Raw genomic sequence first — 288358 nt, 5'->3', positions numbered from 1 at the left:
GGTGACTTGTGAGCAACTCACTGTGCTTTGATGCCGGACTGCCAGTATTTTTAATATAGGTTCGAAAGATTTTTGGGTACAGTCAAGTATTTGTGAAGTCAGTGTGTGAGTCAAAAAAAGATTGACCACTCCTGATTAACTTCAGAAAGAGAATATCTCACTATGTTTCAATTTAGCAAAACTTAGACCTGGGTAATCCTCGTGAAGAGTCAGGGAATTTGCAAAATTTTGAGACACAATAGAGATGACCTGTATGAGTGTTGACAGCATACTTGAGCATTATTGGTCAAAGGGATAAATTATACGATAACCATAGATCAGGATTCTTAGAATGTTGCTTTGCATACATTCGACCTATTTGGATGTCAGAAATTATTGCTAGATGTTACTTCGACTGGTACAAAAATTGGTTTCTATGCTACCGACTTAGGTTCGAACCCATAGGGTCACACACATAAGAGATTGTAACCTAATCAGATGGTTAATCGATGATTGAGAATCATTCTTAGGTTAAACGATCAATGTGATTGATGTTTGACCTAATGCAAGTGTTATAAGAGGATCAATTAGCAATTGGATTGCTAAATGGCTCAATCTGATTGAGCAATTAGACTGAGATCAAGTTTAATTGAATTTGATTCAATTAGAATTAGTTTGGATTTAATTAAATTAAGTATAATTAGTTTATTGGATAAGCCAATTGCAAGGGAGAACAAGTCCTGTTTGACTAGGACTTGTATGCACCTAATTCCTAATTAAGTTAGGATTTAAATAAAAATTAAATATGGTTTAATTTGATTTTATTAGACTCTTAGTTGGACTAGAATCACTATTAATTAGGTTGTAATTAATTTGGATTGGGTTCAACGTGTTTGACCTAATCTACGTAAGAATCTTAGTTAGACTAGGACTCCATCTCTTCTCTTGCGCCACCCAAGAAATCTCAAGCCCACGCCTACTAATTAATTTTCAGATATTTTTCTATGATATCCATGTCCAAGGAATGTTATGTCACACTACTTATTCTAGAGATTTGAATCATATTTGATTTGATTCAATATGGAAAGAGATTTGGCTAATTATGGAAAGTGGTTTAGGTTTATCCTTTTTTGAAAGAGTCCCTCTTCACAAGGACTCTTCTCTCCTCTCTTGTGCCAACTTTTCCCAAGCTTATCCCTTCTTTTTGTAGCCCCTTTTGTGAGTTATTTTTATGCTCTCCACAAAATTTATGAGGGAGGGGGCATCCAAGAGTTGGACACCCCATGGACTCCTTGTTAGACTAGGTTTTATGACCTAGTCTACCATATAAAAAGTTGCCACCCCATATGCTATCAAATGAGAGTCAAAAATTTGTGGCTTTTAGATAGAAATAGTAGAGGAAAAAGAGGAAGGCGTGGGTGGTTTGAGGCACCAAAATCCTTAGAGGAGAGTCTTCAATCAAGAGATCAAAGGTTGACATCTTGTAGAGAGAAAGATAAGAGAAAAGATTATCTTCTCTCATTGTTTTTCTTTCATATTATTTTCTCTTTATTTTTATATTTTTATGTGATAAAAATCTGAGAGAGAGAGAGAGATGGCATGGTGGATTCATGCTCCAATGAGTTGGAGCATGGTGATCTTATTTTGGATATGATCTGATCATGTTCTGATGAGAGAAGAAGAAAAGAAGGTCTTTTGTTAAGGTTTCTTTTAGAACCCTTCTTCTCCATAAATCATGAGATTTTTCTATGAAAAAAATCAGATATCATAAGATCTAAAAATTAGGAGAATATCTAGAGAAGAAGGTCTTCTCATGTCCTAGCATAGAGATGTTCTCAGGACATCAATCGTTGATGTACTGAAAGAGAAGAACTGTCTTCTCTTAGGACCTTTTCTTTTATATTATTATTTTTGATTTTAGGAAGGTCAAAAAGTTTGACTTCTTCCTTATTCCTCCTCATATTTTTCATCTCTTGGAATATCCAAGAGATCCAAAGAATATTTTTTAGATTAACCATCCGAAGGGATCTGCAAGAAGCTAGCACTTCGAGCGGATCTTCGTTTGATGAACCTTCGATTTTGTTGCAGCCTCATGTGGATTACCTGTAGAGGTTGGATGAGTGTGCGGCTCCAAAGTCAATAAAAAAAATTAATCATGGAGTTCTCGACCCACATGAAGGTAAGAGATCTGATCTCTTCTTTTATCTAGATATGATTTAGGTTTTAGATCTGAAACTGTTTCAGATCTACGGTATTGATTTGATAAATACTAAAGCTTTTATTTTTTTGATTTATAAATATAATATGATATGTTATAGGTCCTAATTATAAGATTTAGTGATTTGATTACATACATTTATAGATTAAATTATTTAATTTACATGTTCCACTGCGTTATATTTTAAAAATATTTTAAAATTCATCCATGAAACCTTGTATCTTTTCCAACAGTCGTATCAGAGCATCTAGGTTCTTTTATAACATATTCATAATTATATTAAAATAAATCTAAAAAAATAAAATAATAATTGCACGGACCTTAGGTTGTTCTGCTGTAAGGTTCACCCCTTACAGTGCAAAGGTTGTCCTGGTACGTTGCGATCTAAAAAATTTAAAAGAGTTTAAATAAATCTTGTCATGAATATTTTAGATTAGGTCTATTTCATTTCATGAAATTTTATGTAATGTACATAGATTAAAATCAGCCTAGAACAGGACCTTGTGAAGGTTCTGTTTGCTTATCGGGCCAGCTCGACTAGCAATCCAGTTTGACTGAAAAGTTAGCTCCATTATTTTTCTGACTGATTTTAATTATTAGTATTTGTTAGTGAAATAAGCTAACCCATTTTTAAAATGAGTCAACCTATTTAGTGAAACAACACTAAATTGTATTAAATCTTTCAAAAGTTGAAAATGATTTTCAAAATGCCGAACCCCAACCCTCAGCCATGAACTTAATTAAAAGAATTAAGTGATTGTTTAGGATCTAGGTTTGTGATTTAAAGATCCTAAGACAATTTCATAAAATATGGGTTAAAGGATAATGGGTTATCTTTGATCAGGTCATTAACTGGGTTAGACCTAGGGTTAGATTAAATATAGACTAAGTTAAGAAATTGATCAAACTTAATTAAAAGTTAATTAGGATTAGATCATTTCTATAGATCACTTCAATAGTCGTAGTTGATCAAAGTTCATATATCTAACAAATGGACATTGATCATGGCTTAGCGATTGAGCCCGAGTCTTTAGACAGACCAAATCAAAACTGATAAACCAGTTGGTGTCTAAGGTAAATCTGATCAATGATTTTTAATTGGGAGCCCACTTACCTGGCCATTTCTTATGGTGTCTAAGGCAAGCTTTGGCAGACCCTCCCACCGATCATACTTACCTGGCTAATGTGGTTAATCAGGTCTTGATTAGGTTGCTCATTGATTCGTGCTAACCTATGTCACATAGAAAATTAGTGAGTCTGATTTCATTCAGTGAGACTGATCTAGGTGCCCATGGATCAAATTTGATCCTAGTTCTTGTTAATGACTTGTAAAGTCAGTGGGAGGACTTGACTTGGTGAAGTCAGTGGGAGCAAATTGGTCCATGTCTTTTCTATCCTTAAATCACTAATAATTTTAAATTCTCTAAAATTATTAGATCCTTAAAATGATGAAGTTATGGAGATAACTGAGTCATAGCCTCCCATTAAGGTGTTTTGATAATGAGTCCATTAACTCAATAATCATTGTAGACCCAAAGGCCTGATGCTTGTTGACTAATAGAATTATCACTCATCATATGATGACTTGGAAGTGTCTCTCTAATGGTGGTTAGGTGAGCCAACCAAAGTTGGACTTAATCATTCATTACTTAGATACACCAAGTATGGTCATGTTAATAGTTGGACTTAACTGGATCCTTACAGTGGAGGCCAAAGCCTATTGATTAGGTTTCTGAGGCAAAATTAAATTACTAGAAGTTGTTTGGAGAAACAATTGATTAATGAACCTATCCATAGATGCAGATGGGTTGGCCGACCAAAGTCGGACTTATGTGTAGTCTTTGTGGATTCTAGTACCTACTAAAAAATTAAAGTAATTTTTGAATTGGAGGTAGAGGCTACCAATTTGAATAAAATAGTGAGAGAACCTTGAGACTAAAGTTCAAGTCTCTAGGCTTAAAATAATTCATATACATTAGGTTATTGTTCTATTTTTTCAAAATAAGACTAGACCTTAATTGCTCCAATCGCTGTTAGACAGTGATGACTTATGGGATCCAACTTCGTTAATTAGTATCGAAAGTTGAATTTGGTTCAGCAGTACGAATGGGTTTGTATTGGGGCTTCTTAGTCCAGTCAAAACAGTCAGTCCAAAATTGATCCAAATCAGGCATGTTGCTTCTACTATTAGAAGCAGGGTCATAGGAAGAAGAATTATCTTGCTTCCCTTGACCATAATAGGTTGAACAAGAGAAAGGAGCAAGAGTTGCTCATCAAGGATGTTATATAATAACACCTTAAAGTTTCTTTATGAAATTCTACTACGTAGGTATTAGATACCGATAGTCTTATGCAATTTATTGCTAGGATTACAAGTAAGTGGAAGTTTGAAAATGATGAAAAATTCTTGAGTGTTAGAGATGGAAGTTTTATTCCGATCCTAACTTTAGAAATTGTAGAGCTTATTTTTAAATATTATCATTTAGAGTAATTGTTACTATTGTCCATTATTTATGATGAATGTAATCTTTGTTGACCTTTTGGCCAAAGATGATCATCATTCATTAATAAAAGAAAATTATTGTGATATTATTATGAATAATGTTACAATAATACATGGATAATAAGGAAATGATATTTAACATTTACACAGCCTATTACGTGTAATGTACACACCCAAGTTAGATAATGTCTTGGATGTCTATCTTTAGCTTAGTCACCTTGACAAGAACAGGATAAATGGATTAGCTTGAGAGAGAAACCTCACATCAATGATTGTGAATCATTGATGGCCTGTGAGTCTTGTCTTCTTAAAAAGATGACAAAGTCACTTTTTAGTGAAAAAGGTGAAGGAACTGATAAAGTTCCAATATAGTGATGTATGTGGACCTATGAACTTAAGTGCCAGAGGAAGAGGAAGATATTAATATTTCATTATAGATGATTTATCTGGGCATGGGTGTGTCTAACCTAAATCATTTGAAATGTTCAAATGATTCAATAATGAAAGATTGAAACAAACTGAATAAAGTGTTAGAACTCTTCAATCAGATCGAGGAGGTGAATACTTATCCAGTGAGTTTATGACATATCTAGGAGAGAATTGGATTCTCTCTCAGTGGATTTCTTTTTGAAATAAAGTGTATCTGAAAGGAGAAGTTGAACTTTGTTAAACATGGTTCAATCCACAATAGGGTTCACTTTTCTGTCTGTTTTAGGATTGTGCTCTCATGTGATTACCTGTTTTACTCTGAAAATATACTGAGTAAGCCTGTTGTGCAGATTCCATATGAGATATGGAACGGGCATATACCTAGACTCTCTCACCTTTGGGTTTAGAGTTGATCGGCCTATGTCAAAGGTTTGCATACAGATAAACTTGATTCTTGATCCAATAGGTATTTAAGGGTTACTAATTCTATTATACTGAAGAACATAAGATGCTCATCAGTATAGGGCATTCCTTTTGGAAAGGAGTTCCTTAGAGAAGGAACTGATGTCTATCAAGTTGAACTTGGAAGTTTGATTGGTAGAAAATGAACTGACATAATCTAGTAAACCTACAGAACTGGATTTGATTCAGAGCCCATTAAAGTAACACCTTTAAGGAGATCTGGTAGAGTACCATGTTAGCTAGACAGACGCTTCAGTGTCTAGGTCTGGGATGGCGATCCTATTGAGCTCGATGAGATTAACAAGGATCCGATCACCTATAGGGATGCAATACAGTGGTCTAACTCTGAGAAGTGGCTCGGAGCCAATAAATCCAAATTGAAGTCCATGAAAATCAATAGTATATAGATATTAGATGATTTACCTGAAGGGATAAAATCTATTAGGTGTGAATGGATTTTTCAAAAGGATCAGAGTAGCGCAGATGGGAAGGTGGAGACCTATAAAGCTCGTTTTCACTATTATCCCAAATTGGAACATACATTTTGAACATATATCTTTGTTATGAACAAAGAGGAACCCTGCATTTATAAGTGGGCAAAATATTCTGTAGTGTTATTCCTTGTGTTGTCTGTAGATGAAATTATCTTAATCGAAAATGGCATTCCAGCATTGCAAAGAATAAAAGTTTGGGTGTCATCTAATTTTTTCATGTTCAAGATCAGATATGGTATACTCACTAACTGATCTAAGTAAGAACTACTGGAAGATTATATGGACAATCTTTAAGTATTTGAAAAATACTAAAGTCCAGTGACTCAAATATGAAAATACTAACCTTAAACATGTGGATGTTTCGATTTCAATCAGATCAAGATGACAATAAGAAAGTATCGGATCATACCCTAATTGTAGGAGCAATCTACTGGAAAGGTTTCAAGTAGAATACTTTAGCCTACTCAGTTAGTGATGTCTAGTACATCGTAGCATATGATGCTGTCATATAGGCTGTGTAGTTACTGAGCTTCATTAGCCGATTGGAAGTGGCACCCTCCACCGATGGTCCAGTCCTATCGTAGCACTAGAGCCATAAATCAGGATAAAGAATTGAAGTACCAGCATACTCTGTATTGCTATCACTTTTGATTTTAGATCAGGGTGACATCGATCTTTGAAAGATCGATGAAAAAAAAAAACTTGACCGACCCATTTGCTGAGGCCTCGGAACTAAGAAGTTCTACAAACTCAAATAGAAGATAGAATATTTGATATCATTCTGATTGGCTTTAGTATAAGTGAGAGTTATTGAAAAATATGTCCTAAAGCCAATCATCTAAGTGATAGATGATTGAAATTAGTATATGAATTATCTAATAATAATAGTTATTTGGTAAGTTCATCATAAAAGTTCTATCTTTCTTAAATAAACTCTTAAATTATGATAAAATCTTTAGAACCATAATCAATTGATAAAAAAAAATTTATTGGATGGTTCTTAAATTATTCACGACCAAATGATAAGTTATTAACAAGGACGATAACTTATCAAGTGTAGGTCGCTGTATGCCATATACGTTGGTTGTCCTCATAACCAAGTGGTGTGGAGACACTGGTATGGCATCCAGGTGAGATGTAAGAGTACATCTGCATTGAACGTGATCAATGTAATACTCTACTATCAAGAGTAGTTAGCTAAGGCCAATGGGTATAAGTGTCCCTCCAATCTGAGATCATCACGGTGACTTGCAAGCAACTCACTGTGCTTTGGTATCGGACCGTCTGTATTTTTAATATAGATTCGAAAAGTTTTTGGATACAGTCAAGTACTTGTGAAATCGGTGTGTGAGTCAAGATGGGATTGACCACTCCTGATTAACTTCAGGAAGAGAATATCTTGCTATGTTTCAATTTAGCAAAACTTAGACCTGGGTAATCCTCGTAAGGAGTCACGAGATTTGTAAAATTTTGAGACACAATAGAGATGACTTGTGTGAGTGTTGACCGCATACTTAAAGTTATCTTGAGCATTATTGGTCAAAGAGATAAATTATATGGTAACCATAGATTAGGGTTCTTAGAATGTTGCTTTGCATACATTCGACCTATCTGGACGTCGGAAATCATTGCTAGATAGTTACTTCGACTGATACAGAAATTAATTTTTATACTATCAGCTTAGGTTCAAACTTATAAGATATCACACATAAGAGGTTGTAATCTAATCAGATGGTTAATCGATGATTGAGAATCATTCTTAGGTTAAATGATCAATGTGATTGATGTTTGACCTAATGCAAGTGTTGCAGGAGGATCAATTAGCAATTGGATTGCTAAATGGCTTAATCTGATTGAGCAATTGAGCTGAGATCAAGTCTAATTAAATTTAATTTAATTGAATTAGTTTGGATTTAATTGGATTAAGTCTAATTGATTTATTCGATAAGCCAATTGTAAGGGAGAACAAGTCCTAGTTTGACTAGGACTTGTATGCACCTAATTCCTAATTAAGTTAGGATTTAAATTAGAATTAAATATAATTTAATTTAATTTAATTAGACTCATAGTTGGACTAAGATCACCATTAATTAGGTTACAATTAATTTGGATTGGGTTCAAAGTGTTTGACCTAATCTATATAAGAATCCTAGTTAGACTAGGACTCCATCTCTTCTCTTGCGCCACCCAAGAAATCTCAAGCCCACGCCCACTAATTAATTTTCAAATATTTTTTTATGATATCCACATTCAAGGAATGTTATCTCACACCACTTATTTTAAAGATTTGAATTAGATTTGATTTGATTCAATGTAGAAAGAGATTTGGCTAATTATGGAAAGTGGTTTAGGTTTATCCTTTTTTGAAAGAGTCCCTCTTCACAAGGACTCTTCTCTCCTCTCTTGTGCCAACTTTTCCCAAGCTTATCTCTTCTTTTTGTAGCCCCTTTTGTGAGTTATTTTCATTCTCTCCATAAAATTTATGAGGGAGGGGGCATCCAAGAGTTGGACGTCCCATGGACTCCTTGTTAGACTAGGTTTTATGATCTAGTCTACCATATAAAAAGTTGCCGCCCCATATGCTATCAAATGAGAGTCAAAAATTTATGGATTTTAGATAGAAATAGCAGAGGAGAAAGAGAAAGGAATGGATGGTTTGAGGCACCAAAATCCTTAGAGGAGAGTCTTCAATCAAGAGATCAAAGGTTGATATCTTGTAAAGAGAAAGGTAAGAGAAAAGATTATCTTCTCTCATTGTTTTTCTTTCATATTATTTTCTCTTTATTTTTGTATTTTTATGTGATAAAAATCTGAGAGAGAGAGAGAGAGAGAGAGAGGGATGGCATGGTGGATTCATGCTCCAATGAGTTGGAGCATGGTGATCTTATTTTGGACATGATCTGATCATGTTTTGATGAGAGAAGAAGAAGAAAAGAAGGTCTTTTCCTAAGGTTTCTTTTAGAACTTTTTTTCTCTATAAATCATGAGATTTTTCTATAAGAAAAATTAGATATCATAAGATCTAAAAATTAGAAGAATATCTAGAGAAGAAAGTCTTCTCATGTCCTAGCATAGAGATGTTCTCAAGACATCAATCGTTGATGTACTGAAAGAGAAGAACTGTCTTCTCTTAGGACCTTTTCTTTTATATTATTATTTTTGATTTTAGGAAGGTCAAAAGATTTGACTTCTCCCTTATTTCTCCTCATATTCTTCATCTCTTGGAATATCCAAGAGATCCGAAGAATATTTTTTAGATTAACCATCTGGAGGGATCTGCAAGAAGCTTGCACTTGAAGCAGATCTTCATTCGACGAACCTTCGATTTTATTGTAACCTTGTGTGGATCACCTGTAGAGGCCAGACGAGTGTGCAGCTCTAAAGCCAACAAAAAAAATCACTCATGGAGTTCTCAATCCACATGAAGGTAAAAGATCTGATCTCTTCTTTTATCTAGATATGATCTAGATTTTAGATCTGAAACTATTTCAGACTAGGGTATTGATTTGATCAATACCAAAGCTTTTATTTTTCTGATTTATAAATATAATATGACATGTTATAGGTCCTAATTGTAGGGTTTAGTAATTTGATTACATGCATTTATAGATTAAATTATTTAATTTATATGTTCTACTGTTATATTTTAAAAATATTTTAAAATTCATGCATGAAACCCTGCACCCTTTCCAACAGAGCCCACTCCCAATACTCGTAGTATGGTTCGAGATATTTGAAGTGGCTCAACGATTGAACCACGGTGCCTTATATTATGTGAGTGGCTATGAACGATGAGTTTAGTCACAAATTCGAGGAAGCTCAGTCAAAAGAAATGCTCAAAGTATTGAATGATTCTTTTGACACTCCTGACGATGTTGAGTGACATAAGATCAGTTGTGCCATTTTTAATGCCAGGATAAGGGAGGAAGAATTGGTAATCAATCATGTATTGTACATGATCGAACAGATCGAGCACCTCAACAAGCTCGACTTTTTCTTGTATGAGCAGCTTGAGAAAGATGCGATTCTGAATTTTCTACCAAAGTCTTACTTATCATTTCTCAGTCATTATCGAATGATGAAGCCTATCGTAAATATCACGGTCTGTTGGAGTTGCTACAAATTATTGAGAAAGATCACCAGCTCCACAAGGAGACAGTGAATGTAGTAGGAGCATCTTCTTCAAGCGAACATCATTCCTCTAAGAAAGGGAAGAAGAATAAGGTGCCGAGTGCTGGGGTTCAGACTGCGAAGTCTAAGTCCAAGTCCGATTTGAGTCAGGTAGAGTACTTCTACTATAGGAAGCAGGATCATTGGAATAGGAACTATTCTCAATATATTGCTTTCTTTGATCTAAATAGGTCGAAGAAGAAGAAGCAATCGGTTGCTAAGAAAGGTAATTATATGATAACTTCTTGCAACTTCTCAATTTGTGATACAATGATCTGGGTATTAGATACTGATAGTCCTATTAACATTTACAATTCATTGTAAAGACTTCAGATCAGTAGGAGATTTGAAGATGGTGAGAGATTCCTGAATGTTGGACATGAAAGATCAATTTTAGTTCTAGCTTTAGAAATCATCAAACTTGTATTCAATTCTTATATCATTGTTCTTAGTGATTGTCATTATTATCCTAGTTTCTTATTGAATGTAATTTTTATAGGCCTTCTAACAAAAGAAAATTATGAAACTTCAATAAAGAAAAAATTTTGTAATATCATTTTGAATGATGTTACTGTAATGCACAGATAATTGAACAATGAGATTTATGTTGTATCACAGCCTAATGTAATGTACACATCGAGAAAATACCCTAGGATAGATGATGCATCAGATGGCTATCTTTGGCACTTAGGTTAGGTCATATTAACAAGAACATGATGAACAGATTAATCTGAGAGAAAATCTTTAAGGATAATGATTATAAATCATTGCCAACCTGTAAATCTTATCTACTTGAAAAGATGACCAAACCATCTTTTATTGAATAGGATGAACGAGCTAGTGATGTTCTGGATCTTGTATATATTGATGTATGTGGATCGATGAGCACAAGTGCTAGAGAAGGACATCAATACTTCATTACATTCATAGATGATCTATCTAGGTATGAGTATGTCTACTTGATGAAAAATAAGTCAGAATCATTTGAAATATTCAAACAATTACATAATAAGGTAGAAAAATAAACTGAAAAGAGCATTAAAGTTCTTCGATCTGATCAAGGAGGTGAATACCTTTTTGATGAATTTCTGACATATCTAGAAGAGAATTAGATTTTCTCGCAATGGACTCCTCTTGGAATGCCACAGTATAATGGCATTTTAGAAAGAAGAAATCAAACCTTATTGAATATAGTTCGATCCATGATGGAGTTTTTCAGTCTGCCAATCTCTTTTTGGGATATACACTCGAGTTGGCTTGCTATGTACTTAATAGGATTCCAAGTAAGTCTGCGAATAAAACACCATATGAGATATGGAATGGGTATAAATCAGTACTCTTACATCTTAGGATTTGGGAGTGTTCGGCTTATGTCAGATATTTAAAAATAAATAAACTAAAATCTAGGTCTGAAAAAAATATGCCCTACAAGTCGATCAAAATTTATATTTTGATAGATTTTTCTTGTAATCTTTCAGACTCATGTATTGATTTTTTATAAATAATAGGCATTTTACATCATATGCTGCATCTTACTTTTGTAATGATTATGATGAACTTCATAAATTAGGATAATGGATTTAGGGTTATGATGAGATCATACCTATGAGACTTAAAATCTTAAAAATTCTGATTTAAAATATTCTTAGTCATAGGGGCATTGAGTAGGAGATCAATATTTCAGATAGACTAGCACTTCCTATATATGCTCGATGGAGAGGGTGGTTGATCTCATAAGCTACTTGTGTGAGACACTAATACAAAAAAATTGATGCTCATTAGAGAATGAGTTCACTGAATTGATCCGACTTAAGTAACATCTTATGGAATTTACTTATCCATCAAAAGATATTTTCTTATAGTAGAAGTTGTGTATATAATTCTTTGACCTGAGACTATCATAGAACCTTGTATATATGAATCCATATTTTGGTTCATACTCATTCATGACTTAGTCATGTATGAAGTATTCTGGATATGGTGGAATGTGTATAGAGATTGTGAGTAGGTCAACATAGAATCAATCACTCGTGGTAAGAGGAGATCGCATCCTACTTGCTCTGATTGATTGATGATTCAGAAAGTCTTTGATCAAAGCAGAATAAAAATTAAAAATAGTTTTTAATATTTTATTAATTGAATCATCACTAAAGATTAAGAGAGATATGAATATGATATTGAATTTGACATCATTCCATATCCAGAGTCATATTCGGGGTGCAGAAAGATCGCAAGATCAAATTACACGATAACTTTCTATTGGAGGATATTTTTGATATTTTTATCAAAATTTTATATCTTTCAAGTAGACATGATACGTTGCTAGACGTCAATCTTGTCTTGTGAGTTTGATTGAATTAAAGAGTTTAATTTGATCGCTAATTAGAAAGAGTTTTAATTCTTGAAAATGGGTTAGCTCGATTGGATCTAGATCAGTTAGATTAAATTCTAATCAAAGTAGATTGACTTGCACTCAGGCTCACTACAAGCTAGATGTGGAATCCAATGGGTCACACACAAAAAAAATTGATCAGGGGTCTAATTGGATTAGATCATGTTTACAAAATAGACATACTAGCACATGTTGCAAAAACTAGCTCCTTGTTTCAAATCAGGTTCGAAATTGATTCTAGATTGGGCTAATTAAAGTCAAATTAATTTAAACCAATTTTAGGTTTGAGTTGGGTCAGTCCTTGACTACATGTGTCGAAAATTAAGAGTTAGAAAACTAGGTCCCCATGCATCAAGAATTTTTCTTGCACGTGGGTGCAGTCTTTGCACGTAGAAACAGGTTTCACTGTTAGATGTGTGCCCTAGATGTCAGATTGGCTGACACATTCCTGTATAAATCTAAGGATAAATTTATAATTTTGATCATAAATCAATAAATGGGTTATTCTTCTATCATATTATGTACATTGTGTCTGTGATACATTTTTTGAGTTAGTAGGAATGTCAATTCATATTTTCAAAAGTTGAAAATTTAAGGCATGAATTTACATAACTAACTCATAAACAGCTCCTGACCATAGGATCATCACAAGGATGGTGATCGATCTGAAAGGTTAGTGTACGATCGCTTTCTTAGGGTAGATGTGTCTTGAGTCTATGGTGTGGAGACACCGAAGTGAGAGTACAGGTATTCATTGAGAATGAGAGTACTGAGCGGGACCATATCGAGCAGTCATAAGGAAGTCTACCTTCTCATCGATGACTAGCTCGATGCTGCAGTTGTGTGTCTAGTTCTTTGATATGAGGTGCATCGATAGTTCACCTTGAGTGTGTTATAGTTTGACTACACCATAACTCAGTCTCCTAGCCATTCGAAACCCTGAGATGTATGTTGGTTGTAGCATATTCATTGTAGGAACTAGGTCGCACCAAAATGGGATCTATCAACCTCGGTAGATGAGAGGAGTAGTTCTATGGTGATCGAAAGATCGAATCCTTAAGCCCATGGCCATGGCAGAGTGAAATAATGAAAAAGAGTTTTTCATTGGAGTTTCACATCGGACTCAGATCGATCGATTGATTCATATGGCTGATGTTGGATTTGATGAGTTCACCTTAACCCTAATTCAATCAGGACTCATGATAGAGGAACTCAATCACACAGGTAGCTACACCGAGAGGTTCATCTTCAGTTCTGATAGGTTGCCACTATATATTGCTAGGTGTCACTGGTGGATTTTGAGAGCAATTAGAATGATCTTGATGATCGATCATTCTAATTGTATGAATCAGAAGAGTTCTGGTCCATCAAAAAAATTTTGATGATGTCGATGATGAGATCACAACATGTCTCATTACCATACGAAATTGAACCTAACTAGGTCACACTAACAAGGGTTAGGATCTGGATGTCATCAATTGGGCTAGCCCAATTGATTTGGATTAGATCCAATTAGGTTCAAGAAAATCGTGCTAGCACACGATTGAGCCTAATTTTCTCCTCGTGTAATCTTTTCTATCTTGATTGAGCCAAATATGGTTTGACTCACTCAGAGAACCTTGAGAAGGTTTTTCTCAGTCTAAATGAAGATTGTCCAGCTCAGAAAAGACTTATCTTAATTCATGAGATGAGTTTAAGACAAGCACCTGCTAATTCCTGTCACCTGCCAATTTTATTTTAGGACATCAGTCAAAAGTTGACATATGGATCTTAAATTAAAGATCACTTAGCAAGAGCTCATTAAAAAATTTTTATAGAGTGTCCACATGCCAAATCAGCATCAAATTAGGCACCATAATCAAATTATGGCGTGAGCCCAATTGGATAAAGAGGGCGCCCCAAGTGGATAAGGATGGAAGTTGATTTGATCAACATGGACTCTTTGGCGCCAACATGATTGTGCTTATCCAATGTTGGTGCCAACTCTTGGAGAGAGGCTTGGGTTCTTATCTAATATGATCAAATGACATCACTCCATCAATCAAAATTTTTTCAGATTTATTAGAATTTTTTGATTGGTTGAATGATGTGGCACTGCGCAGCGCAGCAGGGTCTATATAAACCCTGTCTGCGCCTAGGGTTTCAAGTGATTGTGCCAAACCCATCAAAGTTGCCACCCCCCATCCTCTTCTCTAAGTCCCATCTAAAGTCCTCCCTCCCCTCTTCATGCTCAAGGAGTTGGGTGTCCATCTGGTGCAAGATCAAGGTGTGGTGACGCCTTGAACAGGAAGGCTGCAGGAGTTCTTCGACAAGCTGCTGCTCTAACTTCAGGAAGACTTTTGAAGATCTTCCTAATCAGATTTAGTTTTAATTTTTGGAGCAGAGATTCACAAGGAGAAGACAATCCAGGTCCTACCTAAGTGGATACTGGTAGAGGCTAGATGATTGTGTGGCTAAATCAGAACCTCAGGCTTGCTGCGATCATCTACAGGGAAATCAAATTACCTTTGAGGTATTTCATATTTCCTCATGCTTTTAGATTTATTTTAGAATTAATATTAGATAATAAAATTAGATCTAGAGATTTAAATCTAAAATAAATGTAGGATAATTTTTATTTTTAAATTATTTTGCCCCAGATTTGATGAAATCTGGAAGATCCTACAAGGAAAAAGATGACTTTTTCTTCAATTGGTATCAGAGCCAGGTTGATGGCTCAGTTTCAGATCTAATTTAGATCTGATTTTAATTTTAATTTATTTGATATTAAAGAATTTTAGATGTCACATCAGATATGATAAGATCTGAAATCAAAATATTTAATATTAAATCTGAGAAGATCTAACATGCATGAGATGCATGACTAGACTAGAAATAGTTTGATCTATGAATAGTCTTGTAAGTTTATGTTTTAATGAGATTAAAATATAATTTAGATCTAATTTATTCTCTTTTTTTGATGATATAAATTTTATGTTCAGAATAAAAAATAGAAAATAAAAGTTTGGATAATACATAAGATTGATCTGTTGCATGTCTAGACTAGTTGTAGAATTATTCTAGTAACTGTCTAGAATAAATTTTATGTTGAATAGTTCAATTTAAATTTTATTTTTTAGATGTTACATGTAATGTATTAAATCTGAAAGCATATTAATTAGATCAATTTTTGATACATGAGATGTATGCAAAGCATGTATTAGTTAGATCTTAAATTGTATATGTGATATGTAAATTTAGATCTAACTAGTTTTATAGTTAAATTTATATTTTTGATTAAGGTGTTTCTCATGGCCGTCCGGTCATAAGAACAAAGTAGGGTTTAAAGGCCCTCTCCTCCTATTTAATGGGTGTTCTTATGACGTGTAGGGATGCTGTGCGTTCATCCTTAATCAAAAATTAAAACTTACTTTTCTGCAAAATCCTAGATCCTGAAATCTTAGAATTTATTTTATATATTTTGTTTATGAACCCAAGACTTAATTAATGAATTAAACTTATGAAATTAAATTAGGACTAAAATTGAGAATTTTAGATCTAAGTCATTTTCATAAAATTGGGTTTGAACTTGGGTAGCTCAATTAGGTCTAGCGGTTGATCAAACCGAATCAACAGTTGGTTAGGTGGGATCATGAAAGCTAATAATTGACCAGCCTAATAGGATTAAGTCTAGGTCAAGGTCGAATCATATTTAGATGTGACTCGATCAAGTTAAGACCTAATTTGGCTCAGAGGTTAGAGCCTGGATTGTAGGCTAACCCAATTGATTATGTTTCGACAATTTGGTGTCTAAGGTAAGTTTGGCAGATTTGACCGACTGATTTTTAATTGGGAGCTACTCGACTCGAATGCGTTCTTGTCGAGTTAATGGCATATCCCTTCCATCAGGTCTCACTTACCTAGCCATATGTGTTGACCCAGTTCTGATTTAAGGTGGCTAACAATTCGAGCTAACCCATGCCACTAGGTTAGTCATAATTGTTATAACTATATCAAGTCAAGTTTAATGAGACCTAAATCAAATCTTCCTAAAAAAATATTAAGTCTAGGTCTTTCACTATTGTGGATGTGCGGGCCCTTTTCGGGGTTGATTGTTCTCGGCTGGATACAGTGGCTCAGTTGTACCGGAAAGATGCAACCATATCCATTAGGCATTGGATGCTACAAATTAGAGGATGGGTTGGGCTCAATATTTTGGATACGGTGAGGGACCCAATCAGGAATCTAGTTCGTGCAAATGGTGGGTTTGACTTAACTAAGGATTGGAGCAATATTTTGGATATTATGAGCTTCATGAATTAGAGATCAAGTTTTGGATGCACCATGATTAAAGAATCATTGGATAAGAGTTGTCCACTCATCGGTTGACCCATCATTAATAACTGTTAGGTGAGGTGGTGAGCCAGTCGGTGAGACCGCACCACCCACTAGAAATCACTGATCATGGAGATTTTCACATATTTACCAAGAGAGTGTAGGGATCTGAGAAAATAGTGGGAGCCTAATTTGTTTAAAAATAAAACTCCTAAACAAATTAGTTAAGTCTAATTATAAAATCTAATTAGAAACTTTTAGTTCTCTACAGGAAACATGTCTGCCTCAAACCCCCTGACCAAAATACTAGACACCCACAGATTGACTGGACCCAATTTTAAGTACTGGTTGAGAAACTACAGAATTGTTCTGGGTTCTGAGAAACTGACTCATGTCTTGGACCAAGATCTACTTGCCATGCCAGCACGTCTAACTGCTGAACAGAGAGCATCTCTGAAAAATTGGATGGATGATGATAACAAAGCAAGGTACTACATGTTGGGTGCAATGTCTAATGACTTGCAGCACCAAAATGAGAATATTATGACTATCCACCAAATGTTGGCTCACCTACAAGAGTTGTTTGGTGAACAAAGTCACGCAGCCAAGTATCAAGTCTGTCAAAGACTTTTTAAGGCTAAAATGCATGATGGGCAGTCAGTCCAAGATCATTGTTTGACAATGATCAAGGATCTTGAGGAGCTTGAGAAGCTCGATGTCATCTTAGACAAAATTTTCAAACTGATGTGATCCTTCAGTCCTTGTCTGATGCATATGGTCAGTTCATCATGAACTTTCATATGCATAAGATGTAGTGTACCTTGGCCGAGTTAATGAACATGCTGGTTACGGCTGAGCTTTCTATGAAGGGTTCAAAAGACTCAGTTCTCACTGTGGAGCAGCCTTCTTCCAAGAGAAAGACTTTTGAAAAGAAAAAGAAATCTGCGAAGAAGTAGAAGGTGGGTGGGAAGAAGAAGAAGATAGAATCGAAGAAGAAGGTTGTTGAAAAGAAAAAATATTTTCACTGCCAATTAGATGGCCATTGGAAGTGGAACTGTCCTCAGTACTTGGCCACCCTAAAGAACAAGAAGGATGGTCCTTCTGGAGGTATGCTCATTTTAGAATCTAATCTTACAATTTCTTCTACATCCAATTGGATGCTTGACTCTGGTTCTAGTGCTCATTTGTGCACTTCTATGCAGGGTCTTGAGGAGAGTAGGAGGCTGAAGGATGGGGAGATGATCCTACGTGTCGGGAATGGAGCAAGAGTTGCTGCTGTGATCGTGAAAACCTATCCTCTATGATTACCATTAGGATTAGATTTATTTCTTAGAGATTGTTATTATGTGCCTGCAGTAAGTAGAAATTTGATTTCTATTTCATGTTTAGCACAAGAAGGCTATGTGATTAGCTTTCATAAGGACCATTTAACATATTTTATGAAAATAATAAAGTTGCAAATGATTTTCTTATTAACGGTCTCTATCAGCTACATATTGATGTATCTATATTTAATATCGAGCAAAATGTGAATGCCATAGGAATTAAAAGGCCTAGAGATAGTCTAAATGATAGGTATCTGTGGCACCTAAGGTTAGGTCATATAGCGGAAGATAGGGTTAACAAATTGGAGAAATCTGGGCTGTTGAGTCCGTTGACTTTCGAGTCATATTCAGTTTGTGAATCATACCTTTAAGGCAAAATGATCAAACTCCCTTTTGTAGGACATGGGGAAAGGGCCACAGACCTACTTGCCCTAGTACATATGGATGTGTGCGGCCCATTTGATGTGCCGGATAGAGGCAACTATGTCTACTTCATTACCTTTATCGATGATATGTTTAGGTACGGATATATGTTTCTAATGAAACACAAGTCTGAAGCCTTTAAAAGGTTCAAAAAATTCAGACATGAAGTAGAAAAATAAATAGGAAAGCCCATTAAGGTTCTTCGATCAGATCAAGGAGGTGAATACCTTAGTCAAAAATTCCTAGACTATCTTAAGGATAATGGCATAGTCTCTCAATGGACTCCACCTGGAATGCCACAACTCAATGGGATTTCAGAATGGAGAAATCAGACCTTATTAGATATGGTCCGTTCCATGATGAGCTTCACGGATCTCCCTGAGTTTCTTTGGGGATATTGTCTCATGACAGCAATATATATATTGAATAGGGTTTCATCTAAAATCATTCCTACCACACCATATGAGATATGGCATGGTAAGAAGCCAAGTCTGAATCATCTCAGAATTTGGGGTTGTCCGGCTCATGTCAAGAGACAGCAGGCGGATAAGTTAGAGTTCAGGTCTTTTAGAGCTCGATTCATAGGATATCCTAAAGACTCATTAGGATACTATTTCTATATTCTAGAAGATCACATTGTGATTGTGAGTCGAAATGCTATTTTTCTTGAGAAATAGTTTATTCAAGATGGTGGCATCGAAAGAATAATTAAGCTCAAAGAGAATATCTCCCAAGAGCAACGAGCTAAAGAACCTGAGAAATCCAATCAATTAGAACCAGTCCTAACACAACCTCTTCCACCTTGTAGATCGACTAGGGTTTTCCATCCTCCTGAAAGGTACTTAGGTACTATATAAGAGGATATAGAGAAAATATTTTCACGAGAAATGGGGCTCATGGTGATGATCCCAAGACCTATGATGAGGCGATATCAGATATCGACTCTGAGAAATGGTTAGAGGCAATGAGATCAGAAATTAACTCGATGCACTCAAACCAAGTCTGGACCTTGGTAGATCCACCTGAAGGTATTGTACCTATTGGGTGTAAATGGATCTTCAAGAGAAAGATAAGTGCGATGGGAATGTAGAGACATTCAAGGCTAGGCTCGTGGCAAAAGGTTATAGTTAGCATGAAGGCATTGACTATCAGGATACCTTCTCGCCTGTAGCCATGCTAAAATCCATCCGCACATTGCTTGCTGTTGCAGCCTATTTTGATTATGAAATATGGCAGATGGACGTGAAAACGGCATTCTTAAATGGACATCTTGAGGAAGATATCTATATAGAACAGCCACTTGGTTTCACATCCAGTGATGATGTTCACAAGGTCTGTAAGCTACAAAGATCTATTTATGGACATAAGCAATCATCTCGGAGCTGGAATACTCGTTTCAATGATGTGATCAAAATGTTTGATTTCATCAAGAATGAGAAGGAACCATGTGTGTTCAAAAAGGTCAGTGGGAGCACAGTTATCTTCCTCGTATTGTACGTAGATGACATCCTCCTAATTGGAAATGACATTCCCATGTTGACCTCAGTCAAAGTATGGTTGTCTAAGGAGTTCTCTATGAAAGATCTAGGAGAGGCATCCTTTATACTGGGTATTAAGGTGTATAGAGATAGACCAAATAGGATGCTGGAACTTTCACAGAAGATGTACATAGAGGAGGTGCTAAAAAGATTTAGCATGAAAAACTCCAAAAGAGGTTTAGTACCTTTTAGACATGGCATTCATCTCTCCAAGAAGATGTGCCCTAGCACACCTGAGGAGATTGAACACATGAGCAAAATCTCTTATGCTTTGGCAATAGGGAGCCTCATGTATATCATGCTATGTACACGACCTGATATAGCCCATACTGTGAGTGTCACAAGCAGATATCAGTCGAATCCAGGCGAAGAGCACTGGACTTCTGTGAAATGTATCCTTAAGCACTTGAGAAGGACTAAGGATATATTTCTAGGCTTTGGGAATGGAGAACTCCAGATTTAGGGATATACAGACTCAGACTTTATGTCTGATATAGAAGATCGAAAGTCGATATCTGAGAGTCTGTTTATTTACAATGGTGGTGCAGTTAGCTGAAAGAGTTCCAAGCAGATGGTGATTGCAGATTTCACCATGGAGGCAGAGTATATTGCTGCATCGGAAGCTGCGAAGGAGGTATTTTGGTACAAGAAGTTTGCCGCGAAGCTTGAAGATTTGTCATCGGATGCCATCTCTCTTTACTGCGATAATAATGGCCCCATAGCCCTAGCTAAGGAGCCAAGGTCTCACCAGAAGTCCAAGCATATCGAGCGATGATTCCATCTGATCCGTGATTACCTCAAAAAAGGTTATGTCGAGGTTAAGAGAGTCGACTCCACAAACAATGTGGTAGACCCACTGACAAAGCCATTAGGCCAGCAAAAGATCGAAGCCCACCTTGAGAAGATGGAACTTAGATATGTAGCCAATTGGCATTAGGTCAAGTGGGAGTTTGTTAGATGTGTGCCCTAGATGCCAGATTGGCTGACACATTCCTGTACAAATCTAAGGATAAATTTATAATTTTGACCATAAATCAATAAATGGGTTATTCTTCTATCACATTGTGTACATTGTGTCTGTGATACATCCTTTGAGTTAGTAGGAATGTCAATTCATATTTTCAAGAGTTAAAAATTTAAGGTATGAATTTACATAACTAACTCATAAACAGCTCTTGACCATAGGATCATCACAAGGATGGTGATCGATCTGAAAGATTAGTATACGATCGCTTCCTTGGGATAGATGTGTCTTGAGTCTACGGTGTGGAGACACCAAAGTGAGAGTATAGGTATTTGTTGAGAACGAGAGTACTGAGCGTGACCATATCGAGCAGTCATAAGAAAGTCTACCTTCTCGTCGATGACTAGCTCGATGCTGTAGTTGTGTGTCTAGTTCTTTGACTTGAGGTGTATCGACAGTTCACCTTGAGTGTGTTATAGTTTGACTACATCATAACTCAGTCTCCTAGCCATTCAGAATCCTGAGGTGTATGTTGGCTGTAGCATATGCATTATAGGAACTAGGTCGCACCAAAATGGGATCTATCAACCTCGGTAGATGAGAGGAGTAGTCCTATGGTGATCGAAAGATTGAGTCCTTAAGCCCATGGCCATGGCAGAGTGAAATAGTGAAAAAAGATTTTCCATTGAAGTTTCACATTGGACTCGGATCGATCGATTGATTCATATGACTGATGTTGGGTTTGACGAGTTCACCTTAACCCTAATTCAGTTGAGACTCATGATAGAGGAACTCAATCACACAGGTAGCTGCACCAAGAGGTTCATCTTCAGCTCTGATGGGTTGCCATCATATACTGTTAGGTGTCACTGGTAGATTTTGAGAGCAATTAGAATGATCTTGATGATCGATCATTCTAATTGTATGAATCAGAAGAGTTCTGGTTCATCAAAAGGAGTTTCGATGATGTCGATGATGAGATCATGATATGTCTCATTACCATACGAAATTGAACCTAACTGGGTCACATTAACAAGGTTAGGATCTGGATGTCATCAATTGGGCTAGCCCAATTGATTTGGATTAGATCCAATTAGGTTCAAGAAAATCGTGCTAGCACACGATTGAGCCTAATTTTTTTCTCGTGTAATCTTTTCTATCTCGATTGAGCCAAATATGATTTGACTCACCTAGAGAATCTTGAGAAGATTTTTCTCAGTCTAAATGAAGCTTGTCTAGCTCAGAAAAGGCTTGTCTTAATTCATGAGATGAATTTAAGATAAGCACCTGCTAATTCCTGTCACCTACCAATTTCATTTTAGGACATCAGTCAAAAGTTGACATATAGATCTTAAATTGAAGGCCACTTAGCAAGAGCTCATTGTAGAATTTTTATGGAGTGTCCACATGTCAAATCAGCATCAAATTAGGTGCCATAATCAAATTATGGCGTGAGCCCAATTGGATAAAGAGGGCATCCCAAGTGGATAAGGATGGAAGTTGATTTGATCAACATGGACTTTTTGGCGCCAACATGATTGTGCTTATCCAATGTTGGCACCAACTCTTGGAGAAAGGCTTAGATTCTTATCTGATATGATCAGATGATATCACTCCACCAATCAGAATTTTTTTAGATTTATTAGAATTTTTTGATTGGTCGAATGATGTGGCACTGCGCAGTGCAGCAGGGTCTATATAAACCCTGTCTGCGCCTAGGGTTTCAAGTGATTGCACCAAACCCATCAAAGCTGCCACCCCCCTTCCTCTTCTCCATGTCCCATCTGAAGTCCTCCCTCCCATCTTCATGCCCAAGGAGATGGGTGTTGCTCCTTGGATTGATTTTGATGATTATAAAGCATTTGAAGGGGTACTAATGATTTTCGCTTGAAAAAGACATTGCTTTTTAGGGGTAAAATCATAATTTTACCAAACCCTAATTTGAAAGCATCAAATGATAGAACAAAATATTTGTGATCCATTGATAAAAATTTTATTATTTTTGGACTTGTATTTTGAAAGATATCCATGATTGAAAAATTTGAGTCGACCCATGAGTCGACTCATGGCATAATGAGCTGATTGGCACGCAGATTTTTTTGGCTGGCACAGTCTGTGAGTCGACCCCACGGGGTCGACCCTCAGGCATGAGTCGACCCTATGAGTCGACCCCTGCTGTTTTTAGGCCAAAAATTACATAACCTTGTTTTCTGCTGTTTTTCCACAGAGGTCGACCCATGAGTCGACCCATGAGTCGACCCCTGTGACGGGAAAGTTCCACAACGGTTAGTTTTTAACTAATTTTAAGTACTTTTAATGCTCATTTAATATGGTCTAACGGCTCTATTTCAGCCCAGATTGTTCTCCACCATTTCTTAAAGCTATAAAAGGGACAAAAAGGTGGGAATCATTAAGTAGAATCAAGAAGAGAGATTTTTGAAAAGAAGATTTCAAGCAAAATTTTCAGCCCTAAGCAAGAGCTCACTCAAAGCATTCAAGAAGCCTTTAGTTTAAGCTCACCAACTCCTCAAGTGCACATTCAAGTCTCCAACCACCTTGAGAAAATCAAAAAGAGCCTTCTTCTCTTTCAGTAAAGTATATTTAAAGCCTCATTCGCTCATTAAAGGAGCTTCTTTTGTATTTTTCGAGCTATTGATTGTTATACTCTATTTAAGTTATTGTTTTTATTTTGGAAGGATTCCAAAATAAGGAAAGGTTGATCCGAACCTTGAATCGGAGTGTATTGGGTTGGCTTGTACCCGAAAAATAAGTGGACTAGCTTGGGATAGCTAGAGTCAGAGTTTTTGACATTTGTATTCAGGTTGAATACAAGTTAGTGGATTGAAATTCTCAAGTAAGAGCTTGGGGAGTGGATGTAGGTGCAAGGTTGGCATCGAACCACTATAAATCCTTTTGTTTATGTTGTGCCTAATTGCTCTTCTTTAGAACTTCCTTATTCTTTTGCATTCTTGTTTTTAACCATTAGCCTTGAATCAACTATACTCTTCTTATTCATTTAGCTATTGTTAAACATTTTTCATAAGACTTAAGTTAAGTTTAAAATTTTTAGAAACCCAATTCACCCCCCCTCTTGGGTTGCATAGCTGGGCAACAAGTGGTATCAGAGCCCGGTGCTCTAGTCCTACTTTGATCTAACCAATCAAAGAGACAAAGATCTATGGCAACTCAAGTCGGCACTTCTCTAGCCGAGGGGCAGTCCACTAACCGACCTCCACTTTTCAATGGGTCCAATTACACCTATTGGAAAGCTCGGATGAAAATCTTCATTCAAGCACTCGACTATGATATGTGGAGTATCATAGTGAATGGCCCTCACACACCCACTAAAATTATTGATGGTGTGGAATCAACCAAACCCGAAAAAGAGTGGGATGAGGTTGATAAGAAAATGGCCCAATTAAATGCTAAAGCTATGAATGTTCTATATTGTGCTCTTGATGCTAACGAATTTAATCGCATTTTGGTATCAAACTTAATGAAACACCCATAAGATGTGATAACACTAGTGCCATAAATCTTACTAAAAATCTAATTCAGCATTCTAGGTCTAAATATATTGAAATCAGATATCATTTTATAAGAGAACATGTTCAAAATAAAGACATAATTCTTGACTATGTTTGTACTGAAAAATAATTAGCCGACATCTTTACAAAGGCCCTAAGTGAAGATAGATTCTGTAAAATTAGGAGAGAACTAGGAATCCTTGATCCATCTGCTTAAATGTCTCTTCAATCACAAGGGATCAATGTCAAAAACTCCTTGAACTCAATTCTCATCATTTTTCTTGGGCTTAAAAGCTCAAAATTATCATTCTAATAATTGATCATTGAGCAAATATTCTTCTCATAAAGTTTTGAATTTTTTGAAAATTGTTCATCAATTTTTTTCTAAATTTTGTGAACCATGAGTCGACCCCATAGGGTCGACCCAATGGCAAACTTGCAATTTTTGGCCAAAATCCCATGGGCTCTTCTTATTTTGTTGAAATTCCATACCTTTGAGCTGACTCATTCCACCGTCTTCTTCCTCCCTCCAAAACCTAAGGTCCTCTTCTTCTTCCTCTCCAAATCCAAGGTCTACCCCCAAGATCCTTCTCCCATCACCCCTTACGCCTCAAATCGCCCCTTGGAAACCAAGCTCTTCCCATTTTCCTCCCTTGATTGGAGCGGTTGGAGCGTGCCCTAGCTTCCACCATTCTCCTCAAAATCGGGGTTTTACTCTTCCAAAAATCTCTATTCTTCCCCTAAAATCCCTCTATCTCTTCACACATTGGACCTCCCAAGACCCTTGCTTGCTCTAGTGGTGGAAATGGCTCCAAAAATGAAGCTCCCACAAAGAAGGAAGTCAGTCTGTGAGTTGGAAGAGGGCATGCGCAGGAAAAGACAGGCTTCTCAGACCTCATCTGCTTCCATTCCTGTTTCGGCATCTGCTCAGGTTCTTCTCGGTCTCCATTAAGCCCCAGTAAAATTTTCTTATCTGTTAGAAAGGTAGAACCCGGGAAAAATGTAGACTTCAGATTTTTTGAAAAAGAGGGGTTCTCCATTGGTTCAAAAATCAAAGATCAAGATTAGGGATTTTACTGCTCTCTTAAAGAAGTTACCTATGTGGATTTGGTTAGGAAATTTTATCTGAACTGTGCTATGGCAATGGAACAGTAACATCCACTGTTAAGGGTATAGATATCTATTTAGATCCTGTACTTTTGGGAGGGATTCTTCATTTGCCCTGTGAGGGATACTCAAACATGGAACTCCCAGTCAAGAAAGAAGGAATTAATGTGATTTTAGGAGGAACCTACTCGGGAAGCCTAAACAAACTAGAAGCCAAGATCCTGTCCATTGAGATGAGGATACTACATCAATTGGTGACAAAGCTTTTCTTCCCTATAAGTGGTAGACATGACCTCCTTTCAGGCCGAGACATCTGCATCATGTTTCATGTGATTACCTAAACCCCCTAAACCTCCCTGCATTAATGATAGAAGCTATGATGAAAACCCTGAATAGATCCAAGGCACATCTGCCTTTCGGTATGGCCCTCACTTTGGTATTCAGGAGGTTTGGAGTTAGTTTTGAGGGGGAGGCAGCAGCTAGGCTTTCTCACTCTGACACCATCAACCAACATACCTTGCACCGCATGGGATTTACTAGGACTGATGGTGGTTGGATTAAAGGTGTAGAAGAGAGAGTTGAGGACAGAGCTGAGGAAGAAGGTCCTTCATCACCTCTCCATGATATCAGGGCAGCGTCTCCAGATATTCAGTTCGTTTCAGATCCCGAGGCTGGCCCATCAGAGTCTACTAGGAGGCACACTCCAGTCCAGTAGCCAGACAGCAGAGTACTTCCCTCAGAGATTAGATTGGCTGATGACCAGATAGAGATGATCTCTCAGCGTGTGGCTTCTTTACTATCTCGACAGTGGGGCACTTCAGCTTTTGCATAGGGATCCACATCACTTGATGCATTGATCAGACTTTGATCCCTCACATCTCCACTGTCTTCCAAATGATCTCAGATCAGTCAGTTCGCATTCAGCAGATTGAGGGTTATATATTGAGACTGACTGGAAGAGTACTTGACTTGCAGGGGCAAGTGTTAGCTCTGGCACATCCACAGCCACAGGAGTGCACCACTGAGGTCTCAGACCTATCTATGAGGCAGCCAGACTTAGAGGAGTATTGGAGAGTGGATTTGATTTCCTGAGGAGAGAGATCAGAGGCTCTAGTGAGCATGCATCCACCCAGTTCACTACACTGCTACAGTCTGTTTTGAGAGCTCTGAACCTTCTGGACACCATCAGACTCTCTCTTGCAGTTCAGTCTGTTGCTTCTCAGCCTTCAGGATCATCTCGCCCGCCCACTCGTGCCGGCACCTCCACTCATGGCAGAGGCAGACGGGGTAGAGGACGAGCCCTTGGTCGTGATCCTTCATCTCCCCACCTTATCTCCGATACATCTGACTCTGATCCATCCAGTCATGAGCTCTACTAGATCCTTGTTGTTAGTCTTGTCTTTAGTCTCTTTCTAGGATCTATCTTTTGGGCCATGTAATGATGTTGACTAATTGACTTTTACATTTTGGTATATATATTGGAACAACTATATGGTATCAGTCACTTTTTGATTATATATATATCTACTCTTTGACTTTCCATGAATGACCTTCAAATTGAGTTACTTTCAATTATGTGCGTGCTTAAAATACTATGAATTGCAATTTCATAACTATGGTATGTCTTTTATGATTGCTGTATTCAGGGGGAGTAAAATAATACGTAATTAGTAAAATTAATAATATTAGTAAAATTAATTCCATCAAAAGAAAGAAATAGAGAAAATATATTTAAAGAAAAAGGGGGAGTAAACAATTTTTGTTGATGCTGTCAAAAAGGGGGAGAAATTAAAGAATCAAAAGCAAATTGAGCAAAATGTTAAGCAAATGAGCAAATTTTCAAATTCTTAGGCATGCTCTAATACCAAAATTAAATAATCAAATGAGCAAATGAGCAAATGAGATATTTTCAAATGAGAAAAGAGTAAATTTTCAAAATTCTTAGGCAAATTCTGCTTTGCTCTGATAACAAAAATTCTGCTCTGATACCAAAATTAAATAATCAAATGAGCAAAATTTTAAATTATTAAGTAATAGGCAAATTGTTAGGCAAATGAGCAACACAAGCAAATGGGCACATGTATCACGTGCCAAAGAATCAATCTTCTTTTCAAGCAAATGCACTTATAAGTAATTTTCAATTTGGTAGCAAATTTTTTATTTATCTTCAAACTACCTATGATGCATTTCATTCCTTTGAAATTCATGCTCAATATTTCATATATATGCTTTTGCTCAAGTATTTTGTCATCATTAAAAAGGGAGAGATTGTTGCTCCTTGGATTGATTTTGATGATTACAAAATATTTGAAGGGGTACTAATGATTTTCACTTGAAAAAGACTTATTGCTTTTCAGGGGCAAAATCATAATTTTACCAAACTCTGATTTGAAAGCATCAAGTGATAGAATAAAAGATTTGTGATCCATTGATAAAAATTTTATTATTTTTGGACTTGTATTTTGAAAGATATCTATGATTGAAAAATTTGAGTCGACCCATGAGTCGACTCATGGCATAATGAGTTGATTAGCACGCAGATTTTTTTGGCTGGCACAGTCTTGGCACAATCTGTGAGTCGACCCCATGGGGTCGATCCCCAGGCATGAGTCGACCCTATGAGTTGACCCCTGCTGTTTTTAGGCCAAAAATTACAGAACCTTATTTTCTGCTATTTTTTCACAGAGGTCGACCCATGAGTTGACCCATGAGCATGAGTCGACCCATGAGTCGACCCTTGTGATGGGAAAGTTCCGCAACGGCTAGTTTTTAACCCATTTTAAGTACTTTTAATGCTCATTTAATGTGGTCTAATGGCTCTATTTCAGCCCAGATTGTTCTTCACTATTTCTTAAAGCTATAAAAGGGACAAAAAGATGGGAATCATTAAGTAGAATCAAGAAGAGAGATTTTTGAAAAGAGGATTTCAAGCAAACTTTTCAGCCCTAAGCAAGAGCTCACTCAAAGCATTCAAGAAGCCTTTAATTCAAGCTCACCAACTCCTCAAGTGCACATTCAAGTCTCCAACTATTTTGAGGAAATCAAAAAGAGCCTTCTTCTCTTTGAGTAAAGTGTATTTAAAGCCTCATTCGCTCATTAAAGGAGCTTCTTTTGTATTTTCTGAGCTATTGATTGTTATACTCTATTTAAGTTATTATTTTTGTTTTGGAAGGATTCCAAAATAAGGAAAGGTTGATCCGAACCTTGAATCGGAGTGTATTGGGTTGGTTTGTACCCAAAAAATAAGTAGACTAGCTTGGGATAGCTAGAGTCAGAGTTTTCGATGTTTGTATTCAGGTTGAATACAAGTTAGTGGATTGGAATTTTCAAGTAGGAGCTTGGAGAGTGGATGTAGGTACAAGGTTGGCACCGAACCACTATAAATCCTTTTATTTGTGTTGTGCCTAATTGCTCTTCTTTAGAACTTCCTTATTCTTTTGCATTCTTGTATTTAACCATTAACCTTGAATCAACTATACTCTTCTTATTTATTTAGCTATTGTTAAATATTTTTCATAAGACTTAAGTTAAGTTTAAAATTTTTAGAAACCCAATTCACCCCCCCTCTTGAGTTGCATAGCTGGGCAACAATGGGCATCCATCTGGTGCAAGATGAAGGTGTGTTGATGCCTTGAACAGGAAGGCTGCAGGAGTTCTTCGACAAGCTGCTGCTCCAACTTCAGGAAGACTTTTGAAGATCTTCCTAATCAGATTTAGTTTTGATTTTTGGAGCAGAGATTTGTGAGGAGAAGATGATCCAGGTCCTGCCTGAGTGGATACTGGTAGAGGCCAGGTGATTGCATGGCTAAATCAGAATCTCAGGCTTGCTGCGATCATTTACAGGGTAATCAGATTACCTTTGAGGTATTTCATATTTTCTCATGCTTTTAGATTTATTTTAGAATTAATATCAGATAATAAAATTAGATCTAGAGATTTGGATCTGAAATAAATATAAGATAATTTTTTTTTAAAATTATTCCACTCCAGATTTGATGAAATCTGAAAGATCTTACAAGGAAAAAGGCGGTTTTTCCTTCATTCACATCCCATGAGATGGGATGCCCCTTGAGCTTATCCAATGTTTCATGATAAAAAATCTTTTTTCATGATTTCTAACTTAATTTTGAGTGCAAGGAATCCTTCTAAAGTCAAAACACCTTCTGATTTAATCGTAAAAATTGGTTGAAGTTGGAAATTCTGCCAATCTGATCCATGCGCCTGACCAAGAGTCCAACTTGTGAAGGACTCTAATCTATGTGTGATGCCTCATCTTATTTTTAGATTTTTCTCATACCATCATCAAGTTAGTGTCTCAATTTTGGTTTATTGGATGGACAAAAGTCACTGATGGGTGGTAGAGAAAAATTACACCATGGGAATCTGCATGATGCATCAGAGAATCATTAAGAAAAATATTTCAAAGAGTCCTTCTACGTGAGCATCTCTTGAATTTTTTTCTGATGATTGCCATATGTCAAAATCTTTTAGATGGGTGTGAGAATTCATTAGGGGGTGTGATATTTTTTAATGGATGCAAGATGGCATGTGGAGGGGGCGCGAATCATTCTTGAAGGCAACCCGTCGCTAACTATTTAAAGGGGGCTACGTCGGAGATTTAATTCATTTAGAAAATTGCTCTTATCTCTTCTTTCTTGCACACTCTCCCAATTGTCCAATTATTCTCTTCCTTTTCTTACGAGGACAACTTCAAAAATAGTAAGGACAAGTCCGATTTTAGGACAAGAGTCTAGAAAGAGAATTAAGGAAGATAAAGAGAGAAGAAAGGTAGGGATAAGAAGGCTAGGAGAAAAAGAAGAGGATCTTGAGGTCTTGGTGCCCAAGAAAATTTTCAGAGTGAGAATCTTGAAGGAGAAATCATCTCAAGGAGTTGGTTTTCTGGTCATATCCTTGTGTGGATCATTGTTGGATGGCGAATACTTGGGTGCCTGGTGGAGGTTTTGTTGAAATTTGGATTAAGCACTGCAGGTATTCTTCTATAGCTTGAATTTAATTTTGAATATATATTATACATGATTGTTAATTATCAAAGAGATACTAATTTATGGGTTTAATAATTAAGATTTCATAATTTAAAATTTTTGAAATTCATTATGGTTTCGCTGTGCATGTCCACCCTGAAAACCTACAGTGGTATCAGAGCTGACCTTGTTTAGTTCAATCATATATACATAATGTTTATGTGATGCATAATATCATTCATGCTATAAAATGATATATGCCATCTATTATGCTTTCATATGATGATATGAATTGATGCATATATGATGCACTACTTCATCATCCTAACATAAGGTTGTCTTAGCATAATGAGGTTATGCTGCAAGGTTATCCTAGAATGATGAAAGTCTATATGTTATACTTACACATGTAGAATATTTTAATGCTAATACATAAATTAGCATTATATAGTTAGAATGTGCATAAGACCAAATAAAAGTCCTCATTAAAAATTATATTAAGTGGTAGTGATATGCAATTATGGATTAACCAATTCTTGATCAATTGATCAATTGGTGTCTAAAAAAGTGCTACAGGTGGTTCTTTAATTGGTTTCATTATCTAACCTGGTCAATTTATTGATGTCTAAGAAAAATAATAGGAGGACCCCCACCTTACTTACCTGGCCAATTTGATTAAGCGATCTTGATATTGAAAAATCCTAATATTGAAAATACTACTAGAGGCCTTCCTTCATGCTAGGTTAATGGTACATCATGAACTATGACTAGCTTATTGTATTAATATAAGGCTTGTCATAAGGATTGATATAACATAGTTCTGGTGCATAGAAGATGCTCACAGTAATTTTGGATATACTGCTTTGTTGTGTTAATATAAGGACAGTTATATTCAAATTTGACTATATTGAAATGAAAGATCTTATTTAACTAAAATATTATAGCTTGTTGTATTAACACAAGACTAATAATATTTTAGAGGCTAAGATATGATATTGAAAATTGCATGAGATGCAATTGAAAAGAGTTTCCTACCTATAAACTCATAAAGGTTTGTTGTGCTAATACAAGATCATTATGAGAAATTAGGATCTCAATCCCACTAAGATAAATATGTAATATATCTCGTTCATCATAGTAGAGGGTTATGATGTTTAATAAAAAAATGAGAGGTACAATTAAATCTAAAGATCTTATTTAATTGTGTGAGTCAACATAAGTTATTTGCTTATGTAATGTTCTTTAATTATTGTAGATTAAATTCTATAAATGGCATCTTCACTATCATTGCGAGGAATTTTAGATTTCAATAAGTTGATCGATCCCAATTATGTAGACTGATTGAGAAATTTAAAAATCATACTCACTCAGTAGAAGCTCTCTTATATTCTTGATGTCTCTGAACCATAAGAGGTTGGAGATAATTTCACAAAGGAGAAGGTATCCACATACAAGATGTGGAAAAATGACAGCTTAACTATCAAGTGCATCATACTAGCCTCTATAAGCAATGAATTACAGAGGCAGCATGAGAGCATGGATACTCAATCCATATTTCTCAATCTTAAAGAGTTGTATGGAGAATAGAGTAGGACTGCTAGATATGAGATATCTAAGCAGTTATTTCATATTAGAATGATCAAGGGGTCATTCGTACAAGACCATGTCTTGAAGATCATTAACTTGATCACTAGATTATGTCAACTAGATTTTATGATGGATGGAGAATTAAGTCAGGATTTGATCCTGCAATCTTTTCTCAAGTCGTTCACTCAGTTTGTCATGAATTATCACATAAACAAACTGAATACCTCTTTGCATGAGCTGTTGAATATGCTGAAGACAGCTGAGAGCTACATAAAGAAAGAAAAGATTTCACTTCTTCTTGTGGGTAAAATCTCTATGAAGAAGTCAGGTTTTAAGGGTTCAAAGAAGCACTGAACCCTAAGGGTGGCAAGATGAAGAAGAAGGAGAAGAAAGTCTCCAGACAGGGTACCTTCTTTCATTGCGGCAAGGCAGGACACTAAAAAAAGAATTACAAGTTATATCTTGCAACTGTCAAGGCTGGTGTGAGTGATGCACCAAAAGGTATGTATGAGATACATACAATTCTATTATTAAGCTCTTCAAATTCAGACTCTTGGATATTGGATACTGCCTACGATTCTCATATCTGCAAGTCATTGCAGGGGCTGCAGAACATTAGAGTACTGAAGAAGGGTGACTTTGAGCTCTACGGTGCTGGAGAAGAGTCCATCCAAGCTGAGGCTGTAGGGACGTATATGTTGAAGTTACCTTCTGAGAAGATCTTAGAGCTAGAAAACTGTTATTATATGCCTAAGATCATTAGAAATATTATTTCTATACCATTGCTATTGCAATAAGATTATAAAATTAATAGAAAGAGAGAAGAGATAAAATTATTTCTATAAAATAGTTGCCCAATTTCTTTTTTCTAATAAAATTTTTTATCATGGCATTGTTAATAATGATCTTCTGGTTCTATCTAATGATAATATTTTTCATATTGATGAAAATAAAAAGCAAAAGAGAGAAGAGATAAATAATATTTTACTTTGACATTGTCAACTTGGTCATATAAGTGAGACAAGAATTAACAAGTTATACAAAGAAGAGTTCTTTGATTCTTATGATTATGAATCATTAGAAACTTGTGAATCTTATCTTATGAGAAAAATGACTAAGACTCCATTTAGTAGACATGGAGAAAGGACAAGTGAGTTATTAGTATTTGTACATACTGATGTATGTGATCCTATGACAATAGAAGTCAGAGGAGGATACTCTTATTTTATAATATTCACTATTGATTTATCTAGATTTAGATATGTGTATCTTATGAAACACAATCTGAAGTCTTTGATAAATTTAAAGAGTATCAAAGTATGATCGAGAAATAAACTGAAAAAAGTATTAAAATTTTTTGATCTGATCGAGGAGGAGAATACTTATCCAATGAGTTTCTAGATCATCTTAAAGAAAATAAAATTCTCTCTGAATAGACCCCTCTCTATACAACACAGCTAAATGGTGTAGCAGAAAATAAAAATCATACTTTATTAGATATGGTACAGTCTATGATGTACCTTACAGACTTGCTTATTTTTTTTTGGAGATATGTCCTAAAAACTACTGTCTATATCCTGAATAGAGACCTTTAAAATCTGTGCCAAGCACTCCATATGAGATATGAAGAGGAAAGAAGCATAATCTTAAGTATCTTAAGTATGGGCTATCTAGCTTATATTAAAAGAAATTTTGGACATAAGCTGAGTGCTAAGGCAAATAAATACTTGTTTGTATATTATCCTAAGGAGAATATAGGAAACCTCTTTTACCACCCTACTGAACAAAAGATTTTTATTAGTAAACATGCTATTTTTATAGAAAAAGAGTTTATCTTAGAAAGATGCAGTGGAAAAAAAATTGAACTTGAAGAAGTTCAAGACCTACAAATACAAGCACAAGATGATCCTCAATCAGAAATATCTATTAATAAAGTATAACTACAAAATATATCTCTTCTTCGAAGATCGGATAGAGTGCGGAATGCACCTATAAGGTTTGGGTTCATTATTGAGAATAATGAAGCCCACATCATTGAGAATGATAAACCTCTGACCTATATAGAAGCCATCATGAGTAGGGACTTAGACAAATGGCTAGAGGCTATGAAATCCGAAATGGACTTTATGTACTCCAATCAAGTATGGATTTTGGTTGATGCATCAGAGAGTATGACCCCTATTAGATGCAAATGGGTCCATAAAAAAAAAATTGGAGCAGATGGCCAAGTTGAAACTTATAAAGCCAGATTGGTGGCTAAAGGTTTCAAGCAGAAACAGGGTATTGATTATGATGAAATATTTTCACCTGTTGTCATGCTCAAATCTATATGGATTATGTTTGCAATAGCAGCATACCATGATTATGAGATTTGACAAATGAATGTGAAGATTGTCTTCCTTAATGGTTATCTTGAGGAAGAGGTTTACATATCTCAGTCAGAAGGATTTATCTCAAAAGGGAGAGCAAATCAGGTATGCAGGCTTAAGAAATCCATTTATGGATTACAACAAGCCTCAAGGAGTTAGAACATCTGCTTTGATGTTGCAGTTAAAGAGTTTGGCTTTATCAAAAAATATGAATAAACCTTGTATATACATGAAGACTAGTAGGAGTGCCATTATCTTCTTAGTTTTATATGTGGATGACATACTTCTCATTGGAAATGATATCCCAATGTTACAATCGATCAAAACATGGCTATCAAGTAAGTTTTTCATACAAGGTTTGGGCGAAGCATCCTATTTACTGGGTATAAAGATCTATAGGGATAGATCTAAGAGGATGTTAGGCTTGTCCCATTGCAGGTACATAGACTTAGTGCTAAAGAGGTTTAGTATGAATGGGAGTAAAAGAGGTTACTTATCCATGAGTCAAGACATACATCTCTCTAAATGAATATCTCCTAAAATATCAGAAGAGAGAAATAGAATAAGTTTTATTCCCTATGCTTCAGTAGTAGGGTCGATCATGTATGCTATGCTATGTACCAGGCCTGATGTTGCCTATGCCTTAGGCATAGTTAATAGATTTCAGGCTGATCGAGGAGAGGATCATTGAAAAGCAGTAAAAAAAATTCTTAAGTACTTGAGAAGGACTAAAGATATTTTTCTGGTATATGGAGGATCTGATCTAAAATTGGAAGGTTATTCTGACTCTAGTTTTCAATCAGACCCTGATGATAGCAAATTTACTTCAAGATATATCTTTACTCTTAATGATAGAGCTGTTAGTTAGAAAAATTTTAAGCAGCAGACTGTAGCTGACTCAACCACTGAGGTAGAGTACATAGCTGCAAGTGAAACCATCAAAAAAGCTATCTGGATGAAGAAGTTCATCATTGAATTGGGTGTCGTTCCTGAGATTGAGAATCCAGTACCACTTTATTGTGATAATACTGGAGTAGTTGCTCAAGCAAAGGAACCAAGATCTCATCATAAATCCAAGCACATTCTAAGATGCTTCCATCTTATTCGTGAAATAATCGAAAGATAAGATGTTGTCATTGAACGAGTAGAAACAAAGAACAATATAACAGACTCGTTCACTAAGGCTCTACCACAGCAGCAGTTCGATCGCCACCTCGATTGTGTGGGGATAAAATATAACAGTGATTGACTTTAGTGTAAGTGGGAGATTGAAAGAAATATGTCCTACAAGCCAATCAAAATTTGTATTTTGATGGATTTTTCTTGTAATCTTCCAGACTCATATATTGACTTTTTATAAATAAAAGATATTTTATATCATATGCTGCATTTTACTTTTGTAATGATTATGATAAACTCCATAAATTAAGACAATGGGTTTAGAGTTATGATGAGATCTAAAATCTTAAAAACTCTGATTTAGAATATTCCTAGTCATAGAAGCATTGAGTAGGGGATCAATATTCTGGATAGACTAGCACTTCCTATGTATACTCGATGGAGAGGATGGCTGATCTTATAAGCCACTTGTATGAGATATTAATGCAAAGAAGTGGGTGCTCATTAGAGAATGAGTTCACTGAATTGATCTGACTTAAGAAATATCTTATGGAATTTACTTACCCATCAAAAGATATTTTCTTATAGTGGGAGTTGTGTATGTAATCCTTTGACCTGAGACTATCATAGAACCTTGTATACATGAATCTATATTTTGATTCATACTCATTCATGATTTAGTCATGTATGGGATGTTCTGGATATGGTGGAATGTGTATGGAGGTTGTGAGTAGGTTAACATGGAATCGTTCACTCTTGATAAGAGGAGATGGCATCATACTTGCTCTGATCGATTGATGATTCAAGAAGCCTTTAATCAAAGTAGAATAAAAATTAAAAAAAGTTTTTGATGTTTCATTAATCGAATTATCATTAAGATTAAGAGAGATATGAATATGATATTAGATTTGACATCATTCCATATCCAGAGTCATATTCGGGGTATAGGAAGATCGTAGGATCGAATTGCACGATAACTTTCCACTAAAGGATATTTTTAATTTTTTTATTAAAATTTTATATTTTTTAGGTAGACATGATATGTTGCTAGACATCAATTTTTTCTTGTGGGTTTGATCAAATTAAAGAGTTTAATTCGATCGTCAATTAGAAAGAGTTCTAATTACTGAAATCAAATTAGCTCGATTGGATCTAGATCAGTTAGATTAAATTCTAATCAAATCAGATTGACTTGCACTTAGGTCTACTACTAGCTAGATGTGAAATCCAATGGGTCACACATAAAGAAAATTGATCAGGGGTCTAATTGGATTAGATTATGTTTGCAAAATAGACATTCTAGCACATGTTGCAAAAACTAACTCCTTGTTTTGAATTAGATTTGAAATTGATTCCAGATTGGGCTAATTAAAGTTAAATTAATTTAAATTAATTTTAGACTTGAGTTGGGTCAGCCCTTAGCTATATTAAAAATTTGGAGCCAAGAAACTAGGTCCCCATGTGTCAAGTTGCGCATGGGTGCAGTCTTTGTGCGCAGAAATAGGTTTTGCATCCCATGAGATGGGATGCCCCTTCCTCGAGCTTATCCAATGTTTCATAATGAATTTTTTTTTTGTGATTTCTAACTTAATTTTGAGTGCAAACAATCCTTCTAAAGTTAAAACACCTTCTGGTTTAATCCTGAAAATTGATTGAAGTTGGAAATCCTGCCAATCTGATCTATGTGCCTGACCAAGAGTCTAACTTATAAAGGACTCTAATCTATGTGTCACGTCTCATCTTATTTTTAGATTTTTTTCATGCCATCAGCAAGTTAGCACCTAAATTTTAAGCTAATGGATGGACAAAAGTCACTGATAGCTGGTGGAGAAAAATTATGCCATGGGAAGCTGCGTGATGCATCAGAGAATCATCGAGAAAGATGTTCCGAAGACTCCTGTGCGAAGCATCTCTTGAATTTTTTTTCAATGATTGCTATGTGTCAAAATCTTTTATATGGGTGTAAGAATTCATCCATGGGTGTGAGATTTTCTGATGGATGAGAGATGGCACGTGGAGGGGGCGTGAATCATTCTCGAAGGCAAGCCGTCGCTAACTATTTAAAGGGGGCTGCATCGGAGATTTAATTCATTCAGAAAATTGCTCTTATCTTTTCTTTCTTATACGCTCTCCCTATTATCCAATTAGTCACTTCTTTTTCTTATTATGACAAGTCTTAAAATAGTAAGGACAAGTTCGATTTTAGGATAAATCTAGGAAGAGAATTAAGGAAGACAATGAGAGAAGAAAGGTAGGGATAGGAAGGCTAGGAGAAGAGGAAGAGGATCTCGAGGTCCTGGTGCCCAAAAAATTTTTAAAGTAAAAATTTTAGAGGAAAAATCATCTCAAAGAGTTGGTGTCCTAGTCATAGCCTTGTGTGGATCATCGTTGGAGGGCGAACCTTGGACACCTGGTAGAGGTTCTGTCAGAATTTAGATTAAGCACTGTAAGTATTCTTTTATAGCTTGAATTTAATTTTAAATATATATTATATATGATTGTTAATCATCAAAGAGATGCTGGTTTATGATTTTAATAATTAAAATTTTATAATTTAAAATTTTTGAAATCTGTTGGGTATGAGATACCCACAGCCGAAGCCCTCAGCAGAATCAGCTCCAGGAAAATTCCGCCCGGGCTCCTACGGGAGCCGGGCTTCGCCCTCGACTCCAACGACTGCAGACAGACTTCGTCCGGACTCTTACGGGAGCCGGACTCCGTCGACAACTTCGACCTCAAGTTGACTCCGCCCGGACTCCTACTGGAGCCGGGCTCCATCCTCAACATCAACTGCTGGTAAGCCCCGTCCGGACTCCTACGGGAGCCGGACCTCGCCTTTGACTTTAATTGCAGGAAGACTCCGCCTGGACTCCTACGGGAGTCGGGCTTCATCCTCGACTCCAACGGCTGCAGACAGACTTCGTCCGGACTCCTACGGGAGCCAGACTCCGTCGACAACTTCGACCTCAAGTTGACTCCGCCCGAACTCCCACGGGAGCCGGGCTCCGTCCTCAACATCCGCTACCGGTAAGCCCCGTCCGGACTCCTACGGGAGCCGAACTTTGCCTTTGACTTTAATTGCAGGAAGACTCCGCCCAGGACTCCTACGGGAGCCGGGCTTCATCCTCGACTCCAACGGTTGCAGACAGACTTCGTCCGGACTCCTACGGGAGCCGGACTCCGCCGACAACTTCGACCTCAAGTTAACTCCGCCCAGACTCCCACTGGAGTCGGGCTCCGTCCTCAACATCAACTGCTGGTAAGCCCCGTCCGGACTCCTACGGGAGCCAGACCTCACCTTTGACTTTAATTGCAGGAAGACTCCGCCCGGACTCCTACGGGAGCCGGGCTTCGTCCTCGACTCCAACGGCTGCAGACAGACTTCGTCCGGACTCCTACGGGAGCCGGACTCCGCCGACAACTTCAACCGCAAGGGGGACTCCGCCCGGACTCCCACAAGAGCCGGGCTCCATCGCTGACTCCGATTGCCGGTAAGATCTATCCGGACTCCCACGGGAGCCGGACTTTCCACCTGACTTTAGTTGCAGAGGACTCCGCCCGGACTCCTACGGGAGCCGAACTCCGTCATCAGCTCCGACCACTTTCGAGCTTCAGCCGATGGATCTGCACTCCCTGACAGGTTGTTTTAACGGCCACGATCCTGCTCCACTTCCTGCGGTGGATTCCGTGCAGCTCCATCACTCCCTGACAGGCTGTATTAACAGCCATGATTCTGCTCCACTCCCTGCGGCAGACCCTACGCGACCCCATTACTCTCTGACAGGCTGTATCAACGGCCATGATTCTGCTCCACTCCCTGCGGCGGGTGCTGCGTGACTCCACTACTCCCCGGCAATTAGCGGCAACGGACGTCGCTCCACTACCTGCAACAGGCTCCATGTGGCAGGCCATAGCAATAGCCACGGGTCTACTCCACTACTCTTCGCAATAAATTCTGCCTGCCTATGGGCGGCCCACTACCAGACGGTTACAAACATCGCTATCAGTCTGTGGCACCCTCCGCCTATAAAAAGGGGAACCCCAGATACGTTATGATCTAATCTCTCATCTTTTTATCTAAAAACTCTGCTAAATTCTCCGTTCGAGCGCTCCATTCTTGTTGAGGCAGAGAACTGACTTGAGCGTCGGAGGGTCTTGCCGGAGCAACTCCACCTTCGGTTTAGACTTCCTTTGCAGGTCCTGGTGGTGACCGTGACTTCTCCAACTCCAGCTTTTCCGACGCAAGCGGATTTTTGCACCAATAGGATTGGCGCTAGAGGAAGGGCCTGTGTCTTCGCAATACCCTTGTTCTTAAAGGAGCGCTCAACAGATCCACTTCCGACCATCTTTTCCGGCACCCACTCCTCCTTCCCTCATCTGATGCCTTCTCGCGAGGCCTTTGCACAACTACCTCCGGCTATGGTCGCCGGTGAGGAGTGGCTGGATGACCGGCCTCTATCGGATTCCGTCAATGCCATCTTGGGGGAATTCCGGTGGGAGGCAACCAACATACCAGCTGCATCCCCCAAGCGGTAAAAAGTTGAAGAACCCATAACCTTTACCGAAGAAGACATCCAGGGAGTCCAATTCCCTCATAACGACGCGGTCGTAGTTTCCTTGAATATAGCAAATTACGACGTCCGTTGCATTCTCGTCGACAATGAAAGTTCGGCCGACATCTTGTTCTACGATGCCTTTTCAAGAATGTCCGCTCTTGGCGGTCATCTGAGACCGATTTGCTCCCCCTTGATAGGGTTTACCGGTGACATCATTCCGACGGAGGGAATGATAGCTTTGACTGTGGCCGCGGGTCAGTATCCAAAGCAGTCCAGGGCTCTGGTGAATTTCTTGGTGGTAAAGGCGCCATCCGCCTACAATGCAATCCTTGGCCGACCCGGCCTCAATACTCTCAGAGCTGTCGTTTCAACCTACCATTTGAAATTGAAGTTCCCCACCAACCAGGGGATCGGAGAGGTCTGGGGAGACCAAGCCCTGGCCAGACATTGCTACAACATCGCCTTGCAAAGAAGCGACCGGGCTGACCCCTATCCCGTCGATGGATTGGATGCTCGCGACGACCTCACCGAAGAAAGGGGCGGCCCAATCGAAGATCTGGTACCAGTTTCCCTGAATGATGGGAATGCGGAGCATGTGGTGTTGATTGGCTCCAACCTGGGGGAGGAGGTGCGGACGCATCTTATTGATTTCCTCCGAAGGAATGCGGACGTTTTCACTTGGGTTCCGGCGGACATGCCGGGGATTGACACGGAAGTCATGGAGCATCATCTGGCAGTCGATCCGAAGCATCGACCGACAAAAGAAAAAATCCGAAGTCATGCCCCAGAGAGGCAGAAGGCGATAGCCGAGGAAGTGGATAAGCTTCTCAAGGCCGGATTCATTAAGAAAGTCAATTATCCTGATTGGATTTCCAATGTTGTTTTGGTCAAGAAAGCAAACGGCAAGTGGAGGATGTGTATAGACTTCAAAAAGCTGAATAAGGCTTGTCCAAAGGACAGCTACCCCCTTCCCAGAATCGACCAACTGGTGGACGCTACCTCAGGCCATGAGCTCCTCACTTTTATGGACGTGTTCTCTGGCTATAATCAAATTAGAATGGCATCGGAAGATGAAGAAAAGACAGCTTTCATCACTAATTGCGGCCTTTACTGCTATAGGGTCATGCCATTCGGCCTCAAGAATGCGGGCGCAACCTACCAACGGCTGGTGAATAAAATCTTCAAAGAGCAGATCGGCCGAAACATGGAGGTCTACGTGGACGATATGCTTGTAAAAAGCAAGTCTTCCAGAAATCATGTCGCCGACCTCGAGGAAACCTTTGGCGCTCTTTGAAAGTATAGAATGAAGCTGAACCCAACTAAATGCACTTTTGGGGTAACCTCAGGAAAGTTCCTGGGCTTCATGGTATCAGGGCGAGGGATTGAGGCCAATCCAGAGAAAATTCGTGCCATCCAAGAGATGACCGCCCCAAAGTTGATCAAGGAGGTTCAGCGCCTCACAGGGAGGATAGCGGCTCTTAATCGCTTCGTCGCGAGGTCGGCCGAACGATATTTGCCCTTCTTTCAAACCCTCAAGCAGCCGAAGAACTTCTGTTGGACCTCTGAATGCCAACAGGCGTTCGAAGAATTAAAAAACTACCTTAGCTCACCCCCGCTGTTGGCAAAGCCTGAACCTGGGGAGGAACTATTTTTATACCTGACGGTCTCTCCCATGGCCCTTGCGGCCGTCCTTATCAAAGAAGAAACGAAAGTCTAGCGACCAGTCTACTACATTAGCCGCGTGCTGAGGGATGCCGAGACCAGGTACACCAAATTAGAAAAACTGACCTACGCCTTGTTGGTTGCAGCTCGGAGGCTCCGACCCTACTTTCAAGGGCACACCGTGACGCTACTCACCGATCAACCGATCAAGGTGATTTTGCACCGGGCTGACGCCTCCGGAAGAATGGCAAAATGGGTGATCGAGCTCACAGAATTCGACATCGACTACAGACCTAGACCAACAGTAAAGGCCCAAATATTGGCAGATTTCATAGTAGAGTGCACCATCCCAGAGGAGGCCGAACCTGAGCAAAGCAAAGTTGACGACCTGAAGTCTCAACCGAACTCCCCCAACGAAGGAGCCAATCCCTCCGATTGCTTTTGGACCCTCTATGTGGACGGATCTTCCAACATGGCAGGTGCGGGTGCAGGCCTGATCTTGGTCAGCCCGGAGGGAGTCATCGCGGAGTATGCTCTGCGTTTCGAGTTTTCCGCAACAAACAATGGAGCGAAATATGAAGCTCTGATCGCAAGATTAAGGATCGCCAAAGAGCTGGGAATAGGTCAACTCTGGGTACACAGCGACTCCCAACTAGTGGTGGGACAAGTCAGCAGGAGTTATGAAGCGCGGGAGGACAGTATGGCCAAATATCTTGAGAAAGTAAAGGAGCTTACCCCCGCCTTTAGTAGTTTCTACATCAGACAGATTCCAAGACTGGAGAATACCAGAGCCGATCTTCTCTCCAAGCTGGCGACATCGGCTCCGACCGAATTGCCTAAAGGCATCCTCTTTGAAGTTCTAAAACATCCGAGTACAGAAGAATCGCGGCCCGTAATGGAGATCGACCACGAGCCCAACTGGGTCGACCTGCTGATAACCTATCTTAGAGATGGAGTTCTCCCCCAGGATGCGAAGGAGGCTCGGAAGCTCCGAAATCAAGCCTCCCGGTACATCCTTCATGAGGGCAAATTGTACAAAAGATCATACTCCTTGCCCCTCTTAAGATGCCTCCGGCCCTCGGAAGCTGACTACGCCTTATGGGAAGTACACGAGGGAGTTTGCGGAAACCATTTGGGAGCTAGATCTTTATCCCACAAGCTACTCCGCCAAGGATATTACTGGCCAACGATGCATCATGATTCGATTGAATATGTTAAAAAGTGTGATCGATGCCAGAGATACGCCAACGTCCAGAGACAGCCCGCCACTGAGCTCACACCCTTGAGTGCCCCATGGCCTTTTGCACAATGGGGGATGGACATCCTTGGCCCCTTTCCCATGGCGTCTGGACAAAGGAAGTTTCTCCTTGTAGCGATCGACTACTTCACCAAATGGGTTGAAGCCGAACCACTAGCAAAAATCACAGAAGCGAAAGTACAAGATTTCGTCTGGAAGTCAATTGTATGCAGGTTCGGTCTGCCTAGAACCCTAATCACTGATAATGGATGTCAATTCGCGGGAGCAAGATTCATCGAATTCTGTGAAGATCTAAACATCTCCCACAACTTCACATCAGTAGCCCATCCTCAGGCGAATGGCGAAGCTGAGGTGACTAACAGAATCCTTTTGCAGGGGATTAAGACAAGGCTTAAAAAAGCAAAAGGAACTTGGGCGGACGAGCTTTATCATGTGCTATGGGCGTATCGAACTACCCAAAGGTTACCTACGGGGAGACCCCCTTTGCTTTATCCTTCGGAACGGAAGCCGTCATCCCGATCGAGCTTAAACTCCCGTCGGCACGAGTCGTGGCATTCGACGAACACCAAAATTCACAAAGTCTTAGAGCCAACCTCGACCTACTGGAAGAAAGATGGGAGATTGCTCAAGTTTGAATGGCGGCCTACAGATAGAAAGTTGCTCGATATTACAACGCCCGGGTCAAGAACAAAGCCTTTAAAGCAGGAGATCTAGTGCTTCGATGAGCTGCTGTCTCGCAACCTCAGGACCGGAGGAAACTCGCCCCAAACTGGGAGGGACCTTATGAGGTCAAAGAAGTAGTCCGGCCCGGAACTTATTATCTTAAGGAGCTCGGAGGAGCCGACCTCCCGCGATCGTGGAGCTCAGAAAACTTACGGATGTACTACCAGTAACTTCATTTTAATCAAAAATTGCATGTCTTTGGACAATTCAAACAAACTGTATCAAAAGCAAAAGGGCAACCTCATAAAGTCGAAGACCCGGTTCCATTTAGACCGGATGGGGGGAGAGGCCTTACAACGCCCATATGTGCCCCCACAGCCCTGTTAGGGACAGGAGGAGAACCTCGCCCTAACTTGAGCAAAGTCGAAGGCCCGGTTCCATTTAGACCGGATGGGGGAGAGGCCTTACAACGCCCATATGTGCCCCCACAGCCCTGTTAGGGATAGGAGGAGAACCTCGCCCTAACGTGAGCAAAGTCAAAGGCCCGGTTCCATTTAGACCGGCTGGGGGGAGAGGCCTTACAACGCCCATATGTGCCCCCACAGCCCTGTTAGGGACAGGAGGAGAACCTCGCCCTAACTTGAGCAAAGTCGAAGGCCCGGTTCCATTTAGACTGGATGGGGGGAGAGGCCTTGCAACGCCCATATGCGCCCCCACAGCCATGCCAGGAACAGGAGGAGGACCTCGTCCTGACATGAACAAAGTCAAAGGCCCGGTTCTTTTAGACCGGATGGGGGGAGAGGCCCTGCAACGCCCATATGCGCCCCCCAAGAGGAAAACCTTGCCCTAGCTTAAGCAACTTCGACCGGTGGTAAGCCCGGCCCGGACTCCTACGGGAGTCGGGCTCCATCACTGACATCGACTACAGGACAACTCCGCCCGGACTCTTACGGGAGTCGGACTCCGCCGACAACAGCAACTGCCGGTAAGCCTTGTCCGGACTCCTACGGGAGCCGGACTTCGCCTATGACCTTGATTGCAGGAAGACATCACCCTGACTCCTATGGGAGCCGGGCTCTGTCCATGACGCCAAGGAAGGCTCCGCCCAGACTCCTATGGGAGCCGGGCTCCGCCCACAACTCCAACTTCGAGAGGGATTCTCTGTTCGGACTCCCACGGGAGCCAAACTTCGCCTCGACTTCAGCAGAGAAAAACTCCAAGCGAAAAAGGAAGGCAATGGATTGCAACAGTGACGATTGGAAAACAAACAGCGCCCGAGGTATAAAAACCCTGTCACAGCAAGGATTGGGACTCCCGATGGGAGTCCCAGCTTTCAAGGAAGCTTTCGGTGCAAAATAAGACAACTCCCTTAGGGTGACAGAGGCTCGGTTCCCCGAATTCAAGCCCTAGGAGGGACCCCAGGCCCGAATGGCCCCAAGCGAACCTGCAGCCATTGACGGAATGACAACCGGGTATCTTCGAACGACGTAAAAGTCGAAAAGGAGCTCGGCAAATAACAACCCTACACGAATAAAAGAGGTCGTCGATGACCTTAGGACGACATGAAAAAGAAAAGAAGAAAAGGAGGAAGAAAGAGGAAAGGAAAATGAAGAAGTTCGACAGACAACTATTCGATGCAAGGTGCAGACAAGGTAACAAAATCTCCTTTTCATTTAATAAGATATACGTTACAAGACCCGGTGGGTCAAGAAAAAAAAAAAAAGATATACATCATTGCAAGCCTCGCGAACATGGCTTGGAAAGGATATACCGGAGGCCGCTCCAAGCTGCAAACTCCTCTTCCCATCTCTGTCCTTCTCAGCCGCGTTCTCCAGTGCGTGTAACGAACCTATCGGCTCTCGTCCCGTCTTGCTTCGCTCCATCTCCGAAGTCCCAACCCTAGGGGAAAAAGGGTGGGATAGATTCCCGAGGGTGGTAAGGGCAACGGCAGTAGTGACGAAGACCTGTTTCAAGAAGAGCCGGAGTCACCTTGGAGGCAACGGTGATGCCAAAGATATGCTCCATCTCCGAATGCTCCGCGACAGCCGCCACCCAAAATGCTCCGGCAAGGTTGGCATGCGCTACTTCCACCGTCCCCGCAACAAATCCCACTGCCCCACCGTCGACGCCGACCGCTTCTGGTCCCTCAGCCCCGACGGCATCAAGGATCCCGCCACAGCTTGTGACGACAGCTCTGCCCTCTTGACCGGTATCACTCCGCCTTGCTACTCCAAAATTCTCGGGCAGAATAACTTTACCGGCGGCCCCCGTTATTAAACCCCTGTTGTTGAAGGAATTCTTCCTTGAGCCTCCTTTGAAACGACGGGGATCCTCACCGGCCGTTGTTCTCCTCCTCACCTTCCTCCAAGCCCTAGACATCCCTTCAAGGATGGCCTCCGGGGTAGAGGACATGGCGTGGGAACCCCTTAGAGAAGAATTGGGGGGTTGAAGACGGTAAGGACCGGTGCGGGGGAAGTAGCTGAGTAGCTAGGCTCTCAGATGAAAGAGGGGTGCCGTCTTCTCGGCAGAATGAAACCCCGAAGGGAGAGTAGGGGGTTTAAATAGCCAGCGAATCTTAGCGCAGTTATGGCAGCAGGCGTACCTGGGCCAACTGATGCATGCCACGTGTTCTGCATGTCCCCCTCACCGCTATCAAGGATTGACCGTTCGCAGATTTCCGTAGCGCGATGCTTGGGATCGCATTTCGATGGGAGTTCCGAAAAGACTCTTAAGGTCACCTTAACCAGAAAAAGAGTTCCGATATGCACACATTTAATGCCAAAATATCTGGGAGCAGCGGTGCGCAGGATTCGAGGAGATGGTTTCGACTGTGCCCATCTCTCTGTACTTCCTTCATTCGAGATTCGAACTCGGAAGTAGGGGGACTGGTGTTGGGTATGAGATACCCACAGCCGAAGCCCTCAGCAGAATCAGCTCCAGGAAAATTCTGCCCGGGCTCCTACGGGAGCCGGGCTTCGCCCTCGACTCCAACGACTGTAGACAGACTTCGTCCGGACTCCTACGGGAGCCGGACTCTGCCGACAACTTCGACCTCAAGTTGACTCCGCCCGGACTCCTACTGGAGCCGGGCTCCATCCTCAACATCAACTGCTGGTAAGCCCCGTCCGGACTCCTACGGGAGCCGGACCTCGCCTTTGACTTTAATTGCAGGAAGACTCCGCCCGGACTCCTACGGGAGCCGGGCTTCGTCCTCGACTCCAACGACTGCAGACAGACTTCGTCCGGACTCCTACGGGAGTCGGACTCCGCCGACAACTTCGACCTCAAGTTGACTCCGCCCGGACTCCCACGGGAGCCGGGCTCCGTCCTCAACATCCGCTACCGGTAAGCCCCGTCCGGACTCCTACGGGAGCCGGACTTTGCCTTTGACTTTAATTGCAGGAAGACTCCACCCAGGACTCCTACGGGAGCCAGGCTTCGTCCTCGACTCCAACGGCTGCAGACAGACTTCGTCTGGACTCCTACGGGAGCCGGACTCCACCGACAACTTCGACCTCAAGTTGACTCCGCCCGGACTCCCACTGGAGCCGGGTTCCGTCCTCAACATCAACTGCTGGTAAGCCCCGTCCGGACTCCTACGGGAGCCGGACCTCGCCTTTGACTTTAATTGCAGGAAGACTCCGCCCGGACTCCTACGGGAGCCGGGCTTCGTCCTCGACTCCAACGGCTGCAGACAGACTTCGTCCGGACTCCTACGGGAGCCAGACTCCGCCGACAACTTCAACCGCAAGGGGGACTCCGTCCGGACTCCCACAAGAGCCGGGCTCCGTCGCTGACTCCGATTGCCGGTAAGATCCGTCCGGACTCCCACGGGAGCCGGACTTTCCACCTGACTTTAGTTGCAGAGGACTCCACCTGGACTCCTACGGGAGCCGAACTCCGTCATCAGCTCCGACCACTTTCGAGCTTCAGCCGATGGATCTGCACTCCCTGACAGGCTGTTTTAACGGCCACGATCCTGCTCCACTTCCTGCGGCGAATTTCGTGCAGCTCCATCACTCCCTGACAGGCTGTATTAACAGCCATGATTCTGCTCCACTCCCTGCGGCAGACCCTATGCGACCCCATTACTCTCTGACAGGCTGTATCAACGGCCACGATTCTGCTCCACTCCCTACGGCGAGTGCTGCGTGACTCCACTACTCCCCGACAATTAGCAGCTACGGACGCCGCTCCACTACCTGCAACAGGCTCCACGTGGCAGGCCATAGCAATAGCCACGGGTCTACTCCACTACTCTTCGCAATAAATTTCGTCTGACTATGGGCGGCCCACTACCAGACGGTTACGAACGTTGCTATCAGTCTGTGGCACCCTCCGCCTATAAAAAGGAAAACCCCAGATACGTTATGATTTAAGCTCTCATCTTTTTATCTAAAAACTCTGCTAAATTCTCCGTTCGAGTGCTCCATTCTTGTTGAGGCAGAGAACTGACTTGAGCATCGGAGGGTCTTGCCGGAGCAACCCCACCTCCGGTTTAGACTTCCTTTGCAGGTCCCGACGGTGACCGCGACTTCCCCAACTCCAGCTTCTCCGGCGCAAGCAGATTTTTGCACCAACAAAATCTATTATGCTTCTACTGTGCATGTCTACCCTGAAACCCTACAAGGTTTGACAAGTATATCTTCATAGGGTCTCCTAAAGAAACAAAAGGGTATTACTTCTACCTTGCTGATGAATAGAAAGTGTTCATGATCAATAAGGCACATTTTTTAGAAAAAAAATTCTTTAATGAAGGAATTAGTGCTTGTAAAATCGAGCTTGATGAAGTTCGATGGGTAGAAGAACTAACATAATTTAGTGAACCCACAGAATCTGATTTGATTGAATCAAATCTAGAACATGTTATTGATGCACTATTAAGGAGATCTGATAGAGTATCGCATCCATCAGATAGGTACTATAGTTTCTTGATCCGAGATGAGGATCTTGTTGAGCTTGATGAGAACAACGAGAAGCCGATCTCTTACATGAATGCAATGCAAAGGTTTGACTCCGATAAGTGGCTAGAAGCCATGAAATTTGAAATGAAGTCCATGAAGGTCAATGATGTGTGATCATTAGTTGACCCACCTGAACGGGTAAAATCTATAAGGTGTATGTAGATCTTCAAGAGGAAGAGAGGCACAAACAAAAAGGTGGAGACCTATAAAGCCCATCTGATTGTCAAGGGATATCTCAGTATTATGGTATTGACTATGATGAGACGTTCTCTCCTGTGGCAATGCTGAAATCTATTCGGATCATGCTTATGATAGCTGCACATTTAGACTATGAAATCTGATAAATGGATGTGAAAATAGCTTTCCTCAATGGTGAGTTGGAAAAAGAGGTGCATATAATACAACCTAAAGGTTTCACATTGATAGATGAGTCTAAGGTATGCAAGCTTCAGAGATCCATTTATGGATTGAAGTAGGTAAGTAGAAATTACAACATGTATTTTGATAAAATGATCAGAACATATGGCTTTATTAAAAATGGAGAAGAATCCTATATATATAAATGGGTTAATAATTCTGTGATTGTATTTCTGATTCTGTATGTGAATGACATTCTCTTAATCAGAAATGATGTTCCTACATTATAAAGAATAAAAGTCTAATTGTCATCTTAGTTCTTCATGAAGGACTTTGGAGAAGCATCTCACATTCTTGGGATGAAGATCTATATAGATAGATTTTAGAGGATGCTTAGATTATCCCAGTCCATGTACATCGATACTGTATTGAAATGGCTCGACATGAAAAATTTTAAGAAGGGCTATCTTTCGATAGGCCATGGAATTACACTCTCAAAGAGGGATTGTCTGACAACTCCTCAAGAGAGGGAGCATATGAGCAGAATTTCATATGCTTCGACAGTGGTTTCCATAATATACACTATGACATGTACAATATCAGACTGTTGGAGAACAAAGATGATTTTATGCATGTATTTTTAATTTTTTTTAAAAAAATTACAGTGAAAGATAACTATATTAATCAAATTAATCTAACATGCATATGATCTAATCATCAAATTAACCTACTCTAGGATCTATGATATGTTATGGTGCATATAAAATCTGAAATAATCTTGTTGGTGTAGAATTTCGCCGATGCCGGAGAAGCTGGAGTCGAGGGGATCATGGCCGCCGTCGGGACCTGCAAGGAAAGTCTAAACCGGAGTTGAGAGTGCTCCGGCAAGACCCTCCGACGCTCAAGTCAGTACTCTGCTTCAACAGAAATGGAGCACTCGAATGGAATTTTAGCAAAGTTTAGAGATAGTGCTTAGAGCTTAGAGGAGAACGTATCTGGGGGGTCTCTTTTATAGATGGGAGAGCGTAACCGATTGACAGCGACATCCATAACTGTCTGGTAGTGGGCCGTTCGGGGCCACGTGGAGTTTGTTACGAGAGTAGTGGTGTCTGTTGTCGCGACTTACCGAAGAGTGGTGGGGCCACATGGAGTTTGTTATAGAGAGTGGAGTGGTGTCCGTTGTCGCGACTTGCCGGAGAGTTCGGGTCAGACGGTTGAAGCTCGGTTGGGACGTCTGATGGAGCAGAATAGCTCTCTATCTCAGCAATCTAAGAGAAGCTCGAATATTTTTGAGGTCGCTAATGGGTTAACTGTTGTTGGGTGCCTTAGGAATTGATGCTGCAGATGGAAGTCATCTGCTGTAGAAGCCCGGACGAAAACTTTCTGTTGGAGAAATCCGGCTGGAGTCCGATTGCTAGAGAAGTCTGTCTGAAATTTATCTGATTAGAAGCTTGTCTGAAGACTGTCTGCTGGAGAGGTTCGGTTGCATGAGGAATCTGATAAAAGGTCGATCGATAGCGAAATTCGGAAGGCACTATAAAAAGTTGACCGAGAGAAGAGTCCGGAAGGCATTGTGGAAGTTCATCCACTGGAGGAGTCTGGAGGACACTGTGGGAGGTCGACCACTGGAGGGGTCCTGAGGGAATTTGTGTGTTGGAGGGGTCTGATTGGCACTGTTGAAGTCCGGAAGGCGCTGTTTAAGGTTGATGACTGGAGAGGTACAGAAGACACCGAAGATAGTCGGTCACTGTAGAAATCTGGCTGCTGGAGCCCGTCGGTTGTAGAAGTTCGTCTGGAATTCAATTCTGTTGTAGAAGTTTGGACGAAATCTGATTCTTGTAGGAGTCTGGAAGGAGGCCGCTTACTATAGAAGCTCAGATGGAGACCGATTGCCGTGGAAGTCCGGATGGAGACCACTTATTGTAGAAGCTCAGATGGAGATCGGTTGCCATGGAAGTCCGGATGGAGACCGCTTGCAATAGAAGTTCGGACGAAATTCGCTTACTGTAGAAGCTCGGATGAAATTCGAAAGGCGGTCGACCACTGTAGAAACTAGGATGGAGTCTAGTTACTATAGAAGTCCTATTGTTGGAGAAGTCCGAATATTGACGAAGCTCGAAAGAAGCTCAGAGTAACGTCGATCATAACAGGAGGAAGTCTGGAAGAGATTCGGAGAGTAGTCGATCACTGTAGAAAATCGGCTGATAGTGAAGCCCAGAGAGCATTTGGAGTAGTCCGATAGACGACTGAAGGAGCTCATTATTGGAGAAGTCTGGAGGGTACGATAGGAGTTCATCCATTGGAGGAATCTGGAGGACACTGTGGAAGGTCGACTACTGGAGGAGATCGGATGGTACTGTGGAAGTTCGGACGGTTGGGGGAGTTCAGGAAGACGCCACACAAGGTCGAAATCCGAAAGAGTCCTGGGAGGGTTGGCCTCTTACGAACTTTGGCTGGGGTTATTTTATATCCAACACTAGTCTCCCTACTTTCGAGTTTGGATTTCGAATGAAGAAAGTACAGAGAAATTTTTACAGCCGAAGTTGGCCTCCTTGATTTTCGTACTCGATTGTTTCCAGATATTTTGGTGTTTGATGCACCGGTGCTGGAGTCTTTTCAAATTGAGATGATCCAAAAAGATTTTTTCAGAATTTCTGCTGAAGCATCGCCTCAGGTATGGCACAATAATGATTCTGTCAGTCGTCAGCCGTCTGCCACGATGAGTGGGACATGCAGCGGTTGTAGGTTGGCAAAAGGAGATCTGCAATCATTATTGCACCGGATCCTGAGGTCTATTTAAACCCGTCCCCCTCCTTCAGGGGTTTCACCTTGCCTGAGATTTTTCTTTGGTCCCCTCTTCTTCCTCGAGAACTTCATCCTCCTCCAGCATCCCTCTCGGTCTTAGGCACCCTTCAGGTTGATCTCCATTGCCTTCGCTGCCCTCCTGCACCTCTCGGACCAGCCTAGGTTAGTTTCGGAACCCTTCTTTTTCTTGCTGTTCTTCCATTTTTCCTCCTCTACATTCCACCCATTCAGTTTCTCCATGAGCACCTTGTTTCTTATTTTTCTCAATTTTTTTGGGATTTTCATTTGATTCAAAATATCCTCCAACACTTCCTCCTCTAGCAGTTCTAGAAGTTCGTCAGCTCCAGCCCCCCAAAATCCTAGTACTATAGATAAACCCATACTTAGGATCGAACCTTGTCCGATCTTTGTACCAGACACCATTCTCAGCTCTTTGACCTCGGATGAACTCTCGCTGATTAGGATTCAGTACAGGGTTCCTCCAGAGTATGAGCTTGAGCTTCCTGGGCCAACTGATCGGGCTAGTGCCCCTCTCCCTGGCCGCTTTTGTTTATACCAGGAAGCCTTCCGTGTCGGGCTTCGACTTCCATTCCCACCTTTTGTTGTTGCTCTTTTTCGCTTTATAAATATTTCTCTAGTTTCTGTAGCGTCGAACTCTTTTAGGTTTCTAATAGGATTTCTTTCCCTTTGTCATTTAGCTGAAGTCCGACCAACTCTTCCCTTGTTTAGAAACTTTTATACCTTTAAGTGTCACCCTTTGGCAAAGGACTGATGGTACTTCTTCCTCCAGTTCGATAGAAAGGGATTACTGAAAGGTGCCCTCTCTTCTATCCACAACTGGAAGGAGAGGTACTTTTACTTTCGATGCTCGACCTTGATGCTGGGGTTGCCCCTCTGGGGCTCCCTGAGGGACTTCGTCCGTCGGGCTTCTAGCCTGGGAAAGGATGACCTTGAAGCCTCCAATAAACTTAAAACTTATCTAGCTCTTCTCCTCCTCGACCTTCTGAAAGAGCAACTTTTATTCAATGTCGGCCTGAGCCCTCTCAACCCTGTCGGTATTTTTTCTTTCTCAAGTCATTCGCGGCTTCCTCTTTCTCTTATTCTGTTTCTAAGCTGTGCCGATCTTTTTTCATTGCAGACATGGATGCAAACGTAGCTCAGGTACTAGCCAAGGGTCTCAAGGCCCACAAGAGGAAAGGCACCACAACTTCTGGGTCGGCAAAGAAGGTGAGGGTAGAAAAGACAAGCTCGGCCATGCTTGCCCAGGCGGCCATTATTGTTGATGCCTCCTCCGATGTCGAGCCCGCAGTCCCCCAAGCTTCTTCAAGAAGCTCTCCGATCGAGGTTCCCGCTCCAGAGTCTCATCCCGAGGAGGCACTGAGGGCCGAAAGGAAGAGAAGAAAGAAGACGGTGGTCCGCAAGATTAGCAGTAGCAGGGCTGTGATCGAAAGGTCCAACAGCTCTAAAGAGGATCTGGGGGAGAATTTCTTCAACAACATGGATTTAATAAAAAGGTTGGTCGATGGGTGCATTTTGCCCGAGATCGTTCACAGGATCGTCCATGCCAATCCTGAACAGCGGGTTTGGGACTCTCTGAGGTCCTTTCTTGAGGTAGGCTGATTTACTTTTTTCTTCCTTTCGCTTCTTCACTTAATTCATTCCTTAGCTTTCATATTGACTTTCTGGCCACTCTTGTAGATTGGATACTAGCTCATTGCCAATATCGAGGTGATGGAAAATGCAAAGAAGGAAGCAGTCCAGGCAGAGGAAGGTCGCCAGACTGATGCTGCCCGTCTTAAGGAGAAGGTCGCCGAAGTCACGAGTCTCCAAGAGGCACTTCAGAAGGAGGAACAAACTTCGATGGATCTGAAAGTTGCTTTGGAGGAGGAAAGAAGGAAGGCAGAGGCTGAGGTCTCCAAGTTGAAGGAGCAGATCCCGACCCTAGTCTCGAAGGCAAGGGCCCAAGCAGTGGAGGAGTTCAAGACCCCTCCGAGATGAGGGATCTGAATATCAAGTTCGGCCAGGCCGCCTTTATCAAAGGCTTCGAGCTTTGCCAGGAGAAGGTGGTCAGAAAGTTTTTCAAACTCGACCTCAACTTCTTGGATGAAGCATCCGACGACCAAGCCGGACCTTCCGAAGCTACTGTCGGTCTCCCTCTAGTTGGGACCTCTTCAATTGCCGCAGCTATCGTGACCGACCTTCCGGGGGCACCGATCTCCTCCACTTCTGCTTCAGAGGTTCGAGACCTCTAATTTTATACTTTTCCTTTGTTACAACTTTTTTTCTCTTTCTCTTGTACTTTAGAATTATTCAATCAATGAGATCGGATTTCTCTTTACAGGGAGCTCCTTTTTCTCCTTCTACTTTCTTTTTTCTCTTTTTTTTTTCTTGCAATGATTTGCATTGTGACACTTTTATTTTTCGATAACAGTGCCCTGTCGAAGCTCTTCCCCTACCACAAGAGATTCCTTTGAAGTCTATGATTCAAGATCTGAGAAGGAAAATTTATCACCTAACGAAGAAATCAAAGAAGATGGACGACGAACTTCACAAGCTGAGGAAGAGCCATTCGGAAGCCACCATGGAGGTTACTCACCTTTGGAACCTTCACAAAAAGGACTTCATAGACTACAACTGAAAGAAGGCCAACTTCGAGAAGGAGCTTGAGGAACTCCAGAAATACGTCAGCGATCGATCTTGGACTCAGACCTCCAAAATCAGCTCCCTCGAGGTTGAGTTGGTGGTCGCATGGGAGAAGATCGGCCAATTGGAAGGGAGCTCGTCCTGGCTTCCAACTCAGGCTGACTACAGCTGAGATTGGTCGAAGAAATTCTCCGACCTCCAGAAGCAGCTACAGGACATCGAGATGAATTACAACACTTACCGAGTCGGTTGGTGTGAGCAAATAGACAACTACAGAAGGAGGCTCAAGATGGTGACCGATGAGGTTGCTCACCTTTAGAAGTAGTTATCCAAAAGTGCCCAGGTCATTTCGGTTCAAGGCTCCGACAAGCTCTGATCCTTGAGGGAGACCATGGAAGAACTGTCCGTAGCCCTTGGGAAGGAGAAGGTCGAATTATAGCGGTTGAAAATTCAGCTGGCCTATGAGCAGCAGGCGGTCAAGGATGCATAAGCGGAGTCCGAAGTTCTGAGGAAGAGGCTTCGAGAATCGGAGGGCGAAAGCCGACAGTTTCACCAAATGTATCGGGAGATGTTGCTAAAAAAGAAAGAACTGAAAGAAGAAGTTGAGAACTTAAAGCAATCCCTGATAATGGCTGGAATCGAGAGTTCAAAGTCAGAAGAAATCGAGCTTCCTTAGAGCTTCTTTTACCTTTTATTCCATGTATTCTTTTCTTTTCTTGTTCTTTTTTTTGGCCTTCAAAGGCTTTTGTAATGCTCTCTTTACTAATGAAATGAAAAAGATTTTTTTCATTACCTTGTCTATTCTTCTCTAAGTTGTCGTTTACCGAGCTTCTCTTATCTTTTGTCTTATTCGATGTCAACATTGTTTGAAGATTCCTGGTCATCGCCGCGTTGATTCATCCTTTTTGTTCATGATCGAAGGTCTTTTCGAGACCAATCGAATTTGACGCTTTCTCCCGATATTCAAGCTTGGGGCCCGAACTTCTCGTTATTTTGAGGAAGTCTATTTTCTCCTGCTAGTGTTGAGTTCCTCCTTAGAGACTGAGGATTTTTGATAAGAGTTTTCTTCCTTGTTGAGACGAGGTCCTTTGTGTCTTAGATGTAGTTCATTTTTTTCTTATCTCTGGCATAGCTTGTCGCTTTCTCTTTTTCTCTCTCCTTTTTTTTTTATGTTTGGGCGAGGGTTTTTCCTCTACTCCTAACGGATTGTAGGGGTATAGAGGAGCCATTGAGGAGGTTTTTCTCCTCATCCGATCTTAAACGATTAGGTCTTCATTTGTGTCAGGACGAGATTCTCCTCCTGTTTTCGACATAGTCAATTTCAGCTCACGTTAGGATGAGATTTTTTTCTTGTTCCTAACAGGGCTGTGGGGGTACATAAGGGCCGTTGCGAGGGCCTCTCTCCCCATCCGATCTCTTAATAACCGGATCTTCACCTTTGCTCATGTTAGGATGAAGTTCTCCTCCTGTTCCTAACATGACTGTGGGGGTGCATAAGGGCCATTATGAGGGCCTCTCCTCCCATCCATCTCTTAATAACTGGGTCTTCGACTTTGCTCATGTTAGGATGAGGTTCTCCTCCTATTCCTAACATGGCTGTGGGGGCGCATAAGGGCCGTTGCGAGGACCTCTCCCCCCATCCGGTCTCTTAATAATCGGGTCTTCGACTTTGCTCATGTTAGAATGAAGTTCTCCTCCTGTTCCTAACATGGCTGTGGGGGTGCATAAGGGCTGTTGCGAGGGCCTCTCTCTCCATCCGATCTCTTAATAACTGGGTCTTCGACTTTGCTCATGTTAGGACGAGGTTCTCCTCCTGTTCCTAACATGACTGTGGGGGCGCATAAGGGCCGTTGCGAGGGCCTCTTCCTCCATCCGACCTCTTAATAACTGGGTTTTCGACTTTGCTCATGTTAGGATGAGGTTCTCCTCCTGTTCCTAACATGGCTGTGAGGGCGCATAAGGGCCATTGTGAGGGCCTCTCCCCCCATCCGGCCTCTTAATAATCGGATCTTTGACTTTGCTTTTCTCCTGTTCCTAACATGGCTATGGGGGTGCATAAGGACCGTTGCGAGGGCCTCTCTCCCCATCCGATCTCTTAATAACCAGGTCTTCGACTTTGCTTATGTTAGGATGAGGTTCTCCTCCTGTTCCTAACATGGCTGTGGGGGCACATAAGGGCCGTTGCGAGGGCTTCTCCCCCCATCCGGTCTCTTAATAACTGGGTCTTCGACTTTGCTCATGTTAGGATGAGGTTCTCCTCTTATTTTTAACATGGCTGTAGGGGCACATAAGGGCCGTTGCGAGGGCCTCTCCCCCATCCAGTCTCTTAATAATCGGATCTTCGACTTTGCTCATGTTAGGATGAGATTCTCCTCCTATTCCTAATATGGCTGTGGGGACGAATAAGGGCTGTTGCGAAGGCCTCTCCCCCCATCTGATCTCTTAATAATCGAGTCTTCGACTTTGCTCATGTTAAGACGAGGTTCTTCTCCTATTCCTAGCATGGCTGTGGGGGCACATAAGGGCCATTGCGAGGGCCTCTCCCCCCATCCGGTCTCTTAATAACCAGGTCTTTGACTTTGCTTATGTTAGGATGAGGTTCTCCTCCTATTCCTAACATGGCTGTGGGGGCGCATAAGGGCCGTTACGAGGGCTTCTCTCCCCATCCGATCTCTTAATAATCGGGCCTTCATTTGTGTCGGGATGAGGTTCTCCTCTCATTTCTGACATGCTTAGTTTCGATTGTCTGAAGGAGCTACTCCCTGTTGTTATAAGTCCATGCCAAAAGAAAAGATATGCGAATATAAAACTTTTATTTAAGGCAAAGTTATCGGTAATACATTGGTAAGTTTTTCGAATTCCATGATCGCGGAAGGTCTGCTTCTCCGAGCTCTTTTAGATAGTATATTTTGGGCTGGACTACCTCCTTGACTTTATATGGGCCTTCCCAGTTTGGGGCAAGTTTTTCTTGATTCTGAGGTTGTGAAATAGCAGCTCGCCGAAGTACGAAGTCCCCCACTCTGAAGGCTTTGCTCTTGACCCGGGAGTTGTAATAGTGGGCTGCTTTCTGCTTGTAGGCTGCCATCCGAACTTGAGCTGTCTCCCAGTTTTTTTCTAACAAGTTGAGGTTGGCCTTGAGATCCTGTGAGTTGCGCTGCTCGTCGAATGCCATGACTCGCACCGATGGAAGCTTGAGTTCAATCGGGATAACAGCTTCTGTTCCGAAGGCTAAGGCAAAGGGGGTCTCCCCCATGGGCAGTCTTTGGGTAGTTCGATATGCCCATAACACATGATAAAGCTCGTCCGCCCAAGTTCCCTTTGCTTTCTCAAGTCTCGCCTTGATTCTTTGTAACAGAGTCCTGTTGGTCACCTCGGCTTCGCCGTTTGCCTGCGGATGGGCTACTGATGTGAAGTTATGAAAAATGTTTAAGTCCTCACAAAATTCAGCAAATCTTGCTCCAGCAAATTATCGTCCATTATCAGTAATGAGAGTTCTGGGTAAGCCGAACCTACAAACGATTGACTTCCAGATAAAGTCCTGCACTTTAGCTTCTATGATTTTCACCAAAGGTTCGGCTTCGACCTACTTGGTGAAGTAGTCAATGGCCACCAGGAGGAACTTCTGCTGCCCGGATGCCATGGAAAAAGGTCCAAGGATATCCATCCCCCATTGTGTAAACAGCCATGGGGCACTCAAAGGTGTAAGTTCGGAGGTGGGCTGTCTTTGGATATTCGCATATCTCTGACACCGATCACACTTTCTCACATATTCAATGGAGTCGTGGTACATTGTAGGCCAGTAATAACCTTATTGGAGCAATTTATGGGATAAAGATCTGGCCCCCAGGTGACTTCCGCAGACTCCTTCATGTACCTCCCACAAGGCAAAGTCGGCTTCAGAAGGCTGGAGATATTTTAGGAGGGGCAAAGAGTACGACCTCTTGTACAGCTTGCCCTCATAAAGGATATATCGGGAGGCCTAATTTCTAAGCTTCCGAGCTTCTTTTGCATCATGAGGAAGAACCCCATCTTTGAGGTATGCAACCAGTGGGTCAATCCAGCTGGGTTCATGGCTGATCTCCATTACAAGCTGCGGTTCTTTCGTACTTGGACATTTCAGAACTTCGAAAAGGACTTCCTTGGGTAGTTCAGCCGAAGCCAGTATAGCCAACTTGGAGAGAAGATCGGCTCTGGTATTTTCTGCTCTTGAAATCTGCTTGATATCAAAGCTGTCAAAGGCAGGGATGATCTCTTTTACCTTTTCGAGATACTTGGCCATACTGACCTCCCGAGCTTCATAATTTTTGCTGACTTGTCCCACCACCAATTGGGAGTCACTGTAGACTTGGAGCCCATCTACTTCTAATTGTTTGGCGATCTTCAATCCTACAATCAGAGCTTCATATTCTGCTCCATTATCGCAAAAAATTTGAAGCGCAGTGCGTACTCTGTGATAATTCCTTCCGGATTGACCAAGATCAGGCCCGCGCCCGTGCCTGATATGTTGGAGGAACCGTCCACATAGAGGGCCCAAAAACCATCAGGGAGATCTGTTCTTTCCTCAGGGGAGTTCGGCTGGAGCCCTAGGTTGTCAGCTTCATCTCGTTCAAGTTTGGCTTCTTCCGGGATAGTGCATTCCACTATGAAGTCTGCTAATATCTGGGCTTTTATCATCGACCGAGGTTGATAGTTGATGTCAAATTTTATGAACTCGACCGCCCATTTTGCTATCCTTCCAGAAGCATCCGCTCGATGCAGAACTGTCTTAATCGACTGGTCGGTGAGCAATGTTATGGTGTACCCTTGAAAGTAAGGTCGGAGCCTTCGGGCTGCAATCAACAGGGCATAAGTTAGTTTCTCTAACTTAGTGTACCTGATTTTGACATCTCTCAATACTCGACTTATGTAGTAAATCGACCGTTAAATTTTTACTTCTTCCTTAACCAAAACTGCTGCGAGAGCCACAAGGGAGACCGCCAGGTACAGGAACAACTCCTTTCCAGGTTCGAACTTTGCCAATAGTGGAGGTGAGTCGAGGTAGTTCTTCAGTTCTTCAAATGCTTGCTGACATTTAGTGGTCCAACAGAAGTTCTTCGACTGCTTGAGAGTCTAAAAGAATGGTAGGCACCATTCGACCGACCTTGAGATGAAGCGATTCAGAGCTGCTACTCTCCCAGTAAGGCACTGAACTTTCTTTATTGACTTCGGGACGGTCATTTCTTGGATGGCATGAATCTTTTTTAGATTTGCTTTGATCCCATGCTCCGATACCATAAAGCCTAAGAATTTCTCTAAGGTTACTCCAAAAGTGCACTTGGTTGGGTTCAGCTTCATCTTGTATTTTCGGAGGGCGCTGAAGGTCTCCTCAAGGTTGGCGACGCGGTTCATTGAGGATTTACTTTTTATAAGCATGTCGTCCACGTAGACCTCCATGTTGCAGCCGATCTGCTCTTTGAAGATCTTGCTCACCAGTTATTGATAGGTCACCCCTGTATTTTTGAGGCCAAAAGGCATGACCCTGTAACAGTAAAAACCATGGTCAGTGATAAAAGCAGTCTTTTCTTCATCCTCTGGTGCCATCCTGATTTGATTGTAGCTGGAGAATGCAACCACGAAAGTGAGAAGCTCATGGCTCGAGGTTGCATCCACTAATTGGTCAATTCTGGGCAGAAGGTAACTGTCCTTCGAGCTTGTTTTGTTCAGCTTTTTGAAGTCTATACACATCCTCCACTTGCCGTTCGCTTTCTTGACGAGAACCACATTGGAGATCCAGTTCAGATAGTTGACTTCTCTGATGAACCTGGCTTTCAGGAGTTTATCAACTTCCTCAGCTATTGCCTTCTGCCTTTCTGGTGCATGACCTCAGATTTTTTCCTTCATCGGCTGATGTTTGGGATCAACAGCTAGATGGTGTTTCATGACTTCCGCATCAATCCCCGGCATGTCCGTCGGAACCCAAGCGAAAATATCTATATTTTTTTGTAGAAAATTGATGAGCTATGTCCGTACCTCTTCTCCCAGGTTGGAGTCGATCTTCACCACGTGCTCTTCATTCCCATCGTTCAAAGGAATTGAGACAAGATCTTCAATTGGCTCACCCCGTTCTTCAGTAAGGTCATCGCGGGTGTCCAATCCATCAATCAGACAAGGGTCAGACTGACCATTTCTTTGTAAGGCTATGTTATAGCAGTGTCTTGCCAGGGCTTGATCTCCTCTGACCTCTCTGACCCCTTGGCTTGTAGAAAATTTCAACTTCAAATAGTAGGTCGATACCACAGCTCGGAGGGCGTTGAGGCCAGGTCGGTCGAGTATTGCGTTGTAGGCAGATGACACCCTTACTATCAGGAAATCCACTTGCGCTCTAGATTGTTTCGGGCACCGACCTGCAACTATGGTCAAAGTTAATACTCCTTCCACTGGCACAGCATCGCCAGTGAACCCTACTAATGGGGAGCTTATCGGCCCTAATCGATCATCCGGAATGGTCATTTTTGAGAATGCATCATAAAACAAAATATCGATCGAGCTTCTATTATCAACAAGAATGCGGCGTACATCATAGTCAATAATATTTAAAAAAACTACAACCGCATCATTATGGGAGAATTGAATCTCCTGGGTATCTTCTTCAGTAAAGGTTATAGATTCTTCAATCCTCTGCTGCTTGGGCGGTCCGACCGATCCACTGGCTGCTCCCCGTCGGGGTCCTCCAGAGAGGGTGTTGATGATCCAGATTGGAGGCCGATCTTCAGGCTGTTCTTTCTTCCTTGGCGGCTCTGGTTGTGGTAGGGCCCTCAGTCGATCTTCCCTACCTTCAGGCTAGCATCGATGAATTTATTGAGCCGACCTCATCTGATGAGCTCCTCGATCTTATCTCGGAGTTGAATACACTCTTTCGTGTCATGGCCGTGGTCATGATGATAGAGGCAGAACTTGTTAGGGTTATACTTTTTGGGATGTGTGCGCATCTTTTTCGGCCTTGGCAGCTGCTCCCTGATCTCCATCAGCACTTGAGTTTTTGGAGCATTGAGAGGGGCGTAGCTGTGAAATCTTCTTGGGGGAGAGCTCCGCCGAACTCTGTGGTCTGGACTTCTCTACCTACGAGCTTGGAGGGGAGTTTGAATACGCTTGTGTCTGGGGGGAGTTTGAGAATGTGGCCGAGCTTTACTCAGCCTTTTTTCAGCTGTGGGCTTGCTGGAGTCGCCTGCCTGCTGCTCTTTCGTGGCCTCCCCATCCTTCAACTTGAAGGCTTCCTCTGCTCGGGCATATCCTTCGGTCTAAGCCAGTAAATTAGCGAAGTCCCTGGGATACTTTTTTTTTAGGGAAAATAGAAGGTCATTCTTTTGAAGACCGCTCTTCAGGGCGGCCATTGTAACTGATTAGTCCATGTTCCGGACCTCCAATGCGGCGGCATTAAAATGGTTGACATAAGTTCGGATAAATTCTCCCTCCTTTTGCTTGATGTTGATGAGGGACTCCAAACCTCTTCGGAGACATCGGCTGCTGACGAAATGAGCCACAAACTGATGGCTCATTTGATCAAAGGAGAAGATAGTACCTGGCTTCAATGTCGAGTATCAATTTCTTGCTGCTCCCTTCAAGGTAGATGGAAAAGCTCGGTACAAGATGGTGTCTGACGCACCATGGAGCAGCATCATTGTCCGAAAGGCCTCCAGGTGGTCAACCGGATCTGAGGTCCCATCGTAGCTCTCAAATTTGGAGAGCTTGAAGTTCGACGGGATCTGTTCCTGCATAATCTTTTGAGAAAAAGGAGGGTCAGTACAGATATCCTCATCGTAAGCAGGGGGAGCATGGTGGAGCTCTTCAATCTGCCGGTTCATCTCTTGGAACCTTTGATCCAGGAGATCCTCTCGATCACAAATCTCGAGGGTCTTCTGGAAGAACGGAGGTAGGGAGCCTACAAGGGTGGAATCGTGATCAGACAGAGGGCTCTCCGCCTTCTGCTTCCCCTTTTCAGGGGATATAGGATGACTGGCCCAAGTGGGCCGCCCGATTGTCGGATTCTGAAACTCCGACGATGCTCTTTCCAGCTGCATAGATGCCTGCGGCTGCTGCTGCTGCATGGCCTGCACCACTTCGGTGAGGCCCCTGACCTACTGAACCAGCAGGTCGAACTGCTCCATGCCGACTGCCATTGTCGAAGGAAGAGGAGCCTGAAAAATTGGAGACGAGGCCGGAGCTGGCGGATCTTGCTGAGATCTGGCCACGGAGGCCGTAGATTGCCTGGTGGATGCCTTTCGGGGAGGCATCAGGTTGGGATCTGATCGGAGAAGAAGAAGAAGATGTCGAAGAAGATGACTGGAGACAGTCCCGTTGAGTACTCCTTTAAGAACAAGGATCCTGCGAAGACACAGCCCCTCCTTCTAGTACCAATTATGTTGGTGTAGAATTCCATCGATGCTGGAGAAGCTGGAGTTGAGGGGATCACCGCCGCCATCGGGACCTGCAAGAAAAGTCTAAACCGGAGTTGGGTGTGCTCCGGCAAGACCCTCTGACGCTCAAATCAGTACTCTGCTTCAACAGAAATGGAGCACTCGAATGGGATTTTAGCAGAGTTTAGAGATAGTGCTTAGAGTTTAGAGGAGAACGTATCTGGGGGGTCTCTCTTATAGACGGGAGAACATAACCGATTGACAGCGACATTCGTAACTGCCTGGTAGTGGGCTGTTCGGGGCTACGTGGAGTTTGTTACAGAGAATAGTGGTGTCCGTTGTCGCGACTTGTCGGAGAGTGGTGGGGCCACGTGGAGTTTGTTACAGAGAGTGGAGTGGTGTCCATTATCGCGACTTGCCAGGGAGTTCAGACCGGACGACTGAAGCTTGATTGGGACATCTGGTGGAGTGGAATAGCTCTCTGTCTCAGCAATCTAAGAGAAGCTCGAAAGTCATCTGTTGTTGGGTGCCTTAGGCGTTGATGCTGCAGATGGAAGTCATCAGCTGTAGAAGCTCGGACGAAAATTTTCTATTGGAAAAATCCGGCTGGAGTCCGATTGCTAGAGAAGTCCATCTGAAATTTGTCTGATGTAGAAGCTTGTCTGAAGACTGTCCGCTGGAGAGGTCTGGTTGCATGAGGAATCTGACAGAAGGTCGATCGATAGCAAAATTTGAAAGGTGCTATAGAAGGTTGATCGAGAGGAGAGTCCGGAAGGTGTTGTGGAAGTTCGTCTGCTGGAGGAGTCTGAAGGACACTGTGGGAGGTCGACCGCTGGAGGGGTCCTGAGGAAATTTGTGCGTTGGAGGGGTCTGGTTGGCACTGTTGAAGTTCGATTGGTACTGTTGAAGGTTGATGGCTGGAGAGGTATGGAAGACACCGGAGACAGTTGATCACTGTAGAAATTTGGCTGCTGGAGCCCGTCCATTGTAGAAGTTTGTCTGGAATCCAATTTTGTTGTAGAAGTTCGGATGGAGTCCGATTCTTGTAGGAGTCCGGAAGGAGGCCACTTACTGTAGAAGCTCGGATGGAGACCGGTTGCCGTGGAAGCCCGGATGGAGACTGCTTATTGTAGAAGCTCGAATGGAGATCAATTACCATGGAAGCCCAGATGGAGACCGCTTGCAATAGAAGTTCGGATGGAATTTGCTTACTATAGAAGCTCGGATGAAATTCGAAAGGCGGTTGACCACTGTAAAAATTGGGATGCAGTCTGGTTACTGTAGAAGTCCTACTGCTGGAGAAGCCTGGATATTGACGAAGCCCGAAAGAAGCTCGGAGTAAAGTCGATCGTGATAGGAGGAAGTCTGGAAGAGATTTGGAGAGTAGTCGATCACTGTAGAAAATTGGCTGATAGTGAAGCCCAGAGAGCATTTGGAGTAGTCCGATAGATGACTGAAGGAGCTCCTTATTGGAGAAGTCCGGAGGGTACGATAGGAGTTCGTCCGTTGGAGGAATTTGGAGGACACTATGGAAGGTCGACTGCTGGAGGAGTCCGGATGGTACTATAGAAGTTCGAACGGTCGGAGGAGTTCAGGAAGATGCCGCACAAAGTCGAAAGCTGAAAGAGTCCTGGGAGGGTTGGCCTCTTACAAACTTCAGCTGGGGTTATTTTATACCCAACAAATCTGAAGATAAAATTAGCATGCATGCATATGAGCAGTAGATCACATCTACTTCTAATCTGAGTTTAGAACTCTATACCTGATCATGAGTTGACAATCTTTGCTATTGAGAGACATGGTGGAGAGGATCCTTGCTGGTTGCTCATAGCCGCACATGTGTCCGACGTCTATAAAAAATCTATTCGAAGTCCCAATCTGATTGATCTTCTCGGGTGTGCTAGCTTGCATGAAGATCTTCTTCTTGATCGATCTAGATCTTTTCTTCAAATCTCTGGAACCTTTTCAGATATTGAAGATGAACTTCTAGAGGAGATAAAGATGTGAAAGAAAGATGGAGAAGAAAATAATTTTTTTCTAATTTATTCTCTCTTCCCAAATCTAAAGAATCAAAAATCTGAAATTTAGGTTTTTGCGCACACCCCAAGAGAGAGGACCCTCCACTCTATGTTTTATGCTATAAACTATGTCCAAACTTCCTAATCTTTCACAAAATAATCTTCTCAAAATATCACACATATAAGGAGAAAAAAATTTATTGGCATGGAGAGGTTGATATGGATGAGAACAGATTCTCCTGATAAGAAATATTTTGAAATCAAATTTCATAACTTTCTTTTATTAAAATTAAATTAGATTTAGATGTGAGATAAATAAGGAAAAGAACTCTTTGGTGTGAAAAAATTTCACAAAAAATGATTTTGTGTGTAGAGATATATGGCATGCAATCTGGGTTGGCGTAGGGAGAAGAGTCCTATTCCAATAAAGACTCTTAATTTTCTTATCTGAATCCAAACCAAATCACATCTGATTTATCTCAAATAAAATATATGAAACCCAATCTAATTAGATTCATAAATCTTTAATCAAATTCTAATCAAATTAAAAATTGATTGAACCAATTCTGATCAAATCAGAGATAATTCTCCCTTAGCAATTAGATCATCTCATAATCTAATCGGATCAAATTTAATTAAATTTAATTCAATTAGATTTAATTTAATCCTCTTTTTTCAATCAAATTAAACTAATCAGTAATCAATTATTAATTAATTTTCTATTAATTCACTAACACTTAGTGAATTAATTTATTGCAACTTTTGCATAAGATTAACCATCAATCAAATTGATGATTAAGCCCTTGAATGATTCTCAATCGTTGATCAACCACATGATTAGTCAGAAACTTCATTTGAGTATGACCCCATAGGTTCGAACCTAAGCTGGTAGCATAAAAATTTTTTTCTGAACCAATCGATGTAACCATCTAGCAATGATGACCCGATGTCCAGATAGGTCGAAAGATGACGAAGCAATATTCAAGAACCTATTGGTGTATGGTTATCTTATAATTCATCTTTTTGACTCTAATGCTCGAGGATGATCTAAGATTTAACTGTCAATCCTAGATAAGTCATTCACATTATATTTCAATCTTTTTTAAATCCATCATATGGATTACCCGGGCTCAGATTTTGCTAAATTAAAATACACTAATGCATATCTCTTACTAATTCGGAGGGGTCAATCCCATCTTGACTCACGTACGAACTTGACAAGTACTGACTATACCCAAAAATCTTCCGTCACTGAATTAAAAATTTAGTTAGTCTGGCACTAAAGTATAGTGAGTTGCTTATAAGTCATTGTAGTGATCTCAGATCAGAGGGATACTTATACCCATACCCTTCACGAGCTACCCTTGATAGCAGAGTGCTCTGCAGTTGGTCATGTTCAGTGATGATGTACTTTTACATCTCACCTGCGTGCCATACCAATATCTTCATACCATTTGGTTACGAGGACAACCAACACATATGGCACATAATGACCTACACTTGATATCGCTATCATCTTAGTAATAGCGTATCGTTTGGTCGCAAATCAATTTAAGGACTACATGATAAATCTTTCTTTATCGATCAAAGTAGTCCTAAGAACTGCATCACAATATAGAAGTTTGTTAGAAAATATATTTTTGTAATAAAAAATATCAAATAATTTTTATTATTTATCAATTCATATATATTTATAATTAGCACAATTGTCAAATGATTGGCTTTAGGACATAATTCTCAACAATTCTCACTGGAACTAAAGCCAATCAGTATAATACCATATATCCATCTTCGATTTATCATCTCAAAACTCCTAGATATCAAGGCTTTAGTAAATGGGTTGATTAAGTTCTCCTTTCCGTCGATCTTCTAAAGATTGATGTCATCTTAACAGATTTTTTTAATAATATGGTAAATACTTGGTAAGCTAATGAGACTTCGGCTCCTTGGCATGAGCTATGGCTCCGGTGCTATACAATACAGCATGACCATTATCGAAGGGTACCACTCCTAGCTTATCAATGAACTTGTACAATCGCATAGCTTCCTTGCAAGCATCGAATGCTGCAATATATTCTACCTCACAATTTGAATTTGGCTATATTTTTCTGCTTGAAATTTTTCCAGCAGATTGCTTAATTATTTAAGGTAAGGATGTATTGCGATACATTCTTGCTATTATTATGTCTAATTAAAAACTAAAGTCATACTCCATAAGTTTTAAGTCAGATTCTCCATAATCGAGTCACTGATCCTTAGTATTTCTCAAATATTTAAGGATGATCTTCCAGTGATTCTCACCCAGATCTTGCAAGTATCCACTCACTATTCTAGTGAGTATACCATATTTGATCTCATATATGGTGTACTGATAGAACAAATTCTATTCATAAACATCCTATGTATGTTGGATTGGAAAAACTTATGCTGCTTCTTAGGTCTATCTCTATAGATCTTCATCTCTAGGATGAGAGATGCTTTTCCTATGTCCTTTATGGAGAACTATGATAATATTGAAACTTTTATTCTCTGTAATGTAAAAAATGTCATTCTCGATTAAGAGAATTTCATTCACATACAAGATAAGAAATATACTCATAAAACTATTAACCCATTTGTATTTGCAGGGTTCTTCTTCATTCTCAACGAAGCTATATATTTTGATCACTTATCAAAATGCACATTCCAACTCCGAAATATTTAGCATTGCCATAAGAAAAAATGTCTCATTATGATCAATACCATAATGTTGACAACATTCTTAGACAACTAGACGAGCTTTGTAGGTCTCCACCTTCTCATCTGCACTACTCTAATCCTATTAGAGATCTACTTACATTCTATAGGTTTTATCCCTTCAAGTGGATCAATGAGTGTCCATACATCGTTGACCTTCATGGACTCCATTTCAAACCTATGACTTTAAGCCATTAATCGAAGTCGAACCTCTACATAGCATCCATGTAGGTGATTAAATCTTTATTGTTCTCATCGAGTTCAACAAGATCATGTTTTGAAATCTAGATACTGAAGTATCTATTCGACGGATGTGGTACTCTACCAAATCTCCTTAATGGTGCCTCTACAATGGGTTTCGAATTTGATCTGATCAAATCTGATTCTATGGGTTCACTAGATTGTGTCGATTCTTCTACCTGTCGAACTTCATAAGTTTCACATTAAAGGCATCAGTGCCTTCACTAAGGTACTCTTTTTCTGAAAAGAATGCCGAACAACTCTTATTCTTTAGCATAGTAGAAGTTATATCTCCTAGATTTTTTTGTTACCCTATAAAATAATATATATAGGATCGAGATTCAAGCTAATCGATCTATAAATGCTCGACATAAACTAAACACTACCAAATCCTAAGGTAAGAAAGTATCAGCTTATGCCTAATCCATATCTCATATGGAGTCTTTGTAACTGATTAATTTGAAATCCAATTCAGAACATAACAAGTAGTCTTAAGAGCATAACCTCAAATGGAGATCGACAGACTTGTAAATCCCATCATTGATCGAATTATGTCTAACAAAGTTGATTCCAATAAGAGAGAATCCTTATTCTCTTCTAGATATGTCAAAAACTCATCAGAAGGGCATTCTCCTCTTTGGTCTGATCGAAGAGTTTCAATGCTCTTCTCAGTTTGTTTCTCTATCTTATTATAAAATTATTTAAATATTTTAAATAATCTAAATTTATGGCAAGCATATTTGTAGATCCGATACATCAGTATGTATTAGACTCAGAATATCATTGGCTCGTTCACCTTTTTCAACAAAAAGTGACTTGGTCATCTTACTAAGGAGATAGGATTGACAGGTTGACAATGATTCACAATCATTGACCTCAAGAATTATCTCCTATTGATCTTATTCTTATTTATATGACTGAGCCTAAATTACCAAAGATAGGTATTTGTGACATATCTACTTTAAGATTTGTTTGTTGTGTACATCACACTAACAGGCTGTGACTATTCATAAATATCATTTTTTAATTATCCATATGATTTTGACATCATTTATAATAAAATCATAAAATCATTAGATAATAGTGACAATTACTAAAATGACATTATTGGAATTGAAAATAAGCTCGATGATTTCTAAAACTAGGACTGGAATATGATTTCCAACTCTGATGTTCAAAAATCTCTTATGATTTTCAATCTTTCTACTAATCTGAAGTCATTACAATAATTTGCATGAACTTCTCATATCCAATACCCAAGTAGTAGTATCACAGATAGAGAAATCATAAGGTGTTATCATATAAGCACCTTGTTCAGCAATCCTTTGCTGATTTCTTAGCTTGTTCAGATCAAGAGACTTTGTCAGACTGGATTAATCTTAGACTCTTTTATTAGTTCAGACTCATTAGCCCAAGCATGACTCTTTTGCACCTTCTTTTTATTTTTCTTTCTCAAAAAATTATTGCCACATTGAAGATACATCTTTAGAAGTGCAAAAAGAATATTTTCAATATTTAAAAAATTTTCTCTCACTGAGCATCATCAAATTTACAACTAAATTTATGTTTTTTGCTGCCCTCAATAACACCACACGATGATATGATCATTTGGCCACTTTTGATATGTGCCTTTGATCGCATCATATGTGTTGGATTTGAGAACTTTAGGTGCTAGATCCATAATCATATTTAGGATCCATTTGTGCTCTAAAACTATTTATAGCTTTCGATACTATCTATTAAAGTTAGATCTTATAAGTCAGTCACTGTCAAATAATGAATGGAGCAATGTACATCTAGCCATAACTGAAAGAAAAATACAAGATCTCTATGTTTATGAATTGACTAAGTTTAAAGACTTAGACTTTAGTCTAAAGATTCTTTCACTATTTTAGTCAAATTGGTAGCCTCTACCTCCAATTTGAGGAATTACCTTAATTTCTTAGCAGGTGCTAGAATCCACACAGACTGCATACAAGCTCGAAGATGGCTCGATCAACCCATATGCATCTATGGGTAGGTTCTCAACCAATTATTTTTTCAAATAATTTTTAATAATTAATTTTATCTCAGATTTTATTTCAATAGGCAATGGGCCTCCACTGAAAGTTTCAGTTAGATCAAACCATTAACATGAACCTACTCAGTATTTCTAACTAATGAATGATTAGGTCGAGGATGGCTCGATCAATCTAACCATCATCAGATAGTACAACAGAGTCATCATATGATGAATGATAATTTTATCATTCAGAGAGAACACCAGATGGATGGTGTCTGCAATATCAATCAAAAATAATGGATCCATTATCATTCATCTTAATGAAAGATTATGATCTAGTTATCTCCATAACTAGCTCATTTTATGAACCTAATAATTTAGAAGATTTAAGAATTAATTTAAAGAAGAGATGAGAAAAGATCAATCAGTAAACTACAATCCTTCCACTGACTTCACTAAGTCATTGAATTAGATCATGTTCATACTCATTGAAATGGCACCTAGATTAGTCACACTGATCAACCTTAATGGCATGGGTCAACTCGAATCACTTAGCAGTCTAATCAAGACATAATTCATCAAATTGGCCAGGTAAGTGAGCTCGATGGGAGGGTCTGCTAAGCTTGCCTTAGACACTATCAAAATTATCAGATAAGCCACTCTCAATTAAAAATCATCGATTGAAATACTGAACTTATCTTAGACACTAATTGATTAATTAGTTTTGATTTGACCAACCTAATGATTCAGATTCAATCACTGAGCCATAATCAAGATCCATTTGGTCTAATCAAAGATATGGACTTGACCATCTACAACTATTGTATTGATTCTAGAGAAATTTTGATTTAATCTAATTCAATATTTGGTTAGATTTAATCAATTTCTCTAGTTAGTTCATTAACTCTTTGATTCTAACCTTAGGTCTAACCCAATTAACAGAACCTGATTTGAGCTAACCCATGCCCCATGTTTTATGTAATGTCATTAGATCTTGAATCATAATTCTAGATCTAATCAACTCAACACTTAATTCTCAATTAAGTTTTGCATCAATATGGTTAAGGTTATGGTTTGAAACAATTTCATCCTTTCATTTTGTAAATAATTTACAACAAATTTTATGCAAAAATTTTCTATTCTGAAACTGGATCAACTCAATTACTATTGAGTCGGCTACATAAAGAGATTGGGTCAACTTAGTTCAAAACTGGATCGGCTCAGTAATTTTATGCGAGCATGATTCAAAAAGTTTCATATTTGAAAATTCTTGCATAACATTAAAATAAAATCAATCATAACACTTTTAGATCATATCTAAAATTTTTTATGATTCAAGATTTTATTTTTTTATGATTAAAATAATTTTAATCACATAGATTAGATGTCTTACATTTCATACAATTTTGTATCACATACAATAGACCTAGGGTTTCAAGATCTAGAATTTTGCTAAAAAATAAGTTCTTCCTTTCATGTTCTTCTTCATGGAATCAATTATATGGCACCCCTACACATCATAAGAGTAGCCCATCAAATGAAAAGAGAGGGCTTTTAAACCCTTCGTGGTCCTATGACTGGATGGCCTGGTGATCAACCCAATCCAAGTACTTACTAATCGGATCATCTAATCTAATCACATATCATATATGCTTGAATTTAGATCTAATCTAAATTATATCAGATTTGATTACAATCTTAGATTACATTTAAATAAGATCATAAACATCATATACATGACATAAAATCAGATTTTATCAACGATCAGCACAAACTAGGACAATCTTTTTACTGTAATGGGTAAACCCTACAGCAGGATAACCTTATGTCAGTTTGTGTGATCAATCATTAATTAAATTTAGATCAAAATATCATATATCAAATCTAAATAAAATTAAAATTTAAATTTAATATGCACATAAATCATGTCATAACGAACCTAGACTCTGATACCATTGTTGGAGAACATAGGCGATTTTATGCATGTATTTTGAAATTATTTTTAAAAAATTACAGCAAAAGATAACTAGATTAATCAAATTAATCTAATATGTATATAATCTAATCATCAAATCAATCTACTCTAAGATCTATGACACATTATGTTGCATATAAAATCTGAAAATACTTTGAAGATAAAATCAGCATGCATGCATATGAGCAGTAGATCACATCTACTTCTAATCTGAGTTCAGAACTCCATATCTGATCATAGATCGATGATCTCCACTACTGAGAGATATAGTAGAGAGGATCCTTGGTAGTTGCTCATAGCCGCACATGCATCCGGCCTTTACGTAAAATCCACTCGAAGCCCCGATCTAATCGATCTTCTCGGGAGTGCTAGCTTGCGCAAAGACCTTCTTCTTGGTTGATCTAGATCTTTTTTTTAAATCTCTAAAATTTTTTTAGAAGTTAAAGATGAACTTCTAGAGGATATGAAGAGATAAAAAAATATGGAGAAATTTTTTTTTTCTAATTTATTTCCTCTTCCCAAATCCAAAGAATCAAAAATCTGAAATTCAGATTTTTGTGCATACCCCAAGAGATAGGACCCTCCTCTCTATTTTTCATGCCATGAACCATGCCTAAACTTCCATCACATGAAGAGCTCTCTTCTGGTATCTTACACACACAAAAAAAACCATAAAAGCACCTTTTATAGGCATGCAAGGAGGTTGGGTGAAGAGTCCTAATGATCCTAGACTCTTACAGGATTCTATCTCTCTTCATAATTTTATATCCAAAAATATATATTAAAAAAATATGGGATGCCCCTTCTTATATTTTTTATAATAAAATAGTTATTCAGCTAGTCTCCCATAAAAAATCTTCTCAAAATGTCACATATATAAGAAGAAAGAAATTTATTGGCGTGGAGAGGTTGATTTGGATGAGAATAGATTCTCTTGATAAGAAATATTTTAAAATCTAATTTTAGAATTTTTTTATCAAAATCAAATTAGATTTGGATGTGAGATAGATAAGGAAAAAGACTATTTGGTGTGAAAAAATCTCACAAAAAATGATTTTGTGTGTAGAGATATATGGCATGCAATCTGGGTTGATGTTGGGAGAAGAGTCCTATTCCAATAAGGACTCTTAATTTTTGTATCTGAATCTAAATCAAATCACATCAGGTTTAGCCCAAATAAAATATATAAAACTTAATCTAATTAGGTTCATAAATTTTGAATCAAATTTTAATCAAATTAAAAATTGATTGAACTAAAATCCTGATCAAATCAGAGATAATTCTCCCTTAGCAATTAGATCATCTCATAATCTAATCGGATCAAATCTAATTGAATCTAATTTAATTAGATTTAATTTAATCTTCTTCTCTCAATTAAATTGAGCTAATTAGTAATCTAATTACTAATTAATCTTTCATTAATTTATTAATACTTAAAAAAATTAATTTATTGTAACTTTTGCATAAGATTAACCATCAATCAAATTGATGATTAAGTCCTTGAACGATTCTCAATCATTGATTAGCCATATGGTCAGTCAGAAATTTTTTTTGAGTATGACCCCATAGGTTAAAACATAAGCTGGCAGCATAGGAATACTTTTCTGAATCAATCGATGTAACCATTTAGCAATGATGACTTGACATCCAGATAGGTCGAATGATGGTGAAGCAATATTCAACAACCTATTGGCATATGGTTACCGTATAATTCATCTTTTTGACTTTAATACTCAAGGATGATCTAGAATTTAACTGTCAATTCGAGATAAATCATCCATATTATATTTTAATCTTTTTTAAATCCATCACATAGATTATCCGAGCTTAGATTTTGCTAAATTGAAATACACTGATGCATATCTCTTACTAATTTGGAGAGGTCAATCCCATCTTGACTTATGCACCGACTTGACAAGTACTTGACTATATCCAAAAATCTTTCATCATTGAATTAACAACTCAATTAGTTAGGCACCATAGTACAGTGAGTTGCTTGTAAGTCGCCATGCTGATCTCAGATCAGAGGAACACTTATACCCATATCCTTCATGAGCTATCCTTGACAGCAGAGTGCTCCATAGTTGGTCACGTTCAGTGATGATGTACTCCTACATCTCACCTGCATGCCATATCAATATCTCCATACTATTTAGTTACGAGAATAACCAACGTATATAGCACACAATGACCTACACTTGATATCGCTATTGTCCTAGTAATAGCATATCGTTTGGTCGCAAACTAACTTAAAGACTACGCAATAAATCCTCCTTTATCGATCAAAGTAGTCCTAAGAACTTCATCATAATATAGGAGTTCATTAGAAGATGTATCCTTGTGATAAAAATTATCAAATAATTTTTATCATTTATTAATTCATATACATTTATAATTAGCACAATCGTCAAATGATTGGCTTTAGGACATAATTTCTAACATAGATATGGTACACTCACTAAGAGTAGTGAGCAGATACCAGTCTGATCCAGAGGAGAACCACTGAAAGGTTGTAAAACCCATCCTTAAGTATTTAAGAAATACTAAGGATCAGTGGCTTGTTTATGGTGAAACCAACTTAAAACTTATGGGGTTTACAGACTACAATTTTCAATCGGACCATGATGACAGCAAGAGCATGTCAGGTTATATCTATATCCTGAATGATGGAGCAATTTGCTTGAAAAGTTCTAAGCAACACACCATGACTCAACTTACGAGGTGGAATACATTGCAGCATTTGATGCTGTGAAAAAAGTTGCATGGTTACGAAAGTTCTTCGACAAACTCGAAGTGGCACCCTCCCTCGATGATCCTATTTTATTGTACTGCGACAGCATTGGCACCATTGGTCAAGCAAAAGAACCAAAGTCACATCAGCACATCAAATACATTCTGTGCCACTACCACCTGATCCAGGAGATTATGGATCGAGGTGACGTTGAACTTTAGAAGATCGATGAAAAGGAGAACCTAACTGACCCATTTACTAAAGCCCTTAGTATCAAGGAGTTTGAAGATCATAAACAAAAGATGGGTATACAATACTGTACTGATTGACTTTAGGCCAAGTAGGAGATGTTGAAAATTATGTCTCAAAGCCAATCGTCAGCCTACTGACAGTTATCCTAAACAGTGAATATGTATCTGAATTGATAAATTAATAAAATTATTATTTGATTTTTTTATTACAAAGTAGTGTACATCTTCTTAATGAACTTCAATTATTGTGATGAAGTCCTTAGGACTATCCTAATCGATATAGGAGGAGATATCACTGAGTCCTTAAATGTAGTTCATAATCAAATGATATACTATTACTAGGACGATAGCATTTATCGAGTATAGATCGTTATGTATTATATACATTGGTTGTCTTTGTAACCAAGTAGTGTGAAAACATTGGTATGACATATAAATGAGATATAAGAGTACATCTCATTGAATATGACCAACTGCTGGATACTCTGTTGTCAAGAGTAGCTCGCGAAGGATATGGATATAAGTATCCCTCCGATCTGAAATCATCACGATGATTTACAATCAACTAATTATGCTTTGATGTTGGATTATTTGAATTTCTCATTCAATGACAAAAGATTTTTGGGTATAGTCAAGTACTTATGAAGTTGGTGTGCGAGTCAAGATGGAATTGACCCCTCTGAATAAGTAAAAGTAAATGCATCAGTGTATTTCAATTTAGTAAAACCTTCATCAGGATAATCTATGTGATAGATTTGAAAGATTAAGACACAATGTGGTAGACTAATTCAAGGTTGATAGTTAAACTCCAGGTCACCTTGAGCATTAGGTGTAGGATTTTAGGATGGCATGCACAGCGGAAGCATAATGGATTTCAAAATTTAAATTAAAAATTTTAAATATAAAACTCTTAAACCAATATCTTCTTGATGATTAACAATCATATATAATATAAATTTAAAATTAAATTTAAGCTATAGAAAAATACCTGCAGCGCTTAATCCAAATTTCGGCAGAACCTCCACCAAGCATCCAAATGTTCGCCCTCCAACGGTGATCCACACAGGGCTATGATCAAGACACCAACTCTTTAAGATATTTTTTCTTCAAAAATTCTCACTCTAAAAATTTTCTTGGACATCAGGACCTCAAGACCCTTTTCCTCTTCTCCTAGCCTTCCTATCCCTACCTTTCTTCTCTCCTTGTCTTCCTTAATTCTCTTCCTAGACTCTTGTCCAAAAATTAGACTTGTCCTTACTATTTTGGACTTGTCCTAACAAGAGAAGGAAGGAACTAATTATATAATAGGGAGAGGATGTTAGAAAGAAAGGAAGAATTGGAAATCTGAATGAATCCAATCCCCCGGCGCACCCCCCTTTAAATACTTAGCGATGGGTTGCCTTCGGGAATTATTTGCACCCCTTCCACGTGCTATCTCGTATCCATCAAAAAATCTCATAACTTCTGATGAATTCTCATGCCCATCTGGAAGATTTTGACACATGGCAATCATCGAGAAAAAATCCAAGAGATGCTTCGCACAGAAGGACTTTTCAAAATATTTTTCTCGATGATTCTTCGATGCATTGCGCAGCTTCCTATGGCATAATTTTTCTCCACCACCCATTAGTGCAATTTTATCCATCCAATGGCCAAAAATTAAGGCACTAATATCAAAATGGCATGGAAAAAATCTCAAATTAAGAAGTGGCGTGACAAATGGGTTAGAGTCCTTCACAAGTTGGACTCTTGGTCAGGTGCATGGATCAGACTAACAAGATTTCCAAATTTGATGAATTTTCATGTTTAAACCAGAAGGAATTTTAACTTCAAAAAAATTATTTATAAACAAAATTAATCTAAAAATTATTCAAAATTTTATTTCATCATGGAACATTGGATAAGCTCAAGGATGAGATGTCCCATCTTATGGGACGTGAAAGCTGTTTCTGCACACAAAAACTTCACCCACGCACAAGAAAAATTCTTGACTTATTGACACTTGGTTTTCTGGCTCCAAAGTTTTGGTACATATAGCTAAGGGCCAACCTAACTTAAACCTAAAATTGGTTTGAATTAATTTAACCTTAATTAGCCCAATCTGGAATCAATTTTGAACCTAATTTGAAACAAGGAGCTAGTTTTTGCAATATGTGCTAGCATGTCAATTTTGCAAATATGATCTAATCCAATTAGACCCTGATTAATTTTCTTTATGTGTAACCCATTGGGTTCCACATCTAACCAAAAATAGATTTGAGTGCAAGTCAATTTGATTTGATTAGAATTTAATCTAACCGATCTAGATCCAATCGAACTAACTCGATTTCAACAATTAGAACTCTTTCTAATTGGCGATTGAATTAAACTCTTTAATTTGATCAAACCCACAAGATAAGATTGACATCTAGCAATGTATCATGTCTACTTAGAATATATAAAATTTTAGTAAAAATACCAAAAATTCTCTTCAGTGGAAAGTTACCGTGTAATTTGATCTTGCGATCTCCCTGCACCCGAAATACGACTCCGGATATGGAATGATGTCAAATCTAATATCATACTCATATTTCTCTCAATCTTATATAATGATTCAATTAATAAAATATTAAAAACTATTTCAAATTTTTATTCTGCTTAGAATAAAGGCTTCCTAAATCATCAATCAATCAGAGCAAGTAGGATGCGATCTCCTCTTACTAGGAGTGATCGATTCTATGTGGACCTACTCATAACCTCCATACATATTCTACCATATCCAGAACATCCCTTACATGACTAAGTCATGAATGAGTATGAACCAAAAAAATATGGATTCATGTATACAAGGTTCTATGGTAGTCTCAGGTCAAAGGATTATATGCAGAACTCCCACTATAAGAAAACATCTTTTGACGGGTAAGTAAATTCCAAAAGATATTTCTTAAGTCAGATCAATTCAGTGAACTCATTCTCTAATGAGCACCCACTTTCTTGTATTAGTATCTCACACAAGTGGCATATGAGATCAACCACCCTCTCCATTGAGTATACATAGATAGTGCTAGTCTATTCGAAATATTAATCTCCTTCTCAATGCTCCTATGACTAGGAATATTCTAAATCAGGATTTTTAGGATTTTAGGTCTCATAGGTATGATTTCATCATAATCCTAAACCCATTACCCTAATTTATGGAGTTCATCATAATCATTTCAAAAGTAAAATGCAGCATATGATGAAAAATATCTTTTATTATTTAAAGAGTCAATACATGAGTCTGGAAGATTACAAAGAAAACCCATCAAAATACAAATTTTGATTGGCTTGTAGAGCATATTCCTTTCAATCTCTCACTTGCACTAAAGTCAATCGCCCTTATATTTTATCCCCATACAATCGAGATGGCGATCGTACTGCTGCTGTGGTAGAGTCTTTGTGAACGGGTCTGCTATGTTATTCTTTATTTCTACTCGTTCAATGATAATATTTTATCTTTCGATTAATTCACGAACGAGATGGAAGCATCTTAGAATGTGTTTGGATTTATGATGAGACCTTGATTTCTTTGCTTGAGCAACTGCTCCAGTATTATCACAGTAAAGTGGTACTAGATTCTTAATCTCAGGAATGATATTTTATTCAGTGATGAACTTTTTCATCCAGACAGCTTTCTTGGCAGCTTCTCTTGCAACTATATATTCTGCCTCAGTGGTTGAGTCAGCTATAGTCTGCTGCTTAGAATTTTTTCAACTAACAGCTCCATCATTAAGAGTAAAGACATACCCTAAAGTGGACTTGCTATCATCAGGATCTGATTGGAAACTAGAGTCAGAATAACCTTCTAGTTTTAGATAAGATCCTTCATATATCAGAAAAATATCTTTAGTCTTTCTCAGGTACTTAAGAATATTTTTCACTGCTTTTCATTGATCCTCTCCTGGATTAACCTGAAATCTACTAACTATGCCTAAGGCATAGGCAATATCAGGCTAGTACATAGCATAGCATACATGATCGACTCTACTGTCGAAGCATAGGGAATAGAACTCATTCTATTTCTCTCTTTTGATGTTTTAGGAGATATCCTTTTAGAGAGACGTATGCCTTGACTCATGGGTAAGTAACCTCTTTTACTCCCATCCATGCTAAACTTCTTTAGCACTAAGTTTATGTACCTGGATTGAGACAAGCCTAACATCCTTTTAGATCTATCTCTATAGATCTTTATACCTAGTATATAGGATGCTTCACCCAAATTTTTCATGGAAAACTTACTAGATATCCATGTCTTGATCGATTATAACATTAGGATATCATTTTCAATAAGAAGTATGTCATCCACATATAAAACTAAGAAGACAATGGCACTCCCACTAGTCTTCTTGTATATACAAGGTTCATCCATATTTTTGATAAAGCCAAATTCTTTGACTGTAACATCAAATCGGATGTTCCAACTCCTCAAGGCCTACTTTAATCCATAAATAGATTTCTTAAGCTTGCATACTTAATTTGCTCTCTTTTTTGAGACAAATCTTTCTGGCTGAGATATGTAAATCTCTTCCTCAAGATAACCATTAAAGAAGACAGTCTTCACATCCATTTGTCAAATCTCATAATCATGGTATGCTGCTATTGCAAGCATAATCCGTATAGATTTGAGCATGGCAATAGGTAAAAATATTTCATCATAATCAATACCCTATTTTTGCCTGAAATCTTTAGCTACCAATCTAGCTTTATAGGTTTCAACTTGGCCATCTGCTCTAATCTTTTTCTTATAGACCCATTTGCATCCAATAGGGATCATACCTTCTGGTGCATCAACCAAAGTTCATACTTGGTTGGAGTACATAGAGTCTATTTCGGATTTCATAGCCTCTAGCCATTTGTCTAAGTTTCTACTCATGATGGCTTCCGTATAGGTCAAAGATTCATCATTCTCAATGATGTGGGCTTCATTATTCTCAATAATGAACACATACCTTATTGGTATATTTCATACTCTATCCAACCTTCGGAGAGGAGGTGTATTTTATGGTTGTACTTCATTAATGAATATTTTTGATTGAGGATCATCTTGTGCCTGCATTTATAGATCTTGAACTTCTCCAAGTTTAATTTTGTTTCCACTACCTCTTTCTAGGATAAACTCTTTTTTCATAAAAGTGGCATATTTATTGACAAACACCTTATGCTCAGTAGGATGGTAAAAGAGGTATCCTATACTCTATTTAGGATAGCTTACAAACAAATATTTATCTACCCTAGCACCCAGCTTATATCCAAATTTGTTTTTAACATAAGTTGGGCCCCATATCTTCAAATACTTAAGATTAGGCTTCTTTCTTCTCCATATCTCATATGGAGTGCTTGGCACAGATTTTGAAGGTACTCTGTTCCGAATATAGATAGCAGTTTCTAGGGCATATCTCCAGAAGGAAATAGGTAAATCTGTGAGGCACATCATGGATCGTACCATATTTAATAAAGTACGATTCCTCCTTTCTGCTATACCATTTAGCTATGGTGTATAGGGATGGGTCTATTCTAAGAGAATTCTTTAAGATGATCTAGAAACTCATTTGATAAGTATTCTTCTCCTCGATCAGATCGAAAGATTTTAATACTTTTTTCAATTTATTTATCGACCATACTTTGATACTCTTTAAATTTATCAAAAGCTTTAGATTTGTATTTCATAAGATACATATATCCAAACCTAGATAAATCATCAGTGAATGTTATAAAATAAGAGTATCCTTCTCTGGCTTCTGTTGTCATAGGACCACATACATCAGTATGTACAAGTCTTAATAACTCATTTATCTTTTCTCCATATCCACTAAATAGAGTCTTAGTCATTTTTTTCATAAGATAAGATTCACAAGTACCTAATAATTCATATTCGTAAGGATTAAAGAACTCTTTTTTGTATAACTTGTTAATCCTTGTCTCACTTATATGACCAAGTCGACAATGCCAAAGTAAAGTATTATTCAATTATTTTCTCTTTTATTTTTTACTTTCATCAATATGAAAAATATTATCATTAGATAGAATCAGAAGACCATTATTAATAATGTCATGATAAAAAATTTTATTAAAAAAAAAATTAAGCAACTATTGCTCTTTTCATTTATTTCATAATCTCATTGCAATAGCAATGGTACAGAAATAATATTTTTAATGATCTTAGATATATAATAACAGTTTTCTAGCTCTAAAATCTTCTCAGAAGGTAACTTTAACATATATATCCCCACAGCCTCTGCTTGGATAGACTCTCCTCCAGCACCATAGAGCTCGAAATCATCCTTCTTCAACACTCTAATGTTCTGTAGCCCCTATAACAATTTGCAGATATGAGAACCGCAGGTGGTATCCAATACCCAAGAGTCTGAATTGAAAGAACTTAATAATAAAATTGTATGTATCTCATACATACCTTTTAGTGCGTTGCTTGCACTAGCCTTTATAGTTGCAAGATATAACTTGCAATTCCTTTTCCAGTGTCCTATCTTGCCACAGTAAAAGCAGGTACCCTATCCTGAGACTTTCTTCTCCTTCTTCTTCATCTTGCCATCCTTAGGATTCAGTGCTTTCTTTGAAACCTTAAAACTTGATTTCTTCTTAGAGATTTTATCCACAAGAAGAAGTGGGGCCTTTTTTTTCTTAATATGGCTCTCAGCCATCTTAAGCATATTCAATAGCTCAGGCAAGGAGGTATTCAGTTTGTTCATGTGATAGTTCATGACAAACTGAGCGAATGACTCAGGGAGATATTGCAAGATCAAATTCTGACTTAATTCTCTATCCATCATAAAATCTAGTTGACCCAATCTAGTAATCAGATTAATGATCTTTAGGATATGGTCTTGTACGGATGATCTCTCAGTCATTCTAGCATAGAATAACTGCTTAGATATCTCATATCTAGCAGTCCTACTCTGTTCTCCATACAACTCTTTAAGATTGAGTATGGATTGAGTATCCATGCTCTCATGCTACCTCTGTAACTCATTGCTCATAGAGGCCAGCATGATGCACTTGACAGTCAAACTATCATTCTTTCACATCCTGTATGTGGATACCTCCTCCTCTGTGGCATCATCCCAATCTCTTATGGTTCAGAGATGTCAAGAATATAGGAGAGCTTCTCTTGAGTGAGTACGATCTTTAAATTTCTCAATCAGTCCATATAATTGAGACTGATCAATTTGTTGAAATCTAAAATTTCTTGCAATGATAGTGAAGATGCCATTTATAGAATTTAATCTATAATAATTAAAGAACATTATATAAGCAAACAACTCATGTTGACTCATACAATTAAATAAGATCTTTAGATTTAATTATGCCTCTCACTATTTTATCAAACATCATAACCCTCTACTATGATGAATGAGACATATTTCATATTTATCTTAGTAGGATTGAGATCCTAATTCTTCATAATGATCTTGTGTTAACACAACAAATTCTTATGAGTTCATAGGTAGAAAACTCTTTCCAATTACATCTCATGCAATTCCCAATATCATATCTTGGCCTCTAAGATATTATTAGTTTTGTGTTAACACAACAAGCTATAATATTTTAGTTAAGTTAGACCTTTCATTTCAATACAGTCAAATTCTAATATAACTGCCCTTGTGTTAACACAACAAAGCAGTACATTCAAAATTACTCTAAGCATCTTCTATGCACCAGGATTATGTTATATCAATCCTTTGGACAAGCCTTGTGTTAACACAACAAACTAGCCATAGTTCATGATGTAACATTAATCTAGCATGAAGGAAGGCCCTTAGTAGTATTTTCAATATTAAGATTTTTCAATATCAAGATCGCTTAATCAAATTGGCCAGGTAAGTATGGTGAGGATCCCCCCATTGCTCTCCTTAGACACTAATAAATTGATCAGGTCAGACAACGGAACCAATTAAAGAACTATCTATAGCACTTTCCTAGACACCAATTGATCAATTGATCAAGAATTGGTTAACCTATAGTTGCATATCACTACCTCTTAACATAATTTTTAATGAGGGCTATTATTTGGTCTCATGCACATTCTAACTATATAATATCAATTTATATATCAACATTAAAATATTCTATATGTGTAAGTATAACATATGAACATTTATCATCTTAGGACAACCTTACAGCATAACCCCATTATGCTAGGATAACCTTATATCAGGATGATGAAGTGGTCAATCATATATGCATCATTTCATATCATCATATGAAAGCATAATAGAAGACATAAATTATTTTATAGTATAAATCATACTATACATCACATAAACATTATGTATATATGATTGAACCAAACAAGGCCGGCTCTGATACCACTGTAGGGTTTTAGGGTGGACATGCACAGTGGAAGCATAATGAATTTTAAAATTTAAATTAAGAAACTCTAAATATAAAATCCTTAAACCAGCGTCTCCTTGATGATTAACAATTATATATAACATAAATTTAAAATTAAATTCAAGCTATAGAAGAATACCTGCAGTGCTTAATCCAAATTTCGGCAGAACCTCCACCAGGCGCCCAAATGTTCGCCCTCCAACAGTGATCCACACAAAGCTATGATTAGGACACTAACTCTTTAAGATGATTTTTTCTCAAAAATTTTCACTCTGAGATTTTTTTTGGACACCAGGACTTCAAGACCCTCTTTCACTTCTCCTAGCCTTCCTATCTCTACCTTTCTTCTCTCCTTATCTTTCTTAATTCTCTTCCTAGACTCTTGTCCTAAAATCGAACTTGTCTTTACTATTTTGGATTTATCCTAATAAGAGAAGGAAGAGACTAATTGGACAATAGAGAGGATGTTAGAAAGAAAGGAAGAATTGAAAATCTAAATGAATCCAATCCCCCGGCGCACCCCCCTTTAAATATTTAGCGACGGGTTGCCTTCAGAAATTATTCATGCCCCTTCCACACGCCATCTCACATCCATCAAAAAATCTCACACCTCATGATGAATTCTCATGCCCATCTGAAAGATTTTGATACATAGCAATCATCAAAAAAAATCCAAGAGACACTTCACGTAGAAGGACTCTTCGAAATTTTTTTCTCGATGATTCTCCGATGCATCGCGCAGCTTCCTATGGTATAATTTTTCTCCATCACCCATCAGTATAATTTTATCCATTCGATAGCCAAAAATGAAGACGCTAACATCAGAATGGCATGAAAATAATCTTAGATTAAGAAGTGGCATGACAAATGGGTTAGAGTCCTTCACAAGTTGGACTCTTGGTCAGGCTCATGGATCAAACTTATAGGATTTCCAACTTTGATAAATTTTCACATTTAAACCAGAAGGAATTTTATCTTCAAAAAAATTATATATACATAAAATTAAGATAAGAATCATCCAAAAATTTATTTCATCATGAAACATTGGACAAGTTTGAGGATGAGGCGTCCCATCTCATGGGACGTGAAAGCTATTTTTGCGCACAAAAACTGCACCCATGCATAAAATTTTTTTTTGACTCATAGAGACTTGGTTTTTGTAGGAACCTTATCTAGGACTTCAGGGTTAGATCTTGAAACTTTTTCAAGATCATACAGCGGAAGACTAAAATAAATCAAAATTTATTTTCTAAAACTAGAGAATCCCTAGATCTAAGATCCTATTACATGATTATTACATAGCATTAAATTAAAAATTAAAATATATAAATATAGCATGAACTACATGTTGATCATATCAACATGTTTCTATACTACATCTAATGTATGTATTAAACAATAGATCAGATCTATTACCTTGCAAGTTAGATGTTCTAACCTTGTTGATCTGGGCTTGAGGATGATGTTGCAAGCCGCACACGCGTCCGACCTCTAGGAGTCATCCACACGAGCCCACGAATCTCGATCAGAAGTCCTGCTTCAGGAAATCAGCACAGTATGCTAGTACTGTGCTGATCCTTCTTTGATGGTTGATCAGGTAACTCCTTCTTCTTGATTTGGACTCTTCCAAAGATAGAAAGTAGAAGGAGGAGTTTCAGATCTGAGATGCTCTCAGGAAACTCAAGATGGAGGGAGGAAAGATATGAAAACAAAAACCTTAGAAGAAGACCCTCTTCTTCTTCACGTTTTTCTCTCTAGACACCCAAACTTGCATCTTTTATATCTCCACGACCCAAAGGTATTTCTCTCTGATTTTTGGATGGCACAAAGGTCTCTCAAATCTCTGACTTCTCTTAAAACTTTATGAAGAAACTCATCTTATATAGAGAGATATGATAGAGTCCTTGTCTAGGTCAAACACCTAGTCAAGGCTTATCCAAACATGGCAAGTTAAGGGACGCCCAACTCTTGAGCACCTCCTTCATATTTTTGTGTATGGATCATCAGAAAAGGGTACACAATATATACCCTAAAAGTCATGAAAATTCCAAAAAAAATTTGGATAAATTTGGTGCAAAATTGAAAGAGTTTTGGATTTCTAAAACTCTATCTCATAGAATTCGAAATCCAAACTTATTCCTTTTAGATTTGATCCAAACCACCTTCCATGTAAGAAAGAAGAGAGGAGACCTTTTGTGAATGTGGGAGAGATCTGGGAGAGGGCTTTTGTCACACAAAATAAGTGGAGATTGGCGTTGAATAAGAGAGAGGGCGTGGAGAAGGATTATGTGGCGTAAGGTGGAATCCTAGTCTTTCTAGGATTCTGTCTTATGACTTGTTTTAATTTGGTTTCTCAAACCAAATCAAATCAAAATTAGATCAATTCAATTAAAATAGGTCTTAACTCAATTAAAAACCTAATTTAATCAGATTAAATTAGATTTAAATCTGATTTAATTTTTTAATCAAATTAGAAATTAGATTGACCCAAGTCCTAGTTGAACTAGGACTAGTTTTTCCTTGCACTTGGCTTATCCAATAAACCAATTGGACTTGATCCAATCAAGCCCAAACTAAATCTAATTAAATCATATTTAATTAGACTTAATCTCAGCCCATTGGCTTAATCAAATTAAGCCAATTAGCAATCGAATTGCTAATCGATCCTCCTGCAATACTTGCACTGGGTTAAATGTCAATCGTATTGATCATTTAACTCTAGAACGATTCTTAATCATTGATCAACCATCCGATCGGATCATGAACTCTAATGTGTGTGACCTCATAGGTCCGAACCTAAGCCGGTAGTATAGGAATAAATTTCTATACCAATCGAAGTGACCATCTAGCAATGGTACCCGACGACCGGATAGGTCGAATGTGTAGAACAACATCCTTAGAACCCATGCGGATATAGTTTTCATATAATTCATCCCCTTGACCAAAATGATCATAGGACACCCCAGAGTTTAACTGTCAACTCTGATCAGGTTGTCCACATTGTATTTCAAAATATCAAATCCATCTGATGGATTACCCTGGCCAAGGTTTTGCTAAATTGAAATACAGTGACTCATTCTTCTCCAACTCTTAGAGTGGTCAATCCCATCTCGATCACACTTTGACTTTGCAAGTACTTGACTGTGCCCAGAAGCCTTCCATCCCTGAATTAAAAATTCAGTTAGTCCAGTATCAAAGCACAGTGAGTTGCTTGCAAGTCACTGAGGCGATCTCAGGTCTAAGGGACACTTATACCTATATCCCATCAGAGATATTCTCGACAGTAGAATACTCTGAAGTTGGTCATGTTCCATGACGATGTACCCTTACATCTCACCTGTATGCCATACCAGTGTCTCCACACTCTTTGGTTAAGAGGACAACCAACCCATATGGCCTACAGCGACCTATGCTCGATAGAAGCTGTCGTCCTTATTAACAGCCTATCATTTGGTCGTGAACAGTTTTAAGGACTAATCGATAAATCCTCTCTTTATCGAACCTAAATAGTCCTAAGGACTTCATCATAACAACAGAGTTCATTAGAAGATGAAAGCTTATGACGAAGATGCCAAATATATTTTATTTATTAACAAATCAATTACAATACTTGGTTGCTCAACCATCAACAGCTTGACGATTGGCTTTTTTGGGACACATTTCCCAACAACTCCCACTTGTCCTAAAGCCACTCGACACAGTATCTAATACCCATCTTCGACTTGTGGTTGTCGAACTCCTTTATTGCCAGGGCTTTAGTGAAGGGGTCGGCTAGGTTCTCTTTTCTGTCGATCTTCTGAAGGTCAACGTCACCTCGATCCACGATCTCCCGCAATAGAGCAGGACCGGACCATCGAGGGAGGGTGCTACTCCGAGCTCGTTGATGAATTTCCTCAGCCACACAGCTTCCTTCGCGGCATCTGATGCTGTGATATACTCCGCTTCACAAACAGAGTCTGCCACAGTATGCTGCTTGGAACTCTTCCAGCAGATGGCTCCACCATTCAGAGTAAAGATATAACCCGACACGCTCCTGCTGTCATCATGGTCAGATTGGAAGCTGGAGTCTATGAACCCCACAAGTTTCAGATCTGACTTGCCATAAACCAACCATTGGTCCTTAGTATTTCTCAAATACTTAAGGATGGCTTTAACCACTTTCCAGTGATCTTCTTCAGGATCAGATTGGTATCTACTCACTACTCCTAGTGAGTATGCCATATCTGGTCTTGTACATGTCATGGCGTACATGATAGATCCCACGGCTGAAGCATATGGGACTCTACTCATACGCTCTCTCTCTTCAGGAGTTGTCGGACAATCCTTCTTAGAGAGAGAAATTCCATGGCCTATCAGTAGATAGCCCTTCTTAAAATTTTCCATGCTGAACCTCTTCAGCACAGTGTCTATGTACATGGACTGGGATAACCCAAGCATCCTTTTAGATCTATCCCTATAGATCTTCATCCCTAGGATGTAGGATGCTTCACCCAAGTCCTTCATGGAGAATTGTGATGACAAACAAACTTTTATTCCCTGTAGTCCGGGGATGTCATTTCCGATTAAGAGAATATTATCCACGTACAAGACAAGGAATACCACAACTGGACCATTTGCCTATTTATAGATGCAGGGCTCTTCTCCATTCTTAATGAAGCCATACATTTTGATCACCTTATTAAAATGCATGTTCCAACTCCGAGAAGCTTGCTTCAGTCCATAAATGGATCTCTGAAGCTTGCACACTTTGGACTCATCTGTGGATGTAAACCCCTCAGGTTGTATCATATACACCTCTTCGGTCAGCTCTCCATTCAGGAAAGCTGTCTTTACATCCATCTGCCAAATCTCATAATCCAGATGGGCAGCTATTGCATGCATTATCCGAATGGATTTGAGCATTGCCATAGGGGAAAACGTCTCGTCATAGTCAATACCATAACGTTGATGATACCCCTTGGCTACCAGACGGGCTTTATAGGTTTCCACCTTTTCGTCTGCGCCCCTCTTCCTTTTGAAGACCCATTTACACCCAATGGGTTTAACCCCTTCAGGTGGGTCAACCAATGTCCATACATCGTTGACCTTCATGGACTCCATTTTGGATTTCATGGCTTCAAGCCATTTCTCAGAATCAGGTCTCTGCATTGCATCCATATAGGTGATCGGATCCTCATTATTCTCATTAAGTTCGATGGGATCACCGTCCCGGACCAAGAAACCGTAGTATCTGTCCGGCTGACGCGGTACTCTATCGGATCGCCTTAATGGTGCAGGTATATTGGGCTCCAAATCTGATCTAATCATATCCGACTCAGGTTCAGCTATTGGTGTCGGTCCTTCTACCTATTGAACTTCATCAAGTTCAACCTTAGAGGCAACGATTCCTTCACCAAGGAACTCCTTTTCTAAAAAGATTGTCTTAAGGCTGACGAACACCTTTTGTTCATCAGCATGGTAGAAAAAATATCCTTTTGTCTCTTTGGGGTACCCTATGAATGAGCATTTGTCAGACCTTGGTCCAAGTTTGTCTGTGACTAATCGTTTGACATAGGTCGGGCACCCCCAAACCCTAAGGTGTGAAAGTACTGGCTTACGCCCTGTCCATATCTCATATGGAGTCTTAATTACAGACTTACTTGGAACCCTATTTAACAGATAACAGGCCGATTCGAGTGCATATCCCCAAAAGGATATCGGCAAGCTAGCAAAACCCATCATGGATCAGACCATGTCTAACAGAGTCCGATTCCTCCTTTCAGACACACCATTATGCTGTGGTGCTCCTGGAGGAGTCCATTAAGAGAGAATCTCATTCTCTCCTAGATATGTGAGAAATTCACTAGAAAGGTATTCTCCTCCTCGATCAGATCGAAGAGTTTTAATACTCTTCCCAGTTTATTTTTCTACTTCACTTCGGAATCGTTTGAACATTTCAAATGAATCCAACTTATGTTTTATCAGATAGACATATCCATATCGGGATAGGTCATCCATGAAAGCTATGAAGTAGAAATATCCACCTCTAACACTGGTGCTCATGGGCCCGCATATATCAATATGTACTAGGCCCAAGAGCTCAGTAGCTCTCTCACCTTTTCCAGTGAAAGGTGACTTGGTCATTTTACCAAGAAGACAGAACTCACAGGTTGGAAGTGATTCACAATCACTGACTTTGAGGATTTTCTCTTGACTCAACCTATTTATTCTGTTCTTGTTTATATGACCTAGCCTCCAATGCCATAAGTAGATATCTGACACACTATCTAATCTAGGGTGCTTGCCAGTAGAATAGACTCTTATCAGGCTTGATCTTTTTGGTCTGGCTCTGCACTGATGTCCCAGCCTGAACTTGCACCTTCTTCACTTTCTTCTTCTTGTTCTTCTTCCCTTTCTCAAAAGGTCAAGAACCAGAAGACGAACCTCCCACTAAGTTCACCGACTCCTTGTGAAGTTGGTGATTCTTCTCAAAGTTCTGAAGCAACCCCAGTAACCCGTGGTAGTTCTCTTCAGGCTTTGTCATTCTATAATGAGTGAGGAATGGGAGATAAGACTTGGGCAGCGAGTTCAGTATTGCATCTTTCCCAAGCTGCTCATGCAAGGGAAAGCCGAGCTTGCTCAATCGTTCCATCAGCTCGATCATGTACAATACATGATCAGTGACAGAGGCACCATCCCGCATTTTGGCGTTGAAGATGGCATAACTAGTCTTGTGCCTCTCCATGTCATCGGGTGTGCCAAAGGCATCCTCCAACACTTGAAGCATGTCCTTTGGCTGAGCCATCTCGAATCTGCGACTGAACTCGTCGCTCATGGTAGCCAGCATGATACAGCGCACCATGGTCCGATCACTGAGCCACTTCTGGTAAGTGTCTCTGACTGTTCCTCGTGCATTGACAGCTGGCTCCTCAGGTGCAGGATCCATTGTCACATATAGGATTCGTTCATGCTCCAGGACTATCTTCAACTTTCGGTACCAGTTACCGAAGTTGGGTCCCACCAACTTATCATTGTCCAACAATGATCGGAGCGATAGGGAAGTGGCCATATTTGCATAAAGGAGAACCATAACCTAATTAGTAATTGATTCATTAAACCTAAAGATTTGGACTTTAATCAAAAGGTTTCTCCCACTATTTTATTCGAATTGGTAGCCTCTACCTCCAATTCGAGGAATTACCCTAATTCCTTAGCGGGTACTAGAATCCACTTAGACTGCACACAAGCCCAACTTTGGTTGGCCAATCCATGTACATCTAGGGGTAGGTTCATAACCAATTATTTCTCTAAACAATTTCTAGTAATTTTAATTTTGCCCCAGAAACCTAATCAGTAGGCTTTTGGCCTCCACTGTAAGGATCCAGTTAGATCCAACCATTAACATGATCATACATGGTGTATCTAACCAACGAATGATTAAGCCCAACTTTGGTTGGCTCACCTAACCACCATTAGAGAGATACTTCCAAGTCGTCATATGATGAGTGATAATTCCATTAGTCAACAAGCACCAGGCCTTTGGGTCTGCAATGATTATTGAGTTAATGGACTCATTATCAAACACCTTAATGGGAGGCTATGATTCAGTTATCTCCATAACTTTATCATTTTAAGGATCTAATAATTTTAGAGGATTTAAATAATATAGAGGATGAAGTCAGATGAACCAGCTTATCATGATCCTCCCACTGGCTTCACCAAGTCAGCTTAAGGAAGACCAGGGCTGGTCTAGGAGCACCTAAATCAGTCACACTGATTTACCTAGCTGACATGGGTCAGCTCGAATAGTCAAGTGATCCAATCAAAACATAATTTTACCAAGAGGCCAGGTAAGTTCGATCAGTGGGAGGGTCTGCCAAAGCTTGCCTTAGACACCATCAGAAATGGCCAGGTAAGCGGGCTCCTAATTAAAAACCACTGGTCTGGTTTACCTTAGACACCAACTGGTTTAATTAGTTTCGATTAGATCAACCTAACAGTTCGTGCTAGACCGCTTAGCCAAGAATCAAGTTCATTTGGTTCTCGTTAAAGACATGGACTTGACCAACTACAACTATTGTAATTGATCTAGAGAATCTTTGACCTAATCTAAGACAACAATTGATTAGATTTAGTCAATTCTCTAATTAAGTCCATCTTCAATCTAACCATAGGTCTAACCCAATTAATGGACCTAATTCCCGCTAACCCATTAACCCAATGTGTTATGATTTGTGTCTTAGGTTCTTCAATTCATAATCCTAGAACCTATTCAAACAACTTCTTAATTCTTAATTAAGTTTTGGGCTGAGGGTTGGGTTTGACTTTTCAAAAAATAATTTTTATATTTGTAAAATAATTTTATAATATGATTCTACCAACCATATTGCATGTTTGATTCATAATCAAGATGCAAGTGAAATAAACATGAAACTACTTTAGATCTAATCTAAACAGGTTCATGTAATTGAAACAATTTCAACTTTAAATAATTTTTTTGCACATAAATTATTAACAAAGAGATTTTATTTCAGATTTAAACATCTTTTAAATCTAATAAATTATAAATTTAATCTAGATTATATCTAACAAATTTATGATTAAAGATAGATCTACACAAACTAGGACAACCTTTGCACTATAAGGGGTAAACCTTACAGCAGGACAACCTTGCAGTTTGTGATTGATCTAAAATTTTAATTTTAGATTTAATAATTAGATTATAAATTAGATCTAATCTAAAAAATAATCTAAGCATGTATAAATAATCATGTAATAAAGAACCTAGGCTCTGATACCATTTGTAGGAACCTTATCTAGGACTTCAGGGTTAGATCTTGAAACTTTTCAAGATCATACAGCGGAAGACTAAAATAAATCAAAATTTATTTTATAAAATCAGAGAATCTCTAGATTTAAGATTCTATTACATGATTATTACATAGCATTAAATTAAAAATTAAAATATATAAATATAGCATGAACTACATGTTGATCATATCAACATGTTTCTATACTACATCTAATGTATGTATTAAACAATAGATCAGATCTATTACCTTGCAAGTTAGACATTCTAACCTTATTGATCTGGGCTTGAGGATGATGTTGCAAGCCGCACATGCATCCGGCCTCTAGGAGTCATCCACACGAGCCCACGAATCTCGATCAGAAGTCTTGCTTCAGGAAATCAGCACAGTATGCTAGTACTGCGCTGATCCTTCTTTGATGGTTGATCAGGTGCCTCCTTCTTCTTGATTTGGACTCTTCCAAAGATAAAAAGTAGAAGGAGGAGTTTCAGATCTGAGATGCTCTTAGGAAACTCAAGATGGAGGGAGGAAAGATATGAAAACAAAAACCTTAGAAGAAGACCCTCTTCTTCTTCACGTTTTTCTCTCTAGACACCCAAACTTGCATCTTTTATATCTCCACGACCCAAAGGTATTTCTCTTTAATTTTTCGATGGCACAAAGGTCTCTCAAATCTCTGACTTCTTTTAAAACTTCACAAAAAAACTCATCTTATATAGAGAGATATGATAGAGTCCTTGTCTAGGTCAAACACCTAGTCAAGGCTTATCCAAACATGGCAAGTTAAGGGACGCCCAACTCTTGAGCACCTCCTTTATATTTTTGTACATGGATTACCAGAAAAGGGTACACAATATATACCCTAAAAGCCATAAAAATTCCAAAAAAAATTTGGATAAATTCGGTGCAAAATTGAAAGAGTTTTGGATTTCTAAAACTCTATCTCATAGAATTCGAAATCCAAACTTATTCCTTTTAGATTTGATCCAAACCACCTTCCATGTAAGAAAGAAGATAGGAGACCTTTTGTGAACGTGGGAGAGATCTGGGAGAGGGCTTTTGTCACATAAAATAAGTGGAGATTGGCATTGAATAAGAGAGAGGGCGTGGAGAAGGATTATGTGGCGCAAGGTGGAATCCTAGTCTTACTAGGATTCTGTCTTATGACTTGTTTTAATTTGGTTTTCCAAATCAAATCAAGTCAAAATTAGATCAACCCAATTAAAATAGGTCTTAACACAACTAAAAACTTAATTTAATTAGATTAAATTAGATTTAAATCTGATTTAATTTTTTAATCAAATTAGAAATTAGATTGACCCAAGTCCTAGTTGAACTAGGACTAGTTTTTCCATGCACTTGGCTTATCCAATAAACCAATTGGACTTGATCCAATCAAGCCCAAACTAAATCTAATTAAATCATATTTAATTAGATTTAATCTCAGCCCATTGGCTTAATCAAATTAAGCCAATTAGCAATCGAATTGCTAATCGATCCTCCTGCAATACTTGCACTGGGTTAAATGTCAATCGTATTGATCATTTAACTCTAGAATGATTCTTAATCATTGATCAACCATCCGATCGGATCATGAACTCTAATGTGTATAACCTCATAGGTCCGAACCTAAGCCAGTAGTATAGGAATAAATTTTTATACCAATCGAAGTGATCATCTAGCAATGGTACCCGACGATCGGATAGGTCGAATGTGTAGAACAACATCCTTAGAACCCATGCGGATATAGTTTTCATATAATTCATCTCCTTGACCAAAATGATCATAGGACACCCCAGAGTTTAACTGTCAACTCTGATCAGGTTGTCCACATTGTATTTTAAAATATCAAATCTATCTGATGGATTACCCTGGCCAAGGTTTTGCTAAACTGAAATACAGTGACTCATTCTTCTCCAACTCTTGGAGTGGTCAATCCCATCTCGATCACACTCTGACTTCGCAAGTACTTGACTGTGCCCAGAAGCCTTCCATCCCTGAATTAGAAATTCAGTTAGTCCAGTACCAAAGCACAGTGAGTTGCTTGCAAGTCACTGAGGCGATCTCAGGTCTAAGGGACACTTATACCTATATCCCATCAGAGATATTCTCGACAGTAGAATACTCTGGAGTTGGTCATGTTCAATGATGATGTACCCTTACATCTCACCTGTATGTCATACCAGTGTCTCCACACTCTTTGGTTAAGAGGACAACCAACCCATATGGCCTACAGCGACCTATGCTCGATAGAAGCTGTCGTCCTTATTAACAGTCTATCATTTGGTCGTGAACAGTTTTAAGGACTAATCGATAAATCCTCTCTTTATCGAACCTAAATAGTCCTAAGGACTTCATCATAACAACGGAGTTCATTAGAAGATGAAAGCTTATGATGAAGATGCCAAATATATTTTATTTATTAACAAATCAATTACAATACTTGGTTGCTCAACCGTCAACAGCTTGATGATTGGCTTTTTTGGGATACATTTCCCAATAATTTTATGGCTCCAAATTTTGGTACATATAGCTAAGGGTTGATCCAACTCAAACCTAAATTTTTTTTGAATTAGGGAGCTAATTTTTGCAACATGTGCTAGCATGTCAATTTTGCAAATATGATCTAATCCAATTAGACCCTTGATCAATTTTCTTTGTGTGTGACCTATTAGATTCCAGATCTAGTTATCAATGGATCTGAGTGTAAGTCAATTTGATTTTATTAGAATTTAATCTAACCGATCTAGATCCAATCGAACTAATCCGATTTCAACAATTAGAACTCTTTCTAATTGGCGATTGAATTAAACTCTTTAATTTTATCAAACCTACAAGATAAGATTGATATCTAGCAATATATCATATCTACTTAGAAGATATAAAATTTTAGTAGCAATATCAAAAATATCCTTCAGTGGAAAGTTACCGTGCAATTTGATCCTGCGATCTTTCTGCACCCTGAATATGACTCCGGATATGGAATGATGTCAAATTCAATATCATACTCATATTTTTCTCAATTTTATATAATGATTCAATTAATAAAATATTAAAAATTCTTTCTAATTTTTATTCTACTTTGATCAAAGGCTTCCTGAATCATCAATTGATCAGAGCAAGTAGGATGCGATCTCCTCTTACCAGGAGTGATCGATTCCATGTTGACCTACTCACAACCTCCATACATATTCTACCATATCCAGAATACCCCTTATATGACTAAGTCATGAATGAGTATGAACCAAAAAAATATGGATTCATGTATACCAGGTTTTATGGTAGTCTTAGGTCAAAGGATTATATGCACAACTCCCACTATAAGAAAATATCTTTTGATGGGTAAGTAAATTCTATAAGATATTTCTTAAGTCAGATTAATTCAGTGAACTCATTCTCTAATGAGCACCCACTTCCTTGTATTAGTATCTCACACAAGTGGCATATGAGATCAGCCACCCTCTCCATCGATCATATATAGAAAATGCTAGTTTATCTGAAACATTGATCTCCTTCTCAATGTTTCTATGACTAAGAATATTCTAAATCAAAATTTTTAAGATTTTAAATCTCATAGGTATGATCTCATCATAGCCTTAAATTCATTATCTTAATTTATGGAGTTCATCGTAATCATTACAAAAGTAAGATGCAGCATATGATGAAAAATATCTTTTATTATTTAAAGAGTCAATACATGAGTCTGAAAGATTACAAGAAAAACTCATCAAAATATAAATTTTGATTGGCTTGTAGGGTATATTCCTCAAAAGGATGAATTTTATGATAACCATATGCCAATAGGTTTATGAATGATGCTTTGCAATCTTTCGACCTATCCAGATGTTAGGTACCATTGCTAGATGGTCACTTTGATTAGTATAAGAAGTTTGATTTTATACTATCGGCTTATGTTCAAACCTATAGGGTCACGCTCAAAAGAAATTTTTGACTGATCATGTGACTGATCAACGATTGAGAATCGTTCTAGGGTTTAATCATCACTTTAATTGATGATTAATCTTATGCAAAAGTTATAATAAATTAATTTATTCATTGTTAATGAATTAAAAAAATTAATTAGTATTATATTACTAATTAATTCAATTTGATTAAGCATTGAAGTTTGGATTAAATCTAATTGAATTGGATTCAATTTGGTTTGACCCGATTAGGTTATGAGATGACCTAATTGCTAAGGATGTTCGATTTCTGATTCAAGCTCGATTAATTTTTAATTTGATTAAAATTTAATCAAAATTATTTTTTATCTAATTAGATTAGATAATCTAACTGGATCTAACTTAATTTAGTTGGGTCAAGAACCTAATTAGATAAGAATACAAGTTCAAATTCAAGTAGAATCAAAACACCCCTTGCACCACCTCTACCTGTGCCCATCCTTTCTTCATGCGATTTTCATGTGAAATTTTTTGCACCTAGAAGGTGTCTATGCCTTCTTCTGATCCTCTTTGGATTATAATTTTGTTGGATTGAGTTTGAGTTCAAATTGATTTGAAATCAAACTTAAATCAAGAGTTCAAGTTTTGTGGGACTCTACCTAGCCATCGACCAGCCTTCTTCTCACATGCAAAATGAAATTTTGTGTGATGTTTTTTGTGCCAATATAAGTTGTGTCACCCTCCTTTCTGAGTTCCTTAGATGTGGATTAAATCTGATTTAAAAAAAAAATTAATTTGATTTGAATCTATGGTAAGATCAAAGGCTGTTTGAAGCTGAACCAAATTATCCAAACTCTTTATGGGATGCCACTTTAAGAAGGGCTGATCTTTTGTGCACCAATTAACTTCAGATTTGGTGTGAGAGAATCTCAGAGAGGGCATAAGAAATTTGAGAGAAAGGGGGGGGCATCTGTGTGTGACAAAAAGAGGAAGAAGATCCTATTTGGGGCATGAGATCTAGGGTAGGGGTTCTAGGGTTTCCTAGTTTCAATTTTGTGAGAGAGAAAAACAAAAAGAGTTTTATTCTTCTTCTTTTACACCATCTCCTTCTTAAAATGCTCCTTCTTCTGATCTAGATGTGTCCATTTGATTTGAAGAAAGGAGTCTCCATCAGCCATCCAGAACCTTCATCGCAAGCTAGCACTCTCAGAAAGGATGATCTGTTCGGGGCTTCAAGTGGACTACCTATAGAGGTCGGACACATCATACGGCTACTCGATATCAAGAAGGACCTCCTACCACATCCATCAGCAATGATCATCATCGACCCATAATCAGGTAATGGGTTCTGAACGCATCGGATCAGATCTAAGCATTAGATCTGATTCAGGGCTTCGATACAATTGATGCAGTGTTTTCTTTCAGATCAGATTTTTTTGTGCAATATTTTCATATCATAGATCCTTAAGAAGGTAGTTTAGATCTAATCTAAAGTATGTATAGGAGATTAAATAGTTTAATCTACTACTTTTGCTATAAAATTTTTAAAAAATACATACTTTAAACTGTCTCTTTTCCAACAGATAGGAGATCCTACTTGATCTACAAGGTAGAAGAGGTACCACATCTATTAGCTCACTATTGGATTCAGATTCTTGGACTCGATGCTCTTTAAAGACCTCTTCGAGCTCAATCTTTCTCCTATTTCCTCCATCCTAGATAAATTTCTTTTCTAAGAAGACGACATGATGGTTTACAATCACATTATAATCCTCAGAAAAATAGAAGTAGTATCTTATAGATTTCTTAGGATACCCTATAAAATAAGGCTTAAAAGATTTAGCATCTAACTTGTCTGCCTGCTATTGCTTGATATGAGCCAGATAACCTCAAACCTTGAGATACCTAAGAGCTGATTTCTTACCATGCCATAACTCGTATGGTATGGTAGGAACAGATTTAGAGAAAACTTAATTCAAAAGATGAATTGTAGAAAGTAATATATATCTCTAGAGAAAGATAGAAAGATTTGTGAAGCTCATCATGGATCGGACAATATCTAATAGGATCCGATTCTTCCTTTCAGATATCCTGTTGAGCTGAGGCATCCCTACAGATATCCACTGTGAGACTATGTCGTTATCTTTGAGATAGGCTCAAAATTTTTTGTTAAGGTATTCTCCTCCTCGATCTAATTGAAGAACCTTTATAAATTTTTTGATCTATTTTTCTACTTCATGTTTGAATTCAATGAACTTTTCAGAGGCTTTAGACTTTTGATACATTAAATACATAAAATCATACTATGAATAATCATCGATAAAAGTTATGAAGTATACATAGTCATTCCTAGATTGTACATCGAATGGACCACACATGTCAATGTGTACTGGGGCTAATATCTCAGTGGCTCTTTTCTTCTGTCTCACAAAGGATAATTTAGTTATTTTTTCTTAAAGATAGGACTCACAAATCAGATAAGGCTCGAAAGTTAATAGCCCGAGAAGGCCATCTTTCTTCAGTTTGTTGAGTCTGTCCTCTCCTATATGGCCTAACCTAAGGTGCCATAGATATTTTTTGCTAATCTAGTCTCTAAGTCTCTTAAACCCTATGAAATTTATAATTTATTCATTAATATTAATACTTGCATCCATATGTAAATGATAAAGACCATCAATCAAGAAAGCACATGTAACAACTTATTTCTAAAATAAATTACACACATATCTTTATTGAAAAAAAAATTATAATTATCCTGTACCAGCACAAGTATGAAAATTAAATTTTTATTGGCTATAGGTACATAATAATAGTCTTTTAATAACAATCTATATCCTAACGATAGTCACAGAGTGTAGGTTCCGATGGCTACAACTATTGAAAAATGTAGGTAATTTTATGTATGTATTTTAAATTTTTTTTGAATAAATTATAGTGAAAGATAATTAGATTAAATAAATTAATTTAATATATATATGATCTAATCATCAAATCAACCTACTCTAGGATCTATGATATGATATGTTGTATATAAAGTCTAAAAAAATATTGAAGATAAAATCAGCATGCATGCATGTGAGCAATAGATCACATCTATTTCTAATCTGAGTTCAGAACTCGATATCTTTACATGGATCGATGATCACCACTGTTGAGAGATATGGTAGAGAGGATCCCCACTGATTGCTCATAGTCGTACATGCATCCGGTCTCTACAAAAAATCCACTCGAAGCTCCGATCTAATCGATCTTCTCGAGAGTGCTAGCTCACACGAAGACCTTCTTTTTGACTGATCTGGATCCCTTTCTTCAAGTCTCTGAAACTTTTCTAGAAGTTGAAGATAATCATCTAGAGGAGATGAGGATGTGAAGAAGAAAGGAGAAGAAATAATTTTTCTCATATTTTTCTCTCTTCCCAAATCTTAAGGATCAAAACATAGAATTCAGATTTTTATGCACACACCAAGAGAGAGGACTCTCCTCTCTGTTTTTCACATCATGAACCATGCCAAAACTTTCCTTCACATGAATATATCTCTTCCTTCTCTCTTATACATACAAAACAAAAAATAAATATTCTTTTTTATAGGCATATAAGAAATAAGGGTGAAGAGTCCTAGAGATCATGGATTCTTACAAGATGTCGCCTCCCTTCATAATTTCACATTCCAAAATATGCCAAAAAAATATGGGATGCCCTTCTCATATTTTTTCATGGCAAATCAGTTGATTTCTCACAAAAAATCTCCTCAAAATATCATACACATAAGGAGAAAAAAATAAGTTGGCGTGGAGAGGTTGATTTGGATAAGAATAGATTTTCTTGATAAGAAATATTTTAAAATTTAATTTCAAAATCTTTCTTTTATCAAAACCAAATTAGATTTAGACATGAGATGGAGAGAGAAAAGAACTCTTTGGCATAAAAAAATCTCACACAAAAACTATTTGTGCATGGAGATAGATGGCATCCAAAGTGGCTTAGTGCAAGGGAGAAGAGTCCTATTCCAATAAGGACTCTTAATTTCATTATTTGAATCCAGACCAAATCACATCTGGTTTAGCATAAATAAAATATATAAAATTTAATCTAATTAGATTTATAAATTTTTAATTAAATTTTAATCAAATTAAGAGTTGATTGAACCAAGTCTTAATCAAATCATGGATAATTCTCCCTTAGTGATTAGGTCATCTCATAACCTAATCGGATCAAACCTAATTGAAACCAATTCAATTAGATTTTATTTAATCCTCTTTATGTAATAAAATTATGCTAATTAGTAATCTAATAGCTAATTAATCTTTTATTAATTTACTAACACTTGATGAATTAATTTATTATAATATTTGCATAAGTTTAATCATCAATCGAATTGACGATTAAGCCCTTGAATGATTCTCAATCATTGATCAATCACATAATCAGTCAGAAATATTTTTTGAGTATGATCCCATAGGTTTGAACCTAAGCCAATAGCATAAGAATAACTTTCTGAACAAATCAATGTAACCATCTAGCAATGGTGACCCAACGTTTGGATAGGTTGAATGAAGGTGAAGCAACATTCAAGAACCTATTGGCGTATGGTTACCGTATAATTCATCCCTTTGACTCTAATGCTCAAGAATGACCTAAGATTTAACTATCAATCCTAGATAAGTCATCCACATTGTATTTTAATCTTTTTCAAATCTATCTCCTGGATTATCCGAGCTTAGATTTTGCTAAATTAAGATACATTGATACATTAACTTCTACTAATTTGGAGGGGTCAATCCCATATTGACTCATGCACCGACTTGATAAATACTTGACTGCACCCAGAAATCTTTCCTCACTGAATTATAAACTCAGATAGTCTGACACCAAAGTACAGTGAGTTGCTTACAAGTCACCGTGATGATCTCAGGTTGGAGGAACACTTATACTGATACCCTTCGCAAGCTACCCTTGGTAGTAGAGTACTCCACAGTTGGTCACATTCTGAAGATATACTCCTATATCTCACCTACATGCCATATCAGTGTCTCCTCACCATTTGATTATCAGGATAACCAATGCATATGGTACACAATGACCTACACTTGATATCGCTATCGTCCTAGTAATAGCGTATTATTTAGTCGCGAACTATTTAAGGATTACACGATAAATCCTTCTTTATCGATCAAAGTAATCCTAAGGACTTCATCACAATATAGGAGTTCATTAGAAGATGTAACCTTGTGATGAAAAATATCAAATAACTTTTATTATTTATCAATTCATATGCAATTATAATTAGTACAATCGTCAAACAATTGGCTTTAAGACATATTTTCCAACAACTCTCATTTGGACTAAATCCAATCGATACAGTATCATATACCCATCTTCGATTTATCATCTCAGAACTTCTAGATATTGTGACATTAGTAAATGGATTGGTTAAGTTCTCTTTTTCATCAATCTTCTAAAGATTGACATCACCTTAACAGATTTTTCGAATAAGGTGGTAGCGATGCAAAATGCTTGGTAAGCTAATGAGATTTCAGCTCCAAGGTATAAGCTATGGCTTCGGTGCTGTACAATACAGTAGGATCATCATCGGAGGGTGTTACTCCTAGCTTGCTAGTGAAGCTGTACAATCACATAACTTTCTTGCAAGCATCGAATGCTGCAATGCATTCTGCCTTGCAATTTGAATTTGGCTATATTTTTCTGCTTAGAATATTTTTAGCAGATTGCTCCATTATTTAGGGTAAGGATTTATTCCGACATGTTCTTGCTATTATTATGTCCAACTAAAAATTGAAGTCATACTCTACAAGTTTTAAGTTAGATTCTCTATAACCAAGTCACTGGTCTTTAATATTTCTCAAATATCTAAGGATGTCCTACCAGTGATTCTAACTCAGATCTTATAGGTATCCACTCACTAGTCTAGTGAGTATAACATATCCGATCTCATAAATGGTATACATGATAGAACAAATTCCACACATAAACACCTTATGTATGTTAAACTGGGAAAACCCAAGCAGCCTCTTAGATCTATCTCTATAGATCTTTATTCCTAGGATGAGAGGTGTCTTTTTTCAAATCCTTTATGGAGAACAATGATAATTGCAAAACCTTTACTCTCTGTAATGTAAGAAATGTCATTCTCGATTAAGCAAATTTTATTCACACATAAAACAAGAAATACACTCACAGGACTATTAATCCATTTGTATTTGCAAGATTCTTCTTTGTTCTCTGTTGGGTATAAAATAACCCTAGCCAAAGTTAGTAAAAGGCCGATCCTTCCAGGGCTCTTCCGACTTCCGACCTTATGTGGTGTCTTTCTGAACTCACCCGACCGTCTGAGCTTCCGTAATACCATCCGGACTTCTCCAATAATGAGCTCCTCCATTCATCTACTGGACTGCTCCAAACGCTCTCTGAGCTTCACTATCAACCGATTTTCTACAGTGATTGACTATTCTCTGAATCTCTTTCAGACTTTTTTCGGTCATGAATGACTTTACTCCAAACTTCTATTGCAAGTGGACTTCACCTGAGCTCCTACAAGAGCCAGATCCCAACCGAACTTCTACAGTGGATGGATCACAGATGAACTTCTACAATGGGACAGGCTCCACCAGTCGGGTCTCTACTCCGAGCTTCTACAATAAGAAATCTCCATCCGAGCTTCCATGACAACCAGTCTTCATCCAAGCTTCTATAATAAGCGGCCTCCTTTCAGACTCCTACAAGAGTCGGACTCCGTTCGAACTTCTATGACAGAATTGAATCTCGGACTCCTCCAAACGTTTGACCTTCCCCAGTGTCCTCGATACTCCTCCAGTGGACGAACCTCCACAGCGCCATCTGAACTCCACTGTCGGACGACCCTCTACCGAATTCCTCATGAAATCAGACCTCTCCGACGGACAATCTACAGATGAGCTTCCACATCAGGCAAATTTCAAACGGACTCTCCTAGCAACTGGACTCTTATCGGACTTCTCCAACAGAAAGTCTCCATCCGAGCTTCTAAAGCAGATGACTTTCGCCTGCAGCATCAGTGCCCAATCAGTGCCCAAAGCACCCGACAATAGTGGATTCGTCAGCAACCTCAAAAATATCCGAGCTTCTCTTAGATTGCAGAGACAGAGAGCCATTCTGCTCCATCAGATGTCTCAGTCGAGCCTCAGCCGTCAGGCCCGAATCCTCTGACAAGTCACGACAATGGCCACTACCCCACTCCACTCTTTGTAAGAGATTCCATGTGGCCCCACTACTCTCTGGCAAGTCGTGACAACGGACACCACTCCACTCTCCATAACAAACTCCACGTGGCCGTGAACGGCCCCCTAATGCCACTACTCTCCGTAACAAACTCTGTGTGGCCCTGAATGGCCCATTACCAGGCGGTTACAGATGTCACTGTCAATCAGTTATGCTCTTCGTCTATAAAAAAGGACCCCCAGATATGTTCTTTTCTAAGCTCTAAACTCTATCTCGAAACTCTGCTAAAATCCCATTCGAGTGCTCCATTTCTATTGAGGCAGAGTACTGACTTGAGCATTGGAGGGTCTTACCGGAGCACCCCCAACTCTGGTTTAGACTTCTCTCGTAGGTCTCGATGGTGGATGCGATCCCCTCGACTCCAGCTTCTCCAGCATCGACGAAATTCTGCACCAACAGAATTGGTGCTAGAGGAAGGGATGTGTCTTCACAGTACCCTTGTTCTAAAAGGAGTACTCAACGGGATTATCTTTGGTCATCTTCTTCGACATTTTCTCCTTCTTCTCCTGCTAGATCTCCACCTGATGCCTCTCTAAAAGGCATCTACCAGGCATTCCACAACCTCTGTGGCCAGATCTCAGCAAGACCCGCAAGCTCTGATCTCGTCTCCAGTTTCCTAGGCTCCTCCTCCGGCAATGGTAGTCGGTATGGAGCAGTTTGACTTACTGATTCAGCAAGTCTGGGGCCTCACTGAAGCAGTGCAGGCCATGCAGCACCAGCCGCAATAGCTACAGGCATCTGTGCGGCTGGAAAGAGCATCGTCGGAGTTCCAAAATCTGACGATCGGGTGGGCCACTTGGGCCAGTCACCCTGTCTTCCCCAAAAAAGGGAAGCGAAAGGCGGAGAGCCCTCCATCCGATCATGATTCCACCCCCAGAGGGGCCCTATCTCCGTTTCACTAGGAGACCCTCGAGACTCGCAGTCGAGAAGATCTCCTAGACCAAAGGTTCCAAGAGATAAACTAGCGGATCGAGGAGCTTATCAGACAAGATCGGCTCGACAGATTCATCCGATGCCAACCTGAAGGTAGGGAGGATCGACCGAGGGCCCTACCACAGTCAGAGCCACCAAGAAGGGAGGAACAGCCTGAAGATCGACCTCCAACCAGGATCATCAACACCATCTCTGGAGGACCCTGATGGGGAGCAGCCAGTGGATCGATCATACCATCCAAGCGATAGAGGATTAAAGAATCTATAACCTTTACTGAAGAAGATGCCCGAGAGATTCAATTCCCCCATAATGATGCGGTTGTAGTTTCTTTAAATATTGCTGACTATGATGTATGCCACATTCTTGTTGATAGTGGAAGCTCAGTCGATATTCTGTTTTACGATGCATTCTCGAAAATGTCCATTCTGGATAGTCGATTAGGACCGATAATCTCTCCATTGGTAGGGTTCACTGGTGATGCTGTGCTAGTGGAAGGGGTAATAACTTTAATCGTGATTGCAGGTCGGTACCCAAAGTAATCAAGAGCACAAATGGATTTTTTGGTAGTAAGGGCACCGTCTGCCTACAATGCAATACTCGGTCGACCTGACCTCAACACCCTCCGAGCTGTGGTATCAACCTACCATTTGAAGCTGAAATTTCCTACTAGCCAAGGAGTCAGAGAGGTCAGAGGAGATTAAGCCCTGGCAAGACACTGCTACAACATAGCCCTACAAAAAATGGTCAGTCCGACCCCTGTTCGGTTAATGGATTGGACACCCGTGATGACCTTGCTGAAGAACGGGGTGAGCAAATTGAAGATCTTGTCTCAATTCCTTTGAACGATGAGAATGAGGAGCATGTGGTGAAGATCGGCTCTAACCTGGGAGAAGAGGTACAGACACAGCTCATCAATTTTCTACAAAAGAATGCGGATGTTTTTGCTTGGGTTCCGACGGACATGCCAGGGATTGATGCAGAAGTTATGGAGCACCACCTAGCTGTTGATCCCAAACATCGGCCGATGAAGGAAAAAATTCGAAGTCATGCACCGAAAAGACAAATGGCAATAGCTGAGAAAGTTGATAAACTCCTGAAAGTCGGGTTCATCAGAGAAGTCAACTACCTGAACTGGGTCTCAAATGTGGTTCTCGTCAAAAAGGCGAACGGCAAGTGAAGGATGTGTGTAGACTTGAAAAAGCTAAACAAAGCCTGCCCGAAGGACAGCTACCCTCTGGCCAGAATTGACCAATTAGTGGATGCAACCTTGGGCCACGAGCTCCTCACTTTCATGGATGCATTTTTCGGCTACAATCAAATCAGGATAGCATCGAAGGATGAAGAAAAAACTATTTTTATTACTAACCATGGTCTTTATTATTACAGGGTCATGCCTTTTGGCCTCAAAAATGCAGGGGCGACCTTCAACGGCTGGTGAACAAGATCTTCAAAGAGCAGATCGGCCGCAACATGGAGGTCTACGTGGACGATATGCTTGTAAAAAGCAAATTCATAAAGAACCACGTTGCCTACCTTAAAGAGACCTTTAGCACCCTCTGAAAATATAAGATGAAGCTGAACCCGGCCAAGTGCGCTTTTGGAGTAACCTCAAAAAAATTCTTGGGCTTCATGGTATCGGGGCGTCGGATCGAAGCAAATCTGAAAAAAATTCGTACCATCCAGGAAATGACCGCCCCGAAGTCAATAAAGGAAGTTCAGCACCTTACTGGGAGAGTAGCAGCTCTAAATCGCTTTGTCTCAAGGTCGGTCGAATGATGCCTACCTTTCTTTCAGATCCTCAAGAAGTCGAAGAACTTCTGTTGGACTACTGATGTTGGGAAATGTGTCCCAAAAAGCCAATCGTCAAGCTGTTGACGGTTGAGCAACCAAGTATTGTAATTGATTTGTTAATAAATAAAATATATTTGGCATTTTCATCATAAGCTTTCATCTTCTAATGAACTCCGTTGTTATGATGAAGTCCTTAGGACTATTTAAGTTTGATAAAGAGAAGATTTATCGATTAGTCCTTAAAACTGTTCACGACCAAATGATAGGCTGTTAATAAGGACAACAGCTTCTATCGAGCATAGGTCGCTGTAGGCTATATGGGTTGGTTGTCTTCTTAACCAAGGAGTGTGGAGACACTGGTATGGCATACAGGTGAGATGTAAGGGTACATCATCATTGAACATGACCAACTCCAGAGCATTCTGCTGTCGAGAATGTCTCTGATGGGATATAGGTATAAGTGTCCCTTAGACTTGAGATCGCCTCAGTGACTTGCAAGCAACTCACTGTGCTTTGGTACTGGACTAACTGAATTTCTAATTTAGAGACGGAAGGCTTCTGGGCACAGTTAAGTACTTGCGAAGTCAAAGTGTGATCGAGATGGGATTGACCACTCCAAGAGTTGGAGAAGAATGAGTCGCTGTATTTCAATTTAGCAAAATCTTGGCCAGGATAATCCATCAGATGGATTTGATATTTTGAAATATAATATGGACAACCTGATCAGAGTTGACAGTTAAACTCTGGGGTGTCCTATGATCATTTTGGACAAGGGGATGAATTATATGAAAACTATATCCGCATGGGTTCTAAGGATGTTGTTCTACACATTCGACCTATCCGATCGTCGGGTACCATTGCTAGATGGTCACTTCGATTGGTATAGAAATTTATTCCTATGCTACCGACTTAGGTTCAGACCTATGAGGTCACACACATTAGAGTTCGTGATCCGATCAGATGGTTGATCAACGATTAAGAATCGTTCTAGGGTTAAATGATCAATACGATTGACATTTAACCCAGTGCAAGTGTTGCAGGAGGATCGATTAGCAATTCGATTGCTAATTGGCTTAATTTGATTAAGCCAATGGGCTGAGATTAAGTCTAATTAAATATGATTTAATTAGATTTATTTTGGACTTGATTGGATCAAGTCCAATTGGTTTATTGGATAAGCCAAGTGCAAGGAAAAACTAGTCCTAGTTCAACTAGGACTTGGGTCAATCTAATTTCTAATTTGATTAAAAAATTAAATCAAATTTAAATCTAATTTAATCTGATTAAACTAGGTTTTTAATTGGGTTAGGACCTATTTTAATTGGGTTGATCTAATTTTGATTTGATTTGGTTTGGGAAACCAAATTAAAACAAGTCATAAGACAGAATCCTAGTAAGACTAGGATTCCACCTTGCGCCACATAATCCTTCTCCACGCCCTCTCTCTTATTCAACGCCAATCTTCACTTATTTTGTGCGACAAAAGCCCTCTCCCAGATTTCTCTCACATTCACAAAAGGTCTCCTCTCTTCTTTCTTACATGGAAGGTGGTTTGGATCAAATCTAAAAGGAATAAGTTTGGATTTCGAATTCTATGAGATAGAGTTTTAGAAATCCAAAACTCTTTCAATTTTGCACCGAATTTATCTAATTTTTTTTTGGAATTTTCATGGCTTTTAGGGTATACATTGTGCACCCTTTTCTAGTGATCCATGCATGAAAATATGAAGGAGGTGCTCAAGAGTTGGGCGTCCCTTAACTTGCCATGTTTGGATAAGCCTTGACTAGGTGTTTGACCTAGATAAGGACTCTATCATATCTCTCTATATAAGATGAGTTTCTTCATGAAATTTTATAAGAAGTCAGAGATTTGAGATACCTTTGTGTCATCCAAAAATCAGAGAGAAATACCTTTGGGTCGTGGAGATATAAAAGATGCAAGTTTGGGTGTCTAGAGAGAAAAATGTGAAGAAGAAGAGGGTCTTCTTCTAGGGTTTTTGTTTTCAAATCTTTCCTCCCTCCATCTTGAGTTTTCTGAGAGTGTCTCAGATTTGAAACTCCTCCTTTTACTTTTTATCTTTGGAAGAGTCCAAATCAAGAAGAAGGAGGCACCTGATCAACCATCAAAGAAGGATCAGCGCAGTACTAGCATACTGTGCTGATTTCCTGAAGCAGAACTTCTGATCGAGATTCGTGGGCTCGTGTGGATGACTCCTAGAGGCCAGATGCATGTGCGGCTTGCAACATCATCCTCAAGCCCAGATCAACAAGGTTAGAATGTCTAACTTGCAAGGTAATAGATCTGATCTATTGTTTAATACATACATTAGATGTAGTATAGAAACATGTTGATATGATCAACATGTAGTTCATGCTATATTTATATATTTTAATTTCTGATTTAATGCCATGTAATAATCATGTAATAGGATCTTAGATCTAGGGATTTTCTGATCTTAGAAAATAAATTTTGATTTATTTTAGTCTTCCGCTATATGATCTTAAAAAAGTTTCAAGATCTAACCCTCTTTTTCAAGATCTAACCCTGAAACCCTAGATTTGGTTCCTTCAACTGAATGTCAGCAAGCATTCGAAAAATTAAAGAGCTACCTTGGCTCACCTCTGCTATTGGCAAAGTTCGAACCCAGAGAGGAGTTGTTCCTGTATCTGGCGGTCTCCCCTGTGGCCCTCGCAGCAGTACTGGTTAAGGAAGAAGCAAAAATTCAATGGCCGATCTACTACATTAGCCGAGTATTGAGAAACATCAAAACCAGGTATACTAAGTTAGAGAAACTAACTTATGCCTTGTTGATTGCAGCTCGAAGACTTCGACCTTACTTTCAAGGGCACACCATAACACTGCTCATCGACCAGCCGATCAAGGCGGTTCTTCATCGAGCGGATGCTTCTGGAAGGATAGCGAAATGAGCAGTCGAGCTCACAGAATTCGACATCAACTATCAATCTCGACTGGCGATTAAAGCCCAAATATTAGCAGACTTCATAGTGGAGTGCAATATTCCGAAAGAGGCCGAACTTAGATGAAGTGAAGCTGACAACTCAAGGCTCCAGTCGAATTCCCCTGAAGAAAGAACAGATCTTCCTAATGGTTTTTGGGCCCTCTATGTGGATGGTTCCTCCAACATGTCAGGCACAGGCATGGGCCTGATCTTGGTCAATCCAGAAGGAATTATTGTGGAGTATGCGTTGCACTTCGAATTTCCTACGATAAATAATGGAGCAGAATATGAAGCTCTGATTGCAGGACTGAGGATCACCAAAGAGCTAGAAGTAAATCAGCTCCAAGTCTATAGTGACTCCCAATTGGTGGTGGGACAAGTCAGCGAAAACTATGAAGCTCGAGAGGACAGTATGGCCAAGTATCTTGAAAAGATAAAAGAGATCATCCCTGCCTTCGGTAGCTTTGACGTCAAGCAGATTCCAAGAGCAGAAAATACCAGGGCCGACCTTCTCTCCAAGTTAGCTACACTGGCTCCGACTGAACTGCCCAAGGAAGTCTTCTTCGAAGTTCTGAAGTACCCAAGTATGGAAGAACCGTAGCTTGTGATGGAGATCAACCATGAACCCAGCTGGATTGACCCACTGGTTGCATACCTCAAGGATGGAGTTCTTCCTCCTGATGCAAAAGAAGCTCGAAAGCTTAGGAACCAAGCCTCCCGATATATTCTTTATGAAGGCAAGCTGTACAAGAGGTCATACTCTTTGCCCCTCTAAAATATCTCCGGCCTTCTGAATCCGACCTTGCCTTGTGGGAGGTACATGAGGGAGTCTGCAGAAGTCACCTATGGGCCAGATCTTTATCCCATAAACTGCTCCGACAATGCTATTACTGGCCTACCATGTACCACGACTCCATCGAATATGTCAGAAGGTATGATCGGTGTCAGAGATATGCAAATATCCAAAGGCAACCCACCTTTGAACTTACACCCTTGAGTGCCCCATGGCCATTTGCACAATAGGGGATGGATATTCTCGGACCTTTTTTCATGGCATCCGAATAGCAGAAGTTTCTCCTGGTGGCAATTGACTACTTCACCAAGTGGGTCGAAGCTGAACCTTTGGCAAAAATCATAGAAGCTAAGGTGTAGGACTTCGTTTGGAAGTCAATTATCTGTAGGTTCGGCTTATCCAGAACTCTCATTACTGATAATGGACGATAATTTGCTGGGGCAAGGTTTGCTGAATTTTGTGAGGACTAAACATCTCCCATAACTTTACGTCAGTAGCCTATCCGCAAGCAAATGGTGAAGCCGAGATTACTAACAGGCCTCTGTTGCAAGGAATCAAGGCGAGGCTTGAAAGAGCAAAGGAAACTTGGGTAGATGAGCTTTATCATGTGTTGTGGGCATACCAAACTACCCAAAGACTATCCATAGGGGAGACCCCCTTTGCCTTAGCCTTCAGAATAGAAGTCGTAATCTCGATCGAACTCAAACTTCCGTTGGTGTGAGTTGTGGTATTCGACGAGCAGCGCAACTCGCAGGATCTCAAGGCCAACCTCGATTTATTAGAAGAAAAATGGGTGACAGCTCAAGTTCGGATGGCTGCTTACAAGCAGAAAGTGGCTACAACTCCCGAGTCAAAAGCAAGGCCTTCAGAGTGGGGGACTTAGTACTTCGGCGAGCCGCTGTCTCACAACCTCAGAATCAAGGGAAACTCACCCCTAACTGGGAAGGCCCGTATGAAGTCAGGGAGGTGGTTCAGCCCGGAACATACTATTTAAAAGAGCTCAGAGGAGCAGACCTTCCACGACCATAGAATTCAAAAAATTTATGAATGTATTACCGATAACTCTGCCTTAAATAAAAGTTTCTTTCATATTCGTATATCTTTTCTTTTGGTGTGAGCTATAACAACATGGAGTAGCTCCTTCAGACAATCGAAATTAAGCATGTCAGGAACAAGAGAAAAACCTCATCCTGACACGAACGAAGGTCTGGTTATTTAGAGATCGGATGGAGGGAGAGGCCCTTGCAACGGCCCTTATGCACCCCCACAGTCATGTTAGGAACAGGAGGAGAACCTCATCCTAACATGAGCAAAGTCGAAGGTCCAGTTATTTAGAGACCGGATGGGGGGAGAGGCCCTTGCAACAGCAGCCCTTATGTGCCCCCACAGTCATGTTAGGAACAGGAGGAGAACCTCATCCTAACATGAGCAAAGTTGAAGGTCCGATTATTTAGAAACTGGATGGGGGGAGAGGCCCTTGCAACTGCCCTTATGTGCCCCCATAGCCATGTTAGAAACAGGAGGAGAACCTCGTCCTAACATGAGCAAAATCGAAGGTCTGATTATTTAGAGACCGGATGGGGGGAGAGGCCCTTGCAACGGTCCTTATGCGCCCCCACAGCCATGTTAGGAACAGGAAGAGAATCTCATCCTAACATGAGCAAAGTCGAAGGCCTGATTATTTAGAGATCGGATGGGTGGAGAGGCCCTTGCAATGGCCCTTATGCGCCTCCACAGCTATGTTAGGAATAGGAGGAGAACCTCATCCTAACATGAGCAAAGTCGAAGGCCCAATTATTTAGAGACCGGACGGGGGGAGAGGCCCTTGCAACGGCCCTTATGTGCCCCTGCAGTCCTATTAGGAATAGGAGGAAGACCTCGTCCTAGCATGAGCTGAAATTGATTGTGTTGGGAACAGGAGGAGAACCTCATCCTGACACAAATGAAGATCTGGTCATTTAAGACCAGATGAAGGGAAAAGCCCCTCAGCAACTTCTCTACACCCCTACAATCCTGTTAGGAGCAGAAGGAAAACCCTCGCCCTAACACAAAAAAAGAAGAAAAAGTGATGAGCTACACCAGAGAAAAAAAAAAAAACTACATCCAAGGTTCAAGGGACCTCATCTCAACGAGGAAGAAAATCCTTGTCGAAAATCTCCAGTCCCTAAGGGCGAATCAATACGGCGATGACTAGGAATCTTCAAACAACGTTGACATCAAATAAGACAGAAGACAAAAGAAGTTCGGTAAATGATAACTTAATGCAAGAATGGACAAGGTAATGAAAAATTTTCTTTTCATTTCATTAGTAAAGTGCACGTTACAAAGCCTTTGAAGGCCATAAAAAAAAGCAACAAGAAAAGAAAGGAACACATAGAATAAAAGGTAAAAAAACTCTAAGGAAGCTCGGCTTCTTCAGACTTCGAACTCTCAGTTCCAGCCATTATCGAGGATTGCTTTAAGTACTTAACTTCTTCTTCCAGTCCCTCTTTTACTTCCCCCTTCTGCGAGATCGGGAAGTACTCACGGTCGAAGATGTACCACAAGCGTGGGCTCTGGGCGATCAAGGCGAAGCACGGTCAGATCTGTCTCTTCTACCCTCGCCTTCTTCGCCAACCCAGAAGTTGCAGTGCCTTTCCTCTTGTGGGCCTTAAGACTCTTGGCTAAAATTTGAGCCACGTCCGCATCCATATCTACAACGAAACAAGATCGACACAGCTTGGAAACAGAGCCACGAAAAAAGGAGGAGTTCTAGAACTAACCTAGGCTGGTCTGAAGGATGCAGAGATGGGGACAACTCGAAGAATGCCTAAGGTCGAGAAGGACGCTGGGGAAGAATGGAACTCTCAGGAAGAAGGAGGGACCGAAGAAACTCCCAAGCAAAGTGAGACCCCTGAAGGAGGGAGGCGGGTTTAAATAGGTGACGGGGTCCGGCGCAATAATGATCGTAGATTTCCTCTGGCCGATCTATAACCGCCGCATGGCCTACTCATCGTAGCAGGCGGCTGACAACTGATAGAATCATTATTGCACTGTACCTAGAGCAATGCTCCAGCGAGAGTTTTGAAAAAATCCTTTTGGATCGCCTCAATTTGAAAAGGCTCCAGCACCAGCGTGCCAAATGTCAAAATATCTGGAAACATCGAGTACGGAAATCGAGGGAGGCAACTTCGATTGTGAAAATTTTTTTATACTTCCTTCATTCAAAATCCAAACTCAGAAGTAGGGGGACTGGTGTTGGGTATAAAATAACCCCAGCCGAAGTTCGTAAAAGGCCGACCCTTCCAGGGCTCTTCCGGCTTCCGACCTTGTGTGGCATCTTTCTGAACTCCCCCGACCGTCCGAGCTTCCGTAATACCATCCGGACTTCTCCAATAATGAGCTCCTCCATTCATCTACCGGACTGCTCCAAATGCTCTCTAAGCTTCACTATCAGTCGATTTTCTACAGTGATTGACTATTCTCCGAATCTCTTTCAGACTTCTTCTGACCACGAACGATTTTACTCCAAACTTCTATTGCAAGTGGACTTCACCCGAGCTCCTACAAGAGCCGGATCCCAGCTGAACTTCTACAGTGGATGGATGACAGACGAACTTCTACAACGGGACAGGCTCCACTAGTCGGATCTCTACTCTGAGCTTCTACAATAAGAAATCTCCATCCGAGCTTCCACGACAACCAGTCTTCATCCGAGCTTCTACAATAAGCGGCCTCGTTTCAGACTCCTATAAGAGTCGGACTCCGTCTGAACTTCTACGACAGAATTGAATTCCGGACTCCTCCAACATTTGACCTTCCCCAGTGTCCTCGAGACTCCTCCAGTGGATGAACCTCCACAGCGCCATCCGAACTCCACTATCGAACGACCCTCTACCAGATTCCTTATGAAACCGAACCTCTCCGACGGACAATCTACAGACAAGCTTCCACATCAGACAAATTCCAGACAGACTCTCCTAGCAACTGGACTCTTATCGGACTTCTCCAACAGAAAGTCTCCATCTGAGCTTCTATAGCAGATGACTTCCGCCTGTAGCATCAATGCCCAATCAGCGCCCAAGGCACCCAACAATAGTGGATTTGTCAGCAACCTTGGAAACATCTGAGCTTCTCTTAAATTGAAGAGATAAAGAGCCATTCCGCTCCATCAGACGTCCCAGCCGAGCTTTAGCCATCAGGCCCGAACCCTCTGGCAAGTCACGACAATGGCCACTACCCCACTCCACTCTCTGTAACAAATTTTATGTGGTCCCACTACTCTCTGGCAAGTCGCAACAACGGACACCACTCCACTCTCCATAACAAACTCCACGTGATCTAGGCAGTTACAAACGTCACTGTCAATCAGTTATGCTCTCTATCCATAAAAAGGGATCTCCAGATACGTTCTTCTCTAAGCTCTAAACTCTATCTTGAAACTCTGCTAAAATCCCATTCGAGTGCTTCATTTCTGTTGAGGCAGAGTACTGACTTGAGCGTCGGAGGATCTTGCCGGAGCACCCCCAACTCCGGTTTAGACTTTCCTTGTAGGTCCCGATGGCGGATGCGATCCTCTTAACTCCAGCTTCTCCAGTGTCGGTGGATGCGATCCCCCCATCTGACATATTCTTGCTATTATTATGTCTAATTAAAAATTGAAGTCATACTCTACAAGTTTTAAGTTAGATTCTCTATAACCAAGTCACTGATCTTTAATATTTCTCAAATATCTAAGGATGTCCTACCAGTGATTCTAACTCAGATCTTACAGGTATCCACTCACTAGTCTAGTGAGTATAACATAACCGATCTCATAAATGGTATACATGATAGAACAAATTCCACACAAACACCTTATGTATGTTGGACTGGAAAAACCCAAGCAGCCTCTTAGATCTATCTCTATAGATCTTCATCCCTAGGATGAGAGGTGCCTTTTTTCAAATCCTTTATGGAGAACAATGATAATTGCAAAACCTTTACTCTCTGTAATGTAAGAAATATCATTCTCGATTAAGCAAATTTTATTCACACATAAAATAAGAAATACACTCACAGGACTATTAATCCATTTGTATTTGCAAGATTCTTCTTTGTTCTCAATGAAGTCATGTATTTTGATCACTTATCAAAATACATATTCCAACTTCAAAATAGTTAGCATTGCCATAGGAGAAAATATCTCGTTATGATCAATACCATAATGTTGACAATATCTTTATGCAACCAGACGAGCTTTGTAGGTCTCCACCTTCTCGTCTGTGCTCTATGATCCTATTGAAGATCCACTTACACCTTATGGATTTTATTTCTTCGAGTGGATCAACGAGTATCCATACACCATTGACCTTCATGGACTCAATTTCAGACTTTACGGCTCCAAGCCATTAATTGAAATCAGACCTCTGCATGGCATCCATGTAGGCGATCAGATCCTTGTTGTTCTCATCGAGTTCAACAGAATCATATCTCGGACCTAGATACTGAAGTATCTATCCGACAGATGTGATACTCTACCGGATCTCCTTAATGATGCCTCTACAATGGATTTTAGATTTCATCTAATCAAATCTAGTTCTATGGGTTCATCAGATTATGTCAGTTCTTCTATCTATCAAACTTCATAAGTTCTACATTAAAAATATCAGTGCTTTCACCAAGGTACTCTTTTTCTGAAAAAAATATCGAACAACTCTTGTTCTTTAGTAAGGTAGAAGTAATATTCTCTAGATTCTTTAGAATATCCTACAAAATAATACAATAGGATGGGGATCTAAGCTAATCAGTCTGCAAATGTTCGACATAAACTGAACACTTTCAAACCCTAAGATAAGAAAGTATCGGCTTACGCCTAGTCCATATCTCATATGAAGTCATTGCGACTGATTAATTCAGAATTTAGCTGAGAACATAATAAGAATCTCAAGAGTATAACCCTAAAAGGAGATTGGCAGACTTACAAATTCCATCATGGATCGAACTATGTCTAACAAAGTTGATTTCAATAAGAGAGAATCTTATTCTCCTTTAGATATGTCAAAAACTCATCAGAAGGGCATTCTCCTCCTTGGTCGATTGAAGAGTTTTAATGCTCTTTCTAATTTATTTCTCTACCTTATTATAGAATTATTTAAATATTTTAAATAATTTAAATTTATGATAAATATGTTTGTAGATCCAATACATCAGTATGTATCAGACTCAGAATATCATTGGCTCATTTTTCTTTTCTAGCAAAAGGTAATTCGATCATCTTACTAAAGAGATAGGATTGACAGGTTGATAATGATTCACAATCATTAACTTCAAAAATTATCTCCTGTTGATTCTATTCTTATTTATATGACCGAGCCTATAATACCAAAGATAGATTTTCATGACATTATCTACTCTAAGGAGTTTGTTTGTTGTGTACAGTACACTAACAGGCTGTGTAAATATCATTTTTTAGTTGTCTACATAATTTTGACATCATTCATAATGATATCACAAAATTATTAGACAATAGTGATAATCATTAAAAGGATATTGTTAGAATTGAAAATAAGCTTGATGATTCCTAAAACCAAGATTGGAACATAACTTCCATTTCTAATGTTCAAAAACTTCTTGCTATTTTCAAACTTTCTACTAACCTGAAGTCATTACAATGATTTACATGAACTTTCGATATCCAATACTGAGGTAGTAGTGCCATAGATAGAGAAATCATAAGGTGTTATCATATAAGTACCTTGTCCAGCAATTCTTTGCTGATTTTTTTTTCTTAGCTTGTTCGAATCAAAGGATAATCTATCAGACTAGGTTAATTTTAGACTCTTTTGTCAGTTCGGACTCATTAGCCCAAGCATGACTCTTTTGCATCTTATTTTCTTTTTCTTTCTCAAAGAATTGTTGTCTCATTGAAGACACATCTTTAGAGGTACAAAAAGAACTCCTTCAATATTTAAAGGATTTCCTCTCATTGAGCATCAATGAATTTACAACTAAAATTTTGTTCTTTGCTCTCAAAACATAATACATGGTGATACGATCATTTGACCACTTCTGATAAGTACCTTTGATTGCATCATATGTGTTGGATGTGAAAACTTCAGATGCTGGATCCATAATCATATTTAGGATCTATTCATGCTCTAAAACTATTTGGAACTTTCGATACCATCTATCGAAGTTGGGTCCTATAAATAAGTTACTATCAAACAGTGAATAAAGCAATGAATATCTAGCCATAACTAAAAGAAAAATACAAGACTTCAACGTTTATAAATTGATTAAGCCTAAAGACTTAAATTTTAGTCTAAAGATTCTTCCACTATTTTAGTCGAATTGATAGTCTCTACCTCCAATCCAAGGAATTACTCTAATTTCTTAGCGGGTACTAGAATCCACACAGACTGCACATGAGCCCGACTTTGGCCAGCTCATCCATATATATCTATGGGTAGGTTCTTAATCAATTATTTTACTAAATAATTTTTAGTAATTGATTTAGTCCCAGATAACTTTTCAGTTGACTTTGGTCTTCTCTGCAAGCCCTGGTTAGGTCCAACTATTAACATGATTATACTTACAAATATAACTACCAAATAATCAGGCTCGACTTTAGCTGGCTAACCTGACCACTTGACAGAGAAACTCGACTAAGTCATCATATTATGAATGATAATTTCAATAACAGATGAACACCAGGCCTTTGGGCCTCCAATGATCATCATATTAATAGATCCATTATCATCCAACTTAATAGGAGGCTATGATCTAGTTATCTCCATAACTAGCTCATTTTAGGGACCTAATAAGTTAGATAATTTAATTTATAAATCAAGAGAAGAGAAGAGATCAATCAGTAAACCACAATCCTCCTACTGATTTGACTAAGTCATTGAATTGGATTACGGTCATGCTGGTTGAAATAGCTCCTAGATCAGTCACACTGATCAACCTTAATGACATGGATCAACTCGAATCACATAACTTTCTAATCAAGACATAATTGATCGAATTAGCCAGATAAGTGAGATCGATGGGAGGGTCTCCTAAGCTTGTCTTAGACACCATCAAAATGGTCAGGTAAGCCACTCTCAATTAAAAATCACCGATCAAAATGCCAAACTTACCTGAGACATTAATTGGTTAATTAGTTTCGATTTGACCAACCTAATGATTTGGGTTCAACCACTGAGCCACAATCAAGATCCACTTGGTCTAATCAAAGATATGGACTTGACCACTTACAACTATTATATTAGAGAAATCTTGATTAATCTAATTTAATATTTGATTAGACTTAATCAATTTCTCTACATAGTCAATTAATTTTTTGATTCTAACCTTAGGTCTAACCTAATTAAAAGGACCTGATTTGAGCTAACTCATGTATCCATATTTTATATAATATCATTAGATCTTAAATCATAATTCTAGATCTAATTGATTCTATACTTAATTTTCAATTAAGTTTCAGCATTAATATAGGTTTAGGTTTTAGGTTTGAAATAATTTTCAATCTTTTCATTTTGTAAATAATTTACAACAAATATTATGTAAAAATTTTTTATTCTAAAAAATGAGATGACTAAATCAACATTGAGCCGACTACACAAGGGGACTGGATCAACTCAGTTCAAAACTGGATCAGCTCAATGATTGTGCAAGCACTTCTCAAAGAGTTTTAGATCTAAAAAATCTTGCATAATACTAAAATAAAATCAATCATAAATATCTTTTAGATTATATCTAAAATTTTTATGATTCGAGATTTTATTTTTTCATGATTAAAATAATTTTAATCACATAGATTAGATGTCTTACATTTCATACAACTTTGTATCACATACAACAAACTTAGGATTTCAAAATTTAGGATTTTGCAGAAAAGTAAGTTCTTCCTTTTATATTTTTTTTCATGGGATCTAATCACATGGCATCCCTATATGCCATAAAAATACCCCATCGAAGGGGAAGAGAGGGCCTTTAAATCTTTCTTGCTCTTATGACCAGACGGCCTGATGATCAACCTAATCCAAATGCTTGCTAATAGGATCATCTAATCTAATCATATATCACATATGCATGAATTTAGATCTAATCTATATTATATTAGATCTGATTATAATTTTAGATCACATCTAAATCAGATCATAAATATTACATGTATGACATAAAATCAGATTTTATCAAAGATTAGCACAAACTAGGACAACCTTTTCACTATAAGGGATAAACCCTACAGCAAGATAACCTTATGTCAATTTGTACAATCAATCATTAATTAAATTTAGATTAAAATATCATATATCAGATCTAAATAAAATTAAATTTTAGGTTTAATATGCACATAAATCATCTCATAATGAACTTAGGCTCTAATACCATTGTTGGAAAATGTAGGTGATTTCATGCATGTATTTTGAAACTTTTTGAATAAATTATAATGAAAGATAATTAGATTAATCAAATTAATCTAACATATATATGATCTAATTATTAAATCAATCTACTCTAGGATCTATGATATGATATGTTGCATATAAAATCTGAAAAATACTCAAGATAAAATCAGCATGCATGCATGTGAGTAGTAGATCACATCTACTTCTAATCTGAGTTCAAAACTTGATATCTTTACGTGGGTTGATAATCATCGCTGTTGATAGACATGGTAGAGAGGGTCCTCGCTGGTTACTCATAGCTGCACATATATCCAACCTCTATGAAAAATCTACTTGAAGCTCCGATTCGATCGATCTTTTCGAGAGTGCTAGCTCGCACGAAGACCTTCTTCTTGGCTAATCTAGATCCCTTTCTTCAAGTCTCTAAAATATTTTTAGAGATTGAAGATGATCATTTGGAGAAGATGAGGATGTGAACAAGAAAGAAAAAGAAATAATTTTTTCTCATATTTTTTTCTTTTCTCAAATCCTAGGGATCAAAATCTAGAATTCAGATTTTTGCAACACACCAAGAGAGAGGACTCTCCTCTCTATTTTTTACATCATGAACCATGCCCAAACTTTTCTTCATGTGAAGATCTCTCTTCCTTCTCTCTTACATGTACAAAACAAAAAATAAAAACCCTTTTTTATAAGTGTGTAAGAAATAAGGGTGAAGAGTCCTAGAGATCATGGACTCTTACAAGATATCGCCTCCCTTCATAATTCCACATCCCAAAACATGCCAAAAAAATATCGGACATCCCTTCCCATATTTTTTCTGGTAAATTATTTCTCTAACAAATTTTTCACAAAAAATCTCCTCAAAATATTACACACATAAGGAGAAAAAAATAAGTTGGCATGGAGAGGTTGATTTGGATAAGAACAGATTCTCTTGATAAGGAATATTTTGAAATCTAATTTTAAAATCTTTTTTTTTATCAAAACCAAATAAGATTTGTATGTGACATGAAGAGGGAGAAGAACTCTTTGGCATGAAAAAATCTGATGCAAAAACTATTTGTGCGTAGAGATAGATGGTGTGCAAAGTGGGTTGGTGCAAGGGAGAAGAGTCCTATTCCAATAAAGACTCTTAATTTTTTTATTTGAATCCAAACCAAATCATATCTGGTTTAGCCCAAATAAAATATATGAAATCTAATCTAATTAGATTCATAAATTTTTAATCAAATTTTAATCAATTTAGGAATTGATTGAACCAAAGTCTTGATCAAATCAGGGACAATTCTCACTTAGCGATTAGGTCATCTCATAACCTAATCGAGTGAAAACTAATTGAATTCAATTCAATTAGATTTTATTTAATCCTATTTGTGCAATCAAATTAAGCTAATTAGTAATCTAATTACTAATTAATTTTTTATTAATTTACTAACACTTGATGAAGTAATTTATTGTAACTTTTGCATAAGGTTAATCATCAGTCGAATTAATGATTTATCCCTTGAATAATTCTCAATCATTGATCAGCCACATGATCAGTCAGAAACTTTTTTTGAGTGTGACCCCATAGGTTTGACCCTAAGCTGGCAGCATAGAAATAACTTTCTAAACCAATCAATGTAACCATCTAGTAATAGTGACCCGACATCCGGATAGGTCGAATGAAGGTGAAGCAACATTCAAGAATCTATTGGCATATAGTTACTGTATAATTCATCCCTTTGACCCTAATGCTCAAGAATGACCTAGAAGTTAACTATCAATCCTAGATAAATTATCCATATTATATTTCAATCTTTTTAAAATCTATCTCATGGATTATCTGAGCTTAAATTTTGTTAAATTGAAATACATTGACATATTAACTCCTACTAATTCGGAGGGATCAATCCCATCTTGACTTACATATCGACTTGACAAGTACTTGACTACACCCAGAAACCTTCCATCACTGAATTATAAACTCAGACAGTTCGGCAAACTTAGACAGTCCGGTACTAAAGTATAGTGAGTTGCTTACAAGTCACCGTGGTGATCTCAGATTGGAGGGACACTTATATCCATACCCTTCGTGAGCTATCTTTGACAGCAAAGTTCTTCACAGTTGGTCATATTCAGTGATGATGTACTCCTACATCTCATCTGTATGCCATACCAGTGTCTCTACACCATTTGGTTATGAGGACAACTAACGCATGTGGCACACAATGACCTATACTTGATATCGCTATCGTCCTAGTAATAGCGTGTCGTTTTAGCACGAACCAATTTAAGAATTACGCGATAAATCTTTCTTTATCGATCAAAGTAATCCTCAGGACTTCATCACAACATAGGAGTTTATTAGAAGATGTAACTTTGTGATAAAAAATATCAAATAACTTTTATTATTTATCAATTCATGTATAATTATAATTAGTACAATCATCAAATGATTGACTTTAGGATATATTTTTCAACAATAATAGCAATTCTTGCTCCATTATCGATCCGGAGAGTGATCTCACCTTCCCTCAGCCTCCTAACTTCTTCAAGGCCATGTATAAAAGTGCATAAGTGAGTATTTGAATCAGAATTTAGAATCTAACTAGAAGAAGAGAAAACTGTTAGATTAGATTCTTTTATGAGCAAATCAGACATATCTTTAAAAGGCCCATCCTTCTTTCTATTTTTCACAGTCGCCAGATAGACCGGACAGTTCCTTCTCCAATGGTCTTCGACATTGCAATGGAAATAATTTTTCTTGTTATCGACCTTCTTCAAAACTTGCTTTTTGGGCTTGACCTCATACTTTTGCTTCTTCACAAGCTTCTTCTTTTTCTTGAAAGAAGATTTTCTCTTAGAGGAAGCCCACTCCATAGTCAAAATCATACCCCTTGAACGTTTCAAGGTGCCCTCAGCTATCACCAATATATTCAGTAATTCAAATAAAGTGCTATCAATTTTATTCATATGGTAGTTCATAATGAACTATTCATATGAATCAGTAAGAGACTGAAGGATCAAATCTATCTGTAATTTTTTATCCATGTTCATTCCAAGCTTCTGAAGCTCTTCGATGTCCTTGATCATTATCAAACAATGATCATTAATAGACTATTCATCATACATTTTTGCTCTGAATAGTCTCTAAAAGACTTCAAAATGAGCTGTGTAACTTTGCTCACCACAACTCTTGCAGGTGAATCAGCATCTCCTTGGCAGTCCTCATGTCTTCATGCTGTCACTGAAGATCATTGGACATGGATGCTAGAATGTAGCACTTCACCTTATTGTCCATATCTATCCACTTCTCAAGTGCAGCTCGTTGATCAGGGGATGGATGAGCTGGTAGCACAGGCACATCCTGATCTAGGATATGAGTTAGCTTTTCAAAATTGAGAACGATTCTTAATTTTTGGTGTCAGTCTTTATAGTTTATCCCGATCAACCTATTTGTGTCAAGAACACGGACTAAAGGATTTGAACTCAACATGATTATCTATAGATAGAATAGTTTTTAGTTAGATATTTATACTTATTAAATATTTATTTTAAGAACTTTTAAAATCAAACAAGGCTTCCACTATTTTTTTGAATCTCCTACACTCCTCAGATGGAGAAATGAAAATTTATATGCTATCGATTTCTAGTGTGTTCTGTGATCCCACTGATCTATACACACCTCACCTAACAGTTATTGGTGAGCACAGACCAACAAGTAGATAATATTTTGTCTATTGCTTCACTAAGCAAGATGCAACGGGTTCAATTTTTAAGTCCTATGACCTCACCTAACAGTTATTTACATATTTCTTAGTTAAATCAAATCCATTATTCACCAGCGGATACAAAGCCATCATTGGATCCCTCACCTAATAGTTATTGAGCCTAATTCCATCTCTACCTCGAGATATCTAATGTCAATAGAGTGATTGTACCTTTTCGATACAACCGAACCACTATAACTAGTCGAGAATGATCAACATCAGAAAGGCACCTACATCTCTACAACAGTGAAAGACCATTAGACTTAATATTTCATGAGAAAATTTAGGTTTAGGTCTCTTCTAAGTCATCAGATTTGATATCTGACTGATCAAGTTCAGATCAGTATATTTAGATGTTTGACCTACCTAATCGGTATGGGTGAACTCGAATCAATAAGTAACCTAATTTAAAATTTAATCTTTCAAAATGGCCAGGTAAATTAAGATGAGTGGGGGTCCTCCCATTGCTTTTCTTAGACACCAACAAATTGACCAGATCAGATAATGGAATTAATTAACTAACCACCATCTTGATACTTGCCTTAGACATCAAATTGATTGATTAGAATCATCAGGTTAACGTACTGACCCGAGCCCAAATCACTGAGCCAAATAAAGTTTTGAGTCAATCAATTTATATCAAAATATAAATTGATGCGACCAACAACAACTAAACTTGACTTTGAGCCCCTTCGATCTAATCCTAATTAACAATTGATTAGGTTCAATCAATTGCTCAAAATCGATAATGGGTTCTAGCCAGTCTAATCAATTGACCCTAATTGTAGTTTGTTCACTCGACCTAATTTGTCCAACCCATACCCACATGCAATAATATAATTTTTAAATTAAAAAAAAAAAATTTTAGGTTATGTTTCCTTACATTCATTAATAGCTTATGATCTTAAAATAGTTTTAGATCTAACTCTAATATCATATATCATATATATCAAGTTTTAGATCTAAACTACCAGCATATATCACATACATATTTAATTTTAGATCTAAAACTAAAAATATATATATCAAATACATGCATAACTAAATATAAAATAATGATTAAAATATTTTAAAAATAATTTTTAAAAATTAGTTCCCATCAAATTAGGACAATCTTTTCAATATAGGGGGTAAACTCTGTATCAGAACAACCTTATATCTGTCTGATGTGAACTTTTAATCATTCTAATTTCAGATATAACATGAAAAAAAAAATTATATACATCTATTTTTAGATCTAAAAGATTGATTTAAATATTTCAAAAATAATTCTCAAAACTGATCAATCTTATACTAAGATAACTTTTTCAATATAAAGGATAAACCCCATATTAGGATAATTTATACCAGCACAAGATCAATATTAAATCATTCAAATTTTTAGATCTAATATGAAAATCAGATTATATATATCTTAAAAAATTAGTGGCTCTGATACCACTATTAGAAAATAGGAAAGATTGCATACATAGATTTCAAAACCTTTTTGAAGTAGCAGTAGAAACAATCTAGGTTAAATCCCTTTAACCCCACATGCAATAGATCTAATCTATAGCTACTCGAGCCCTAGATCTAAGACATATATATAATTTGAAAATAAAATAAAAAAAATTAAAATCAGATATCAATACCTTACGTGGGTTGAAATGCATTGTTGTAATCGATGATCTTAGATCTGAAGGTTTTTGAGCCGTGCACGTGTCTGATCCCAATAAGTATCCATCAGAATTAATCTTGAACCTTTCTTCTCATTATAGATCCATCTTTTTCAAGATAAATCTCAATCTTTTGAATCTTTGATCAACTCTTGATCTTTGACTACAATCTCAATGCTTAAACTGCAACCTTTCTTTCTGTTCCTTACAGTAGAAGAGATCACCCTCAACTTAGGTGTGTGGGAAGATGAGATGCCCAACCCTTAGGCATTGAAAAGAGAAGAGGAAGAGAGATTGGCGTGGTGATGGGAAGAAGATGGAGATCTAAATTCTCAATTCAATTAATTTTAAAACCTTAAGAGACCATCTCTTAAATAGACCTTTTCTTGATTCCAAATCATTCTCCAATCTATCTAAAAAAGCTAGTCCTTATCTCATAAGATTTTTTACTTTCTAATCTAATTTCTTTTAAGAAAAATAGATCCAATTGGAATGGTCCTCACCTCATATGGCAAGTTGATGGGGCGCCCCACATCCCATAAAGCAGGTAGAGGGGGCGTCTGTTGGAATTTTCATGTCGGGGCATGCATGTATATTTCAAAAATTTTATTTTTTAAACATCACAGCAGTATAGTAGATTAAAATACTTTTAATCTATATTATGCATGCATAAAAATATAAACTACAAGGATCTAGTTCATATACTGAAATTGAACATATGTTAAAATTTAATATGTGATCTAATCACATACCTATTTTATAATTTCTTTCTTCAAATCTAGATCTGAAAAAGAAGAGGCTCTCTCTTTATCGCACAAGTATCCAGTCTCTATGGGTATTCACTCAGAATCAGCCTAGAATAGCCCTCTTTAAAATAATTTTTCTTCTAAAAAAAAATCAGCCTGTGAATCTGAACAAAGTTTGGATCACGATCAACTCTTTGATCCTTTTCTTGATCTTCTTTTTCTCTTCTTTTTTATCTTTCTTCCCTTGAATATGTTGCTACCAAGCACCAGGAACCAGCACTCAAAGGGGATGCCCAAAGCCCTTATGGGTGTTGTTGGGTGTAAAACCCCCCCCCCAGCCGAAGTTCGTGTCCGGAGTGACCCCTCGAAGATTCTGCAGACAAACCTCGTCCGGACTCCTATAGGAGCCGGACTCCATCTCCAACTTCGACTGCAGACAAGCTTCGTCCGGACTCCTACGGGAGCCAGACTCCGTCTCCAACTTTGGCTACAGACAAGCTTCGTCCGGACTCCGTCTCCAACTTCAACTACAGACAAGCTCCGTCCGGACTCCATCTCCAACTTCGACTGCAGACAAGCTTAGTCCGGACTCCTACGGGAGCTGGACTCCATCTCCAACTTCGGTTGCAGACAAGCTTTGTCTGGACTCCTATGGGAGCCGGACTCCGTCTCCAACTTCAACTGTAGACAAGCTCCGTTCGGACTCCTACAGGAGCCAGACTCCATCTCCAACTTCGGTTGCAGACAAGCTCCGTCCGGACTCCTACGGGAGCCGGACTCCGTCTCCAACTTCGGCTGCAGACAAGCTTCGTCCGGACTCCTATGAGAGTCGGACTCCATCTCCAACTTCAACTGCAAACAAGCTCCATCCGGACTCCTACGGGAGTCGGACTCCGTCTCCGACTTCGACTGCAGACAAGCTTAGTCTAGACTCCTACGGGAGTCGGACTCTGTCTCCAACTTCGGCTGCAGACAAGCTTCGTCTGGACTCCTATGGGAGCCGGACTCCGTCTCCAACTTCAACTGCAGACAAGCTCCGTCCGGACTCCTACAGGAGCCGGACTCCATCTCCAACTTCGACTGCAGACAAGCTCCGTCCGGACTCCTACGGGAGCCAAACTCCGTCTCCAATTTCGGCTGCAGACAAGCTTCGTCCGGACTCCTACGGGAGTCGGACTCCGTCTCTAACTTCAACTGCAAACAAGCTCCATCCAGACTCCTACAAAAGCCGGACTCCGTCTCCAACTTTGGCTGCAGACAAGCTCCGTCCGGACTCCTATGGGAGCCGGACTCCATCCTCGACTTCGAACGCTGGTAAGTTCCATCCGAACTCCTATGGGAGCCGGACTTCATCCCCCAACTTCGATTGCAGGAAGACCTCATCCGAGCTCCTACGGGAGCCGAACTTTGCCCCCAACTCTAGCTACAGACTCCAACCAAACTTCAGCCGACAAGTCTGGACCCCTTGGCAGGCCACAGTTACGGCCACGATTCTGCTCCACTCCCTGCGGCGGGTCCTATGCGGCCCCACGACTCCACCCCATTACTCTTCATGATAAATTCCTCTTGGCCCCGTATGGCCCACGATGAGGCGATCATGAACAGTCGCTATCAATCCTTTGCTCCCCCATCTATAAAAGGGGGGACCCCAGATATGTTATTCTCTAAGCTCTATTTTCTATCCCAAAAACTCTGCTAAAATTTTTGTTCGAGCACTCCATTCTTGTTGAGGCAGAGAACTGACTTGAGCGTTGGAGGGTCTTGCCGGAGCAACCCCACCTCTGGTTTAGACTTCTTTTGCAGGTCCCGACAGTGACCGCGACCCCCACAACTCCAGCTTCTCCGGCGCAGGCAAATTTTTGCAGCAACAGGATTGGTGCTAGAGGAAGGGCTGTGTCTTTGCAATACCTTTGTTCTTAAAGGAGCGCTCAACGGGACTGCCCCCGGGCATCTTTTTCGGTGCCCTCTCCTCCTTCCTTCACTTGGTCTTTGCCCGATGCCTCCCCGCAAGGCATCCACGCGACGACCCACGGCCTCCGCGGCCAGATCTCAGGCTCTAGCCTCACCTCCAATTTTCTAGGCCCCGCATTCTCCAGCAACGGTGGCCGGCATGGAGCGGTCGGACAATCGACCTCCGACGGATTTTGCCAACACCATCGCGGGAGAATCCCGATGGAAAGTGACCAACGTATTGGCCGTACCCCCCAAGCGACAAAAGATTGAGGAGCCCATAACCTTTACTGAAGAAGATGCTCAGGGAGTTCAATTCCCTCATAACGACGCGGTTGTAGTTTCCTTGAATATAGCAAATTACGACGTCCTCCGCATTCTTGTCGACAATGGAAGCTCGACCGACATTTTGTTCTACGATGCCTTCTCAAGAATGTCCACCCTAGACGGCCATTTGGGGCCGATTAGCTCCCCTCTAGTAGGGTTTACCGATGACGCTGTCCCGATGGAGGGAGTGGTAACTTTGACTGTAGCTACAAGTCGATATCCAAGGCAAACCAGGGCTCTGGTGGATTTTCTGGTGGTGAAGGCACCGTCAGCCTACTATGCAATCCTCGGCCGACCTGGCCTCAATGCTCTCCGATCCGTCGTGTCAACCTACCATTTGAAGTTAAAATTTCCTACCAACCAGGGGATCGGAGAGGTCAGAGGAGACCAAGCCCTGGCCAGACACTGCTACAACATAGCCTTGCAAAGAAGTGACCAATCCGACCCCTGTCCAGTTGATGGGCTGGATGCTCGCGATGACCTCACTGAAGAAAGGGGCGGCCCAATCGAAGATCTGGTACCTATCCCTTTGAACGACGGGAATGCTGAGAATGTGGCGAAGATCGGCTCCAACCTGGGGCAAGAGGTGCGGATGCATCTCATCGATTTTCTATGAAAGAATGCGGACGTCTTCACTTGGGTTCCGACGGATATGCCGGAGATCGACACGGATGTCATGGAACACCGACTAACCGTCGATCCAAAACATCGATCGATGAAAGAAAAAATTCGAGGTCATGCACCAGAGAGGCAGAAGGCGATAGCCGAAGAAGTGGACAAACTCCTGAAAGCCAGATTCATTAGAGAAGTCGATTATCCTGATTGGATTTTCAATGTTGTCCTAGTCAAAAAGGCAAACGGCAAGTGGAGGATGTGCATAGACTTCAAAAAGCTGAATAAAGCCTGCCCAAAGGATAGCTACCCCCTTCTCAGAATCGATCAATTGGTGGATGCGACCTCGAGCCATGAGCTCCTTACCTTCATGGATGCATTCTCCGGCTATAATCAAATCAAGATGGCACCAGAAGATGAAGAAAAGACCGCTTTCATTACTAACCGTGGCCTTTACTGTTACAGGGTCATGCCTTTCGGCCTAAAAAATGCAGGTGCAACCTACCAGCGGTTGGTGAACAAAATTTTCAAGGAGCATATCGGCCGCAACATGGAGGTCTACGTGGACGACATGCTCGTAAAAAGTAAATCTTCCATGGACCATGTCGCCAACCTCGAGGAGACCTTCGACGCCCTCCGAAAATATAAAATGAAGCTGAACCCGACTAAATGCGCTTTCGGAGTGACCTCGAGAAAGTTCCTGGGCTTCATGGTGTCGGGGCACGAGATTGAGGCCAATCCTGAAAAAATTCACGCCATCCAGGAGATGGCCGCCCCAAAGTCGATAAAAGAGGTTCAGCGCCTTACAGGGAGGGTTGCAGCCCTGAATCGCTTCGTCGCGAGGTCGGCCGAACGGTGCTTACCCTTCTTCCAAACCCTCAAGCAGCTGAAGAACTTCTGTTGGACCCCTGAGTGCCAACAGGCATTCGAAGAACTAAGGAACTACCTCGGCTCACCTCCACTGTTGGCGAAGCCAGAGCCTGGAGAAGAACTGTTTTTATATCTGGCGATCTCTCCCATGGCTCTCGCGGCAGTCCTTGTCAAAGAAGAAGCAAAAGTCCAACGGCCAATCTACTATGTCAGTCGCGCGTTGAGAGACGCCGAGACCAGGTATACTAAATTAAAAAAACTAACTTATGCCCTGTTGATTGCAGCCCGGAGGCTCTGACCCTACTTTCAAGGGCACACCATAACGCTGCTCACCGACCAACCGATCAAGGCGATTCTACACCGGGCGGATGCCTCCGGAAGGATGGCAAAATGGGCGATCGAGCTCATAGAATTCGACATCAACTATCGGCCCAGGCCAGCAGTGAAGGCCCAGATATTGGTAGATTTCATAGTGGGGTGTACTATCCCAGAGGAGGCCGAACCTGAACAAGGCAAAATTGACGACCTGAAGCCCCGATCGAACTCCCCCAAAGAAGAAGCGGATCCCTCTGATTGCTTTTGGGCCCTCTATGTGGATGGGTCTTCTAACATATCAGGCATGGGTGCGGGCCTGATCTTGATCAGTCCGGAGGGAATCATCGCGGAATATGCTCTGCGCTTTGAGTTCCCCGCAACGAACAACGGAGCGGAATATGAAGCTCTGATCGCAGGACTGAGGATCGCCAAAGAGCTGGGAATAGATCGGCTCTAGGTCCACAGCGACTCTCAACTAGTAGTGGGATAAGTCAATGAAAACTACGAAGCGCGGGAGGACAGCATGGCTAAATATCTTGAAAAGGTAAAGGAGCTCGTCTCCACCTTCAGCAGCTTTGACATCAGGTAGATTTCGAGGTTGGAAAATACCAGGGCCGACTTTCTCTCCAAGCTGGCAATGCTGGCTCCGGTCGAATTACCCAAAGATGTTCTCTTTGAAGTGCTCAAGCGCCCGAGTACGAAAGAATCACGGCCCGTGATGGAAATTGACCACGAGCCCAGCTGGATCGACCCACTGATAACATATCTCAGAGACGGGGTTCTCCCCTAGGATGCGAAAGAAGCTCAAAAGCTCTGAAATCAAGCCTCTCGATACATCCTTTATGAGGGCAAGTTGTACAAGAGATCATACTCTTTGCCCCTTTTAAAATATCTCCGGCCTTCAGAAGCTGACAACGCCTTGTAGGAAGTGCATGAAGGAATCTGTGGGAGCCATCTGGGGGCTAGATCTTTATCCCATAAGTTGCTCCGCCAAGAATATTACTGGCCGACGATGCACCATGACTCGATTGAATACATCAAAAAATATGACCGATGCCAGAGATATGCCAACATCCAGAGACAGCCCACCACCGAGCTTACACCCTTAAGTTCCCCATGGCCTTTTGCGCAATGGGGGATGGACATCCTTGGACCCTTTCCCGTGGCGTCGGGGCAGAGGAAGTTCCTCCTGGTAGCGATTGACTACTTCACCAAGTGGGTCGAAGCCGAACCACTGGCAAAAATCACAGAAGCTAAAGTGCAAGATTTCATCTGGAAGTCAATCGTTTGCAGGTTCGGTCTGCCAAGAACCCTAATCACTGATAACGGGCAGCAGTTCGCGGGAGTAAGATTCGCTGAATTCTGTGAAGATCTAAATATCTCCCACAACTTCACATCAGTAGCCCATCTTCAGGCGAACGGTGAAGCTGAAGTGACCAACAGAACCCTGCTGCAAGGGATCAAGATGAGGCTTGAAAAGGTGAAGGGAACTTGGGCAGACGAATTTTATCATGTGTTGTGGGCGTATCGAACTACCCAAAGACTGCCCACGGGAGAGACCCCCTTTGCTTTAGCCTTCAGAATGGAGGCTGTTATCCCAATTAAGCTTAAACTCCCATCGGCGTGAGTCATGGCATTCAACGAACATCACAATTCGCAAGGTCTAAAAGCCAACCTCGACTTACTGGAAGAAAAGCGGGAGGTAGCTCAAGTTCGGATGGCAGCCTACAGACAAAATGTCGCCCGCTATTACAATTCCTGGGTCAGGAATAAAGTCTTTAGAGTGGGAGATCTAGTGCTTCGACGAGCCACTATCTCGCAACCTCAGGATCGAGGGAAGCTCGCCCCAAACTGGGAAGGCCCGTATGAGGTCAAAGAGGTGGTCTGGCCCAGAACTTATTACCTCAAGGAGCTCAGAGGAGCAGACCTCCGCGACCATGGAGCTCAGAAAACCTACGAATGTATTACCGATAACTTTATTTTAAATAAAAGTTGCATATCTATATGTCTCCTCCCTTGGCACAAGCTTATATCGACAGGGCAATCAAAACAAACCGTGTCGGAAGCAGGAGGGGAACCTCATCTCGACAAAGTCGAAGGCCCGGTTCTCTTTAGATCGGATGGGGGGAGAGGCCCCGCAACGCCCCTATGCACCCCCACAGCCTTGTTAGGGACAGGAGGAGAACATCGCCCTAACCTGAGCAAAGTCGAAGGCCCGGTTCCCTCTAGATCGGATCGGGAGAGAGGCCCTGCAATGCCCATATGCGCCCCCACAGCCCTGTTAGGGACAAGAGGAGAACCTCGCCCTAACTTGAGCAAAGTCGAAGGCCCGATTCTCTTTAGATCGGATGGGGGGAGAGGCCTCGCAACGCCCATATGCACCCCCACAGCCTTGTTAGGGACAGGAGGAGAACCTCGTCCTAACTTGAGCAAAGTCAAAGGCCCGATTGTCTCTAGATCGGATGGGGGGAGAGGCCCTGCAACGCCCATATGTGCCCCCACAGCCCTATTAGGGATAGGAGGAGAACCTCATCCTAACTTGAGCAAAGTCGAAGGCCCGATTCTCTCTAGACCGGATGGGGGGAGAGGCCCTGCAACGCCCATATGCGCCCCCACAGCCCTATTAGGGACAGGAAGAGAACCTCGCCCTAACTTGAGCAAAGTCGAAGGCCCGGTTCTCTTTAGACCGGACGGGGGGAAGGGCCCAGCAACGTCCATATGTGCCCCTACAGCCGCGTTAGAGATAAGAGGCGAACCTCGTCCTAACCAGAGCTGAAACCTGTTGCGATAGAAATAGGGAAAGAACCTCGCCCCGATATCAATTAAGGTCTGGTCATTCAAGACCAGATGAGAAAAAGGGGGACCTTGCCCAGCGGCCCCCTCGCAATAAAACTTCATCCAGACTCCTACGGGAGCCGGACTTCATCCTCGACTTTGATCGAAAGAAGACTCCATCTCCAACTTCAACTGCAGACAAGCTTCTTCCGGACTCCTATAGGAGCCGGACTTCGTCCCCGACTTCAACTGCTGGTAAGATCCGCCCGAACTCCTACAGGAGCCAAATTTCGCCTCTGACTTCAATTGCAGGTAGACTCCGTTCGGACTCCCACGGGAGCCGAACCTCGCCCCGACTTCACCTACGGGAGCCGGACTCCCGCAGCCCCACCAAGAGCGGAGGAAAAAATCCCACTCAAAAAGGAAAAAGGGGAGAGGAGTTAAAAAGGAAAGCGATGGACTACGTCAGCGACGAATGAAAAACAAACAGCGTCAAAGATGCAGAGAACCCTGTCTCAGCAAGGGTTGGGGTTCTTATCAAGAACCCCAGCTTTCAAGGAAGCTTTCAATGCAAGCCCGAGATGAGATGACTTCCTCAGGGTGACGGAAGCTCAGACCTCCGAGCTCGAGCCCTGATAGGGGGTGCCAAACTCGAGCGACCCCAAATGAATCTGCAGCCACGGATGAAAAGGATGAGTCGATACGATGGCAATCGGATACCTCAAAATGCGCAAAGACCGAAAAGAAGCTCGGCAAGTGACAATTCAACACATGAGTAAAAGAGGTAGCAGAAAATTTCCTTCTCATATTATTCGTCAAATATACATCATAGAGCCATTGAGGTTAAGGGAGAAGGACAACTGAAAGGCGAGCCAATGTGACAACTAATGGCGACCTACAGACGACGTCAAAAAAAAAAAAAAAGAAAAAAAGAAGAAGAAAAGGAGGAAAAGAAGAAAAGAAGATAAGTAGAATACAACAACAACAATGGTAAAGGAAAGAAGTTCGGCAGACAACAATTCGACGGAAAGTGCGAACGAAGTAACAAAATCTCCTTCTCATTTTTTGATTAACAAGATGTACGTTACAAGATCCGGAGGGCCAAAAAAAGAAAACATTATTACAAGACTCGAAAGGGATACACCGGAGGCCGCATCGAGCTGTAGACTTCTCTTCCCGATTCTGTCCTTCCCAGCAGTATTTTTCGGTACGTGTGACAAGCCTCTCGACTCTCGCCCCCCGCCTCGTTCCGCTCCATCTCCGAAATCCCAACCCTAGGGGGAAAAGGATGGGATAGAATTCAGGGGGCAGCAAAGGCAACGACAGCGGCGACGACGACCTGTTTCAAGAAGAACCGAAATTACCCCGGAGGCAGCGATGGCACCGAAGACATGCACCTCCGCCATGTGCTCCACGACAACCATCGTCCTAGGTGTTCCGGTAAGGTCGGCATGCGCTACTTCCACCGTCCCCGCAATAAGTTCTACTGCCCCACCGTCGGCACCGACCGTTTCTGGTCCGTCGGCCCCGAGACATCAAGGATCCCACCACAGCTTGTGACGAAAGCTCTGCCCTCTTTACCGGTGTCACCCCGTTCAGCTACTCTAAAATTCTCAGGTGGAATGCCTTCACCGATTGTCCCCGTTATTAAACCCCTGTTATTGAAGGAATTCTCCCTCGAGCCCCCTTTAAGGCGACGGGAATCCTCAGTGGCAGTTTGACAACTGGAGAACTCGCAGACTGCTATTCTCCTCCTTGCACTCTTCCTAGTCCGTGGCATCCTCTTGAGATTGGCCTCCGGGGCGGAGGCCCCGACGGGGGAACCCCTTGGAGAGACTCGGGGGACTGGAGACGGCGGAGAGCCGGTGGAGATAGCAAAGACCGGTGCGAAGGATGCTCAGAGTCGGAAGGGGCACCGATGGAGTGGCTGAGTGGCTAAGCCCTCAAGCGAAGTGATGCCCCTGGAGGAAAGGTGGGGGCTTAAATAGGCAACGGAGTCTGGCGCAGTTATGGTGGCGGATGTCCCTAGGCCAACCAGTGCCCACCACGTGTCCCCCTCACTGCAGCATAGGGTTGACCATTTGCGGACTTTTATGGCATGACGCTTAGGATCACGTCCTGGTGGGTGTTTCGAAAAGACTCTTCGGGTCGCCCTAATCGAAAAAAGGCTCTGGCATGCGCGCATTAAATGCCGGGATTTTCGAGGGCGGTCATGTGCAGAATTCAAGGAAATGACTTCGACTGTAAAAATTTTCTGTACTTCCTCCGATCGAAACTCGAACTCGAAAGTAGGGGGACTGGTGTTGGGTGTAAACCCCCCCAGCCGAAGTTCGTGTCTGGAGTGACCCCTCGGAGATTCTGCAAACAAGCCTCGTCCGGACTCCTACGGGAGCCGGACTCCGTCTCCAACTTCGGCTGCAGACAAGCTTCGTCCAGTCTCCTACGGGAGCCGGACTCCATCTCCAACTTTGACTGCAGACAAGCTTCATCCGGACTCCTACGGGAGCCAGACTCCATCTCCAACTTCAACTGCAGACAAGCTCCATCCAGACTCCTACGGGAGCCAGACTCTGTCTCCGACTTCGGCTGCAGACAAGCTTAGTCCGGACTCCTACGGGAGCCGGACTCCATCTCCAACTTCAACTACAGTCAAGCTCCGTCCGGACTCCTACAGGAGCCAGACTCTGTCTCCAAATTCGACTGCAGACAAGTTTCATCCAGACTCCTACGGGAGCCAGACTCCGTCTCCAACTTCGACTGCAAACAAGCTTCGTCCGGACTCCTACGGGAGCCGGACTCCGTCTCCAACTTCAACTGCAGACAAGCTCCGTCCGGACTCCTACGGGAGCCAGACTCCATCTCTGACTTCGGCTGCAGACAAGCTTAGTCCGGACTCCTACGGGAGCCGGACTCCGTCTCCAACTTCGGCTGCAAACAAGCTTCGTCCGGACTCCTACAGGAGCCGGACTCCGTCTCCAACTTCAACTGCAGACAAGCTCCGTCCGGACTCCTATAGGAGCCGGACTCCATCTCCAACTTCGACTGCAGACAAGCTCCGTCCGGACTCCTACGGGAGCCAGACTCCGTCTCCAACTTTGGCTGCAGACAAGCTTCGTCCAGACTCCTACAGGAGCCGGACTCCGTCTCCAACTTCAACTGCAGACAAGGTCCATCTGGACTCCTACAGGAGCCGGACTCCGTCTCCAACTTTGGCTGCAGACAAGCTCCGTCCGGACTCCTATGGGAGCCAGACTTCATCCTCGACTTCGAATGCTGGTAAGCTCCATCTGAACTCCTACGAGAGCCAGACTTTATCCCCCAACTTTGAGTGCAGGAAGACCTCATCCGAGCTCCTACGGGAGCCGGACTTCGCCCCCAACTCCAGCTACAAACTCCAACCGAACTTCAGCCGACAAGTCTGGACCCCTTGGCAGGCCACAGTAACGGCCACGATTCTGCTCTACTCCCTGCGACGGGTCCTACGCGGCCCCATTACTCCCTGACAGGCCGCAGTAACGGCCACAATTTTGCTCCACTCCCTGCGGTGGATCCTACAGGGCCCCATTACTCCCTGGCAGGCTGCAGTAACAGCCACGATTCTGCTCCACTCCCTGACGAGTCACGACAACGGATGTCGTTCCACTCCCCGCAACTGATTCCACATGGCGAGCCATGGTGACAGCCATGACTCCACCCCATTACTCTTCATGATAAATTCCTCCTGACCCCGTACGACCCACGACGAGGCGATCATGAACAGTCGCTATCAATCCTTTGCTCCCCCGTCTATAAAAGGGGGGACCCCAGATACGTTATTCTCTAAGCTCTATTTTCTATCCCAAAAACTCTGCTAAAATTTTCGTTCGAGCACTCCATTCTTGTTGAGGCAGAGAACTGACTTGAGCATCGGAGGGTCTTGCCGGAGCAACCCCACCTCCGGTTTAGACTTCTTTTGCAGGTCCCGACGGCGACTGCGACCCCCACAACTCCAGCTTCTCCGGCGCAGGCGGATTTTTGCACCAACAGGTGTGAAGATGTGGGATGCCCAAGGATGGGGCATGTGGATGTCCAAGGGGAGGAGAAGGGGAGGAGAAGAAAGGGTGTGGGGGCACTTTAAAAGGGTCGTGGGCTACTAGTTATGATGCCTAGGGACCTTAGGGGAGGCTCCTTTAAATAGACATAAGGATTGAATCTTATTGAATCTCAAACAAGCTCTTAATATAAGTCCTACTTGCATTAGGTTTTCTAATAACTTAAGTTATTCAACTTCCTTTAGGAAACCTATTAGGCGTCAACTCTTGGAGCTCTTGTACCCACAAAATCACATCCCAAAGTGCACCCATGGGACACCCCATATAGGATCCACAAGCTCAAGGTGGGACACGTCCAACTTAATCAAATCAAGTGGTGCCTCATCAAAACTATTAAGAAAATAAATTAAGGACTTGCACCCTTAATTTATTTGATCCAAAACTTTAGGCACCCAACAATTGGAGCCCAATGAATCTAATTTATTTATATTATTAGTAGATGATTTAATTTAAATTATCTTATCAAATAAAAAATTTAAATATAAAAAGAAAATTAGGTCCAACTATGTGCTAGCAAGGTTATCTTGAACCCAATCGAATTTCTCTAAATCCAATTGATACTTCATAAGCTGAATTGCTTATTCCAGATCTAATCCCTTTGTTGTGTGACCCCATAGGTTCAATTCTATCTGATAGTGAGATATACAATGATCTCTATCAAAGTATCATTAAAAATCTTTTCAATAGATCAGAATAATTCTACTCTAACTCATCAAGGATTGTCGATCCAGAACAACCCTAGTGAGCTCTCACAATCTACCAGTGACACCTAACAGTATATAGTGACAATTCAGTAGAATCAAAATAAATCTCAAGGTGTAGTTAATGTGTGATTCAGTTCTTCTATCATGAGTTCTGACTAAATGGCAGGTCATGGATAAATCATCAAACCTCATTATCAGTCATATGATAGATTTGATTAGCTCAAATCTATTTATGATTCTTATAGAAATTTTTTTTCAACAATCATACTGCTGTGACCACAAACTCAGACTTAGCCTCTCAAATTTTATAGGACTACTTCTCTCTATCTAAGTCGATAGATTCTATCTTGATGCGCACCCTACTCTTATAGTGGACCAACTGTCGCCAATATCCACTACAAGGGCTCATTGAGATTCATGTTTATATGTCAGTCAAACTCCAGCAGCCTCACTGTGAGTAATTGTACTACCTCAAGTTAAAAGATCATTCACACAACTACAGCATCGAGATAATTATTGATGATTGAATGAAAATCCAAGTGATCTCTCATATGGTCACGCTTAGACTAGTTATTTTTTCATAACTACCTGCACTCGTCGTCCAGCATCTCTACATTATAGACTAGAGACTCATCTATCTCAAAGAAAGTGATCTATATGTCGGTCCATCTGGATTGATCACCATCCTCATGATGATCCTATGATCGAAAGTATTTAAGAATTAAATATATGTCTTTAATTCTCAATACTTTGAGAATATATATCGAAAGTTAATTTTATGGATGATCTAAAGACACATCACACTTGAATAAAAAATAAACTTATCCTTTTATTGATTAAATCAATATATAAAATATAAAATTATATCTTAAATTTATTATAATGTGTCAGTCATATTGGCTTTTAGGACATACATTTAACAATCTTCCACTTGGACTAAAGCCAATTGGCTACTAATCTAAGTCTCATCTTCTCAAGATGGACTTTCATTTTTAACTGGCTCAATTGCTTTGTCAGCGGGTCTGCCATATTATCCACGAAGTCTACTCTTCGTACCTCGATATATTTTTTTTTGAGATAGTCGCATATGATATGTTACCGCCGCTTGATTTGCTTTAATTTTTGATAAGACCTTGACTCCTTAGCAAGTGTTATAGCTCCATTGTTGTCACAGTAAAGTAGTATGGCATTCAATGTCATAACCTCAAGTTTTGTGATGAACTTCTTGAACCAGAAGCTTTCTTTTACAGTATCCGAAGCAGTGACATACTCAACCTCTATGGTCAAATCTACTATGATGGGTTGTTTGAAACTCTTCCAGCTAACTGCACCACTATTTCAAACGAACACATATCTCGATGTAGACTTTCTATCATCAAGATCAGATATGATGTCTGAATTAGTATACCTCTCGATTTTTAACTCAGAACCTTCTCCAAAGATCAAGAACAAATTTTTAGTCCTTCTCAAGTAGCTATGAATGTTTTTCACAGCTATCCAATGCTCCTCACCTGGATTGGATGATACCTACTCGTGACACTCGCAGCAAGAGCAATATCAGATCGAGTACACAGCATGGCATACATGAGGTTCCCTATGGTTGAGGCATAAGAAATCCTACTTATGTGCTGAACTTCTTTAGATGTGGTCGGACACATCGTTTTGGAAAGATCAGTAGCATGCCTAAGAGGTAAAAGTCCTCTTTTAGAGTTTTCGATGCTGAACCTCTTCAGTACTTTCTCTATGTACAGCTTTTATGACAGACTTAGTGTCTGTTTAGATCTATCTTTATATATTTTTATTCCGAGAATGTAGGATGCTTCTCCTAGGTCTTTCATGGAGAATTTTTTAGACAACCATCTTTTGACTATGGTCAACATGAGAATATCATTTTCAATAAGGAGAATATCATCCATGTACAATATGAAGAATGTTATTGTACTCCTACTGATTTTTTTGTATACATATGGTTTCTCTTCATTTTTGATGAAATCAAACAATTTGATCACATCATCAAAATGATGATTCCAACTCTGAGAAGCTTGCTTTAATCTGTATATGGACCTTTGCAGCTTGCAGACTCTGTGATTACCATCATCAGATATGAAACCCAAAGACTGCTCCATATAGATATCTTCCTTAAGATATTCATTCAGAAAAGTAGTTTTCATATCCATCTACTAGATTTTATAATCATAATAAGCTGCAATAGCAAGTAGAGTGTGAATAGATTTCAACATGGCTACGGATGAGAAGGTTTCTTGATAGTCAATGCCCTCGCACTGACTATAACCTTTTACCACAAGCCTAGCTTTATAGGTCTCTACCTTACCATCAGTACCTATTTTTTTTTTTTATAGATCCATTTACACCCAATGGGTATAATATCCTCAGGTGGATCCACTAAGGTCCATATTTACTTCGAGTGCATCGAGTCAATTTTTGACTTCATCGCATCTAATCATTTCTTGGAATCGATGTCAGATATCGCTTCATCAAAAGTATTAGGATCATCACCATGACCTCTATCTCCCATAAAGAATATTTTCTTTACTTCCTCTATAAGCATACCCATGTACCTTTCAGGAGGTCGGGAGATCCTGCTAGATCTATGAGGTGGTAGAGGAACGTCAACTACTGGCTCATAAATAATGGGTTCCTGAGGATCTATAGCTCTTTACTCTTCAGAGACCTTCTCTTCGAGCTCAATTAACCTCCCACAGCCACCATCCTGGATAAACTATTTTTCTAAGAATATGATATTTCGACTCACAATCACATCGTGATCCTGTGAAAAGTTGAAGTAGTATCTTATAGATTCTTTTAGATATCCTATGAAATGAGCTATTACAGATCCATCCTTTAATTTATCAGCCATCTGTCTCTTGATATAGGCTGGACATCCTCAAGTCTTAAGATAATCTAGACTTGACTTCTTATCGTACCATATCTCATACGGTGTTGTAGGAACAAACTTTAATGGAACCCAATTCAACAGATGAATGATAGTTAATAAAACATGTCCCCAAAGATATAAGAGTAGATCAGTGAAGCTCATCATGGACCTGACCATATCTAATAGGATTCTGTTCTTCCTTTTGGATACCCCATTAAGCTGAGGTGTTACGGGAAGAGTCCATTGAGAGACTATATCATTGTCCTTAAGATATCCTAAAAATTTTTGACTAAGGTATTCACCTCCTCGATCAGATCGAAGAACCTTAATGGGCTTGCCTATATATTTTTCTACTTCACTTCTGAATTTTTTAAATTTTTTAAAGATTCTAGACTTATGTTTTATTAGATACACATACCCATACCTAGACAGATCATCGATAAAGATAATGAAGTAGCTGTAATCATCCTTAGCCTGCACATCAAATGGCCCACACACATCAGTGTGTGCTAGGGCAAGTAACTCAGTGGCACTTTTCTCATGTCCTATAAAGAATAATTTGACCATCTTTCCTCGAAGGTAAGATTTACAAGTTGGATACAACTTTGGGTTAAGAGAGCCAAAGATCTCATCTCTTTTCAGTTTGTTTATCTTGTCCTCTCTAATATGGCCTAGTCTATGATGCCACAAGTACTATTGGTTAATTTCATCTCTAAATCTCTTTTGACCTACGGTACTCACTATTTACTCGTTTAAATTCACATTCGCATCAATATGCAAGTGATATAGACTATCAATTAAAAGACCTCATGCAATCAATTTATTTTATAAATAAATGAAATAAAAATCTTTATTGAAATTAATTTTAAAACCTTCCTGTGCTAGCATAGACACGAAAATCAAATGCTGACTAGCTACAAGAACAAAATAATAGTTCTTTAAATTTAATCTAAAATCAAAAAATAATTGAAGAGGATAAGTGCCAACGATCTTTACAGTAAATTTTGCTCCATTACCGACCCGTAAGATCATGTCACCTTCTCTCAACCTTTTACTTTCTATTAAATCCTGTATTGAGGTACATATATGAGCACTTAAGTCAAAGTCTAATACCCAACTAGAAATAGAAGAAACCATAAAGTTAGATTCAATTACGAGCATACCTTCTAAAGATTTATCACCCTTTTGGTCTTTAGGCTCTCCAGATATAGTGGACAGTTCCTCCTCCAGTGGCCTTTAGCATCACAGTGAAAATACTTTTTCTTTACTTTAACCTTCCTAGAAATATCTTTTTTTGGCTTGCTCTCTTTCTTCTGTTTCTTAGTGGATTTAGTCTTCTTCTTTTAAATAGACTTTCTCTTGGAAGAAGTCCGTTCCAGAGCGAGAACAGTGCCCCTTGAACTCTTCAAAGTTTCTTCCGTAGTGACCAACATATTGACCAGTTTAGATATAGTGCAATCAAGTTTGTTCATATAAAAATTTATAATAAATTGACTATATGAACTTGTAAGGGATTGAAAGATCAAATCTATCTACAATTCTTTTTGCATTTTTAGTCCAAGCTTCCCAAGCTCCTCAATATCCTTAATTACTATCATACAGTGCTCATGGACTGACTTTCTTTCATGCATTTTCAAATTGAAGAGTCTCTTGGACACTTCGAAGCATGCTATATGACTCTGCTCACCATACAACTCTTACAGGTGAGTGATCATAGCTCTGACAGTGGGCATATGCTCATGCTGGCTTTGCAACTCATTTGACATAGATGCCAGCACATAATACTTAACTCGACTGTCTTCATCCATTTACTTTTCAAAAGCAGCTCTTTGCTCAATAGTAGGATGATTTTGTAATACTATGGGTTCCTGATCAAGTACATGATCTAATTTTTTTAAGGTCAAGATAATTTTGAGGTTTCTGAGCTAGTCTTTGTAATTAGTTTCAATCAAATAATTGGTTTCAAGGATGCGGACTAGATGGTTTGAGGCTGACATGGTTTAATTATGAGAGTAGAGATTCAAGTTAGATTTTTATACTTTTAATGTTATATTTACTTCTAGAGATTTTGAGATGTAAACAATGACTTTCATTAATTTTTTGGATCTCTCTACTCTTTGAGTGGAAAACAAAAATTCTAACGTGACAAAAGATTTTTAATGGATGATGTGGTCCCACCGATGCCATGCACCTCACCTAACAGTTTTTGGTAACGTGCACAACGATGCATAGGCAACTCTTTGTCTAGATGCTTCTCTAAGCATGTTGCAGTGACTTGATTTCTAAATCATATAGGCTCACCTAACAGTTATTGATCATACTCCTTAGTTAAGCTCGATCCTTCGTTCGCCATCATTGGATCCCTCACCTAACAGTTATTGGGCTCAACCCCATGCTTATTCTGGAGCAACTCTTTGCTAATAGAGTAGTTACGTATTCTTGGTGCAACTGAACCACTGTAACTAGTCGAGAATAATCAACATCAGTAGCACGCCTGCACATCTATAATGGTGGAAGACCTATGGACTTAATATTTATGAAGAGATTTAAATTTAGATCTCATCTAATCAGTCATCATATGACCAATCTAATTAGCATGGACTAAACCAAAATGCCAAGCAACCAAATTGAAGACCCAATCTTTCAAATTGGCCAGGTAAGTCGAGATCGATGGGGGTCCCCTCGTTGCTTTCCTTAGACATCAATAAATTGATCAGATCAACTAACGAAATAAATTAAATAACCATATCTCAATTACTTATCTTAGATACTAATAGATCAATTGATCCAAATAGGTTAACTCAAACAAATCAGGCTCAAACTATCGAGCCAAATTAGGTCCTTAGGTTAATCGATTCTACATATGGGATTCAATCGATTTGATCAACAATAATTGCATGATCATTTAACTTAATTGATCTAATTCTAATCAATACTTGACTTAGTTTGATCAATTACTTAATCAAATTAAATCCATATGATTCAAATCAAAAATTCTAGATGCAATCTTATTACATGACCTAATTTTTGATTTTTTTCATAACCAAAACCCTCATGCACAAACATAAATTTCAGATTTCAAAACTAAATTTTAGATCTAAATTTTTTATATGAAAGATAAGTTTTAAATCATAAAATTAATTTTCAGATTTAACATACAAACATATATCTCATATATGCATGTAAAATTCAGATTTAAATAAAATTTAGATCAATATATGATATCATATATCTCATATACCAATCATGGATTACATCAAAAATAAATTTTATGATCTAAATATGCAATCACATATCTCATGTATAAATTATAAATCAGATCAAATAAAATTTTAGATTTATATTGCATGCATCTACATATCACATGAACTTGAATTAAAAATCGTTCTAGATCAAAATTCAGATCTATACATGCTTAGATATATCAACTATATATTCTAAAATTAAATTTAAAATTAAATTTTAGATTTAAAAATTTATCTATACATCTCATGTATCAAGAAAAAATTAGATTTTAATTTTTTTTTCAAAATATGTATATCAATTTCATACATATGAAACCCATAGCTCTGATACCACTATTAAAATTTTTATATCGGGACATGCATGTATGTTTCAAAAATTTTATTTTTTAAATATCATAATAAAATAGTAGATTAAAATATATTTTATTCATATCATGCATGCATAAAAATATAAACCACAAGGATCTAGTTCATATGCTGAAATTGAACATATGCTGAAATTTAATATGTGATCTAATCATATACCTGTTTTGTAATTTCTTTCTTTAAATTTAGATCTAAAAGAGAAGAGACTCTTTCTTAACCATGTAAGTACCTGACCTCTATACATATCTACTCAAGATCAGTCTGGAACAGCCCTCTTCAAATTGATTTTTCTTCTCCAAAAAAAATTAGCTTGCGAATCTGAACGAAGCCTGGATCGTGATCAACTCATTGATCCTTTTCTTGATCTTCTTCTTTTCTTCTTCTCTTACTCTTCTTCCCTTGAATATGCTACTACCAAGCATCAGGAACCAGCATTCAAAGGGTATGCCCAAAGCCCTTATGGGCGTGAAGATATGGGACGCCCAAGGATGTGGCGTATGGACGTCCAAGGGGAGGAGAAGAGAGGGCGCAGGGGCACTCTAAGAGGGGCGTGGGCTGCTAGTTGTGATGCTTAGGGACCTTAGGAGAGGTCCCTTTAAATAGATATAAAGATTGAATCCTATTCAATCCCAAACAAGCTTTTAATACAAGTCTTACTTACATTAGGTTTCCTAATAACTTAAGTTATTCAACTTTCTTTAAGAAACCTATTAGGTGCCAACTCTTAGAGCCCTTGTATCCACAAAATCATACCCCAAAGTGCACCCATGGGATGCCCCATATAGGATCCATAAGCCCTCTAATGGTGGGACACGTCCAACTTGATCAAATCAAGTAGCACCCATCAAAACTATCAAGAAAATAAATTAAGGACTTTCACCCTTAATTCATTTGATCCAAAATCTTAAGTACCCAATAATTGAAGTCCAATGAATCTAATTCATTTAGGTTATTAACAGATAATTTATTTTAAATTATCTTATCAAATAAAAAATTCAAATATAAAGAGAAAATTGGATCCAACTATGTGCTAGCAAGGTTACCTTGAACCCAATCGAATTTTTCTAAATTCAATTGACACTTCATAAGCTCAATTACTTATTTCAAGTCTAATCTCTTTGTTGTGTGATTCCATAGGTTTAATTCTATCTAATAGTGAGATATACAATGATCTCTGTCAAAGTATCATTGAAACTCTTTTCAATGGGTCGGAATAATTTCACTCTAACTCATCAAGGATTGTCGATCCAGAACAATCCTAATGAGCTCTCACAATCCATCAGTGACATATAGTAGTATGTAGTAGCAACCTAATAGAATCAAAATGAATCTCAAGGTATAGTTAACATGTGATTCAGTCCCTCTATCATGAGTTCCGACTAGATGGTAGGTTATGGATAAATCGTCAAATCTCATCATCAGTCATATGATAGATTCGATCAGCTCAAGTCCATTTTTGTGATTCTTATAAATTTTTTTTTCAACAATCATACTGTTATGGCCACAGACTCTCAGACTAAGCTTCTCAAATCTCATAGGACTACTCTTCTTTATCAAGGTCGATAGATTCCATCTTGATGCGCTCCCTACTCCTACAGTGGATCAACTATCGCCAACATCTACTACAAAAGCTCATTCAGACCCATATTTATGTATTAATCAAACTTTAGCAGTCTCACTACAAGCAGTTGTACCATCTATTAGGAAATATATCCCAAAAGCCAATCGTCAAGCTGTTGACGGTTAAGCAACCAAGTATTGTAATTGATTTGTTAATAAATAAAATATATTTGATATTTTCATCATAAACTTTCATCTTCTAATGAACTCCGTTGTTATGATGAAGTTCTTAAGACTATTTAAGTTCAATAAAGAGAGAATTTATCGATTAGTGCTTAAAACTATTCGCGACCAAATGATAGGCTGTTAATAAGGACAATAGCTTCTATCGAGCATAGGTCGCTGTAGGCCATATGGGTTGGTTATCCTCTTAACCAAGGAGTGTGGAGACACTGGTATGACATACAGATGAGATGTAAGGGTACATCATCATTGAATGTGACCAACTCCAGAGCATTCTACTGTCGAGAATGACTCTGATGGGTTATAGGTATAAGTGTCCCTTAGACCTGAGATCACCTCAGTGACTTGCAAGCAACTCACTGTGCTTTAGTACTGGACTAACTAAATTTTTAATTCAGTGATGGAAGGCTTTTGGACATAATCAAGTACTTACGAAGTCAGAGTATGATCGAGATGGGATTGACCACTCCAAGAGTTGGAGAAGAATAAGTCACTGTATTTCAATTTAGCAAAATCTTGGCCAGGATAATCCATCAGATAGATTTAATATTTTGAAATACAATGTGGACAACTTGATCAGAGTTGATAGTTAAACTCTAAGGAGTCCTATGATCATTTTGGTCAAGAAGATGAATTATATGGAAACTATATCCGCATGGGTTCTAAGGATGATGTTCTACACATTCGACCTATCCGATCGTTGGGTATCATTGCTAGATGGTCACTTTGATTGGTACAGAAATTTATTTCTATACTATCGACTTAGGATTGGACCTATGAGGTCACACACATTAGTGTTCATGATCCGATCGGATGGTTGATCAACGATTAAGAATCATTCTAGGGTTAAATAATCAATACGATTGATATTTAACCTAGTGCAAGTGTTGCAGGAGGATCGATTAGCAATTTGATTGCTAATTAGCTTAATTTGATTAAGCTAATAGATTGAGATTAAGTCTAATTGAATATTATTTAATTAAATTTAGTTTGGACTTGATTGGATCAAGTTCAATTGGTTTATTGGATAAGCCAAGTGCAAGGAAAAAACTAGTCCCGGTTCAATTAGGACTTGGATCAACCTAATTTCTAATTTGATTAGAAAATTAAATCAGATTTAAATCTAATTTAATCTGATTAAATTAATTTTTTAATTAGATTAAGACCTATTTTAATTAGATTGATCTAATTTTGATTTAATTTGGTTTGAGAAACCAAATTAAAACAAGTCATAAGATAGAATCCTAGTAAGACTAGGATTCCACCTTGCGCCACATAAGCCCCCCCATGCCCTCTCTCTTATTCCATGCCAATCCTCTCTTATTTTGTCTGAAAAAAGCCCTCTCCCAGGTCTTTCCCATGTTCAAAAGGTTTTCTCTCTTCTTTCATACATGAAAAGTGGTAGTGGATCAAATCAAAGTAGGAATAAGTTTGAATTTTAAATTCTATGAGATAGAGTTTTAGAAATCCAAAACTCTTTCCTTTTTGCACCGAATTTACTCAAATTTATTTTGAAATTTTATGACTTTTAGGGCACATATTGTGCATCCTTTTCTGATAGTCCATGCACAAAAATAAGGAGAGGAGCCTAAGAGTTGGGCACCCCTTATCTTGCCATGTTTGGATAAGCCTTGATTAGGTATTTACCCTAGATAAGGGCTCTATCATATCTCTCTCTATAAAATGAGTTTCTTTATAAAATTTTTGAGGTACATAGAGATTTGAGAGACCTTTAGGGCATCCAAAAATCAAAGAGAAAGACCTTTGGGTCGTGGAGATATAATAGACACAAGATAGGATGTCTAGGAGAGAGAAAAGAGAAGAAGAAGAGGATCTTCTTCTAAGGTTGTTAGTTTCATCTCTTCCCTTCCTCCATCTTGAGTTTCTTGAGAGTGTCTCAGATCTAAAACTCCTCCTCCTACTTCTCATCTTTGAAAGAGTCTAAATCAAAAAGCAAGAGGCACCTGATCAACCATTAAAGAAGGATCAACGTAGTACTAGCATACTGTGCTGATTTTCTGGAGCAGGACTTCTGACCGAGATTCATCGGCTCGTGTGGATGACTCCTAGAGGCCAGACACATGTGCGGCTTGCAACATCATCCTCAAGCCCAGATCAGCATGGTTAGAATGTCTAACTTGCAAGGTAATAGATTTGATCTATTGTTTAATACATACATTAGATGTAGTATAAAAACATGTTGATATGATCAACTTGTAGTTCATGCTCTATATATTTTAATTTTTGATTTAATTATATGTAATAATTATGTAATAAAATCTTAGATCTAGAGATTTTCTAATTTTAAAAAATAAATTTTGATTTATTTTAGTCTTCCGCTGCCTGATCTTGAAAAGTTTCAATATCTAACCCTGAAACCCTAGATCTGGTTCCTTCAATTGGTATCAGAGCAGGTTATTTGTTACATGATTATTTATACATGCTTAAATTATTTTTTAGATTAGATCTAATTTATAATCTAATTATTAAATCTAAAATTAAAATTTTAGATCAATCACGAACTACAAGGTTGTCCTGCTGTAAGGTTTACCCCTTACAGTGCAAAGGTTGTCCTAGTTCGTGTAGATCTATCTTTAATCATAAATTTGTTAGATATGATCTATATTAAATTTATAATTTATTAGATTTAAAAAGTATTTAAATCTGAAATAAATTTTTTTGTTAATAATTTTTGTGCAAAAAAATAGTTTAAAGTTGAAATTGTTTCAATTACGTGAACCTGTTTAGATTAGATCTAAAGTAGTTTCATGTTTATTTCATTTGCATCTTGATTATGAATCAAATATGTAATATGGTTGGTAGAACCATATTGTAAAATTATTTTATAAATATAAAAATTATTTTTGAAAAGTCGAACCCAACCCTCAGCCCAAAACTTAATTAAGAATTAAGAAAATGTTTGATTAGGTTCTAGGATTGTGAATTGAAGAACCTAAGACACAAACCATAACACATTGGGTCAATGGGTTAGTAAAAATTAGGTCCATTAATTGGGTTAGACCTATGGTTAGATTAAAGATAGACTTAATTAGAGAATTGACTAAATCTAATCAATTATTGTCTTAGATTAGATCAAGGATTTCTCTAGATCAATTACAATAGTTATAGTTGGTCAAGTCCATGTCTTTAATGAGAACCAAATAGACTTGATTCTTGGCTAAGCGGTCTAGCACAAACTATTAGGTTGATCTAATCGAAACTAATTAAATCAGTTGGTGTCTAAGGTAACCCAGACCGGTGGTTTTTAATTAGGAGCCCGCTTATCTGACCATTTTTGATGGTGTCTAAGGCAAGCTTTGGCCGACCCTCCCACTAATCGAACTTACCTAGCCTCTTAGTGAAATTATGTTTTGATCGGATCACTTGACTATTCGAGCTGACTCATGTCAGCTAGGTAAATTAGTGTGACTGATATAAGTGCTCCTAGACCAGTCCTTTTAATAGACTCCCTTAAGCTGACTTGGTGAAGCCAATGGGAGAATCATGATAAGCTGGTTCATCTGACCTCATCCTCTAAATCATTTAAATCCTCTAAAATTATTAGGTCCTTAAAATGACAAAGTTATGGAGAAAACTGAGTCATAGCCTCCCATTAAGGTGTTTGATAATGAGTCCATTAACTCAATAATCATTGCAGACCCAAAGGCCTGGTGCTTGTTGACTAATGAAATTATCACTCATCATATGACGACTTGGAAGTGTCTCTCTAATGGTGGTTAGGTGAGCCAACCAAAGTTGGGCTTAATCATTCGTTGGTTAGATGCACCAAGTATGGTCATGTTAATGGTTGGACCTAACCAGATCCTTACAGTGGAGGCCAAAGCCTATTGATTAGGTTTTTGGGGCAAAATTAAAATTATTAAAAATTATTTAGAGAAATAATTGGTTATGAATCTATCCTTAGATGTACATGGGTTGGCCAACCAAAGTTGGGCTTGTGTGCAATCTAAGTGGATTCTAGTATCCACTAAAGAATTAGGATAATTCTCGAATTAGAGGTAGAGGCTACCAATTCGAATAAAATAGTGGGAGAAACCTTTTGATTAAAATCCAAATCTTTAGGTTTAATGAATCAATTACTAATTAGGTTATGATTTTCTTTTGTGTAGATATGGCCACTTCACTATCACTCTGATCATTGTTGGACAATGATAAGTTGGTGGGACCCAACTTCGGTAGTTGGTACCGAAAGTTGAAGATAGTCCTGGAGCATGAACGAATCCTATATATGATAATGCATCCTGCACCAGAGGAGCCAGCTACTAGTGCACATAGAACAGTCAAAGATACTTACCAGAAGTGGCTCAGTGACCCGACCACGGTGCGCTGTATCATGCTGGCTGTCATGAGCAATGAGTTTAGTCGCAGATTCGAGATGGCTCCACCAAAGGATATGCTTCAAGTGTTGGAGAATGCCTTTGGCACACCCGATGATGTGGAGAGGCACAAGACTAGTTGTGCCATCTTTAATGCCAAAATACGGGATAGTGCCTCTGTCACTGATCATGTATTGTACATGATCGAGCTGATGGAACGATTGAGCAAGCTCAGCTTTCCCTTGTATGAGTAGCTTGGGAAGGATGCAATACTAAACTCACTGCCCAAGTCTTATCTCCCATTCCTCACTCATTATAGAATGACAAAGCCTGAAGTGAACTACCATGGGTTACTGGGGTTGCTTCAGAACTTTGAGAAGGATCACTAACTCCACAAGGAGTCGGTGAACTTAATGGGGGGTTTTTCTTTTGGTTCTCGATCCTTTAAGAAAGGAAAAAAGAACAAGAAGAAAAAAATAAAAAGGTGCAAGTTCAGACTGGGACATCAGTGCAGTGCCAGATTAGAAAGATCAAGTCTGATAAGAGTCTATTCTACTAGCAAGTACCCTAGATTAGATAGTGTGTCAGATATCTACTTATGGCACTATAGGCTAAGTCATATAAATAAGAACAAAATAAACAGGTTGACTCAAGAGGGAATCCTTGAAGTTAGTGATTGTGAATCACTTCTAACCTGTGAGTTCTATCTTCTTGGTAAAATGACCAAGTCACCTTTTACTGAAAAAGGTGAGAGAGCTACTGAGCTCTTGGGCCTAGTACATACTGATGTATGCGGGCCCATAAGCACAAGTACTAGAGGTGGATATTTTTACTTCATAACTTTCATGGATGATCTATCCAGATATGGATATGTCTATCTGATGAAACATAAGTCAGATTCATTTGAAATATTCAAACGATTTCGAAGTGAAGTAGAAAAATAAACTAAAAAAAGTATTAAAATTCTTCGATCTGACCAAGGAGGAGAATATCTTTCTAGTGAGTTTCTCACATATCTTGGAGAGAATGAGATTCTCTCCCAATGGACTCCTTCAGGAACACCACAGCATAATGATGTGTCTGAAAGGAGAAATCAGACTCTGTTAGACATGATCCGATCCATGATGGGTTTTGCCAACTTGTCGATATCTTTCTGAGAATATGCACTCGAATCAACCTGTTATCTATTAAATAGGGTTCCAAGTAAGTCTGTAATTAAGACTCCATATGAGATATGGACAGGGCGTAAGCCAGCACTTTCACACCTTAAGGTCTGGGGGTGCCCAGCCTATGTCAAATGATTAGTCACAGATAAACTTGGACCTAGGTCTGACAAATAAACATTCATCGGGTACACCAAAAAGATCAAAGGATATTTTTTCTACCATACTGATGAACAAAAGGTGTTCGTCAGCCTTAAGGCAATCTTTTTAGAAAAAGAGTTCCTTAGTGAAGGAACCGTTGCCTCTAAGGTTGAACTTGATGAATTTCAGTAAGTAGAAGGACCGACACCAATAGCTGAATCTGAATCGGATTTGATTAGATCAGATTCAGAGCTCAATGTACCTGCACCATTAAGGCGATCTGGTAGAGTACTGCGTCAGCCAGACAGATACTATGATTTCTGAGTCCGGGACGGTGATCCCATCGAACTCGATGAGAACGATGAGGATCCGATCACTTATATGGATGCAATGTAGAGATCTGATTCTGAGAAATGACTTGAAGTCATGAAATCCGAAATGGAGTCTATGAAGGTCAACGATGTATGGACATTGGTTGACCCACCTGAAGGTGTTAAATCCATTGGGTGTAAATGGGTGTTCAAAAGGAAAAGGGGCACAGACGGAAAGGTGGAGACCTATAAAGCCCATCTGGTTGCCAAGGGGTATCGTCAACATTATGGTATTGACTATGATGAGATATTTTCTTCTGTGACAATGCTCAAATCCATTCGAATAATGCTTGCAATAGCTGTCCATCTGGATTATGAGATCTGACAAATGGATGTAAAGACAGCTTTCCTGAATGGAGAGCTGACCGAAGAGGTGTATATGATACAACCTGAGAGGTTTACATCCACAGATTAGTCCAAGGTGTGCAAGCTTCAGAGATCCATTTATGGATTGAAGCAGGCTTCTCAGAGTTGGAACATGCATTTTGATAAGGTGATCAAAATGTATGGCTTCGTCAAGAATGGAGAAGAGCCCTGCATCTATAAATGGGCAAATGGTCCAGTTGTGGTATTCTTTGTCTTGTACGTGGATGACATTCTCTTAATCAGGAATGACATCCCCACACTATAGAGAATAAAAGTTTGGTTGTCATCATAGTTCTCTATGAAGGACTTGGGTGAAGCATCCTACATCCTAGGGATGAAGATCTATAGGGATAAATCTGAAAAGATGCTTGGGTTATCCTAGTCCACGTACATAGACACTGTGCTGAAGAGGTTCAGCATGGAGAATTTCAAGAAGGGCTATCTATCGATAGGCCATAGAATTTTTCTCTCTAAGAAAGATTACCTACAACTCCTGAAGAGAGAGAGCGTATAAGTAGAGTCCCAAATGCTTCGGCCATAGAATCTATCATGTATGTCATGACATGTACAAGATCAGATGTGGCATACTCACTAGAAGTAGTGAGTAGATACTAATCTGATCCTGGAGAAAACCACTAGAAAGTGGTTAAAGCCATTCTTAAGTATTTGAGAAATACTAAGGATCAATGGTTGGTTTATGGTGAGTCAGATCTGAAACTTGTGAGGTTCACAGACTCCAACTTTCAATCTGACCATGATGACAACAGAAGCATGTCGGGTTATATCTTTACTCTGAATGGTGGAGCCATCTGCTGGAAGAGTTCCAAGCAGCATACTGTGGCAGACTCTGTTTGTGAAGTGGAGTACATCATAGCATCGGATGCTGCGAAGGAAGCTGTGTGGCTGAGAAAATTCATCATCGAGCTCGGAGTAGCACCCTCCCTCGATGGTTTGGTTCTGCTCTACTGCGACAGTACTGGTGCCATAGCTCAGGCGAAGGAACTCAAAGCACACTAGCGGATGAAGCACATTTTGCGCCGCTTCCATCTGATTCGAGAGATCGTGGATCGAGGTGACGTCGACCTTCAGAAGATTGATGAAAAGGAGAACCTGACCGACCCCTTCACTAAAGCCCTGGCAATAAAGGAGTTCGACGACCACAAGTCGAAGATGGGTATTGGATACTGTGCCGAGTGGCTTTAGGACAAGTGGGAGTTGTTGAAAAATATGTCCCAAAAGTCAATCGTCAAGCTATTGACAGTTGAGCAACCAAGTATTATAATTGATTTGTTAATAAATAAAATATATTTGACATTTTCATCATAAGCTTTCATCTTCTAATGAACTCTGTTGTTATGATGAAGTCCTTAGGACTATTTAAGTTTGATAAAGAGAAGATTTATCGATTAGTCCTTAAAACTGTTCACAACCAAATGATAGGCTGTTAATAAAGACGATAGCTTCTATCGAGCATAGGTCGCTGTAGGCCATATGGGTTGGTTGTCTTCTTAACCAAAGAGTGTGGAGATACTGGTATAGCATACAGATGAGATGTAAGGATACATCATCATTGAACGTGACCAACTCCAGTGCATTCTGCTGTCGAGAATGACTCTGATGGGATATAGGTATAAGTGTCCCTTAGACCTGAGATCACCTCAGTGACTTGCAAGCAACTCACTGTGCTTTGGTACTAGACTAACTAAATTTTTAATTTAGTGACAGAAGGCTTCTGGGCATAGTCAAGTACTTGCGAAGTCAGAGTGTGATCGAGATAGGATTGACCACTCCAAGAGTTGGAGAAGAATGAGTCACTGTATTTTAATTTAGCAAAACCTTGGCTAGGGTAATCTATCAGATGGATTTGATATTTTGAAATACAATGTGGACAACCTGATCAGAGTTGATAGTTAAACTCTGAGGTATTCTATGATCATTTTGGTCAAGGAGATAAATTATATGGAAACTATATCCGCATGGGTTCTAAGGATGATGTTCTACACATTCGACCTATCCGGTCGTCGGGTACCATTGCTAGATGATACTTTGATTGGTATAAAAATTTATTTCTGTACTACTGACTTAGATTCGGACCTATCAGGTCACACACATTAGAGTTCATGATCCGATCAGATGGTTGATCAACGATTAAGAATCGTTCTAGTGTTAAATGATCAATATGATTGACATTTAACCTAGTGCATGTGTTGCAGGAGGATCGATTAGCAATTTGATTGCTAATTAGCTTAATTTTATTAAACCAATGGGCTGAGATTAAGTTCAATTGAATATAATTTAATTAGATTTAGTTTGGGCTTGATTGGATCAAGTCTAATTGATTTATTGGATAAGCCAAGTGCAAGAAAAAAACTAATCCTAGTTCAATTAGGACTTGGATCAACCTAATTTCGAATTTGATTAGAAAATTAAATCAAATTTAAATCTAATTTAATATGATTAAATAATATTTTTAATTGGGTTAAGATCTATTTTAATTGAGTTGATCTAATTTTGATTTGATTTGATTTGAAAAACCAAATTAAAACAAGTCATAAGATAGAATCCTAGTAAGACTAGGATTCCATGTTGCGCCACATAAGCCCCCCCATGCCCTCTCTCTTATACCATGCCAATCCTCTCTTATTTTGTGTGACAAAAGCCCTCTCCCAGGTCTTTTCCATGTTCAAAAGGTTTCCTCTCTTTTTTCATACATAGAAAGTGGTTGTGGATCAAATCAAAGTAGGAATAAGTTTGAATTTCAAATTCTATGAGATAGAGTTTTAGAAATCCAAAACTCTTTCCTTTTTGCACCGAATTTATCCAGATTTTTTTTTGAAATTTTTATTATTTTTAGGGCACATATTATGTACCATTTGCTGGTGGTCCATGTATGAAAATAAGGAGGAGGAGCCCAAGAGTTGGGCACCCCTTATCTTGCCATGTTTGGATAAGCCTTGACTAGGTATTTGACCTAGACAAGGACTCTATCATATCTCTCTTTATAAAATGAGTTTCTTCATGAAATATTTTGGGTATACAGATATTTGAGAGACCTTTGGGGCATCCAAAAATCAGGGAGAAAGACCTTTGGGTCATGGAGATATAATAGACACAAGATCGGGTGTCTAGGAGAAAGAAAAGAGAAGAAGAAGAGGGTCTTCTTCTAGGGTTGTTAGTTTCATCTCTTTCCTTCCTCCATCTTGAGTTTCTTAAGAGTGTCTTAGTTCTGAAACTCATCCTCCTACTTCTCATCTTTGGAAGAGTCTAAATCAAAAAGAAGGAGGCACCTGATCAACCATCGAAGAAGGATCAGCGCAGTACTAGCATACTGTGCTGATTTCCTGGAGCAGGACTTCTGATCGAGATTTGTGGGCTCGTGTGGATGACTCCTAGAGGCTGGACACATGTGTGGCTCACAATATCATTCTCAAGCCTGGATCAGTAAGGTTAGAATATCTAACTTGCAAGGTAATAGATTTGATCTATTGTTTAATACATACGTTAGATGTAGTATAAAAATATGTTAATATGATCAACATGTAGTTTATGCTCTATATATTTAATTTTTGATTTAATACTATGTAATAATCATGTAATAAAATCTTAGATCTATGGATTTTCTAATTTTAGAAAATAAATTTTGATTTATTTTAGTCTTCTGCTGCCTGATCTTGAAAAAATTTCAAGATCTAACCCTGAAACCTTAGATCTGGTTCCTTCACCATCTTAGGTCAAAAGATCATTCATAAAATTACAGCATCAAGATAATCACTGACGATCAAATAAAAATTTAAGTGATCTCTCGTATGGTCATGCTCAGTACTACTTGTTCTCTAACAACTACTTACAGTTGTCGCTCTATATCTCTACACTATAGACTAGAGACTTATCTATCCCAAAGAAAGTGATTTATGCATTGATCTATCCAGATTGATCACCGTCCTCATGATGATCCTATGATTGGAGGTATTTAGAAATTAAATACATGTCTCTAATTCTTAACACTTTGAGAATATACATCGAATGTTAATTTCATGGATGATTCAAGTTCACATCACACTTGAATGAAAAATGAACTTGTCCTTTTTTGATCAAATCAATGTATTAAGTATAAAATTGTGTCCTAGATTTATTACAATATGTCAACTATATTGGCTTCTAGGATATACATCTAACAGCGCCCACATCAAATGAGGCAAGTAATTGGGGTGCCAACTCTTGGCGCCCCTTAGGGCTTCATGTGCACAAGAGAAGGGGCGTAGCCCCTCTCTCTCTCTCCTTCCACGTGAAAGCAAAAAAGGGGTCGAGCCTCTCTCTCTTCTTATGCCCACTCCAAGGGATTTGCACCCCTTGGACTTTCCAAAAAGGAAGGCATGCACCTCCCTCCTCTTTCCAATTATTTCATGCGATAGAAGAAAATAACTGTTAGATGTATGTCTTGGAAGCCAATATGGCTGATACATTGTATTAAATTTAAGATATAATTTTATACTTAATGTATTGATTTGATCAATAAAAAAATAAGTTTTATTTTCATTTAAGAGTGATGTAACCTTGAATCATCCATGAAATTAATACTTCGATACATATTCTCAAGATGTTAAAATTTAGAGGTATATATAATTAATTCTTAAATACTTTCGATCATAGTATCATCATAAGGATGGTGATCAATCTGGATAAACTGATGCACAGATTACTTCCTTTAGAATAGATGAGTCCTTGGTCTACAGTGTAGAGACACTGAGCGACAAATACGGGTAGTTGTTAGAGAATAACTAGTACTGAGCATGACCATACGAGAGATCATTTAGATTTCTAATCAATTATCAGTGATTATCTGGATGCTGTAGTTGTGTGAATGATCCTTAAATCTATGATGGTATGGTTGCTTATAGTGAGGCTACTAAAGTTTGACTGACACATAAATATAGCCTCATTAAGACTTTATAGTGGATGTTGGCGGTAGTTGATCCACAGTAGGAGTAGGGTGCCCATCTAGATAGAATCTATCGATATTGATAGAGAGGAGTAGTTCTATAAAATTTAAGAGGCTAAGTCTGAGAGTCTATAGCTCCAGTAGTGTGATTGATAGAAAAAAATTTTCATGAGGATCATAATTAAACTTGAGCTAATCGAATTTATCATATGACTGATGATAAGGTTTGATGATTTATCCATGACCTGCCATCTAGTCGGGATTCACGATAGAGGGATTAAATCATATTTGAACTACACCTTGAGGTTTTTTTTTTAATTCTACTAAGCTTTTATTACATACTACTAGATGACATTGGTAGATTGTGAGAGCTCACTAGGATTGCTCTGGATCGACAATCTTTGATGAGTTAGAGTAAAATTATTTTGACCTATTGAAAAGAGTTTCAATGATATTATGATAGAGATCATATTATATCTCATTACTAAATAGAATTGAATCTATGGGGTCACACTATAAAGAGATTAGACCTGGAATAAGCAATTGGATTTATAAAATTTCAATTGGATTTAGAGAAACTCTATTAGGTTCAAAGTAACCTTGCTAGCACATAGTTTAACCTAATTTTTTCTTTGTACCTAAATTACTTATTTGATAAGATTAATTTGAATTAATTATCTACTAATAACTTAAATGAATTAGATTTATTGAGCTCCAATTATTAGGTACCTAGTATTTTGGATCACATGAATTAAGGGATCAAATCCTTAATCAATTTCCTTGATTGCTTGCATGGGGCACCACTTGATTTAATCAAGTGGGGTGTGCCCACCTAAAAGAGGATATATGGGACCAGCATGGGGCATCCCCTAGGCCCTATGTGATATGTAAAAAAGTGGGTGCAAAGGCTCCAATAGTTGGCACCTAATAGATCTCCTAAGGGAGGTCAAATATCTAAGACTATAAAAATTTCTAATACAAATAGGACTTATATTAAGGGGCTCTTTGATTTTGAATAGGATTCAAACCTTTTGCCTATTTAAAGGGACTTTCTTGAAGGCTCTTACCATCAAAATTTTAGCAGTCCTATACCTCCCAAGAGTCCCCACGCCTCTCCCTCTCTTCTCCCTTCTAGTTACAACACCCAAAGGTTGGGCATCCTCCCTCTCCACACCCAAGAGGAGCTTGGGCATCCCCTCTCCCTTACTGGTTTTTAGACCTTGCTAGCTTCATAACCAAGGAAAGAAGAGTAAGAAAAGAAGAAAAAAAAAAGATCAAAGAGTTGATTGCGATCCAGACTTTATTCAGATTTGCAGGATGATTGTTCTTAGAGAAGAAAGATCAATGCTAAAGAGGGTTGCTCCAGGATGATTCTAAGTAGATACCTATAGAGTCAAGCACTTGTATGGCTAATAAAGAACCTACTCTCTTTCAGATTTAGATTTGAAAAAAAAAATTATGAAACAGATACGTGATTCGATCACATATTTAATTTCAGCATAAAATTCAGTATATGTTCGATTTCAGCATATGAAGTAGATTCATGTGTTCTATATTTTATCCATATATATTTTAGATTAAAAAATATTTTAATCTTCTATTTTACTATGTTGATTAGAAAAAAAAATTTTGAAACACATATGCATGCCCTGATATGAAATTTCAACAGTGATATTAGAGCCATGGATTTTATATGCATGAAATTGACATACATATTTTTGAAAAAAAAATTAAAATCTAATTTTTCTTGATACATGAGATATCTAGATGAATATTTTGAATCTAAAATTTATTTTAGATATAATTTTTAGATCATGTATTCGATATGTGAAGGTATGTATAGATCTAAAATTTATTCTAGATAGGTTTCTAGTTTATATATATGATATATAGATGCATACATAAATTTAAAAATTATTTTGATCTGATTTATGATTCATATATAAAATATATGATTATATATTTAGATCAACAAATTAGTTTCAATAAGTTTCATGATTTGTATATGAGATATATGATATCATGTTATGATTAAAATTTTTGTTTAGATTTGAATTTACATACATATATGAGATATATGCTTGTATGTTAAATCTAAAAATTAGTTTCATGATTTAAAACTTTTCTTTCATGTAAAGAATTTAGATCTAAAATTTGATTTTAGAATCTGAAATTTATGTTTATGCATGAGGATTTTCGTCATGGGTAAATCAAAAATTAGATCATGTAATAAGATTATATCTAGGATTTTTGATTTGAATATAATGAGTCTAATTTGATTAAGTAATTAATCAAATCAAATCAAGTATTCATTAAGATTAGGTCAATTAAGTTTAAGATTATGCAATTGTTATTGATCAAATCGATTAAATCCCATATGTAGAATCGATTAACTTAAGGATCTAATTTGACTCGATGGCTTGAACCTGATTCGCTAAAGCTAATCTATTTGGATCAATTTAAAAGAATAATACCCTACAAGCCAATCGTATATGGGATACGATGAGGTATTTTTTATAATTTATCTTTCAGACTCATATAATTGACATTAATATTATTAATAAAATAAGTATTTTTGATTCATTATATGCTGCATCTTTTTGTTCTTAAGATTATAATGAACCCCATAGGTCTGGGCAACGATTTTAGGATCGTGATAAGATCACGCCAGTGAGACCTAAATCTTTGATAGCCATGACTTAGAATATTTTTAGTCATTGGTTCATTGAGTCAGAGATCAATGATGCTGGTAAGACTGGCATATCCTATGTATACTCAGAATTGAGGGTGGTTGATCTCACAACTACTTATGTAGTAACACTAATACAAAGATATGGGTGCTCATTAGAGAATGAGTTCACTGAATAGACTGTGAGAGAACGTCAGATGGAGTCTTATTTACATATCAACTGATGATCCTCTAGTGGGATTTGTGTAAGTGATCCTTTGACCTAAAATCACCATGGTACCTTATGTACATGAATCCATATTTTGGTTCATTTTCTAACTTGATACTTCAATCTTTGTATGTGATGTTCTGGATATAATGAAGTATGCATAGAGGTTGTGAGTGATCAATAAGGGATCAGTCATTCCGAATAAAGAGAGTGAACATCCTATATGATCTCATAGGTCGGTGATTCTAGAAGTCTTTGGCCAAAGCAGGATGATAATTAGAAAAGAATTTTTAATGTATCATCAACTAAATCATCACTTTTTGATCGAGATACATAAAGATAAATGATTGAGTTTGACATGTTTTTATGCCCACAGCTCATCTGAGATGTTGTTTGACTAAAGGATTGAATTATACGATAACTTACCACTAAAAGATATTTTGATAATTTTTTATCAAAATTTTAAATCTTTTGGATAGTCATGATATATTGCTAGATATCAATCTTGACTTATAGACTCATCAGAATTAAAAGAGTTTAATTCAAGAATCAATTTGGAAGAGTCCTAATTGATTGAGACTCTTCGGCTGACCTAGTTAGGTTTATGTCGAAAGTCTGGATCCACTGCTGGCTAGATTTAAAATTCAATGGGTCTCACACTTTAGAATTTAATCTTGGTTTGATTTAGTTAGAATTAAATATAAATTTTAAGGCTTAATTTGATATACTAGCACATTGTATTAACCCAAGTTCTTAAATTGGTTTAGATCAAAGTGTTTGAGCTAACCTAGACTAGTTGTCTTTGACCTCATGGGATTGGATCAATTTTGATTGGGTTCTTATCTAACTTAGAATAATTTCAAGTGGAGAAGAACTCCTCTACACTCACCAAGTTTCACACCAAAATAAAAATACCGCCCACCTCTTTTTTGCATGTGAAGATGGAGAGTCCTTCTTAAAGAATGCTCTTATCATTATGCGTTGCCTTAAATTCTTATCCAGATTCCTTATGTATTCATGCCAATTTATTCTAGATTTTTTATGAGGCACAGAAGAGGAGGAGTCCTTCTATGTGAGGGCTCTCCTACACTAAAAATCCTACATGGTGAATTTATTCACTACATGAGAAAGTGGAGCGCCAAAGGTTGGCGCCCCTTGGTCCTTCTCGTGTCCCTTGGTCCTGTATTTAAATGGAGCATCCCATATGGCCCAAGTGTTGGGTTTTTGGATGGAAACCAGAGATAAGTAGCATATAAATCAGATGAAAAATTCTGAAAAAAAATTGAGAAAAAGGCAAAGAAAAATTGAGAGGCAAAAGTTGTAAGAAGGGTGGTGAGAGAATTAGTAAGTGTTGCTAGTGTGCCCTAGGGTTTAATTTTTCCATATGTTGGAGCCTAAAATCAAATCTTAGATTATGAGATATATGTAAAGTATCCTCTTGGCATGATTTTGGTGGCAAGATCGAAAGCAACTGGGCTTTGGTGTGATCGTTCCTCGAGTTTGAAGCTGATAGTATTCTTAAGAAAATAAGGCTGCGACAGTGCATCGGTTAGAAAGGACCTTGGCCAACTTCTATGTGGATCACTATTGGAGGACTTCTACTTTGGAGTCTTGAATAGATCACCAATATGACACATTATTTTTTTGGTAAAAGTAAAAATTCTATCCCTTTGCATGCTTATTTTGTTTTGATCAACATCGGCAAGGTGATTCTAGTGTTTGGATTTCAGCTCGATAGTTTTAATTGTTAAAACTATTGACTTGTTTAGTTTTAAAATTTTTAAAAATAGCCATCCTTGTTAGATTTGATCAAACAAGTATAAAGTAGTAGTATAGAATTATTCTTGTTCATATATTGTCAAGAATAATGCATCAATATTTAGCATCGATTTTTAAAATTAAAAAAAATTATTTTTGACTTTATAAGAACTATGAATTTAAATTTTAGTTATTAAATTATAAATTTATGATAATTTAAAATTTATATTTTTATGGTAGCTTGATACTTAAATCGATTTATGGTTAAGGGTGTTATGCATGCCTAATTTGATTAGGATTTGCTTGATTACTTGAATATGCTTGACATATGTTATGTCTTCTATTATACCCTTATATGATTTTTGGCATGATTATATGATTGTTATTATGACTTGTAAAAGCATATTGAATTGCATAATATGTTTAGCACATTTTACATAGTTGTAATTAGGATGTGTCGAGATCAGTTCAAAGACCCTCTTAAAAATTATATTAAGTTGTAATGTCGGGATTCACTTTCAATTCAAATATCAAATTTATTTGATCAATTGGTGTCAAAAAAAATATGATAGGTGGTTTTCTAATTAAATCCGTATGCTGGCCTGGCCAACTTTATTGGTATCTAAGAAAAGCTACGGGGAGCCTCCCACATACTGATCTGGTCAATTTGGTCTTATTGAATTTTAGACTTAGATTGATTTATGATGTAGACATTACAAGGGCCTCCCTTCAAACTTGGTCAATAGAGTATGTTAAGATTTTAATGAGCTTGTTGTGCTATCCACAAGACTTACTATAGAAATTGATACGATGTTGACTAAATACATATTGATGCTTATGGAATATTTGAATAGTGTTGCTTTATTATGCTATCCACAAAGGCAGCATTATTTTAAGTATGACCATATTGGATTGAAGGATTAATTTAACTAGAATACTATAGTTTGTTGTGCTATCCACAGGACTATATGTGATCTAAAGGTAAGAAAAAAAAATATTAAGAATTGTATAAGTACAATTGGTAAAGAGTTACCTACTCTTGAACTCATGAATGCTTGTTGTGCTATCCACAAGGTGTTTGTGAGGAATAGACATCTCAACCCCACTAAGAAATATTAGTATGTTTCTCAATTTTCATACTTGAGGGCTATAAAGTTTGATAAAATAGTGGGAGACATAATTAGACAAAAGTCCTAATCTAGTTGTGCATGTCATCATGAGTTGTCCGCTTATACTGTGTTCTAGTTATTGTAGATTAACTACACATATGGCATCCTTACTATCACTTAGAGATATACTAGATGCTAATAAATTGATCGGACCTAACTACGTCGATTGGTTAAGAAACTTGAGAATAGTTCTCACTCAGGAGAAAGTCTTCTATATTCTGGATACACTTGCATCCAAAAGGATCAGAGAAGATACTTCTAAGGAGAAAAGGCCACATACAAGATGTGAAAAGAGGATAGTGTGACTGTCAAATGCATCATACTTGCCTCGATGAGCAATGAGCTTCAGAGGCAGCATAAGGACATGGATGTTCCCTTTATACTCTTTAATCTTAAGGAGTTATATGGGGAACAAAGTAGAATTGCTAGATATGAGATATCTAAGTAGTTATTCCATACCCGCATGACTGAAGGCACTTCTGTGCAAACACATATCCTGAAGATAATTGATTTGATCACTCATCTAGTACAACTGAATTTTGCCATGGATAGTGAACTGAGTCAGAATTTGATCCTGCAGTCTTTCTCTGACTTCTTTTTCCAGTTTATCATAAGTTACTATATGAACAAACTAAACAGTAAATTAGCCTGCCTGAGCTACTGAACATGTTGAAAATAGTAGAGAGCCATTTCAAAGGCGAAAAAGCTCCGATACTTCTTGTCGATAAGATCAGTAAGAAGAAAGGCAAGAAGGATTCCAAGAAAAAGATGAACCTTAAGGCTGGCATCTCTAAAAAAAGGTAAAGAAGATCTTCATCAAAGGTACTTGCTATCACTGTGGCAAGGAGGGCCATTGAAAGAGAAATTACAAGGAATACCTTGCAATCGTGAAACCGACAAATGTTGCTAAAGGTTTGTATATGATATAAACTAACTTATCATTAAGTACTTCATTTTTAGATTCTAGGGTATTGGATACCACCTATGGTTCATACCTTTGCAAATCATTACAGAGTCTGCAGGAAATAAAGAGTCTGAATAAAGGTGACTTCGAGCTATTTAGTGCTAGTGGAGAGTCCATTCAAACCGAAGCCATAGGAATCAAGATTTTGAAGTTGCCTTCGAACAAAATTTTGGAACTAAAGACCTGTTATTATACCCTAATATCATTAGAAATATTATTTCTGGACCATTGTTATTGGAACAAGATTTTGAAATAAAAGTAAAGAACAATGGTTGTTCTCTATATTTTTCTGACGAATATTATAGAAATGCTTATATTGATAATAATTTTTTGTTTCTTTCACTTAATGATAATGTACTTCATATTGATAATATGAAGAAAAAAAAGAGAGAGGATGTGAATGTCATATACCTCTGGCACTGCTAACTTTGTCATATAAATGAGTCAAGAATTAACAAGTTATACAAAGATAAATTTTTTGATCCTTATGATTTTGAATCATATGAAACTTGTGAATCTTGTCTTATGGGTAAAATGATCAAGACTCCATTTATCGGACATTGAGAAAGGGTGAGTGACATATTGAACCTTATACATATTGATGTTTGTGGTCCAATGTTGACTCAAGCCAGAGGTGAATACTCTTACTTAATCATATTTACTGATGATAGGTTTAGGTTTGGATATATGTATTTAATGAAATACAAATTTGAAGCCTTTGACAAATTTAAAGAGTATTAAAGAATGATTGAGAAACAAACTGATAAAAATATTAAAACTTTTCAATCTAATCGAGGAGGAGAATATTTGTCTAGTGAGTTTTTTGATTATTTAAAATAAAATAAAATTCTCTCTCAATGGACATCTCCTTATGCTCTATAATTAAATAAAATTATAGAAAAGAGGAATCGTACCTTATTAGATATGGTGTAGTCCATGATGTGTTTCACAGATCTTTCGATATCCTTTTAAAGATATGCTCTCGAGGCTGCAATGTATGTCTTAAATAAAGTACCTTCTAAATCTATTTCTAGCACTCCATATGAGATATAGAAAGAGAAAAGACCTAGTCTTAAGCATCTTAAGATTTGGAGTTGCCCAGCTTATGCAAAAAATATTGATGGACATAAGCTGAATTCTAGATCAGAAAAATATAGATTTGTGGGTTATCCCAAGGAGAGTATAGGATAGTACTTCTACCACCCTACTCAACAAAAAGTATTTATTGGTAGGCATGCCATTTTCTTATCATTTTCTTGGAGAAAGAGTTTATCCAAGAAGAAGGCAGTGGGAGGTCTATTGAACTTATGAAAGTTCAAAACCTACAATCCATCCAGGATTTACAAAATAATTCTCAATCAGATCTATCCATTGTTAAAGCACAGCCACTACATGTACCTCCTCTCTAAAGGTCAAGTAGAGTGCGTAATGTACCACTCAGTTATAGATTTATCATTGAGAATGATAATACATCCCACATCATTGAGAATGATGATCTCATGACCTATTCGGAAGCTATCATGAGTAGCAACTCTGACAAATGACTCAATGCCATAAAATCTGAAATAGACTCCATGTATATCAATCAAGTTTGGACTTTGGTTGATGCACCTGAGGATGTGACCCTAATAGGCTACAAATGAATCTCAAAAAGAAGATTAGAGTAGATGGCTAGGTGGAGACCTATAAGGCCAGGCTGATGGCAAAAGATTTCAGACAAAAATAAGGTGTTGATTATGAAGAAACCTTTTTGCTGGTAGCCATGCTCAAGTCTATTCATATAATGCTTGCTATTGCAGTATACCATAACTATGAGATCTGACAGATGGATGTCAAGACTGTCTTCCTCAATGAAAATCTTAAGGAAGAAGTCTATATGACTCAGCTAGAGAGATTTATCTCTAGTGAAAGAGTAAATCAGGTATGCAAGCTGAATAGATCCATTTATAGATTAAAACAAACATCGAGGAGCTGGAATATCTGTTTTGATGAGACAGTCAAATTGTTTGGCTTTATCAAAAATGTGAAAGAGCCTTGTGTGTACAAAAAGACAAGTGAGAGTGCTGTTGTCTTCTTGATCTTGTATGTGGATGACATACTGCTCATTGAGAATGATATCCCGATGTTGTAATCGATCAAGACATGGCTATCACAAAAGTTTTTCATGAAAGACTTAGGTGAAGCGTCCTATATACTTGGTATAAAGATCTATAGGGATATATCAAAAAAGATACTAGGCTTGTCCCAGTCTAGGTACATTGACCTTATATTGAAGAGGTTCAACATGGAGGAAAGTAAAAGAGGTTACTTGCCCATAGGTCATGGCATACAACTCTCTAAGAAGATGTCTCCCAAGATACCTAAAGAGAGAAATAGAATGAGTTCTACTCCTTATACTTTGACTGTAGGATCAATTATGTATGCTATGTTATATACCAGGCCTAATGTGGCTTATGCCTTGGGCATTGTAAGTAGATTTCAGGCTGATCCTAAGGAGGATCATTGGAAAGCTATGAAAAATATACTCAAATACTTGAGAAGGACTAGAGATATTTTTTGAATATATGGTGGATCTGATTTAAAACTGAAAGATTATACTGATTCTAGTTTTCAATCTGATCTAGATGATAGTAAATCTATATTTGGATATGTATTCACTCTGTATGGTGGTGTGGTAAGTTAGAAGAGTTTCAAATAGCAAACTATTACTGACTCGATCACTAAGGCTGAGTATATTGCTGCTAGTGAGGCTGCTAAAGAGGCTGTCAGGATGAAGAAATTAATCTCAGAATTGGATGTGGTTTCAGGGATTGAACAATCAGTTCCCCTTTATTATGATAATACTAGGGCAGTTGCTCAAGCCAAAGAATTGAGATCTCATCATAAATCCATGCACATCCTAAGACGGTTCCATCTCATTCGAGAGATAGTCGAAAGATGCGATGTGATCATGGAGCAAGTTGACACCAAGAACAATATAGCGGATCCATTCACTAAGGCCTTGTCAATGCAGCAGTTTGACCACCACCTTGATAGCATTTGCATCAAGTATAGGGATGATTGACTTTAGTGCAAGTGGAAGATTGAAAGAATAATGCTCTACAAGCCAATCACATACAAGATGCGATAGGATATTTTTTATAATTTATCTTCCAGACTCATGTAATTGATATTAATATTATTAATAAAATAGATATTTTTGATTCATTATATACTGCATCTTTTTGTTCTTAAGATTATAATGAACCCCATAAGTCTGGACAATGATTTTAGGGCCATGATGAGATCACACCAGTGAGATCTAAATTTTTGATAGTCATGATCTAGAATATTCTCAGTCATTGGTTCATTGAGTCAGAGATCAATGATATTGGTAAGACTGGCATGTCTTATATATGCTCAGAAATGAGGGTGGTTGATCTCATAACCACTTGCGTGGTGATACTATACAAGGATATGGATGCTCATTAGAGAATGAGTTCACTGAATAGACCTGCGAGAGAATATCAGATGGAGTCTTATTTACATGTCAACTGATTATTCTCTAGTGGGAGTTGTGTAAGTGATCCTTTGACCTAAGATCGCTATGGTACTTTATGTACATGAATTCATATTTTGGTTCACTTTCTAACTTACTTCTTTGATCCTTGTATGGGATATTCTGAATATAGTGAAGTATGCATGGAGGTTGTGAGTGATCAATAAGGGATCAGTCACTCCTAATAAGGAGAGCGAACATCCTATGTGATCTCATAGGTCGGTGATTCTGAAAGTCTTTGGCCAAAGTAGGATGATAATTAGAAATTTTTTTTTTAATATATCATCAATTAAATTATCATATTTTGATCGAGATACATAAAGATAAGTGATTAAGGTTGATATATTTCTATGCCCACAGCTCATCTGGGATGTTATTTGATCGAAAGATTGAATTACATGGTAACTTGTCACTAAAGGATATTTTGATAATTTTTTATCAAAATTTTAAATCTTTTGGATAGTCATGATATATTGCTAGATATCAATCTAGATTTGTAGACTCATCAGAATTAAAAGAGTTTAATTCTGTAATCAATTAGAAAGAGTCCTAGTTGATTGGGACTCTTCGGCTGACCTAATTAGGGTTATGTCAAAAGTCTAAGACCACTGTTAGCTAGATTTAAAATCTAATGGGTCACACATTTTGAGATTTAATCTTGGTTTGATTTAATTAAGATTTAATATAAATTTTAAGGGTTAATTTGATATGCTAACATATTATATTAAATTCAAGTTCCTAAATTGGTTTAGATCAAAGTGTTTGAGCTAACTTAGACCAGTTATCTTTGACCTAATGGGATTGAGTCGATTTTGATTGGGTTCTTATCCAACTTGAAATAATTTCAAGTGGAGAAAGACTCCTCTACACCCATCAGGTTCTATGCCAAAATAAAAATGCCGCCCACCTCTTTTCTCCATGTGAAGATGGAGAGTCCTTCTTAAAGAAGGCTCTTATCATTACGCATTGCCTTAAATTTTTATCCAGATTCCTTATGTATTCATGCCAATTTATTATGAATTTATTATGAGATGTAGAAGAGGAGTAATCCTTCTATGTGAAGGCTCTCCTATCCAAAAATCCTACATGATGAATTTATTCACTACGTGAGAAAGTGGAGTGCTAAAGGTTGGCACCCCTTGGTCCTTCTCACATTCTTTGGTCCCCTATTTAAATGAGGCATCCTATATGGCCCAAGTACTAGGTTTTTGGGTGAAAATTAGAGATAAGTGGTGTGTAAATTAGAAAAAAAAATTTAGAAAAAAATCTGAGAAAAAAGGCAAGAAAAAATTGAGAGGCAAAAGTTGTAAGATGGGTGGTGAGAGAATTAGCAAGTGTTGCTAGTGTGTCCTAAGATTTGATTTTTTCAAATATTGAAGTTTAAAATTAAATCCTAGGTTGTAAGACATCTATAGAGTATCCTCTTAGTATGATTTTGATGGTAGGATCGAAAGCAACTGAACTTTGGTGTGATCATTCCTCGAGTTCGAAGCCAGCAATATTCTTGAGAAGACAAGACTGCAGTTGTGCATCAGTTAGAAAGGACCTTGGCCAACTTTTATGTGGATCACCATTGGAGGGCTTCTACTTTGGAGTCTCATGGAGATCACCAATGTGCCATATTATTTTTTTAATGAAAGTAAAAATTCTATCCCTTTGCATGCTTGTTTTATTTTGATCGGCATCGGCATTGGCAATGTGATTCTGGGGTTTGGGTTTCAGCTTGATAGTTGTAATTGTTAAAGCTATTGACTTATTTAGTTTTAAAATTTTAAAAAATTATTTTTTGCTGCATGATCAGAACCCAACACAATTAACCTATTGATGTCTAAGATAGATAATTGAGAGGTAATTATTTAATTGATTTCATTCGCTTATCCGGCCAATTCATTGGTGTTTAAAGAAAGCAACAGGGGGACCCCCATCGATCTCTACTTATCTAGTCAATTTGAACTATTGTGTCTTGAATAAGATTACTTGATGGTTTAGTTTATCCCATGCCAATTAGATCAATCATATCATAACTAATTAGATGAGATCTAAACCTAAATCTCTCCATAAATATTAAGTCTATAGGTCTTCCATCATTGTAGATGTGTGGATGTGGTACTGGTGTTGATTGTTCTCGACTGATCATAGTGATTCAGTTGCATTGAGAACACACAACCACTCTATTAGCAAAGAGTTACTCTAGAGTAAGGATGAGGTTGGGCCCAACAACTATTAGGTAAGGGATCCAATGATGGCTTTGCACCTGCTTGTAAATGGTAGATCGGATTTAACTAAGAAGTGTGGTCAATAACTGTTAGATAAGCCCATATAACTTAAAACCAAATCACTACAACATGTTTAGAGAAATATTTGGATAAAGAATTATCCACATATTGATGTCCATATTATCAGTAATTGTTAGGTGAGGTGCATGGCATCGATAGAATCATAGTACCCACTAGAAATCTAGTTGTCACGTTAGGATTTTCATTTCCTACCTAGAAAGTGGAGAGATCCAAAAAAATAGTGACAGTCTTTATTTGCTTCTTAAAATCTCTAGAGTAAATATAAATTTAAAATATAAAAATCTAACTTGAATCTCTACTCTCGCAGTTGAACCATGTCAGCTTCAAATCCTCTAGCCTACATCCTTAAATCTAATTATTTGATTAGAACCAATTATAAAGACTAACTTAAAAACTTCAGGATTGTCCTAACTTTTAAAAAATTAGGTCATGTACTCGATCAGGAACCCCTAATGTTACCAGACCGTCCTACTGTTGAGCAAAGAATAGTATATAAAAAGTGGATGGATGAAGACAGTCGGATGAAGTGTTATGTGCTGGCTTCTATGTCAAACAAGTTGCAAAGCCAGCATGAGCATATGCCCACTGTCAGGGCTATGATAACTCACCTATAAGAGTTATATGGTGAGCAGAGCTGCACATCGCACTTCAAAGTATCCAAAAATCTCTTCAATTTGAAGATGCACAAAGGGCAGTCAATCCATGAGCATTGTATGATAGTGATCAAGGATATTAAGGAGCTTGGAAAGCTCGAGCTTGATATGCAAAGGGAATTATCAATGGATTTATTCCTTCTATCCCTTACATGTTCATATAGTCAATTTATTATAAATTTTCATATGAACAAACTTGAATGCACCATACCCAAACTGATCAACATTTGGGTCACTACTGAGGGAACCTTGAAGAGCTTAAGAGTTACTATTCTTACTATGGAGCAGACTTCTTCATCCAAGAGAAAGTCTGGTTGGAAGAAAAAGAGTAAACCTATGAAAAGAAAGAGAGCAAGCCAAAGAAGGACATTTCGAAAAAGGCTGAAGCAAAGAGAAAGTGTTTCCAATGTGATGCTGCAAGCCACTGGAGGATGAACTATCCACTCTATCTGGAGAGCCTGAAGACCTAAAATAATAACAAACCTTTAAAAGGTATGCTCATAATTAAATCTAACCTTACGATTTCTTCTACTTCTAATTGGATATTGGACTTTGGTTTGAATGCTCATATATGTACTTCAATGCAGAGTCTAATAGAAAGTAAGAGGTTAAGAAAAGGTAATATAATTCTTCAGATTGATAATGATATAAAAGTTGCTGTAGAAGCTGTTGGCACTTATCCTCTTTGATTACCATCAATATTTAGATTAGATTTGAAAAGCTATTATTTTATTTCTGTAGCTAGTCAGAATTTAATTTTCATATCTGTGCTAGCATAAGATGATTTTGATTTTAATTTTAATAAATATTTTTATTTTATTTATTTACTAAATAAATTGGTTGTATGTGATCTTTTAATTGACAATCTTTATCACTTGCATATTGATGCGAATGTGAATCTAAACGAGCAAGTAGTGAGTGCTGTAGGTCAAAAGAGACTCAGAGATGAAGTTAAGTAAAAGAACTTGTGGCATCATAGACTCGGTCATATTAGAGAGGACATGATAAACAAACTGAAAAAAGATAAAATCCTTGGCTCTTTTGATTTAGAGTCACATCTAGCTTGTGAATCTTGCCTTAAAAAAAAATAATCAAGTTATCCTTTATAGGACATGGAGAAAGGACTATTGAGTTGCTTGTCCTGGTACATACCAACGTGTGTGAGCCATTTGATGTACAGGCTAGAGATGGTTACAGCTACTTCATCATCTTTATCGATGATTTGTCACGATATAGATATATGTATCTGATGAAATATAAGTCTGAAGTCTTTGAAAAATTTAAAAATTTTGAAATGAAGTAGAAAAATAAACAAACAAATCTATTAGGATTTTTCAATCTGATCGAGGAGGAGAATACTTTAGTCAAAAATTTTTGAGATATCTGAAAGACAATAGCATAGTCTCTAAATGGACTATTCTCGAAATACCTCAGCTCAATTGGGTATCTGAAAAGAGAAATAAGATCCTATTAGATATGGTCAGGTCCATGATGAGCTTCATTGATTTATCCTTATATCTTTGGGGACATGCCTTGTTAACAGCAATTCATCTATTGAATAAAATTCCATCAAAATTCATTCCTACCATACCATATGAGATATGGCATGGTAAGAAGCCGAATCTAGGTTATCTTAAGATTTGAAGATGCCCGACCTATATCAAGAGATAGATGGTTGATAAATTAGAGGATAGATCTGTTATAGCTCATTTTATAGGATATCTAAAAGAATCAATGAGATGCTATTACTTTTCATAAGATCACAATGTGATTGTGAGTTAGAATACCATATTTTTAAAAAAATAGTTTATCCAGGATAGTGACAGTGGGAGGTTAGTTGAGCTTGAAGAAAAGGTCTCTAAAGAGCAAAGAGCTATGGATTCTCAGGAATCTATTATTCATGAGCCAGTAGTTGATGTTCCTCCACTACCTCATAGATCTAGTAGGATTTTCCGACCTTTAGAAAGGTACATGGGTATACTTATAGAGGAAGTAAAGAAAATATTCTTTATGGGAGATACGTGTCATAGTGATGATCCTAATACCTTTGATGAGATGATATCTGATATTGATTTCAAAAAATAGTTAGATTCAATAAAGTCAGAGATTGACTTGATGCACTCGAGTCAAGTAAGATCTTAATGGATCCACCTAAGGTATAGTACTCATTGGATGTAAATAGATCTACAAAAGAAAAATAGGTGCCGATGGTAAGGTAAAGACCTATAAAGCTAGGCTCGTGACAAAAGGTTATAGTCAGCATGAAGGCATTGACTATCAAAAAATCTTCTCGTCCATAGCCATGCTGAAATTCATCCGCACTCTAATTGCTATTGCAGCTTATTATGATCATGAAATCTGACAGACGAATGTAAAAACTACCTTCTTGAATAGATATCTTGAGGAAGATATCTATATAAAGCAGTCTTTGGATTTCACATCAGGTGATGACGATCACCGAGTCTGTAAGTTACAAAAATTCATATATAGATTAAAATGAACTTCTCAGAGTTGGAATCTTTGTTTTGATGCTGTGATCAAATCATTTGATTTCATCAAGAATGAAGAGGAATCTTATATATACAAAAAGGTCAGTGGGAGTGCAATAGTATTTTTTGTATTGTATGTGGATGATATTCTCCTCATTGAGAATGATATTCTCATACTGACCTTAGTCAAAAGATGATTGTTCATAAAATTCTCAATGAAAATGTTAGATGTATATCCTAGAAGTCAATTATTGGCCAACATATTTTTTAATCTATGATAATATTTATATTTAAACTATTGATTTAATTAATAAAAAATAAATTTTTATTTTCTATTCAAGTGTTATGTGTTTTTGAATCATCCTTAAAATTGATATTATGACACATATTTTTAAGTGTTGAGAATTAGAGGCATGTATGATCGATTCTTAAATTGCTTTCGATCATCAAATAATCATGGGGATGGTGATTCATCCAGATAAACCAGTGCACGATTCACTTCCTTCGGGATAGATGAATCTCTGGTCTACAGTGTAGAGATACTGAGTAAAAAGTATGGATAATTGTTAGAGAACAACTTATACTGAACGTGACCATACGAGAGATCAAATGGATTTCTATTCAATCGTCAGTGATTATCTCGATGCTGTAGTTATGTGATCAATCTTTTGACCTACGGTGTCATAGTTGCTCATAGTAAGACTGCTATAGTTTGACTACACATAAACATTAACTCAATTATGAGTTTTTATAGTGGATGTTGGTTTCAGTTGATTGAACTGTGCGAGCAACGTGTACATTTATATGAGATCTATCAACCTTGATAGAGAGAAGTAGTCCTACGAGATTTGAGAAGCTGAATCCATAAGTTTATGACCATAATAGTGTGATTGTTGGAAAAGAGTTTTCATTTAGAATCACTATTGAACTTGAGCTGATCGGATTTATCATATGACTGATGATGAGGTTTGTTGATTTATCCATGATCTGTCATCTAGTCGAAACTTACAATAGAAAGATTGTATCATACATTAACTATATCTAGAGATTCTATTTTGATTCTGCTAGATTGTCACTACATATTGCTAGATGTTACTAGTAGATTGTGAGAGCTCAATAGGATCATTTTGGATCAATGATCTTTGTCAAGTTAGAGTTGAACTGCTCCGATCCACTGAAAGAAATTTTAGTGATACCTATGATAGAGATCATGGTATGTCTCACTACCAGATAGAATTGAATCTATGGGATCACACATAAAGAAAGAAGATCCTAATTAATTATAATTGAGCTTATGAAACACTAATTAATATAAATTTAGAGAAATTCTATTGGATTCATGTTAACCTTGCTAGCACGTGGGTGAACTCAATTTCTCTTGTAGTTGGTTTGCTTACATAATAAGCATTAACCAATTCCTACATTTGATTTGAACGTAATTGAATATGATTCAATGGCCTCCAATGGTTGGATTCTTAATTTATAATTTAGATTAAATCAAGAAAGAGTTTCTTGATTTTATTCATTAAGAACTCTTGAAGTGAATTTATGAAACCATGTGGACTGATTTGAGATTTTTTATTGGGTCTTATATGATGGGATGCCAAGCATTGGGTGTGAGTATGGGTGAGTTTTGGATGATATTCCATTTATTTGATCCAAATATATTTAAGCTAGGACTTCTAACATGATTAGGAGGAGAAATTCTAATTTGATTAGAATACCCTTATATTGTCTATATAAAGGATCCTTGCCTTACTTCTCTCATCATCTCACTTCCTCCCATCTTTGCCGCCACCCTTACTGTGCCCAACACCTCCCCTCCTCTTTCTCTCTCTAGCCCATGCCCTCTCTCTCTAGGCATCCCCTTATTGGAGTTAGAAGAGAGGTGGGCGGCATCTCTTCTTGGTGTCAAGGATTGGTGCCCAGTTGTTGGTTTCTTCTTTTTTCTTTCTCTCAAGTTGTTGGGAGTTAGTTATAACCACTTTTTGATTCTTGTTCTTCTTAATTAGTTGAGAGATCAAGAAAGGTTCCTGACTTCTTCAAGAATCAAAAAGGAAAGATCAAAAAGAGTTCAAGGGTTGATCCCTATCCAGGCTTGGTTCAAACCTATTCAGGCTTTGAGTTTAAGTGAGTTGTACCAAGAGGGGCTTATCTAGATCAACCCTGTGGATATCCGTAGAAGTAGGATACTTGTACTACTAATTCAAAATCTGTTCAACCCCAGATCCAGAGATTGAATAGAATTTAACCCCAGTTATAGGTTTGAGGCAATAGGGAAAGTAATTCAGGTATGTAAATTGATTACAGGCTTTCATTATTCATCCTAAAATTAGTTTATGTTAATTTCAGCATATGAACTAAATTTATAGGTGCTTTCATATGATGAATACAAGCTTAGATTAAAAGTATTTTAATCTAATTTTTTCATTATATTTTTGATTTAGAAAATTTTTGAAATCCATATGCACTAGCACTTATAGAAAATCCAATAGTGGTATCAGAGCCACATGTTCATATATATAAAAGTAGAATAAAAGTTTTGAAAATTATTTTCAAAATTTTGATTTTAGTTTATATATAAGATGTATATATTTATGTTTAAATTTAAAAAATATTTTAGATCTAAATTTTATTCATATATGTGATATATGAAAGCATGCATAGGTTAGAAATTAAATTTTTGTGATCTGAATTTTTTGTTTATTCAATATATGATGGTATGTTTAGATCTGAAATTAATTTATAAAAAATCTAAAATTTTTATGTATATGATATATGATTGCATGCATGTTCTGAAAGTATTTCAAGAAATAAAAAATTTATTTTTTATGTAATAAATTAGATCTGAAATTTGTTTCAATGATCTGAAATTAGTGTGTGCATGAATTGTTGAGCATGGGTAGTTTTGCATTAGATCAATGAATTACATCTTAGGTTATAATTGGATCATATTGGGTTGAAATTGATGTAGCTATTGATCAAACCAAATCAAATATTGATTTGGGTTAGATCAATTGGGCTTATAATTATACAAGTGTTACAGATTGAATTGATTAACCTCATATATAGAATCTAGTCAACTTAAGGACCTAATTCGATTTTATGGCTTGAATCTGATTCACCTAAGCTGACTAATTGAAACCAATAAGCCATTTGATGTCTAAGACAAGTTTCAATCAATAATTTTTAATTGGGAGGCTACTCACCTAGATAATTTTACCTACGGTGAGTTAATGACATACCCTTCCATCGGTCTCACTTATCTAGTCAATTAGATGATTGGGTTCATTAGTTGCTAAGATGTTTTGGTTTAGCTCATGCCAATTAGAGTGGTCATGTGATAACTGATTAGATGAGACCTAACCCAAACTTTTCAAATTAATATTAAGCCTTATGGTCTTCCACTATTATAAAAGTGTGAGCATGGTACTGGTGTTGACTATTCTTAGCTGGTTACAGTGGTTCAATTGCATCGAGAACATGCAACCACTCTACTAGCAATGAGTTGCTCTAGGATGAAGATGGGGTTAGGCCCAATATGTGTTATCTAAGGGACTCAATGATGGCTTCACATCAGCTTGTGAATGATGGATTAGGCTTAACTAAGGAGTGGGGCAATATGTATTATCTGAACTCTCATGACTTAGAGAATAAGTCGCTATAATATGCTTAGAGAAATATCTGGATAAAGAGTTGCCTATGCATCGATGTGCGTGTCATCAATAACTGTTAGATAAGGTGCACGGCATCGGTGGGACCACAACACCAACTAAAAACTTTACATTGATCGCATCGGATTTTCGCTTTTCATCCAGGGAGTGTCAGAATTTGAAAAAATGGTGGAAGTCTATTTGTATTTAAAAGTTTCTAAAGTAAATATAAATTTTAAGTATAAATATATAATTAGAATCTCTATTCTCATAGATAAATAATATCGGCCTCTAACCCACTAGCCTGCATCCTTGAAACTAGCCAATTGATAGGTACAAATTATAAGGACTGGCTCAGAAACCTCAAGATCGTCCTGACATCTGAAAAGATAGAGTATGTACTCGATCAGGATGCCCCAACCTTACCAGTCCATTCTATGATAGAACAAAGAGCTGCTTTGGACAAGTGGATGAATGATGACCTTATGATGAAGTGTTATGTTCTAGCTTCCATGTCAAATGAGTTGCAAAGCCAACATGAGCACATGCCCACTGCCCGTGCGATGATCACTCATCTGTAAGAGTTATATAATGAGCAGAGCCAAACCACGTGCTTTGAATTATCCAAACGGTTGTTCAATATGAAGATGTGCGATGGGCAATCAATCCACGATCATTGTATGACAATGATCAAGGACCTAGAGGAGCTTGAGAAGCTCAGGCTTAATATGCAGAGAAAATTAAAGATCGATTTAGTCCTTTAATCCTTAATCAATTTGTTTGGACAGTTTATCATAAACTATCATATGAACAAATTGGATTGTAACTTATCCGAGTTGGTCAATATGCTAGTCACTATTGAGAGTACCTTAAAAAATTTAAGGAGCTCTGTTCTTGCTGTTGAGCGGGCACCTTATAAGAGAAAGTCTCGAGAAAAAAAAATCTACAAAGAAGCAGAAGAAGGAGAACAAGCCTAAAAAGGACATTCTGAAGAAAGCTATGGAGAAAGAAAAATATTTCCATTGCAACTCTGACGGCCATTGGAGGAGAATCTGTCCATCTTATTTGGAGAGTTTGAAGATAAAAAAGGATGATCAACCTTCTGAAGGTAGACTCATAATAGAATATAACCTAATGATTTCTTCTACTTCTAGTTGGGTGTTGGACTGTAGTTCTAGTGCTCATATATGTACTTCAATGCAGGATCTAATAGGAAGTAGAAGGTTGAGGAAAGGTGACATGACCCTTTGGATCAACAATGAAATAAAAGTTGCTGCAAAAGCCATTGAAATCTATCCTCTTCGATTACTATCAGGCTTTAGATTAGATTTAAAAGATTGTTATTTTATTCCTATAGCTAACTAAAATTTAATTTCGATCTTTATACTCGTATAAGATGGATTTATTTTTTAATTTAATAAAAAATTTTATTCTATTTATTTATGAAATAAATTAGTTATATTTAATCTTTTGATTGATAGTCTTTATCACTTATATATTGATGCTAATGTGAACTTAAATGAGCAAGTAGTGAGTGCTGTGGGCCAAAAGAGATCCAAAGATGAGTTTAACTATAAGTACTTGTGGCACCGTAGGCGTGGCCATATTGGAGAAGACATGATTAACAGACTAAAAAATGATGGGATCTTTGACTTAGTTAAATCTGAGTCGATTCTGACCTATGAATCATATCTTCGAGAAAAAATGACTAGGTTACCCTTTGTGAGATAAGAAAAAAGAGCTATTGAGTTACTAGCCTTGATACACACTGATGTGTGTGATCCATTTGATGTGCAGGCTAAGGGTGGTTATAGCTACTTCATTATCTTTACTAATGATCTGTCATGGTATGGATATGTGTTTCTTATGAAACATAAGTCTGAAGTTTTTGAAAAGTTTAGAGAATTTAGGTAAGAGGTAGAGAAGCAAATAGGTAAATCCATCAAAAGCCTATGAACTGATCGAAAAATAAAATATCTAAGTACTAAATTTCTAAAATATCTTAAGAAGAATTGCATAGTCTTTCAGTGGACTCCTTCCAGCATGCCTCAACTCAACGAAATATCAGAAAGGAGAAATAGGATCTATTAGATATGGTTTGATCCATGATGAGCTTCACTGATTTATCCATATATCTTTGGAGACATGCCTTGCTTACCGTGATGTATATTTTAAATAGGGTTCCTTCTAAGTTTGTTTCTACTATACCATTTGAGATATAGCATGGTAAGAAGCCAATTCTGAGTTACCTTAAGACTTGGGGATGTCCAGTCTATGTTAAAAAATAGAAAGCTGACAAATTAGAAGATAGATCAGTTGTAGCTTGGTTTATAGGATATCCCAAGAAATCCATTAGGTACTACTTTTACTTTCCACATGATCATAATGTGATTGTGAGTCACAATTCCATGTTCCTAAAAAAATAGTTTATCCAGGACGTGAAGGAACCAGATCTAAGGTTTCAGGGTTTGATCTTGAAACTTTTTCAAGATCAGGCAGCGAAAGACTAAAATAAATCAAAAATTTATCTTATAAAATCAGAGAATCTCTAGATCTAAGATTCTATTATATAATAATTATATAACATTAAATCAAAAATTAAAATACAAAGAGCAAGAACTACATGTTGATCATATCAACATATTTCTATACTACATCTAATGTATGTAAAATATAATAGATCAGATCTATTATCTTACAAGTTAGATATTCTAACTTTGCTGATCTGAATTTGAGGATGATGTTGTGAGCCGCACATGCATCTGGTCTCTAGGAGTCATCCACATGAGCCCACGAATCATGATTAGAAGTCCTGGTCTAGAAAATTAGCAAAGTATGCTAGTACTGCACTGATCCTTCTTCGATGGTCGATCAGATACCTCCTTCTTCTTGATTTGGACTCTTTCAAAGATGAAAAGTAGGAGAAGGAGATTTAGATGTGAGACACTCTCAAAAAACTCATAGATGGAGGAAGGAAAGAGGTGAACTCAGCAACCCTAGAAGAAGACCCTCTTCTTTTTCTCTTTGCTCTAATCCAGACACCTAGTTTTGTGTCTATTAGATCTCCATGCCCCAAGACTCTTTCTCCTTGATTTTTGGATGCCCCAAAGGTCTCTCAATGCTCTATGTTTCACAAAAGGTTCATGAAGAAATTTATTTTAAATAGAGAGATATGAAGAGTCCTTGTCTAGATCAAATACCTAGTCAAGGATTATCCAAATAAGGCAAGACAAGGGGCATCCAACTCTTGGGCGTCCCCTCCTTCTTTTTCTACCGTGGACCACCAGCAAAGGGCACATATTATGTGCCATAAAATATATAAAAATTCTAAAAAAATCTAGATAAAATCAGTGCCATATGGAAAGAGTTTTGGTTTCCTAAAACTCTATCTCATAGAATTTGAAATCCAAACTAATTCCTACTTTGACTTGGCCCATAACTACATTCCATGTGAGAGAGAAAGAGATAAAAGTTTTAGGCATGTGTGAAGACCTGGGAGAGAGAGTTTTGTCGCTCAAAATAAGAGAGAGTGGGCATGGGATAAGGGAGAGTGGGCGTGGGGGGCTAAGGTGGCGCAAGGTGGAATCCTAGTCTTACTAGGATTCAATCTATGACTTGTTCAAATTTGGTTTCTCAAACCAAATCAAACCAAAATCAAATTAATCAAATTAAAATAGATCTTAATCTAATTAAGAGCTAAATTTAATCAAATTAAATTAGATTTAAATCTGATTTAATTTTTTAATCAAATTAAAAATTAGGTTGACCCAAGTCCTAACTGAACTAGGACTAGTTTTTTCTTGCACTTGGCTTATCCAATAAACCAATTGGACTTGGTCCAATCAAGCCCAAACTAAATCTAATTAAATTATATTCAATTAGACATAATTTTAGCCCATTGGCTTAATCAAATCAAGTCAATTAGCAATCAAATTGCTAATCAATCCTCCTGCAACACTTGCACTAGGTTAAATGTCAATCGTATTGATCGTTTCACCCTAGAACGATTCTTAATCATTGATCAACCATCTGATCGGATCATGAACTCTAATGTGTATGACCTCATAGGTCCAAACTTAAGTCGGTAGCAAAGAAATAAATTCTTATACCAATCAAAGTGACCATCTAGCAATGGTACCCGACGGTTGGATAGGTCGAATGTGTAGAACATCCTTAGAACCCATGTGGATATAGTTTCCATATAATTCATCCCCTTAACCAAAATATTCATAGGATACCTCAGAGTTCAACTGTCAACTCTGATCATGTTGTCTATATTGTATTTCAAAATATCAAATCCATCTGATGGATTATTCTGACCAAGGTTTTGCTAAATTGAAATACAGCGACTCATTCTTCTCCAACTCTTAGAGTGGTCAATCCCATCTTGATCACACTCTGACTTCATAAGTACTTGACTGTGCTCAGAAGCCTTCCATCACTGAATTAAAAATTCAGTTAGTCCAGTACCAAAGCACAGTGAGTTGCTTGCAAGTCACTGAGACGATCTCAGGTCTAAGGGACACTTATACCTATATCCCATCAGAGATATTCTCGACAGTAGAATGCTCTGGAGTTGGTCATGTTCAATGATGATGTACCCTTATATCTCACATGTATGCCATACCAGTGTCTCCACACTCTTTGATTAAGAGGACAACCAACCCATATGGCCTATAGTGACCTATGCTCGATAGAAGCTATCATCCTTATTAACAGTCCATCATTTGATCGTGAATAGTTTTAAGGACTAATCGATAAATTCTCTCTTTATCGAACCTAAATAGTCCTAAGGACTTCATCACAATAACGGAGTTTATTAGAAGATGAAAACTTATGACAAAAATGCTAAAAATATATTTTATTTATTAACAAATCAATTATAATACAAGGTTGCTCAACCGTCAATAGGTTGACGATTGACTTTTGGGATATATTTTTTAACTCACTTGTCCTAAAGCCACTCGGCACAGTATCTAATATCCATCTTCGACTTATGATTGTCGAACTCCTTTATCGCCAGGACTTTAGTGAAGGGGTCGGTTAGGTTCTTTTTTCTATCGATCTTCTGAAGGTCGACGTCACCTTGATCCACAATCTCCTAGACCAGATGGAAGCGACGTAAAATATACTTCGTCCACTAGTGTGCTTTGGATTCCTTCATCTAAGCTATGGCACCAATGCTATCGCAGTAGAGAAGGATCGGACCATCGAGAGAGGGTGCTACTCTGAGCTCGGTGATGAATTTTTTGAGCCACATAGCTTCCTTCATGGCATCCGATGCTGCGATGTACTCCACCTCATAGATAGAGTCTGCCACAGTATGATGCTTGAAACTCTTCCAGTAGATGGCTCCATCATTCAGAGTAAAGATATAACCTGACATGCTTCTGCTATCATCATGGTCAGATTAAAAGTTAGAGTCTGTGAACCCCACAAGTTTCAGATCTGACTCACCATAGACCAACCATTGATTTTTAGTATTTCTCAAATACTTAAGGATGGCTTTAACCACTTTCCAGTGGTTTTCTCCAAGATCAGATTGGTATCTACTCACTACTCTTAATGAGTATGTCACATCTGACCTTGTACATATCATGGCGTATATGATAGATCCCATAGCCGAAGCATATGGGACTCTACTCATACACTCTCTCTCTTCAGGAGTTGTTGGATAATCCTTCTTAGAGAGAAAAATTCCATGATCTATCAGTAGATAGCCCTTCTTGAAATTCTTCATGTTGAACCTCTTCAGCACAGTATCTATGTACGTGGACTGGGATGCTTCACCCAAGTCCTTCATGGAGAATTGCGATGACAACCAAACTTTTATTCTTTGTAGTGCGGGGATGTTATTTTTGATTAAGAAAATATCATCCACGTACAAGACAAGAAATATCACAACTGGACCATTTGCCCATTTATAGATACAGGGCTCTTCTCTGTTCTTAACGAAGCCATACGTTTTGATCACCTTATCAAAATGCCTGTTTCAACTTCGAGAAGCTTGCTTCAATTCATAAATGGATCTCTGAAGCTTGCACACCTTGGACTCATCTGTGGATGTAAATCCCTCAGGTTGTATCATATACACCTCTTCGGTCAGCTCTCCATTTAGGAAAGCTATCTTTACATCCATCTACCAGATCTCATAATCTAGATGAGTAGCTATTGCAAGCATTATCTGAATGGATTTGAGCATTGCCACAGGGGAGAACGTCTCGTCATAGTCAATATCATAACATTGACGATACCTCTTAGCAACCAGATGAGCTTTATAGGTCTCCACCTTTCCGTTTGCGCCCCTCTTTCTTTTGAAGATCCATTTACACCCAATGAGTTTAACCCCTTCGGATGGGTCAACCAATGTCTATACATCATTGACCTTCATGGACTCCATTTCAAATTGCATGGCTTCAAGCTATTTCTTGGAATCAGATCTCTGCATTGCATCCATATAGGTGATCGGATCCTCATCATTCTCATCGAGTTTGATGGGATCACTATCTCGAATCAAAAAATTATAGTATCTATCCAGCTGACGCAGTAGTCTATCAGATCGTCTTAATGGTGTAGGTACATTAGGCTTCGGATCTGATCTAATCAAATCCAACTCAGGTATAGCTATTGGTGTCAGTCCTTCTACCTGTTGAACTTCACCAAGTTCAACCTTAGAGGCAACGGTTCCTTCATCAAGAAACTCTTTTTTTAAAAAGGTTGCCTTAAGGCTGACGAACACCTTTTGTTCATCAGCATGGTAGAAAAAATATTCTTTGGTCTCTTTAAGGTACCCTATGAATGTGCATTTGTCAGACTTAGGTCCAAGTTTATCTGTAACTAAACATTTGATATAGGCCGGGCACCCCCAAACCCTAAGGTGTGAAAGTGCTGGCTTACGCCCTGTCCATATCTTATATGGAGTCTTAATTACAGACTTACTTGGAACCCTATTTAACAGATAACAGGCCGATTCGAGTGCATATCCCCAGAAAGATATCGACAAGCTGGCAAAACCCATCATGGATCGGACCATGTCTAACAGAGTTCGATTTCTCCTTTCAGACACACCATTATGCTGTGGTGTTCCTGGAGGAGTCCATTGGGAGAGAATCTCATTCTCTCCTAGATATGTGAGAAACTCACCAAAAAGGTATTCCTCTCCTCGGTCAGATTGAAGAGTTTTAATACTCTTTCCAATTTATTTTTCTACTTCAATTCGAAATCGTTTGAACCTTTCAAATGTATCCGACTTATGTTTCATCAGATAGACATATCCATATCTAGATAGATCATCCGTGAAAGTAATGAAGTAGAAATATCCACCTCTAGCACTTATGCTCATGGGCCCACATACATCAGTATGTACTAGGCCCAAGAGCTCAGTAGCTCTCTCACCTTTTTCAATAAAAGGTGACTTGGTCATTTTATCAAGAAGACAGGACTCACAGGTTGGAAGTGATTCACAATCACTGACTTCGAGGATTCTCTCTTGAATCAACCTGTTTATCCTATACTTGTTTATATGACCTAGCCTATAGTGCCATAAGTAGATATCTGATACACTATCTAATCTAAGGTGCTTGCCAGTAGAATAGACTCTTATCGGGCTTGATCTTTCTGGTCTGGCCCTGCACTGATGTCCCAGCCTGAACTTGCATCTTCTTCACTTTCTTCTTCTTGTTCTTCTTTCCTTTCTTAAAGGGTTGAGAACCAGAAGATGAACCTCCCATTAAGTTCACTGACTCCTTGTGGAGTTGGTGATCCTTCTCAAAGTTCGAAAGCAACCTCAGTAACCCGTGGTAGTTTACTTCAGGCTTTGTCATTCTATAATGAGTGAGGAATGGGAGATAAGACTTGAGCAGCGAGTTCAGTATTACATCTTTCTCAAGCTGCTCATGCAAGGGAAAGCCGAGATTGCTCAAATGCTCCATCAGCTCGATCATGTACAGTACATGATCAGTGACAGAGACACCATCCCATATTTTGGCGTTGAAGATGGCACAACTAGTTTTGTGCCTCTCCACATCATCGGGTGTGCCAAAGGCATCCTCCAACACTTGAAGCATGTCCTTTGGCTGAGTCATCTCAAATTTGCAACTGAACTAGTCGCTCATGGCAGCCAGCATGATGCAGTACACCATGGTCCAATCACTGAGCCACTTCTGGTAAGTATCTCTAACTGTTCCATGTGCATTGACAGCTGGCTCCTTAGGTGCAGGATCCATTATCATATATAGGATCCGTTTATGCTCCAGGACTATCTTCAACTTTCGATACCAGCTACTGAAGTTGGATCCCACCAACTTATCATTGTCCAACAATGATCGGAGTGATAGGGAATCGGCCATATCTGGATAAAAGAAAACCAAAATCTAATTTGTAATTGATTTATTAAATCTAAAGATTTGGACTTTAATAAAAGGTTTCTCCTACTATTTTGTTCGAATTGATAGCCTCTACCTCCAATTCGAAGAATTATCCTAATTCCTTAGTGGGTACTAGAATCCACTTAGACTGCACACAAGCCCAACTTTGGTTGGCCAACCCATGTACATCTAAAGGTAGGTTCATAATCAATTTTTCTCTAAATAATTTTTAGTAATTTTAATTTTGCCCCAGTCCCTAATCAGTAGGCTTTGGCCTCTACTGAAAAGGTCTGGTTAGGTCCAACCATTAACATGACTATACTTGGCCCATCTAGCCAATGAATGATTAGGCCCAACTTTAGTTGGCTAACCTAACCACCACTTAGAAAGATACAGTCAAAAAATCATATAATGAATGATAATTCCATCAGTCGATAAGCACCAGGCCTTTGGGCCTCCAATGATTATCCAACTGATGGACCCATTATCATCCACTTAATGGGAGGCTATGATCAAGTTATCACCATAACTATTTCATTTTAAGGACCTAATAATTTTAAAAAAATTAATTGATTTAGAGGAAGAGGTCAGATGAACCAGCTTATCATGATTCTCCCACTGGTTTCACCAAGTCAGCTTAAGGGGGACCATTAAAAGGGCTGGTCTAGGAGCACCTAAATCAGTCACACTGATTTACCTAGCTAACATAGGTCAACTCAAATAGTCAAGTGATCCAATCAAAACATAATTTTATCAAGAGGCCAGGTAAGTTCGATTGATGGGAGGGTCTGCCAAAGCTTGCCTTAGACACCATCAGAAATGGTCAGATAAGCGGACTGCCAATTAAAAATCATCGGTCTAATTTACCTGAGACACCAACTAGTTTAATTAGTTTCAATTAGATCAACCTGACAGTTCGTGCTAGATCGCTTAGCCAAGAATCAAGTCCATTTGGTTCTCGTTAAAGACATGGACTTGACCAACTACAACTATTATAATTGATCTAAAGAATCTTTGACCTAATCTAAGACAATAATTGATTAGATTTAATCAATTCTCTAATTAAGTCCATCTTTAATCTAACCTTAGGTCTAACCCAATTAATGGACCTAATTCCCACTAACCCATTAACCCAATGTGTTATAGTTTGTGTCTTTGGTTCTTCAATCCACAATTCTAGAACCTAATCAAACACCTTCTTAATTCTCAATTAAGTTTTGGGCTGAGGGTTGGGGTTCGGCTTTTTGAAAATAATTTTCATATTTGTAAAATATTTTACAACATGGTTCTACTAACCAAGTTGCATGTTTGATTCATAATCAAAATACAAGTAAAAAAGTATAAAACTACTTTAGATCTAATCTAAATAGGTTCATGTAATTGAAATAATTTTAACTTTAAACTGCATAAATTTCTCAGATAAATATATGATGGTTCTTTGCACGAAAATTATTAACAAAGAGATTTTATTTTAGATTTAAATACCTTTAAAATCTAATAAATTATAAATTTAATCTAGATCACATCTAATAAGTTTATGATTAAAGATAGATCTACACGAACTAGGACAACCTTTGCACTGTAAGGGGTAAACCTTACAGCGGGATAACCTACAGTTCGTGATTGACCTAAAAATTTTAATTTTAGATTTAACAATCAGATTATAAACTAGATCTAATCTAAGAAATAATCTAAGTATGTATAAATAATCATATAATAAATAACCTAGGCTCTGATACCAATTGAAGGAACCAGATCTAAGGTTTCAGGGTTAGATCTTGAAACTTTTTCAAGATCAGGCAGTGGAAGACTAAAATAAATCAAAAATTTATCTTATAAAATCAAAAAATTCTTAATCTAAGATCCTATTACATGATTATTATATGAAATTAAATTAAAAATAAAAATATAAAGAGCAAGAACTACATGTTGATCATATCAACATATTTCTATACTACATCTAATGTATGTAAAATATAATAGATCAGATCTATTACCTTGTAAGTTAGATGTTCTAAATATTTTGATCTAGGCTTGAGGATGATATTGTGAGCCACACATACGTTCAGCCTCTAGGAGTCGTCCATACGAGCCCATGAATCACGATCAAAAGTCCTGGGACAGAAAATCAGCATAGTATGCTAGTACTGCACTGATCCTTCTTCGATGGTCGATCAGATGTGTGAATGTTGCCCAGCTATGCAATCCAAGAGGGGGGGGTGAATTGGGTTTTTAAAAATTTTAAGCTCAACTAATTGCTTATGAAAAGTATTTGTTAAAAGCTTGTTGAATGAGAAGAAAGACTTTAAATCAAGATTAATTACCTAAAGCAAGAATGCAAGGATATAATAAAGAAATAAAGAGAAACAATAAAGCACACTACAAACACAAAGATTTATAGTGGTTCGGTGCCAACCTTGCACCTACATCCACTCCCCAAGCTCCTACTTGGAAATTTCAATCCACTATACTTGTATTCAACCCGAATACAAATCATCGGAAACTCCGACACTAGCTATCCCTAGCTAGTCCACTTGTTTCTCGGGTACAAGCCAACCCAAAATACTCCGATTTCAGGTTTGGATCAACCTTTCCTTATTTTGAAAACCCTCCAAAAACAAGAACAATTACTCACAACGAGTAAGACAGTTTAGAGCATAAATAAGTACAAGAATAGCTCCTTAAATGAGCGAATATAACAATAAAAATACTTTACTCAAATGAAGAATCCCCTTTTTGGATTTCCTCAAGGTGGATGAAGAGTTGAATGAACGCTTGAGGAGAAGTTGAGCTTTGATTGAAAACTTCTTGAAGGCTTTGAAAGAGCTCTTGATCAAGGTTGAAAAATTGGCTTGAAAAACCTTCTCTTTGAATGCTCTTGAATGTCCTTTTGAACGCTCTTGCTTTTCTCTTTCACAATCTCTCGTGTATATTGTAGATTCCTTGTCTCTCTCGAGTATATTGTGGATCCCTTTTCTTTTTCTCTCATGTATATCATTGATCACCTTTCTCTCTCGTGTAGATTTTGGATCACCTACTTTTCTTTCACCTTTTGAAACCTTTTATAGCCTTAAGAAACAAGGGAAAACATTTTAGACAGAAAAAGAGCCGTTAGAGCATTTTAAGGGAGCATTAAAGGCAACTAAAACGGGCAAAAAACTAGCCGTTGCGGATAATTTTCATCGCAGGGGTCAACTCATGAGTCGACTCATGCTTCAGGAGTCGACTCATGAGTCGACTTCTGTTGCAACAGCCAGAACTGTGATTTCTGGATTTTTTTGGCCCAAATCAGCAGAGGTCGACTCATGAGTCGACTCATGCCTTGTGGGTCGACTCATGAGTCGACTCACAGGTCGTGCCAAGCCAAAAAACCAGCGTGCCAAGAGAAATTTTTGCATGCCAATCAGCTCATTGTGCCATGAGTTGACTCATGAGTCGACTCATGCACTTCAAACATTCATAACTTCAAAAATATAAGTCCAAAAATAATGAAATTTTCACCAATAGATTATAAATCATTTGTTCTACCAAATGATACTATCAAATCAGAATTTTAGTAAAATTATGATTTTGCCCCTGAAGAGCATAAAGACTTTTTCAACTAAAAATATTTGTATCCCTTCAATCTGCTTTGTAATCATCAAAATCAATCTAGGAGCAACAATCTCCTCCTTTTTGATGATGACAAAACACTTGAACAAAAGCATTTATGTGAATGCATTATAGATGCTTGAAAAGAGTATGATTCTTTTGGCATGTAATATAAATGGTCATATACAAAAATAGTTTATCCATTTTCTTAAAGATTTGAAGATATGCTCATTGGATAATGTGATTTTGGTGTTAGAGCAGAAAACTTATTTTTGTTATCAGATCAAACTGTATTTTGAAAATTTGCTCATTCTCATTTGATTTTAGTTTTAGCATCAGAGCAAAAAATAATTATGTGCATTAATTGCTTTTGATACAAAAAATAATTATGTGTGCCAAAGCATGTTTAAGAGTTGATTTGGAAAGTGTATTAGATCATTTTGAGTTTAAGATGTATCAGAGCAAGAGAAAAATAAATTTTGCAATGTATCAGAGCAAGAAAAATAATTTTACAATGTTATCAGAAAAAAATTTACAATGTATCAGAGAAAATTTTACAATGTATCAGAGCAAGTTAAAAAAAAATTTAAGATGTATCAGAGTAAGTTAAATTTCTTAAGATGTATCAAGGCAAGTTGAATTTCTTAAGATGTATCAAGGTAAATAAAATTTCAAAAGATGTATCAGAGCAAGTTAGAATTTTGAAGTATATCAGAGCATATTTAAATTTTTTAAAGTAAATCAGAGCATATGTAAAGAAGTAATTTAAAAGTTACTTATTTGCATTGTACTTAGCATTGTACTTTTGATATTGTTCTTTAAATTCTTCAATTCATTCATTAATTTCTCATAATTATGGTTTTGCTTTTGATGGGTTGCTTTTTCTTTACTTGCTCATAATTTATGGTTTTGCTTTTTGATGGATTGCTTTTTGTTTAATTTCTCCCCCTTTTTGACATCATCAAACATGGTTAACTCTTCCTTTTTCTGAAACATTCTTTAATTTTTCTCCCTTTAGAGTTTATCACAAATGTTTGCTCCCCCTTAATACAGCAATTATTAACAGCAAACAACGAGAAGACAATATTTCAATAAGGAGAATATTTATAACCAAAATATGATCGACATCATTACAAAAGGTAGAGATATAAGTAAAAGATGATACCATAAAACCATAATTGTTTCAATACATAGTTCATAATATAAAAGTCAACCAGCTAATTGTCAATACATGGCCCCAAAATACAGATCCTAGAACAAGACACTAACACCTAGGATCTAGTAATGATTATGAGAAGTCATGGATCGGAGTCATCAGATATGGGATGAGAAGCTGATGGATCAGAAGTGCGTCCTCTACCCCATCTGCCTCTGGCACGAGCAGGAGAGCGAGATGAACTGGGAGGCTGAGAACGCTGAGAGGCTAAGGACTGAACAGAAAGGGTGAGTCTGATGGAATCAAGTACGTTCAGTGCTCTGGAAACAGACTGAAGTAGAGCAGTGAACTGAGTGGTTGCATGCTCACTCGATCCTCGGATCTCTTTCCTCAGTAACTCATATCCACCCTCTAGTGCTCCTCTGAGCCTGCCAGCCTCTGCAGTGAGGTCTGTGACCTCAATAGTGGACTCCTGTGGCTTGGGATGGGCCAAAGCAAGGACTTGCCCCTGCAAGTCAAGAACTCTGCCAGTCAGTCTCCAGACTGTGTCCTCAAGCTGCTGAATCCGGATGGACTGATCTGATATCATCTGAAATACAGTGGAGATGTGGGGAGTCATGGTCTGATCAGAAGAAGTGGCTCCTGGTGCAAAAGTAGTACTGCTCCACTGACTAGATAGCAAAGAAGCCACACGCTGTGATATCTGCTTGATCTGATCGTCAGCCAGTCTGAACTCTGATTGAGGTGCTCTGCTCTCTGGCTGATACACTGGTGTGGGCATCCTAGTAAACTCTGAAGGGCCAGCCTCTGTATCAGGAATGAACTGGATATTTGGTGATGCTGCCCTGAAGTCATGGACAGGAGATGATGGACCTTCTTCTTCAGCTCTGTCTTCAGTTCTATCTTCAGCTCTCTCCTCAGCTCTCTCCTCAGCTCTTTCTTCAAAGCCCTTGATCCAACCACCATCAGTCTTTGTAAATCCCATTCGGTGTAGGGTGTGTTGGTTGAAAGTGTCCACATGAGAGAGCTTAGTAGAAGCCTCCCCCTCACAGCTAACTCCAAACCTCCTAAATACTCTAGTAAGGGCCATACCATAAGGCAAGTGTGCCTTGGATCTGTTCAAAGTCTCTCTCATGGCCTCTATCATAAGTGCAGGGAGGTTCAGGGGGGTCTGAGTGATGACATGAAACATGATACAAACATCTCTGCTGGAAAGTAAATCATGCCTACCACTCCTAGGAAAGAAGAGCTTCGTTACCATCTGATGCAGGATCCTCATCTCAATAGACAAAATCTTTGCTTCCAATTTATTTAAACTCCCTGAATAAGTTTCTCCTAGAATAACTCTGATCCCCTCTTCTTTTACTGGGAGTTCCATATAAGAGTAACCCTCACTAGGCAACTGAAGTATTTCTCCCAATATACTAGAATCCAAGCAAATATCAATACCCTTGACTGTTGAAGTCACTGACCCATTTCCATAATGTAGATTCTGGTAGAATTCTCTAACTAGGTCAACATAGGTGACTTCCTTAAGGGAGCAGTAGAAATCCCATCCTTGATTTTTAATCTTAGTTGCAAATGTAAAACCCTCTTTTTCAAAGAACCGAAAATCTATTTTCTTCCCGGTTTCAACTTTTCTATCAGAAAGAGGATTCTTACTGGGGCTTAGGAAGGATTGAGGGGGACCTTGAGCAGATACTGAAACTGGAGTGGGAGCAGTGGAAGACTGACCAGCTTGCCTTTTCTTTCGGACAATTTCTTCAGGCTCACAGATTGACTTTCTTCTTTGGGGAAGCTTCATCTTCGGAGCCATATTCACTACAGTAGCAGACAAGAAGACTTGGAGGAACAAGTGAATGAGTGGAGGAGGGATCACAAGAGAGTGAAGAGGGATTTTGGTGGAGAAAAGAAGTGGATTTGGGAAGAACGGTGGAGTGCTAGGGCACGCTCCAACCGTGCCAAACAATGAGAGAAAGCACAAAAATCTCTTTCCAAGGTGGCGATTTTTGGTGGAGAGGAGGAGGGAGAAGTGCCTCGAACTGGATCCTTGGATTTGGAGCAAAAGGAATTGAAGAAGTCGGCTTTTGGAAGGAGGAAGATGAAAGGATGAGTCGGCTCACGAACAGGATCCCATATAAAAACAATGAGCCCGTGGGAAGTTTGAGGAAATAACAAGTTTGCCATTGAGTCGACTCATGGGGGTCGACTCATGAAGTTCAGAAATTCAGAAAAAATATGAATAAATTCCAGAAAAATTTGAAATTTTGGGAGAAGGAGTTTTGCTCAAAGATAAGTTTTTAGAATGATAAACTTGAGCTTTTGGGATCAGGATAGATGTTGAAAATTGAGCTCTAAGAATTTTTGACATCAATTCTTGGAAATTGAGAAAAATTTAGGCATATGGATCTAGAATTCCTAGATTTCTCCTAATTTCACAGAATCTATCCTCACTAAGGGCCTTTATAAAGATATCAGCTAATTGATTTTTAGTGCAAATATATTCAAGAATTATATTTTTATTTTGAACATGTTCTCTTATAAAATGATGTCTTATTTCAATATGTTTGGATCTTGAGTGTTGAATTGGATTTTTAGATAGATTTATGGCACTTGTGTTGTCACATCTTATTGGTGTTTCATTAAGTTTGATTCCAAAGTCTTCGAGTTGTTGCTTAATCTACAAGATTTGAGCACAACAACTTCCGGCTGCAATGTATTCGGCCTCAGCCGTAGACAGTGCCACCGAATTTTGTTTCTTGCTAAACTATGAGATTAGGTTAACTCCAAGAAATTGGCAAGTTCCACTTGTGCTTTTTCTATCTAATTTACATCCAGCAAAATCAGCATCTGAATATCCTAATAAATCAATTTGTGAGTCCTTAGAGTACCATAACCCTAGAGTTTGAGTACCATTTAAGTATCTAAGGATTCTTTTAACAGCATTCAAATGAGATTCTTTAGGATTAGATTGATATCTAGCACATAAACAAACACTAAACATGATATCAGGCCTACTTGCAGTTAAATATAATAATGAGCCAATCATACCTTTATAGTATTTTAAGTCTACACATTTACCTTCATCATCCTTGTCAAGCTTACATGAGGGACTCATTGGTGTGCCAATTGGTTTGCAGTTCTCCATTCCAAATCTTTTGAGTAGTTCCTTGGTGTACTTGCTTTGGGTGATGGAGATTCCCTCTTTTGATTGTTTGATTTGGAGTCCGAGGAAGAAGGTGAGTTCTCCCATCATGCTCATCTCGAACTCCCCCTGCATAAGCTTAGCAAAGTCTTGACAAAGGGATTCATTAGTAGACCCAAAAATTATGTCATCAACATAAATTTGTATAACTAGAATATCATTTTGATTTCTTTTAATAAAGAGGGTTGTATCTACATTACCTCTTAAAAAACTATTATTTAGTAGAAATTTGCTTAGCCTATCATACCATGCTCTAGGTGCTTGTTTTAATCCATATAAAGCTTTATTTAATCTAAAGACATAATTAGGAAAAGCATGATTTTCAAATCCAGGAGGTTGTTCTACATATACTTCTTCAGCAATATATCCATTTAAAAATACACTTTTAACATCCATTTGAAATAATTTAAATTTTATAAAGCAAGCATATGCAAGTAGAAGTCTAATAGCTTCTAATCTAGCAATAGGTGCAAAGGTTTCATCAAAATCAATTCCTTCTTCTTGATTATATCCCTTAGCAACCAGTCTTGCTTTATTTCTAATTACATTTTCATGCTCATCTAATTTGTTTCTAAAGACCCATTTTGTGCCAATTATTGAATAATTTTTAGGTCTTGATACTAAAGTCCAAACATATTTCTTTCAAATTGATTAAGTTTCTCTTGCATTGCATTAATCCAATTATGATCATTTTCAGCTTCTTCAAAAGTTTTAGGTTCAAGATGAGATACAAAAGCACAATGATTAACTACATCTCTAAGTGAAGAATGGGTTTTTACCCCATGCATAGGATCATCAATAATTAACTCCTTAGGGTGGTTGTGAACATACCTCCATTCCTTGGGTAGGTCATTTGTACCTTGAGGTTGTTCTTGAATTTCTTCACCTCTCTCATCTTGTTTGTCTTCTTGATCCTTGTCTTCTGGAGTTGCTGAATCTTTCAGAGTGATCTCCTTCATACCTTCTATTAGTGGATCTGCATCATCAACACCCTCATTCTTCCTTGAAGGAAGATCGTTAGATTCATCAAAAACAACATGTATGGACTCCTCAACTACTAAAGTTCTTTTGTTGAAAACTCTAAATGTTTTACTAGTGGAGGAGTAACCTAGAAAGATTGCTTCATCTGATTTTGCGTCAAATTTACCAAGTCTTTCTTTGCCATTATTTAATACAAAACATCGACAACCAAAAACATGAAAATATGCAATATTTGGTTTTCTTCCTTTCCAATGTTCATAGGGGGTTTTCTTTAAAAATTGTCTAATCAAAGCACGATTTAAAATGTAACATGCTGTGTTAATTGCTTCCGCCCAAAAATATCTTGGAAGGTTGCTTTCACAAAGCATGGTACGGGCCATTTCTTTTAAGGTTCTGTTTTTCCTTTCAACTACCCCATTCTGTTGGGGTGTCCTAGGAGCAAAGAAGTTATGGCCAATTCCATTTTCATCACAAAAATTTTCAAAATCTTGATTTTCAAATTCAGTTCCATGATCACTTCTAATATTTTGAATTGAAAACCCTTTTTCATTAGTGACTTTTCGATGAAATTTAGTAAAAATATGAAAAGTTTCATCTTTGTGTGCCAAAAAAAAATCCAAGTAAAACGAGAGTAATCATCTATAATTACAAAGCCATATCATTTTCCTCCTAGACTAGTGGTTCTAGTTGGTCCAAATAAGTCCATATGTAAGAGCTCTAAAGGTTTAGAAGTTGAAACAGTATTTTTGGATTTAAATGAAACTCTAGTTTGTTTACCTAATTGGCATGCATCACAAATTCTATCCTTTTCAAAATTCAATTTTGGCAAACCAAGAACTAATTCTTTCTTAATTAATTTTGAAAGAGAATGCATGCTAATATGTGCAAGTCTACGATGCCACAGCCAACTAGTCTCATTAACTTTAGCATTCAAGGATACTAGGCATTGCATGTCTAATTTGGCTAAATCATTCAAATCTACCATATAAACATTGCCATGCCTATGTTCTATAAATTTAATGCCATCGTTAATAGGACTAGTCACAATGCAAACAGATGATTCAAAAATAACTTTATACCCTTTATCATAAAATTGACTAATGCTAAGTTATGCTTTAAACCTTTAACTAACAAAACATTTTCAATGTATTTGGAGGGAGTGATACCAATGTTACCTATCCCGATGATCTTTCCTTTGCCATTATCTCCAAAGGTGACCATCCCTCCATCCTTAGCATCAAGCGTGATGAATTGTGATTCATCACCAGTCATGTGTCTCGAGCATCCACTATCAAGATACCATTTTCTGTTTCCTCCTTGGGATGCTAGACACACCTGCAAGCAAAGGTCAAGTTTCTGTCTTAGGTACCCAAGCTTTCTTGGGTCCTTTTAGGTTAGTCAAAATGGTTCCTTTTGGAACCCATATTTTCTTTATAGTTGTGTTTGCAAATTTGTTAATAAGGCATGTGTATGATTTATGTCCTATTCTACCATATTTGAAACAAGTAATATTTGTAGACTTGTTACTTGAATAATAAATATTCTTCAAAAAATTTTATTTCTTCAAGGGGTTATAGCCAAGTCCAGCCTTATCATATACAGCTTTTTGATTATCAAGAATCATATTTAATTTGTTTGAACTTAAGGTGAACTTATCTACTATAGGTTTCAGCTTGTTAATTTCATTCTTTAAGCTTTGATTTTCTTGAATCAAGGTGGATTTTTCAATTGAAAGGTTTTCAGCTTGTTTCACTAAGGACTGATTTTCCAATTTCAGTTCTTTATTTTTCATCCCTAGTTTCTTTAATTCATCAATTAAATCATAGAATGCTTCATGCAATTCTTCAAAAGTAAATTCACTAGGGGATTCAGAAGTTACCTCATTTTCGTATGCCATAAGGCATAGGTTGGCTTGTTCTGTTGAGGTTTCCTCATCGGAGCTTGAGTCATCACTCGCACTCCAAGTCGCCATCATTGCTTTCTTTTTGAACTTTTTAGGACCTTTCTTCAGTTGTGGACATTCGGATCTGAAATGTCCCAGCTTCTTGCACTCATAGCATATAAGGGGTTGATCTTTCTCTTTTTCTTTGCTTTGTTCCCCTTTTGTGAATGACTTCTTTCTCATTCCCTGTTTCCTTTTTCTTAGAAACTTTTTAAATCTTCGGGTGATGAGTGCCATCTCTTCATCCTGTTCTTCATCTTCAGTGTCATCCGTTTCATCATCAGGCGAAGCTGTGGATTTGAGGGCAATGGTTCTTTTCTTTTTGACTTCATCCTCTTGATGTTGCTTCATGCTAAGTTCATGAGTCATCAAGGATCCAAGAAGCTCTTCTAGAGGTAGAGTGTTCAAGTCCTTTGCTTCTTGGATGGCAGTCACCTTGGCTTCCCAAGTTCTTGGCATTGACCTGAGAATCTTCCTTACAAGCTCACTGTTAGTATAAGATTTGCCAAGACTCTTCAAACCATTAATTATATTAGTAAAACGAGTAAACATAGCAGTTATGGACTCATCATGCTCCATTTTAAACAATTCATATTTATACACAAGTATGTTTATTTTAGTCTCTTTTACTTGATTTGTTCCCTCATGGGTTACTTCTAACCTATCCCATATTTCTTTAGCAGATGCACAAGTAGAAATGCGATTAAATTCATTTGCATCAAGTGCACAATAAAGAACATTCATAGCTTTAGCATTTAATTGTGCCAATTTCTTATCAACCTCATCCCATTCTTTCTCGGGTTTGGTTGACTCCTCACCATCTATAATCTTGGTGGGTGTGTGAGGACCGTTCACTATGATACTCCACATATCATAGTCGAGTGCTTGTATGAATATCTTCATCCGAGCTTTCCAATAGGTGTAATTAGACCCATTGAAAAGTGGAGGTCGGTTGGTAGATTGCCCCTCGGCTAGAGAAGTACCGACATGGGTTGCCATAGATCTTTGGCTCTTTGATTGTTAGATCAAAGAAGGGCTAGAGCACCGGGCTCTGATACCACTTGTTGCCCAGCTATGCAACCCAAGAGGGGGGGGTGAATTGGGTTTTTAAAAATTTTAAGCTCAACTAATTGCTTATGAAAAGTATTTGTTAAAAGCTTGTTGAATGAGAAGAAAGACTTTAAATCAAGATTAATTACCTAAAGCAAGAATGCAAGGATATAATAAAGAAATAAAGAGAAATAATAAAGCACACCACAAATACAAGGATTTATAGTGGTTCGGTGCCAACCTTGCACCTACATCCACTCTCCAAGCTCCTACTTGGGAATTTCAATCCACTATACTTGTATTCAACCCGAATACAAATCGTCGAAAACTCTGACACTAGCTATCCCTAGCTAGTCCACTTGTTTCCTGGGTACAAGCCAACCCAAAACACTCCGATTTCAGGTTTGGATCAACCTTTCCGTGTTTTGAAAACCCTCCAAAAATAAGAACAATTACTCACAACGAGTAAGACAGTTTAGAGCATAAATAAGTACAAGAATAGCTCCTTAAATGAGCGAATATAACAATAAAAATACTTTACTCAAATAAAGAATCTCCTTTTTGGATTTCCTCAAGGTGGATGAAGAGTTGAATGAACGCTTGAGGAGAAGTTGAGCTTTGATTGAAAACTTCTTGAAGGCTTTGAAAGAGCTCTTGATCAAGGTTGAAAAATTGGCTTGAAAAACCTTCTCTTTGAATGCTCTTGAATGCCCTTTTGAACGCTCTTGCTTTTCTCTTTCATAATCTCTCGTGTATATTGTAGATTCCTTGTCTCTCTCGAGTATATTGTGGATCCCTTTTCTTTTTCTCTCATGTATATCGTTGATCACCTTTCTCTCTCGTGTAGATTTTGGATCACCTACTTTTCTTTCACCTTTTGAAACCTTTTATAGCCTTAAGAAACAAGGAATAATATTTTAGGCAGAAAAAGAGCCGTTAGAGCATTTTAAGGGAGCATTAAAGGCAACTAAAATGGACAAAAAACTAGCCGTTGCGGATAATTTCCATCGTAGGGGTCGACTCATGAGTCGACTCATGCTTCAGGAGTCGACTCATGAGTCGACTTCTGTTGCAACAGCCAGAACTGTGGTTTCTGGATTTTTTTGGCCCAAATCAGCAGAGGTCGACTCATGAGTCGACTCATGCCTTGTGGGTCGACTCATGAGTCGACTCACAGGTCGTGCCAAGCCAAAAAACCAGCATGCCAAGGGAAATTTTTGCGTGCCAATCAGCTCATTGTGCCATGAGTTGACTCATGAGTCGACTCATGCACTTCAAACATTCATAACTTCAAAAATATAAGTCCAAAAATAATGAAATTTTTACCAATAGATTACAAATCATTTGTTCTACCAAATGATACTATCAAATCAGGATTTTAGTAAAATTATGATTTTGCCCCTGAAGAGCATAAAGACTTTTTCAACTAAAAATATTTGTATCCCTTCAATCTGCTTTGTAATCATCAAAATCAATCTAGGAGCAACAGTGAAGACCAGAGAGAAAAGGTTTTGTTGCATAAAATAAGAGAGAGTGGGTGTGGGATAAGAGAGAGTGGGCGTGGGGGGCTAAGGTGGCGCAAGGTGGAATCCTAATCTTACTAAGATTCAATCTATGACTTGTTCAAATTTGGTTTCTCAAACAAAATCAAATCAAAACTAAATCAACCTAATTAAAATAGATCTTAATATAATTAAGAGCTTAATTTAATCAAATTAAATTAGATTTAAATATGATTTAATTTTTTAATCAAATTAAAAATTAGGTTGATCCAAGTCCTAATTGAACTAGGACTAGTTTTTCCTTGCACTTGGCTTATCCAATAAATCAATTGGACTTGATCCAATCAAGCACAAATCAAATCTAATTAAATCATATTCAATTAGACTTAATCTTAACCCATTGGCTTAATCAAATTAAGCCAATTAGCAATCAAATTGCTAATCGATCCTCCTATAATACTTGCACTATGTTAAATATCAATCGTATTGATCGTTTAACCCTAGAACGATTCTTAATCATTGATCAACCATCTGATCGGATCATGAACTCTAATGTGTATGACCTCATAGGTTCGAACCTAAGTTGATAGCATAGAAATAAATTTTTGTACCAATCGAAGTGACAATCTAGCAATGGTACCCGATGGTTGGATAGGTCGAACGTGTAGAACAACATCCTTAGAACCCATGCGGATATAGTTTCCATATAATTTATCCCCTTGACCAAAATATTCATAGGACACCTCAGAGTTCAATTGTCAACTCAGATCAGGTTGTCCACATTGTATTTTAAAATATCAAATCCATCTGATGAATTACCTTGGCCAAGGTTTTGCTAAATTGAAATACAGTGACTCATTCTTCTCCAACTCTTGGAGTGGTCAATCCCATCTCGATCACACTCTGATTTTGTAAATACTTGACTGTGCCCAAAAGTCTTCCATCACTAAATTAAAAATTTAGTTAGTCCTGTACCAAAGCATAGTGAGTTGCTTGCAAGTCACTGAGGTGATCTCAGGTCTAAGGGATATTTATACTTATATCCCATCAGAGATATTCTCGACAGCAGAATGCTCTGGAGTTAGTCACGTTCAATGATGATGTACCCTTATATCTCACCTATATGCCATACCAATATCTCCACACTTCTTGGTTAAGAGGCCAACCAACCCATAGGGCCTGCAGCAACCTATGCTCGATAAAAGCGATCGTCCTTATTAACAGCCCATCATTTGGTTGTGAACAGTTTTAAGGACTAATCGATAAATCTTCTCTTTATCAAATCTAAATAGTCCTAAGGACTTCATCACAACAACGGAGTTTATTAGAAGATGAAAATTTATGATGAAAATGCCAAAAATATATTTTATTTATTAACAAATCAATTACAATACAAGATTACTCAACTGTCAATAGATTGATGATTGACTTTTGAGACATATTTTTCAACAGGACGGTGGTGGTGGGAGATTAATTAAGCTTGATGAGAATATCTCTGAAGAGCGATGAGCTATAGATTCTCAGGACCCCATCAATGATAAGCCAGTAGTTAATGTTCCACTTCTACCTTGTAGATTAGGTAGAATCTTCCATCGTTCTGAAAGATACATGGGTATATTGAAAGAGGATGTAGAGGAAGCATTCCTTGTGGGAGATAGGATAATGATGATGATCCTAGTACTTTTGATGAGGTGATGCCTAACATCGATTCTGAGAAATGGTTAGATGCAATGAAGTCAGAAATTGACTCAATGCACTCAAACTTGATATGGTCCTTAGTGGATCCACTGGAGAAAATTGTTCTCATTGGGCGTAAATAGATCTCTAAAAAGAAAATAAGTATTGATGGTAAGATAGAGACCTATAAGGCAAGGTTGATGGTGAAGGGTTATAGTCAGCACGAAAGCATTGACTATCATTACACTTTTTCATCTGTAGCCATGCTGAAACCATCTATATATTGCTTGCTGTTGCAGCTTAATATGATTATAAAATCTGATAAATGGATATAAAAATTATTTTTTTGAATAGATATCTTGAAGAAAATATCTTTATGGAGCAGCTTCTAGATTTTACATTCGGTAATAGTAACCACCGAGTCTGCAAGCTGCAAAGATCTATCTATGGACTAAAGTAAACTTCTCAAAATTAGAATCTTTATTTTAATGATATGATCAAATCATTTGATTTCATTAAAAATGAATAGGAATCTTGTGTTTATAAAAGGATCAGTGAAAGTATGATTGTCTTCCTTGTACTGTACGTCGATGACATCCTCCTTATTGGAAATGATATTCTCATGCTGGCTTCAATCAAGCTTTTTGTCTAAGAAATTCTCTATGAAAGACCTTGGGGAAGCATCCTATATCCTTGAGATAAAAGTCTATAGATATAGATCTAGAAAGATGCTTGACCTGTCACAAAAGTTGTACATAGTACTGAAGCAGTTCAGCATGAAAAACTCCAAAAGGGATTTGTTATCCCTTAGGTATGATATTCGACTCTCCAAGATGATGTGTTCTAACACTTGAGAAAATCGAGTGCATGAGTAGGATCCCTTATGCTTCAATGATTGGGAGCCTTATGTACGCCATGCTATATACTCGACCTAATATTGACCTTGCTGTGAGTCTCACGAGCAGGTATCAGTCGAATCCAGATGAAGAGCACTAGATAGCTATGAAGAAAATCCTTAAGTACTTATGAAGGACAAAGGATCTATTCTTGATCTTTGGAGGAGCACCTGAATTGCGGATTGAGGGTTATATAGATTTGAACTTCATGTCGGATCCTGATGATAGAAAATCTACATCGGGATATGTGTTCATATGTAATGATGGTGCAGTCAGCTAGAAGTATTTCAAGCAGAGCATCATCATAGATTCGACCACAGAGGGTGAGTATGTTGCCTTTTCGGATGCTGCAAATGAAGGCTTCTGGTTCAAAAAATTTACTGTAAAACTTGGTATAATAACATTGGGTACCATATCACTGTACTACGATAACAATGGAGCCATAGCACTTGCTAAGGAGTTTCGATCTCATCAAAAATTAAAGTACATTGAATGATAATTTCATATCATATATGACTATCTTGAGAAGCAATATGTCGAGGTACGAAGAGTAGACTCCATAGATAACATCACATACCCACTGATAAAGTAGTTGAGTCAATCCAAAATGAAAGCCCACCTTGAGAAGATGGGGCTTAGATTAATGGCCAATTGGCTTTAGTCCAAGTAAAAAATTGTTAGATGTATGTCCTAAAAGTCAATTATTGGCTAATATATTTTTTATTCTATGACATATATTTGTACTTAAACTATTGATTTAGTCAAGAAAAGGTAAATTCTCATTTTCCATTCAATTGTTATATATCTTTGAATCATCTTTAGAATTGATGTTATGATATATATTCTCAAGTATTGAGAATTAGAGATGCATGATCGATCCCTAAATTACTCCCGATCATAGGATAGTCATAGAGATGGTGATTCATTCAGAAAAATCAATGCATGATTTATTTTCTTCAGAATAGATGAGTCTCTAATCAATAATGTAGAGACAATGAGCGGAAGGTAAGGGCAATTATTAGAGAACTTATACTGAGCATGACCATACAAGATATCATATAGATTTTTTATTTGATCATCAGTGATTATCTCGATGCTGTAATTATGTGACTGATCTTTTGACCTGTGGTGTTATAGTTACTCACAGTAAAACTACTATAATTTGACTACACATAACCATTAACTTGATTATGAGTTTTTATAGTAGATGTTAGCTCTAGTTGGTTGACCTGTGTGAGCAATGTGTTCATTTATATGAGATCTATTGACTTCGATAGAGAAAAATAGTCTTATGAGATTTGAGAAGCTGAGTCCATAAGTCTATAGCCATAGCAGTGTGATTGATGGAAAATTTTTTTTATTTAGCATCACTATTGGATTTGAGCTGATCGGATCTATCATATGACTAATGATGAGGTTTGACGATTTATCCATGATCTGCCATCTAGTCGAAACTCACGATAAAAGAACTGTATCATATATTAACTATACTTAAAAGTTTTATTTTGACTTTACTATATTGCTATTACATACTGTTAGATATTACTAGTAGATTGTGAGAGCTCAATAGGATCGATTTGAATTAATAATCCTTGTCGAATTAGAGTGGAACTATTCTGATCCACTTAAAAGAATTTCAATGATACCTATGATAGAGATTATGGTATATCTCACTACTAGATAGAATTGAACCTATGGGGTCATACATAAAGAGAAAAGATCTTAATTAATTATAATTGGGCTTATGAAGCATCAATTAATATAGATTTACAGAAATCTGATTGGATTCATGTTAACCTTGCTAGCACCTAGGTGAACTCAATTTCTCTTGTAATTGGTTTGCTTATATGATAAGCATTAATCAATTTCTACATTTGATTTGAACCTAATTGAATATGATTCAATGGCTTTCAATGGTTGGATGCTTAATTTATAGTTTGGATTAAATCAAGAAAGAGTTTTTTGATTTTATTTAATAAAAATTCTTGAAGTAAATTTATGAAACTATGTGGGCTAATTTGAGTCTTTTTATTGGATCCCATATGATGGGATGCCTAGCATTAGCTGAGTATGGGTGAGTTTTGGATGGTGCTCCATTTATTTGATCCAAATATATTTAAGCTAGGACTTCTACTATGATTAGAAGAAGAGATCCTAATTTGATTAGAACACCCTTATGTTGTCTATATAAAGGACCTTAGCCTTATTTCTCTAATCATCTCACTTCCTCCCATCTTTTCCACCACCCTTACTATGCCCAACACCTCCCCTCCTCTTTCTCTCTCTAGTCGATGCCCTCTCTCTCTCTAGGCATCCCCTTGTTGGAGCTAGAAAAGAGGTGGGCGACATCTCTCCTTGGTGTCAAGGGTTGGCACCAAGTTGTTGGTTTCTTCTTCTTCTTCTTCTCAAGTTGTTAGGAGTTAGTTACAACCACCTCTTGATTGTTATTCTTTTTGATTAGTTAAGGGATCAAGAAAGATTTTTGACTTCTTCAAGAATCAAGAAAAAAAGATAAAAAAGAGTTTAAGAGTTGATTTCTATCTAGAGTTGGTTCAAGCCTATTCAGACTCTGAGTTCAAGTGAGTTGTATCAAGAGGAGCTTATCTAAATCAGCTCTATGGATACTTATAGAGGAAAGATGCTTGTACTACTGATTCAGAGCCTACTCAACTTTAGATCCAGAGATTGAATTAGATTTGTTGGTGCAAAAATTCGCTTGCACCGGAGAAGCTGGAGTCGAGGGAGTCGCGGTCGCCACCGGGACCTGCAAAAGAAGTCTAAACCGGAGGTGGGGTTGCTCCAGCAAGACCCTCCGACGTTCAAGTCAGTTCTCTGCCTCAACAAGAATGGAGTGCTCAAACGAAAATTTTAGCAGAGTTTCTAGGTAAAAATGAGAGCTTATGGAATAACGTATCTGGGGTTCCCCCTTTTATAGGTGGAGGGGGCAACAAACTGATGGTGACTTCTGTAACCGTCTGGTAGTGGGCCGCCCATGGTCAGAAAAAATTTATTGCGGAGAGTAGTGGGGTGGACCCATGGCTATTACCGGGGCGTGCCACATGGAGTCTGCCATGAAAAGCGGAGCGGCATCCATTGTCGCGACTTGCCAGAGGATAGAAGAATAGCGCGGTATCCGTCACAGGAAGTGGAGCAGGGTCGTGGCTATTATTATGGCCTGCCAGGGAGTGATGGAGCCGCATGGAATCCATCACAGAAGGTGGAGTAGAGTCGTGGGGTGTTGGAGCCGCATGGAATCTACCGCAGGGAATGGAGCAGAATCACGGCCGTTACTGCAGCGCGCCAGGGGGCGAAGGTCTGCCGGCTGAAGTCCGGCTGGAGTGTCTGGCGGAGAGAGGTAGTTAGCCATCTGTCCAAGAGGAGCTCGAAATCCAGCTTTCGCAAGAGTTCGGAGGGAGTCTTCCTGCAGTTGGAGTCGGGGACGGAGCCCAGCTCCCGTAGGAGCCCGGGCGGGGTCTTCCCGCAGCTGGAGTCAGGTGCAAAGTCCGGCTCTCATAGGAGTCCGGACGGAGCTTACCAGCAGTTGAAGTTGGTGATGGAGCCCGGCTCCCGTAGGAGTCCGGGCGGAGTCTTCCTGCAATTGAAGTCGGGGACGGAGCCCGGCTCCCGTAGGAGCCCGGGCGGTTGAAGTTGGTGGCGGAGCTCGGCTCCCGTAGGAGTCCGGATGGAGCTTACCAGTGGTTGAAGTTGGTGACGGAGCCCGGCTCCCGTAGGAGTCCGGGCGGAGTCTTCTTTGCAGTAGAAGTTATGGACGGAGCCTGGCTCCCGTAGGAGTCCGGGCGGAGTCTTCCTTGCAGTAGAAGTCAGGTGCGAATCCGGCTTCTGTAAGAGTCCGGACGGAGCTTACCAACGGTTGAAGTTGATGACGGAGCCTGGCTCCCGTAGGAGTCCGGGCGGAGTCTTCCTTGCAGTAGAAGTCAGGTGCGAAGTCCGGCTCCCGTAGGAGTCCGGACGGAGCTTACCAGCGGTTGAAGTTGGTGACGGAGCCTGGCTCCTGTAGGAGTCCGGATGGAGTCTTCCTTGCAGTAAAAGTTGTGGACGGAGCCCGACTCCCGTAGGAGTCCGGGTGGAGTCTTCCTTGCAGTAGAAGTCAGGTGCGAAGTCCGACTCCCGTAGGAGTCCGGACGGAGCTTACCAGCGGTTGAAGTTGGTGATGGAGTCCGACTCCCGTAGGAGTCTGGGCGGAGTCTTCCTTGCAGTAGAAGTTGTGGACGGAGCCCGGCTCCCGTAGGAGTCTGGGCGGAGTCTTCCTTGCAGTAGAAGTCAGGTGCGAAGTCCGGCTCCCGTAGGAGTCCGGACGGAGCTTACCAGCAGTTGAAGTTGGTGATGGAGCCCGGCTCCTGTAGGAGTCCGGGCGGAGTCTTCCTTGCAGTAGAAGTTGTGGATGGAGCCCGGCTCCCGTAGGAGTCCGGGCGGAGTCTTCCTTGCAGTAGAAGTTGCAGACGGAACGACGGGTGTTCACCAACAGTAGTCGAAAGTCGGAAGAGACTTGCGAGGGTCGATCCCGCTGAGAACTTCGGCTGAGGGTATTTTATACCCAACACCAGTTCCCCTACTTTCGAGTTTGAATTTCGAATGAAGAAAGTACAGAGAGATTGGCATAGCCAAAGTTGTCCGCTCGAATCCTGCGCACGACCGCCCTCAGATATTTTGGCATTAAATGTGCGCGTGCTGGAGTCTTTTCGATTCGGGGCGATACGAAGGGACCCTTCGAAATTTCTGCTGGTACACTGGCCTAGGTACGGCACAATAATGGCCCTGCCAACTGTCATCCATTTTTAGCCGCCTGTCGTGGTGAGTGGGACACGTGTCGAGCGCGGGCCGGCCTGGGGGGATTCGCGATCATTATGGCACCGGATCCCAGGGTCTATTTAAACCCATCCTTCCACCTTTAGGGGCCCTATTCCGCTCCAGAGTTCTATCAGTATCTGCCCTTCCTTCGAGAGCCCTGTTTCTGTTGGCATCTTCTCGGGCCATAGGTACCCTTCGAGTCGTCCCTGTCCTCGCCCCCCTGCATCCCTCAGAGCGATCTAGGTTAGTCCCAGAACCTTCATCTTTCTTCCCGCCACTTAAGGGCCTTTTCTTTGTCATTTTTTTTTCTCTGTTGTATTCGTCTGAGTTAGTCTCTTGTGGCCTCTCGTCCTTTGTCCTGTCCATCTTCTTCGAGATCTTTAGAGTCTTCATTCGAAGTTATTCGAAATATCTTCCAGCTCTTTCGCTCCCAGTGGTTCCGGGAGTTCTTCCACCTCGACCCCCCAGGTCCCTCGTTCTGTAGACGAACCCGCATCTGGGGCTGGGCTTCGCCCGATTTTTGCGTCGGACCCCATTCCATGCTCCTTGACTTCGGATGAACTCCTTCTGATAAGGGTTCAGTATGGAGTTCCTCCGGAGTACGACCTGGAGCTGTCAGGCCCCTCCGATCGGGCTAGCACTCCCCCACCCGGTCATTTTTGCCTGTATCAGGAGGCGTTCAGTGCCAAACTCCGACTTCCGCTTCTGTCCTTTGTTGTCATCCTCTTCCGCTTCTTAGACATCTCTTTGGCTTCTGTTGCTCCAAATTCTTTTAGGTTCTTGATAGGGTTTTTCTCCCTTTGCCACATAGTCGAGGTCCAACCGTCCCTCTCTCTGTTTAGGCACTTCTATACCTTCAAACGTCATCCTTCGATGAAGGACTGGTGGTATTTCTCCCCTTAGTTCGGCAAGAAGGGGTTGCTGAAAGGTGCCCCTTCTTCAATCCATAACTGGAAGGAGAAATACCTCTTCGTCCACTGCCCGACCCTGAGGCTGGGCTTGCCCCCTTGGGGCTCTCTGAGGGATTCTGTCCGCCGGGCCCCCAGCCTGGGGGAGGATGACCTCCAGGCTGCCTGGAAGCTTCTCGCCTATTCCGCTCCTTCCCTTCCCAACCTTCTGAGGGAGCAATTTTTGTTCAACATTGGCCTGAGCCCCAAGGATCCTACGAGTACTTCATCTTTTCCTTTCTCTTCTTTTCTTCTGTCCTTCTTCTTTCTCTCTTTTTTTTTTCTTTTTTGTGCCACTCCTTTTTCATTCCATTATTGATTCCTGACCTCTCTCTCCTTTCTCTTTTTTTTTTTTTTTTTTTAAGAAATGGACGTCGAAGCAGCACGGATGCTTGCTATGGGCCTCAAGGCCCACAAAAGAAAGGGTGCCGCGGCCTCCGGATCGGCAAAGAGGGCCAGGGCGGAGGAGTCGAGCTTGGTCGTGCCCGTCCAGGCGGCTCCAGCGATTGACATTCCCTCGGACACCGAACCTACGGCCCCCCGGGCTTCTTCGAGGAGTCCACCGACTGGGGCTCCCGTTTCGGGGGTCCGCCCCATGGAGGTGTCCGTAGCCGAGAGGGGGAAGAGAAGAAAGTCGGTGGCCCGCAGGGTGAGTAGCCGCCGAGCCACCACTGATGAGTCCCTCTGTTCTGAAGAGGAGCCGAAGAATTCCTTCAATGACAGGGACTTGATCAGGCGGTTGATCGACGACTGCATCCTGCCCAAAGTCGTCGAGAGGATCGACCGCGCCGATCCTGAGCAGCAAGTTTGGGACTCCATAGGGTCCTTCCTTGAGGTAAACAAATCTTCATTTAACCGGCTATTCGACCCTTGTTCTGATCCCCTTATCGCCTTTGCAGATTGGGCACCAGCTCCTCGCCAATATCGAGGCGACGAACCGGGCGAGGAGGGATGCCGTCCAGGTGGAGGAGCGTTGCCGGGCCGAGGTTGCTCATCTCAAAGAAAAGGCAGCCGAAGTAGTCGTCCTCCAAGAGGCCTTGGAAAGAGAGAAACAAGCCCGGGAGGAGGAGAAGCAGACCTTGGAGGAGACGGTGAGAAAGGCGGAGGCCGAGGTTGCCAACTTGGCTAAGCAGATTTCAGTTCTGGTCTCGGAGGCCAGGGTTCTTACGGTAGAGGAATTCAAGACCTCCGCGGAGATGAGGGACCTAGATGTCCAATTCGGCTAGGAGGTGTTTATCAAGGGGTTCGAGCTCTGCTAGGAGAAGGTGGCCAGGAAATTTTTGGAGCTCGACCTCAGCTTCCTGGGTGAGGAGTCTGAAGACGAGGTCGGTCCCTCTCCCACTACCACTGCTGCCGCAGCCCCCCTTCCCGGAACGCCGAGCTCTCCAACTCCTGCCCCTGAGGTCTGAGACCTCCGACTTTGTATTTTTATTTTACCGCAATTTTTCTTTTCCTTTTTGTCTTCAAGAATCATCCAATCAATAAAGTTGAATTTCTTGTCGTGGGTGGCCTCTCCCTCCTTCCTTTCTTCTCTCTGCTTTTCTTTCTGCGATGAGGTGTGTCTTGATGCTTTTGCCTTCCGATGGCAGTGCCCTGCTGAAGCACTTCCCCCGCCCCTGGAGATTCTGCTGAAGTCGACGATCCAGCGGCTGAAGAAGGAAGTCCTCCACTTGACAAAAAGGTCAAAGAAGATGGAAGGCGAGCTTCGCAGATTGAGAGAGGGTCATTCTGAAGCCACCACAGAGGCCACCCGCTTTCAGAATCTCCACGTGAAGGGGATCATGGAGTATAGCCGGAGGAAGGCGGACTTCGCGAAGGAGCTTGAGGAATGCAAGAAAAGCGCCAGCGGTCGAATTTGGGCTCAAGCTGCCAAGATTAGCACTCTCAGGGTGGAACTGTCGGCTGCAATGGAGAAGATCGGCCAGTTGGGAGGAAGTTCGTCCCGGCTCTTGGCCTGGGCCGACGACGACCGGGAGTGGTCGAAGAAGGTCTCCGACCTTCAGCAGCAGCTTCAAGATGCCGAGGTGAGCTACGATGTGCATCGGGTCGGTTGGCGTAGGCAGGTAGAGGAATATAAAGGGAGACTCAGGGTGGCGACCGACGAAGTCACCCATCTTCAGAGGCAGCTGGCTGACAGGGCTCAGCTGACTTCTGCCCGGGATTCCAATGAACTCCAGTCCCTGAAAGGAACCGTTGAAGGGCTTTCTGTCACCCTTGGGGAAAGGATGGCTGAGCTGCAGCAATTGAAGATCCAGCTGGCATACGAGCAGCAGGCCATCACGGACGCGAAGGCGGAATCTGAGGTCCTGAGAAATAGGCGTTGAGAGGCGGAGACCGAGAGCCAACGACTTCGTCGGTCGCTCCAGGACGCACTGCTGAAAAGGAGAGAGCTAGAAGAAGAAATTGAGAATCTAAGGCAATTCTGGATGAGGGGTGGAGCAGATAATTCTAGGTTGGAAGGAGCAGAGCTTCCCTAGGGCTCTTTTTATCCTTCTGTCTTTTCATGTACACATTTTCTCTTTTGTTGTTTTATCCCACTTTTGTCGTTTTGCTTTTCTTCCTTTGGCCTTCTGGGCTTTGCGGTGTATATTTCGCAAATGGAATAAAAAGGAGATTTTGTGTTACCTCGCCCGCATATTGTATTAAATTATCGTCCGTCGAACTTCTCTTGTCGTTCGACTTGTTCGACGTTGACGTCGTTGGGGGGTGCCCAGTCGTCGATACACTGGTTTGCTTTCCTCGTCGTTCATGGTCGCAGGCTCGAGCTTGGTGGTCCGAACTCCGTATTACTTCAGAGACGTCGCTGTCTTCTTGACCTGTGTCGAGAGCCTTCTTAGAGGCCGAGGGTGTTTGGTAGGAACTTCCCATCTTTGTTGAGACGAGGTTCCTTAGGTCTTTGGTGTGGTTTGTCCTTCATCTATTTTCGACGTTGCTCGTCGCTCTTCCTCTTTGATTTCTCTCCTCTTTTCAGAGTGAGGGCCCTCCCCTCGCTTTTTGTGGGGTTGCGTAGGAGTGTGAGGGTGCCGCTGAGGGGTCTTTCCCCTTTATCCGATCTTATCGGGCGGTCGGGCTTCGTCACCGTCAGGGTGAGGTTCTCCTCCTATTCCCAACGAGGCCGCGGGGCATATAAGGGCCATTACAAGGGTCTCCCCCCATCCGGTCTAAAAGAATCGAGCCTTCGACTTTGCTCATGTCAGGACGAGGTTCTCCTTCTGTTTCTGACATGGCTGTGGGGGCACATTAGGGCATTGTAAGGCATCTCCCCCCATCCGGTCTAAAAGAATCGGGCCATCGACTTTGCTCATGTCAGGACGAGGTTCTCCTCCTGTTTCTGACATGGCTGTGGGGGCACATTAGGGCGTTGTAAGTCCTCTCCCCCCATCCGGTCTAAAAGAATCGGGCCTTTGACTTTGCTCATGTCAGGACGAGGTTCTCCTCCTGTTTCTGACATGGCTGTGGGGGCACATTAGGGCGTTGTAAGGCCTCTCCCCCCATCCGGTCTAAAAGAATCGGGCCTTTGACTTTGCTCATGTCAGGACGAGGTTCTCCTCCTGTTCTTGACATGGCTGTGGGGGCACATTAGGGCGTTGTAAGGCCTCTCCCCCCATCCGGTCTAAAAGAACCGGGCCTTTGACTTTGCTCATGTCAGGACAGGGTTCTCCTCCTGTTCCTGATATGGCTGTGGGGGCACATTAGGGTGTTGTAAGGCCTCTCCCCCAATCCGATCTAAAAGAACCGGGCCTTTGACTTTGCTCATGTCAGGATGGGGTTCTCCTCCTATTCCTGACATGGCTATGGGGGCACATTAGGGTGTTGTAAGACCTCTCCCCCAATCCGATCTCAAGATAATCAGACTTTCATTTTAGTTATGTTAGGATGAGGTTCTCCTCCCATTCCTAACATAACTTTGCTTTAATTATTTGAAGGGGTTATACCCAGTCGTGACAAATCCATGCCAAATGGGAGGAGCATGCCAAGTCGAAAGGAATTCAGATTCAAGGCGAAATCGTAAGCGATACATTTACAGATTTTCTGGGTTCCATGGTTGTGGAAGGTCTGCTCCTCCTTGAGGCCCTCCGGTGATGAAGTCGATGGTCCCGATTGGAGGCCGATCTCCGGGCTGCTCCTCCCTCCTTGGCGGCTCAAGTTGCGGCAGGGCCCTTGGCCGATCTTCTCTACCCTCGGGCCGACGTCGGATGAACCTGTCGAGTCAACCTCACCGAATGAGCTCTTCGATCTCATCTCAGAGCTGGATGCATTCCTCCGTGTCGTGGCCGTGGTCGCGGTGGTAGAAACAGAACTTGTTGGGGTTGCGCTTCCCGAGGTGTGTGCGCATCCTCTCTGGCCTAGGGAGCTGCTTCCTGACCTCCATCAGTACCTGAGTCTTCGAGGCATTGAGGGGGGCGTAGTTGCGGAACCTTTCTGGTGGAGAACCCCATCGAACCCCGCGATCCAGACTCCTCTGCCTGCGTACCCAGGGTGGAGTATGGGCACGCTTGTGCCCTGGAGGGGATCGAGAACGCGACCGAGCTTCCCTCGACTTTTTTTCGACTGCGGGCTTACTCGAGTCTCCCGTCTGCCGCTCTCTCACGGTCTCCTCATCCTTCATTTTGAAGGCTTCTTCCGCTCGGGCGTACCCTTCAGCCCGAGCCAACAAATCAGCAAAATCCCTGGGGTACTTCTTCTATAGGGAGAACAAAAGGTCATTCTTCTGAAGGCCACCCTTCAGAGCGGCCATCGCGACTGATTGGTCCAAGTTCCGGACTTCCAGCACCGCGACGTTGAAACGGTTGATGTAGGCCCGAATGGACTCCCCTTCCCTCTACTTGATATTGATGAGGGACTCCGAACCCTTCCGAGGGCGCCGGCTGCTGACAAAATGGGCCACGAATTGGTGGCTCATCTGATCGAAGGAAAAGATGGTACCCAACTTCAGAGTCAAGTACCAGTTTCTCACCGCTCCCTTCAAGGTGGATGGGAAGGCTCGACATAGAATGGCATCGAGAGCGCCATGAAGCAGCATCATCATCTGGAAGGCTTCCAGATGATCAACCGGGTCCGAAGTCCCATCATAGCTTTCGAACTGGGGGAGCTTGAAGTTTGGTGAGATCGGTTCTTGCATGATCATTTGAGAAAAGGGAGGGTCAGTGCAAATATCTTCACCATAAGCAGGGGGAGCATGGCGGAGTTCTTCAATCCATCGGTTCATCTCTTGGAGTCTTCGATCTAGGAAATCCTCTCGACTTCGAGTCTCGAGGGACCTCTGGTAGAATGGGGGCAGGGATCTTCTAAGGGTGGAGTCGTGATCCGATTGAGGGCTCTCCATCCTCGGGTTCATTTTCTCAGGAAAGACAGGATGGCTAGCCCAAGTGGCCCACCCCGCCATCGGATTCTGGTGTTCCAGCGACACCCTTTCCAGGCGCACTGATGCCTGCGGCTGCTGCTGCTGCTGCATAGCCTGCACAGCTTCAGTGAGGCCTCTGACCTGCTGTGCTAGCAGATCAAACTGCTCCACGCCGACCACCGTCGTCGTCGGAGGAGGAGGTTGGGAAACAGGAGGTGAGGTCGGAGCCTGAGATCTGGCCGTGGATCGTCGTGTGGATGCCTTGCGGGGAGGCATCGAGCAAGGACCGAGTGGAGAAAGGAGGAGGAAATGCTGAAAGAAATGCCCGGGGGTGGTCCCGTTGAGCGCTCCTTTAAGAACAAGGATACTGCGAAGACACAGCCCTTTCCTCTAGAGCCAATCCTGTTGGTGCAAAAATTCGCTTGCGCCAGAGAAGCTGGAGTCGAGGGAGTCGCGGTCGCCGTCGGGACCTGCAAAAGAAGTGTAAACTGGAGGTGGGGTTGCTCCGGCAAGACCCTCTGATGCTCAAGTCAGTTCTCTGCCTCAACAAGAATGGAGTGCTCGAACGAAAATTTTTGTCGAGTTTCTAGGTAAAAATGATAGCTTATGGAATAACGTATCTGGGGTTCCCCCTTTTATAGGCGGAGGGGGCAACAAACTGATGGTGATGCCTGTAACCGTCTGGTAGTGGGCCGCCTATGGTCAGGAAAAGTTTGTTGCGGAGAGTAGTGGGGTGGACCCGTGGCTATTACCGGGGCGTGCCACGTGGAGTCTACCACGAAAAGCGGAGCGGCGTCCATTATCGCGACTTGCCAGAGGATAGAAGAATCGCGCGGTATCCATCACAGGAAGTGGAGCAGGGCCGTGGCCATTATTACGGCCTACCAGGGAGTGATGGAGCCACGTGGAATCCATCACAGGAGGTGGAGCAGGGTCGTGGGGTGATGGAGCCGCGTGGAATCTGCCGCAGGAAATGGAGCAGAATCGCGACCGTTACTGCAGCGCACCAGGGGGCGAAGGTCTGTCGACTGAAGTCCGGCTGGAGTGTCTGACGGAGAGAGGTAGTTAGCCATCTGTCCAAGAGGAGCTCGAAATCTGACTTTCACAAGAGTTCGGAGAGAGTCTTCCTGCAGTTGGAGTCGGGGATGGAGCCCGGCTCCCGTAGGAGCCCGGGTGGGGTCTTCTCGCAGCTGGAGTCAGGTGCGAAGTCCGGCTCCCGTAGGAGTCCAGATGGAGCTTACCAGTGGTTGAAGTTGGTGACGGAGCCTGGCTCCCATAGGAGTCCGGGCAAAGTCTTCCTGCAGTTGAAGTCGGGGATGGAGCCCGGGCGGTTGAAGTTGGTGGTGGAGCCCGGCTCCCGTAGGAGTCCGGACGGAGCTTACCAGTGGTTGAAGTTGGTGACGGAGCCCGGCTCCCGTAGGTGTCTGAGCGGAGTCTTCCTTGCAGTAGAAGTTATGGACGGAGCCCGGCTCCCGTAGGAGTCCGGGCGAAGTCTTCCTTGCAGTAGAAGTCAGGTGCGAAGTTCGGCTCCCATAGGAGTCCGGACGGAGCTTACCAACGGTTGAAGTTGGTGACGGAGCCCGGCTCCCGTAGGAGTCCGGGCGGAGTCTTCCTTGTAGTAGAAGTCAGGTGCGAAGTTCGGCTCCCGTAGGAGTCCGGACGGAGCTTACCAGCAGTTGAAGTTGGTGACGGAGCCCGGCTCCCGTAGGAGTTCGGGTGGAGTCTTCCTTGCAGTAGAAGTTATGGATGGAGCCCGGCTCCCGTAGGAGTCCGGGCGGAGTCTTCCTTGCAGTAGAAGTCAGGTGCGAAGTCTGGCTTCCGTAGGAGTCCGGACGGAGCTTACCAGCGGTTGAAGTTGGTGACGGAGCCCGGCTCCCGTAGGAGTCCGTGCGGAGTCTTCCTTGCAGTAGAAGTTGTGGACGGAGCCTGGCTCCCGTAGGAGTCCGGGCGGAGTCTTCCTTGCAGTAGAAGTTACGGACGGAACAACGGGAGTTCACCAACAGTAGTCGAAAGTCGGAAGAGACTTGCGAGGGTCGATCCCGCTGAGAACTTCGACTGAGGGTATTTTATACCCAACAAGATTCAACCCCAGTTACAGGTTTGAGGCAAAAAGGAAAGCAATTTAAGTATGTGAGTTGACTATAGGCTTTCATTTATTCATCCTACAATCAGTTTATATTAATTTTAGCATATGAACTAGATCCATAGGTACTTTCATATGATGAATGCATGCTTAGATTAAAAATATTTTAATCTAATTTTTTTACTATGTTTTGGATTTAGAAAAATTTTGAAATCCACATGCACTAGCACCTATAGAAAATCCAATAGAAGGACCTAGGGGAAGCATCCTATATTCTTGAAATAAAGGTCTATAGGGATAGAACTAAAAGGATGCTAGACCTGTCACACAAGCTGTACATAAATAAAGTGCTGAAGAAATTTATAATGAAAAACTCTAAAAGAGGACTCTTATCTTTTAGACATGGTATTCATCTTTCCAAGACGATGTGTCCGACCACATCTAAGAAAGTTTAGTGCATGAGTTGGATTCTTTATGTCTCGATCATAGGAAGCCTCATGTATACCATGCTATGTACTCAATCTGATATTACCCTAGTTGTGAGTGTCATGAGTAAGTATTAGTCAAATCCAGATGAAGAACACTAGATAGCAGTGAAGAATATCCTTAAGTACTTGAGAAGAACTAAAGATTTGTTCTTGATCTTTAAAGGAGCTTCTGAGTTGTGAGTCGAGGGGTATACTAATTTAAACTTCATGTCTGATCCTGATGATAGAAAATCTATGTCAGGATATGTGTTCGCATGCAATAGTGGTGCAGTTACCTGAAAGAGTTCTAAGCAACCCATCATAGCAGATTCGATCACAGAAGCTGAATATGTCGCTGCTTCAGATGCTACAAAGGAAGACTTCTAGTTTAAAAAATTCATCACAGAGCTTGGGATAATGACATCGGATGCTATATCACTTTATTGTGACAACAATAGAGCCATAGCACTTGCTAAGGAGCTAAGGTCTTATAAAAAATTAAAGCACATCGAGCTTCGATTTCATATCATAGGCGACTATCTCGAAAAGAAATATATCGAAGTACGAAGAGTAGACTCTATCGACAACGTAGTAGACCTGTTGACAAAGTAATTGAGCCAGCCAAAGATGAAAGTCTACTTTGAGAAGATGGGACTTAGATCAGTGGTCAATTGGCTTTAGTCCAAGTGAAAGATTATTAGATGTATGTCCTAGAAGCCAATATGACTGACATATTATAATAAATCTAGAACATAATTTTGTATATAATACATTGATTTGATCAATAAAAGGATAAAATTTATTTTTATTCAAGAGTGATATGTCCTTGAATTGTTTATGAAATTAATATTTTTATACATATTCTTATAGTGTTGAGAATTAGAGGCATGTATAATTAATTCCTAAATACTTCTGATCATAGTATCATCATGAGGATGGTGATCAATCTGGATAGACTGACATACAGATTGCTTCCTTCGAGATAGATGAGTCTTTAATCTATAGTATAGGGATACTGAGCGATGAGAGTGGGTAGTTGTTAGAGAATAATTAGTACCGAGCATGACCATATGAGAGATCATTTAAATTTCTAATCAATCATCAGTGATCATCTTGATGCTGTAGTTGTGTGAATAATTTTTTGATTTGTGATGGTATGACTGCTCGCAGTGAGACTACTGGAGTTTGACTGACACATAAACATGACCTCATTGAGACTTTGTAGTGAATGTTGGGGACAGTTGATCCACTGTAGGAGTAGGATGTGCATCTAGATGGAATCTATCGATCTTGATAGAGAGAAATAGTCCTATGGGATTTAAAAGATTAAGTTCGAGAGTCTGTGGCCACAGCAGTGTGATTGATGAAAAAAATTTTCATGAGGATCACAATTGGACTTGAGCTAATCGAATTTATCATATGACTGATGATGAGGTTTGATGATTTATCTATGACCTGCCATCTAGTCGGAATTCACAATAGAGAGACTGAATCACATGTGAACTACATCTTGAGATTTTTTTTTTTGATTCTATTAGATTGCTACTACATACTGCTAGATATCACTGGTGGATTGTGAGAGCTCATTAGAGTTGCTTTGGATCGACAATCCTTGATTAGTTAGAGTGGAATTGTTTCGATCCATTGAAAAGAGTTTCAATGATACTATTATATTATATCTCACTATCAGATAGAATTGAACATATGCGATTACACAATAAAAAAATTAGACCTAGAATAAGTAATTGGACTTAAGAAGTCTCAATTGGGTTTAGAGAAATCCTATTGAATTCAAAATAATCTTGCTAACACATGGTTGAACCCAATTTCTTCTTTACACTAGAATTACTTATTTGATAAGATTAATTTAAGTTAATTATCTGTTAATAATTTAAATAAATTAGATTCATTGAGCTCCAATTGTTGGGTGCCTAGGATTTTGGATCATATGAATTAAGGGATTAAACTCTTAACCAATTTTCTTGATTGCTTGCATAGGGTGCCACTTGATTTGTTCAATCATTGATCAGCCACATAATCAGTCGAAAACTTCTTTTGAGTGTGACCCCATAGATTTGAACCTAAGTCGGTAGCATAAAATAACTTTCTGAATCAATTGATGTAACCATCTAGCAATGATGACCCGACGTCCGGATAGGTCGAATAATGGCGAAGCAACATTCAAGAATCTATTGACATATGGTTACTATATAATTTATCTCTTTAACCCTAATGCTCGAGGATGATCTAAGATTTAACTATCAATCCTAGATAAGTCATCCACATTATATTTCAATCTTTTTCAAATCCATTATATAGATTATCCAGATCCAAGTTTTGCTAAATTGAAATACACTAATGCATATCTCCTACTAATTCGGAGGGGTCAATCCCATCTTGACTCATGCACCGACTTGATAAGTACTTAACTGTATCCAGAAACTTTTCATTACTGAATTAAAAACTCAGTTAGTCCAGCACTAAAGTACAGTGAGTTACTTGTAAGTCACTGTGGTGATCTCAGATCGGAGAGATACTTATACCCATACCCTTCGCGAGCTACACTTGACAGCAAAGTGCTCCGTAGTTGGTCACATTCGGTGATGATGTACTCCTACATCTCATCTACATACCATACCAGTATCTCCACACCATTGGTTATGAGGATAACTAATGCATTACGAGGACAACTAATGCATATGGCACACAACGACCTATACTTGATATTGCTATCATCCTAGTAATAGCATATCATTTGGTCACAAACTAATTTAAGAACTACATGATAAATCTTTCTTTATCGATCAAAAGTAGTCCTAAAGACTTCATCACAACATCGAAGTTTGTTAGAAGATGTAATCTTATGATGAAAAATATCATATAACTTTTATTATTTATCAATTCATATACATTGATAATCAGCATAATTATCAAACAATTGACTTTAGGACAAAATTTCCAACAACTCCCACTTGGACTAAAGCCAATTAGTATAGTATCATATACCCATCTTTAATTTATCATCTCAAAACTCTTAAATATTGAGGCTTTAGTAAATAGGTTGGTCAAATTTTTCTTTCCGTCAATCTTCTAAAAATTGACGTCACCTTAACAGATTTTTTGAATAAAGTGGTAGTGATGCAAAATGCCTGGTAAGCTAATGAGATTTCAGCTTCTTGGCATGAGCTATGGCTCCAGTGCTGTACAATACAGTAGGACCATCATCGGAGGGTGCCACTCCAAGCTTGCTAGTGAACCTGTACAATCACATAGCTTTCTTGCAAGCATCGAATACTGCAATACATTCTGCCTCGTAATTTGAATTTGGCTATATTTTTCTACTTGGAACCTTTCTAGTAGATTGCTCCATTATTTAAGATAAGGATGTATTCCAATACATTCTTACTATTATTATATCCAACTAAAAACTAAAGTCATATTTCATAAGTTTTAAGTCAGATTCTTCATAATCGAGTCACCGATCCTTAATATTTCTCAAATACTTAAGGATGACCTTCCAGTGATTCTCACCCGAATCTTGCAAGTATCCACTCACTACCCTAGTGAGCATGCTATATTTGGTCTCATACCTGGTGTAATGATAGAATAAATTTTACTCATAAATACTCTATGTATGTTGGACTGAAAAAACTCAAGCAGCCTTTTAGATCTATCTTTATAGATCTTCATCACTAAGATGAGAGATGCTTTTCTCAAAATTCTTTATGGAGAACTATGATAATAGCAAAATCTTTATTCTCTGTAATGTAAAAAATATTATTTTCGATTAAGAGAATTTTATTCATGTATAAAATAAGAAATACACTCACAGAACTATTAACCCATTTGTATTTGCAAGGTTCATCTTCGTTCTCAATGAATCCATGCATTTTGATCACTTATCAAAATACACGTTCCAACTCCAAAATATATAGCATTGCCACTAGAGAAAATATCTCGTTATGGTCAATACCATAATATTGATAATATTCTTGAGTAACTAGATGAGCTTTGTAGGTCTCCACCTTCTCGTCTACACTACTCTGATCCTATTGAAAATCTACTTACACTCTATGGGTATTACCCCTTCGAGTGGATCAATGAGTGTCCATACATCATTGACCATTATGGACTTCATTTTGGACTCTATGGCTCTAAACTATTTATCAGAGTCGAACCTCTGCATGGCATCCATGTAGGTGATCAAATCTTTATTGTTCTCATCGAGTTCAATAGGATCATGTCTCAGAACTAAATACTAAAGTATCTATCTGACCGATGTGGTACTCTATCAGATCTTTTTAATGGTACCTTTATAATGGGTTCTGAGTTTGATCTGATCAAATCTAGTTCTATGGGTTCACTAAATTGTGTCGGTTCTTCTACCTGTCGAACTTCATAAGTTTCACATTAAAGACATCAGTACCTTCACCAAGGCACTCCTTTTTTGAAAGGAATATCGAACAACTCTTGTTCTTTAGTAAGATAAAAGTTATATCCCCTAGATTCTTTAGAATTATCCTGTAGAATAATATATATAGGATCGAGATCCAAGTTAATCGGTCTACAAATGCTTGACATAAAATAAATACTCTCAAACTCCAAGGTAAAAAAGTATTAGCTTACGCCTAGTCCATATCTTATATGGAGTCATTGCGACTAATTAGTTTAAAATCTAGTTCAAAACATAACAAGTAGTCTCAAGAGCATAACTTGAAAAGGAGACTGGCAGACTTTTAAACCCCATCATGGATCGAACTATATCTAATAAAGTCGATTCCAATAAGAGAGAATCCTATTCTCTTCTAGATATGTCAAAATTTACTTGAAATGCATTCTCCTCTTTGGTCTGATCGAAGAATTTTAATACTCTTCTTAGTTTGTTTCTCTATCTTATTATAAAATTATTTAAATATTTTAAATAATTTAAATTTATGACAAACATGTTCATAGATCCAATACATTAGTATGTATCAGATTCAAAATATCGTTAGCTCGTTCATCTTTTTCAACAAAAGTGACTTGGTTATCTTACTAAGGAGATAAGATTGACAAGTTGACAATGATTCACAATCATTGACTTCAAAAATTATCTACTGTTGATCTTATTTTTATTTATATGATCAAGTTTAAATTACAAAAGATAGACTTTCATGATATTATCTATTTTAGGGAGTTTGTTTGATTGTGTACAATACACTAACAGGCTGTGATTATTCATAAATATTATTTCTCAGTTATCCACATGATTTTGACATCATTCATAATGATATCACAAAATAATTAGACAATAGTGACAATCACTAAAATGATATTCTTAGAATTGAAAATAGGCTTGATGATTTCTAAAATCAGGATTGGAACATAACTTTCATCTTCAACATTCAGAAACCTCTGATTGTTTCCAATCCTTTTACTAACCTGAAGTCGTTGCAACAGTTTGCATAGACTTTTGATATCCAATATCGAGGTAGTAGTATCATGGATAGAGAAATCACAAGGTGTTATCATATAAGTACCTTGTCTAGTAACTCTTTGCTAATTTCTCTTTCTTAGCCTGTTCGGGTCAAGGGACTCTATCAGACTAGGTTAATCTTAGACTCTTTTGTCAGTTCGGACTCATTAGCCCAAGCACGACTCTTTGCACCTTCTTTTCTTTTTTTTTTTCTTAAAGAATTATTGCCACATTGAAGACACATGTTCAGAGGTGTGAAAGAACTCTTTCAATATTTGATGAATTTCTTTCCACTGAGTATCAATGAATTTATAACTAAAATTATGTTCTTTGCTGTTCTCAAAATACAACACATGATGACACAATCATTTGGCCACTTCTGATAAGTGCCTTTGATCACATCATATGTATTGAATGTGAGAACTTCAGGTGCTGGATCTATAATCATATGTAGGATCTATTCATGCTCTAGAACTATTTGCAACTTTTGATACCATCTATCGAAGTTGGGTCCTATAAATAAGTCACTATCAAACTGTGAATGGAGCAACAGACATCTAGCCATAACTAAAAGAAAAAACTCATGACCTCTATGTTTATGAATTGATTGAGCCTAAAGACTTGAACTTTAGTCTAAAGATTCTCTCACTATTTTAGTCGAATTGGTAGCCTCTATCTCCAATCTGAAAAATTACCTTAATTTCTTAGTGGGTATTAGAATCCACACAGACTGCATACAAGCTCGAAGATGGCTCGATCAACCCATATGCATCTATGGGTAGGTTCTCAACTAATTATTTTTTTAAATAATTTTTAGTAATTAATTTTACCTCAGATTTTATTTCAGTGGGCGATGGGCCTCTACTAAAAGTTCTGGTTAGGTCAAACCATTAACATGAATCTACTCAGTATTTCTAACTAATGAATGATCAAATTTGAGGATGGCTCAATCAACCCAACAATCATCAGATAGTACAATAGAGTCATCATATGATAAATGATAATTCCATCATTTAGAGAGAACACCAGACGGATGGCGCCTGCAATGTCAATCAAAAATAATGGATCCATTATTATTCATCTTAATGGGAGGCTATGATCTAGTTATCCCCATGATTAGCTCATTTTATGGACCTGATAATTTAGAAGATTTAAGAAGCAGTTTAAAGAAGAGATCAATCAGTAAATCATAATTCTCCCACTGACTTCACTAAGTCATTGAATTGGATCAGGATCATGCTGGTTGAAATGGCACCTAGATCAGTCACACTGATCAACTTAATGATATGGGTCAACTTGAATTACTTAGCAGTCTAATCAAGATATAATTCACCAAATTAGCTAGGTAAGTGAGATCGGTGGGAGGATCTACTAAGCTTGCCTTGGACACCATCGAAATGGCTAGGTAAGCCGCTCCCAATTAAAAACCATCAGTTGAAATGCCAAATTTACCTTAGACACCAATTAGTTAATTAGTTTCGATTTGACTAACCTAATGATTCAGGTTCAACAACTGAGTCACAATCAAAGTTCATTTGATCTAATCAAAGATATGGACTTGACCATCTACAACTATTGTATTGGTTCTTAGAGAAATTCTAATTTAATCTTGTTGGGTATAAAATACCCACAGTCGAAGTCCTCAGTGGAATCGACTACACGACAACTTCGCCCGGGCTCCTACGGGAGCCGGGCTCCGTCACCGAGAACTCCAACAGCTTCAGCCGCAAGCAGACTCCGCCCGGACTCCTACGGGAGCCGGGCTCCGCCGCCGACATCGACTACAGAACAGCTCTGCCCGGACTCCTACGGGAGTCGGGCTCCGTCCTCAGCATCAACCGCTGGTAGGCCTCGTCCGGACTCCTACGGGAGCCAGACCTCCCCTCTGACTTTAATTACAGGGAGACTTCGCCCGGACTCTTATGGGAGCCGGGCTTCATCCTCGACGCCAACAACTTCAGCCGCAAGCAGACTCCGCCCGGACTCCTACGGGAGCCGGGCTCCGCCGCCGACATCGACTACAGGACAGCTCCGCCCGGACTCCTACGGGAGCCGGGCTCCTTCTTCAGCATCAACCGCTGGTAGGCCTCGTCCGGACTCCTACGGGAGCCGGACCTCCCCTCTGACTTTAATTGCAGGGAGACTTCGCCCGGACTCTTATGGGAGCCGGGCTTCATCCTCGACGCCAACAACTTCAGCCGCAAGCAGACTCCGCCCGGACTCCTACGGGAGTCGGGCTCCGCCGCCGACATCGACTATAGGACAGCTCCACCCAGACTCCTACGGGAGCCGGGCTCCATCCTCAGCGTCAACTGCTGGTAAGCCCCGTCCAGACTCCTACGGGAGCCGGACTTCGCCTTTAACCTTGACTGCAGGAAAACTTTGCCCGGACTCCTACGGGAGCCGAGCTTCATCCTCGACTCCAACGGCTGCAAGGCAGACTGCGACCGGGCTCCTACGGGAGCCGGACGGACTCCTACGGGAGTCGGACTCCGCCGATAACTTCAGCAGCGAGCAGACTCCGCCCGGACTCCCACGGGAGCTGGGCTCCGTCCTCAACGTCAACTGCTGGTAAGCCCCGTCCGGACTCCTACGGGAGCCGGACTTCGCCTTTAACCTTGACTGCAGGAAAACTTCGCCCGGACTCCTACGGGAGCCGAGCTTCGTCCTCGACTCCAACGGCTGCAAGGCAGACTGCGACCGAGCTCCTACGGGAGTCGGACAGACTCCTACGGGAGCCGGACTCCGTCGATAACTTCAGCAGCGAGTAGACTCCGCCCGGACTCCCACGGGAGCCGGGCTACGTCCTCAACGTTAACTGCTGGTAAGCCTTGATCGAACTCCGATGGGAGCTGGACTTCACCTTTAACCTTGATTGCAGGAAGACTTCGCCCGAACTCCTGTGAGAGCCGGGCTCCGTCCTCGATTCCAACGGCTGCAGACAGTCTTCGTCCGGACCTCTACGGTGGCCGGACTCTGACCACTGCCGAACTTCAGCCGACAGATCAGCACTCCCAGGCCACAATCGCGGCCATGATTCTGCTACATTTCCTGCGGCGGATTCCACGCAGCTCCACCACTCCCTGACAGGCCGCAGTAACGATCGCAGCACTGCTCCACTCCCTATGATGGATCCCGTGTGGCTCCATTACTACCTGACCAGCCATGATAAACGGCCACGATCCTGCTCCACCTCCTGCAACGGATACTGCGCGATTCTCCCATCCACTGGCAAGTCACGACGACAAACGTCGCCCCACTTCATGCGGCAGACTCCACGTGGCACGCCCCAGCGATAGCCACGGGTCCGTTCCACTACGCTTCGCAGCAAACTCTGCCTGACCCTGGGCAGTCCACTGCCAGACGGTTACAAACATCACCATCAATCCGTTGCTTCCTCCGCCTATAAAAGGGGGACCCAGATACGTTATTCGATAAGCTCATTTCTTATTTCAAAACTCTGCTAAATTCTTCGTTCGAGCACTCCATTCTTGTTGAGGCAGAGAACTGACTTGAGCGTCGGAGGATCTTGCCGGAGCAACCCCACCTCCGATTTAGACTTCCTTTGCAGGTCCCGGCGGCGACCGCGACTTCTCCGACTCCAGCTTCTCTGGCGCAAGCAGATTTTTGCACCAACAGGATTGGCACTAGAGGAAGAGCTAAACGCTCGCAGTACCCTTGTTCTTAAAGGAGTGTTCAACGGAGCCGCCTCCGATCGTCTCTCCGACACCCACTCCTAATTTTCCCCTGCGAGATCCACACTCGATGCCTACACGCAAGGCATCCACACGACGGTCCACGGCCTCCGCAGCCAGATCTCAGGCTCTGGCCTCCCCTCCTGTTTCCCTGCCTCCTCCTCCTCCGACGGCGGTGGTCGGCGCGGAGCAATTTGACTTGCTGGCACAGCAGGTCAGAGGCCTCATCGAAGCTGTGCAAGCAATGCAGCAACAGCAACCGCAGGCGTCGGTGCACCCAGAAAGAGCATCTCCGGAATGTCAGAACCCGACGGTGGGGCGGGCCACCTGGGCCAGTCGCCCCGTCCTTCCCGGGAAAACAAATTCGAGGGTAGAGAGCCCTCAATCGGACCACGACTCCACCACTGGAAGATCCCTGCCCCCGCTCTGCCAGAGGACCCTCGAGACTCGAAGTCGAGAGGATTTCCTGGACCGGAGGCTCCAGGAGATGAACCGGCAGATTGAAGAACTCCGCCACGCGCCCTCCGCTCATGGTGAGGATATTTGTACTGACCCTCCCTTCTCTCAAATGATCATGCAGAAACCGATCCCGCCAACCTTCAAGCTTCCCCAGTTCGAAAGCTACGACGGGACTTCGGACCCGGTTGATCATCTGGAGGCCTTCCGGACGATGATGCTGCTTCACGGTGCTCCTGACGCCATCTTATGCCGGGCTTTCCTGTCTACTTTGAAGGGAGCAGCGAGGAACTGGTACTCGACTTTGAAACCGGGTACCATCTTTTCCTTCGATCAAATGAGCCACCAATTTGTGGCCCATTTTGTCAGCAGCCGGCGCCCCCGGAAGGGTTCGGAGTCCCTCATCAACATCAAGTAGAGGGAAGAAGAATCCATACGGGCCTACGTCAACCGCTTTAACATCGCGACGTTGGAGGTCCGGAACTTGGACCAATCAGTTGCCATGGCCGTCCTGAAAGGTGGCCTTCAGAAGAATGATCTTTTATTCTCCCTGGAGAAGAAGTACCCCAGAGATTTTGCCGATTTACTGGCTCGGGCTGAAGGATACGCCCGAGCGGAAGAAGCCTTCAAAATGAAGGACGAAGAGACAGCAAGGGAGCGGCAAGCGGGAGATTCGAGTAAGCCCGCAGTTGAGAAAAGGCCAAAGGAAGCCCGGCCGCGTTCCCGATCCCCTCCTGGACATAAGCGCGCCCATACTCCACCCCGGGCATTCAGGCAGAGAAGCCCGGACTGCGGGGTTCGGTGGGGCTCCCCACCAGGGAGATGTCGCAACTACGCCCCCCTCAACGCCTCGAAGGCCCAGGTATTAATGGAGGTCAGGGAGTAGCTCCCTAGATCGGAGAGGATGCGCACACACCCTGGGAAGCGCAACCCCAACAAGTTCTGCCTCTACCACCGCGACCACGGCCACGACACAGAGGAATGCATCCAGCCCCAGGACGAGATCGAGGAGCTCATTCGGTGAGGTCGACTCGACAGATTCATCCACCGCAGGCCTGAGGGTAGAGGAGACCGGCCAAGAGCCCTCCCACAGCCTGAACCGCAGAGAAGGGAGGAGCAACCCAGGGACCGGCCTCCCATCGGGACCATCGACTCCATCACCGGAGGGCCTCAAGGAGGAGCAGAAAAACTGTAAATGTATCACTTATGATTTCACCTTGAATCTACTTTCCTTTCTACCTAACGTGCCCTTCCCACCTGGCGTGGATTTATTATGACTGGATATGATCCCTCCAAAAACAAAGCCATGTCAGGAACAGGAGGAGAACCTCGTCCTGACATGAGCAAAGTCAAAGGCCCGGTTCTCTTAGACCGGATGGGGGGAGAGGCCTTACAACGCCCTAATGTGCCCCCACAGCCATGTCAGGAACAGGAGGAGAACCACGTCCTGACATGAGCAAAGTCAAAGGCCCGATTCTTTTAGACTGGATGGGGGGAGAGGCCTTACAATGTCCTAATGTGCCCCCACAGCCATGACAGGAACAGGAGGAGAACCTCGTCCTGACATGAGCAAAGTCAAAGGCCCGATTCTTTTAGACCGAAAGGGGGGAGAGGCCTTACAATGCCCTAATGTGGCCCCACAGCCATGTCAGGAACAGGAGGAGAACCTCATCCTGACATGAGCAAAATCGAAGGCCCGGTTCTTTTAGACCGGATGGGGGGAGAGGCCTTACAGTGCCCTAACGCGCCCCCACAGCCAGGCTGGTAACGAGGGGAGAACCTCACACCGGCTCGAGCAAAATGGAAGGCCCAGACTCCTACGGGAGCCGGGTTTCGTTCACGACGCAAAGGAAGACTTCGCCCGGACTCGTACGGGAGCCGTGTTCCGCCTACAAGGAAGACTTCACCCGGACTCCTACGGGAGCCGGGTTCCGCCCGCGAGGAAGACTTCACCCGGACTCCTACGGGAGCCGGGTTCCGCCCGCGAGGAAGACTTCACCCGGACTCCTACGGGAGCCGGGTTCCGCCCGCGAGGAAGACTTCACCCGGACTCCTACGGGAGCCGGGTTCCGCCCGCAAGGAAGACTTCACCCGGACCCCTACGGGAGCCGGGTTCCGCCTACAAGGAAGACTTCACCCGGACTCCTACGGGAGCCGGGTTCCGCCCGCGAGGAAGACTTCACCCGGACTCCTACGGGAGCCGGGTTCCGCCCACGAGGAAGACTTCGCCCGGACTCCTACGGGAGCCGGATTCCGCCTACAAGGAAGACTTCACCCGGACTCCTACGGGAGCCGGGTTCCGCCCGCGAGGAAGACTTCACCAGGACTCCTACGGGAGCCGGGTTTCGCCCGCGAGGAGGACTTCACCCGGACTCCTACGGGAACCGGGTTCCGCCCGCGAGGAAGACTTCGCCCGGACTCCTACGGGAGCCGAGTTCCGCCTACAAGGAAGACTTCAGCCGGACTCCTACGAGAGTCGAGCTCCATCCATGACTTCTGCAGCAAGGGTTAATGGTGGCGAAACCTGGCCGGCTAACAAGATCAGATGAAAGGAAAAAGCCCCCTCCCAACGATGTCAACATCAAGCAAGTCAGATGGTAAGAAAGGTTCGGCAGACAGCGATATTAGTGCAGCGCGCGGACGAGGTAATGCAAAATGCTCTTTTTATTCCATTTCCGATATACACACTACAAAGCCAGGAAGGCCAAGGAAAGGAGGGCAAAACGACAAAAAGGAAGTAACTACATGATAAGACAGAAAGGCAAAAAGAGCTCTAAGGAGGCCCTGCTCCCTCCGACCTAGAGTTATCTATTCCGTCCCTCAACCAGGACTGCCTCAGATTCTCTATTTCTCCTTCTAGCTCTTCCCTCTTCCGCAGCGCGTCCTGGAGCGCCCGACGAAGTTGCTGGCTCTCAGCCTCCGCTTCTCGACGCCTCTTCCTCAAAACTTCGGACTCCACCTCCGCGTCTGCGACGGCCCGCCGCTCAAGTGCCAGTTGGATCTTCACTTGTTGCAGCTCGGCTGTCTTCTCCCCGAGGGAGACAGAAATCCCTTCAATAGTGCCTCTCAGGGCTTGCAGCTCTTCAAAATCTTGGGCGGAAGTAAGCTGTGCCCTGTTAGCCAGCTGCCTCTGGAGACGAACGACTTCGTCGGCCGCCGTCTGGAATCTCCCTTTATACTCTTCCACCTGCCGGCGCCAGCTGGCCCGCTGCACGTCGTGGCTCATCTCGGCGTCTTGAAGCTGCTTCTGAAGGTCGGAGACCTTCTGCGACCACTTCTGTTCATCATCGACCCGGGCCAAGAGCCGGGATGAATTTCCTTCCAACTGGCCGATCTTCCTCTTCGCAGCTGATAGTTCCACCTTAAGGGCGCTGATCCTGGCTTCTTGAGCCCAAATACGGTCGCTGGTGCTCTTCTTGCACTCCTCGAGTTCCTTTGCGAAGTTTGCCTTCCTCCGGCTGTAATCCATGATCGCCTTCACATGGAGACTCTGAAAGTGGGCGGCTTCAGCGGCGGCTTCAGAATGGCCTTCTCTCGATGTGCGGAGTTCGCCTTTCGTCTTCTTCAACTTCTTCGTCAGGTGAAGGACCTCCTTTTTCAACCGCTGGATTGTCGATTTCAGCGGGACCCCCAGGGGCAAGGGGAGTGCTTCTGCAGGGCACTGCCATCAGAAGGCAAAAGCATCAGGGAACGACTCATTGCAAGGAGAAAAGCAGAAAGAAGGAGGAGGGGGAAGGAGAAGCCATCCACAACAAGAAATTCGACTTTATTGATTGAATAATTGTGAAGACAAATAGAAAGGAAATATTACGACAAAATAAGGGCACAAGATCAGAGGTCTCAGACCTCAGGGATGGGAGGTGGAGAACCCGGCGTGGGGGGTGAGACCGCAGTGGCGGCAAACGAGGGACCGGCCTCGTCTTCGGACTCCTCAAGGAAGCCGAGGTCGAGCTCGGAGAATTTGCTGGCCACCTTCTCTTGGCAGAGCTCGAACCCCTTGGTGAATGCCTCCTGGCCAAACTGGACATTCAGGTCCCTCATCTCCGCAGAGGCCTTGAATTCCTCCACCGCAAGGGCCCTGGCCTCCGAGACCAGGACCGGAGTTTGCTCGACCAAATGGGCGACCTCGGCCTCCGCCTTCCTCGCCGACTCCTCCAAGATCTGCCTCTCCTCCTTCCGGGCTTGCTTCTCTCTTTCCAGGGCCTCCTGGAGGGTGGCTACTTCAGCCGACTTCGCTTGGAGGCGGGCAACCTCGGCTTGGCAGCGTTCCTCCGCCTAGAGGATGTCCCTCCTCATGTGGCTCACCGCCTCGATATAGGCGAAGAGCTGGTGCCCAATCTGTATGGACGGATAGAGAATTACGACAGAGGCCGAGTGACCGTGTAAATAAAGATCCGCTTATTTCGAGGAAGGACCCCAAAGAGTCCCAAGCCCGCTGCTCAGGATCGGCGCGGTCGATCCTCCCCACGACGTCGGACAGGATGCAGCCGTCGATCAACCGCCTGATCAAGTCCCTATCGTTGAAGGGATTCTCCGATCCCTCCTCGGAGCAGACGAACTCGTCTACAGCAGCTCGGTGGCTACTCACCCTGTGAGCCACTGATTTCCTCCTCCTCCCCGCGGCGGGTGCCTCCGTGGGGCGAACCCCCGGAGCGGGGGCCCCAGTCGGTGGGCTCCTCGAGGAGGCCCGGGGAGCCACTGGCTCGGCATCTGAGGGAATGTCGATGGCCGGGGCCGCCTGGACAGGCGCAGCCAAGCTCGTCTCCTCCGTCCTGGCCCTCTTCGCCGATTCGGAGGCCGCCGCACCCTTTCTCTTCTGAGCTCTCATGCCCCTGGCGAGCATCCGCGTTGCTTCGGCGTCCATTCCTAAAAAAAAAAAAAAAAAAAAAAAAAGAGAAGAAAGAGAAGAAAGAAGAAAAAAGGGAAAAAGAGGCAACACCGATCAATCAAGAGTCAAAAAAAAAAAAAGGAAAAAAAAGAAAGAAAAAGAAGAGAGGGGGAAGGAAAAAGAGGTAAAGAGAAGAAGAGGAGAAAGGCAAGAAAAGAAAAGATAAGATGAATACTCGCTGGATCCTGGGGGCTCAGGCCGATGTTGAAAAGAAGCTGCTCCCTCAGAAGATTAGGAAGGGAAGGAGCGGGATAAGTTAGAAGCTTCTGGGCGGCCTGGAGGTCGTCCTCCCCCAGGCTAGGAGCCCGACGGACAGAATCCCTCAGAGAGCCCCAAGGGGGCAGGCCCAGTTTCAGGGTCGGGCAATGGACGAAGAGGTATTTCTCCTTCCAATTGTGGATCGAAGAAGGGGTGCCTTTCAGCAACCCCTTTTTATCAAACTGGGGGGAGAAGTGCCACCAGTCCTTCACCGAAGGATGGCGTTTGAAGGTATAAAAATGCCTAAACAAGGAGAGAGACGGCTGAACCTCGACTACGTGGCAGAGGGAGAGAAACCCTATCAAAAACCTAAAGGAATTCGGGGCCACGGAAGCGAGGGAGATGTCCAAGAAGCGGAAGAGGGCAGCGACAAAGGAAGGAAGCGGAAGCCGGAGTCCGGCATGGAACGCTTCCTGATACAAACAAAAGCGACCGGGAGGGGGAGTGCTGGCCCGGTCAGAGGGGCCAGGTAGCTCCAGGTCGTACTCCAGAGGAACTCTATACTGAACCCTTATCAGAAGGAGTTCCTCCGAAGTTGAGGAACATGGAATAACGCCCGGTGCGAAAATCGGGCGAAGCCCAGCCCCAGACGTGGGTTCGTCCACAGAGACAGGGACCTGGGGGTTTGAAGCAGAAGAACTCTCGAAACTGCTGGGAGCAGAAGAGCCAGAGGACATTTTGAGTAGTTTCGAAGGGGGGATCTAAAGGACCCTAAAAAGACGGATCGAAAGGGGAACGAGAGGCCGAAGACTAACTCGGAGGGATGCACAAAAGTAATGACAAGAAAAGAAGCCCCTAGGCGGTGAGAGGAAGGTTGGCACTAACCTATATTACTCTGAGGGACCTGAGGGACGAAAAACGGAAGGCACCTACGGCTCGAGAAGACGCTCACTGAAGCAGGGCTCTCGAAGAGAAGACAGACACTAGCGAGAACTCAGGAACGGAGTAGGACGCCTAAAGGTGGGAGGACGGGTTTAAATAGACCCTGAGATCCGGTGCCATAATGATCGCGAATCCCCCAGGCCAGTCCGCATCCGACACGTGTCCCACTCCCCCTGACAGACGGCTAAAAGCGGCTGACGGTTGGCAGGATCATAATTATGTCGTACCTAGGCCAGTGTACCTACAGGAATTTTGAAGCATCCCCTCGTACCGCTCCAATTCAAAAAGACTCCGGCACACGCACATTTAATGCCAAAATATCTGGAGGCGGCAGTGCGCAGGATTCGAAGCGACGGTTTTGGCTGTGCCCATCTCTCTCTCTGTACTTTCTTCGTTTGAAATTCAAACTCGAAAGTATGGGGACTGGTGTTGGGTATAAAATACCCACAGCCGAAGTCCTCAGTGGAATCGACTACACGACAACTTCGCCCGGGCTCCTACGGGAGCGGGGCTCCGTCACCGAGAACTCCAACAGCTTCAGCCGCAAGCAGACTCCGTCCGGACTCCTACAGGAGCCGGGCTCCACCGCCGACATCGACCACAGAACAGCTCCGCCCGGACTCCTACGGGAGCTGGGCTCCGTCCTCAGCATCAACCGCTGGTAGGCCTCGTTCGGACTCCTACGGGAGCCAGACCTCCCCTCTGACTTTAATTGCAGGGAGACTTCGCCCGGACTCTTATGGGAGCCGGGCTTCATCCTCGACGCCAACAACTTCAGCCGCAAGCAGACTCTGCCCGGACTCCTACGGGAGCCGGGCTCCGCCACCGACATCGACTATAGGACAGCTCCGCACAGACTCCTACGGGAGCCGGGCTCCATCCTCAGCATCAACCGCTGGTAGGCCTCGTCCGGACTCCTACGGGAGCCGGACCTCCCCTCTGACTTTAATTGCAGGGAGACTTCGCCCGGACTCTTATGGGAGCCGGGCTTCATTTTCGACGCCAACATCTTCAGCCGCAAGCAGACTCCGCCCGGACTCCTACGGGAGCCGGGCTCCGCCACTGACATCGACTACAGGACAGCTCCACCCGGACTCCTACGGGAGCCGGGCTCTGTCCTCAGCGTCAACTGCTGGTAAGCCCCGTCCGGACTCCTACGGGAGCCAGACTTTGCCTTTAACCTTGACTGCAGAAAAACTTCTCCCGGACTCCTATGGGAGCCGAGCTTCGTCCTCGACTCCAACGGCTGCAAGGCAGACTGCGACCGGGCTCCTACGGGAGCTGGACGGACTCCTACGGGAGTCGGACTCCGTCGATAACTTCAGCAGCGAGCAGACTCCGCCTGGACTCCCATGGGAGCCGGGCTCCGTCCTCAACGTCAACTGCTGGTAAGCCCCATCCGAACTCCTACGGGAGCCGGACTTCGCCTTTAACCTTGACCGCAGGAAAACTTCACCCGGACTCCTACGAGAGCCGAGCTTCATCCTCAACTCCAACGGCTGCAAGGCAGACTGCGATCGGGCTCCTACGGGAGCCGGACGGACTCCTACGGGAGTCGGACTCCGCCGATAACTTCAGCAGCGAGCAGACTTCGCCCGGACTCCCACGGGAGCCGGGCTCCATCCTCAACGTTAACTGCTGGTAAGCCTTGACCGAACTCCGACGGGAGCCGGACTTCGCCTTTAACCTTGATTGCAGGAAGACTTCGCCCGAACTCCTGTGAGAGTCGGGCTCCATCCTCGATTCCAACGGCTGCAGACAGTCTTCGTCCGGACCTCTACGGTGGTCGGACTCTGACCACTGTCGAACTTCAGCCGACAGATCAGCACTCCCAGGCCACAATCGCGGCCACGATTCTGCTACATTTCCTGCGGTGGATTCCGCGCAGCTCCACCACTCCCTGACAGGCCACAGTAACAATCGCAGCACTGCTCCACTCCCTATGATGGATCTCGCGTGGCTCCATTACTACCTGACCAGCCACGATAAACGGCCACGATCCTGCTCCACCTCCTACAACGGATACTGCGCGATTCTCCCATCCACTGGCAAGTCACGACGACAAACGCTGCCCCACTTCATGCGGCAGACTCCACGTGGCACGCCCCAGCGATAGCCACGGGTCCGTTCCACTACGCTTCGCAGCAAACTCCGCCTGACCCTGGACAGTCCACTGCCAGACGGTTACAAACGTCGCCATCAATCCGTTGCTTCCTCCACCTATAAAAGGGGGACCCAGATACGTTATTCGATAAGCTCATTTCTTATTTCAAAACTCTGCTAAATTCTCTATTCGAGCACTCCATTCTTGTTGAGGCAGAGAACTGACTTGAGCGTCGGAGGGTCTTGCCGGAGCAACCCCACCTCCGGTTTAGACTTCCTTTGCAGGTCCCGACGGCGACCGCGACTTCTCCGACTCCAGCTTCTCCGGCGCAAGCAGATTTTTGCACCAACAAATCTAATTCATTATTTGATTAGATTAAATCAATTTTTCTACATAGTCTATTAACTCTTTGATTCTAACCCTAGGTCTAACCCAATTAAGGAGACCTAATTTGAGCTAACCCATGCCCGCATGTTTTATTTGAATGATATTAGATATTTAATTTAAAATTCTAAATCTAATCGATTCTATACTTAATTCTCAATTAAGTTCAGCATCAACATGGGTTTAGGTTATGGTTTGAAATAATTTCAATCTTTTTATTTTGTAAATAATTTACAATAAATTTTATGAAAAAATTTTTTATTTTGAAACTGGATCAACTCAATCAACATTGAGCTAGCTATACAAGGGGACTAAGTCAACTTAGTTCAAAACTGGATCAGCTCAGTAATTATGTGAGCATGATTCAAGGAGTTTCATATCTAAAAATTCTTGCATAACACTAAAATAAAATCAATCATAATACTTTTATATCATATCTAAAACTTTTTGTGATTCAAAATTTTATTTTTTTATGATTAAAATAATTTTAATTACATAGATTAGATATCTTATATTTCATACAACTTTGTATCATATACAATAAATCTAGGATTTCAAGATCTAGGGTTTTGCACAAAAGTAAGTTCTTTCTTTCACATTATTTTTCATGGGATCTAATCTCATGGCACCCCTACACATCATAAAAGTACCCGATTGAATGAGAAGAGAGGATCTTTAAACCCTTCTTGCTCCTATGATCGGACGTTCTGGTGATCAACCCAATCCAAGTACTTGCTAATCGGATCATCTAATCTAATCACATATCATATATGCATGAATTTAGATCTAATCTAAATTATATCAAATCTGATTATAATTTTAGATCACATCTAAATCAAATCATAAATATCACATGCATGACATAAAATCAGATTTTATCTAGGGTCAGCACAAACAAGGACAATCTTTTTACTGTAAGGGGTAAACCCCATAGTAGGACAACCTTATGTCAGTTTGTGTGATAAACTATTAATTAAATTTAGAACAAAATATTATATATCAAATTTAAATAAAATTAAATTTTAGATTTAATATGCACATAAATTATGTCATAAAGAATCTTGACTCTGATACTACTATTGGGATGCGTAGGCGATTTCATGCATGTATTTCGAAACTTTTTTAAAAAAATTACAATGAAAGATAACTAGATTAATCAAATTAATTTAATATGTATATGATCTAATTATTAAATTAATCTATTCTAAGATTTATGACATGTTATGTCGCATATAAAATCTGAAATAATTCAAAGATAAAATCAGCATGCATACATATGAGTAGTAGATCACATCTACTTCTAATTTGAGTTCAGAACTCCATACCTGATCACAGGTCGATGATCTCCACTGCTTAGAGATATGGTGTAGAGGATTTTTGCTGGTTTCTTACAGCCGTACACATATCCGGTCCCTACGAAAAATCCATGCGAAGCCCCATCTGATCGGTCTTCTCAGGAGTGCTAGCTCACGCGAAGACCATCTTCTTGGCTGATCTGGATCCTTTTTTCAAATCTCTGAAACTTTTTTAGAGGTTGAACATGAACTTCTAGAAGAGATGAAGAGGTAAAAAAAAGATAAAGAAGAAAATAATTTTTTTTTAATTTATTCCCTCTTCCCAAATCCAAAGAATCAAAAATCTGAAATTCAGATTTTTACGCACACCCCAAGAGAGAGAACCCTCCTCTCTATTATTCATGCCATGAACCATGCCCAAACTTTTACTATATGAATAACTCTCTTCTGATATCTTACACACATAAAAAAAAATCACAAAATCCCTTTTGATAGGCATGTAAGGAGGTTGGGTAGGAGTCCTAGTGATCCTAGACTCTTATAGGATTCTGCTTCCCTTCACTATTCTACATCCCAAAACATGTCAAAAAAATATAAGAAACCCATTCCCATATTTTTTTGTGATAAATAACTTCTCCATCTAATCTTCCATGAGAAATATCCTCAAAATATAGCACATATAAGGATAAAAAAATTTGTTGGCACAGAGAGGTTGATCTAGATGAGAACAGATTCTCCTGATAAAGAATATTTTGAAATCTAATTTAGAATCTTTTTTTTATCAAAACCAAATCAAATTTGGATGTAAGATAGATAAGAGAAAGATCTCTTTAGTGTAAAAAAATCTCACACAAAACAATTTTATGTGTAGAGATATATGGCATGCAATCTAGGTTGGCGCAGGGAGAAGAGTCCTATTCCAATAAGGACTCTAAGTTTCATTATTTGAATCCAAACCAAATCATATCTGATTTAGCCCAAACAAAATATATAAAATTTAATATAATTAGGTTCATAAATTTTTAATTAAATTTTAATCAAATTAGAAATTGATTGAACCAAAATCCTGATCAAATCAAAGATAATTCTCTCTTGGTGATTAGATCATCTCATAACCTAATCGCGTCAAACCTAATTGAATATAATTCAATTAGATTTTATTTAATCCTCTTTGTTCAATCAAATTGAGCTAATTAATAATTTAATTACTAATTAATTTTTTATTAATTCACTAACACTTATGAATTAATTTATTACAATTTTTGCATAAGATTAACCATCAATCAAATTGACGATTAAGCCCTTGAACAATTCTCAATCATTAATCAGCCACGTGATCAGTCAGAAACTTTTTTTGAGTATGACCCCATAAGTTTGAACCTAAGCTAGTAGCACAGGAATAACTTTCTGAACCAATCGATGTAACCATCTAGTAATGATGACCTGACATCCGGATAGGTCGAATGATGGAGAAGCAACATTCAAGAACCTATTGATGTATGGTTATCGTATAATTCATCCTTTTGACCCTAATGTTTAAGGATGACCTAAGATTTAACTATTAAATTTCAGCCACATAGTGAAAACAGATTTTTAAAATTTTTTAAAATACTCAAATCAATAGCTATATCAAATAAAACTATCAAGCCGAACCCAAAACCCTAGAATCAACTTGACGAACACGATCAAAGCAAATTCAAGCATGCAAAGAGATAGAATATTATACTTTAACTAAAATAGAAAAGTAGCATGTTGGTGTTCGCCACAAGACCCCAAGATAGAAGTCCTCCAATGGTGATCCACACGAAAGTTGGCCAAGATCCTTCCCAATCGATGTGCAGCCGCAGCCTTGTCTTCTCAAGAACACTGTCGACTTCAAACTTATGTCACAATCACATCAAAGCTCAGTTACTTTTGATCTTACCACCAAAAAAATATTAAAAAGACACTCTTCAGATGTAATATAACTTGAAATTTAATTTTTTGCTTCAATATATGAAAAAAATCAAATCCTAAGACACTCCAGCAATACTTGCTGAAAATCTCACCACCCTTGTAGCAACTTTTGCCACTCAAATTTCTCTCTTTTTTTTTCTCAAAAATTTTTCAAATTTTTTTTTATGATTTCCAAATCTTTTCTCTCTAGCTCTCCCAAAAATATTAGCTAGAAGCTATCTAGAGCATCTCCTATAAATAGGGGACCAGGGGATATTACATGGGATGAAGGGGTGCCAACTTTTGGCACTCCAACTTCCTACAAGCCAAATAAATTTATCGAGTAAATTTTTGGCAATTTAGATATGTAGAGCAGAAGGACTCTTCCTTCTCTATATGTTATAAAAATTTTATTAATTTTTGAAATCAAAACATAAGATTTCTTATTTATCTTCTAAGGCAACACGTTTAATAAAGAGCCTTCTTTAAGAAGGACTCTTTATTTCTCACGCTGATATGAGGTGGGCGGCAATTATATTTTTGTGTGGCTTTTGATGAATGTGGAGGAGTCCTTCTCCACTTGAAACTGGTCCAAGTTAGATAAGGATCTAATCTAAATTAACCCAATCCCATTAGGTCAAAGCCAACTGGTCTAGGTTAGCTCAAATACTTTGAACCAAACCAATTTAGGAACTTGGGTTAACATAATGTACTAGCATATCCAATTAACCTATAAAATTTATATTAAACTTTAATTAAATTAGACCAAAATCAAATCTCAAAGTGTGTAACTCATTGGGTTTCAAATCTAGCCAGCAGTGGATCTGAACTTTTGACATAACCCTAGTCCGATGAGATTAGGTCACCCGAAGAGTCCTAATCAACTTGGACTCTTCTAAATTGATTCTAGAATCAAATTCTTTTAATTTTTATCAAGTCTACAAGTCAAGATTAATGTCTAACAATATGTCATGACTACCTGAAAGATTTAAAATTTTGATAAAAAAGTACCAAAATACCCTTCAGCGGTAAGTTCCCATGTAATTCAATCATTCAGTCAAACAATATTCCAGATGAGTTGTGGGCATAAAAATATGTCAAATCCAATGACTTATCTTTATGTATCTTGATCTGAAGGTGATAATTCAGTTGATGATATACTAGAAATCTTTTTCTAATTATCACCCTGCTTTGGCCAAAGACTTCCAGAATCACCGTTCTATGAGATCACATAGGATGTTTGCTCCCCTTATTAGGAATGACTGATCCCTTGTTGATCACTCACAATCTCCATGCATACTTCACTATATCCAGAACACCCCACATAAGGATCAGAGAACTAAATTAGGTAGTGAACCAAAATACGAATCCATGTACACAAGGTACAATGGTGACCTCAGGTCAAAAGATCACTTACACAACTCCCACTAGAAAATTATCAGTTGACATGTAAATAAGACTTTATCTGATTATTCTCTCATAAGTCAATTTAGTGAACTTATTCTCTAATGAGCATCCATATTCTTGTATTAGTGTCACCATATAAGTGGTTGTGAGATCAACCATCCTCATTTCTGAGCATACATAGGACATACCAATCTTACCGGTATCATTGATCTTCGACTCAATGTACCAACGATTAGGAATATTTTAGATCAGGGCAATCAGAGATTTAGGTTTCACTGACGTGATCTCATCACAGTCTTAAAATCATTGTCCAGACCTATGGAGTTCATTATAATCTTAAAATTAATAAGATGCAGTATATAATGAATCAAAAATATCAATTTTATTAATAATATTAATGTCAATTACATGAGTTTAAAAGATAAATTTCAATAAACACCCTATCGCATCCCATATACGATTGGCTTGTAGGGCATAATTCTTTCAATCTCCCACTTGCATTAAAATCAATCGCCCCTATACTTGACACCCATGCTATCATGGTGGTGGTCAAACTACTGCATTGATAAGGCCTTAGTGAACGGGTCCACTATATTATTCTTGGTGTCAACATGCTCCACGATATCACATCTTTCGACTATCTCCTGAATGAGGTGGAATCGTCTTAGGATGTGCTTGGATTTATGATGAGACCTTGGTTCTTTGGCTTGAGCAACTGCCCCAGTATTATTACAATAAAGAGGCACTGGTTGTTCAATCTCTGGAATCACACCCAACTCTGTGATAAATTTTTTCATCCAAACAACCTCCTTAGTAGCCTCACTTGCTGCAATATACTCAACCTTAGTGACCGAGTTAGCAATAGTTTGCTATTTAAAAATTTTTCAACTTACTGCACCACCATACAAGGTGAACACATATCCAGATATTGATCTGCTATCATCCAGATCAGATTAAAAATTATAATCGATATAACCTTTCAGTTTTAAATCAGATCCACTATATATTAGAAAAATATCTCTAGTTCTTCTCAAGTACTTGAGTATGTTTTTCATAGCTTTTCAGTGATCCTTCTTGAGATCAGCCTGAAATCTGTTTACAATGTTGAAGGCATAAGCCACATCAGGCCTGGTACATAATATAGCATACATTATTGAGCCTACTATCGAAGCATAGCATAAGGAATAGAACTCATTCTATTTCTCTCTTTAGGTGTCTTAGGAGACATCTTCTTAGAGAGTTGTATGCCATGACCTATGGGCAAGTAACCTCTTTTACTTTCCTCCATGTTGAACCTCTTCAACACAAGGTCAATGTACCTAGATTGGGACAAGTCTAACATCATTTTTTTGATCTATCCCTATAGATCTTTATACCAAGTAGATAGGATGCTTCACTCAAGTCTTTCATGAAAAATTTTTATGATAGCCAAGTCTTGATCGATTGCAACATTGGGATATCATTCCCAATGAGCAGTATGTTATCCACATACAATATCAGAAGACAATAGCACTCCCACTACTCTTCTTGTACACACAAGATTCATCCACATTATTGATGAAGCCAAATGATTTGACTGTCTCATCAAAATGGATGTTCCAACTCCTCGATGCTTGCTTTAATCCATATATGGATCTATTTAGCTTGCATACCTGATTTGTTCTCTCACTTCAGATAAATCTCTCTGGCTGAGTCATATATACTTCTTCCTCAAGGTTTCTATTGAGGAAGGTAGTCTTGACATCCATCTGTCAGATCTCATAGTCATGGTATACTGCAATAGCAAGCATTATCCGAATAGACTTGAGCATGGCTACCAGCAAAAAAATTTCTTCATAATTAGCACCTTATTTTTGTCTGAAATTTTTTGCCACAAGTCTAGCCTTATAGGTCTCTATCTGGCCATCTGCTGCAATCTTTTTTTTGAAAACCTATTTGCAGCCTATTGGGGTCACACCCTCAGGTGCATCAACCAACATCCAAACTTGGTTGGCATACATAGGGTCTATTTCAGATTTCATGGCATTAAGCTATTTTTCAGAGTCACTACTCATGACAGCTTTTGAAAAGGTCATAGGCTCATCATTCTCAATGATGTGGATTGTGTTGTCATTTGTTGCTCCTTAGATTGATTTTGATGATTACAAAGCAGTTGAAGGGGTACCAATGTTTCTCACTTGAAAAAGCCTTATTGCTCTTCAGGGGAAAAATTATAATTTTACCAAAACCCTGATTTGATAGTATCAAATGATAGAACAAAAGATTTGTGATCCAATGGTGAAAATTTTATTGATTTTGGACTTGTATTTTGAAAGATATGCATGATTGAAAATCATGAGTCGACCCATGAGTCGACTCATAGCACATGAGATGACTGGCACGCTGATTTTCCTGGCCGACACAGACTTGGTAAAACCTGTGAGTCGACCCCCAAGGCATGAGTTGACTCATGAGTCGACCTCTGCGGGTCTTTTTGCCAGTTTTACAGAACCATGGATCCCGTTCACTTCTGTGACGATTTTCCACAGAGGTCGACCCATGAGTCGACCTCCAGGCATGAGTCGACTCATGAGTCGACCCCTGTGACGGGATTTTTCCACAACGGCTAGTTTTTAACCCATTTTAAATACTTTTAATGCTCATTTAATGCAGTCTAACGGCTCTTTTTCAGTCTAGAATGATTTCTTCTATTTCTTAAAGCTATAAAAGGAACAAAAAGGTGAGAATCAAAGAGAGCATCCAAGAAGAGAGATTTTGTAAAAGGGATTTCAAGCCAACTTTTCAGCCCTAAGCAAGAGCTCATTCAAAGCTTTCAAGAAGCCTTCAATCCAAGCTCACCAACTCCTCAAGTGCACAATCAAGTCTCCATCCACCTTGAGGAAATTCAAAAAGGGTCTTCTTCTCTTAAGTAAAGTGTATTTAAAGTTATATTCGCTCATTGAAGGAGCTTTCTTTGTGCTTAATTATACTATAAATTGTTATACTCAGTTTGAGTGATTGGTTTTGTTTTGGAGGGGTTCCAAAATAAGGGAAGGTTGATCCGAACCTAGAATCGGAGTGTATTGGATCGGCTTGTACCCGAGAAATAAGTGGTCTAGCTTGGGATAGCTAGAGTCGGAGTTCCCGACGTTTGTATTCGGGTTGAATACAAGATTAGTGGATTGAAATTCCCAAGTAGGAGCTTGGGGAGTGGATGTAGGTGCAAGGTTGGCACCGAACCACTATAAATCCTTGTGTTTGGTGTGTGTCTAATTGCTCTTCTTTATCTCATCATTATTTTCTTGCATTTTGCTCTTGCTATTAGCCTTGAATTAATTCTACTCACTCTATCTATTTAGCTTTGTCAAACATTTCTCATAAGTCATTAGTTAAGCTTAAAATTTTTAGAAACCCAATTCACCCCTCCTCTTGGGTTGCATAGCTGGGCAACAAGTGGTATCAGAGCCCGGTGCTCTAGCCCTTCTTTGATCTAAACAATCAAAGAGCAAAAGATCTATGGCAACTCATGTCGGCACTTCTCTAGCCGAGGGGCAATCCACCAACCGACCTCCACTTTTTAATGGGTCTAATTACACCTATTGGAAAGCTCGGATGAAAATATTTATTCAAGCACTCGACTATGATATGTGGAGTATCATAGTGAACGGTCCTCACACACCCACTAAAATTATAGATGGTGAGGAATCAACCAAATCCGAGAAAGAATGGGATGAGGTTGATAAGAAGATGGCCTAATTAAATGCTAAAGCAATGAATGTTCTTTATTGTACTCTTGATGCTAACAAATTTAATCGCATTTCTACTTGCTCATCTGCTAAAGAAATATGGGATAGGTTAGAAGTAACCCATGAGGGAACCAATCAAGTAAAGGAGTCTAAAATCAACATGCTTGTGCATAAATATGAATTGTTTAAAATGGAGCATGATGAGTCCATAACTGTAATGTTTACTCGCTTTACTGATATCATTAATGGTTTAAAGAGTCTTGGTAAGTCCTATACTAATAGTGAGCTTGTAAGAAAGATTCTCAGGTCCCTACCAAGAACTTGGGAAGCCAAAGTGACTGCCATCCAAGAAGCTAAGGACTTGAACATTCTACCCTTGGAAGAGCTTCTTGGATCATTGATGACTCATGAGCTGAGCATGAAGCAATATCAAGAGGAAGAAGTCAAAAAGAAAAGAACTATTGCCCTCAAATCCACAGCTCCACCAGATGAAGAAACTGATGACACTGAAGATGAAGAACAGGATGAAGAGATGGTACTCATTACCCGAAGATTCAAAAAATTTTTGAGAAAAAAGAAACAGGGGATGAGGAAGAAGCCATTCACAAAAGGGGAACAGGCAAAGAAAAAGAGAAAGACCAATCCCTTATCTGCTACGAATACAAGAAGCCGGGATACTTCAAATCCGAATGCCCACAACTGAAGAAAGGTCCCAAGAAGTACAAGAAGAAGGCCATGATGGCCACTTGGAGTGCGAGTGATGACTCAAGCTCCGACGAGGAAAACTCAACCGAACAAGCCAACCTGTGCCTTATGGCACACGAAAATGAGGTAATTTCTGAAACTCCTAGTGACTTTACATTTGAAGAATTACATGAAGCTTTCTATGATTTAGTTGATGAATTAAAGAAATTAGGGATGAATAACAAAGAGCTAAAATTAAAAAATCAATCTTTATTGAAACAAACTGAAAATATTTCAATTGAGAAATCCACCCTGCTTCAAGAAAATCAAAGCTTAAAGGATGAAATTGCCAAGCTAAAACCAATAGTAGAAAAGTTCACCTTGAGCTCAAATAAACTCAATATGATTCTTGATAATCAAAAAGTCGTGTATGATAAGGCCGGACTTGGCTATAACCCCTTGAAGAAACAAAAATATCTAAAAAATATTTATGTAAACTCTTTAAGTAACAAGTCTTCTAATATTACTTGCTTCAAATGTGGTAGAGTAGGACATAAGTCATACACTTGCTTCTCTAACAAGTTTGCAAACTCAACTATAAAGAAAATATGGGTTCCAAAAGGAACCATTATGACTAACCAAAAAGGACCCAAGAAAGCTTGGGTACCTAAAACAAAAACTTGACTTTTACTTGCAGATGTGTCTAGCATCCCAAGGAGGAAACAGGAAATGGTATCTTGACAGTGGATGCTCGAGACACATGACTGGTGATGAATCCCAATTCATCACTCTTGATGCTAAGGATGGAGGGATGGTCACCTTTGGAGACAATGGCAAAGGGAAGATCATCGGTATAGGTAACATTGGTATCACTCCCTCCAAATACATTGAAAATATTTTGTTAATTGATGGTTTAAAGCATAGTTTACTAAGCATTAGTCAATTTTGTGATAAAGGATATAAGGTTGTTTTTGAATCATCTGTTTGCATCGTAACTAGTCCTATTAATGATGGCATTAAATTTATTGGACATAGACATGGTAATGTTTATATGGTAGATTTGAATGATTTAGCCAAAATAAATATGCAATGCCTAGTATCCTTGAATGCTAAAGTTAATGAGACTAGTTGGCTTTGGCATCGCAGACTTGCACACATTAGCATGCATTCTCTTTCAAAATTAATTAAGAAAGAATTAGTTCTTGATTTGCCAAAACTAAATTTTGAAAAGGATAGAATTTGTGATGCATGTCAACTAGGTAAACAAATAAGAGTTTCATTTAAATCCAAAAATATTGTTTCAACCTCTAGACCTTTAGAGCTTTTGCATATGGACTTATTTGGACCTACTAGAACCACTAGTCTACGAGGAAAACGATATGGTTTTATAATTATAGATGATTACTCTCGTTTTACTTGGATTTTCTTTTTAGCACACAAAGATGAAACTTTTCATGTTTTCACTAAATTTTACCGAAAAGTCACTAATGAGAAAGGACTTTCAATTCAAAATATTCGAAGCGATCATGAAACTGAATTTGAAAATCAAGACATTGAAAACTTTTATGATGAAAAGGGAATTGGCCATAACTTCTCTGCTCCTAGGACACCCCAACAAAATGGGGTAGTAGAAAGAAAAAAATAGAACCTTAGAAGAAATGGCCCGTACCATGCTTTGTGAAAGTAACCTTCCAAGATATTTTTGGGTAGAAGCAATTAACACAGCATGTTACATTTTAAATCATGCTTTGATTAGACAAATTTTAAAGAAAACCCCCTATGAGCTTTGGAAAGAAAGAAAACCTAATATTGCATATTTTCATATTTTTGGTTGCCGGTGTTTTATATTAAATAATGGTAAAGAAAGACTTAGAAAATTTGATGCAAAATCAGATGAAGCAATCTTTCTTGGTTACTCCTCCACTAGTAAAGCTTTTAAAGTTTTTAACAAAAGAACCTTAGTAGTAGAGGAGTCCATACATGTTGTCTTTGATGAATCTAACGATCTTTCTTCAAGGAAGAATGAAAGTATTGATGATGCAGATCCTCTTATAGAAGGAATGAAGGAGATCACTCTGAAAGATTCAAAAATTCAAGAGGATAAGGAACATGAAGACAAACAAAATGAGGAAAGTGAAGAACATCAAGAACAACGTCAAGGTACAAATGACCTACCCAAAGAATGGAGGTATGTTCACAATCACCCTAAGGAGCTAATTATTGGTGATCCTATGCATGGGGTAAAAACTCATTCTTCACTTAGAGATGTATTTAATCATTATGCTTTTGTATCTCATCTTGAACCAAAAACTATTGAAGAAGCTGAAAATGATTATAACTGGATCAATGCAATGCAAGAGGAACTTAATCAATTTGAAAGAAATAATGTTTGGACTTTAGTATCAAGACCTAAAAATTATTCAATAATTGGCACAAAATGGGTCTTTAGGAACAAATTAGATGAACATGGAAATGTAATAAGAAATAAAGCAAGATTGGTTGCTAAAGGTTATAATCAAGAAGAAAGAATTGATTTTGATGAGACCTTTGCACCTGTTGCTAGATTAGAGGCCATTAGACTTCTACTTGCATATGCTTGCTTTATAAAATTCAAATTATTTCAAATGGATGTCAAAAGTGTATTTTTGAATGGTTATATTGCTGAAGAAGTCTATGTAGAACAACCCCCAGGATTTGAAAATCATACTTTTCCTAATCATGTTTTTAAATTAAATAAAGCTATATATGGATTAAAACAAGCACCTAGGGCTTGGTATGATAGGCTAAGCAAATTCTTACTAAATAATAGTTTTTCAAGAGGTAATGTAGACACAACTCTCTTTATTAAAAGAAATCAAAATGATATGTTAGTTATACAAATTTATGTTGATGATATAATTTTTGGGTCTACTAATGAATCTCTTTGTCAAGACTTTGCTAAGCTCATGCAGGGGGAGTTCGAGATGAGCATGATGGGAGAACTTACTTTCTTCCTTGGACTCCAAATCAAACAAACAAAAGAGAGAATCTCCATCACTCAAAGCAAGTACACCAAGGAATTACTTAAAAGATTTGGAATGGAGAACTCCAAACCAATTGGCACACCCATGAGCCCCTCATGTAAGCTTGACAAGGATGATGAAGGTAAATGTGTAGACTTAAAATATTATAGAGGTATGATTGGCTCTCTATTATATTTAACTGCAAGTAGGCCTGATATCATGTTTAGTGTTTGTTTGTGTGCTAGATATCAATCTAATCCTAAAGAGTCTCACTTGAATGCTGTTAAAAGAATCCTTAGATATTTAAATGGTACTCAAACTCTAGGATTATGGTACTCTAAGGACTCACGAATTAATTTATTAGGATATTCAGATGCTGATTTTGCTGGATGTAGATTAGATAGAAAGAGCACTAGTGGAACTTGCCAATTTCTTGGAGTTAACCTAATCTCATGATTTAGCAAGAAACAAAATTCGGTAGCACTGTCTACGGTTGAGGCCGAATACATTGCAGTCGAAAGTTGTTGTGCTCAAATCTTGTAGATTAAGCAACAACTCAAAGACTTTGGTATCAAACTTAATGAAACACCCATAAGATGTGACAACACTAGCGCCATAAATCTAACTAAAAATCCAATTCAACATTCAAGGTCTAAACATATTGAAATAAGACATCATTTTATAAGAGAATATGTTCAAAATAAAAATATAATTCTTGAATATGTTTGCACTGAAAATCAATTAGCTGATATCTTTACAAAGGCCCTTAGTGAGGATAGATTCTGTGAAATTAGAAGAAATCTAAGAATTCTTGATCCTTTTGCCTAAATGTTTCTCTAATTTCAAGAAATCGATGTCAAAATATCTTTGAGCTTAATTTTCATCATCTCTCTTGGACCTAAAAGCTCAAGATTATCATTCTCACAACTTGTCATTGAGCAAAATTTCTTCTCTCAAAATTTTAAATTTTTTCAGAATTTATTCATATTTTTTCTGAATTTTTGTGATTCATGAGTCGACCCCCTAGGGTCGACCCAATGGCATACTTGAAATTCTTTGCCAACTTCCCACGGATTCTTTTCTTTTTAACTAAAAGCCCGTTCATGAGCCGACTCATTCTTCTTCTTCGTCTTCCTCCCTCCAAGACTCTTCGTCCTCATCTTCGTTCTCTCCAAAACCAAAGATTTAGCCCAAGATCATTCCCCCTTCTCATCTCCACCTCAAATCACCCCTTGGGAAAGGAGCTTCTCGCATCTTTCTTCCTTGATTGAAGCGGTTGGAGCATGCCCTAGCTTCCACCGTTCTTCTCAAAATCGTCATTTCTCTCTGCCAAAATCCCTTTCCATCCTCTAATAACCCTCCTTCTCCTCACCCATTTGATCTTCCGAGTCTCCCTACCTACTCTTGTGGTGAAAATGGCACCAAAGATGAAACTCCCTCAAAGAAGGAAATCAGTCTGTGCGTTGGAAGAAGACGTCCGCAGAAAAAGGCAAGCTTCTCTGACCTCCTCTGCTCCCATTCCAGCTTCAGTGTCTGCACCAGCGTCTGCACCAGGTCCCTCTCAGTCTCCCCTTAGCCCTAGCAAAATCCCTCTCTCTGATAGAAAGGTAGAAACCGGCAAGAATGTGGATTTTAGATTCTTTGAAAAAGAAGGTTTCTCCTTTGGGACAAAGATCAAAAACCAAGGTTGGGGATTTTACTGTTATCTTAAGGAAGTTACATATGTAGACTTGGTTAGAGAGTTTTATCTAAATCTGCACTATGGCAATGGAACAGTAACTTCTACTGTTAAGGGAATTGATATCTGCCTAGATCCTATTATTTTGGAAGAGATTCTACATTTGTCCTGTGAGGGATATTCATACATGGAACTCCCAGTGAAGGAAGAGGGGATCAATGTAATTTTAGGAGGAACCTACTCGGGAAGTCTAAATAAATTAGAAGCCAAAATCTTATCAATTGAAATGAGAATTCTACATCAATTAGTGACAAAGCTTTTCTTTCCGAGGAGTGGTAGGCATGACCTCCTTTCTGGCCGAGACATTTATATAATGTTTCATGTGATCACTCAAACCCCCTTAAACCTCCCTGCTTTAATGATTGAGGCCATGAGAGAAACACTGAATAGATCCAAGGCACATCTGCCTTTTGGTATGGCCCTCACACTGATTTTCAGGAGGTTTGGAGTCAATTTTGAGGGGGAGGCATCTGCTAAGCTTTCTCACGCAGACACCATCAACCAACACACTCTGCACCGCATGGGATTCACTAGGATTGATGGTGGTTGGATCAAGGGTACAGAAGAAAGAGCTGAGGAGAGAGCTAAGGATAGAGTTGAGGATAGAGCTGAGGAAGAAGGTCCCTCATCTCCTCTCCATGACTTCAGGGCAGCATCTCCAGATATCCAGTTTGTTTCAGACCCAGAGGCTGGCCCTTCAGAGTTCACCAGGAGGCAGACACCAGTTCAGCAGCCAGATAGTAGAGCACCTCCCTCAGAGTACAGATTGGCTGATGATCAAATTGAGCAGATTTTTCAGCATGTGGCTTCCTTGCTTTCTTGTCAGTGGAGCACTTCTACATTTGCACCGGGATCCACATCATTGGATACATCTGATCAGACCTTGATCCCCCATATCTCCACTATATTTCAGTTGATCTCAGATCAGTCTGTTCGGATTCAGCAGCTCGAGGATTGCATTTTGAGATTGACTGGGAGAGTACTTGACTTGCAGGGGCAAGTCTTAGCTTTGGCCCATCCTCAGCCACAGGAGAGCACTATTGAGGTCACAGACCTTACTGCGGAGGCTGGCAGGCTCAGAGGTGCATTGGAGGGTGGTTATGAGTTCTTGAGGAGAGAGATCAAAGGCTCTAGTGAGCATGCTTCTACACAGTTCACTGCACTGCTTCAGTCTGTTTCGAGAGCTCTGAACATTCTTGATTCCATCAAGCTCTCTCTTGCAGTCCAATCTTTGACCTCTGAACGTTCTCAGCCTTCAGGATCATCTCGCCCACCTACTCATGCCAGCACCTCCACTCGTGGCAGAGGCAGACGGGGTAGAGGACGAGCTCTTGGTCGTGATCCATCATCTCCCCACCCCATCTCTGATACATCTGATTCTGATCCATAGAGTCATGTGTTCTACTAGATCCTTGTTGTTAGTCATGTCTGTTGTTCTTTCTAGAGTCTGTCTTTTGGGCCATGTAATGATGTTAACTAGTTGACTTTTATATTATGAAATATGTATTGAAACAACTATGGTTTTAATCATCTTTTAATTATATATCTACTCTTTGTAATGGTATCAATCATCTCTTGTTGCTAATTCATATCTATGGTACTCAATGGCATATTTTGTTTTATGATTGCTGTATTCACGGGGAGTAAACATTAATGATTAGCACAAGAAGTTTGAAGAAACACTAAAGAGAGAATGTATTCAAAAAAAGAGGGGGAGTTAACAATGTTTGATGATGTCAAAAAGGGAGAGAAATTAAAGAAAAGTATCAAAAGCAAGATTATTAAATGACTTAAAAATACAATGAGTGAATTGCTAAGCAAAAGTATCAAAAGAGAGATAAATAAGAGAGATAAATACAAAACTTAATAATAAAATGAGTAAATTGGGAGAAATTAACAAGATTGCTAACAAAATGAATGAATTGCTCTGATACCAATTGCTAAGCAAAAGTATCAAAAGAGAGATAAATAAGAGAGATAAATACAAAACTTAATAATAAAATGAGTAAATTGGGAGAAATTAACAAGATTGCTAACAAAATGAATGAATTGCTCTGATACCAATTGCTAAGCAAAGCAAATGAGCAACCTTTAAAATTACTTCTTAGACATGCTCTGATATGCTTTAAAATTAGACATGCTCTGATACATCTTAAAATTTGACATGCTCTGATATACTTTACAATTAATTCTTAGACATGCAATAATACACTTAATTGTTAAACTTGCTCTGATACTAAAACTAAATAATCAAATGAGAATGAGCAAATTTTCAAGATGCAACTTGCTCTGATACTAAAACTAAATAATCAAATGAGAATGAGCAAATTTTCAAGATGCTAAGAAATTTGAAAAATAAGCAAATGAACAAATGAGATATTTTCAAACACGCAATTCTCAAATCATAAGGTAAATTCTGCTTTGCTCTGAAAACAAAAATAAATTTTCTACTCTGATACCAAAATCATATAATCAAATGAGCAAATTTTCAAATCATTAAGCAATAGGCAAATTATTTATGCAAATGGGTACATGTATCACATGCCAAAAGAATCAATCTTCTTTTTAAGCAAATGCACTTATAAATTGGTAGTAAATCTCCTGTTTATCTTCAAACTACCTATAATGCATTTCATTCCTTTGAAATTCATGATCATTGATTCATATAAATGATTTTGTTCAAATATTTTATCATCATCAAAAAGGAAGAGATTGTTGCTCCTTAGATTGATTTTGATGATTACAAAGCAGTTGAAGGGGTACCAATGTTTCTCACTTGAAAAAGCCTTATTGCTCTTCAGGGGCAAAATTGTAATTTTACCAAAACCCTGATTTGATAGTATCAAATGATAGAACAAAAGATTTGTGATCCAATGGTGAAAATTTTATTGATTTTGGACTTGTATTTTAAAAGATATGCAAGATTGAAAATCATGAGTCGACCCATGAGTCGACTCATAGCACATGAGATGACTGGCACGCTGATTTTTCTGGCCGGCACAGACTTGGTAAAACCTGTGAGTCGACCTGTGAGTCAACCCCCAAGGCATGAGTTGACTCATGAGTCGACCTCTGCGGGTCTTTTTGCCAGTTTTACAGAACCATGGATCCCGTTCACTTCTGTGATGATTTTCCACAGAGGTCGACCCATGAGTCGACCCCCAGGCATGAGTCGACTCATGAGTCACCCCTGTGATGGGATTTTTTCGTAATGGCTAGTTTTTAACCTATTTTAAATACTTTTAATGCTCATTTAATACAGTCTAACGGCTCTTTTTCAGTCTAGAATGATTTCCTCTATTTTTTAAAGCTATAAAAGGAACAAAAAGGTGGGAATCAAAGAGAGCATCCAAGAAGAGAGATTTTGTAAAAGGGATTTCAAGCCAACTTTTCAGTCCTAAGCAAGAGCTCATTCAAAGCTTTCAAGAAGCCTTCAATCCAAGCTCACCAACTCCTCAAGTGCACAATCAAGTCTCCATCCACCTTGAGGAAATTCAAAAAGGGTCTTCTTCTCTTAAGTAAAGTATATTTAAAGTTATATTCGCTCATTGAAGGAGCTTTCTTTGTGCTTAATTGTACTATAAATTGTTATACTCAGTTTGAGTGATTGGTTTTATTTTGGAGGGGTTTCAAAATAAGGAAAGGTTGATCCGAACCTAGAATCGGAGTGTATTGGGTCGGCTTGTACCCGAAAAATAAGTGGTCTAGCTTGGGATAGCTAGAGTCGGAGTTCCCGACATTTGTATTCGGGTTGAATACAAGATTAGTGGATTGAAATTTCCAAGTAGGAGCTTGGGGAGTGGATGTAGGTGCAAGGTTGGCACCGAACCACTATAAATCCTTGTGTTTGGTGTGTGTCTAATTGCTCTTCTTTATCTCTTCATTATTTTCTTGCATTCTTGCTCTTGCTATTAGCCTTGAATTAATTCTACTCACTCTATCTATTTAGCTTTGTCAAATATTTTTCATAAGTCATTAGTTAAGCTTAAAATTTTTAGAAACCCAATTCACCCTCCCTCTTGGGTTGCATAGCTGGGCAACATCATTCTCAATGACAAATCCATACCTGAGTGGTACACTATGCACTCTACTCGATTTTCGGAGAGGAGGTGTGTGTAGTGACTGTACCTCAACAATGGACATATCTGGTTGAGAACCATCTGGTGAATCATGGATGGATTATATGCTTTGAACTTCCTCAAGTTCAACAGACCTCCTACTGCCTCCTTCTTGGATAAACTTTTTTTTCAAAAAAATGGTATGCCTACCAACAAACACCCTTTGTTGAGTAGGGTTATAGAAGTAGTATCCTATACTCTTCTTGAGATAACCTGCAAACCTGTATTTTTCTAATCTAGCATCCAGCTTATGTCCATCAATATTTTTCACATAAGCTGGGCAGCCCTAAATCTTAAGATGCTTAAGATTGGATCTTTTTCCTTTTCATATTTTATATGGAGTGTTAGAAACAGATTTTAAAGGTACTTTATTTAAAATATACGTTGCAACCTCGAGGGGATATCTCCAAAAAGATAATGGAAGATCCGTAAAACACATCATGGACTACATCATATATAATAAGGTACAATTTCTCCTTTTCACAATTCTATTTAATTATGGAGTATAAGGAGGTATCCATTGAGAGAGTATACCATTTTATTTTAAATAATTAAGGAACTCACTAGACAAGTATTCTCCTCCTCGATCCGATCGAAGAGCATTAATACTTTTACCAATTTGTTTTCCGATCATTCTTTGATACTCTTTAAATTTGTCAAAGACTTCAGATTTGTATTTCATTAAATACATATATCCAAATCTAGATATATCATCAATAAATATGATGAAGTAAGAATATCCACCTCTAACTTGAATCGGCATTGGACCACACACATCAATATGTACAAGGTCCAAAATGTCACTCGTCCGATCTCCATGTCCAGTAAATAGAGTCTTGGTCATTTTTTTTATGAGGTAAGATTCATAAGTTCCATATGATTCATAATCGTAAGAATCAAAGAAATTATCTTTGTATAACTTGTTAATCCTTGACTTATTTATATGGCTAAGTCGGCAGTGCTAGAGGTATGTGATATTCACATCCTCTCTCTTTCTTTTCTTTATATTATCAACATGAAGCACATTATCATTAAGTGAAAGAAACATAAGACTATTATCAATAAAAGTACTTCCATAATATTCATTAAAAAAATATATAGAATAACTATTGTTCTTTGTAATTATTTTAAACTCTTATTCCAATAATAATGGTACAGAAATAATATTTCTAATAATATTTGAAATGTAATAACAGGTCTATAATTTTAAAACTTTTTCTGAAGACAACTTCAAAACCCTGATTTCTATAGCTTCGGCTTGAATGGACTCTCCACTTACGTCGAATAGCTCGAAGTTACCTTTATTCAGATTCTTTATTTCTTATAGACCCTACAACGATTTGCAAAGGTGTGAACCACAGATGGTATTCAATATCCAAAATTTTGACATTGAAGTACTTAATGATAAATTAGTTTGTATCATATACATACCTTTAGCAACGTTTGTTGATTTCACGGTTGTAAGGTACTCCTTGTAATTTTTCTTTCAGTGGCCCTTCTTGCCACAGTGATAACAAGTACCTTTGATGAAGACCTTCTTCACCTTCTTCTTGGAGATGCCAGCCTCAGGGTTCAACTTTTTTTTAGAATCCTTCTTTATCTTCTTCTTGCTGATCTTATCAACATGAAGAACCTGAGCCTTTTCACTCTTGAAATGGCTCTCTGCTATTTTTAATATATTCAGCAACTCAGGCAAGTTGATGTTCAGTTTGTTCATATAATAATTAATGATAAACTGAGAAAAAGAGTTAGGGAGAGACTGTAGGATCAAATTCTGGCTCAGTTCACCATCTGTGGCAAAACCCAGCTGTCCCAGACAAGTGATCAAATCAATCATCTTTAGGATATGTGTTTACACAGAAGAGTCTTCAGTCATACGGGCACAGAACAACTGCTTCGATATCTCATATCGAGAAGTTCAACTTTGCTCCCCATATAACTCCTTAAGATTAAGGAGAATAGAGGGAATGTCCATGTTCTCATGCTGCCTCTGGAGCTCATTGCTCATGGAGGCAAGCATGATATATTTGATAGTCACACTGTCATTTTTTCACATCTTGTATGTGATTCTTTCCTCCTCGAAAGCATCTTCCTTAAGAGAATTTGGAGTAGGTGTATCCAGAATGTAGGAGACTTTCTCTTGAGTGACAACATTCTCAAGTTCCTTAACCAGTCAACATAGTTGGGTCTGGTCAACTTATTAGTATCTAGGATATCTCTAAGGGATAGTGAGGATGCCATAAGTGTAGTTAATGTATAATGACAAGAACACAATATAAATGGATAATTCATGAAGACATTCATAATTAGACTAGGACTTTTATCTAATTGTGTCTCCCACTATTTTATCAAACTTCATAGTTCTCAAATATGAAAATCGAGAAACATACTAATATTTTTTAGTGAGGTTGAGATCCCTATTCCTCACAAACACCTTGTGGATAGCACAATAAGTATTCATGAGTTCAAGAGTAGGTAACTCTTTACCAATTATACCTTTACAATTCTTAACATCTTTCATTCTGGCCTCTAGATCACATATAGTTTTGTGGATAGCACAATAAACTATAGTGTTCTAGTTAATTTGACCCTTCAATCTCATATAGTCATACTTAAACAATGCTGCCCTTGTGGATAGCACAATAAAGCAACACTATTCAAATATGTCATAAGCATCAATATGTACTTGATCAACATCATGTTAATTTTTATAGTAAGCCTTGTGGATAGCACAACAAGCTCACTAAGATCTTGACATACTCTATCAACCAAGTTGGAAGAAAGACCCTTATAGTATCTACATCACTAATCAATCTAAGTCCAAAATTCAAGAAGACCAAATTAGCCAGATAAGTAGGTGGGAGGCTCTCCGTAGCTTCTCTAGATGTCAATAGAGTTGGTCAGGTCAGTATACGAACCTAATTAGAAAATCATCTTTCATATTTTTCTTGACACCAATTGATCTTAAGAATTTGACTTTTGATTTAAAAGTAAATCTCGATATTACAACTTAATATAATTTTATGAGAGATTTTAAATTGATCTCGACATATCCTAACTATATAAGTGCATAAAATATACACTATAAATTATGCAAATTTGTATGCTTTTACTATTCAAAATAGCAATCACATTATCATGTCAAAAAATATATAAAGGTGTAATCAAAGTCATATCAGAGTGGCACAGCGGAAGCATAGTGGGCCCATAACCCTCAGGCCCCAAGATTGTAATCTGGCTCTGATACCACTGTTGGGTTCTGGCCATGTAGTGGAAAGAGATTTTTAAAATTTTTTAAAACACTCAAATCAATAGTTATATCAAATAAAACTATCGAGTTGAACCCAAAATCCTAAAATCACCTTACCAAACATGATCAAAGCAAATTCAAGCATACAAAGAGATAGAATATTATATTTTAACTAAAATAAAAAAGTAGCAAATTGATGTTCTCCATAAGACCCCAAGGTAGAAGTCCTCCAATGGTGATCCACACGGAAGTTGGCCAAGGTCCTTCCCAACTGGTATACAGCTGCAGCCTTATCTTTTCAAGAACACTGTCAGCTTTAAACTTGCATCATGATCGCACCAAAGCTCAGTTACTTTTGATCTTACCACCAAAATGATGCCAAGAAGATACTCTTCAGATGTCATATAATCTAAAATTTAATTTTTTGCTCCAACATATGAAAAAACTAAATCTTAGGGCACTCCAACAACACTTGTTGAAAATCTCACCATCCTTATAGAAACTTTTGCCACTCAAATTTCTCTCTTTTTTTTCTTATTTTTTTTTTTAATTTTTTTCTATAATTTTCACATCTCTTCTCTCTAGTTCACCTAAAAATATCAGCTAGAAGCTATCTGGGGCATCCCCTATAAATAGGGGACCAAGGGATGTTACATGGGATGAAGGGGCGCCAATGTTTGGTGCTCTAACTTCTCATGCACCAAATAAATTTATCGAGTAAACTTTTAGCAATTTAGATATTTGGAGAAGAAGGACTCTTCCTTCTCTATATGCCATAAAAATATCATTAATTTTTAGCATCAAAACATAGGATTTCTGATTTATCTTCTAAGGCAACGTGTTTAATAAAGAGCCTTCTTTAGGAAGGATACTTTATTTCTCATGCTGATTTGAGGTGGGCGGCAATTATATTTTTACATAACTTCTGGTGAATGTAGAGAAATCCTTCTCTACTTGAAATTGGTCTAAGTTAGATAAAGATCCAATCCAAATTGACCCAATCTCATTAGGTCAAAGCGAACTGGTCTAGGTTAGCTCAAATATTTTGATCCAAACCAATTTGGGAACTTGGGTTAATACAATGTGCTAGCATATCAAATTAACCCATAAAATTTATATTAAATTCTAACTAAATTAGACCAAGGCTAAATTTTTAAGTGTGTGATCCATTGAATTTCAAATCTAGCCAGCAGTAGATCCAAACTTTCAACATAACCCTAATCCGATGAGATTAGGTCCCCCGAAGAGTCTCAATCAACTTGGACTCTTCCAAATTGATTCCAGAATCAAATTCTTTTAATTTTTACCAAGCTCACAAGTTAAGATTAATATCTAGCAATGTGTCATAACTATCTAAAAGATTTGAAATTTTGGTAAAAAATTATCAAAATACCCTTTAGTGGTAAGTTTTTGTGTAATTCAATCCTTTAGTCAAACAAAATCTCAGATGAGCTGTGGATATGAAAATATATCAAATTCAATCACTTATCTTTTTGTATCTTGATATGAAGATGATGATTTAGTTGATGATATATTAAAAAAATTTTTCTAATTATCACCCTGCTTTGGCCAAAGACTTCCAGAATCACCATCCTATGAGATCACATAGGATGTTTGCTCCCCTTATTAGGAGTGATTGATCCCTTATTGATCACTCACAACCTCTATGCATACTTCACCATATCTAGAACACCTCACCAAGGATCAGAGAACTAAGTTAGGTAGTGAACCAAAATATGGATCCATGTACACAAGGTACTATGGTGACTTCAGATCAAAGGATCACTTACACAACTCCCACTAGAGAATTATCAGTTGACATATAAATAAGACTCCATCTGATTATTCTCTCGTAAGTCAATTCAGTGAACTCATTCTCTAATGAGCATCCATTATCTTTGTATTAGTGTCACCACATAAGTAGTTGTGCGATCAGCCACCCTGATGTTTGAGCATACATAGGACATGTCAGTCTTACCAGTATCATTGATCCCCAACTCAATATACCAATGACTAGAAATATTTTAGATTAGGACTATCAAGGATTTAGATCTCATTAGCGTGATCTCATCATGAGCCTAAAATAATTTTCCAGACCTATAAGGTTCATTATAATCTTAAAAGTAATAAGATGCAGCATATAATGAATCAAAACTATCAATTTTGTTAATAATATTAATGTCAATTACATGAGTTTGGAAGATAAATTTTAATAAACACCCTACACATCCCATATGTGATTGGCTTGCAGGGTATAATTCTTTCATTAATTGTCAATCTTAGATAAATCATCCATATTATATTTCAATCTTTTTCAAATCCATCACATAGATTATCCGGATCTAGATTTTGCTAAATTGAAATACACTGATACATATCTCCTACTAATTCAGAGGGGTCAATCCCATCTTGACTCATGCACCGACTTGACAAGTACTTGACTGCACCCAAAAATCTTCCATCACTAAATTAGAAGCTCAGTTAGTCTGACACCGAAGTATAATGAGTTGCTTGTAAGTCACCGTGGTGATCTCAGATCTGAGAGACACTTATACCCATACCCTTCGTGAGCTATTTTTAACAGCAGAGTGCTCCGTAGTTGATCACATTTAGTAATGATGTACTCCTACATCTTACCTGCATGCCATACCAGTGTCTCCACACCATTTGGTTATGAGGACAACCAATGCATATGGCACACAATGACCTACACTTGATATCGCTATCATCCTAGTAATAGCATATCATTTGATCGCGAACCAATTTAAGAACTACACGATAAATTCTCTTTTATCGATCAAAGTAGTCCTAAAAATTTTATCACAACATAAGAGTTTATTAGAAGACATAATCTTATGATGAAAAATATCATATAATTTTTATTATTTATTAATTCATATACATTTATAATCAGCACAATCATCAAACGATTGGCTTTAGGACACAATTCTCAATAGATACCTGTAGAGACCGGATATGTGTACGGCTCAAAGACCTTTAAATCTGAGATCATCAAAAGTAGTGTATTTCTACTCATGCAAAGATATTGAGATTTGATCTCATCTTTGATTTTATTTTTAGATTATATGCATGTCTTTATTTTTGGGCTTAGATAGGATTAGATGAGATCTAATGCACGTTACTCGATTTTTTTATTATTTTTTAAAAAGACTTTTAAAATCCATGCATGCATCCTACCCAGTTTTCTAACAATGGTACCAAAACCACTAATTTTTTAAAGACATATATAATCTAATTCTTGTCATAGATCTAAAAATTTTATTCATTTAAAATTGATCTTGTGCTGGTATTAGGTTGTCCTGGTATAGGGTTTACCCTCTATATTAAAAATATTGTTCTAGCATAAGATTAATCGATTTTGAGAATTATTTTTAAAATAATTAAATTAATTTTTTAGATCTAAAAATTGATGTATGTGATGTGTCTTATTTCATGTACAGATCTAAAATTAGAATGATTAAATATTTACATCAAACTAGTATAAGATTGTTCTGGTATAAGATTTACCCCCTATATTAAAAAGATTGTCTTTGTTCAATATGAATAGATTTGTTGAAAATTATTTTCAAAATATTTTAATATTTAATTTAGATCTGATTATATATGTACTTGATATATATATTTTTAGTTTTAGATCAAAAATTTGATGTATATATGATATATATTTTAATTTAGACTTGAAACTACATATATATGATATATGATATTAGGTTCAGATCTAAAACTATTTCAAGATCATAAGCCACTAATGCATGCAATGAAACTATTGAAAAATATAGGCGATTTCATGCATGTATTTCAAAATCTTTTTAAAAAAATTACAGTAGAAGATAATTAGATTAATCATATTAATCTAATATGCATATGATCTAATCATTAAATCAACCTACTCTAGGATCTATGACATGATATATTATATATAAAATCTGAAATAATCACATGATAAAATTTACATACATGAATGTAAGTGGTAGATCAAATCTATATCTATCTGAGTTTAGAACTCGATATCTAAGTGCGAATTGACGATCGCTGCTACTGAGAGATATGGTAGAGATGATTTTTGCTGGTTGCTCATAGCCATACATACGTCCGATCTCTATAGAAAGTTCACTCGAAGTTTCAATCTGATCAGTCTTCTTGAGAATGCTAGCTTGCACGAAGACCTTCTCTTTGGCTGATCTGGATCCTTTCTTCAAATTTTTGAAATCTTTTCAAAGGTTGAAGATGGACTTCTGCAGGAGATGAAGAGGTAGAGAAAAGATGGAGAGAAAAATAATTTTTTTCTTATTTTTTTTCTTTCCAAAACCATAGGAAGAAAATTCTAGAAATTAGCTTTTGCACTAACCCAAAGAGAAAGGACTCTCCTCTTTTTATGCCAAAAACTAATGCCCCAAGACTTCTCTCATGAAGGCCTCTTTTTCTTCTATCTTACACGCACAAAAGAATGACCAATCCCCTTTTTATTAGGTGTGTAATGAGTAGGGGTGAAGAGTGCAACAATGTTTGGACTCTTCAAAAGATGTCGCCTCCTCTCTCAAGTTCATGCCAAAAGAATTATGGATGCCCCCTTTTAGATATTCTATGGTGAAAAACTGATTTCCCATGGCCTCAAAAAGCTATTTTGTCACACAAAATAAATTATATATAGGAGTTAGGATGAGATCTAAAACTCATTAAGATAAAGAAAGCTGTTTCAAAATCAAATTGAAAACATTCCTAACTAAATCAATCCATAAGAGGCAATAAGGGGGCATGTGAGAAAGAGGAAAAGAAGGATGCAAAAGAGGTTTTTGGTGTGAACTATTTCATGCAAAAAATAAATGGGCATGGTGTCTTTGGTAGCCAAGGGAGAGAGAGAGTCCCAGTCAACTTGGACTCTCTCTTCTTTTCCATTTTTGGTCTCAAACCAAATCAAATTTGGTTTGACCCAAAATGAAAAAGAAATCCAACCAATTTGGATTTATAAATTTTTAATCAAATTTTAATCAAATTAAAAATTAATTAAGCTAAAGTCTTGATCAAATCAAAGATAATTCTCCCTCAGTGATTAGATCATTTCATAACCTAATCGGGTCAAACCTAATTGAATCTAATTTAATTAGATTTTATTTAATCCTCTTTACTTAATCAAATTGAGCTAATCAATAATTTAATTACTAATTAATCCTTCATTAATTTATTAAAATTTGATGAATAAATTTATTACAACTTTTACATAAGGTTAATCATCAATCAAATTGATGATTAAGTCCTTGAACGATTCTCAATCTTTGATCAACCACATGATCATTTTTTGAGTATGACTCCATAGATTCGAATCTAAACCAATAGTACAGAAATAAATTTTTAAACCAATCGATGTAACCATCCAGTAATGGTGACCTGACATCCGGATAGGTCGAATGATGGTGAAGTAACATTCAAGAACCTATTAGCGTATGGTTATCATATAATTCATCCTTTTGATCCTAATGCTCAAGGACGACCTAAGATTTAACTGTCAATCCTAGATAAGTCATCCATATTATATTTTAATCTTTCAAATCTATCACATGGATTATCCAAACTCAGATTTTGCTAAATTAAAATACATTGATACATTAACTCCTACTAATTTGGAGGGATCAATCCCATCTTGACTCACGCACCAACTTGACAAGTACTTGATTGTATCTAAAAATCTTTCATTACTAAATTAGAAACTTAGATGATCTGGTACCAAAGTATAGTGAGTTGTTTGCAAGTCACCGTAGTGATCTCAGATCGAAGGGATACTTATACCCATATACTTCGTGAGCTACTCTTGATAGCAGAGTACTCCGTAATTGGTCATGTTCAATGAGATGTACTCCTACATCTCACTTGCATACCATACCAGTGTCTCCACACTATTTGGTTACGAGGATAATCAATGCATATAGTACACAATGACCTACACTTAACATCGCTATCGTCCTAGTAACAGTGATCGTTTGGTCGTGAACCAGTTTAAGGATTACGCGATAAATCTTTCTTTATCGATTAAAGTAATCTTAAGGACTTCATCACAATATAGGAGTTCATTAGAAGAAGTCACCTTGTAATGAAAAATATCAAATAACTTTTATTATTTATCAATTCATATACATTTATAATTAGTACAATCGTCAAACGATTGACTTTAGTATATATTTTCCAACAACTCTCACTTGGACTAAAGCCAATCAGTATAGTGTCATATACCCATCTTTGATTTATCATCTCAGAACTCCTAGATACTGAAGCTTTAGTAAATGGGTTGGTTAGATTTTTCTTTCCATCAATCTTCTAAAGATTCAATGTCACTTTAACAGATTTTTCGAATAAGGTGGTAGCGATGCAAAATACCTGATAAGCTAATGAGACTTCAGCTCCTTGGCATGAGCTATGGCTCGGTACTGTACAATACAGTAGAACCATCATCAGAGGGGGCCACTCTTAGCTTACCAGTGAACTTGTACAATCATATAGCTTCCTTGCAAGTATCAGATGCTGCAATATATTTTCCCTCAATTTGAATTTGGCTATAATTTTTCTACTTGGAACTTTTCCAGCAGATTGCTCCATTATATAGAGCAAAGATGTATTCTGATATATTATTGCTATTATTATGTCTAACTAAAAATTAAAGTCATACTCTACAAGTTTTAAGTCAGATTCTCCATAATCGAGTCACTAGTCCTTTAGTATTTCTCAAATACTTAAAGATGACTTTCCAGTGATGCTCATCTAGATCTTGTGAGTATCCACTCACTACTCCTAGTGAGTATACCATATTCGATCTCATGCACGATGTATATATGATAGAACAAATTCTACTGATAAATACTCTGTATGTTAGACTGGGATAAGTCAAGCATCCTTTTTAATCTATCTCTATAGATCTTCATCCCTAGGATGAAAGATACTTTTTCTAAGTCCTTTATGGAAAATAATGATAACAGTAAAATCTTTATTCTTTGTAATATAAGGAATGTCATTCTTAATTAAAAAAAAAATATTCACATACAAAATAAGAAATACACTCACAGAATTATTAACCCATTTGTATTTGCAGAATTTTTTCATTCTCAACGAAGCCATGCATTTTAATCACTTATCAAAATACCTATTCCAAATTCAAAATATTTAGCATTACCATAGGAGAAAATATCTTGTTATGGTCAATACCATATCATTGACAATATCCTTAGACAACCAGACGAGCTTTGTAGATCTTCACTTTCTCGTCTGTGCTACTCTGATCCTATTGGAGATCCACTTACATCCTATGGATTTTACCTCTTCGAGTGGATCAACGAATATCCACACACCATTGATCATTATGGACACCATTTCGGACTTTATGGCTCCAAGCCACTAATCAAAGTTGGACCTCAGCATGAAATCCATGTAGGTGATTAGATCCTTGTTGTTCTCATTGAGTTCAACAAGATCACGTCCAGATCTAAATACCGAAGTATCTATTCGACGGATGTAGTACTCTGTCGGATCTCCTTAATGATATCTCTACAATGGGTTTCGAATTTGATCTAATCAAATTCGGTTCTATGGTTTCACTAGATTATGTCAGTTCTTCTACCTATCGAACTTCATAAGTTTCACATTAAAAGCATAGATACCTTCACCAAGATACTTCTTTTTTAAAAGGAATGCTAAACAACTTTTGTTCTTTAGCACAGTAGAAGTTATATCTCTTATATTCTTTGGGGTACCCTACAAAATAATACATATAAGATTGAGATCCAAGCTAATCAGTCTACAAATGCTTGACATAAAATAAATACTCCCAAATCCTAAGGTAAGAAAGTATCGGCTTATGTCTAGTCCATATCTCATATAGAGTCTTTACGACTGATTAATTCAAATTTCAGTTGAGAACATGACAAGTAGTCTCAAGAGCATAATCTTAGAAAAAGACTGACAGACTTATAAACCCCATTATGGATCGAACTATGTCTGACAAAGTTGAGCTCAATAAGAGAGAATCTTATTCTCTTTTAGATATGTCAAAAATTCATCGAAAAGGCATTCTCCTCTTTGGTCCTGACCGAAGAGTTTCAATGCTCTTCTTAGTTTATTTTTCTACCTTATTAAGAAATTATTTAAATATTTTAAATAATTCAAATTTTATGGCAAACATGTTTGTAGATCTAATACATCATTATGTATCAGATTCAGAATATCATTGGCTCATTCACCTTTTTCAGCAAAAAGTGACTTGGTCATCTTACTACGAAGATAGAATTGACAGATTGACAATGATTTATAATCATTGACTTTAAGAATTATCTCCTGTTGATCCTATTCTCGTTTATATAATCGAGCCTAAAATGTCAAAAGTAGGAATCCATGATATACTCTTCTTTAAAGAGTTTGTTTGTTGTATTCAGTACACTAACAGGCTGTGCAAATATCATTTCTTAGTTGTCCACATAATTTTGACATTATTCATAATGATATCACAAAAATTATTAGACAATAGTGATAATCACTAAAGTGACATTGTTAGAATTGAAAACTTGCTTGAGAATTTTTAAAGCTAGAATTAAAATATGACTTTCAGCTCCAACATTCAGAATCTTTTGTTGTTCTCAATCTTTCTACTAATCTGAAGTCGTTGCAATAATTTGCATGAACTTCTGATATCCAATATCTAGGTAGTAATGTCACAGATAGAGAAATTACAAGATGTTATTATATAAGTATCTTGTTCAGTAATTTTTTATTGATTTTTCTTTCTTAGTCTGTTCGGATCAAGAGACTCTGCCAGACTAAATTAACCTCAGACTCTTTGTCAGTTTGGGCTCCTCAGCCCAAGCATGACTCTTTTGCACCTTCTTTTCTTTTTCAAAGGATTATTGCTCCACTTAATATACATCTTCAAATGTGTAAAAGAACTCCTTCAACATCTGAAAGATTTTCTCCCATTGAGCATTATCAAATTTACAACTAAATTCATGTTCTTCACTGCTCTCAAAAACATCACATGGTGATACTATCATTTGGCCATTTCTGATAAGTGCTTTTGATCACATCATGTGTGTTGGACATGAAAATATTAGGTGCTGGATCGGTAATCATATATAGGATCTATTCGTGCTCTAAAACTATTTATAACTTTCGATACCATCTATCGAAGTTGGATCCTATAAATAAGTCACTATCAAATAGTGAACAGAGCAACAGACATCTAGCCATAACTAAAAGAAAAATATAAGACTTCTATGTTTACAAATTGATTAAGCAAATTGATAGCCTCTACCTCCAATCTGAAGAATTATCCTAATTCTTTAGTGGGTACTAGAATCTACATGATTACATATGAGCCTGACTTTGGCCGGCTCACCTATGTACATCCGTGGGTAAGTTCTTAACTAATTATTTCAGTAAATAATTTTTAGTAATTAATTTCATCCCAAATTTTATTTCAGTAAGCGATGGACCTCCACTAAAAATCTTGATTAAGTCAAACCATTAACATGAACCTACTTAGTGATTCTAGCTAATGAATGATCAGGCTTGAGGATGGCTTGATCAACCCAACCATTTATCAGATAGTATATCAAAGTCATCATATGATGAATGATAATTTTATTATTCAGAGAGAACACCAAACGGATGGCGCTTGCAATGTTAATCAAAAATAATGAACACATTATCATTCACCTTAATGGGAGGCTATGATCTAGTTATCACTATAACCAGCTCATTTTATAGACCTAATAATTTAAAAAATTTAATATATAAATTAAGAAAAGAGAAGAGATCAATCAGTAAACCACCATCGTCCCACTAACTTCACCAAGTCATTGAATTGGATTAGGACAATGTTGATTGAAATGGCACCTAGATCAGTAACATTGATCAACCTTAATGGTATGGGTCAACTCAAATCACTTAACAATCTAATCAAAATCTAATTCATCAAATTGATCAGATAAGTGAGATCGATGGGAGGATCTGCTAAGCTTGCCTTAGACACCATCGAAATGATCAGATAAGCTGCTCCCAATTAAAAAGCACCGATCGAAATGCTAAACTTATCTTGGACATCAATTACCTAATTAATTTTGATTTGGCCAACCTAATGAATCAGATTCAACCATTGAGTCATAATCAAGGTCCATTTGATCTAATCAAAGATATGGACTTGACCATCTATAACTATTGTATTAGAAAAATTTTGATTAATCTAATTCAATATTTGGTTAGACTTAATCAATTTCTCTATATGGTTAATTAATCTTTTTATTCTAATCTTAGGTATAATCCAATTAAAAGGATCTGATTTGAGCTAACCCATGCCTCTATGTTTTATGTAATATCATTAGATCTTAAATCATAATTCTAGATCTAGTTGATTCTACACTTAATTCTTAATTAAGTTCAGCATCAATATGAGTTTAAATTTAGGTTTGAAATAATTTTAATTTTTTATTTTATAAATAATTTATAATAAATATTATGCAAAAATTTTTTATTTTGAAACTGAGTCGACTCAATCAATATTGAGCCAGCTATACAAGAAGATTGGATCAGCTCAGTTCAAAACTGGGTCAGCTCAATAATTATACAAGCACAGTTCAAGGAGTTTCGAATCTGAAAATCTTGTATAATTCTAAAATAAAATCAATCATAAACACCTTTTTAGATCATATTTAAAATTTTTTATGATTCAAGATTTTATTTTCTCATGATTAAAATAATTTTAATCATATAGATTAGATATTTTATTTTTCATACAACTTTGTATCACATACAACAAACTTAGGGTTTCAATATCTAAGGTTTTGTAGAAAAATAAGTTCTTCCTTTCATGTTCTTCTTCATGGGATCTAATCACATGGCACCCCTACATGCCATAAGAGCACCCCATCGAATGGGAAGAGAGGGCCTTTAAACCTTTTTTGCTCCTATGACCAGATGGCCTGGTGATCAACCTAATCCAAGTACTTGCTAATCGTACCATTTAATCTAATCACATATTACATATGCTTGAATTTAGATCTAATCTAAATTATATCAGATCTGATAACAACCTTAGATCATATCTAAATCAGATCATAAACATCACATGTATGATACAAAATTAGATTTTATCAAAGATCAGCACAAACTAAAATAATCTTTTCACTGTAAGGGATAAATCCTACGGTAGGACAACCTTATATCAATTTATGCGATCAATCATTAATTAAATTTAGATCAAAAATATCACATATCAGATCTAAATAAAATTTAAATTTAAATTTAATATGCATATATAACATATCATAATGAATCTGAGCTCTGATACCACTGTTGAAAAATGTAGGTGATTTTATGCATGTAGTTCAAAATTTTTTTGAATAAATTATAGTGAAAGATAATTAGATTAATTATATTAATGTAACATGCATATGATTTAATCATTAAATCAACCTACTCTAGGATCTATGATATGATATGTTGTATATAAAATCTGAAATAATCATATGATAAAATCTGCATGCATGGATGTATGTGATAGATCAAATCTATATCTATCTGAGTGCAAAACTCGATACTTGAGTATGGGTCAATGATCATTGCTATAGAGAGATATGGTAGAGATGATCTTTGTGGATTGCTTGCAGCCACACATGCATCCGATCTCTATGAAAAGTCTACTCGAAGCCACGATCTGATCGGTCTTCTCGGGAGTGCTAGCTCACGTGAAGACCTTCTTTTTCACTGATTTGAATCCTTTCTTCAAATCTTTGGAAACTTTCTAGAGTTTAAAGATAGACTTATAGAGGAGATGAAGAGGTAGAAAAAAGATAAAGAGAAAAATAATTTTTCTCTTATTTTTTTCTCTTTCCAAACCCATAGGAAGAAAACTCTAGAAATCAGCTTTTGCGCTAACCCAAAGAGAGAGGACTCTCCTCCTCTTTTTATGCCAAAAACTCATGTCCTAAGACTCCTCTTATGAAGGCCTCATTTTCTTCTATCTTATACATACAAAAGAAAGACCAATTCTCTTTTTATTAGATGTGTAATGAGTAGGGGTGAAGAGTCCAACAATGTTTGGACTCTTCCAAAGATATCACCTCCTCTCTCAAGTTCACGCCAAAAGAGTTATGGACACCCCCTTTCAGATATTCCATGGTGAAAAACTGATTTCCCATGGTCTCAAGAAGCCCTTTTGTCACACAAAATAAATTACATATAGAAGGATTTAGGATGAGATCAAAAACTCATCAAGGTAAGGAAAGTTGTTTCAAAATCAAATTGAAAACATTCCTAACTAAATCAATCCATAAGAGGCAATAAGGAGGCGTGTGAGAAAGAGGAAAAGAAGGGCACAAAAGAAGTTTTTGGTGTGAACTATTTCATGCAAAAAATAAATGGGCATTGTGTCTTTGGTAGCCAAGGGAGAGAGAGAGTCCCAGTCAACTTGGACTCTCTCTTCTTTTTTATTTTTGATCTCAAATCAAATCAAATTTGGTTTGACCCAAAGTGAAATAGATATCCAACCAATTTGAATTTATAAATTCTTAATCAAATTTCAATCAAATTAGAAATTAATTAAGCTAAAATTTTGATTAAATCAGAAATAATTCTCTCTTAGCGATTAGGTCATCTTATAACCTAATCAGATCAAATCTAATTGAATATAATTTAATTAAATTTTATTTAATCCTCTTTGCTAAGTTAAATTGAGCTAATCAGTAATTTAATTGCTAATTAATCTTTGATTAATTCATTAACACTTGATGAATAAATTTATTATAATTTTTGTATAAGATTAATCATCAATCGAATTGATGATTAAGTCCTTAAACAATTCTCAATCATTGATCAACCACATGATTGGTTAAAAATTTATTTTGAGTGTGACCCCATAGATTCGAACCTAAGCCGATAGCACAAGAATAAATTTTTGAACTAATCGATGTAACCATCTAGCAATGGTGACCCGATGTTCGGATAGGTCGAATGATGGCGAAGCAACATTGAAGAACTTATTGGTGTATGGTTACCATATAATTCATCCTTATGACCCTAATACTCGAGGATGATTTTAAATTTAACTGTCAATCCTAGATAAATCATCCACATTGTATTTCAATCTTTCAAATCTATCACATGGATTATCTGGGCTCAGATTTTGCTATATTGAAATATATTGATACATTAACTCTTCCTAATTCTGAGGGGTCAATCTCATTTTGACTTACGTACTGACTTGATAAGTACTTGACTATACCCAATAACCTTTCATTACTGAATTAGAAACTTACATAGTCCAACATCAAAGTACAGTGAGTTGCTTACAAGTCACCGTGGTGATCTCAGATCGAAGAGATACTTATACCCATACCCTTCGTGAGCTACTCTTGACAGCAGAATACTCCGCAGTTAGTCACATTCAATGAGATATACTCTTACATCTCACTTGCATGTCATATCAGTGTCTCTACTGTTGGGAATAGTGTCCCAAAGCCAATCGTTAGTCTGTTGACGGTTGTGCTCTTTCCTATATTAGTATATGAATTATAAATAAATAAAAATTATTTTAATATTTTTCATCATAAATTCTTCATCTTCTAATGAACTCCTGTATTGTGGTGAAGTCCTTAGGACTATTTAGACTCGACAAAGGAGGATTTGTCGTTTAGTCCTTAAATTTGTTCGTGACCAAATGATATGTTGTTACCAAGGACAATAATGTTTATCAAGCATAGGTCGTTGTGTGCCATATGGGTTAATTGTCTTCTTAACCAAGGAGTGTAGAGACACTGGTATGGCATACAGGTGAGATGTAAGGGTACATCTGCACTGAACATGGCTGACTCAGGAGCTTTTTCTGCTATCAAGATTTGCTATGATGGGATATGGGTATAACTGTCCCTCCGATCTGAGACCACCACGGTGACTTGCAAGAAACTCACTGCACTTAGGTACTGGACTACCTGAATTTCTAATTTAGTGATGGAAGACTGTTGGGTGTGGTCAAGTACTTGACTTGTCGGTGCGTGTGTCAAGATGGGATTGATCACTCCAGTTTAAGGAGCTGTGTATAGTCGTGTTTCAATTTAGCAAAACCTTGGCCAGGGTAGTCCTAGTGAGGAGTCACAGAACTATTTGAGTTGAGCATGATTCGGATGATCTAATCAGGGTTGACAGTTTAACCCTGAGTCATCCTATACACAAGGGTCAAAAGGGATGAATTATATAGTAACCATATTCACGTAGGTTCTGAGTGTTGTGATTGTGACTATTCGATCTATCTGGATATTGGGTACTATTGCTAGATGGTCACTTCAATTAGTACAGAAATTGATTCCTGTGCTACTGGCTTAGGTTCGAACCTGCGGAGTCATACACATTAGAGGTTCCTATCTGATCTGATGGCTGGTGAAGAGTCCCACTGGACTGGGAGTCTTCGACCAAGAGTCCTAATACTTGGAGACTCTGAGCCCTACGTGTCTAAGACTCTGTGATTGAGAATCAAAATTCTCTGATCATGAGTTCCACACATTTTGGGTATCGGGGTCAAGAGTCCCACTGGTTTCGGACTCTTCGATCAAGGTTTCATATCGATCGACTTTGATGCCCGATTGCCCATCCGATTTGGACTCAGTATTTATGAGAGGTTTAATTAGTGATTTGATCACTAATTAACTCAATTTGATTGAGTAATTATTTTTGGATCAAGTCCAATTGAATTAGATTCAGTTGGGTTTGACCCGATTAGGTTAAGAGTTGACCTAATCGTCAAGGTGGTTTGATCCCTGATCTGATCAAGGGTTGGACTTAGTCAATTCCTGATTTGATTAGGATTTTATTGAGCCTAATTAAGCCTAATTGTGTTAAATTTAATTTAGTTTAATTGTGCCTAATCTATTTTAATAAGGTTGGTTCAATTAGATTTGAAACCACCTTGACTTATCTCCTTACGCCACCTCACCTCACCTGCAGCTATTTGAATTCATGAGAAACAAGTTCTCATGAATTTTTTCCCATGTAGAAGCCTCCCACGCCCTCCCTTATGCACCATTTGGGTAAATAAAGATTGGTTGGTTGGCCATTCAAATTCAAATGATGTTTGAATTTGAATGGGTAACTAACCCATGCGCCACCTTATCTATTTGTGCGCCCCTTGCTCTACACGAGAAAATGTTTCTCATGTAGACTCTCCATGCACAAAGAGCCCACACCCCTCTCTTCTCTTACCTTGAGTGGATAAGGATAGGTTGGTTGGTATTTGAATTCAAATTCGATTTGAATTCAAGTGAGCAACCACCTAGCTTTATCCTCTCACGCGGTGAAGATGCGGTAAAGATGCGGTCTTGCACTGTTTTAAAAAGGGAAGAGAAGGTGGGGTGTGTGCATGACTTTCTTAGAGAAAGGGTGGTGTGAGAAAGGGCCTCTGCGTGAGAAAAGAAAAGAAAAGAAGAGAAAAGAAAAGAAGAGAGAAAGGGCGCAGGATTTTTCTGTGTGTACCCTAGGGTTACTGCCTAGGGTTCGAGAAATGAGAAGGTGAGCTACGAGTGTCGTGAGCCCACCAAACTTTAGAAAGAGCTTCATCAACCTCTCAAGCACCTTTGCTAACGATCCGGAGCATCCGAGGAGTTGGCAGACATCGATCGAAGAAGTTCGATCAGCATCGGCCGTCGAAAGGGTTCTGCAACGAACTAGCATTCGTGAGGAGCCGATCAGATCGGAAGCTTTGTGTGGATGATCTGCAGAGGCTAGACATACTGTGTGGTTGTATTATGATGATCAGACCATCCCGATGATAATCAGACTGCGGTGATCGACTACCTGCATGAAGGTAATGTGTTCTGAACACATAACAGTAAAATATTTACTGTAGAAGTTTAAATTTTAAATTTAAATGCATGCTATATATATCATATTTAGATCTTTGTGTAAGGTTAATATAATTAAATTAATTAATAATTTCTACTGTAAAATTATAATTTTGAAAAAGTTTTAAAATTACTGTTTTACCCCTGCACTAAAAATCTCACAAATGGTATCAGAGCGGGTTCTAAAATATGATATACATTTTCATGCGTAGATTAAGTAGTAATCTAAAAATTTAAATTTAAAATTTAAATTTGAAATTCAAATTTTAAAATTTAAAATTCAAAATTCAAAATTCAAAAATTTGAAATTCAAAATTTGAAATTTAAAATTTGAAATTTAAATTTTGAAATTTTAAATTTGAAATTCAAAATTTGAAATTCAAAATTTAAAATTCAAAAATTTGAAATTTGTTTGAAATTTAAAATTTAAAATTTAAAATTTGAAATTTGAAATTTAAAATTTGAAATTGGTATATTTAGATATACTTGATCCAAGTAGCAAGTAGTCTAATTAGGTTGGTTGCCATGGACGTCCGGTCATAGGAGAAAAATAGGGTTTAAAAGCCCTCTCCTCCCATTCGATGGGGTTCTCCTATGGCGGTAGGGGTGTCGAGCAATTATATCCCATATAGACGAAGCAGCGAAAGGACTTAATTGTAAAGGTTCAATTATAAAATTTATCATGAATATGTTAGATTAGATCTAAAGGAATATTCAAGATTTATTTTAATTGAGTTATTTTCTGTTATGTAATTAGCAATACGATTGCTGTTTATGAAATGTGCTGATCAGTTTGTGAAATGAGTCAACACATTTGGTGAATAGAAAATAAAATCTTTCAAATTTAAAAATTATTTTTGAAATACCAAACCCTGACCCATCAGCCCAAATACTTAACTAAAAAAATTAAGTGTTGTCTAGTTGGTCTAGAATTGTGAATTAAGACCTAAGACAATTGCATAAACTTGTGGGTCAATGGGTTAGATGGATTAGGTCCATAATTGGGTTAGACCTAAGGTTAGCTTAAAAAAATAGACTAAATTAGAGTAATTGATCAAATCTAATCAAAAGTTGAATTAGATTAGATCAAGGACACTCTAGACTCAACTCCAATAGTTGTAGTTGAATGGGTCCATGTCTTTAACTAAACCAAGATGGACTTAATTCATGGCTACGCGGTGAAACCCTATTTACTAAGTTGATCAAATTAAAACTAATGAATGGGTTGGTGTCTAAGGTAAGTTTGGTAGTCTGACCAGTGGGCTTTAATTGGGAGCTACTCGCATTGATTCGATCTCTGACGAGTTAATGGCATATCTCTTCCACTGATCTCACTTACTTGGCCAACCTGGTGAGTTAGGTTTTGATTAGATCACTTGGTGATTAGAGCTCACCCATGTCATTAGGTAAATCAGTGTGACTGATTTAGGTGCTCCTAATGCCAGCTTTAATTAAATTCTTTTTTAATCTGACTTGGTGAAGTCAGTGGGAGGATTGAAATTGGCTGGTTAATTTCTTCTCTTCTATCCTTTAATAAAAATCTTCAAAAATTATTAGATCCCTAAAAATGATTAAGTTATAGTGATAACTAAGTCATAGCCTCCCATTAAGTGAGTGATAATGAGTTCATTAGTTTAATAATCACTGGAGGCCCAAAGGCCTGGTGCTTATTGACTAATGGAATTATCATTCATAATATGATCATTTGGTTGAGTCTTTCTGATGGTGGTCAGATTGGCCAGCCAAAGTCGGGCCTAATTATTTATTGATCAAATTCACCAAATCAGGTCATGTTAATGGTTGGACCTAACTAGATCTTTTCAGTGGAGGCCAAAGCCTACTGATTAGGTTTTGGGGCAAAAATCAATTACTAGAAGTTGTTTAGAGAATCAACTACTGTTTATGAACCTACCCATAGATGCACATGGGTTGACCAGCCAAAGTTGGGCTCGTGTGTAGTCTGTGTGGATTCTAGTACCCACTAAGGAATAAAAGTAATTCTTTGAATTGGAGGTTGAGGCTATCAGTTCATAAAAATACTGAGAGAAACTTTAGACTAAAGTCCAAGTCTTTAGTATTAATAATTTATATACTAATAAAGGTCTGGTTTTTCTTTATGCAGCTATGGCCACTACCCTATCACTCCAGTCATTATTAGATAATGACAAGCTCATGGGACCTAATTTCGGTAGCTGGTATCGAAAATTGAAAATCATCCTTGAGCATGAGTGGATCATTTATGTAGTAATGGATCCGACACCTGAGGAGCCAGCCCTGAATGCTAGAGAGACGGTCCGAGATACTTATCAGAAGTGGCTCAATGATCGCACCACTGTTCGGTGCATAATGCTGGCGGCAATGAATGATGAGTTCAGCCGCAGGTTCAAGAATGCCCAGCCGCAGGAGATGCTTCAAATATTGAACGACTCTTTTGGCACGTCTGATGACGTTGAAAGGCATAAAACTAGTTATGCCATTTTCAATGCTCGGATGAGGGATGGGGCCTCAGTCACTGATCATATACTGTACATGATCGAAATGATTGAGCGCCTAAGTAAACTGGGCTTTCCCTTGCACGAGCAGCTCGGTAAGGATGCAATCCTTAATTCTTTGCCCAAGTCCTTCCTCCCATTCCTTACTCATTTTCGGATGACAAAACCTGCAGTGAACTACCATGGCTTGTTGGGGTTGCTGCAGAACTTTGAGAAAGACCACAAGCTCCATAAGGAGTCGGTGAATATTGTGGGAGGGTCTTCTTCTAGTCGTCGACCCTTTAAGAAAGGAAAGAAGAACAAGAAGAAGAAGAATAAGAAGGTGCAGTCGCATGTAGGGACGTCTGCACAGGGTCAGACCAAGAAGCACAAGCCCGATCAGAGCCAGGTGGAGTACTTCTTTTGCAAGAAGCAGGGGCACTGGAAGAGGAACTGTCCTCTATACATTGCCTCCCTGGATCTGAACAGGCTAAAGAAGAAGCAAGGTAATTATATGATAACACCTTACAACTTTTTTATTTGTGATACTACTGCCTGGGTATTAGATACCGGAAGCCTTTATCATATCTGTAATTCGATGCAGGGTCTGTAGGTTAGTAGGAGATTTCATGAAGGTGAGAGGTTTCTGAACGATGGAGATGAAAGAAAAGTTTCAGTTCTAGCTTTAGGAATCATGAACCTTGTAATCAACTCTCGTAATGTAATTCTGAGTGAATGTCACTATTGTCCAAGTTTTTTATTAAATTTATTTCTGTAGGCCTTTTGGCCATGTACAATTATGAATTTTTAATAAAAAAAAATATTTGCAATATCATTTTGAATGGTGTTACAATGTTTGTTGGACAACTAAATAATAAAATTTACTTACTATCACAGCCTGTTAATATGGTTCAAACCTCCGGTAAACGTCCTAGAATGGATAATATGTCAGAAGTCTACCTTTGGCACTGTAGGCTAGGTCATATCAATAAGAACAGGATAAACAGGTTGGCTCAAGAAGGAATTCTTGAAGTTGATGATTGTGAATCACTTCCATCCTGTGAGTCCTGTCTTCTTGGGAAGATGACCAAATCACCTTTATTGGAAAAGATGAGCGAGCCAGTGAACTCTTGGGTCTGATACATTCTGATGTATGTGGACCCATGAGCTCAAGTGCAAGAGGTGGATATTTCTACTTCATAACCTTCACAGATGACCTATCTAGGTATGGATATGTCTACTTAATGATGCATAAGTCGGAGTCATTTGAAATGTTCAAACTATTCCGAAATGAGATAGAAAAATAAACTAGGAAGTGTATTAAAACTCTTCGATCTGATTGAGGAGGTGAATACCTGTCCAATGAGTTTCTGATATATCTTGGAGAGAATGGGATTCTCTCTCACTGGACTCCTCCTGAAATACCACAGCATAATGATGTGTTTGGAAGGAGGAATCGAACCTTGTTGGACATGGTTCGATCCATGATGGGGTTTGCTGGTCTGCCGATCTCCCTCTGGGGATATGCGCTCGAATCGACTTGTTACCTTCTAAATAGGGTTCCAAGTAAGTCTGTAACCAAAACGCCATATGAGATATGGATAGGACGTAAGCCAGTACTCTCGCACCTTAGGGTTTGGGGGTATCCGGCTTATGTTAAATGTTTAATTACGGACAAGCTTGGACCTAAGTCTGACAAGTGTTATTTCATAGGGTACCCAAAAGAGACCAAAGGGAATTATTTCTACCTAGCTAATGAGCAAAAGGTGTTTGTCAACCTTAAGGCAATCTTTTTGAAAAAGGAGTTCCTTGGTGAAGGGACTGTTGCCTCTAAGGTCGAACTTGAGGAAGTTCGGTAGGTGAAAAAATCGACACAAGTTGCTGAACCTGAACCGGATTTGGTTAGATCAGATCTAGAGTCCATTGTTCCTGCACCCTTAAGGCGGTCTGGTAGAGTATCACGTCAACCGGACAGATACTATGGTTTCTTGGTCCGAGACGGCGATCCTGTCGAACTTGATGAAAATGATGAGGATCCGATCACCTACATGGATGCATTGTAGAGACCTGACTCTGAGAAATGGCTAGAGGCCATAAAATTCGAAATGGAGTCCATGAAGGTCAACGATGTATGGACATTGGTTGACCCACTCGAAGGAGTAAAATCCATAGGGTGTAAATGGGTCTTCAAGAGGAAGAGGGGCGCAGATGGAAAGGTGGAGACCTATAAAGCCTGTCTGGTTGTCAAGGGATATCGTCAATGTTATGGTATAGACTATGACGAGATGTTTTCTCCTATGGCAATGCTCAAATCCATTTGGATTATGCTTGCGATAGCTGCCCATCTGGACTATGAAATCTGGCAGATGGATGTGAAGACAGCTTTCTTAAATGGAGGACTGGACGAAGAGGTGTATATGATATAACCTGAAGGGTTCACATCCACAGATGAGTCTAAGGTGTGCAGGCTACAGAGGTCCATTTATGGACTTAAGCAGGCATCCCGAAGTTGGAACATATGTTTTGATAGGATGATCAAAATGTATGACTTCGTTAAGAATGGAGAAGAGCCCTGCATTTATAAGTGGGCTAATGGTCCAGTAGTGGTATTTTTTGTATTGTATGTGGATGACATTCTCTTAATCGGGAACGATGTCCCTGCATTATAGGAAAAAAAGATTTGGCTGTCATCACAGTTCTCCATGAAGGATATGGGAGAAGCTTCCTACATCTTAGGGATGAGGATCTATAGGGATTGATCTAAAAGGTTGCTTGGCTTATCTCAGTCGACATACATTGATACTATGCTGAAGAAGTTCAACATGAAAAATTCCAAGAAAGGCTATCTACCGATAGGCCATGAAATTTCTCTCTCGAAGAGGGATTGTCCGACAACACCTCAAGAGAGAGAGTGTATGGGTAGAATTCCATATGCTTCGGCAGTGGGATCTAGCATGTACACGATGATATGTACACGACCAGATGTGGTATACTCACTAGGGGTAGTGAGTAGATACCAATCTGATCCAGGAGAAAATCACTGAAAGGTTGTTAAAACCATCCTGAAGTATTTAAGAAATACTAAGAACCAGTGGCTTGTTTATGGTGAATCGGACTTGAGACTTATAGGGTTTACAGACTCCAATTTTCAGTCTGATCACGATGACAGCAAAAGTGTGTTGGGATTTATTTTTACCCTTAATGGTGGAGCTGTCTGCTGGAAGAGTTCCAAGTAGCACACTATGGCAGGTTCAGTTTGCAAGGCAGAGTATGTCGCTGCATCAGATGCTGCCTAAGAAGCGATATGGCTGAGAAAATTCATCACCGAGCTTGGAGTAGCATCCTCCCTTGTTAGTCCAGTTCTGCTGTACTGTGACAGCTCTAGAGCTATTGCTCAAGCGAAGGAACCGAAGGCACACCAGTGGACGAAGCATATTCTGCACCACTACCATCTCATCCGGGAAATCATGGATAGAGGTGACGTCGACCTTCAGAAGATCGACTGGAAGGAGAACCTGGCTGACCCATTCACTAAAGCCATTGTAGTGAAGGAGTTCGATGACTTCAAGTCGAAGATGGATATTAGATACTGCACCGATTGGCTTTAGGCCAAGTGGGAGATTGTTGGGAATAGTATCCCAAAGCCAATCATCAACCTGTTTACGGTTGTGCTCTTTCCTGTATTAGTATATGAATTATAAATAAATAAAAATTATTTTGGTATTTTTCATCAGAAATTCTTCATCTTCTAATGAACTCCTATGTTATGGTGATGTCCTTAGGACTATTTAGACTTGACAAAGGAGGATTTATCGTTTAGTCCTTAAACTTGTTCGCGACCAAATGATATGTTGTTACCAAGGACAACAACGTTCATCAAGCATAGGTCCTTGTATGCCATATGGGTTGGTTGTCCTCTTAACCAAGGAGTGTAGAGACACTGGTATGGCATACAGGTGAGATGTAAGGGTACATCTGCACTGAACGTGACCGACTCCAGAGCCTTTTCTGCTGTCAAGATTTGCTCCAATGGGAAATGGGTATAACTGTCCCTCCAACCTGAGACTGCCACGGTGACTTACAAGCAACTCACTACATTTAGGCACTGGACTACCTGAATTTCTAATTCAGTGACGGAAGACTGCTGGGTGTAGTCAAGTACTTGACTTGTCGATGCCTGTGTCAAGATGGGATTGACCACTCTAGTTTAAGGAGCTGTATACAGTCGTGTTTCAATTTAGCAAAACCTTGGCCAGGGTAGTCCTAGTGAGGAGTCACAGGACTGTTTGAGTTGAGCATGATTCGGATAATCGGATTAGGGTTGACTGTTTAACCCTGAGTCGTCCTATACACAGGGGTCAAAAGGGATGAATTATATAGTAACCATATTTGCGTAGGTTCTGAGTGTTGCGATTGCGACTATTTGACCTATCTAGATATCGGGTACCATTGCTAGATGGTCACTTCGATTAGTACAGAAATTGGTTTTTATGCTACCGGTTTAGGTTCGAACCTGCGGAGTCACACATATTAGAGGTTCCTATCTGATCTGATGGCTGGTGAAGAGTCCCACTAGACTGAAACTCTTTGACCAAGAGTCCTAATACTTGGGGACTCTGAGTTCTATGTGTCTAAAACTCTATGATCGAGAATCAGGATTCTCTAATCATGAGTTCCACACTTGGGTACCGAGGTCAAGAGTCCCACTGGTTTGGGATTCTTCGATCAAGGTTTCATATCGATGGACTTTGATGCCCGATTGCCCATTCGATTTGGACTCAATATTTATGAGAAGTTTAATTAGTGATTTGATTGCTAATTATCTCAATTTGATTGAGTAATTATTTTTGGATCAAGTCCAATTGAATTGGATTCAGTTGGGTTTGACCTGATTAGGTTAAGAGTTGACCTAATCGCCAAGGTGGTTTGGTCCCTGATCTGATCAAGGATTGGGCTTAGTCAATTCTTGATTTGATTAAGATTTTATTGAGCCTAATTAAGCCTAATTGTGTTAGATTTAATTTAGTCTAATTGTGCCTAACCTATTTTAATAAGGTTGGTTCAATTAGATTTGAAACCACCTTGACTTATCTCCCTACGCCACCTCACCTCACCTGCACCTATTTGAATTCACGAGAAACAAGTTCTCATGAATTTTCTCTCATGCAGAAGCCTTCTCATGCCCTCCCTTATGCGCTATTTGGGTGGATAAAGATTGGTTGGTTGCCCATTCAAATTCAAATGATGTTTGAATTTGAATGGGCAACTAACCCATGCGCCACCTTATCTATTTGTGCGCCCCTTGCTCTACACGAGAACATGTTTCTCGTGCAGACTCTCCACGCACAAAAAGCCCACACCCCTCTCTTCTCTCACCTTGAGTGGATAAGGATAGGTTGGTTGGCATTTGAATTCAAATTTGATTTGAATTCAAGTGAGCAACCACCTAGCTTTATCCTCTCATGCGGTGAAGACGCGGTAAAGACACGGTCTTGCACTGTTTTAAAAAGGGAAGAAAAGGTGGGACATGCGCACGACTTTCTTAGAGAAAGGGTGGCATGAGAAAGGGCCTCTGCATGAGAAAAGAAAAGAAAAGAAGAAAGAAAGAGTGCAGGGTTTTTCTGTGTGTACCCTAGGGTTACTGCCTAGGGTTCAGGAAGTGAGAAGGTGAGCTACGAGTGTCGTGAGCCCACCAAACTTTAGGGAGAGCTTCATCAACCTCTCAAGCACCTTTGCTGATGATCCAGAGCATTTGAGGAGTCAGCAGACACCGATCGAAGGAGTTCGATCCGCATCAATCATCGAAAGGATTCTGCAACGAACTAGCATTCGTGAGGAGCCGATCAGATCAGGAGCTTCGTGTGGATAATCCGCAGAGGTCAGACATATTGTGTGGCTATATTGCGATGATCAGACCATCTTGATGGTGATCAGACTGCGACGATCGACTATCTGCACGAAGGTAATGTGTTCTGAACACATAACAGTAAAATATTTACTGTAGAAGTTTAAATTTTAAATTTAAATGCATGCTATATATATCATATTTAGATCCTTGTGTAGGGTTAATATATATTAATTAATTAAATTAATAAATAATTTTTACTATAAAATTATAATTTTAAAAAAAATTTAAAATTATCGTTTTACCCCTATACTGAAATTCACTTCATCTACACCATTTGGTTATGAAGACAATTAATACATATGGCACACAACGATCTACACTTGGTATCGCTATCATCTTAGTAACAGCATATTATTTGATCATGAACTAGTTTAAGGATTATGTGATAAATCCTCTTTTATCGATCAAAGTAATCCTAAGGACTTCATCACAATATAGAAGTCCATTAAAAGATATCACCTTGTGATGAAAAAAGCCAAATAATTTTTATTATTTATCAATTCATATATATTTATAATTAGCACAATTGTCAAACAATTAATTTTAGGATACATTTTCTAATAGAAACATAATCTAAAAAAAATATTTTTGGATCTAAAAATTATGTTATTGCATGAGGATATAGGTTGAACAAATTAGGTCTAGTGATCAAACTACAACTAGGATCAATTGATTAGATCAGGATAGAACCCGTTGTCGATTTTGAGCAGTTGATTGAACCTAATCAATGGTTGATTAGGATTAAATCAAATGGACTTAAAGTTGCATTTAATTGTAGTTGGTCACATTGATTCATATTTTGATATAAATTGATTGACTCAAGATCAAATTTGGCTCAGTGGTTCAGGCTCCTTTTAATAGGTTAACCTGATCGCTTCTAAACGATCAATTTGATGTTTAAGATAAGTATTTAGATGGTGGTTATTTAATTAGTTTCATTATCTGATCTGACCAATTTGATTGGTATCTAAAGAAAACAACGAGGGGACCCCCACTCATCTTAACTTACCTGACTATCTTGGAAGATTTAGTTTAATGCTAGGTTACTTATTGACTCGAGTTCATCAATACCGACTAGGTTGGTTAGATATATGGATGTGCTGATATGAATTTGATCAATTAGATATTATATCTATTGATTTAGAAGAGACCTAAATCTAAATCTTCTCACTAAATATTAAGCCTAAAGGTCTTCTATCATTGTAGAGATACAGGTGCCTTCCTGGTATTGATCGTTCTCAACTGGTTACGGTGGTTCGGTTGCATCAAGAAGGTACAACTACTCTATTAAAATTTGATGTCTTGAGATAGAGATGAGATTGGGCCCAATAACTGTTAGGTGAAGATCTCAATGATGGCTTTATTGGATTTTGATGGTACAGTAGAAGGATTAGGTGTTTAAAATTTTTCATTAAAAACATTCGATGCATCGAAAATCCTAATGCCTAGAAACTCTTGACTATATCAATCAAAGTACAATCAAATAAATTTAGATTAGAAGAATACCTGTAATGCTAATCTAATTTTCATGAGGCATCCAAGTATCCGCCTTTCAATGGTGATCCACACAAAAATTGAACCAAAGATAGTGCTTCTTCTTCACCTTGCTTCAAGAGTTCTAGCCCCTAGAACTCAACCAACCACCAATCGATCAGATCTTCCTCCAGACCTGAGTTTGAACCTTTCTGAACCATCCACAGGATTTGACCACCATTTTATAAACCTCTTAAACTCTTAGAGCTATTAGGATTAGGCTTGTCTTAAAAGAACAAGCCTTGTCCTAAAACCTAGAGTTATAAGAGAGGGAGTGGATAGGGGATGTAAGAATTGAATGATCATCCCATCTGTCATGCCCTATTTATAGCACCAGATGGGGTGCAAATAGAGAAGGCACACCTCATCTAGAAAGGTATATCAAGTCCTCATATCACTTATCTGAGAGTCCTTAAATAGAAGGACTCTTCAGGGGGTGATACGTTGATTCCTACCTTCTCATGCGTGCTCGCCCAGAATGAGATGCTTTTTGCATCTCTTCACACATCAGATTAGTGTGAAATTTTGCCAAATAAATCTTTATTCAAATAAAAAGGCTATCACTAAATGACATATTATTTGGATAAGAGTTCATATGTGAGAAGGATTCTTTACCAAAGAGATGTGCGAACACCTTCTCCCTGTCGTGCACGCACCTTCTCCCTGTCGTGCGCGCACATGCTTAGAAAAAGGTGTGAAAAGCAATCTTTCTTAATCTAATATTTTTTTAAATTTTTACCATGTGATCAGCTCTTAAAACTGATCCTTATTACAAAAATTATTAGATAAAAAGTCGCTTAAGACTCCCTAAATAGAAGGAGTCTTCACATTCCTTCACACATCCAGAAAAATCTATCACTCGCATAGCAATGTTTCAAGCAATTTTTTTATGTACAATCTAGTAGATTTTTCATACTTCAAAAGGTGTCCTAGGAGGTGCATCATCTGATCTACTTGTCATAAAAAATAGAGGCTCAAAACAGAAGGATTCTTAGTTCTTCTCCATGCCACAAATAAAGTGCGCATGCATTCTGCATATTAGCGCCAAGAGTCCTTAAGTTGGACTCTTAGTTATTTGGCATGTACACCAGATATGGTGCCTCTTTTTGACTGCTTCCAGGTGGCTTGATCTGACCCAAATGACCACCAAATTGGGCTAGCAAATGAGCAAGGCATGAGATAAAATTGATCTCTAAAAGAGTTAGGGATTTCACACGTGCTAGCATGCTTACCGAAATCTCGATTGAATCCAAAATTCCAATCAACCTTTTTAAAAAAGATCCTTAGCCAATTTTTATATGTGTGTGACCCATTGCGTTCCATATCTAGCTAGTAGTAGGTCTAGATATAAATTAATCAAATTTGATTAGAATTTAATCTAACCGATTTAGGTCCAATCAAGCTAACCTGATTTCAGTAATTAGAACTCTTTCTAATTGATGTTCGAATTAAACTCTTTAATTTGATCAAAAATCTATAAGTCAAGATTGATATCTAGTAACGTATCAAGACTACTCAAAAGATATAAAAATTTGATAAAAATATCAAATATGCCCTTCAGTGGTAAGTTATCGTGCAATACAATCTTTCGATCATCTCAGCACTCTGAATATGTTCATGAGTATGGAATCATATCAAACTCAAATACACATTTATATCAATTATCAATTAACCAATGATGATTCCAATGAAGAAGTATTAGAAACTCTTTCTAATCTCCTTCCTACTTTTGGCCAAAAGATTTTTTCTGAGTCATCTACGAATGAGAATACACAGGATGCGATCTCCTCTTACTTGGAGCGATCGATTTCATGTTGACCTACTCACAACCTTCGTACACACTCCTACTATATCTAGAACACCCCGTACATGTCTTAAAACTATGCTTGAGTATGAACCAAAATATGGATTCATGTGCATAAGATTTCATGGTGATCTCAGGTCTAAGGATTACTTGCATAACTCTCACTTAGAGAACCATCTTTGACATGTAAGTAAAGCTTCTATAAGATGTTCTCTTTCATCGAGTCAATTCAGTGGACTCATTTCTCAAATGAGCACCCACATCCATGTATTAGTGTCCCATACAAGTGGCTAGTGAGATCTGCCGTCCTCTCTATCGAGCATACATAGGATGTGCTAGTCTATCCAGAATATTGATCTCTGACTAAATATTTCTATGATCAAAAATATTTAAGATCAGAATTTTAAAATTTTAAGTCTCACTAGAATGACCCATTCATGTCTCCTAAAATTATTGCCCTAATTTTTAGGATTCATCATAATCTTAGTCTTAATAAGAAGCATCTAATATGATGAATCAATATCTTATTTTATTATCAAATAATAAATATCATTACATGAATTAAAAAATTATAAAGAAAAGTTTCATCGCAACATACTTGCGATTGATTTATAGGACACTCTTCTTTCAATCTCTCACTTATACTAAAGCCAATTGCCTTTGTATCTCAATCCCATACAATCAAGATAGCGATTAAATAGCTGCTGTGGTATGATCTTAGTGAATGGGTCTGCTATATTATTTTTTATATCTACTCGTTCAAGGATAACATCTTGCCTCTCTACAATTTCTCGAACGAGATGGAAGCATCTGAGGATGTGCTTGGATCTTTGATGAGACCTAACTTTCTTAGCTTGAATAACGGCTCCAGTGTTATCACAATAGAGTGGCACCGATTCTTCAATCTCAGGAATTACTCCTAAATTCATGATGAACTTCTTCATACAGATAGCTTTCTTAGCAGCTTCACTAGCAGCATGTACTCTACCTCGATAATTGAATCAGTTGCTGTTTGCTGCTTGAAACTCTTCCAACTCACTGTCCCATTATTTAGGATAAACACGTACCCTGATATTGACTTACTATCATCTGGATCAGATTGAAAACTAGAATCTGTATATCCCTCTAGTTTCAACTCTAATCCTCCTCCATATTTAAGAAAAATATCTTTAGTCCTTAGGTACTTCAGGATATTTTTTATAACTTTTCAATGATCTTCTCCTGGATCAGCCTGAAATCTGCTAGCTACACCCAAAGCATAAGCTACATCAGGCCTGGTATATAGCATGGCATACATAATTGATCCCACAGTCGAAGCATAGGGGATTTCACTCATCCTCTTTCTCTCTTCTGGTGTCTTAGGATATATTTTCTTAGAGAGATGTATACCATGACTTGTATGTAGGTAACCTCTCTTACTAGCCTCCATATTAAACCTCTTTAATATGAGATCTATGCACCGTGACTGGGATAAGCCTAATATCTTTTTAGATCTATCTCTATAGATCTTTATACCCAGTATATAGGATGCTTCACCCAAGTCTTTCATGAAAAACTTATTCGATAGCCAAGTCTTGACTGATTGCATTATTGAGATATCATCCCAGTGAGCTGTATGTCATCGACATATAAAATCAAGAACAGAACAGTACTCCTACTTGTCTTCTTATACACACATGGTTCATCCTTATTTTTGATAAAGCCAAACTCTTTGACTGTCATATCAAATCGAATGTTTCACCTCCTCGAAACTTGCTTTAATCCATAGATGGATCTCTTTAGCTTGCATACTTGATTTGCCCTCCCACTTGAGATAAATCTCTTTGGCCGAGTCATATAGACTTTTTCCTCTAGATTACTATTAAGGAATACAGTCTTGACATCCATCTGCTAGATCTCATAATCGTAGTATGTTGCTATAGCAAGCAAAATTCTGATGGACTTGAGCATAGCCACTGGTGAGAAGGTTTCATCATAGTCAATTTCTTATTTTTGTCTGAAACCCTTTGCCACCAACCTAGCTTTGTAGGTTTCTACTTGACCATCTGCTCCGATCTTCTTTTTGAAGACCCACTTGCACCCTATTGGGGTCACACCCTTAGGTGCATCAACCAAGGTCCACACTTGGTTGATGTACATGTTGGGTTTTGATGACGCAGTGCAAGAGTTAGGTGTTTAAAATTTTCATTCAAAACATCCGATGCACCGAAAACCCCAATGCCCAAAAATTCTTGACTATAATAATCAAAGTATAATAAATTTAAATTAGGATCAGAAGAATATCTGTAGCGCTAATCTAATTTTCACAAGGCATCCAAGTGTCCGCCCTCCAATGGTGATCCACACAGAAACTAAGCCAAAGATAGTGCTCCATCTTCACCTTACTTCAAGAGTTCTAGCCACTAGAACTCGACTAGCCTCATACCGATCAGATTTCTTCAAGAAACTGACTCCACCCTCTCAGAACCTCCTTTGGACTTCTGATCCTCCTCCTTTAGGACTCTCACAATCTTTGTTAGGGCTAGAAAAGGCTTTGTCTTAAATCTCAAAGCCTTGTCCTAAAACTAAGATAGGTTGTAAGAAAGAAAGGAGAGCAACGGAGACAAAACTGAAAACTCTTTCTGAATTCATCGGACACCCAGTGCCCTGATCAATTTATAGCAACTAGAGGGATGCCAAAAGAGAGGGATGCACCTCATCCAAGAAGTCTATCTGATCTGATTATTAGATATAAGAGTTCATTCAAATAGAAGGACTTATCAATGATACGTCGATCAGCATCCTGCTCTGCGCGTGTGACCAGAGAAGGGATGTTTTTGCATCCCTTCTCAAATCAAAAAAATTCTCAAAAATTATGTGAATAGAGGATTAAATCTTGATTCCATAATATATAATGAGTGGATAAAAATTCTCACAAATGGATGTGTTCTAATATCCTTTCATGCAAAGTCTGATCACCATGTGTGTAGGCATGAGGAGGAAAATATGGCATCCGTTTGGCATCCAGATAATGAAAAAATTTCAAAAAAATCACCAAAAATAGCTTTCGAAATGTAAAACATTATCACCAAAAATCATTTTGTTTTGAAAGCATTTGATAAGTATAAAGACTCTCCAAGTCTCGAAGAGATGTGACACTTCTGCGCGCGTGCGAGACTTCCTTCCTTTTTCTAATTTTTATCTGCCCCTAAAAATTCTAGAAAAAATATATCTTATTCTTTAAGATGTGCACCAGAGGATGGAGAGTGATATGGGCTACCACACATATCTTAATCCAATACTAGAAGGACTCTTTTTTTCTGCCCACGCCAACACTTGTATGTAGAACCTGTTTTGCGCCAAGAGTCCACCACAACTTGGACTCTTCATAATTGGCATTAACATAGGATGTGGCACCCCAATTTGGGTTGTTTCTAGGTGGCATGACCTGACCCAAATACTCACTAAATTAGGCTAGCTAATTAGTAAGGAATGAGACCAAATTGACCTCTAAAGGAGCAAGGGTTCCACACATGCTAGCTTACCGGAGCCCTGATTGAATCCAAAATTTCAATCAACCTTTTTCAAAAGGATCCTTGGCCAATTTTTATATGTGTGTGACCCATTGGGTTCTATATCGAGCTGGTAGTAGATTCAGGTACAAGTTGACCAAATTTGATTATATTTCAATCTAATCGATTTAGGTCTAATCGAGCTAACCCGAGCTCCACAATTAGAATCTTTTCTAATTAGCAATCAAATTAAACTTTTTAATTCAATCAAAAATCTACAAGTCAAGATTGACATCTAGCAACATATCATGACTATCCAGAAGATGTAAAATTTGATGAAAATAATAAATATATCCTTCAGTGGTAAGTTAGCATGTAATTCGATCCTTCGATCATCCCAGCACCCTGAATATGTTCATGAGTATGGAATCATGTCAAACTCAAACACATATTCATATCGATTCTCAATTAACCAATGATGACTCCAATAAAGAAGTATTAGAAACTCTTTCTAATATCCTTTCTACTTTTGGCCAAAAGACTTTTTTCCAGTCATCTAGGATTGAGAATACATAGGATGCGATCTCCACTTATTAGGAGTGATCGCTTCCATGTTGACCTACTCACAATCTCCATACACACTCTACCACATCCAAAACACCCCGTACATGTCTTAATATCATGCCTGGATATGAACCAAAATATTGGTTCATGTGCACAAGATTCCATGATGGTCTCAGGTCTAAGGATCACTTACACAACTCCCACTTAGAGAATCATGTTTGCCATACAAATAAGGCTTTCATAAGATGTTCTCTTTTAACGAGTCAATTTAGTAGACTCATTTCTCAAATGAACACCCACATCCTTGTATTAGTGTTCCATACAAGTGGCTAGTGAGATCTGCCACCCTCTCCATCAAGCATACATAGGATGTACCAGTCTATCTGAAACATTGATCTCTGACTCAATGCTCCTTCAATCAGAAATATTTAAGATTAAGATTTTAGGGTTTTAGATCTTACTAGAATAACCCATTCATGTCTTCTAAAACCATTGTCCTGATCTTTAGGGTTCATCATAATCTTAGACATAATAAGATGCAACTAATATGATGAATCAATACCTCAAATAATAAATATCATTTCATGAGTTAAAAAATTATAAAGAAAGTCCCATCACAATACACTTCCGATTGGCTTATACGATACTTTTCTTTCAATCACTCACTTACACTAAAGCCAATTACCTTTGTATCTCATACAATCAAGATGGCGATCATATAGCTGTTGTTGTATGGCCTTAGTGAATGGCTTTGCTATATTATTCTTTCTATCTACTCATTCAAGGATAACATCTTGTCTTTAACGAGATGGAAGTATCTAAGGATGTGCTTGCATTTATAACAAGAACTAGGTTCCTTATCTTGAATAACAGCCCCAGTGTTATCACAATAGAGTGACACTGGTCCTTCAATCTTAGGAATGACTCTTAAATCCAGACAGCTTCCTTAATGACTTCATTAGCAGTGATGTACTCTGGCTCAATAGTTGAGTCAGTTACTATCTGCTATTTGAAACTCTTCCAACTCATTGCCCCATCATTTAGGATAAACACATACCTTGATATTGACTTGCTATCATCAAAATCGGATTGAAAATTAGAATCTGTATATCCCTCTAGTTTCAACTATGATCCTCCTCCATATATGAGAAAAATATCTTGTCTTTCTTAGATACTTCAGAATATTTTTCACGATTTTTCAATGATCCTTCTCTGGATCAGTCTGAAATCTGCTAGCTATGCCCAAAGCATAAGCTATATCAGGCTTGGTACATAATATGGCATACATAATTGATCCCATAGCTGAAGCATAAGAGATTTAATTCATCCTCTTTTCTCTTCGCTAATATCTTAGGACATATTTTGTTAGAGAGACATATACCATGACTTGTAGGTAGGTAACTTGACTTACTTGTCTCCATATTAAATCTCTTTAATATGAGATCTATGTACCATGACTGGAATAAGCCTAACATCCTTTTAGATCTATCTCTATAGATCTTTATACCCAGTATATAGGATACTTCACCTAAGTCTTTCATGGAAAACTAATTCAATAGCCAAGTCTTGATCGATTGCATTATTGGGATATCATTCCCAATGAGCAGTATATCATCGACATAAGAATCAAGAAGATAATAACACTCTCACTTATCTTCTTATACACATATGATTCATTCTTATTTTTGATAAAGCCAAACTCTTTGACCGTCATATCAAATCGGATATTGAAGCCTGTTTTAATAGATGGATCTCTTTAGCTTGCATACTTGATTTGCCCACCCACTTGAGATAAATTCCTCTGATTGAGTCATATAGACCTCTTCCTCTAGATTATCATTGAGAAAAGTGATCTTGACATCCATCTGTTAGATTTTATAATCATAGTATGCCACTATAGCAAGCAAAATTCAAACAGACTTGAGCATAGCCACTGGTGAGAAGGTTTGATCATAGTCAATTTTTTGTCTTTATCTGAAATCCTTTGCCACCAACCTAGCTTTGTAGGTTTCTACTTGACCATCTCCTCTGATCTTCTTTTCAAAGATCTACTTGCACCCTATTGGGGTCACACCCTCAGGTGCATCAATCATGATCTACACTTGGTTGGTATTCATCGAGTCTATCTCAGATTTTATGACTTTCAGCCATCTGTCTGAGTCTCTACTCATGACAGCTTCCGAATAGATCAGTGAATCATCATCTTGAATGATATTGATTGAATTATCATTCTCAATGATAAAACTATATCTCAGAGGTGCTTGACGCACTCTATCTGACCTTCGAAGGGGAGGTGTGTATTGTGGATGTATCTCATCTTTAGATACTTCTGATTGAGGATCTTCTTGTGGTCCAATCACTGATATTTCTGGATCGATTTATAGATCATGAACTTCAGTAAGTTCAATATTCCTCCCACTGCCTCCTTCTTGGATGAGTTTATTTTTCAAAAAAAAAAAAATGGCGTGCTTACTAACAAACACCTTTTGTTCAGTAGGGTGGTAGAAGTAGTATCCATTAGTTTTCTTAGGATACCCTACAACCCTATACTTATCTGATCTAGCACTAAGCTTATATCGAAAAATATTTTTGACATAAGCAGGATAGCCCCAAGTCTTAAGATATTTAAGATTAGGCTTTCTTCCCTTCCATATCTCATATGGTGTGCTTGCAACAGACTTTGAAGGCACTCTGTTTAATATGTATGTGGCAGTCTCTAGGGCATTATCTCTAGAAAGATATGGGAAGATCAGTGAAGCACATTATGGACTGCACCATATCCATCAAAGTATGATTTCTCCTTTCTGCTACACCATTTAATTGGGGTGTATAAAGAAGAATCCATTCAGAGAGAATACCTTTACTTTTAAGATGATCAAAAAATTTACTGGATAAATATTCTTCTCCTCGATCAGATCGAAAAACCTTGATACTTTTGCTAGTTTGTTTCTCAATCATACATTGATACTCCATGAACTAATCAAAGAATTCTAATTTATGTTCCACAAGATACACATATTCAAACCTTGATAAATCTTTCATAAAAGATGATAAAATAGAAGTATCCTCTTCTGGCCTAAGTTATCATTGGTCTATATATATCTGTATGTACCTGAGCTAACAACTCATTCATCATCTCTTCATGTTTAGAAAATGGAGTTTTGGTCATCTTACCCATGAGATAAGTTTATAAGTTCCCAATGATTCATAATCATATGGGTCAAA

Source organism: Elaeis guineensis, chromosome 14 (assembly GCF_000442705.2).
Source record: "Elaeis guineensis isolate ETL-2024a chromosome 14, EG11, whole genome shotgun sequence".
In the NCBI taxonomy this organism is placed as follows: Eukaryota; Viridiplantae; Streptophyta; class Magnoliopsida; order Arecales; family Arecaceae; genus Elaeis; species Elaeis guineensis.
The sequence above is the reverse complement of the archived record's forward strand: the minus strand, read 5'-3'. Positions refer to the sequence as shown.